Source organism: Camelus dromedarius, chromosome 4, assembly GCF_036321535.1.
Source record: "Camelus dromedarius isolate mCamDro1 chromosome 4, mCamDro1.pat, whole genome shotgun sequence".
NCBI lineage: Eukaryota > Metazoa > Chordata > Mammalia > Artiodactyla > Camelidae > Camelus > Camelus dromedarius.
The window spans coordinates 90,828,107-91,081,922 of NC_087439.1; the positions used below are offsets into that span (position 1 = coordinate 90,828,107).

The 253,816-nt window shown below is 44.8% G+C and overlaps 3 protein-coding genes and 3 non-coding genes across 8 annotated transcripts; 2 read left to right on the forward strand and 4 right to left on the reverse strand.

The window, feature by feature from the left end:
- Positions 1-16,999: 16,999 nt before the first annotated feature.
- On the forward strand, positions 17,000-159,127 carry ARMC9 (armadillo repeat containing 9). 3 transcript variants are annotated; one of them, XM_031452384.2, is made up of 25 exons: positions 17,000-17,102; positions 22,840-22,927; positions 24,329-24,454; positions 27,726-27,896; positions 29,317-29,472; positions 32,938-33,030; positions 36,156-36,180; positions 43,524-43,681; positions 48,497-48,595; positions 58,421-58,455; positions 61,482-61,593; positions 64,229-64,321; positions 70,327-70,417; positions 71,732-71,855; positions 74,455-74,594; positions 75,777-75,853; positions 78,691-78,765; positions 87,434-87,524; positions 91,748-91,803; positions 130,676-130,780; positions 139,471-139,586; positions 144,570-144,706; positions 149,092-149,221; positions 156,880-157,052; positions 158,310-159,127. In XM_031452384.2, the coding sequence occupies exons 2-25, from the start codon at positions 22,877-22,879 to the stop codon at positions 158,330-158,332; spliced, it is 2,457 nt and encodes an 818-aa protein (XP_031308244.1). In that variant the 5' UTR covers positions 17,000-17,102; positions 22,840-22,876; the 3' UTR covers positions 158,333-159,127. The 3 variants fall into 3 exon arrangements, with proteins under 3 accessions (XP_031308244.1, XP_064341328.1, XP_031308247.1); XM_064485258.1 differs by lacking the exon at positions 158,310-159,127 and having other exon boundaries at positions 17,001-17,102; positions 156,729-157,021; XM_031452387.2 differs by lacking the exons at positions 139,471-139,586; positions 156,880-157,052; positions 158,310-159,127 and having other exon boundaries at positions 17,001-17,102; positions 149,092-149,214.
- A 19,111-nt stretch (positions 159,128-178,238) lies between these two features.
- On the forward strand, positions 178,239-182,752 carry B3GNT7 (UDP-GlcNAc:betaGal beta-1,3-N-acetylglucosaminyltransferase 7). Its single transcript, XM_031452388.2, has 2 exons — positions 178,239-178,371; positions 180,333-182,752. Exons 1-2 carry the CDS (start codon positions 178,361-178,363, stop codon positions 181,525-181,527), a joined length of 1,206 nt encoding a protein of 401 aa, XP_031308248.1. The 5' UTR covers positions 178,239-178,360; the 3' UTR covers positions 181,528-182,752.
- Positions 182,753-220,909: 38,157 nt separating this feature from the next.
- On the reverse strand, positions 220,910-229,890 carry NCL (nucleolin). Its single transcript, XM_010985648.3, has 14 exons — positions 229,701-229,890; positions 228,475-228,591; positions 226,875-227,358; positions 226,317-226,538; positions 226,118-226,204; positions 225,783-225,924; positions 225,072-225,196; positions 224,395-224,518; positions 223,737-223,894; positions 223,143-223,266; positions 222,823-222,956; positions 222,136-222,262; positions 221,552-221,775; positions 220,910-221,380 (listed from the first exon to the last, which is right to left on the reverse strand). Exons 1-14 carry the CDS (start codon positions 229,716-229,718, stop codon positions 221,304-221,306), a joined length of 2,163 nt encoding a protein of 720 aa, XP_010983950.1. The 5' UTR covers positions 229,719-229,890; the 3' UTR covers positions 220,910-221,303.
- LOC116153227 (small nucleolar RNA SNORA75) lies at positions 221,951-222,084 on the reverse strand. Its single transcript, XR_004137010.1, has one exon. It is a non-coding gene; the product is annotated as a small nucleolar RNA SNORA75 (small nucleolar RNA).
- Positions 222,632-222,711, reverse strand: LOC116153233 (small nucleolar RNA SNORD20). The gene has a single exon (XR_004137016.1). It is a non-coding gene; the product is annotated as a small nucleolar RNA SNORD20 (small nucleolar RNA).
- Positions 226,005-226,074, reverse strand: LOC116153231 (small nucleolar RNA SNORD82). Its single transcript, XR_004137014.1, has one exon. It is a non-coding gene; the product is annotated as a small nucleolar RNA SNORD82 (small nucleolar RNA).
- Positions 229,891-253,816: the final 23,926 nt, after the last annotated feature.

Consider the following 253,816-nt stretch of genomic DNA (forward strand, 5'->3'; position numbering starts at 1 on the left):
AGGACAGTGTATATAAATTATTTCATTTTATTTATCCACATGATCTAATTAAGTACCTTTTTTTTCTCATTTTCTGACTTTTTTCATGTTTTTAAAATTGAGGTATAATTTAAATGTAATAAGAAACACAGACATTTGGTTTTTTAGGGGTTTTTGTGTCTTGGCCTTTAACTATTAAAATAGAAGTAGGTAATTTTCAACATTTATACATGAGTGGTTCTTTACTCCAACCTTGATTGTTTCACTTTTAATTTAAGGTATAGCCTTCTGAGTCGGGGGGGAGAAAATACTTAGAGGAAACAAACTCCGGGATAGATAGATTAGTTCCATCCACTCGTCTACCACAGCTGTGTTGTTTTGTTAGGCCTGGGTCTAAAGGTTACTGATCCCAAAGGATGGCTCCACTCATTGGTTAATTTCATTGTATCCCCTCCTTTGTAAATTCCTTGTTTCCTCAATATCAGATGATTCTATAAAAGAGATTATCTCATTTCCTAGCCTCTCATTAGCTACGTCCTTCCTGTTCAAAGCTCTTAACATTGCTTGCATTTCAGACAGAGTTATCTCTTAACATTTCCCTTAATATATGAAATGTTTAAAAAACAGAAGTCTTTCAATGATGTCACTGTCCAAAATTGAGTAGTCTGGGAAAAGTACATTCACTGGTCTCTGGCCAAAGTTAATAAATTCCTTCTAAAATAATAGATTGAACTTCAGGGAGCAGTCAGCACTAGTTCCTGGTAAGCAGTGCAACTCAGAATTTGTACCTTAGTCTTGGGGGAGGGTGTAACTCAAGTGGTAGAGTACATGCTCAGCATGCACGAGGTCTTGGGTCCAATCCCCAGTACCTCCATTAAATAGAAAAATAAACCTAATTATCCCACACACACACACAAAAAAAATAATAAATGTATCTTAGTCTTAAACCTTATGGTTATAGCTTTTCAGAATGCAAGCTATTAAAGTAAAATGGCCACTGAGATCAGATTATGATGATACTATCTGTTTTCCTGACTTTTTTTTTCCTGGAAGATTTCCTAGATACACATAGCACTGAGATAACTAAGGAGCAAAGAAATCTGAAGTGAAGCAGAACAGGGTGAAATAAAGTCATGTGCGAAGACAGGAGCTGGAACTGACACATTCAGTAGAGGAAACAGAAGGGAGAATGGCAGCAACCACTCCCCGATGGTGTCAGTGGGCACAGTGCAGAGTTGAAGGCAAGGGAGATGTACATCCAGCCATTCACTGGGCGTCCCCATTTAGGCTGCCTCACTGGCACCTAAAATAGCACAGGCAAAGCACGTCCAGCTGCTTCTACTTGAAGCAAAATGACAACCCTTCCACTTGGTGATCCACACCAGAAACCCAGAGAGGCTTCGCTCTTGACTCAGCATTCAGCCTCTCAAGTATCTCTCCAGTTCATCCACCCTCCTCCACTGTTCACTACCCCTAGTTCAAGCACTTAATTGTCTGCCTCTAGACCTGGCTCACTGTAATCCATCTTCCAAATTGGTCTTTCTAAATTGCAAATTGTATTAGTCTCCTGCTTAAAATCTGGTTCTTTGTTGAATAATGTCCAGATTCTCTTCTACATGTACAAAGTTATACAATACGTTAGCTGCTGCTCACCTCTCCAGCCTCCAGTCTCTTCATTCTCCCATGTCACACGCAGAACCGCTTTCACTTTCTTCAAAGACCCAGGCTTTCTGTCACCTCCTGGCTTTTACACGTACCATTCCCTCTGCTTGAAAGACCCTCCTCTCTTTTCTCCCACTCTCTCCTTCAGGGTCTGGTGAATCTACTAGTGAGATCTTTAGGTCCCAAAAGAGACTCTCTCCATTGTGCTGTATACCAGAAACTGGCACATTGTAACTGTACCTCAATTTTAAAAAAATTAAAAATAAAAGAGACTTCCTCTAAGAAACCCTCCCCAGTTCCCCCACCAGAGCTGGACTAGGTCCTCTCTGCTTCCCGAGGGCTCAGCATCACCCCAAATTGTCCTTGTCACAGCATAGTATCAGTTACTGCCTAGCTGACTTGCCCATCTTCCCCCACATTTGTCTTGCTCACCACTACGATCCTAGCACACAATGTATAATCATATATACTTTGAGTCCCTGTATTGTTGAGAACGGTGAGGACCACAACTGAGCACTAACAACACGTGGGACAGAGTCCATGGGCACATTAGAGGTGATTTTATCCGTCTTGGGACTGCTGTCCCCAGAGGCCTAAATGTCTTCTCATTTATCTCCTGCAGTGACTAAACGATCCTTCTAAGGGCTGTTTTTCAGTTGGTTTTACTCTTGAAGAACCTTGGCTTTTCCTTGTGTGCGTGTGCAAGATGATGTCTCTGAAATCTGTAACCGGCATGAGATAATGAGAAGAAACTGGCTTGAGCTAAAAAGTGTGCATGGCTGTCTCAGTCTTCTTCCCACCGCCTTATCCTCATAATAAACTTTCCTCAGAAAATCCCTTAGAAAGTGCTTAGCTTGATTGTTTCTCAAGTTGAAGTTCCTTTTCTACCCTCTCACTTTTTACAAGTAAAAGCTGTAGGGAAGAACCCTCCCAAACCAAATTGTGTAACAGGAAGATTGTGGACTCTGGCCTCAGACTTCGGTTCAGATCCTGATCATGTCCGTTAGTGTCTTCCTCGTTTGTACAGAGGGAATAACGTTTAGCTCAAGGTTGTCGTGGGGAGTAAATGGTAACGGCTACTCATTGCATGCTTACTACGTGCTGGACACTAAGCTTCATGGGTACTGACTTATTCCTCACAGCTGCCCTGTGAGGTAGGTGCTATTATCTTGAGATAACCTGTCTCAATTAAAGAGCTTAGCACTTTAGCAGGTAGTCACTGAATTTTAGTTGAATCAGAATGGTATGGCCTAACCTCGTATTTCTCTGCCTATTCTTCATCCATCCAGCCTCTGCTCCAAGTTTGTGTCTTCCTCCATGCTCCTAAGCCAGTACTCCTTTTCAAAAAGAGATTGCCAACAAAAGCATCATTTCCAAATACCCACAACCTCTATAAAATAGCCCACTACTGTTGGGCACTTCCCATCTGTTTCCTGGGATCTGGGCAGTTCCTTTGGTGCATGCGCTCAGTGATTTCCAAATCACTAAGTTATTTATTTAAACTAAAATTGCATTCGGGAGATAATTACCTTCAAAGATCTTGGGCATCACACAGAGCTGGGACTTGGCAAATAGCTGGACAGAGATGAAGAGTTTCCCATCAAACTGTATTCCCACGACCTGGTGTGAAGAGCCTCTGACTCGAGCCGTGATCTCTCAGAAGCCCTGATTCACGTTCTAAAGCTTTAAGAGGTTTACAAGTATCCGAGGCTTTCTGCTTATGCTGGGTATGAACTAACCTCTCCAAAATCAGGAATAAGCATATTCCTTCCCTTGTTCCTGGATCAGAAGCCTGGTGGGGGTATTCACTTACACCTCCCTGCCAGCCCCAGTAATCAGTCTCTCCTCTGAGCAGCTCCCAGGCATGTATGACACATGGTTGGCAGGCAATTCGTTGTTCTCCAGTGGTTTCCTGTGTGTATAGGAATTTTGTTTCCCAGCCAGTTTATAATAAGCTCATGGAGGGCAAGCCACAAAGTATCCCCCCAAAGTCCCTGTCTCAGTGTTTGAGAAATCACACCTGTTGGCTTCAGATTAAATACTTGGAGAGTCTGGTGAGACACTTGATTCTGATTTATTTTTCTCTGTGGCACTTACAACCACCTTGCATATCATGTTTGTTTATTGTCTATTTCCCCCACTTAGCATGTAAACTTCATGAGGACAAGGAGTTTGTTTTTGAGGACTGCTGCATTCCTAGTGCCTACAGCAGTTCCTGGCTCACTGATGGACAGGTGGACAGGTAGACAGACAGACGGCTGGTCAAACAGATGGCTGGACAGATGACAGTGGCAAACCTGTATTTACCTCCTGTGTGCTAGGCCCTACGCTGGGCCCTTTCTTCACATTACCATTTTTAATCCTCACAATAGAATTCCTATCCCCATTTAACAAAAAATTAGACTTAGAGAGGGTGAGGGTACATACTAAGTTCTGAAACTAGAATTCAAACCCAGGGGGAGGGTACAGCTCAGCATGCACAAGGTCCTGGGTTCAATCCCCAGTACTTCCAATAAACAAACAAACAATCAAACAAACCTAATTACCTCACCCTCCAAACAAAACAAAACAAAAAAAGAATTCAAACCCAGGTTTGTCTGACTACAAAACCTATTTCTTTCGTTTTTGCCTTTGCTGTTGCTTATTTTAGCCACTATGGCAGTGACACGGCAGATCTGAATCCAACTCAGAAATGAGCCAGTTTAGCCGGCACTCGGGTGACCCTGATGAAGATGATTCTGAGCCCACACCGAGAAACCCTGTCCCACACAGAGCTGCCTCCAGACCTTGCCATCTAGATGGGGTGTGGATACGGGGATAGTGAGGACTCCAGACCCCCTCCAACAGCACAGCCATCAGCAAAAGCCCTTGTGAGAAGACAGATACCTCCAGGGTAAGGTAGGACCTCACCCTGATTGCGGGAGCATACCTGGGGGCAGAACCATTCCCAGAAGAAAAGTCCCTAGAAACCAAATCAACGCACCAACTGGCAGAAAGTGGGAGTGCTGTCCTGTTGGGGCCCTTGGGTGGGTCTCTCTTCATTACATGGGATACGTGGCACCAGGCCTGCTGCTTCCCTGGCTCCAGGTTCTACGCTCAACATGGCGATTGCTGTTCACCATCAAGGACTTTGGGTTGGTCTAACTCTGGCAACAGCCCATTTAATGAGATGCTTTGCTCTCTTTCCCAGAGCCCTGTGGTGGGCATACGGAGGAGCCGAGGGGCCCAGACAGCCAGCAGGGGCAGGCACGATACACCCCTTACCCTGGAAAGTACCCTACCATGGCCCCCAACCTGAGACTGTCTGTTGCTTGCAGTGACCCAGGCAGATTCACACACATGGCATTATGTGAGCAGACAGTGCCTATGAGTGGATGTCAGTCAGTCCTTGCCCTGGAATCTCCAGGCCTCAAGTGGCCCCACAGTGGCCTGGACACGGGTGCCCCAGCCTCTCCTCTCTTCAGTGTTCTAAGGGGAACTGTGTTCAGACAGTCCTGTAGCACCTCAGCCAGCAGAAGGGGGATCAAGGGTCAAGCAAGGATGGCAGGGCCAAATTTCCCATCAAGCAGGCAAAAGAGCATGCTGGAGCCGGCAGAGCAGAGGCCCAGGAAAAAATAATTGTGTTTTTCTTAAAATAATTTGATCAGCATATATTTGTAATTGAAATAGTCTTTATGGGAAAAATGAACAAGCAGTTAGACTTCCTTACATTTATTCTGTGGCTTAGAAATGTTTTTATTTTTAATGAGGGTAACGGTGGGTTGGTGGTTGGCATGGAGACACCATAATCTTTTTACTGCTTAGAGGCTTTAAAGGACCTAATCCATCCTGAACAGGGACACATAATTTGTACTTAGTCCCTCCACACTCTCAAGCCACTGGCTCAAGACTAAGTCAGACTCCAGCAGCGGAGCTGATACTATAAGGAAATGGAAAAGCATTGTGTCTGAGAGGAAAGCCAGTGTGACCAGACCGAACTGTGGAAATTAAGTCCGTAGAGGACTGGCTTCAGCTCAGATCGCTGTACCACATTAGGGAAGGTCTAGGGAGCTCATTCACTCGCGTATTCACCCCTTCTCCAGTGAGCTTCTCTGACGTTTGCAGACCAGACACCACGTGCATTCCTTCCGGTAACTGATGTCTGTACCTTCACTTCCCCCTGAGGGAACCGATGACTGCCTAGCTCGGCCCAGAGGCCAGTCAGCACACTCCGCCTGCAGGCCACGGTGGCTGGTTCAGGGAGGAGCACTCAGCCCAGGTCAGGCCAGTCTGAGCCAACAAGACCAGTTCTGGGTCATGGGTTCCAGCTCCCAGGAACGACTGTCTCTTCCACTTTGGGTGCGGCCTAAGCTGAGCCTTGCACCTGAATGTGATGCCCTCTGAGAGGAACCCAGGAGCTCAGAGGTGGATCCAAATGGCACCACACGAGCTCCAAATCCAACTGTGCCTCTACCCCCAGACTACAAAGTTCCATGAGTAGCAAGTTCTCTTTGCTTAAGCAAAACATAATGCACTTGGAGCTGAACTTCTGGCATTTGATGACAATAGACGACTTCAAGATGAAGCATTGAAGAGGGGTGCTGCGGGCTAGACTGTACCCCCTCAAAGTTCATATGTTGAAGCTGTAATCTCCATCACCTCAGAACATGACTGTAGGGAGACAGGGTCTGGCAAGAGGTATTTAAGTTAAAATGAAGTCATATGGCTGGGCCCTAGTCCTGTGACTGGTGTCCTTACAAGAGGAGCTTGGGACACAGACAACACCCAGACCAAGGGGCAACCACATGAGGACAGAGCAAGAGGGAGCCCGTCTGCAAGCCAAGGAGAGATGCCTCAGATGAAACCAAACCTGCTGACACCTTGATCTTGGAATTCCAGCCTCTGGAACTGTGATAAAGCCAAGTTCTGCTGTTTAAGCCTCCAGGCCTGTATTCTTCTGTATGGCAGCCTACCTGTACTGGGGGGCAGATGCAGTGATTGAATGCGGGGCACGAAGGGGGGAGTCAGGGAGAGGAAAACACTGCAGCTCCCACCAGGGAGATGAAAGTTGAGCTAAGGAGGAGGCAGAAGTGATAAAGAGGAGAACATGGATTTGAGAGAAATTTTAGGCGGGATTGACACAACCTCGTCACTGACGATGTCTAAGTGAGGGCCAGGATTTCAGGCTTCTTGCTGGAGCCTGATGGCCTTGTGTCCTCCAGGTGAGGGAGTGAAGTCAGGCACCAAGTGATGACCGTGAACTCCCCCTGTGTCTGTCCTTACTGCCCACACCGGGTCATCAGCTCCTGGGGCTGGGCTTGGTCCTTCCACACTCTTCTCCCCGCCACCCCCACAGCCTGGAGCTGTGGTTCTCAGCAGGGCGGCCCACGCCTGGCAAGGAGGCATTTCCCACATTGGTGGGATGGGGGCATTTTTAGTTTCTGCAATGACTGGGGATCCCAGCTGGTGTTCCTGGTGGGAGCCCACCACACCGGGTGTCCTGCCGTGTGTGGGTGAGGTAAGACGGGGCTCGGTCTGGTCCAGAGCTTTACCAAGAGCTGTTCATCATTTTGAATTACTGAATCGCCGCCACCACATCCCTGCGACGGTCTGCATGGCAGCAGCTGCCTAAGACCTTGTGCATCAGACTGCTTTGTCGGCCCAAAGGCTTACAGAGGGAAATATATATTATCTTTTTAAAATAAATTGCTTTCCTTTTATTTCTGTCTATTACAGTTAGGGCATTATAATGATTATTTTAGAATCAGGTGGGTGAGTGGGTCATATTATCTGGGAATTTCATTTTAGGATAAGAAAGAGGATACGACAAAGCCTGTTATTGAAGGGGGAGCCTGAGAAGATGGAGACTCAGCAACCAGGAGGCAGGGTGGCCTCACTGGAGCCCCTCCAGGGCCCTGCCTGTTCTTCCCTGCAGGCCGGGTCTCCATGCAGCCTCTGCCCTATAAGGCCATGTGAGGGCTGAGCGGGCAGAGAAAATGTATGGGCTCCCCTGGCTGGCGCCTGCAGTACTCACAGCTTCCCGGAGGGGAGTGGGTGGGGGCAGTGGATAGTTGGGGGCCGAGCATCCTTCCTGGAGAGCCTCCCTTGACAGGGCTGCGCCGTGCCCCTTGCCGCTAGGAGCCCCTGATTAGAGGACCTGGAGTGAGCCAGACTTCCAAGTGTAAGTAAAGAATGTTACCTAAAACCCCTGTTTCTTCCTCCAGACAGGTGCACACACATTTCCACAGGACAGATGTTTCTAGAAAATGTGAGTCAGGACAGACCAGAGTCCCGAGGGCTCTTGGGACCAGCAGGTTGCAGGGGCGGGGAGAGAAGAATGTCCCTTGTCTTGGCTCCTTCCCCAGACCTGTGTTCTAAGTTTGGCACTGGTGGTGGAGATGGCAAAGGGCCTGCCGGGCAGCTGTGTAGCCACAGCTGGCCTGGCCTGGGACCTGGCCTTCCAAAGACCTGGACAGCTTAGATGCAAGGAGCTATGGGGTCCAGACCAGGGACACCGTGGCGTGCACCACTATCCAGGGTGGCCCCTGGAGGTAGCGGTGGGTCAGCCAGCACCCCCACCTTCCTAGAGGCCAGCCTCCTGATGCTCCCGGACCCCTCCCCAGGCTCTACCTCTTGGACCCACCACTGGATGCTTGACTCCTTTGCCCAGTTCTCCCAAACCAGTACTCCCCACAGGAAGTGCCGCTCAGCAGGTCCAGTGGCTGATCCAGGCAGGTATCACCTGCCCTCCTCCCCAGGCTCTGCAACCAGGCACTGTCTCTGGGTTTTCACCCTGTGCCCATCCATAATCAGCTCCCTTTCAAGTATTCCCGCCCAAGAATCCCCAACAGAGAAATGTGTAGACAGCATGAGGGGCTTTGCCTAATTCGTGTGAATTAGATTTGACCACAGGTCCCAGTGCATCCCAAGAGCTAGTAGCTTAAATAAGACAGACGTTGGTTTCCCTTGGTTCATCAAGTCTGCAGGTAGTTGGTGCAGGGCTGGCCTGATGCACCTCCCTCTGTCTTCTCATGCCATGCACGGGGCTGAATACTGTCCCCCTCAAATCTGTATCCACCCAAAACCTCAGAAGGCGAACTTATTTGGAAATACTGCCCTTGCAGATGTAATTAGATACAATGAGGTCATACTGAAGAGTAGAGGAGGTCTTAAATCCATTGAAGAGGAGAAGACACACAGAGACAGAGACACAGAGAGAAGGCCACATGACAAGAGAGGCAGAGATGGAGTGAGTGATGTAGATACAAGCCAAGGAGTGCCGGCTGCCAGCGGCCCCGGAAGTTAGGAGAGAGGATGACCTGTGTCCGTCGGAGCCTCTAGGATGAACTAACTCTGCCAATGCCTTGATTTTGGACTTCAGGCCTCCTGAACTGTGACAGAATACATTTCTGTTGTTTTAAGCCACCTAGTTTGTGATCATTTGTTCCAGTGGCCCCAGCAAACTAATGTATCTGCCATGTGTAGGTTCCTTTCCCAAGGTCACCTTATGGTCCCGTGTTGTTCCTGTGCTTCAAACAATACATCTGCATCCTGGCTGTCAGGGAAAGGGGAAGAAAGCAAAGAAGGCACAGCCCTGCCCTGATAGACGTAATAGACACGTCTGGATGCTGGACGCGTCATTTCTGCTCTCATCCCCTGGGCAAGAGTTGAATCACCTAGTGGTATGTGCCCAGCTAAAAATGGTTGGTTTTATTAGTATGGAAAAAGGTAGAAAGGGAAATTGGAGCACAATATTGCATGCTCCACAGCAAACAACCTGCCTCCATTAGATGTTTCTGGTCCCCGAGTCCTGTCTGATGGAGCTGGCACTGCCATCCTTTCCCCAAGCAGCACCCCAACTTGCTGGATCCCTTCCTCTCCAACTCCAAGTCCCCTCCAATCCAGGGCACTTCAGGTTGGCCCTAGCTCCTCGAACCACTCAACCCACAGCCACCCAGGAGCAAAACGCCCTCGGGGGCAACACCCAGCCCCTTGGAAGTAAGAGCACTGAGACCTTGGGTTCTCATCTGTTCCTCGCCCACCCTCAGCCCAAAGGACTGATCCAGGTATTTCTTCCAAATGAATCCAGCGCTCAGCCTGTGAGAAAATCTGAAGAAAGAAATTTCCTTCATCTCCATACAAACGGCAACTGTCATCCTCTGAGCCCGGACGTGGCTGTTGGGCTTCACGACTCCCTGCCAGCCCGGAAACCTTCAACCAGAGCATCTCCTCCTCTGCCACCGCCACCAGCCAACAGGCCCGGAGCAAAGGCGCTGCTGCAGCCCAGGGCACCTGCTTCCCAGCCCTGGAGCTCAAAGACAGGGGTGGTGGGATGGGGGCATTGAGCCTCCCTTCGCAGCAGGAGGTCCCCCTCCCACAGGCTTCTCTCCCTCCCCAGAGTTTTCTCGTGGGGTCCCGTTCACTCCAGAGTCTGTGGTCACTGCAGTTCCAAAGATCTGTGACTCTGAGGTGGGGCTCTGGCTGGGAGCATCTCCTTGGAGCCGGGGCCCGCTGTACCGTGAAGCTGGTGAAACTGGAAGGCAGCTGTCAGCTGTCAAGACTCAGATCACTGCAGCATTTGATAATATGGTTCCTTCCATTCCTTCCTGGATGTACTCAGTCTCCCCAAGGCTGACCTCTGTCGGGACTGTTCCAGGCCTTCAGCTGGGCCCTATTTGCCTAAACCCAAGGGATGGACCCGGTTCAGATCACATCTCCTGGACAGCTTCTCAGCCCCTACTCAAAACAGGGGCTGCAAACACTCAGGGGAGGGGCCTAAACATCATTTACCAGAAACTTCTGAGCCTGGACAAGATGCTGCCACATTGAATGTTACTCCACATCTCTGCCTACTTCAGCACCTCCCCTCATCTCGGCAGGCCCTCCTGGGACCCGGTACAGACAAGCACCAGACCACGCCCCTGTCGCAGTGGGCGGGAAGAAGGTCACAGAGCTGGACGCTGGGGTAGCGTCAGTGTCCCTCCCCCACTCCTCCTAGCTAGAGAGCTCCGCCTCCCCGGCAGGCCGGGCGGTTGGGAGGGAGCCGGATTTGCACAGGGAGCCTGTGGGAGTCCAGACTCTTTGTGAGCAAAGTAATCAACTCAAACATGCTCAGCAAAGGAGCCTTTACCGTATATGGCACAGAGGTATTTTAGAGTCAAGGGCAGGGTGCAGCGAGGCCTCAGGAGGGGGGGACCCAGACCGTCTGGGGCTCCCAGACTCCAGTGAGCTCTCCAACAGAGCTTCATCTGTCCCCCTGGCTCTCTGCCAGGCCACCACTGCTCCTGGGCTCACGCCGGAGGCGCAGCCATGGAGAGAACTGGCTTCCTCCCAGCCCCACACAGAGCCCATGGCAGTGCTGAGAGGACAGACAGACAGAAGCGGAAAGACGGAGGGCATTACTGGAGTCCTAATTCTAGCTCTGTCTGTGGGAGGCCGGCTCCACCTGACTCCCTGTGATGTGAGCCAGGAGAGTTCATTTTGATTTAAGATGTTTTGAGACAGGTTTCTGTCGTGGGACATGAAGGAGTCCTCTGCTTCCCTGATGTGACTTTGTAAGGAGCTGAAGCCGGAGGAAGAGGCGCAGGGCCAGGACCAGAGAGCTTGTAATCAGGGAAGGGGAGGTCGGGCTGCTGTGCCCCAGGCAGCTCCAGTCTTTGCCCCGACTTCCTCCCAGGGTCAGGGGCTGGGACGGGTGATGGGCGGAAAACAGTGATGCCCGGGCCGCCAGGGTGGGAACTGTCTCTGTTCCAGAATGCGTGTGATTTCTGGGAACCTCTCTGCACTCTGACGGCCGGCCAGAGTCCGGATTCCTGGAAGTGACCGCGGTGGAGGGGGCGGTGGGCAGGCGGGGGTGCGCCTGGGGCCGGGCAGGAGCCGAATTTCCGCCGGGGAGGGGCCCAGGACAGGTCGGGATGGCTGCTGTCTTAAGCCCTACGCAAGACCCCCGCTGACCCCACTCTTCCCAGGCCCGAAGTCACTGCAGTGAAGTGATTCGGGTCACAGGGTGGAAACCCCTTCTTGGGGCGCAGCCGCTGCGGAGATGACCGTCAGGGCGGAGGGGCCCGGGCGCGGCCACGGCTCCACCTGGTCCCCGCGCCAGCCGGGTGGGCGGCGTCTGCGCGGCTTCCTCCACGGGACGGGCGGGCGGCGGGGCGGCTGCTCCCGCTGACAGATTCATTCCCGGGGTGGGCGGCGGGCGCCAGGGCGCCAGGGATGCTCGCAGCTCCCAGAGGCTCCCACACTTGGAAAGCCCATCCGGCCCAATCCCCTAGACTGCTGAGCCCCACCCCGTTGTTTCTGATTTGGCAGGTCTGGGTGGGGCCTCAGAAAGTGCATTTCTAACAAGATCCCAGGTGCTGCAGCTGCTCTGGGAACCCCACTTGGAAAGCCGGTGGCCGGTCCTCCCAAAGTCTCTCCTCACTGGCCATGGTTTCACTTTTGGCTTCAATGTGTGTTAGCAGTAAAAGGCTTCATCCAGGAACAGAAGGGAGTTCTGGATCTTACCTCGATCTCAGGTTTAGTTGAGCACAGAGGACATTCCATATAGGTGGGGTGAAGCGTAAAAAGGGAACTTTAATGTTGCAATGTGCACCTTCTATCATCATAAATTATTCTTTTTATTGTTGCCATTAATCAACTCTTTATTAGCCCAGGTGTCACTTTGTCTCACACACACCCTCCCAAGTCCATGTGTAGGTCTCACCATGAAAGGAATAATCACAATATAAAGCTGGTTTGGAGCAAGTGGGGTACGTTCAGGCTGAGACAACAGTGAGGCCAGGTAATGCTTAGTGACCGGGTCGGCTGCAGAACTAAAGACGTTCCTTGTGTGCAAGTCTTGCTGGTCCTCAAGGTGTGTGGACCTGCCAGGAAGCCACCCAAATGTGGGCACTGAAGCATCTGCTCTTTCAGCTCAAACCAACATACCACCCACTGTGTTCACATCACCTGCCTCACGGTGTGTGTTTTTAAATCTGTTTAGAAATCAGTGCCATTCCTCACTAAAAATCAAGTCTGCACTGAGGGACACCACTGCTGGCAGGGGCCCCGCTGATTTCTTGCAGGAGTTGACTTGCTTTGAAATGATCTTGGATTCAGGTTTGACTTGGGAAAGTCCATTTCAAGGCCTGGGTCTATTTGCCAACCTCATCCAGGCCACAGAACTATGGGGGGCTGTGACGTGACTCACATCCCCAGGTCAGGGCAAGGAGGGACGAGGCCAAGGTGGATGCTCTGGTCTTCCATTTCCAGGCCTCCCCTGCTTTCCTGCTCAGTGACAGCTCTCTTGCGGGGGCTGGGGGGAGGCCTGTACATTCCCACCGCTGTTCTCTCCTTCCAAGAAATCAAGCAGCCCTTGGGAGACACCAAGACCCACTTCTTCTATATCTACCTGGACTCTGAGCCCAAAAGACAGATGGCTCTGAAACCCCCACACATCCTGAGTTTTGGGCAGTGAGTGACCAAAACTCAACTTTCCTAGAAAGAAATATTTTTTGCCTAAGCAGCGTCTTTTGACTGGTGCCTGGTATTTCAGTATGTTCCTCCTCCAACCCTCTGATTAGATCCAAGCCGTGCACTTGCTCAGAGACATGCTCCTGGTCTGAACTCCCCCACAGGAGCTTGGAGACCAGGCAAGCTGAGCTTAGTCTAGAGGGCTGCAAGCTTTGGCTGTGTGCGTCAGCCTTACAGGACTTAATGTAGGTGGCCTAATCCTTTTATTCAACTGGGCAGGGGATGCCCTTTACCAGCCCCTCCTTTTGGGGCTCTTCCTCTGCTTGCAGTCTCAGCTCTTTGCTCTTCAACAAAGACAGTATCCAGGCAGTTACCTGCTATAGCTGCAAAGATGGATTCATTCAAGAGCTGAGTAGCATGCCACAGAGATGCTCGGCTTCTGACCCCTAAGGTGTGCAAGGGTTGGGGCCCACATAGGGCTGGGGGCTGCAGAAGACTCAGGTTTGTCCCTGAATGCACAGCTCAGTCATTCCCTTTGCTGTCCAGTGCAAGGATGGCCACCTCCCCTGAAGTGTTCTGCATATTCTAAGAATTGAATTTGGGGTCAAGTTTTTCCCAGGAGCAACATCTTAATAATCTTAGAATCTGAGTGAGGGGTTAATGCAGATTCATTAAATGATTCTCTCCACTTTTGTATATGATTGAGATTTTTATAATTAAACATTTTAGAAAATCATCTTGGGCCCAGTGGCAGTATGTGTCCCACTCTGGAAAAACTGGAGTGGTCAAACAAGAGCATATAGGGCCAATGGGATGCTTTGGCAAGTCCTGAGAGTTGAGAAGCTTAGGCAGTTGCTCAGCATACTGCTTAGAACTCATGGAACAAACAGTGCAGGGCCAACATGAGTCCTGTCCAGATGAAGCTTCAGACCTAAGCTGTTTTGCCTTTGTGATGAAAGTATTCTTTGTACTCTTATAAGACTATATCAAGTAGGTTAAATATACTGTTTGATTTAGAGATGTTTTCAATTTAATTCTTGTATTAAGCTCAACCCAAGTGTTCTAGGATTTGAAAGAAGTCTTAAAATAAACTATAAGTAAGGAATTATTGCAGTTTAAATATTTATTGACTGTATCTACTTATTCCAGTATCATCCACAGTCACAAAGAAGCAACCTGAGCTGCTGGTAAGAAGCTACCCCTGGATTTTTTTTAATAAGAAAGTAAACTTACATTGTTTAATTGATAATAAACCCATTATTAAAGCCACTTTTCATTGATATAACATATGAAAATTTATGTTTGTAATAGTCAGGCCTCTTTTGGTCGCAAGTGACAGAAACCCAGCTAGAACCAGTTGAAATGAAAAAGATGGTTGATTGGAAGGATGTTGGGGTGGGGATGGGGGTGACTCACAGAATGGATGGAGTGAGGGCTGCTCCGGGGAACTCAGGAATCTAGGGCCAAAGATTTGATGTCCCCAACATGCTCTCTTTGCATCTCCCTAGGTAACAGCTTCATTTTCTCAGGCCTTTCCATGTGATGAAGAACATTGCAGTAGGCCGACCTGGAGTCTCATTTTACAATGGCCTGACTAACTTCAACAGAAAAACCCCAGGAGTCTCTCATTGGATCAGCTTGGATCACATGCCTATCCTGGACCAATCACTGCCCAGAGGGATGTGGCAAAATTGGTCCAGATTGGGGTGTGATGCCTATTCCTGTGGTCAGGGGTGGGGGTGTGCCGTGCATTACCAGAGGGGAAAGGATGCTGGGCAGACAAAGAGAATAGCCACCACAGTGACCAAACTCCTGCCAGTCAGATAAATGAACTTGTAACAGAGAACAAAGCAGGAATGATTCTTATTATAGCTAAGAGCCTAGGGTTCAAAGGCACAAGGTCTTGGGTTCAGTTCTGGTTCTAGGGGTTCGCACACTCCCTAGCTGTGTGAACTTGGAAGAGTTTCTTAACCTGTGTTATTCATCTTGTCAAAGACAAAATCTGGACAGGCAAGGAGGTTAATTTTATTCAGGCCATTGCAATAGGGAGAGCACCCCAGGTTAGACATTAGAGTGTCTCCACAAGGCAGTTTGACCTTGGATTTGTATGGGGTGAGGGTAGACAGTTACAGGTAGAATGATTTACAGTTGGGATAATCTTGCAACCAGGGGAGATCTCAGTCAATTACCTGAACAGGAAATGTTTATCTCTGTGTCTAACTAGTGTCAGGGAGGCACAAACAGTTCTTAGCTCATCAACCATGAGACAAAGTACAGGAAATTTAAAGGTCTGTGTCTAGCCTTGTCAGCAGGTTGAGGCAAATGGAGACAGGTCTATATTTGACCTTGCCACTGGTAAACAAGGGCATCATCCATGAATCTTACAGGAGTCATGAAAGAGTGGTCAGTGAGCCTTATTTAAGTCACAAGAGGATGGGTAGCTCTTTTTGGTAAGCTACTCCCCAGAACATAAAAGGGTGGGGGGTTTCTCAACCATCACTGTTTTCCAGGAGCACAGGGTTCAGGTAAAGTACAACATTGTTAATCTGTAAAACCCTGAAAATATTGTCTATCTCACAGATGTGGTGTGAGGATTAAATAATCTACATAATTCACTTAGCACAATGCTAAGTGGGATCCCATAGGTTTGCCATATTTAGCAAATAAAAATACAGAACAATATAATGTCTTGTATGCACAATAAAACAAGGCAATATTGGGGATATACTTATACTAAAAACTCATCCAAGTGGGTAGGTTACAGCTTGGTGGAAGAGCTCATGTTTAGCATGCACAAGGTCCTGGTTCAATCCCGAATACTTCCATTAAAAAAATAAGTAAATAAATAAACTTAATTACCTCCCCACAAACCCCCCCCCCCAAAAAAAAACAAAAAGCAAACAAACAAAAAACTCATCTGAAATTAAATTTTAATTGGTTGCCTGTATTTTGTCTGGCAACCCCTGGCACATGTGAGACAACAATAAATGCTAACTTTTATTATTATGAACGGGGAGATTTATTTTTAATACATCTTACCTGGACAAGGTGTCTCTTCCTGCTAAATACAACCTTTCTTTGAAAACAACCTCAGTGATCTCAAAAGAGCACTGGCAGGGCTGGGGTCTGTGGTGATGGCCACAGATCATCTTAGGGCTTCTTCAAAGGCAAGCTCACCTACCTTCTCCATGCCCTTGTCCCTGTCTCTGTCTTTGTTGGTCTCCACCTTCCTGGAAGCATGAAGATGGAAACATGGAGATTTGGGACTCAGTGCCTGGAGGGGAGGGATTTCCTCCATCTCTAGCCATCTTCTCAGCCTCCAGCCCAGAGTTGGGTGACTCGCAGGTGCTCATTCAGTGCTGGTGAACTTCAGTTCAGAGACACCACGTGCAAGGAGAGGGAGGATCTGTACTTCTGTTTTGTTTTTAAAAACCTACATTTCATGTGGGAAAAAGTTTCTCTAAAATCCCTGTAAAGGGGTGGAACCCTGGTGCCTGGAGGTTTAAGGCAGGTGACATTGGGTGACATTCTCGGTTCTAAGGTGGCCCTGGGTCGCTCCTATAAAATGAGAATAACGACGCCTCCCCCTCCTCCCCGCCCCTGACCGCAGCCCCAACACACTTTGCTGTAATCTCTTGCCGGTTTTGTTTTCCCTGTGGTACAATGAGCTCCTAGAGTTTACGGGTTGAGCCTGCTCGGTCTCATCCCAAGAGCCAGGCACAACTACAGGAGCAATACTTGCGGAAATGAACGAATGGGAAGTCGTGGGGTAAAGGACGGAAGACGTGACCACGAAATGGGAGACCCTGCGACACTAGCCCTACTTCACTTCCGCCGCCTGGAAGCTTCGGGGCGGAGCTCCCTAGGCTCCGCCTTTCGACCCAGGATGCTCCGCTCCGGTCGCGTCCTGTGATTGGCTGCGCTTCTCCACGTGATGCCAGGCTGGCGGCGGCGGCGGTTGCCGGGGCGACGGCTGGAGAAGTGGCGACCGGGCCGGGTAGGCGCGTGTGCCCGCGGCTAAGCAGAAGGTAAGCGTGTCCCCGGACGCGGCCGGGCCATCCCTGAGCCCGCGGTCTCCAAACGGGGATGAGCAGTGATGGGTCAGTGACGGCGAGGAGCAAAGGGTTGAGATTCTGCTGAGCCCCCTCCCCAGAGGACTATCCCGACGCGCCAACTCGGCAGCCTCTGCCGGATGCCCCCACTTCTCGCCTGCTGCCCTGAGCTCTTCCTCTGGCGTGCGCCCGGGGCGGCAGCCTGGACATCCCAGGGACAGGCTCAGCTGCTTCCCACAAGTAGTCCCTGATCTTTGCTGCAGTGAGCCAAACTTGGAGGGGGGCCCAAATCGTCCAGCTGTGGCGTCTGAGAGGGTGACCTGGGGCTTTTATATCCATCCCTTATGTTCCGTTATCCACATCAGCTAACCCCTCTCCCCAGGCACCCAGGTTAAGTCCAGACTTGATCCAATCTAAGCAAAGGCGGGACGCTTGCTATACAAATTCATCTCCCCGAAAGATCCCATAGTCTAACCCTTAATTCAGCCAGCTTGTAGGCCCTAAATCCCTGTTACATAGAAATCCAGAAGCTGCCACTGCAACCCTCAAGAGTGACTGAAGAAGTTTTCTCTGGTTTTTGCATAGAGCCGTGGTTCTCAACTGCATAAAAGTCATCCGGAGGGATTGTTCAAAACAATTTTTGGGCATTATGCTTGCCATTGTGTTCAGTAAGATCAGAGTGGTGCTAGGAATTTTCATTTGCACAAGCATCCCAGGTGATTCTCATTCAGGTGGTCCACGCTTTGAGGTAATACTGTGTAGTGGTTAATATCAATCTGGATTTAAATTTCTACTTTGTTACTAGTTGAGTTATTGGGAGCATCTCAACCTTCCTGAGCCTCAGTTGCCTCATCTGTGAAAGGAGAATATAAATCATATTCATCTTTCAGATTTATTGTGAAAATTAAATGTGAAGCATTTTGCATGTTGCCTAGCATACAATAAGTCCTCAATAAATGAACTTACTATGATATAAAGATTTACAGAAAATTCTGTATTTCCAAGAATGTCAGAGTAATAGAATACCCAATGATGGCTCATGTTCACTGACAGATGATAGTAGCAGAATCTTATTCAAATGATGGTCATGAAGAACTTCTCTGAGGAAGTGATGCTTATGAAGCACAGAGGTTAGCCAGGTGAAGAAAGAGGGGGAAAGCGTTGTAGGCAGAGAGAACAGTATGTGCAAAGGCCCTCAGGTTGGAAGGATCTTGAATTCTCAAAACAACAAAGTTGTCTTGTTCCAGGGCTTTCAAAAATGCCTTTCTCTCTGCTTGGGCTTCATTTATTTGTCAGATGTCATGGGTGTTTACCATGCCTGCCAGGCACTCTGCTAGGTTCTGGAGATACAAAATTTAAATATAGCTCCCTGCCTTTATAAAGAGGGTAAAAAGTATAACTATAGAAGTAAATGTAGATTACAGAGGTACCCCAGAGGGGAGAGAATTGCCATGATGGGGAAGGAAGGAGAGGGGTTCCTGGAAGAATTCCTGAAGGAGGTCAAGCTCTAAGTATGATGAGTCAAGTTTGTCCACAAGTTGAAGAAGAGTACATCAGAGGGCTTAGAATCGTGAAAGAGCATTTTGTAAGGGTAGTGGCTGGGCATTCACTATTCTTGGAGCTTAAGAAGTGGGGAAGTGCTAGAAGGGAGCCAGCCAGGAATGGGAGTGGTGGTTGGTCCAGAGGAAGGCTGGAGAGGTGGATGGCCCCAGACGGTAGCAGTCTTTCTCTTCACACCTTGTATCTGGCAGGCCTGGAAGTGCAGGCGGGGTTGGTGTCCTCCCTGCTCCTCACTGCTGCTTCCCAATCACTGCCCCCTTCCTTTGAAGTACACGCTGTGGGCTTTCCCATGGTTTTTTCCCTTGAAGACTACGGTGTCTACCTCTACACCTCCTCTGCTTCATTTTGAGAGGTTTCAACATCCTGGCCGCACAGGTTTCTTCATCCTCCTTTACTCATAGGCACCTTTTTCCTCCATCCTCCTCATCCACCCACTTCTGCGGTCATGAACTTTTTATTACTGCACTACTTTTAAAATCTTGATTTCAAGTATTTATCCCACTTACACCACCACCTTTTATCTTTCAAGCTCACTGTAGTGTGCCTCTGAGGCAGGTCTGTGACCCCGTTACGTTTTCACTGCCTGGTAACCCCCTTATGCACCCTTCCTCCCGCCATCCTTCACGTAGCTTGGCTTCAGTGCTCCATCCCTATTACACTTGTTTTCTCTTTCACCTCTCCTGGAAAAACCTCACCCTGGTTAACCTAACTCAGACAGCTGAAAGTGGCTGGAGAAAACTGCAAAATGGTGCAGACTGGTTCTGTTTGGGATTAGAGTCCATATCTCAAGCAGACTGTCAGTACTGGAAACCCTGCCATGTATGCATAGTTGATTTGGTTCCCACTTTCCGTTCTCATCAAAATACCAACATGCCTCTTACTCTCAGCTGATGACCCTGTTTCTTGTTTCACCTCTCATCACCAAACCTGTCCATTTCTTTGGTCAGTACCCATATCCTCTGCCATCCCTCTGTCCCTGCCCCTGTCTAAGGCCTGGGCTTCACTGGACACTGGCTGCATCAAGGACATTGCTTCTTTAACCGTTTCCTCTCTCTTCTGTATCATCCATTTTTCCTCCTCTAACTGGGTCATTCCTATCAACTTACAAGCACGCTGCTGAAATGTCTTCCTTTTTATTTTTTATTTTTATTTTTTATTGAAGTATAGTTGATTTACAATATTGTGTTGATTTCAGGTGTCTAGTAAAGTGATTCAGTTATATATATAGTCTTTTTTTTTCAGATTCTTTTCCATTATAGGTTATTATAAGACATTGAGTATAGTTCCCTATGCCATACAGTAAATCCTCATTGTTTATCTATTTTATATATAGTCGTGTGTATCTGTTAATCCCATACTGCTAATTATCCCTCCATCCCCCCCTTTCCCTTTGGTAACCATAAGTTTGTTTTCAATGTCTGTGAGTCTGTTTCAGTTTTGTAAATAAATACATTTGTATTAGTTTTAGATTCCATATATGTGATATCATATAATGTTTGTGTTTCTGACTCACTTCACTTACTATGATAGTCTCTAGGTCCATCCATGTTGCTGCAAATTTCATTCTTTTTATGGCTCAGTAATATTCCACTACATATATAGTTATATAATATTCCATTATATATAAATATATATATACATATATATATATCACATCTTTACCCATTCACCTGTTGACAGACACTTAGTTTGCTTCCGTGTCTTGGCTATAGTAAATAATGCTGCTGTGAACATTGGGGTGCATGTATCTTCAAATTAGAGCTTTCTCTGAATATACACCCAGGAGTGGGATTGCTGGATCATATGGTAGCTGTTGGTGTGAATGTAAATTGGTGCAGTGACTATGGAAAACAGTATGGAGCTTCCTTAAAAGTCTTAAAAACCTCCCATCTCTTTCCAGCCACCACACCATCTCTCCTCTCCTTTTTGACTCTCCTTTACTTCTCTTTCTCTCTTTTTAACCCTTTTCAGTCAGGTTCATGTCCTTACCACTCTTATCAAGGTCACTGTCACACTCCATGTTCCCAAATCCAGGGATTAGTTCTTCTGCCTTCGTCTTCCTTGACCACACAGACACAGTAGACACTGGAAGCACCTTCACTGGGCTTCCAGGATGTCACAGTGTCCTGGTTGTGTCTCGCTGATAGGTCTCTGATCTTGCTTGGTCTCCCATCTGCTGCTGCCCTCTCCATACCCCTCAGTGCTGAGTGCCCCAGGGCTCAGCCTGGGCCTGCCCTCCTCTCCTGGCTACACTTCCTCCCGAGGAGGTCACATCTGTTTAGGATGCTCATCTTCTGAAATGTGCTCTTCATGCTGATAACTTCCAAATGCTTCTCTCCAGCTCCCACTTATTCCTTTACTCCACCAGCCTCTTCAGCACCCCAACTTGAATGTCTAAGATGCATCGCAGATTTATGGCCAAAACAGAACTCTTAATTTAACTCTCAGACTGTTCCTCCCTAATTTTCCCCAGTTCAGCAAGTGGCACACTGTTCCCCCAACTGCTCAGGCCCCAAGTGTCCCCCTTCACCTTGTCCCCTCACATTCCATACCCTGTTCCTTGGCAGTTGACCACCTCTGCCTTTTACACCTGGAGTCAGAACAGTTCACAAGATTGCTTTCGCTGGTTCCAACTTCCCTCATCACTGCTGGTGCCCCTGTTTCCGTCCATGGTCCTGCAGCCTCTTCTCGGTACACACACAGGCAGACACAGTACTCAATACACGCCGTAAGTCAGGGTGGGTCGGTCCCCTCCTCAGCGCTCTCTCCTGCCTTCCTAGCCCCTTAGCTACACAGACCTACTGACTTGGCGCTGGCACCTCACTCACCGCCTGCTCTCCTCCTGGAGCTGCACCCGCAGCCCCCATGAGTGCTCAGCACTCACGCGTCCCTCCTCCCCAGATCTGGGAAGTGCTCGCTTTCTCACATCTCTGCTCAAATGTCCCATTCCCAGGGAGGCCTTCTATGAAGACCTGATCTAAAATGACCCAAGAACCCTCTCCTCCACTCTCTGTCTCCTTCTTTGCTTTGTTTTCTCCATATCTGAAATTATTTCCATTTGTTCAGTAAGTATATTTGAACACCTATGGTGTGCCAGGCTCTAGGATGCCAAGTGAACACGTGTCTTCCTCGTGGAATCCATCTCCTGGGTGTGGATAACATGCGTGCAAAAGCACACCACCTCCTCTCCCAATACCATAGGCTGAATGATTGTGGTCTTTGCGAGACATTGAAGATTTCTTTTAAGTAAGCAGTATCTGATCTCTTTTGTGAATGTTTAATGTTTTTTACTTGGAAGCAGAGTGAGGGATTGGTGACTCTGTGTTCATTTACATCACATTAATTCTAGTGCAGATCCTTTCTTAAAGTAAATGGATTGACCTTATCATTAAACTCTATTTTGTTCTAAATGCACTGTGGTCTTGACTATTTGAATTACACCTACTACATGTTTGCATATTAGAAAACTGAAAAATAAAAATAATCTTCCACATTCTCACCAGCGATCCTTGACATTTACACCATCCTCCAATCCACATTCATTTTAAGCAATTGTCGTAGAAGAGAGAATTCCTTTTGACTTTAGCCACTGTGTTTCCTAATGCTGTTGTAATATACTACCGTGAACTTAGTGGCTTAAAAACAGCACAGATTTCTTACCTTACAGTTCTGGAGGTCAGAAGTCTGAAATGGGTTGCACTGGACTAAAGTCAGGGTGTTGGCAGGGCTTGTTTCTCTCTGGATGCTCCAAAGGAGAATCCATTTATTGCCTTTTCCAGCTTCTAGAAGCTGCCTGCATCCCTTGGTTGCTGGCTCTTCCTCTCTCTTTAAGGTCAGCGACGCCTGGTCGAGTCTTTCTTCCACTGCATCACACTGACGTTGACCTTCTTGCTTCCCCCTTTCCCTGATAAGGATTACACTGGGCCCACCAGATAATCCAGGCTACTGTTCCTGTTTTAAAGTCAGCTGATTAGCAACCTTAATTCCACCTGCAGCCTTAATCGCCCCTTGCCATCAACCTAACACATTGACAGGTTCTGGGGATTCAGCCATGGACAGCTTTGGGGGCCATTATTCTGCCCGCCACAGGATCTTTTTGTGATTATACAGATGGTTGAAATGAAAGCCTTTGTCTTATGTTTTTGCCTTGTAGAGATTTTTGCTGTGAGAATTAATAGTAACAGTTCAGTATGGAGGATATTCTGGCTCACGAATCGGAATTACTTGGACTCGTGAAAGAGGTATGTTTTACAAAATACAGGTCACAGAAAAAGGGATCTTGAAAACTTGTAAAGCTTGTATTTTACAACGCAACAAATTCTACAGTGCCTTGTAATGTTTCTGTCGTTACAATACATCTATCTTTTTCCATTTTATAGTTTTCCATGTATTTATATTTTGTTTTCATAGCTCAACCGAAATCTTAAGCTGCTTTGCAGGACTCCTTCAAAGAAAGTTATAAAAGCAACATATGTTTGTGATAAAAGATTTGAAAAGTGTAGAAATAGAAATAGTGAATTTCCCTGCTCTACCCCTGCAGTGACCACTGTTAATGGTTTAGTGTGTTATCTTTTCAGACTTTTTTCTACAAATATTCAAAATATATCCACATGACTGTAGTTTGTTTTACAAAAAGCGATGATACCACACACATTGTTCTATCTGTCAACAGTAATGTAGTATGAATGTCTTCCTGAGACCTGCCTCGAGGAGTGGCTGCATCACCTGTTTAACTTGTTACCTATTCACGGGCATTTTGGTGTCCTGCACTGAAGGCTTTTCAAGGGTGGGACCCAAGCCTTGTGCTCTGCTGCTGGTATCCTCTACTGCTTTAGCAGGGGGCCAGCACACAGCTGCTGCTAAAGAAATGGTTGCTGCTGTTTTACTGTGTGATTGGACTGTCCATTAGACACTGAGTCCTGGCACTGGAACCAGGATGAGGCACCCGCCTGGGAATGCACCTTTGGAATTTGGCGTGACCAGGAATAAATTTTCCAAGCTGTCACAGCAGGGGGTTGTGGAGAGAGCCTGGGGAGATAGGCATAATTAGAGGAGGTGGAAACAGAAAGGTGTGACTGACACAACCTGAGAAGGGGGCGGAGAAGTGCGGAGCACTGGATGTCAACAACGCAAGGTGGGGCATTTCACAACTGCTGGTGGTCCTTAGTGCAGGCTTGAAGATCGCTGATGACCTTGCCCATCTTTAAGCACTTACCTGTTGTTCTCAGGGACAGGCATTATTTCTAATCCCTCTGTTTCAAGTAACAAATTCCCAGAGACCTACTAGACCTAAGCCAGCAGGCCTTCTGCCGATCACTTTTGCCTTTTTCAAACTGCCGCACGTACCTTCTTATTTTCCACGAATATAATGAATCATACAACCCACATGTTCCTTTTGAAAACAAATATATTTTCTGTAAATAAATGTTTTTTATGATACTGTCTTTCTAGGCTTTTAGTGTATATATTGATAAGTAAATTCTAAGCTGGACCCCAAGTTACTTCTCCCAAAGATGAGAGTTCATTAACCCCATTATAAGTTTGTGATAACATTTTGAGCTGGTACAGTTACACCAAAGATAGTTACTTTGTTGATGTTAAAACAGAGAAATATATGTATACTTATGCTCTTTTTTAAATAGTATTTGGATTTTGCCGAATTTGAAGATACATTGAAAACATTTTCAAAAGAATGCAAAATAAAAGGAAAACCATTATCTAAGTCAGCATGTGGCTCCTTAAGGGACTCCAAATCATTGATAATCCAGGTAATATTTTACTTTTTTTGATTTCTGTAGATAATCAAGATGTTCCCAACTTGTAAAAAAATGCTGCCGTAAGAGAATGGTGGAATCGTTTCAGGGGACCTGGGCAGAGTGATGGTTAGACTGTGCAGATGTTTATGGATAAATTAGTAATGTCAGCTTCAAATCTCTGTACCCTGCCTAGGAAATGGGTGGAACATAAGATCTTTCACATACATTTCTTGGGAAGAAGAAAAAGAGGAAACCACGCAATGCTTAGAAACTGAGACAAATGTGGTTCCCAACCTGGGAAGTTTTAAGTTAGTCATTCTAGGTCCTGGGGACACAGTGGTGAACAAAACCAAACCAACCTCTGCCCACATGGTGCTTGCATTCTAATTTGGGGTGGTTGGAGGGGCCAGGGAGCAAGAGTTGTATGCAAGGCAGCATCCTGTCAAAGGAAGGCCTGAGCAGCCGTGAGCCCCTTGCAGTGAGCTGCAGAGGGCAGATATTATATGGTCCTCAATTCTCAGGGTTAGAAAGGACCTTAAAAGTCCTTATTCCAACCATTGGTTCACCTTGAACATGTCCAGTGACAGGAGAACATCCCATTTCCCGAAACACCATACTTCAGCTTTGCATTTTATTACTTTAATAAATTTATTTGTTTCAATGTACATACTTCCAGGAAAAATATGAGACTTGATTTGAGAGTTCCACTGAGTGGCTGTAGGTCAGGCCATAGCCACCGCCTGTCTGCTCCTGACCCCTGACTCCCCAGGGGCCTGGCACAGGGTACTGCTGAGCAGGGGCACCGTCGAAGTGGCCTGCGGAGCTCGAGTGGGGCTGTGCGCTCTGCCCAGCGTCCCTCCGGCCCTCAGGCACTCAGATGCTGAGCTGCCGCCACTTCAGACACAGACTCCCCTGTTGAAGGGCAGCCTGATGGTTCCTCCCAACCCCAAAGCAAACATTCCAGAACATGAAACAAGAATATAATCTTTATTAGACATGGAAACAGAGGCTGTTCTTAACTGGAGAGACCCTGAAACTTTATGATTGTCATAAGCAGGTCTTTCCTGCTCATTCGGTAAACAGCTATGCTCCATCATTATAGATTTCCCAAACAAAAATACCTGGAGCAGTGGTTTAGCAACATTTGCTAAGTGTCAGTGACACTCAGCAAAGGGAGAGTTTCACTAAGCACAGTTCTGTAAGAATGTGTGAGTGTGTGTGTGTGTGTTTGTGTGTATGTGTCTGTGTGTTTACAGGTGATTATTATTGGTGTGTAAATTTTTTGATCTTGGTCATTCTGGCTGTGATCATGGCTTACATTCGAGAAGTTAATATTTTGTGACCCTATGAGTTGTAACACCGGATTGCTTTATGTGTAGATACTATTTTAAACACAGGGACCGTTTCCAGGTACAGAATACAATTCACAGATTGGGCTTATGATGACACAGCAAAGATTTGTGACCCTAGGTCTACAGATGTAGAGTTTAGAATAAACAAATAAACTGTGGATGGGCCATTTGACGTGTAGACTTTGTCAAGCCATGTTAAGAAAATACCTTGACTCCAAGCTGTAAAGTACCCATGAGAGTCTGCGCTCCCCATTCACGTGGTCACTGCACCTCTCAGGTTTGCTCGGAGCTCAGAGGTGAGCCTGAGCGGGGCCAGGCCCCAGCCGCACAGCCCTTGGGAGAGTCCTCTTCACCTTAGCATCAGCCAGTAGCAAGGAAAGAGGATCCTTTGACTAGGCTCCCCAAATTCTCCTGGAGGTCCGTGATGGCTTGTGCTTTGTTTCGGCCCCGTCCTGCCCACAGTTGTTGACCTGCTGTCCTTCCCTGTTTCCACGGCTGAGGAACAGAAAGAGGCCGATTTTGAGGCGGGCTTATTTATTATCACTGTAGGGCTTATTCTGAAAAATTCTGAGTCTCTTTGAAATGTATGCCAGTACCTTCTAGAGTAAGACAGTATTCAGAGACAGTTGTTCCCTGTCATATGACACAGAGAACATTTTTTATAATATCCACATTTGAAAGTTCTTTACCAGAAAATGTCTTTGACTTAAGGATAACCAAACACTGTAACATTGTTCTCTATACACTCTCATTTTATAATGTTAAAAAGCTTGATTAAAAGCAAATAGAATATGTAACTTTAAAAAAAGAAACAATTTTACAGAAAAAGTGTAAAAACTTAAAAAAAAAACCATAAAAGAACAATGACCAAATAATGGTGGTAAATAATTGTGATGCTGGTTGGAGGAATTGGTGATTCTACAGAAAATCCAGTCTGAGAAAAGCTTTTGCAATTGAGCAAAAAATGTAGGTCTGAGTATATTGAGCATTTGATACAAAAAGGAGAACCACGTGAGTCACATTGTTTTGAACTATCAGGAAGTTCTTTCAATTCTGCCTTAAACTCTGATCTGCAGATTTATGCGGCAGGTATTTGTGATGGGTCAGTTATCATTCTTCTTGTGAGACAAGCGGCATGATGATTGCCACCTCCTTTCTCCAAAATTCTCTATTTCCACTGCTGCATGGTGGCTCGGGAAGCTGCCTCTGCCCCGCGGAGCCAGACTCGCGCGCTCCGAGGTCGGGCTGGTGCCAGGCCTGTGCTCCCTCCTCCATCTCCAGCCTGTGCCTCTTTGTTTCTGGACCTGGAGGGCCCGGGCAGTCACTGTGTGGGTTTGTTGGGTCTGTGGTTGCTTCCCACGGCGCCCTCTGCACCAGACGTGCTTCTGGCCACAGTGGGCAGGTGGCAGCGCCCACCTCCCTGGCCTGGGACAGACTGCGCTCCATGTGGTTGAGCTCCTGGCCACGCGGGGACTGGGCAGCCGGGCCGTCAGTGGGTCCATAGGTGTGTGGTTTGTTCCGAGATCTGGCTGGGCTCTGGGTCTGGCCTTTTTTCATCCGTTGTGGGTCGAGAGTCAGCAAGTCCAAAGGGTGACTTCAGTGTATTCATGTGCTCAAATCTTTGGCCTATGCCTGGTTCCTTCCATTTCAGAGACCTTGTGTTGCATCTGTTCTTTAGAATGCTCAGCTCTGATGTTGCAAAGGGCTGGAAAACCAGGATCAGTTTGCAGGATTCTCAGCCTAAGCAGTTTGAAGCCTGCTGGGGCTCTGTTTTCCTCTCTCTTCCCTCTGAAAAGGAGACCCAGTTCTCCTCACCCTGACACGATGGAGTATATGGGGTTTCCAAGGTGCTGGGAGGGTGTGAGAATTTGGGGTGTTGGGAGAAAGGGCATCCCTTATGACGGGGGTTCAGTGTGATGTCTTCTCCCCAGAGGGACCTCCTTGCTGCATTTGACAGTGGAGACCAGAAGATGTTCTTCGATTTGTGGGAGGAGCACGTGCCCAGTTCCATCCGAGATGGTGACTCCCTCGCCCAGAAGTTGGAATTCTATCTTCACATCCATTTTGCCATTTATCTTCTGAAACACTCCGCAGGGAGACCTGTAGGTTCACCATGTGGTGTGGGTTGGTCCAAATGGTGTGTTAGATGAGAACGTTAGCTGTTGTGTTTTGCAAGTGGGCATTAATTTAGTTTTGTGGCCAATTTACCATATTACTTCTAAGGAGTAGGCGTCTTATGTTTTGATGAGTGATTTTCTATCTCATTCCCAGCAGTTTATTTTCTAATTTATACAGAAAGTTAATCATTTCTGTAATGAAAGCTGCATTTTCCTGAGTACCTCAGATTTTTGAAAGCTCAGCAAAATAAAGTTTATTTGGCAACTTAAAATATATACATGCATATCTAAAAGAACAAATATTTAGACCACATTTTCAACCATATATTAAAAGATAAATATAAGCTTCAACAGGGGGAAAATAGTATGCTTGTTTGTGAAAGCTCATTTGGGTGATGGGTTGAATTTAGCTTCTGTGAACCATGTGCATTGTTGTGTGGCTTCTCCACGCACTGACTACTGCCCCCAGGGCCAGGGCCTGTGTTAACTTATTAAAATGTCAGGGGGCCATAGGAGGGGTCAGCGTGGAGGGAGCAGCTTTACAGTACATTGTGGGGGCCATTCTTGGAAGGCTGTTTGTTTGGATGGTACTCGTGGGTGCCAGCAAAGGAGATTTTCATTTTCTTTGTATTTATTTTTATTTTCTAATTTTTCCATTTTGCTGTAAGATTGAAAAAAAAATCAGTAAATGTTTAAAGTCCAGTGGCTAGGGAGGTGCTTCAAGATGCAGGTGAAGTGAGATGCAGTGTGATGGCGTGAGTGTGAGGTGGTGAGGGACGTGACTGGTGGGGCCAGGGAGGACCCACTCACTGAGGCCCGAGAGGAAATGGAAACCCTGCTGGGGACCTGGGATTCCATGTGGAAGCAGGGAAGCAGGCAAGATCAATTCTTAGTTAGCTGAGTAAAGGAAAGCAATAATGATATGGAAACTTCTGTTTCAAAATGCTTTTCACCTCTAAAAACTTCTTGTAAGGGAATCATGCATGGGAAGGCAGACAAGTGTTTATAATATCTGAAGTATGAAAACAGTGTACATAGCTAATAATGGGGGCATTGGTTAAATAAATGACGATGTACCCACAAGATGAGGTTTTGTTCTGCCATTATAAATGATGAGTGGGAAGAATTTTAAGGATATGAGAAAATGGTAATGATAGAGCATAAAGGCAGCATTTGAACTCACGATATATCTAGCTCTCTGATACTCCTGACAGTTTCATGAAGGGATGAAGGGATGAAGGCAGGGGTGATGTTAGGATGACTGGAGACACTGCGCAGGCTGGGCCGGAGTGGGAGGATGCCAGCAATGTTCTGGAACTGAAGGAGCCGCAGAGAGAGGAGGGGGTGAAGGGGTGAAATGGCATCAAACAGGAGATCTCAGACAAGCACCCTCCCTTCCTTGTAGGACAAAGAAGAACTGGATGAAAGGATTTCCTATTTCAAAACCTATCTGGAGACCAAAGGGGCAGCACTGAGCGAGACCACAGAATTTCTCCCTTTCTATGCACTTCCTTTTGTTCCCAACCCTATGGTGCACCCCTCATTTAAAGAACTCTTCCAGGTAAGTGACAGCCTCTGAATCTTGTATCAGAGCCTGGACAGCTTTGCAGTTTCACTTTGTACATGCTGGTGGTTTCTGAATGATGCTCTAAAAAACTCTAAAATTTGCTTATGTTATATTTTAAAAGAGTGTATAGATAATTTGCTGTAACAGACTTTTCTTGTACCATAAAATGATTTTTTGGGTGTGCCAAGACTTGTTAACACAGACTGACATAAATACTTTAAAATATGCTAACCTCTTAAATTATTCTGTGTATACTTTTGTAGTATTGAAATGATAGTTTATTCAATTACAGTGAAATGATGTTATTCAATTACAATGTACTTTATTCAATTATAATTACAAGGAGCCTGAAAAGAAAAACTAGGTTATTTTACACAGTTGCTGGTCATGTATATTTTGACATTTTTTTTTTAATCTATAAAAAAAAATTTTTTGAGGGGGAGGTAATTAGGTTTGTTTATTTATTTATTTTTAGCTAAGGTACCAGGGATTGAACCCAGGACCTCGTGTGTGCTAAGCATGTGCTCTACCACTGAGCTCTGCCCTCCCCCTGGCCATGTATATTTAGACTTGTGTTAAAATTCTCACTTACTTGGTGTGTATCTGCCTCCCTGATTGTGCACTATATTATTTCCATCAGGCAACTTCTCTCTAGCTCTTTTAATTGTTATACTTCATTTTAGTTGACATTTTACCATAACATTTATTTACAATATTTATCTATTAGAGTAATTTTTGTTGACTTGTTAAAATTAATATGTCCCACCCAGAGGCTTATTGAAATGTATTTAGAGACAGACATTTTGATGTAATTAGATACTTTGTCTAAAGATCTCAGTTTCCAGGAATTTGTGTGGCGCTTACTCCCCTGCCATTGAACAACTGGTGCAGTTCTTCCTCCAAACCCAGCCCTTCTGAGTTTCTGCTGTGATTCAGCAAAACAGATTTCATCCCTCCTGAATAGTAACTGTTAAACGGAAGGTCAGGGAGCTGACGGATTCCATCAGAGCCGGCTTGGTATAGAGTAGCAAGCTGAAGACTGTGCTAATTTTTCTGTCAGTCCAAATTTGGTTTTACCGCCTTCTTCTAGAAGGCTGAAAATATCAAATAATTAGGAAGAAGATGAAACTTGAAATGGGGTGTTAGATTTTCTCACAGCCAGGGCGTCTGTGTAGGAGAATTACAACGGGGCGGTGTGGCTGCAGCGTGGGTCAAGGTCAGGCGGAGCTGGCAGAGTCGGGGAGGGTCCCGCTCAGCCCGCAGGCCCATGGGCACTCCGGTCTGGGCTCCAAGGCAGAGTTCAGGTTCTTCAGAGACCATGAGTTTAGAGGTCATCAGTACTCATGGAAGGTCATTTATTTCATTTTTTTCCTTTTGCTGCTCTCTAAATATATGTTTTTAATGGTCATCACAGATACTTTAGTGTGTATACATAATAAAATCTTAAGTTAGTATCTTTACTCTCTTCCTGACCATTGTAAAGACCTTAGAATGCATTAACCTCATTCATCCCCTTCCCAATTTATGTGCTATTATTGTCAAATATTTTGATTATATATTTCAACCCCATGAATTAGAAAGTTTTGTTATTTTATACACTCAGTATATATATAGGTTCACCCTTAGACTTGCCAGTATTTCTGCTTCCTATTCCATCTTGCCAGCGTTGAGGGCCTTCCATCTGGGATCATTTTCTCCTCTACCTCAGGTACGTTCCTTTAAAATCTCCTTTAGCTGAGGATCTCTTCCTTTAGTTCTTGTCTGTGTGAAAACATCGGTTGCTTTCTCAGAAACAGTTTGGAGCACTAGAGTTACGATTATTTTCTTTTGGGACGTAAGGTGTTGTTATCTCGTCTCCTACCTCCCATCGTTGCTGCTTTGAAGTTGGCCATCAGACTACTTGCTGTTCCTTTGTAGCTGATCTACCTTTTTTCCTCTGGCCTTTAAGATTGTATAATCTCACGATCGTGTGTCTAGCGGCATGCAAATGTTTTAGGTTGTTTTGTTTTTAAGTCTTGGTTTATGTTGGCCAACCTAGTGGTACTGAGCAGAGGTTGTTTTCTGTCTGGTCGAGCAGAGAGAGCCTTTGGCTGGAGCGCACTATGTTAGTTTCCTGCAGCTGCTGCAACAAAGGATCACAGACTGGGTGGTTTAAAACAACGATGGTTTATCGTCTCACAGTGTGGGAGGCCGGAGGTCAGACATCAGGGTGTCTGTAGGGCCCTGCTCCCTACGAAGCCTCTAGGGGAGGAGCCTTCCTTGCCTCTTCCAGCCTCAGGTGTCCCTTGGCTTGTGGCTGCTTAATTCCAGATCTCTGCCCTGTCTTTACATGACCATCTTCTCTTTGTGTCTGTGTCTAAATATCCTTCTTATAAGGACACGAGTCATATTGGATTAAGAGCTTACTTTAATCCAGCCTCATCTTAACTGATCACAACCACAACACCCCCGTTCCCAGTGACCTCAGATTCCAAGGCGATTAGGACTTCGACATATCTTTTTAGGGAACACAGTTCAACCAGTAACAGACACATTATAAATAAACTTATCATGTTGTGTCAGGGAATTACAAAATCTTTTAAAAATGGGAGACTTCTCTGCTTATCTGGCAGTATTTTTCCCAAAAAGTCAAATAATGCACTGGATAGGCTGATGGGGTGGAGGTGTGGATGAGGATTGGAGCCGTAGAGAAGTGGGGGCGGATGGGCAGGTATGAGGGGAGATGGGGCAGGATCTGAGAGGTCAGTGGACATGAACTTTTAGTGCTATAGCTTCCTTTTTAGGGGAACTTCTTGGTTTGGGTGGTAGATATTTTTGAAGACTATAAGGAGCATTGTCCTGAGAGAGACCATTGCTTGTGAAACTTACTCTTTTACTGTTTAAATCATTGTTTTTTCCTTATCAATGAGCATGATTTGAGGTAAATAAACTATTTTTAAGGGACAGACCAAACTAAAAGTATATCATAATTCTTGACCAGATGGCATATTTGAGGTAGATAACAACTTCTTTCTGTTTTCTTTATCCAGATGAGGTTTATGGAAATAAGTCCCTTTCTTTTGGAGATTTTTAGGAACTCAGTGATAATTGTATGCCTGCCAGTGCCACGTATGACTGAACTGTACTCAATTATTCTGGTATTCAACCTAATAAGGTTACTTGTCATGCTTGTGTTTAAAACACATGAAATGTTCAAATCACGGGCAGGGTTATTTTTTCCCTGTTTATGAAAGTACTCAATTCTCTCCTCCTCCTGTGGGCTCTTGAATCTTCTATAAATGAATCGGTCAAATGTCCTAAAACCTGTTTTTTGTTTTTTTTTTTATAGCATCACACCATTGGCAAGACATCTTGCTTCTGATTTCAGTAACTGTGGCAGAGTTCTTTTACCCTAAAGGCCACAACTTGATGATGTTGTTGGCATTTAATGTTCTAATTGTCTTTTTTTTCCCCCCTCAGGATTCTTGGATTCCAGAATTAAAGCTGAAGTTGGAAAAGTTTCTGGCTTTAATTTTTAAAGCCAGTAGCACGCCAAAGCTTTTAACATTATATGTATCCTTTTGAAGCAAGTAGGGACCACATATGGTGTCGCACGCTGGCTTAGATGGACTCAAATCGGGCTAAGTGATGGCAATGTTGTTTTCGTGCTTAGAGGTGGATGAAGCTTTAATGGGAGCATGTGTCAAGGCCTGTAAGTGGTTGGCTTCTATGGCATTGGGTCTCTGAGACTTGGCTAGGGTCTTATTTTCACATCACTGGCCTTAAAGCTGTCTTAGTAGGGGAAAAAAATGTCTGTCTTGGAAAAGAACTCTTTGGAAGAATTGTCCCTCCACAGATGTCAGTCACTTTTAAGGCCTTGAGGCCATGGCATATGGATCAAGTCATATATATAACTTGTCATTCAAATTGGGACTTTTAAAAAACAACTATTGAGATACAGTTTATACACCATAAGATTTACTCATTGTAAGTGTATTATTCAATGATTTTTAGCAAATGCATAGAGTTGTGCAGCCATCATCACAATCCAGTTTAAATAGGGGCACTTTTGAGAGTAAAAAGGGGACACTAATCAGGCCACAGGTGTAAATGGAGCCTGTCCAAGGAAGAATGGAATGGATCACCCCGCCTGGAGGAGGCTGATTTCCCAAAGCTTGTTAGTCTTTAAGGATGCTGGTCTCCTTTCATTCTGAACAAGAACGTATCAAAAGTTATTTCGTAACAAGAATATAGCATTTTGAATTGTAAAGTTGATGTTTGTTTTGTTTCATTTAATAAAAAATTTATGCACTTTGCTGCATAACACTTTCTGCTTCCTTTCTAACTCTGAAGCACAGGACTCTTCCTCATTGAGCCTTTTTGTCCCTGGGATTTTGTGATACTCCTGTGTCAGGTTCCTAAGCCTCAGGGGTTCCCTGTTGCCTATATGCAGCTCCTTAGCCTCGCCTTGAGACTGTCCCCAGTCTGACGGAATACAGCTAGCTCTCCTCTCTGTTTTTATATCCTTAAGATTTTGTTCAAATACTTCCCTCTGGCCATGTACCATTATGTTTGCATATCCAATTCTTTTCCTTCTTAGAGTTCCATATAAAATGACAGATTTCAGTGAAACTAGGACTTTTCCAACCTGGCTTATGATTATTTTAATGTTCTTATAAAAAACATTTCTCCTTAAAGGTAATGGGTACCAGTACATAAGAATTCTAAAAAAAATTACTTACATTGTAGATCATATTAGTTATGTTAATAATAACACCCACCTCATAGGAAAGATATGAGGATTGAGTTAATACATAAAAAATTTACTTGCTTAAAATAGTCTGACACAGAGTGCTTGATAACCGTTAGCTGTTAGTATTATAGTTTGCAAATGCTTGTCATCTTTTATCCTGTTCAACATGCTTTGAAACAGATACACTGAAATATAGCCCGTAACTATAAACATTATTCCTTTCTTTTGTTATGTGGAAATATTTGGAGTTCAGTTCAACACATATATTAGGTTGAATATTGTGCTAGGAATTAGGGATACAAAGAAAAGATACAATAAAAAAATTAAAAAATAAAACATATATTAAAAGAGAAAAGGCCAAGACATAGTTGTCTTATCCAAGTTGGATTTTTGAACGGGAAAATGGGTGTCTGTGAGGCAGACAGAATGAAGAATGGGAGGTCCAGCTCGTGCAAAAGCACTGAGCCAGTATGTTTGGGAAACCACAAAGAATTACAGTACTCTAGAGCAGAAGGATTGAGAGAGAGAAAGTCAGAGACTAGGCAGGGCCCAGGGCATAAAGATTCCTATGAGGTAAGTACTGACGAGCCTTAAAGCTTTTTAAGGAGCAGAATAATGTGGTCATGTTTGTATTTTTTTAAAAAAAATCACTTTTAAAATTCCTGATTATGAAATTGATCATATTCCTTCTAGAAAATCTGGAGAGCACAGCAATACATTTGTATGCGTACATACATCCCAAAGTATGTAACGTTTACAGTAAACAAAGATAGATACTTGCAGGTGTATGTATTTTAAAGTATTTTTATCAAATAGAGCATTTCTTCATATCATTAAATATTCTTCAAAAATAGATTATTTCCTCAAAAGTTTATACATAGAATTATCACATGACCCAGCAATTCCCCTCCTAGCTGCATGCTCATATGTCTACACAACGCCTCATATGTGAATGTTCGCAGCAGCATTATTCAGAATAGCCAAAAAGGGCAAACAACCCAAATGTCCATCAGCTGAGGAGTGGATAAACAATATGTGGTATAGCCATACAATGGAATATTATTTGGCAATAAAAGTGAACGAGTTACTGATCTGTGCTACAAGATGGATGAATCTTGAAAACATTACGCTAAATGAAGGAAGCCAGACTCCAAAGGCTGCGTATTGTATGATTCCATTTGTGTGAAAGATCCAGAAGAGGGAAGTCTCTAAAGATAGTAGATTAGTGTTGCCTAGGGCTGGGAGGGTGGCAGAAGTGGGGGTGACTGCTGAGGGGCAAAGGGTTTCTTTTCTTGGGTGATGAAAATGTTCTGCAGCTGATTGTAGTGATGGTTACACAGCTCTGTGAAAGTGCTGAAAACCACTGAAATGTATACTTTCAGTGGGTGAATTACATAACATGTGAATTAAAGCTCAATAACACTGTTACCAAAAAAAATTTAAGAAAATCTAAATAAAACAGGGAAATACTTTGCTTTCAGTCATGCGACCAGACGTGTAGGAGCTGAGATGCACACCCAGGCAGGCTGGCTCCAGGTCTGCCGTCTTCGCTGCTGCGCTGTGCTGGTTTCATCCCGGTCCACATTTCCTCAGGCTAAAGCTTCAGCATTGAAATTACAGAGTTAAAGGGTATGAATTCAGATTTGCATTTCTAGTCAAACATTTTGGTTGCTGCGAGGGGGCTTTTTGAAGCGGGTAAGGAGACCAGTTAGGGGGTTGTTGGCCACACAGAGCAGTAACTTAGGAGAGAGGAGGGAGTCATTCAAGGGCTGAGCAGTCAGTAGCTGTCTTAGCTGCTTATAGCAACACTAAGAGGCACCCTTCCCTGTCCTGAGGTTTCTCTTTTCTACCTCAGAGGCTCTTTCTCAGATTGACCGACACAATGTGCGGTGCTCTGAGCTCTGTCTCCTGAAAGCCTGTTTTCCTGAACTTCTTTCCATCTCAGAAGGAGAATGGACACAGCAACAAAGGTAAATCATCCAGATTAAATTTCTTAGTAGCAGCTTTGCTACCTCAAGTTCTAAGCAATGAGATGGAGAGAATTCCACAGACTTGGCAAACGCGGGCTTTAACAGTCTAAATATTTATGAAGTGCTTTGCAGTCATTTTTATCGCCATTCCTGGAGGCCCACTTTTCAGGGAGGCTGGTATTGTGAGCTTCGTTTTGCACGTGGGGTAACTAAGACACAGAGAAGCACAGGGAATCCAAGCAGTATGCCCGAGGGAGGGAGCCGCCCAGCACAGTGGGAAGACACAGTGCCGCGTGGACGGGGAGTGAGTTAACTTTAGTCTCTCCCACTTTTCCTTGAACTAGTCTAACGGGGTCTTATCCCAGTAGCCGTATGGACTACCCACTTAAGAACTAAAGCATTTCCAGTTTTCACATTCAAAGGAGGAATCCAGTCTTCAGTTTTTAGCATAAAATGATGGCTTTCTACCATTAGTAATTTTTACCAAGAACTGTTCGTTTTTCAGAAAGGTGAGAAAAACTTTAGATAACGTGAAAATGGTGGCCTCTGTGGGGGTTCTTTGCCAGAGTTTTGTCTTTGATGCAACATTATGAAAACTACTTAAATTATTATGTTGGAAAAGGGTGTGTGATGCGCTTCACGTCTTTGATAGGTGTCGAGGGCAACATCCTCAATTCCCAGCAGGTGGAGTTTTACTACATAAAATAGCACGATTGCCCTTCTCACTGCAGAATCACGGTAGAGAGGATTTCAAAACTTCCTGCTATTGTTTTTCTGTTTCCTTTTAGAGAGTTGAAGTTTTCTAAAGAAAAGAAGCATAAGTGAATTATTTAGCTCTTTGCTTTCCAGGGAGCTGACAGATGAGCAGTGCTTCAGATTTGATACCCACGAGGGCCTCAGTAGCTTCAGATGACAGAGTCTGCATGTTTGCTGTCGCCCTTTGTAGCCTTGGTATCTCCAGCCCGGCAGCTTGAGACATGCTGCTCGTCCTGGGCTGCCCCCTCCTGTAGCTCGGAGGGGCCCTTCATGGAGGAGCCGCAGGTCTCAGCAATCAGTCCCTGGGTCCATGCCTGAACACGGTGGGGCAGCAGGGTATACTTTTGGCCTCTTGGGGTCAATGTGGAACACTTGGAGGGTCACAGGCCACAGCCGTGAGCTCCCCAAGGTGGCTCTGCCCCCAGCATGGTTACACCCGAGGACCAGGCCCCCCGGGTGTCTCTGTAGCGACTCAGGCCCGCTTCCTCTGGGTTAGTGCAGCTCCGGGCCTGGGCTGGGGGCCTGGGCCGGTTCCCTCGCCACAGTTCTTCAGTTGGGCTGGTCACTTGGGCCTTGCCCTGAAACTCCTGGAAACGCTCCCTCGCCTCACTATTTCTGTTTCCCTTGCTGCCTAGCAAACCACCTCAGACTTAGTGGCATAAAACAACAATGTCCGTTTCTTCTTTTTATCATTTGGGAGTTGTGGGCTCAGTTGGGCAGCCCTCCCTTGGGTGGCTCCCAGGTGTAGACAGAAGCGGGTAGAGCCCTCTCCCAGGCTTCCTCACCCTCGTGCACAGGTCTGCTGGCTGAAGCCGGCTGTCGGCGGGGCTCTCAGCAGAGGCCCTGGGCTGGAACACCTGTGCCAGACTCTCCGTGTGGCCTGGCTTCCTCGGGGCCTGGTGGCTGGGTTCCCACCCAGGGTCAGTGTCCCCAGAGGGAACTGGTGGAAGCTGTGTCACCTTCTCTAACCCAGTCTCTGAAATACCTCAGTGTCATTTCTGCTGCATTCTCCTCATGAGTAGTGAGCTCCTAAGGGCAGCCCACATTCGCAGGAAGGAGAATTGTTACATTCCACCTCTCCGCGGGAAGGAGTGTCAAAGGCTTCGCAGTCATATTTTAAAACCACCACCCCACCTGCATCCTTTGGGTCCCAGAGAACTGCCTTAATTCTTGACTGAATCTGTTTAGTCCTTGTTCAGATTTGACCTTTGGACTCCTAGGCATTGGGGGTGGGAAAGTGGTGAGAAACTTCTAGATTCTAGAGTTTCTGCCAGCTCCTGTCACCCTAGCATACCCTGCAGTTTTTGAGGATAGCTTTTTTCTGGGAACCAGCTATCTCTCTGATAAGTGGCCCAATTTTGCAGACAAAATAAACAAGGAGGGGAGTGCAAATAGAAGAGTCTGTGTTTTCCTACAGCTCCTTCATTTGGTATTTCAGCAAGGAGACCAGGGTTTTCAAGCCTTCTTTGGGTTCGATTTTAATGAGTTTTCTGAGATAGCCAAGCTGAATGTCTGTGGAATTGAGTCTGGCAGGCACAGTGTATGTCTGTGGCGGAATAAACCCCCAAATGCAGTATTGCCGTGGAGATCTGAGATTAGCACCACAGGGCACTTGGACCAGAGGCTTGGGCCCAGGCATGGTGTCACGATAGCTCGTTGTCATCAGTTTGTCCCTTCCTCCCTCAGCTAAGGCCGTGATGACCACAAGGCACAAACAAGCCCCCAATTTAATTTAATTTCAGAGCCAGGTATTGTTTCTTAATTTGAATGATTGGGTAATATCATTATGTGTCTTAATAGGAAGGGGCAGGTTTCATAGATAAAGTGAGAGTTCCATGAGCTTTTTTTTTTTTTTAATGGGAGTACTGGGAATCAAACCCAGGACTTGTGGGTACTAGGCACGTGCTTTACCAATGAGCTATACTCGCCCCACCCACCCTCCATAAACTTTTGAAGAAGGCAAGAAAAGTGAGTGCTTGGAGTGGAAGAGTCCCTTAAAAGAAATTATATAAAAAATGGTGTTTAGAATAAAAACTTAGATTGGCATTATAGCATATTGAATTGTTATTTTCACCTAGCCTTCTAAAAAGGATATAGAAATAATATCTTTTAGCATTTCTGGTATTAATTGATTTGGCCCCTTCAGAAAATGGGCACCTGATTATTTTTCTTTTTTTTAAGTATTTTTATTTTATTTATTTTTAACATTTTTATTGATTTATAATCATTTTACAATGTTGTGTCAAATTCCAGTGTTCAGCACAATTTTTCAGTCATACATGGATATATACACACTCATTGTCACATTTTTTTCTCTGTGAGCTACCATAACATTTTGTGTATATTTCCCTGTGCTATACAGTGTAATCTTGTTTATCTATTCTACAATTTTGAAATCCCAGTCTATCCCTTCCCACCCTCCACCCCCCTGGCAACCACAAGCCTGTATTCTCTGTCTATGAGTCTATTTCTGTTCTGTATTTATGCTTTGTTTTTGTTTGTTTGTTTTTGTTTTTGTTTTTTTTTAGATTCCACATATGAGCGATCTCATATGGTATTTTTCTTTCTCTTTCTGGCTTACTTCACTTAGAATGACATTCTCCAGGAGCATCCATGTTGCTGCAAATGGCGTTATGTTGTTGGGTTTTATGGCTGAGTAGTATTCCATTGTATAAATATACCACCCCTTTAAAATAGCACCCAAAGTAATAAAATATCTGGGAATAAATCTAACCAAGGAGGTGAAAGAATTATATACAGAAAACTATAAACCACTGATGAAGGAAATTAAAGAAGACTTTAAAAAATAGAAAGATATCCCATGCTCTTGGATTGGAAGAATCAATATTGTTAAAATGGTCACACTGCCCAAGGCAATCTACAGATTTAATGCAATCCCTATCAAATTACCCAGGACATACTTCACAGAACTAGAACAAATCATAATAAAATTTATATGGAACCATCAAAGACCTAGAATTGCCAAAGCATTACTGAAGAGAAAGAAAGAGGCTGGAGGAATAACTCTCCCAGACTTCGGACAATACTATAGAGCTACAGTCATCAAGACAGCATGGTATTGGTACAAAAACAGACATATAGACCAATGGAACAGAATAGAGAGCCCAGAAATGAACCCACAAACTTTTGTTCAACTAATCTTCAACAAAGGAGGCAAGAATATACAATGGAATAAAGACAGTCTCTTCAGCAAATGGTGTTGGGAAAACTGGACAGCAGCATGTAAAACAATGAGGCTAGAACACTCCCTTACACCATATATAAAAATCAACTCAAAATGGATCAAAATGGATTAAACATAAGACAAGATACAATAAACCTCCTAGAGGAAAACATAGGCAAAACATTATCTGACATACATTTCAAAAATTTTCTCCTAGAAGAAATAAAAGCAAGAATAAACAAATGGGACCTAATGAAACTTACAAGCTTCTGCACAGCAAAGGAAACCATAAGTAAAACTGATTATTTTTCTAGAGTCCAGAGCTGTAAATAGTATTTTTGAAAATGATGACCTATATTCCAAGTTACAAGTCTTAACTTTCTTCATTCAGTATTTGTGAGCTAGCAAAATAGCAAAGAGCCAATATATATCTGAATACAAATTAAAAAGAGTCCATGATATTGTAAGAATAGAATGATTGATTTTAGTTTTTTATATTAGGTTAGAAAAAAATTCCATATTTTAAAATGTATCATCTTGAGCAGCCAAGGGGTCTCTAAAATTAAATCTCATCTGCTCTTAAAAAAAAAAAAAAAGCAATGCATCTAGATGAAGTAGAAATGTTAACAAGAGAAACCTTGCCTGCTTGACTGTAGGGAAGATCTCCATCACTTTTGTTATTGTTTCATTTCATGGTGGAATTATAGGAAAACTTTCTGTGACCTTAACTGGCATTCTTTTAGTTGTATATATCTTTTGTTTAAAACCTGGGATGCAGTTCTTTTGACTTTTGCACAAATTATGTCAGTGGCTTTGAAACATGAAGAGTCTCAATACATTTCGCTGGCATGACTATGACAGTTTCACTAAAATAACATGGAATAAGACATCTCCATTGAAAGTTGAGATCTTGTGTGGCAAGGCATCTTGGCTTAGTTGTCCTTGTCTCATAAAACTTTTGACAAGGAAAAAGGAGTCAAAGTTCTGTTTAATGCTAAGAAATAAAGTTGATGTATTGAGCTGTAACCCAAAAAGCTTACAGTAATGGTCACATCCTGTTTGTAGCCAGTTAAGGTGTCTGCAAGGTGACATCTCTGGATAGCAGGCTGTTTTTTGCTAAATGGTGTATCTGAAATGGTTATGAACGTTTCAGCCCAGTTGCCTACTTTACTCTTTCCTGTAGACTGTTGGCAGTTAGGCCTCCTTTCCCTCAGGTATACCACCATACTTTGAAATTGTCATAAACATGAATTCTGGGTTCCCAAGGCAAAAGTTCCACAAATAGTCCCTTGCAGTTAGTTAATTGTGCAATGAGTTTCTGAGGGGAAGGATGTTTTTTGTACGTGTGCGCAGGCTCCTTTCAAGAGGGACCACTTTGGTGACATCAACACTGATGATTTGGAAAGGCAGTTGACCCACCTAATGGGTTTTGGTATTTCATTCACCTGCCACTTGGTACCTGTTGAGAAAGTTCACACAGACACTCTCCAATATTTATTACCATAACATGGGACTGTGTATTATCTGTGTAATTTTCATCCTTGGAAAAGTTCTTGTTTATGTAATTTTGAGTTTTGTACGTATGAAAAAGCTTAAATAATACTTAGTGTAGGAAGAAGGTAATGACTCCTTCCCCATATCGTATGAGAAGATTAATAAAGGATTTCCAGGAATGTTCTCCAGATGTTCAAGTAATGGATGTAAATTTTTGCCAGGTGACTTTTTAGTTACCTCTCAATACTGAGATTTCATGGGTGTTAAATAGTAATAACACTTGATTATTTTGAGATATTTTAGGTTTTAATGGTTAAAATATTTCACTTTTACACATCAACAATGGTGAAACATGGAAGTTCTTGAAATACAATTTGAATGTGGGTGATCCTCATAGCTGTTTAGGACACAGATTAGGAAGAAAAGATAATTTAGGACAGTGGTTCTCAAACTTGTGGGCTGTGTCAGAGCCATTTGGGGAGTCTCCTGATGGTGTAGATAGTCAGCCCCTTCCCGGTATCCACAAAGTCAGAGTCTCTGAAGGTGAGGTTTGATCGTCTCTATTTTTGGGTGGTTCTGATAGATGTCAGAGTTTGCATACCACTGCTTTCGGATGTAACCTATCTGTCACTTTTTCAAGTTATCTACTTGCATAGAAATACGTTTAGAAAATCTTTGACCCCTTTCCATGAAAGGGAATAATAACAATAGCTGCCGTGAACGGGCAGCTGCTATGGGCCAGCTTTGTGCTCGGCACTTTGAGTATGTCTGTTCATTTAATCCTCACAGTACCCCTTCAAGATCATTATTTCCCCCATTTTATAGGTTAAGAAATGAGAAGCAGAGAAATTAAGTACCTTGACCCAGGTTACCCAGCAAGAAATTGGTAGTGTAGGGATTTGAACCTCGGTCTTTATAATTTTTTTAAGTTGAAGTATAGTTGATTTACAATATTTTATTAGTTTCATGTGTACAACATAATGATTCAATATTTTTGTCAGTTATACTTTAGTTATTGTAAAACAATGGCCATATTTGGTCTTTATAATTTTAAAGTCTCTATACACATGAAATATTCTAAAATGAAGAGTTTAGATATTATACAGTGCCCGCATTGGGACAATAGTGAGTTAACTTGCGTTTAGGGGCAGCAACTCGTCCCTCCATCTAAAACACAGTCTTCCAGGAAAGGGAGAATGTAGGGTAGGGCCAAGGAGTGTGACGCTGATGAAAATTCACATATTCCAACTGCACCCAGGAAGGCTTGGCCATCAGGTGCTGCCCATGGGGCATGGAGATGAAGGTAGGGTGGGGGAGAGTCCAAGAAGAGAACCCGAGAACGTTCCAAGACTTCTGAGGCCCAGTGGGGTGGCTTGTGCCTTATGGAACTGGCAGGATGAGCACCTAAGATCTTCCCTAATCCTGGGTTCTAGTTTTCTCAGCATCAGGCAAGCAGCCCTAACCTTTACTTAAAAAGTGGTTAGAAGTATCCCCCAGGCAACTTCATGGGGCACTAACAGAGAAAAAGACACAGGTTTGGTTCAACCATTTTGTGAGCTGATTATAGAAAGAAATGCTGAGTTTGTTTCTTATATATAGAAGAACTAAAAGGTGTGTGGGGTTCAATCAAGGAAATAGATTTTTTAGGAAAATCAGTGGTGATTCAGTTGAACCACAAGGGATAAGAAATAAAAAATCTGATTACAAAGCACTTTGTAATTAAATGTGGTGTGAAACAGAAGTAGTATTAAACACAAATACGTAGTGTCAAGTTCATTGTTATAGTAAAATATTCTAACAATGGGAGCGGTATTCCCTTGAGAAGAATATAATTATTTTTTAATATTGTAAGGGTTTTTAAATTGTTGTTCTTGTTTTGTTTTAATGTAAGTATAAATTGTCTTCCTAGAAATGTTGCAGCAGCTCCACCAGCAGCTGGTAGAAGCTGAGCGAAGGTCAATGACATACCTGAAACGGTACAATAAGATCCAGGCGGACTACCACAATCTCATTGGAGTCACAGCCGAGCTGGTGGATTCTCTGGAGGCCACAGTCAGTGGCAAGATGGTAAGGAAGATCCCCCATTGTTCACATGTCTTCTTTGAGATGAAGTCTCAAAGAAGTCATGGGCATGGACGGTGTTGATATGTGATTCCTGGCTGCCCCCAGCCAGTGACACCTGCCCCTACTTCACAGAGCCACGTGCATGCTGTTTATCATGCTGCTGCAGCATTTCATCCACTTCCCTAACACGTTATCTACCGTGTCTTTATTGCTCTACCTTATTCTTAATGTTAGCAAAGAATAAATTTGCAACAGAAAAAAGTAGTGTGTAGTGGTGTAAAAACGAGGGGGATATGTACCCTGTTGATATATATATAATACAGCTATAGATTTTCATATGTTGCTTTTGTATGCAGCTGCCTTTCTCAACTCTATTAACCTGATAGGTTATTTTGATTGATTCTCTTATATTCTAGATTGGCAGTCAAATCATTTTCAAATAATGATATTTTTGTTTTGCTTTTCTCATTATATATCATAACTTTCTTTTTTTTTTTTTCTTAGCATTTTGGCTAAGACTCTGGGGCACTGTTTTTGTTTCTTGTTTTTTTGTGGGGATGATTAGGTTTGTTTGTTTGTTTGTTTAATGGAGGCACTGGGGACTGAACCCAGGACCTTGTTCATGCTAAGCACGTGCTCTACCACTGAACTATACCCTTCCCACTGGGACAATGTTGAATAATGTGATCATTGGCATCTTTGTCTTATTCCTGACTTTAATGGGAATGCCTCTGGTGTTTTACTCAATAAAAAATTAGAAAGTATAATAAAATCTCTTTGTGGAAATATAGTTTTTTTTTAATGGGAGTAATTATAGGTTCACATGTAATTTTAAGAAGTAATGCAGAGAGAGTCCTTGTATACTTTGCCCATTTTCCACCGGTGGTAACGTCTTGCAAAACTATAGTACAATATCTCAACCAGGATATTGGTATTGATATAATCCGTTGCTTTTATTCTGATTTCCCAGTTTTACTTGTACTCCTGTGTGTGTTAAGCTTTACTCAGTTTTATACCAGTTAAGCTTGTGTATTTAAATTGTTTTAGCAACTTACTACATAATAGGATGTTTCAAAAATCTAGAACTATGCAAAAATAAAATTACCTAAATTCTGTCACTTACTAATAACATTTGTTACCATTCCAGACTTTTTTCAATACTTAGATACACATGTTTTACAAAAATGGGCTCAGTTCATGCAGTTTTCTAATCTGCTTTTTTCCTTAACGCTAAAGTGTATGTTCTTTTTTTAGGGGGGAAGTAATTAGGTTTACTTAATTATTTATTCATAGGGGAGGTACTGATGATTGAACCCAGGACCCTGTGCATGCTAAGCATGTGCTCTACCACTAGAGCTATACCTTCCCCCCTAAATCATGTGTTCTTAAAGTCATTAAATATTCTTCTACCATGCCCCAGCTCCAGTAGCAGCAGAGTTTCCCATCACATGGCAATGTCATACTTTATTTTAGTGTCAGGTGGGTCCCCATTGTTGGACATTAAGGTTGTTTCCAGGTTTTCACCTTCATAAGTGGACATCTGAGTAAACAATTGGAAGGAGTGGGTGTGCAGTTCCCTGAGAGTCCCCCAGAACTTGAGGCCAGAGCTACGTACATGCATTGTTTTTCCAATAGCTTTTCCATATGTTTTAGTATCCTGTGCTGAAACCTGTTTGCTGTGTGAAAGCACGAACATTCACACAACTGCTCAGAGTTGCTTCGTGTGTCTGGAAATGGCCGAAGCTGGAGGGATGGCATGTGTTGAAAGAAGACTGATGGAGTGGATCGGGGAAGATAGTGGGGAGATCTGTAGACCCTGCTTAGGAATTCATGCTTTATCCTGCAGTCAGTGAGCAGCTTTTGAAATGTGTATCTTGAAAACTGGACTTTTAGTATTAGAGGTTTTTTTTAGTTTCGAAAATAGCACATACTGACTTTTCTTTAGTACAAAAAATTACCAGATACAAACCAAAAGTGGCTTATATAGCCACTGTTGACAAAAAGGAAGAAAAAGAAGACATGTACATAGTTAGAAAACTCAAAACAGTACAGAGAAAAATAAAAAGAAAAGCATACGTTTTCCTTTTGCCTTCTCTCCTATTCAAATATAACTACCATCATCCTGGTGTGCCTCTGACTGCCAGGGTCGACATGACACCAGATGCGGCATGCTGACCAGAGATGGGCACGCAGGCTGTCACTGCTGGAGTTGTGCACAGAGGCCCGCAGACCACCAGGCGGGGTGGGCGGGGCCTCCAGGGTCAAGTTTGGCGAGATGGAGGGGAGGGGCAAGGACTGGACTCTTAACTCTCTTGTTTTTAATGTAAAAGAAATACATGCTCCTAGTAAAAAATTGAAATAATTCAGAGGAGTATATAGTAAGAAGGAAAAGGCCCCTTCCACACACGATTCCTTAGTCTCACTTCCTTATTGATATTTGAGATTAAGGTTTCTTGTGTATTATTTCAGAACACTTCTGTGCATATGCGTGTGTGGACATGTGTGTGCATGTGCATGTAATATACACATACTTCCGTGGGCTCATGCGACCCATTACTCTTCTCAAATTTGCTCTTCCACTTTCACTATATCTTGGAGATCTTTCCACACAGCCACACACCTACCTCAGTCTTTTTGTTGCTTGTGCATTATTCCATTGTAAGACTGAACCATAATCCATCCAATCTCTGATGATGAACATTTAGATTTTTGGTTTGCTATAACAAAAAATGTTGCAATGAGCATCCTTATATATAGTGTATACCTTTGAATATAGGTAAGATGAGATCCTAAGAGTAGAAATGCTAAGTCAAAGGTTATGGGCATTCAGATTTTGATAGATGTTGCCAAATTATTTCTCCAAAGATTTCAACAGTGTCTACCCACCCCCACCCCCAGTAGTGTATCAGAGTGTCTCCACACACTTGCCAAGACTAGACATGATTATACTTTGATATCTTTGCCAGTTTGGTGAGTAAAACTTGGTATTCTGAATGTTTCAATTTACATTCCTTTACTTATGTATGAGGCTGAATAGGTTTTCATGTTTTTTGGCCATTGACATTTTGTCTTTTAGTCAACTGTTTATTCATATCCTTTCCTCATTCACCTGTTTCAAGTAAGAAAGTGATGGAACAAATTTCCTTGTTAAAGAGATGGTTGTGGTAGCAGTTCTAGAAGTCAAAGGAGGAAACAGTTTCAAGTGCAAAGGTTGGATCCAAAGTCTCACAGAAAACTCTAGAAGTCTAGAACTGAAAGGTGTCCAATGTTTTTGACATTTAGAAGGTCATTGGTGGTGAGTTTCCTTGGGGTGGTGCAGGTGCTCGTGAGAGCTCGAGTGTGGTGTGTAGGAAGGTAAGCCCGCAAATGTTGGCTGCTCTTGCAAGGACCTTGGCTGTGAAGGAGGAACATTGTGGGGGTGGGGGGAGTTGATGGGTGAGGACCTAGGGAGGAGAAAGGGGAAGACATTTTTTTAATATGAAATATATTTGGACATGTTTTTAGGTTGTAGGGAAGGAACAGGTATAAAAGGAAAGATTAAACATACAGGATGAAAAAGGAATGTTTACGTTTTGATACTATAGGAATTCAGAGGACGTGGACTCAGGGTAACGTAGAAGATGCAGCCTTGAGAGGTAAGGCCCTTCTTCGAGTCACTTGTAGTTGAGTGTCTTGGAGTGACCAGAGACGTCTGCCACGGAGGGATAGAGCCTTCCATGTGGCTGAAGCAGATCAGAAGTTTCCAGTGGGGTAGGCAGGAGCACCAGAGTCAGAGAAGAGGGTCTAGCCAGCATTCCCACTCTTTCTGACTCACCAATCAGTTATCTTCCTCCTGTGGGCAGGACTGAGTGAGGAGTAGGCGGAGAGGCGAGTGACGTTACCACGTGGAAGTTCACCACGTGGAATCATGAGGCTGTGGAAAAGGAGGTTCCCTCTAACCATCAGGCATAGAAAAGAGACTGGAAGGATGTAAAACTGTTGAGTAGTTACCTCCAGGGATTGGCTTGTGGGAGCAGGGTGGGACTGGGGAGAGGTTATGTCATTCATATGTTTTACATGAGCATGCATTACTTTTATAAAAAGAAAAGATGTAAGATGAAAAGAAAAAATTTCAGAGATTACCACCTTAGATGTCGTACGTTAGTCCTGATTTATAGGAGTTGTGGAGAGAGGCATGAGAGATGCCACAGAAAAATGCTGTGATATAGTAGTGTTGATGCAACAGTAATCCAGCCTCCAGCTGTCAAGCACTTGATGGTTTATAAAACGTCTCCATCACTCTTCCATAGGCCTTTACTGAGCCATGAGCCATGTGCGAGGCTTTTCCTTGACCTCGTTTACCCCTCCTTGTGACCTGGAGCGGTGAACGTCATTCATTTCATCTGACAGGTTGGGAAGGCAGGAGGCAGAGCTGCTGGCCTTCTCAGGGGTCCACTCCTTGAGCCCAGGCCTTCAGATCTTAAGCCCAGCATTCTTTCCCCCACATTATAGCCACCCAATGACTGTGTTGTTTGAAGTAACAACAACAACAAAAGCTTTAAAATCAGTTTATCTTACATGACAGTGGGAGTACATCAGGTGGAATTCTATAACTTAAAGTCTGCTATCCCATGATCATAGCTGTAGTAGGTTAGCAGTTGTTTTGCTATTGCGCTTGGTGCTTTAACTCCCTGGAGCTCCGACGTTAAAGCAGAGTCCCATCCCTGTGCCCACAGAGAGACTGCTGAGGGTCAGCTCCAACGCCTGCCAGGGCGCCGCACGTGGCTGGGGAGGGGGCGGTTCGCGCCTTTCACCAGCCGTCCTCTGTCCTCTGTGCAGATCACCCCGGAGTACCTCCAGAGCGTCTGTGTCCGCCTCTTCAGTAACCAGATGCGGCAGAGCCTGGCGCACAGCGTGGACTTCACAAGGCCTGGCACGGTGAGGCTCTGCGCCCCTGGTCTGCTCCCCAGACTGAAAAGTCCCGTAACTTTAAAAAGTGAGAGAGCAGGAGAAAATAACACATTCCAGGGTCTGTGTTTCAGCTGGCCTAGGAGGTCTGTGCCTTCCCAGAAGGAAAAGAAAGCTTTTTTTCACAGATGAGCAGCTGGAAGGCGGCCTCCTGGGGGTGGTGGGGAGGGAGGCGCCCTCTTCTCTGCCCAGTGGAGCTGCTTGAGGGTCCAGGGTCTGGTCACAGTGGCAAGTCAGCAGGAATCGAAGGAAACTTTCCGCTTTTTAAAAAATAACTGTCACATTGGAGTTGCACAGCCTAAGGCAGGGGCTTTCATTTAATCTTTTTTAACTTTGTACTTAGAATAATTACAGACTTACAGAAAAGTTGCAAAAGTAGCAGAAAGGACACTTGTCTACCCTTCATTCACCAGCTGCTGACATTTTACCCGTTTACTTTCTCTCCACATACACACACACACACACACACAATATGTTTTCTGAACCATCTGAGGATAAATTACATATATTACGGTTCTCTTCCCCTACCTACTTGAGTGCAGTGTGCATTTCTTAATAGAAATGTTCTCTTACATAACCGTAGATTATCAACTTCAGTAAACTTAATATTGATGCACTATTCTTACCTAATTGACCTACGGTGCATTTTCCAGTTTTGTCTGCCTGGCTGTTAACACCCTTTACAGCAGCCGCACCCTAGGAGTGTGTTGATGCGTTGCGTCTCTTTAGCCTCCATTCATCTCGAACATTACCCCAGTCTTCCTTTGACTCTCATGACATTGACATTTTAGAGGAATATACTCCTTCCTCTCCTTTAAAAATAGAGCACTGTTCCTTTTGTGGTTGATGGTTCCTTGTGGTTAGAGTCAGGTTCGCATGACAGGCCAAAATACTACATAGGTGATGTTGCGTCCTTCCTACAAGCTCAGCTGGAGGTGTGTGGAGTTGAGTTGGGTTCTTACCTGGGGGTGTGAGTACACCAGTGTCTCCCGAGGAAGTTTTCAGAGTCCTTGAACCCTTGTCCGGGAGTGCATACCAACCTGCTGCGGCCCCCTCCCCAGGCTGAGTGGGTGGAGCCCGATGCTCTGAATTAGGAAGGAAGCCCCAGGGGATCCTTAGGCAGCCTCCAGGGTCAGGACCCCGACTTTTCATTATGTGTCTGCACATGAATACTAAGGCCTTCATAACCAGAGGCCTTTTTTAGTATTAAAACAACCTCCTCATACTCAAGTAGGTATGAAGCAGTTTATTATTATAATATGAGAAAATACAAATATGAGAAATACAAAAATAGAAAATAAAGAGAAAGAAATTTTGATTAGAATTCATAGAAACTGAAAGTAGATTGGTGGTTGCCAAGGGGTGCGAGAAATGAGATGTTGGTCAAAGGGTACAATCATTTGGTTTTAAGGTGAGTAAGTTCCTGTGGCACGGCACGTGCTTAGCATGCACGAAGCCCTGGGTTCAATCCCCAATACCTCCTCTAAAAATAAACAAACCTAATTACCACCCCCACTGCCAAAATAAAATAATTAAATAATGCAATAAAAAAGATGAATAAGTTCTGGGGATCTAATCTAATGTACAGTAGTTAACAATAGTGTATTGTATTCTTGAAGGTTGCTAAGAGCACAGATCTTAAATGTTCTCACCACAAAACAAAAAAGGTAGCCATGTGAGATGACAGATGTGTTTACTGACCTTCTTGTTATAATCATTTCACAATAGATACATCTATCAATTTATCACATTGTATGCCTTAAACTTACACAATGTTCCACGTCTGTTATATCTCAGCAATGCTGGAGGGACAAAGAAATTGTGGTTAAAGGAAAATGAGGGTAGGAAAAATAAAGGTAATTAATGGCTAAGGCTGGTATAAAAAATACAGGTCCTAAGTTGCTGTACAGCTAGGGAGGGAGGCACAGATTTGGCACCAGGCTTTCCGCAGCCTGTGCAAAAATCGTTTACATGATTTATTTATAAAGGAAAGGAGGGTGATATTCACTGCATCTAAAACATTTGTGCTACACGTGCGTTCTAGGAAGCACAGCAGTACAGTGAGCGCCCACCAGCCCATCACACATCCCACGATAGACCATTTCAAGGTGTTCCTCGTGTGCCCTTTAGACCATGGAATTTTCCCAAGTTAGGTGTATTACTCTTACAATTTAACAAGTCTAAGAACATTTTTTTAAAAGACTGCAAGGTCAAAAACAACGCTTCACAGTGTTATTCTGGTGCTAAGACCTGAGGATAGTTCTTCTCGTGGATCTTGGTAGGAAGGATGCAGTAATGTGGTGAAGAGCCAGCGTCCTTGGCCATGTCCTCGAGGTGCACGTGGGAGTACCGAGGGGCTGTCACTGTGTCGGACCTGTGGACCCTGGAGGACAGGACCTGCAGAGTCCTTGCTTTGGGATGTGGCCCCGGTGGTGTTAGCATGCAGAATCTTAGGGAGCTGGCCATTTTTTTAATGTCAGTAAAGCACATACAGACATCCAAGTTTCGGGAAAGTATCTCCCTCGTGGGCCTTTGGGATGAGGGGCTTCAAGCCACATCCCTGAGGACTGGCTGAGTCGACTTTCTGTGTCCAGAATATGCCTAGCTGTAGGTTATCAGCTTAAGGATGATGTTAAGAATCAGAGTATTTACCAAAAATGATGGCTTTCTAGCAGTAATTAGCATTGCAGGATCTGTGTCTAGACCCCTTCTTTCTTCCCTCTCTTCCACTTATGTATTAATTCATAATTTGGTAAACACTTAGTGTTTTCCAGGTTTGTTTATAAAATCCCATCCTGTTTCACATGTACAGGAACCCTTTCTATTGGCAGAGTCATGAAACCAGCATATTTAAAACTGATATTATGTTAATAAGGAGCAGGAGAAAAGGGAACGGGGCACAGCATATCTGATATTTTGTCTTCATTTGTCAGGAGACTGGTCCTGCCATCCTTCCCTGTTATGGTGGCATTAAGGTACAGATTCTAAGCCTCAGAAACCACGGGAGACAGGATGAGCTCTGTTTACCTTAACTTGTAACCATTTTTTTTTCTACTGAGTCATTGACTTAGTAACAGGCAATAAAAGCTGCAAACAATCTTTTATTGTGGATGAGGGGTCATTATAAAAGTATAAAAGAATATTGTAGTTGACTTGGCATGCCTAACGTCAATTTATGATAACAGATTTATAACGTATGAAGAGGAAATTAGGATACAATTTAGACAGGACTTCAGGGGACTAAACTGATAGTATCTAGGACCGGAAGGAGAAGATTACTCTTTTACTTTTTTAAGGGAATATAGTTTACTCTAGGTCCAAACAGAGTGCCATCGATTTCAAGATGAATAGGTGGGCACAGACCAGCCTTCTTTCCAGCCTGCTCCCCGGTCAGCTCCCCCTTGGCCTAGTGTTTCAATTCACTGTTCTCTGTAAAGGAGCCTGGCCGGGGTCCATCAGAGAACGGCTGGTGCCTGTCAAGTTCAGCGCATTTGATTCTGGTCTTTAAATCTGGCCCACTGCAACCTCATTCACTGCTAAAAGTTAAGAAGGGCTCAGAAGTAAATAGCACCCTTCCTTCCCAAGTTCTGAACCAACTGAAAAATAGGGCAATAGAATGAAGGAAAAATGAGCTGAAGACACTGGCGTTGATTCTCGCAACACGTATATTGGAGAACGTGGATTTTGGTTTTTTTGTAAGCAGGTGGGTCACCTACTCTTGAATTCTGGAATTAAAGAAATGTTCTCACCCAGTCATGGACAGCTGTGTGGCCAAGCCCCCCTACCCCCACAACCTGCACCACCAGGCAGCAGGGGGAGCAAGCGAGCCTGTGCTCTCTGGGAGCCTCACTGCCTGGAGGAAGAGGGGTACAGGGCAGTGCAAATCCAGAAAGTCCCCCTCTCTGGGGGCTGTGTCTGACGATTATGCCGGTGGAGGCCCTGCAGAGGAAGCACCATGAGTGGAAGAAGTGTGTTTCCACCCTGCCTCATTCCCGCCCAGGTGACTGTGCCCAAAAGTCTGCTGCATTGTTACAGCTGGGCCTCAACTCTGGGTCTCTAGGATTGAGAATGACGAATTACATTTTTGAGAGGAGAACTCTGCCAGGTGGCCTTTTCGGGCTTGACTGCCTGTCGCCACCCTGACCCCAGGTTTGGTCGTTACCCAATCAGATTCCAAACCACGGGCCTATCATTTGCTGGGATAGGAGATGAACCTGATTTTATATTATCAGGAATCTCGTGACAAGTAGTAAGAGGAGAAACTTCTTCTTCAGGGCACAAGAGGGAGAGTTGTTTGTATTCTCAGGTCACACAAGGAATACACGAATATGTGTTAGCTGGAAAATGTATAACAATTCGCAGTAAATGGAGCAAAACACAAACCCCTTCCCTCCCTCACACTCACCCCATCTCACCTTCCTACATAGGTGACACTGTTGACTGTGTTTCGTATGCATCCTCTAGAGCTTTAAAAAGCACGTGTAATTGAGATTTTTATTACGCAATCTTTCTGCAACTGTCTCTTTTAACTTAATGCTGCACATAGCATTTAAAAGCACCGTGGTATGTCCCTGTCTTAGCCCTTTGTTTGCTCTGGGCAAGCATGAATGCAGAGACACTCAAGGTAAAAATCTGAGCATAGCCCCTGGGTGAGACCCAAATCCCACCCAGTGGCACCTCTGGGTTTGTGGATTTACTGGATGGGAAAGTTTCCTTTTAAATGCATTCTTATTGGGAAAATGGCTCATTTGGGAATTCACCCTCCCTTTCTTCAACAACTCCAAGTAGGCCCCATTGGAAATGTAAGTTATAACACTTTGAGGTGTGATTGCATTAAATATTTTAAAGGCCCACGACATGTGAATCTTAGAAGCATCTACTTCCAAAATCAATCATCTTTGTTAGCAATAAAAACCTGTAGGGGACTGGGGGTTGTGGTGGTGGAGGTAATGATGGTGGTGGTGGAGGTGACCCTTCTTGGGGGACAGCCTGTGCAGCTGCTCAGGCCTTGCTCTGACCTTGTTTCACTAAGGAGGACGCTTCCTGAAGCTTCCTGTTGTGTGGACTGTGGCTCTGCAGGTGAAGTTCAACATCTTCAGCCCTCACATTCTCCCTTAGGTGGCCTTCTGTCTTGGCAGGACGCTGCCCGTTTCCTGCCTCGCCACTGCATTTTGAGGCAGCCTTTCAGGGCCCGGTGCTCTGTGTGTCTTGGGGGAGTTGCACACCTAGCTCCCTCTCCCTGCTGCACCTCATACACCAGTGCCTGAACTGACCCTGGTGAGGTGAGGATTGAACATATTTGATCTCAACCAGTCGGTAGGACATTGATTGGCAGAGGGTGACTATGCTATTAGCTTAGACCTTTCCCCTGACCTCCAAATCCAGACTCGCTGGCCTTCTCTCCATGGGTGTCTGACAGGGTCATCACATTTTCTGTGTCCAAATCTGGGCTTATCTTTTCTTCCAGCCAGGTGACTTCCCCTCCTGTATTTCTCTCGGTGAATGAGTGACACTCCAGGGAACACTAGGGGGCCCCCGAGGCTCTTTCTCCCTTGCCCTGTGCTTTGGCAGCTGTGGGGATCTGAACGGGCTTCCTCCTTCCTGCCCCATCTTTGTGGCTCTGTGTCTGTTCAGGCTCTCCCTATTTGTGTCCTGGCATAAGGCAACATTTCCTAACTGGTCTCAGTCTCAGCGCTCTGGGCTTTCTGATGGCTCATTCACATGGGAGCTGGAGTGACCTTTCTTGTTGTATCTTGTTCATTCATTTACGCCCTCAGGTTTCAGGAAGCATTTGGGTGTATACAGGCATCTGATCATGTTACTCTCTTGCTTAATACTTGTCATTGCTTCTGGTCCCAAGTGCTCAGCATCAGGTCCCCAGCCTTCCGTGATCTGATGCTCATCTGTTTCTCCAGGCCTGGCTCTGGTCACGGAAACTCCAAGAGGTCCCAGCGCCCCAACCCCCGGCATTCCCCCAGGTGTGCGCGTTGCTGTGCACCCAGCCCAGCCCCAGGCTCTCAGACGCCTGCAGCTTACAGGGTGCTGGAGCCCGGCCAAGGCGGTGCCCTCAGTGACCTGGTGAGCCAGAGAGGCTCCTGCCCAGGAAGTTTCTGTAGAACTTGCCAGAACATTCAGCCACTTGGGCACCCCCCAACACACATACTGAGCTCCACTTCCAAATCGCATTCGCAACGTTTTCCCCGCCTGCAGTCACAACCCTCGTTGTGCAAGTCCCCCTTCGTGTTGCAGAGTTGGTCCCACGGCCTCCCTTCTCCATTGGCGGGGATGCCCCTCTGGGCCTCCGGCTCCCGTTGCCTCTCTGTCCCGTGGCTGGCACGCATTTCCTTCCGAGTCCCGCTGTGGTTACTTAACCTCTCCTGGTGGTCATTCCCCGTGAGGTCACTTGCCAAGGGGTCCCGCCTTCCCTGTTCACCTGCTCCCCGGCACGGCGCATGCGCACCTGGTTCCGCGTGCGGCCCGCGTGAGCCGGGCCCGGGAGTCTGCCCTGGTCTGGGGAGGTTTGCGGCCCCGCACATCGTGCCTTCCTGTCACCCTGGCGCTGCTGGTGTTGAGTCGCAGCTCTTTCTTTCTGACCCTCCCCGGGCCTCAAACACCCGTGGCCGTCACGTGGAGCAGCATTTTCCCAAGTGCGTGAGTAGAAGCTCATCCCACAGGATGTCCCTGTCCCCAAACAAACCACTGATGTGAGGTTTGCGACATGCTGTATCCCGGGATTCACGCCTCTCAGCAGCACACTAGCGCCTGGAGAAGCCCTGCAGTAAAGGACTGCTTACCCCGTCTGCCCCAGCCAACTTCCAGTCACTTTGCTCATGTCACACCTCGTACCCGTTGCTCTAACACACTTCCTGATGTCATGGATCGGTAGCAAAGCCTCTCATCCTGCTGTTGTCACCAAGAGCTGTCCTAGGCTCATGTGGCTCCGGTAAACCCCTCCCCCACCCCATGAGCACTGAGGGCCTGACTCAAGTTCTCACCTGTAGCTGAGAAGTGATGGGACCACAATTCTGCTCTTTCACTTGGCTTAGGGAGCATTTTATTTCCCCCACGCCCAAGGGTTCCAGGGAGCCTTGCCCGGAGCCTGGTACGCGTGTGTGCTCAATGACTAATGATGGGATAATACATTCATTGTTCCGCTGTCCTCTAACTGTGCCCTAAAGAGGTTGCCGAAAGTTCATGCTGTGCTTCCTCAGATGGGAAACCACCACCTGTCCACACGCACATCCACCACTTTCTTCTGGTGCCCTGGGCCTTAGGGGTCTTTCCCTGAGTGCCCAGCATCAAATCATCGCACAGCACCCATTTGGGCTGCAGTCAGGAGTTCCTTAACAAGGGGATCCTCCCTGGGCTCATCCGTTCATACTCAGAATCCACTGTTAGTTCGAGAGGAAAATTATTCCAACTGACTGATGGTTTTGGAGCCTCTCCCAGCTTTTTCTTCCTGGGGCTTTTCTTCCTTGGCCAGACCGTGTCCACCCGCCCATACACAGAGCAGTGCTAGAAACTGGTGGTAGCAGTGACCTTTAGAAATATAGTCTGAAGTAAAGGTTGGTCCACAGATCAGAGCAGCCTCCTTAGTGTTCAAGTGTTCTTATTAATGCCTCCACGTTAATGGTTAGGTAGCTACTGCCTGCTGTGAGTTCTCCATTCCACGTGCAAGTTTATACCCAGGTGTCAATGTTAAGGTCAACTTCCACTTCATGATGTAAGCTTAGTACTTCTTAGCTCTAGCATCCCTGTCATGTGCTCTCATTGGCATCTGCGCCCGCTGGTACTAATATTGCTGCCCTCTTGCAGCACAGAGAGTTATCTGACCGTTGATTCTCCCCGTTGGATTGCAAGCTCTCTGAGAAGAGGGTTTTTGCTTTGTTCACCGAGTATCAACAGTGCCCAGCAGAAACTAGGCAGGTAGTAGGCATTCAGCAAGTACTTACTGAATGAAATACCACAGCCTCCTCTCATTAAGAGCACGCTGGGCCTTTCATTCTTCCCACAGCTCATCACCAGCTTTTTTTTTTCTTTTTAACTTGATTTGGTAATGAAGTCTCAATTATGTTTAACATACCGGCTCTTCTCATAAAAGGATCAGTTATTACTGCTTTTCAAGTAATTTCTTTACAGGACAAATAGAATGATACTGAATTTAGCAAAAAAGAACTGATGTTTTAAAAGATAGAAAACGTTTTCTTAACTATGAAAAAAGGGAGGTATATATAAATGGATTTTACTAGTGGAAATAATTATCCAATATCACTAATTTAATTTTTTTTCATTTGTGTATAGATTATGCTAACATTTTAACATGGCCGTGTCCTTATTTGACTCATTACTGGCTTCTTGATCCCCTTAATGTGTTAGATGAGTAATCTAGATGACATCTCCAACTTATTTTCTAAACTCCTTGCTATGTAAGCCAATAACAGGAATAATAGGTAGTTCCTTTACTTAAAAGAAAATCAAGGGTTAAAAAACATTATTAAAATACATGGTCATGAGCCTTGTAAAAATGGAGTTTGCTGTCTCTGAGGTAAGAGTCTGGGGATCTGTAAATACTGCAAAGGGAAGCAATTGAGAACAGGGCCAGTTTATTACATTTATTTATTAAATCAGTCAAGGATTCTAGAGTGCCCACTTTTGGAAGTCAGCTTTCATTCATTCATTCATTCATTCATTCATTCAACAAATGTTGATTGAGTGCTTCTGTGTGTCCAGGCACTGTATCAGGTGCTGGGGACTCAAGGGGGATCTCTCTCCAGCTCCTGTGGAACTCAGTGTCTGCTGAAGGAAAAAGACACAGAAATGGTTACAAAATGATTACAGCTCAATATGATAAGCATGGATAATGTTTCATTCAAGGGTTGTGGTGATAGAGGGGACCAAGGACCACTGCCTCTCTTCTCTTCTACTTTTGTTTTTCCTGGAGTTCTCTTAGAGTGATTCCGAACATACCACTTTACCTGTAAATAATTCTATGTACGCTATTATCGCTAACAGATAAGGGCTTTAAAAACAAAAAGGAAACATAACCACAGTGCCAAATAAAATTAACACTAATTCCTCAGTGCCGTGTAGTACCAGTGCTGTCCTTACTCACATTTCCCTTATTTTCTCAAAATGTCTTTTACAATGGGTTTGAGTCGGTCCAAAGAAGTGCCATTCACAGCGTTTGGTGGTTTCTCTGTTTTAGTACATGCTTAATACTGCGTTGCCCATAGTGGCAAAAACAATACAAGAAAACAATAAACGGGGCAGTGTGAATGCCCACAAAGTAGGCAATGATTTGGCCTAAAGGCAGGATTAAAGGGGCGTGGGGTAGAAGGGGGATTGTGAATTTTTTCTATAAACACCTCTAGTGTTTGACTTCGTACAAAGTGCATGTGTTATTTTTATACTCAAAGATAAAATCTTAATAAAAAAGAAAATCAGGATAATAAACTGGGCTTCATTGCTTTTGTTCTTTGTGATGTTTTTGACTAGGCAGCTCTAAGTTCCTCTGGGAATTTGGTCAGGGCGAACCCACCCGTTTTTTTATAGAGTGCTCCTTGCAGTGGAGTAGCAAGAGGCCAAGGGTGGGTGGCTTGGGAAGTGCATCAGGAAGGTATTACTTAACTCGAGCTTGGGCTAATTTTTAAATCATATATGATTATGGTTGGAGAATCCTGGTGGATGAAAAACTTTGCAGATCTGTTGGTTTTGTGCCATTACAGTGATTAGGGATTAATGCATTGCTGTCAATGTTTAACACAGTCTATTTTCTTCTCTCCCCTTCCTCCTCAGGCTTCAACCATGTTAAGAGCCTCCTTGGCACCCGTGTAAGTACCTGCTCTTAGGAGCTATTATTAAAGAGAATAGTTATGGGTAAAACTGAAATTCAGAGTAGCTGTAAGAAATGCTCATCTTAATCGCCTTGCTTAGTGAATTTCTTTGATTAGCTAGAGCTATGTTGGATATTAAAGGAAATACCAGTAATTATAAGTAATACTAGAAGTGTCTTTCAATGTTAATTCTGTTATGTTGGTTAAGTAGCATCAAATGGAAAAAATTGTTGAATTGTTTCTATAACATTCTGCAGAAATCAATATAATCTCCTGTCAAAGGGCAGTCAACAGAGGGTTAAAGTGTCTACATTTTATGTTCTCTGCTGATTCACATAATGACCAAGGCTACAGGGTAGCTTGGTGTCTGCTTGAGTATTCCTCTCCAAGTCAGTTAGGTCGTCACTCACGCAGGTACCTGATGCATAGGAACTTTGTCAGGCAGTAGCAAGGGAATTGAGAACCTTTGGTGTGGACATAAGGACTAGGGTGGGTTCTAGTGACTCTTGCCAGCCTTGGGTGGAGGGGAGGGCGGCGGGTCCTGTGAGATCACTCAGCACCTGCAGTAGATGCGGCATTCCTCCTCCCTCGGTCCTGCCCAAGTCTGACATTGACCCTGCACCTCGTTCTCTTTGGATGGTGGCCAGGTAATGCAGTGCTGGTGAGCGCAGACTGCCAGGGTTAAAACCCCACCTCTGCCACCAGCTCTGTGACTTGGACCACTTTCTTATAACTTCTCTGTGCCTCAGTTTCCTTCCTTGTAAAATGAGAATAATAACAGTAACTCTATTATAGAACTGTTGTGAGGATAAAAATAAGGCAGTATGTTTAAAGCACTTAGTACAGTGTTGGGAACGTAGTAAACTCTCCGGGTGTTTACTGATGTATTCCCAGTGATATAAGTGCGGCAAAGCGACCTGCAGAGAGTGAAGGGGGGCGGTTGGTAGCAGGGGTTAAGAGGATGAGAAGGCATGACCCAGGCTTCTTGAACAGTGGGAGAGTGGCTGGACCACAGAAGTGCGGGGTTGCTGAGCTGCTTAGCTGGTAATATTGCCATTATTGGCAAGTGAATATGGCCGAATTATGACAGGTTTTCTTCCTTCCAATAGAAGTGCCCCAGCTATAGCCCATATTCAAAAATGGCTTTACAAATGGAACTTCTTTGATCTAGAAAAAGAGCCTGTTTGAATGTTAAATTTTAAAAAAGTTTTCACTTTGAGATAATCTTAGAGTTGCAAAAATAGTACACAGAGTTCCCATATACCCTTCACCCAGACTCCCCAGTGTTACTGTCTTACACAAGCCCAGTGCCGTTATCAAAACCAGAAAATTGACTCTGAAACAGCACTGTCATCTAACCTACGGACCCTATTCACATTTTACCAGTTATTCCCTTACGTTCTTTCTCTGGTCCAGGATTCAGTCCAGGATCACATGTTAGTCTTGTCACATCTTAGTTTCTTTTCATTTGAAATCATTCTTCATCTTTTGAGGCCTTGATACTTTTGAAGAATACTGGCCAGTTATTTATGATTGGAATTTTTAAAGTTATCTGTATTAATTTTTAAACTCACAATATTATCTGCCTCAGGAAAAAATAGTCAAAATAATCAATATGTCATGTACAGGAGTTTACCATTTGCGGTATAAGATAGAAGACTCTCCTCCACAGAAGTGTTTATTGAGACCTCATTCGATGCCCTCTTTTCTAGCTTTTTCTTCCCGGCCCTGTAAGAGGATCTCATCTTGTCTTCTAAACAGTAACATTTTAAAAACTAGCATGTAACTTTTTTCCTATAATGATGTAAGTTGTATATGCTCATGATAGAAAACTTGAATCTTTAGGAACATACGAAGAAGAAAATTTAAGGAATCTCAAATTCTACCTCCCAGGGGTATTACCTCAGTTTAATTCCACCCTTAAAAACATCTTTAGTCTTTTCACTCAATTCTTCATGAATCCTCATTTAATATTGTACAGAGAGTAGTAATATTCTCTGCACAATATTGGGAGAATCATATTTTGTTTAGTTTTTTTGTTTTGAAATAATTATAGATTCACAGGAAGTCAGGCCACCCAGCCTCCCCAGCGGTGACATCTTACATGACTGTAATACAACATCAAAACGAGGACATTAGCATTGAGACAGTACAGACCTCTTTCAGTTTTCACTGTTTTTTCTGTACACTCCAATCTCCTTCTGTTCTACAAAACAGCAAACAAAGTGTGAAGACACTTGTTTCAGGACGAGGCATCTGAGGTGGTTGTTTTTGTACCTGGACAACCAGAAGCAGGTGTTGGGTCATCTGCAGAGTGTAGATCTTCGAACAGAGATCTCTCTTATTTGAAACCTGCCTTCCCCTGAGGCCTTTGACCTGGAGTCCTCTTGAGGAAGGTTTGTAAATTGTTCAACTCACTCCCCGTCTCACAGGCCTGTCCCCGCTGCTGCTTCCTGCTCACACCCTCTACCTGCTGCAGGGTCAGTGGTGTAGCTCCTGCTCAAAGTGTTTCCTGACTGCTGGTCTGTCCCTCACATTCCCTCAGGCCGGTCCCTCAGGCTTGAGAGGGACAGTGACTTCAGGTCCTTAGGGAGGATGCTAGGGGCCTGCTGACACTAATAGGCTTTGGGCTTTGCTCAGGATTCTAAAGAGAACTTTGGTGGAAAGTTATGATGTCTCCAAGATGATTTCATCCCCATCTGTGTTGCCCCGGCCTAATGTGAATGCGGTGCTTTCTAAACCCATTTAGGCAGAGACTCCTCGTTTTAGGAAAACTGCTGTATCAACCTTAGTCCATGCAACAGAAGGGGCTGAGCTGAGCTCGTTGCAGCTGGGGTGGGGAGCCTGGAACCCAGCCCTCTCCATGGAGGCCTGGAGTTAGTACCAGGAGCACAGAAAGCAGTAGCCCACTGCCCGTTCAGCCCATCCGAGCGGGTCTAGATGGGGTGTCATGATACTCAGGAGGTGTAGTGAACATGCCCTTCTGCCCTTTTCTTTCTCTTTGAACTTGTGTTGCTGAGTAGGAAACTGAAGGATGTCCCATTACTGCCCTCCTTGGATTATGAGAAACTGAAGAAGGATTTGATTCTGGGGAGTGACCGCTTGAAAGCCTTCTTGTTGCAGGCTCTGCGCTGGGTACGTACATTTTTTTGTTGAAGTTAAAAAAAAAAAAAAGCCGGTTTTCTTGGCTGGTTACCTTGCTTGTATCTTTCAACACATCTTCTCAAACTCTTTCTTCCTGCTACCTGATGACGCCAAGAGCTAAAGTTAAAAGCAGCTTCCAAAGATTGCTGTGGTCTCTTTAAAAACTCCTTGACGTTATGGTTGCCATCGCCTTTGATATATGCAGTTTCAAGGCCCCAGAGGCGCCCCCTGTCTGGCCCTTTCCTGGTCCTGAGCCACACTCACAGCTGGGAGGTGTCAGCGTGTCAGAGCACGGACTCACTCTCACACTGCACCTCCGCAGAGACCTCCGTCCAGGTTGAGGAGTCACCAAGCGGGCACAGGAGCAGGCATCAAGGGCAAAAACCTATTAACAAGTCTTTAAGGAAAAGACTTATTAGTTTTTTAGACTAAAGCCTAGTCTAAATGGTTGCTTTTCTCCCCAGTGTTCAGAGTGATCACAGTTAAGCCTGTGGTTCTCAAGCTTTTTGGTCTCAGACCCCTTTACACTGTCAGAAATACCGAGGAACCCAAAGAGCTTTTATTTCTGTGAATTTTATCTACCAAAATTTACAGTGCTGCAAATTAAAACTAAGAAAATGTAAAATACATACTTATTAATTCATTTATGATGAACAATAATAAACCAAGAACATAACATATTTTTTATAAAAAGTAACTATTTTCCAAACCAAAAAGAAAATTAATAAGACTGACATTGTCTTACATTTTTGTAAATTTCTTTAAAACATTTTTTCTTTTATTTTTTATTTTCTCATTTTTATAAATTTTTAAAATAAATTTCTTTAATATCTGGCTTAATGGAGGACAGCTGGATTCTCATCTCTGCTTCTACATTCAATTTATCATGGTATCACACTTCAAATAGCCTCTGAGAGGTAGATCATTAAAAAGACAAAACATATCTTAGTATTATTATGAAAATAATTGTGACCTTGTAGACCCCCGGAAGGGGCTCTGAAGCCCCTTAGGATTCCCCAGAATACACTTTAGAACTGCTGGCGTACGCCAACACTGGTTCACTCTTTAGCTGAACATCTGTTCTTATTCGCTTGCAACACTGTCAGACTCTTTCATGGATCCCAGGTCTGAGGGTATCTTGACATCAGTTGCTTTTGAATGATTTCTCCATCTCTGGATTAAAAAAGCTCTCCTCCCTTGCACTTCTGATGGCTGTTAGTGCTTCCGGGAGTCGGGTCTGGAGGAGTGCTCTGAGGGTGCACTCAGGACCAGCGGAAAGGGTCCTGTGGTCAGTCAGTGGTGTCGCTCCGGATTTGTTTGCATCAGTTGACTGGAGCGCGTGGGGCGTCAGGAGGACTCTCTAGTGGTCATCCTGCACTGGACATTTGCCTCTCTGCTCAAGTTACCAAAACCATCCTTCCTTTGGTTCTTAGATTATCCACCCAGCACTTGCTGTCAGTCCATTGTACTCTTGGTGAGACAGGGTATTTATTCCTTTGCTGAGTGAATGGCATTGTCAGAACAACCAGGAAAAATAAACAGATCCTTATGATTCTGTCTGAGACTCCTCCAGTGCCTCCACTCCACCCCAGTCCAGCAGTAGCCTCCAAACTCAACAGCAGCCCCCAGATGTGACCCTCCTGGCACCGCCCTCCTTTAATGTAGTCCTTTCTTCCCTCAGGGCCTCCCTCGTTGGCCACAGGGGTCCGGTCCATCAGTGACACCTGCCTCCAGGCGGTCTGCGGCTCTTCCCGTCTTCCCACCCCCGTTCTTTACCCGTCCCGCTGCTCCTCGCCTGCAGTCTCAGGGAGCTTTGTCTAGCAAGGCTGTCCTGGACAACCTGCACAAGGACGTTTGCTCACAGTAGTCACACGGCTTTCTCAGGTGCACAAACACACACACATTTCACATGCTCTCCACGAAACATATTTCCTACAGCCCGATGGACATTAAGTAAATTCTTACTTTTTTAAAACAACACAACAAACTTACGGCTTTTCAATGTCTACGAAATTCTACTCAGCTGCACACACCCCCCCCACACACACACAAGCACACACGTGTGTGCACAGTGTCACAGTACTGCTGTGTCAGTCCCTGTAGGGTCAAGTCTGCTTGTGGGCATGGCCCTTGCTCACGGCCCTCACAGCCTGCCCTGTGCTCCCCTCATTGAAGGCCCCATGAGTGCATCCTGTATTTCACACCTGCCTGAGCTGGACTGCACGTCCCACTCCCTCCCCACTCTCATACCCCCTGTGCTGCGTAACAGTCTGTTCATCCTTCAGGAACCAGCTCTTGAGCCACTTCCAGCAAAAAAAAAAAAAACCCTCTCCAGGCGTTGGCGAGCCCTCCCTTATCTGCTCACTTAACAATCCAGCCCTTTTCCACTTCACCGCTCTGGAGATTTCATGTGTGTAAATCGACTCCTACATCACCCACTAGGAAGTACATTGTAATTTCTCGTTAATTGACTTGTTGGCTGGTTGACTAGCCCCCAGCTGGGTACTGTTCCTCTTGTTGGATGAAAGGCGTAGTTACTGGCACTGCCCATTAACACACACCAACTGTGGGGACATTCATCTCCACGTTCACACTTGCATCTTGTTGCTCTTGTTTTTCTTTCTAGCGCTTGACCACATCCCACCCTGGAGAGCAGAGGGAGACCGTTCTGCAAGCCTACATCAGCAATGACCTCTTGGACTGTCAGAGCCACAGCCAGGTCAGTGAGAGCTGGGCCAGCATCCAGCCAGGGCCTTCATTTCGAGGGGAGGATCTGAGAAGGGAAAGCATTCATTTTTACGCGTATCTTCAGTACCGTGACCGGATGCTGTTCACCCTGGACTTGGGCCCACTTTTCACTTCTCATGCAGAGTGCTGCTTGATTCAGCTCTGTAGCTCTTTTGTGCCATTTTTCCTTTTCTCAAGTTCCCAACTCTTTCCCTCACCCTACTGCTTACCATGTGTCCTGAAAACTCAATATGACTTATGATGGGCAAGGTAGGTAAGCAGATTCGTTTTGTTTGTTTGTTTCTTCATCTGGGCCTGCCTTAAAAAATGTCGACACTATTTGTATGTAGCTTTGGACCAGACAGGTCTACTGATGCAATGTGAAACGCGTGGGATTTGGAGGTGTCAGATCTCTGCCCTGCCACCTCTTGGCCAGACAACCTGAAGCAAGTTTCTCAGTCTCAGGGGGCTTCCCCACATCTGAGAAGGGGCCATCCTGCCTCAGGAGGTTGTTGGGTTTGTCACGTGGTTACGTGTGGACAGTACTTAGCCGGGGGCCCAGCACAGGGAAGTCCAGGCGTGGTGGTTCTCCCCACTCCCCACCTCTCTTACCTGTTCTTGGCACCTGTTATCAGACCAGAGGAGGATCCAGAACTTGAACATGGCCTAAATAAAGAAGATACTGCATCTCATTATTTCAGCTGACCGTTTATCCAAAATGCTCTAAAAACATCACCTCCCTGTTATTAAGCTTCACAGTGTGTGCACTGACTGGAGTATCCATACCTCTTATGATTGCTGATGAAACAGCCCCCCGGTGAAAGCTCATTATGTGTAATCTGCTGTGCGCACAGGAGACAACGTTTCAGGGCTTTGAGCTTATTCTTTGTACATAGTCTTATTGTTCCCATGAAAGAGTTAAGTATGAAAAATAGTCTCTCAGATTCTTGACTTATTTTCTTTTACTTTTTTTTTGGCTTGTATTGTAATGGCATTGAGACCAACCATGAAGCAGCTGAATAATATACTGTCAGGACTTATATATTCAAATTCAAAGAGTAAATTTAATACTAATTCTTTTTGAATGATCATATTTCACTGAGTCTAAGATCCAGTCCCCACCCCTGCGCTTTAGCACCTGTGAAACTGGAGTGTATCTAATAATCGATGGCCTGTTCGAGTTGAATTGGCAGTTTATAGTTTAATTGCTTTTTTCTTTCTTGGTTGTATATAAAAAATAATGTGTCCTCTAATGAAAAGTGTCTTCGGTTTTGTGATATATGATATTTGTCAAAATGCTGTGATCTTTATAGCCATTGAAGATGTCATTTCTTCCTCAAGTCATTATTTTTAATTGCTAAGATTTATTTATTATTATTTTTGTTAGTAAGGAGTGGGCTGGAATTATTGTAAGATGTCTGAGAATCTGCAAAGAAGGAAAACTAAACTCCTTGGGTAACGTGGATGCCATGTCCCCATAACACCAAAACAAATTGGCCCTTTCAGTCTGGAAGTTGAACTAATTGTTGGTTGGTTCGTCTGGCTGAGTGATTCTCAGAGTTTAGTGTGCGGTATTACCACCTGGAGAGCTGGTGAAACAGATTACCAGGCCCCACCTGCAGTTTCCAGTCAGCAGGTCTGGGATGGGGCCTGCGGATTTGCATTTCCGACACGACATGCTTTCGGGTGATGCTGATGCTACTGGTCCCAGATCATGTTTTGAGAATCACTGTTCTAGACAAAAAAAAAACAAAAAAAACCAAAAAACCTTGAAACTAATCAAATCTAACCAAATTGCAAAGAACTGAGTTTTTCATTTTTAGCTGATTTTGAAGTCGTGCCACTATGTTTCATGTTGCTGGAGGTGCTATGATGTCAAATTTTCCACATTTGACAGTTTCACCTATCTGATGTCAAATTTTCCACATTTGACAGTTTCACCTATCTAGCATGATATATGCATTTATGAAAAGAACGGTTCCTTAAATCAAAGGAATTTTGTCTTGTTTTTCAGAATCATGTTTTCAGTTGTGAAATATATCATTCACACAGATGAGTGTACATGTGTGAACAGTTTAAAGAATAATAATAAATAAAACAAATACCAATGTTTCCACCACTCAGATTAAGAGATAGAAACTCCAGTAACTTGGAGGCTACTAGATTGCACCCCTGTCCTTCCATCAAAAGTTAAACACCATCCGAACTTTTTAAAAAATTGTGGCAAGATAAGCATAATATAAAATTTACCATCTTAATCATGTTTAATGTACAGTTCAGTTGTGCTGGGTCTACGCATGTTACTGTGCATCATGATCTCCAGAACTCTTTTTATCTTACAAAACTGAAACTCTATACTTGTTAAGCAAAAACTCCTCATTTCCCTTCCCCTAGCCCCTGGCAGCCACCATCCTTTCTGTTTCTCTGAATTTGACCACCCTAGATACCTAGATACCTGGGCTTATTTCACTTAACATCATATCCTCAGAGCTCATCTATGTTGTAGCATGTGTCAGAATTTTCTTCCTTTTTAAGGCTGAATAATATTTCATAATACACACCCCCCCCCCATTTTGTTTATCCATTCATGCATCAATGGACACTTGAGTTGCCTTTACCTTTTGGCTGTTGTGAATAATGCTGCATTGAACATGGGTGTACGCATCTTGACTTTTGTCTTTATCTGTTACATGCATTTCTTTTTGGGGGGGGGGTGGTAATTAGGTTTATTTATTTATATATTTATTTTTAATGGAGGTGCTGGGGATTGAACCCAGGACCTTGTTCATGCTAAGCATGTGCTCTACCACTGAGCTATACCCTACCTGACTCCATGCTTCTCTTTATAGTGTCCCCATTTGTATGCGTACCCTGAATAATACAGTGTTTGATTTGGGGTTTGCTGAGTAGCAAGTACAAACCTTGCTCTGCAGGGAAAGGGTACTTTTCCCACATTAGATGAAGGCATTCAGGGAAAGATGACATGAACAAAATCGCTGAATTATAATCAGGCATAACTTCCCTGGGCTCTTACTGGTCCCCTCTGGGGACATTGGTAGTCAAGGTCAGGAGAGTGTCCTGGAAAGCATAGGACGTCTGGCAGGGCTGAAAGGTTGACCAGGTACTGGTTATCCGGCAGCAATATGTATGGCCAAGAGGAATGGTGAGCTGCTCTGTCATTTTGGTTTTTAAGCTCGCCTGGTCTACTTCTAGTTCTCAGGAGTTGATCACATGAGAACACTTCTGTGGGGTGGAAAGACTGCCCACAGCTGATGCACACATCAGGATGTGGAAAGGGGAGCTGGAACTCCATCAGCACATGGGCAAGGGTATCCAAGTACAGGTGAGTCTGGGCTCACCTTACCCAGGTATTTTGTACTCTGTTTGAATGTATGTTACTCAGTGCACTGCTTTGGAACCCTGGCAGTATTTGCTAAAACTGCATAGTTTATGTTCTAGCAAAACCACTCCTAAGTATAACCCCGATAGAAATGTGTCCATATGTTCACTAAAAGATGTGCAGGAATATTCACAGCAGCACTGCTTATAAGAACCAAAACATTGGCTATAACTCAAGTGTCTATCAAGAACTGAATGGATAAATTAGCTGTGATATATCTGTGAAGTGGGACATACCAATCGATGGGAAGAGACACACAACATGGATGAGTCACACAAACGTAATACTGAATGAAAAAGTCAGACATGTAAGAATACCAATTGCATGATTTTATTTGTTAAAAATTTCAAAACCAGAACTAACTTATGATGTTAGAAGCTACGAGAGATGTTGTCATTGCTTTGGAAAGGGACCCCAGAAGGGCATCTGGCGGTCTGGTCAGGTTCTGTTCCTTGATCTGGTTGTGGGTTACTCACATGTCCCCTTGCTGAAGACTCATCAATCTGTACACTTATGATCTGTGCGGTTTTCTGTATGGATGTTATATTTCAATAAAAATTTTTCCTAAATAAAGATGGTGCAGTGGCAGTAGGCACCCTGCACCATCAGTGCAGACACCTTCAGTGCGTCCCTCTATTGAGGCAGCTCCGTTCAGTCTGCACTGTGGCCCTCTGCATCTGGGGCACAGCTGCCTTCCAGAAATCTCTCTTCACCAAATGGCTGTAGATTCCCAGCACCCCTCTCCTGAATTGGCTGTCTTTCCAGTATTCTCTGTTGTCTTTTTGGTGGAGCACATTCTTTAGTTAATAGCTTCTGGAGAAAGAATGGATGGGGAGTATATTTTTCAAGACTGTGTATGTCTGAAAATATCTTTATTATTTGTATAGAACTCTGGGTCATAAGTAATTTTCCTTCAGACTTTTGAAGATATTGCTTCATTGTCTTTTAGGTTTCAATGTTGCTGTTGAAAAGTCCTAAGCCTCTCTAATTCCTGACCTTTTGTATGTGACCTGTTTTTTTTTTTCTTTCTCCAGAAAGATGTTGAATCTTCTCTTTTCACCAGTGTTAATGAGTCTCCCACTGATGTCTTTCATGAGGTGTATTTGATTCATTGTTCTGAATGCTCTGTGAGCCCATTAAATCTGACAGCTTTAGTTCTGGGAACTTTTCTTAAGTTATTCTGTTCATGATTTTCCTCTCTCGGTTTTCTCTTTATGAATGTTGGCCCTCCTAAATTGGTTCTTTAATTTTCTTACTTTTCCCTCATGTTTTCCATGTTTTCCGTGTTTTTCTCTTTGTTCCACTTTCTGGGAGATTTCCTCATCTTTATTTTCCAACCCTTCTGTTCAGTTTTCCGTCTCCTTTTTAAATAGCATTCTGCTGTGTCATGGGTACAATATCGCGTCTTACGTCTCTGAGGATACTAGTGACAAATGTTTATTTTTAGTTTTCTTCTCCCTGCACAGTCTCATTTCCTCCAAGTTGCTTCTCTGCCCTGCCCCATTTGTTTTGGCCTTATTTTCCATATTGGAAACTTCCATTGAGTTCCTGGTAGACGTTGGTTATCTCCTAATGTGGGGAGACTGAAGCTGATTGGAAGTTCGGACTGTGAGGATAGGTTCTGTAGGCGTAGAGCTCCATGGAGGGTGATCCTGGTAGGCCATCTCTTGGGAACCTCCGCTTTCAGGAGCTCTGGTTCTTTTCCCTCAGGCTGGTTATTTTCCTCCAAGAAGCATCTTCTGATCTCCTGCCTAGAGGGTAAGGGTCTGGTTGCCAGAGTTCCAGAATCCAGGTACAGGGAGAAGTCCTGGGGGTGGCTCTCTGTTTAGCATTCATTCTGTTTTTAGGCACCACCCACTCTCAGTTTTGGTGTAGAAGCCCTGCTCATCTGTGCCTCATGCCCCGCATCCAGACACCCTTCGTGTTGCCCTCAAAGGCGAGCGCTCCCAGTGTGTGGTGGGAGGGACACAGGAGGAGTGGCATGAGTGACATCAGACTGCTGCTTTAACAGCTTGCACTCATTCTTCTTGATTTTTCTCTAGTCCTTGAGCCTTTTGAGGATTAAGCGATGTACACTGGGTAATTTCCCATTTCCCATTTGGCATGCTTGGGTCTGCTCAGTATGTTACTGTCCTGCGTTCCTGATTGCAGAATTGTGTAGTTATAGCTTCCTGGGCTGTCCTCTCTATCCTTGAGAATGTATGTCTCCCTTAAGCATCACTTACTGTAGTTTTACTGTGGTTTGGAGGGAGCAGAATTAGATGCACGTGTTGGCTCAATCATTCTGACCTGGAAAAGCATCAGCAACCGTAACAGCCAACAGTATTGCTTCCTTGTGTCAATCACTGTCCTAAGCGCTTTGTATGATTATTTCTCCTAATTTGGAAGTCTGAATAACTTATTTTTGCCAGCTCTCAGAAAAAAACCCATTGGAAATCAAGACTTCCAGATGAAATGTTTGGCTTTAGTCTGTTTATTTCCCCTCTAATAAACACACACAGAGGAAGAGAACGGCAGGTCCGCAGAGGGCACATAGGCTTCTCTCTCACTTTTCTTTAACCTCATTATTTTTCCTCTTTTGATGTGTCTTCCCACAGAGGAGTGTGCTTCAGCTGCTGCACTCTAAGAGTGAGGTGGTGCGGCAGTACATGGCCAGGCTCATCAATGCGTTCGCGTCCCTGGCAGAAGGTGAGACGCCAGCCTTCCTTCAAAGAGAAGAGCTAGGTCTTATGGATGTGTTTTTCCCTGTGAAAATGGACATTCTTGCTTGGGGGAGCGTGGGTGGTAATAGCTCAGTGTTAGAGATCATGCATGCAAAGATCAATCCCCAGTACCTCCATTAAAAAAAAAAATTTTTTTAAGCACTAATAATAAAAATTTGATAAAATTTTCATTAAAATTATTTAAAACAAGAAAATGGACATTCTTCCCTAAGTTTCTTAGAGATGACGTGTTTCCTCAGTTTGTTATTGTTTAATGCATCTAAGGTCTTTTGTGAAAAATTAGTTATTGTCATATCTCTGGATTTATGTCAGAGCAAATTTTGATGGCTTTGGAGTTTATTTTGCAAGCCTCTGGTTTTATTTTATTTTGTAAGCTTGTTGGTTTTGTAACATAGTACTTTTTAGACTGCTTTCAAGATAATGGGTAATGCATTTTCGGTCAGTTTCCTCTTAAGGCAAAATAAGGTTGGTGAAATAATTAAAGCTGATCCCAATAAGCACTGTACCATTTCCTTCAAAAGACTAAACCTCTTAAATCAAGAGGATTTGAAAATTTCAAAAATAACGTGCCACCATAACTGAATTCAAAGTGATTTTACAAAATGCCATTATCATCCATAAATTCTAATTTGTTTGAACTCTTTTTAACATGAATAAAGGGAGTTCTCAAATTGCAGCTGTGTGATACTCCAAAAGTTTTTTCATTCATTCCTTTGTTCTTCCATCCATTTAACAAACATTGATAAGCCAGGGTATGTGCCAGGGACCATTCATATAATACTGTTGACAGTTCCGTCTGAAATTAATGTTGTATTGAGATACAAGTCCACAACAGTCTAGTGACAATTCAAGGCTTATAATAGGGTTCCAGGTATGTTTCCTCCTTCTTCTCCAGGCCATGGGTGTGTCCAGAAAGCACTGCTTGGCTGCCTCTGTGTTAAGACTAAGGGGCTCATGGCACACAGATTCCTCACCCTCCTTTCCCTCGTGATCTGGCTTTTGGGTTCAAGATTTCAGGTAACTAAAAGACAGCACTCCCCACAAGAACTCAGTGAGGACTCATGTTTAGGTGACAAGAAAAGTGATTTTCTCTTCATTAGATAGTTGAGTCACTAAAACCAACTTGCAGATGAAATATCCTTTAATAAGTTTTTTAGAACATTAAATTACCCAAACTCTACATGTGTTACATGCAAAGTTTTCGTATACAGTGGTTTTGGAGCATGAACTTAACGCAAGATCAATTCTCTCACTTGTTCATCTCTGGTTCTATCACTAGGTCGCCTCTACCTTGCCCAGAGCACAAAGGTGCTGCGGATGCTGGAGGAAAGGCTGAAGGAGGAGGACAAGGATGCCATCACCCGGGAGAACGTGCTGGGGGCCTTGCAGAAGTTCAGCCTCAGGTGCTGACCGTGCAGCAGGTTATGGTGGCTCCTGTGAAACCAGAGTGGAGTTTTTAAGCCACTATTTTGCACTTATTTGGTCCCTGTGACAATCCAACAGGCAGATGATATTTTTCAGTGAATACTTAGAAGAGGTTGGGTAACTTTCCAAAATGGAGCCAGAAAGCGTATCTCTAATCCACAAAACAAAAAATCCACAAAATCTTGCTCTTGGCTGCTGCGAGTGGAGGTGGACATTCTTAAAGCACCATTGTATTCTCCTAAGAACATTATCTTGGGCTGACCAGGTGCTAGACACCAGATTGTGTCTCAAGTCATGTGCCAGTTTTAGAGATAAGCACATGAATAAAACCCACTAGAGCCTCAGCCTGCAAGTTGTTCACAGCTCTTGAGGGAGACGTGCTCATAGACGCGCAGGCACGGCCAGTGGGGTAGGTGGTTCTGTGGAGGTCCGGGTGGAGCCTCCTGGATCCTCGACCATATATCTCAGCCACCTGCCCTGTAGTCTCAGTCTGGACCCAGTCATGACTTGGAACTGTTCCACCTTAGACATCTAAAAATCAGACACCTCTTCTCAAACCAGATCTGATGTCCTCCCAGAGCTTTACATCAGTGATTTTTCTGTTTACAGAGCTGTACAACTATCACCACATCTAATTTTAGAACATTTCCATCACCACTTAAAGGAACTTCATATCTACTTACAGTCGCTTTTTATCCTTACCCCTTGCTCTGGGTGGATTTACCTGTACTGTCAATTTCCTGTAGAATTACCTGTACTGCTGTGTTCTTTTGTGACTGGCTTCTTTCTCTTGGTGTAATGCTTCTGTGGTTCACACACGTAGCATGTATCAGTACTTTGTCCTTTGTGTGGCTGAGTAACATTCCATTATATGTTTAGACCACATTTCATTATCACTTCATCAGTTGATAGACATCTCAGTTGTTTGCACTTTGTGGCCATTGTGTGGAAGCTGCTATGAACATTTATGTACGAGTCTTTGTGTGGACATATGTTTTCTTCTCTGCTGGGCAGGTATCTAGGAGTGGAATTGCTGGGTTATATGCTAATTCTTCCAGCATCTGTATTCCATCATAACCACCTCACTTTCTTTTTGACTATTAAGAATTTTAGTACCATGAGTCCTTGACTTTTTCTGTCAGTCCTGCTGTGAACACACTTTCTTCCTATCAGGTGTGGTTAACATTTGACTGACTCTCACTAATAACCTAAAGCCTGAAAAGAGACATATTCTAAGTGTTTTTGTTTAGTGGGGGAAAGCTGTAGGTATATAGTTCCTACTATGTGCCAGGTCCCTACTGATGAAAATGTCTTGTTCTAACTATATGAATTGAAAATCCAGATATCCAGATAATATCTAGAATTATCACCTCCTTCTTTTTTTTAATTTTAGTTTTATTTTTTGTGGGGAGGGGTGATTAGGTTTGTTTATTTATTTAATGGAGGTGCTGGGGATTGAACCTAGGACCTTGTGCATCTACCACTGAGCTATACTCTCCCCCCTACTTCCTTCTTATTTCTATTTATAAAGATAATTTAGCTTGATGTTGACTGTACTTGGAAAAATTTTAGAAATACAATAACTGTAGTTAAGTAACAGATAAGATATGATGAAGAAATATTTCTGCCTAGTAATGCAGGTATTTACTGCCAATTTTTTCTTTTTTTCTAATGGTAATTTAAGGTTTTCTGTTCTGGAAATGTGCCTAATGTTTTTGCAGTCTTCCAGGGCCTCTATGATGAATGTAGAAAGTAGCTAGTCTTACTAGACAAGTGTAATCTTCATTGTATTCTGATAAATTGCTCTGAGTGGGTGGGTGTAGTGTTTAGGAAGAGCATGAACAGATACTGCCCCAGGTGGAAGTTTTACCATCACCTGTTAAGCAAGAGATGCACAATGGTGGTTCCACTGTGGTGCTTGGATTTTCAAATAATTCAGATGATTTCTCATGCTGATATGATTCTTTGTCTCATCAGTTCTTAAGGCTGACATGATGACATTCACCATAACACATTATGATGAGGCATTGGATTTTGTAAGATTTTACACCTGGACTTTGGGTGGAAAAATAATCCCATGTAGATTGTATTACCCAGGTTATTAAACTACCCTCAGTCTATCGAGATCTGAATCAAAATGGTATTTAGCCGACTTCATGCTCTTCTTTTTCATATTTCTTCATTTTTACATAGCTCAAGGTGCCTATATAGATTAGACTTAAGATAAAATTCTGTTTGTTAATGAACTATTTCTATGACTCTGTTTCCTGGGTTAAGGAGACCAAAAGCTATCAATAAATATATTAAATATTTGAAGTAATACTCTGCTAATTCTAAATGTTGAAAAGGAAACATTCAAAATAGGAAGTCTCCCTACTGCCTTATTTTTTTTAAACCCTTAATAATATCCTGGAAAAGTAAAGAGTTCATTGTTGTTGTTTCAGTTGTGTAGTCTGTATTCCTTAGAGTCTGTAGCTTCTGTGAAGTGTCTTTTCTGATATGCACTCACGTTACCATGTACTCTTACATAAACGGATTCTTGCCAGCTTTAATTACCTGTAGGCCGTTTCATCCTAGGCGCGCGCTGCAGACAGCGATGATTCAAGATGGCCTCATCTTCTGGCTGATTGACATCCTGAAGGAGCCTGACTGCCTGTCTGACTACACGCTGGAGTACTCGGTTGCTCTGCTCATGAACCTCTGCCTCCGGAGCGCAGGTCTCCAGCCTCCGGCCCCGCCCCCGGCTCTGGATCATCCACGAGCCTGATGTGGTTTGCCTTTAGCTTCTCTCATAGAAAACTCAAAACAGAAAAGAGTGTGAAGCATGTCCAACTCGGTATAAAGCCAAAATGCCATTCTGGCCTTGGAAAGAATATTTTAGATTTATTCAGTACCTACATTAAGAGGAAATTGAATTAGTTTATGTTTTTCTTTATCTTCATGGTATTATTCAAAGGTAGGAATTTAAGAACTAAGATTCATTTTATCTGAAGACAGAGAAGTACGTTCCCGAGATTCTACAGGACTAAGCTGCAGGCAGAGCAACGATATTGAACAAGGCCCCCTGCTCTTAGCCACGGTCTTCCCCGCTCCAGCCCCTGAAGATGGGGGCCCTCATGTGACACCTCAGGTCATTTACGTTCTTGATCAGTAAAGACAGTGATTTTAGCTTTTCTACAGATTCCATCCCACTTTAATGACCTGTTACTCGGGATGGAAGAAGCTTCATTAGAAGAGGTGTCACGTCCAGCCTACGATTTTCCTAGTCTGAGCTGCCCCCATGTTGGGAGAAGAAGGTCCCCTGGATAGATAGCTCGGGGGTGTTTCCCAGAAGCTTCTTCACCTTCGGGCGCTCTGCAATCTGAACCACTGAACTGTGTGTTGTTGGCTGAGTGAGTGACGTTTTCAGTCTCCTCTTTTAAAAAATAGCCTGTGCAAATATCCAAGCTTTAAAACACTCACCAGATTGTAATCAGTTTTTTAAAAATTATCCTTAGTTTATTTGCAGTGATTGTTATAATGATGTTTGGAATTACTGAAATACCTGTAGGATTTTTATGGGACGGTTTGTGTCTCAGGAGGTAGAACGGGCTCTATTGTGTATCATGCTTCTCTGTGCTCGGCCTGAGTGATGGTAACCGCCACCACTTACTGAGCACTTGGAGTGTGTCAGCCTGTACTGAGTTACTCAGTTCTGCATTGCCCTTTGACGTGGACATTCAGAATCCCTAAGGGACCTCAGAGGAAGAAACCGGGGCCCAGACTGGTTCAGTGACTCCCCCAAGGTCCCACAGCTCATAAGCAGAGGAGCCAAGATTTGTATTCACGTCTGCCTGAGTTGAAACTGTGCCACTGAGTTTAGACACATCCTGTTTTGTTTTGTGGTTTTTTTCTTAAAGGGAAGAACATGTGTGCCAAGGTGGCGGGCCTCGTGCTGAAAGTTCTTTCGGATCTGCTGGGCCATGAAAACCACGAGGTACTCAGCGCTGCTGGCCCCGGGCTCGGGGGAGGGCTGGCTGGGGTCCTTGCAGCACTCGCCCTTCTCCAGGGACTTGCATAAGCTGCTTGAACTTTTATAATTTTTAAATTCTGGAACTCAGAGCAGGAGGCTTTTCCCAGCGCCTGGTTTCTGAGCACACTGCCACGGCCAGCCCGTGCAGCTTCCTCTTGGGCTTTGTTTTTCCCTCCTTGTCTCCCCCTGCTTCCCCCTGCCCCCACGTTGACGCCTCTGTTGGGTTTAATGTATGTCTGTGGACATATATGTAGCTCAAAAAAGTATTAATCTTGTGAGTGTATTGAATTTGTATAAATAGTATTGCCTTCGAAATCTCATTCTTAGTATTTTCACTGTGTTTCTAGGACCTGTCTGTGTTGCTTTATATACATCTAGTTCTTTAACTCTCACTATTGCACAACAGCCCCGTGTTTGCAGCCTTCTCATTTTATTCAGGGTGTCCCCTTTCTTGCCTCCCACTCTTGGCTGCCACGCACTTGCCCCACGCGGGCCTGTGCCCCAGCTTCCCTGGGGCACACTCGTCCCTGCGGGCTCACCCCGTTTGTCTGGGTCAGAGTCCTGCCAGATTGTCCACAGAATGGTCATACTAGCTTCTGCTCTCACCCATGTCCTCCCTGACACTAGTGTGATTTTCCAGCCGATGGGCTGCAAGCCCTTTTTAAGTAAAGTCAAGGTCTGGATAAACTAATAAAACTAATAAACAATATGATTACTCTCTCGCTCGCTTTCTGCAAATGCCTTTGCAGAAATCATGGCATCGCTTTGCCCCTGAAGCCAAAACCTCCACAAAGGTCTGCCTTCTTTAGCCAGATCAGGTGCAGGGCTGTCTCGGCAGGATGGGACTGAGTACTACTGGGTCAGAGTGAAGTCTGTGGTTTCCCCGAGTCTGTTCCAGGAGTTCCTATTCTGGTCATTTCTTTCACATTTCCCCACCCATCTCAGCTGAGTGCCCGGGCTGCTTTAGCAAGTGGAGTTTTGGTGGTGGTTACAGCGCTGGCCATGACTTTGACATGTCAAAATCAGCAAGCTCTGAACTACTTCTAGGCCTGAATGACCTCTGCTCTCCATTCTGTCCAAGTCAGGCAGTTGACGCCAGTGGGAAGTATATTCTGTCATCTGTTAGTAAAGGTTGGTTTCAAGTGTTGGAACCATATGTCAGCTCTGAAAACTGAATAGACCAAAGAATTCAGATCTTGTCATTAACTCTTGCCAATGCATTTGCTTTGAGAATGAGCTGGAAAATCGACCTGGATGTGTTTTAGAGCCTAGAAACGTGTTTGCTGCACAAATAAATGTTACACACACTTATCCTTATGAGACAGTCATTATCTTGAAGAATAAATGCCAGAAGCCATAAAAGACACACATTGTTGATTATATAAATATTAAAATTTTTTATATGGAAAAAGATGCTACAATCAAAGTCAAAAGACTTTTTGAGAAAAATTTTTGCATCACATATGGCAAAAGTTTAATATCCCTAATATATGAGGAGCTCCTATACATTGATAACTAAGAGTCAACCAGAAAAAAAGCCATCAGGAGCAAAGGATAAATGGACAGTTTACAGAATAGTAAGTCTTGATGGCCTAAAAACATGAAAAGGTGTTCAGTTTCGCTAGCAGTCAGGGAAATAAAAATAAAACCAAATATGGGATGCTTTCTCTCACCCATAAGATTAACAAAAATAGAGAGTAGGAATAAAGCCCAGTGCTGGAAAAGGGCTACGGGAAATGCTCCCCGCCCCCTGTGGTGGGGAGAGTGTAGCGCACAGTCTGCTCAGCAGGGAGGGCTCACTTATCAAGCACCTGCTGCCTTCCATGTCCTGTCTGACCTGATGTTGGGGTTATCCGTGTGAGTAACACATGGGTCCTGTCCTTGAAGGGCTCATAATAGGGGAGACATAAGTATACATTAAAAAATAGACTGAATCTGGCATAGACGTGGAATGGTGTACAGGAAGCAGAGTAGCCTGTCTGGGGTTCAGGAAAGGCTCCCTCTGAGATATGTCTGAGCTAAGTTTTCCAGATAGACATACATGGGACGAGTGTTCTCAGCAAGGTGAGGGCTGGAACCAGGCCAGGGCATGTCACAGCATGGTGTGTGTGTGGGCAAGTCATGTGGAGTGTGTGCCGTGTGAACTTCATGTGGCAGGAAGGGAGGAGCAGAGGGAGATGATATATAGAGATGATATAGAGACCCCTGAAGGGCCCTGTGTGCTATAGTAGGGAGTTAGGACTTTCCAGGTAGGTTCTATGGAAGGTTTCATGCTATAGAATCTTGGCAAGGATATGATGGTTGGATTAAAGAGTGAACATCAAAAGCAGAAAGACCCTTTTGTGAATTTGGCGTAGTGGCATGTACGATGATGTCATGGACAATCATTTCTGAATAAGGACAGTAGCAGTGCATATGGAGAAGAAGGGTTCCATCAACCCTTCTCCAGTGGCTTCAAGACTCAACATTTCAGAGTAAAAAGAGAGAGAAATCAGTGATGACTTCAAAGTTTCCAGCCCAAGTGATCAGGATGACATTAATTAAGCAATGAAATTCAGCAGGAGTGAGCTTTGTGTGGGAAAGATGAACTCTGTTTGGAATCCTTAGTTGCAGCTGTTGCCCTGGGACTTGCCAGTGGAGATGTCTGTCATTTGAAAACGTGCATCCTGGCTCTCGGGAGAGCTGTGAAGATGGTAGTGCTCACCCTCCTCAGCCAGGCTGTTCTCAAGGGTGGTGACTGATAATTGAGTTGTAACAGTATTATAGAACCTGCAAATGACTGTTTTTTTCTCCCCTTAAAGATTCAGCCGTATGTGAATGGAGCCCTGTACAGCATCCTTTCTATTCCATCCATCCGTGAGGAAGCAAGAGCAATGGTAAGAAAATGTTTGAGAAGTCGCTCCGCTCCTGTCAGTGCCGTGGATCAGAGGCTATTAAAGCAAAGAGTTTCTGACGGGGCTCCATTGGGAAGGCTTCGGATAGTTAACGAACTCCCTGAAATTGAATCTCAAATACATATTTGCAGTTTTCTTAGAGAGTTTGTAGTTTTTATCAGATTCTCAAGGGATCCCAGCCTAAATGATTAAGACCCGCAGTGTCAGAAAGTTCCTAGCAGGCTTATTTTTTGGAAAGTTGTAGATGTTTTTTAAAATATGACTCATTTAAAAATTTTTGTTTGTATGTATCTGTGTGTGTGTTTTAATGGAGGTGCTGGGGATTGAACACAGGACCTTGTGCATGCTAAGCGTGTGCTCTACCACTGAGCTATTACTCTCCTCCCACCCAAATTTGACTCATTTTAATTTGGGGCTTTGTGAATACTTATGGATTCCATAGTAGAAGAAGCTTAACAGGCAAATGATGAAATGGAGAAAATCATCACTCAGATTCACCTCCAGGATTTCTGGAGGAATTGTGGCATGAGACCTGGTGCAATCAAAACACTCCTCTAATCTGCAGACATCCTGAGAGCAACCAGATGGAACAGAAACACTGGTGAAGATGATAAAACTGTCTGCTACTTGATTTGGTTGGAAAATAGTGAATCGGATATTTAATGTTTATATTAGTGCTTATATTAGAAGCATAAAACAAACCTCAGGTGATTATCATCTTCTTTTGAGATGACAGATGTTTTCTAGATCTAATCAAAACCACTAGAGTTTTGTCCTTTTTCCTTATGACATACGAAAGCAGGTTAATAGTGTGCGTGTTAAGTGCTTGTGATAAAGGATTAAACATATTTCCACTGTCAAAACACAGGCTAAGTTCAGTTTGAGATCAACGAAACATGGCCTCCCCCTTGACTTTCCTTACTTAGAAGAATTGCTGTATCTTCTAATGGGTCATCTAAAATTATATCAGCAGTTATGCCAGAGACAAAAACTTATTTAAGAACCATTCTGTGTGGTCACAGTAAACAGTGAAACTTAATTGCCTACTGGTGTTAAAGAAAAAAATCTGCTTTTTCAATGCAGAGTGGGGGGAAATAAACTTAATTAAATTCTGCATTATGGTCATTCAGGTGAAAGAGATGAATTGTCAACCAAAGCAGAGAACAAGGAAGAAAACATGTAGGTTGAAGAAAAAGAAAGAACGGAGGTGACATGGAGTCAAAAGGTGTAAAAGGCAGGCATCCGGCATGGAGCAGGCAGGAGGGAAGGGTAGTAAAGGGCAGGGGCCAGGTGAGGCAGAGAGGCTCGCTGGTGTCAGGCATGAGAGGGCACAGCCCTTCAAGATCATCCAGGCCAGAGAGAAAAGGTAGAAGAAAGGGACAGCCTCAGAGACCAGCATGACAGTATCCAGGGCTGACACTTAAATAATTGGAGCCTCAGGAGGAGAGGGGTGAGAGGTAATGGGACAGAAAAGGGGTTGAATAAATAATGATAAGAAACATAAACATAATAGTAAGTTATCTGGGAAGTCCTCAGATGTTTGGAAATTAAACAGCACAACTGTATTAGTCTTCTATTGCTGCATAACAAATTATCCCAAAGCTTAGAGGCTTAAAAAAAATTACCACTTCACAGATTCTGTGGGACTGAAATTCAAGAGCAGATTGGCTGCATGGTCCTGGCTGAGTCTCCTGGCAGGTGTTAGTGATGACTTCAGCCAGTGTAGCTGAGGCAGGAAGATCTGCCTCCAAGGTCTCTGCTGGCTATTGCCTGGGGACCTCTCTTCCTTGCACATGGGCCTCTCCATAGGGCTTCTCCCTGAGTGGGTGACCCCAGAGAGACACAAAGTGAGCAGCCATGGTCTCCTTTATGACCTAATCTCAGAAGTGATTACACAGACCAGCGCTGGAGCAGGGTGGAGGGGACCGCTCCAGAGCATGAATTCCAGGGGTGGGTCAGAGGAGGCATCTTGGAGGCTGGCTGCCACATGCTTCTGAATCGCCTCTGGATCCGGTGAGTCATGAGGGAAATTAGGGCTATTTATCTTTTGACGTATGTTACAAGTATCTCCCACAATTTTTTGTTTGTCTTTTAGTTACAGGGTTTTAGTCATATGGCAGCTTTGATGACAGTCATATTGTTAATATCTTCCTTTATAGTTTCTGACATAAATTTCTAGACAGCCTCTGAATGACTGACTTTAAAAAAGAGAACTTGGACCACTTAGATAAGGGTGTATGTAGCATAAGCTTCCCTCTAGCATTTTAACAGGGGTCAAAGTAAGCAAATGCGGGAAGCTTTTGGACACATCACCTCAGCAGTTGCCTGTTTATTTATAAGAGAGGCCTCTAAAGGGAAGTTATGGCTTCAACAGAGTTTTTCTAAACCCCTGAGATTTCCCCTCATTCTTGTCCTTGAGGAGGTTTTCAGATTAATAAAGGGTGTTACATTCCTTTTGCACATACGGGGAGGCAGACAGTGAGGAAAACGTCATGCGCCGTCTCATCGCCCCGACATCTGCCCACACGCGATGCCGGGGAGGTGGTGGCCGAGCTGATGTTTAGACCATGCCGGTATTTGCCACGTGTGTTGGCACAATCCTTTTGGAAAGAAGTTTGGCAATATATATGAAAAGTTATGGAAACCTCTATATTTTGGATTCATTCATTTTCCTCAAGTTATTGATGCAGAGAAAAAACTCTGCATGAAGATGCTCATTTCAGCATTTTTATGATAGAAAACAGAACATAAATACCTGGTAATAGAGGGATTGCTAATAAGAGTATGGTGCTTTTGCTCACAATATTAATAGCTATTGAAGATGATAATTAGGAAAAGCAATGTGAGACAGTATGGAAAATTTTATTGTATGAGGAATAAAAGCAGAATATGACATTATAAGAAGTCTGTTTTTGCAACTATGTAAAACATTTGTGTGCTTGTGGCAAATGACAAAGAATGCATAAAATTATATCAGTACCAAATGCTATTATGGTGGTCTTAAAATAAAACCAAAAAAAATAAAAGGAATAAAAGATAAATGAGCACCCTGAGGCTGATTTGAACTTTAAAAGACCGCCAAGGTCTGGGCTAGAGGGCAGATGAGACAAAGAGGGCTGCCCTGATGCCCACTCAAGGCCTCCTGCACCAGGGCTGGGGTAACTGTCGGCCATGGAGCTCTTCCCTGGGACCTAAACCCCAGCCAGACATTGCACCCTGGGCTGGAGCAGACCAGATGCTCTGTCAGTTGTGGAGGCTCCCGGAGTCTCTGGGAGAGACAAACAGCCAGGAGGAATGCCCACACACTCCATGGGGCTGCTCCAGTGATACCCCCACTGCACCTTGCACTGTGGTCCCAGGCCCGTGCTCATGCCCTGATGCCAGAAACTGCCCTGCTGTCCCCAAAGGACTGGGTGCCACCACTACCCAACTTTCACAAAGCTGTGTGTCCCTCATGTGCCTGATCCTTCACATCGCCCACTTCTAAATCAGTCTCACATGGGTACATTTGATTGGCAGGACCTAAGTCCTCTGCCTGCACCCTGGCACAAGGGAGGCTGGAAATGCTAACGTTCTGACTGTTCCCTTGGGACACAAACGTATCGTAAAAAAGCTGTTTTAAAGGTGTTCGTCAGCTACAAATATAGCAGCTGCCCATTACAGTTGGTAAGCCCATTTGCTGTATTCTGTGGCATCCGTTGTGTGTGGGCTTTTCAGAATGAGTGTGGAAATCTTAGTGAGAGGATCATAAACTGATTTTTAGAAAACAGTTTGGCAATATATACAATAATCCTCAAAATATTAATGTTCTTGGCTCAGTAATTCTATTTCTGGGGCTCCATACAAAACACGAACAAAGATTCATGTATCCACAATTTCATTACAACATTACTGGTCATAGTGGAAAACAGGAAACACCCTAAGTGTCCAACAGTAGGGGGATGATGATTAAGTCAGAACAGGGGCGAAGGGTGGAATGGTTAAGAGCGGGAGCTGCCGAGCCAAAGGCTGTGTTTGAATCTCGCCTCTGCCACTTCCTAGTGTATCATTGTATGTCCTCGGGCTTTATGACTCACTCTCTCAGAAGGTAAAATGGGTGTTGTAGAACCAAACCTCGTAAGATTATTGTGAGAATTAAAGGAGCTAATATATAAAAAAAAAAGCAGCCTTGAAAAATGTTACTGCTGTAATTTTATTATTATAGCTATTAAAATTGTGCTTATAAAGATTTTATTGACACATGAAAATGATCATAAAATTTAGTTGAAAAATAATAGTCAGTATTATATTATCAATATTATCCAGTTATGTAAAACAGTGCCCATAAAAGGTAGGACATACCTTAAAATGTTCACAATTATTATCTCTGAGTGTAGGAGCTTGTGAGTAATTTTTATTATTTTCTTTTATATAGTTGACAAGTTTTCTACAGAGAACCTGTATAGCTTCCATAACTAAAGGAAAGTATTTATATGCACCTGAAATATACGTTTATATTTCTTTTTTTTTTTAAACTCTTTTTATTTATTGTTGAGGGGGAGGTAATTAGGTTTATTTGTTCACTTATTTCTTCTTAATGGTGATGCTGGGGATTGAACCGAGGACCTTGCGCTTGCTAGGCATGCACTCTACCACTGCTCTATACCCTCCCCCCATTTATATTTCTAAAGGGAAAATTTCTCTTGGTGACCTTTAGGATGTAGGTTTGGACTCTGCGGGCTGGAATGGAATAGAACGCAGTAGAGAGCTGGCCTGCTGAGCACGGGAGAGGCGAGTTAGGAACCACCTGGACTGTGCAGTGTTCCATGCACGTCATAGGCTCTGACGGGTGCTTTATCTCATGTCACCTCCCAGAGGCCCCCTGAGCAGTTACTAGGGTTGTGCCCACTTTGCTGCTGATGAAATGAGGTTTAGAGGTTAAATCCCTTGCCTGGGGCCACGTGCCAGTGACCAGCCCGCCTTGGCAATTCGGCTCCAGAGCTTTCCACGCCTGGGCTGCAGTGTCGCCCCAGACTCGGGACTGGATACACCCCCAAACCTTTACCTAGTGAGGAGTCTGGACGTGACCAATCGTTTTCTTTCCTTAGACACTATAATACAGGGGGAGGGCACACCTCAGTGGTGTGTGGTAGAGTGCATGTTTAGCATGCTCAGGGTCCTGGGTTCAATCCCCAGCACCTCCTCTTAAAAAAACATCAATAAATCTAATTACTTCCCCTGCCTGAAAATAAAATAAACACTGAAAAAACACTATAATATAAATACATTCTTCTGTATGGCTGTCTTTAGGATAATGTCGAATTGCAGCTGGCTGGCAGGAGCGTGAGTTCCTCGTTCCTCCATTTTTTACACATTTTCATGCTTTCCTTTTCACACATCTGAGACACAAGTACCTGTGCTTATCCTTTTTATCTACCTTGGCATTTTTATTTGGCCCAGATTATCTGAAATGATGTGTTACTGCCTTCATGACAAAAGATTATTATTTTTATAATTTATTATTCCTATAATTTACAGTTTTGTTTAGTAAAAATTATATATATGTTTAAAATAAGTGAAATTTCTCACTGGGGAATTTTCATTTTGTTTTTGTTTGTTTATTTGTTTTTGCTGCTTTTTTTTGTTGCATTTTACAATGTTGTGTCAAATTCCAGTGTAGAGCACAATTTTTCAGTTATACATGACATACATATATTCATTGCCACATTTTTTTTTCACTGTGAGCTACCACAAGATCTTGTATATATTTTCCTGTGCTGTACAGTATAATCTTGTTTATCTATTCTGCGTATGCCTGTCAGTATCTACAAATTTTGAAATCCCAATCTGTCCCTTCCCACCTCCCGCCCCCTTGGCAACCACAGGTTTGTATTCTATGTCTATGAGTCTGTTTCTGTTTTGTATTTATGTCCTTTTTTTCTTTTTTTGGATTCCACATATGAGCGATCTCATATGGTATTTCTCTTTCTGGCTTACTTCACTTAGAATGACATTCTCCAGGGACATCCATGTTGCTGCAAATGGCATTATGCTGTCATTTTTATGGCTGTATAGTATTCTATTGTATAAATATACCACATCTTCTTTATCCAGTCATCTGTTGATGGACATCTAGGCTGTTTCCATGTCTTGGCTATTGTAAATAGTGCTGCTATGAACATTGGGGTGCAGGTGTCATTTTGAAGTAGGGTTCCTTCTGGATATATGCCCAGGAGTGGGATGACTGGGCCATATGGTAAGTCTATTCCTAGTCTTTTGAGGAATCTCCATACTGTTTTCCACAGTGACTGCACCAACCTGCATTCCCACCAGCAGTGTAGGAGGGTTCCCTTTTCTCCACAGCCTCTCCAGCATTTGTCATTTGTGGACTTTTGAATGATGGCCATTCTGACTGGTGTGAGGTGATACCTTATCATAGTTTTGATTTGCATTTCTCTGATAATTAGTAATATTGTTTTGCTGCTTTTTTTAAACTTTTTTTTTTAATGGAGGTATTGGGGAATTGAACCCAGGACCTTGTGCATGTTAAGCAGTTAAGCATGCACTCTGTCACTGAGCTATACCCTCCCCCCTCACTGGGAAATTTTCTATTAAAAAAGCTTCCCCCAATAATACTTCTAATTACAGAGAAGGAATTTGTGATTTTTTTTCCCAAGTAACAACTGAGCTAGAGATAGAGGAAAGAGCAAATGAGAATTAAAAGATCTTTCAGTATATGAGCAGTTAATCATTTGCAAAAGTAACCTCTGAAGGGAAATATAGAGGAGAGCCTGAAGGAATCATCTGTCCCACTCCATGGGTGGGAACATTAGACGCTGACACTGGGAAGCCGGTTGTGCTGATCCTGACCTTCGGCATTTTGGGGTTAATCACACTGCTGGTACTTGATAATGTTCTTCCTTCTCTGGCCCTTATTTTGGGTCGAGATGGAGAACAGGGAAGAGGTCTCAGACATAAAATGGGGCAGAGAGACATAAAATTCAGCTCTCCTGACAATGAAGGGCCTGTCTCTTTGGTGGGACAAGCCCCGGTGTGTCTGATTGGTCCCACAGGAGCCCTTGGCACTGCTGCACGGCCTCTGAAACGCTCTTCTCTTGACTTAAGGCCTATCCAGAGTGTTTTCCTTCCAGACCAACTCTGTGGGCTTATCAGTCTCTGCCCTGCCTCCCCTGTTACATGTCATTCTCTTAAGTTTCTGTCCTAACCCTCTTCTCTTCTCACTCTGGTCACCGGGAATGTTGTTTATTCCCTCGCTTCAGCTACCAGATCTCTCTTCTGAGCCACAGATCCCTGCCGGACGCAGCAGGCACAGTCTCAACCGTTTATTGAGACTCTACTGTGTGCCAGTTGTTGGCCTAGATGCTTTTTTTTAGGTATAATTTATGAACGGTGAAACGCACAGGCCTTACATATATAGTTCATTGCATTTTGAAAAATATATACATCTACATAACCAACACCCAGTTATATCTTTTAAAAATCTGATGGTACAGGGAACATTCAGTATCTTGTAATAACCTATAACGAAAAAGAATACATAAGTATAACTGAATCACTATGCTGTACACCGGAAACTAACACAACATTGTGAATCAACTATACCTCAATTAAAAAAGAAAACCTCATGTTAACTTGAGTTGCCATCCTTATTCTATAGTTGAGGAAACAGGCTGGGAGGAGTGAAGTAATTTGACCAAGGTGGCACAGCTGGTTTATGGGGAGGCTAGAATTACACTCCAGGCTTGACCTTTGCAGAGGGTAATGCTCTGCTGTAGATGACTGAAACTCACCATGTTCAAAACCGCACTTGGCACTTTTTCTTTGGTTCAGTCAAAGCTATTGATTCCAAACTGGCCTTATGCCTAAAAAGGGCACTTCCTGGCAGTTGTAACTGAAAAGTCCAGCCATGAGCTTCAGGTACAACCTAATCAGAATTCTCATGTCACTTGATCCATTTCCCTCCCCGCACCTCTGGACTCTGCTTCCTGTGCTTTAGGTTCAATATTAGATACACTTTTTCCTTTTGGTGGCAAGAAGGCCTCATTAGCTCCAGCCATACATTCCAGTCCCACAAGGACAGAGGAAGGAGGGAAACGGACACTTACCTCTACATGTCTGATGTCAGCGTTTTGTAGTAAAGTAAATAATACACAATATAGTGACTTTATTTTGATAGGAGAAGAATGATGGCTGTTTAAGAAAAGGCTCTATTTGTTCATTTACTTCTCTAAACATATGGTTTCACTTTTCAAAAACCACTTTTAGCCCTAAAATCCATAACACAGTGTATAAATACAGGGAAAACACAGGAAAGAAACCACTTCCCAAAACAATGTATTGCCAAAACTAAAGGGAACACTTACGCAGTAAAGTTTTACAGCAGTTTTTTTTTTTAAATAAATGTTTTATAGTTGGGTCAGGTAGTCAACCAAGAAGAAAATAATTTCACTGTGAATTGTAAAAATAACAACAAAAAATGTTTAGAAACTGAGCAGAGGAATTGTTATTGTGCATATCCCTTCTTCCTGGAAAAAAATAAAGGGTTGGTTTTGTTTTGTTTTATTTTTGATTACATGAAACTATCCCATTGAAAAGGAATTTTCCCCCTCAAAACGGAAATGTTAACTCTTACTCTCTCCAATCCTTCCAGGGAATGGAAGACATCCTTCGCTGCTTCATCAAAGAAGGCAATGCTGAAATGATCCGCCAGATTGAATTTATCATCAAGCAGCTCAATTCAGGTCTGTTTAAGAGTCTGTTTAAAAATCTATGATCTGTCTTTTGAATCTTTCACATGTGCCAGAAAGATACATGGGCTTTCTTAGAGGGGCTTGTCATTTCTTGGCATTCATTCAAGAGGCCTTGAGGGAGGTGGGGAGACCCTAATGAACAAAAGTTCAAGCAGGCAGTGAAGGTCACATTGTCCCAAGATCAGTCCCTCATCACACTTTAGGCTTATAGTCAACTAAAAGAATTCAAAAGCAATTACAGAAACCCTTCTCTAACCGGAAGTTCTCTTTATCTCCTAATCATTTCCCCCACCTTGTTTGGGTGGCTGCCCCAGGGTCCTAGGGTCAGATAACGAAAACAGATCCCAGCCTTTCCAGCACCACTGTAGAAAGTGCCGTCGCCCTCCCACATTCATTCATTCACTCCAGAAATCAGCAGCATGGGAGGATGTGATCCTCTTTCCTCCATTACCATGACAACCCACATACCTTAATAAGCAGGAGAGGAAGGTGAAGGAAGCCTTGGATGGGACTAGGATGGTGGGGAAGCTATTAGCTGTTTCTCTGGACTCCTGACACCTTGATACTGACTCGTACAAGGCACCTGGCATTGCCAGCATCCAGACCAAGGTTGTCACTTTTGTCCTCCTACATGCCCTCCCCCGACACTCAGCATCCACATCACTGAAAGTCCAAGTGCACAGATCTTGTTCAGCACACAAGTGAAGGTTAAGAATGGATCTCCTGATCTCTAATCCCAAGGTGGCAGCAAAAGGGAGATGCCAGCAGCCCTTCATGGGAAGAAGCCTGCAGGTGGCTCTTCCAGCTCACAGTTCACAGCCTGGGCTTCACACGGCAGTCACCCGGGGACACCTGAAAATCCCCAAGGCAGCACCCTATGCCAGTTAAATCAGAATCTCTGCAGGAACTCCAGGTGCGATAATGTTTAAAGCTCCCAGGTGATTCCAGTGTGCAGCTGAGCTGGCCCGTCCTTGCCGTGGATGGACACAGAGCTTGGGAGGCAGGAGGATGCAGAGGGCTCCCCATCAACAGGGGGCGGCAGGGCGAGCAGCCCTGAGGCTGAGACCTTGGCTACCTTCAGGCTGGGGGCCCGTTTCCGTTTGAACATCCTCTCCTTTGGATTTTATGGAGCAAGTGTAATTTATTCCAGATTCAGATCGACAAGGAATAGAACTTTATTTTCTGCAGCTGACTTTATTTTCGTTTCTGACTTTGCACTCCCATTCTGCTGGGTGGACATAATAAAAAAAAATAATAATAAAATGAAATAAAACCTTAGTCCTGGCCGAGTCGCTCCCTAACCTTCCCTGGGGAGGCCACAGTTGGGGAAGGCAGGGGAATGCTGGGAAAAGTCGTTGCCTATCTGCTCTGTGGTCACTAGCTACGCTGAGACCTCCCTCCCAGGCCAGGGCTTCTCTGCAGCAGCCGGGTCAGGGTTGGGCTGGGAACCTTCTTCCAAACTGACTTTGTTTCAGTCTGTCGGGACACACTCACTTCCATTTCCTTGTCAGTCTTTCCTCCTCCCAGGCAGCCAAGAAGCATGGTGCCTTGCCTCTCTGGCCAAAAATCATCACTTTCTCCTGTTTAAAGCCAGCCCTGGGACCAGCATGCTAAAGAATGTGAGGAGGAGGGGTCAGTTTACATTTCTGTGAGGGATGTGCTTTGTCAGGAAGTTATCACTGACAGACCTAACGCGTAACCTTGAGTATTCAGGAAAGGCTGGGCACCCACCTGCTTCGCTCAGTAAGTTCCAGTTTAAATGCGGTGCCTGATGTGGTTCTTTTTTGTCTCAAGCACGGATGTTATTCTGCTTCCATAAGACAGTGGCAGGACCCCAGAGATGATTACCCGGGAGTCTGATACTTTGAAACAAAATCAGAAAGTCATTGAAGGTTTGGCTGGAGGACCAGACATCCTCGCACAGATACCTTAGGCTACATCATCAGCATCAAGTCAGATGAGTCTGCAAGCATCGTGGTGAAGCCTAGAGGAGGGGGAGCTGGAGGTTTCCCTCCAGCCGAGTCTTCACCCCTGAGCGGAAATTAGTAGCAGAGTGTGAGTTATTAGTCATTTACTAGTTTAAGGTATGTGACATGGCATTGCCACAGTTTTGTTTTTTTTTTGAGTATTGACTTTCCTGTGTTATTTTAGTGAAGATGAAAATATGTATGCGTTTTCATACATTCAAGCCCATCTCAGTCCTCTAGCACTCCTTTTCTAATAGCACTTTAAGGTCCTCAAGTACAAAAATTCCTGTGTGTTTTAGGACCCTTACCCCGCAGGTGGGGAAGGATGGCTCTGGTGAACCCTAAGGGGAGCTCTGGTGTGCTGATACGACACGTGGAGGTGAGCAGCCGGCAGCAGCAGGGAGGTTTGTCCATAAGTCCGGCACCCAGCGAGGGGGTCCAGCAGATACCAGCTGGTCACCAAAGAGAGGACAGGGAGACCTGACAGGTCACTGGGCGGGAGCAAGGCAGAGCCAGCTTCACCAGTGGGCTCTCAGGAGAGGTCATGCCAGTGCTCGGTCCTGTTACTGTGTTGAGGGCTGCAATCCAGGGAGCAGGGCTGATGTCCCTGTCATGTCAGAGAGGAGGAGCTGAGGCTTACAAGGTCCTTGAGTTCACAGGACTGGATTGTTCTGGAGATAGAATGAGTCTGAGCCCACAGGCTCAGGGGAGGGGAGTGTGGCTGGACTGGCCTCATGAAATATCTAATGTTTTTTTAAAAGGCATTTTCATATTTGAAGAAGAAAGATTCATAATTGATAAATATAGCAGCATCCCCGTTTTGAAAGCCACTTACTGAAGGTGGAAAGGAGTGGTGCTGTTTGGGGCCAGTAGGAAGAGAAGTTAGGTAGTTAAGCTTCAGCCCAAGTGCAGAATGACACAGCATCCTCCCGTCTGCAGGGCAGCTTTCTTGACTAAGCAGCATCGCAAGACAACAGCACAGCACATGACAGGCATGTGAGCCTGGTTAGCACCCTGCTGGCCTCGGTCCAGCCAAGTCACTTTCCCTTCAGAATGAGGGCTGCGTCCAGGACAACCGGAGTCCTAGTTTCTGCGGATTCCCTTCTAGGAAATGGTTTTGGGGTTTGGTGACATCTGGGTGAATCTGCCGCCTTCCTGAGTGTGCTGGGCAAGCTCTTCAGAAATAGCCTTCAGTTCCTTCTTTCTTCCCACTTCCTGTTTGACTTCCTTTCCTCTTCTCTCAGGCTGTCTTTACTTTCATGTCATCTGTTCAAGAAATGAGTGCCAATAAGGAAGATGCAGAGGGGTGGAGGGGTGAGCATCAGGTTAGGAGCTCTGTCCCCGGCTCGCAGTCTAATACAGAGAGTGAGAAGGATACCAGACAGGTCAGCCCTTCAGTCGTTAGTAAACATTAACCACCCCAGGGTGGTGAGCACTGTGAGAGTTCTAGACGAAATGCCACGTGTGTTCAGAAGGGAAGGAGGTGATCGCTCAGGGAGGGGTCAGGGAAGGCTTCATGGAGGAGAAAGTAACCAGCTTCTGTGTAGTGCCTGCTGTGCACCTGGGCCCGGGCCAGGGGTTTAGTTCCGGTGTGTTATAAAATCCCCCAACAAGCCTAGGAAGTAGGAGGTCTGATACCCATTTTACAGACGAAGAAACAGGCTTATTCTTCCTCTGACTCCATTGTGCTACTAATTTATTCCTCCTTTGTAAATTCTTTTAAGCTCTTGCAGGAATCCTACCTGCCATGACCACTACCTCTAGCCCCTTTGGAGAAACCATGGGATTTAGAAATAGATTCCGTTTGAATCTCAGCTCTCACTTACTGGGTGTATAACCATAAAAAGTCCTTTATCCTCTGTGCCTCCATTTGATGTATGCTATAAAATGGGGATAAAAGTCAATAAAATCTTAGTGTGGATTAAGTGAAATAATACATGTGACGCTATCTAGCACGATGCTAGCAATGATCCTAGCTTACTTTCTTCCCCTAAATTACCCTCAAATTATATGTTGGCTTTTAATTTTTTTTCATGCTACTGATGTGTTCTGATGAAAATGGAGAGATTTAAATTTTCTTAAGATGATACCAAGCTATGGCGTGGTAGGATATAACTCCAGGAAGTGTGACTGGATATAACTGGACTCTCACCAAGGTGTTTACACATCTCTACAGCAGCCGACGGATTTTGTTGACCAAGGCTCCCAAAGGTGATCACAGTTATTCATTGATTTTTTTCTTTATAGAAGAGCTCGTGGATGGTGTTCTTGAATCTGATGATGATGAAGACGAAGATGATGAAGTAAGTTGGAGGCTCTTGATACCCCATAGAAAACTTGGGCCAACTATTCTGAGTCTGTTTCTTGCCTTGAAAAGTTAGTCTAGAAACAGAGATTTCAATCCCTGCTGCATTTCTTCTCATAATTCTGTGGGTCGGTTGGAGCTCAGCTGCTTGATTTTCTGCTGGTCTCTCTTGGGATGTCATGCAGCTGTTCTCCGTGTCCAAGCTGGCATCACATCCTGCACAGCCCCTCTGCACGTGGCCTCTGACCACTCGGTGGTCTTGCCTGGACTTCCTTATTGGTTGGGGGCTGGGCTCCAAGGGGAAAGAAGTGAAAGCTTCCAGTCCTCGTCTGGGCTGGGCAGTCTCGGAATGTCACTTCTGCTGCGTTCTGCTCAGGGGCTCATCACGACCAACCCAGACTGGGGGAAGGCACTCAGACCCCACCAACTCGGGGGTTCAGGGTGGGTGGACTTGGGGGTGGCCGTGTCTGAAGACTATCCCCTGCACCAGTGTTCCTATCCACAGGGAAGACAGGTAGAGGCTTACACCCTTCAGAGCGAAAAACTCATGCTGAAGACCTGTCATCTTTCAACCTCTGATCAAGCCAAGTGCAGAGTGTGGCACCTCCGTGCTGGCTGCAGCCAACCCACCCAAAGTGCAGGAGATAGTCTTCAGACACGGCCACCCCCAAGTCCTCCCGCCCTGAACCCCCGAGTTGGTGGGGTCTGAGTGCCTTCCCCCAGTCTGGGTTGGTCGTGATGAGCCCCTGAGCAGAATGCAGCAGAAGTGACATTCCAAGACTGCCCAGCCCAGACGAGGACTGGAAGCTTTCACTTCTCTCCCCTTGGAGGCTCATGGTGAGACTTTCTAAGGTGAGAGTCCAGGGCTTGGTTCAGAGCTAGGAGAGCCAACCGCTTTACCCCATTATTTGCATTCTTTCGATATGGGTTTCCTCAGCTGTGAAAAACCTGTTTACCTGGTTTTTTAGAGTGTGGAGGTTCAGAAGTAGTGTGAGCGAGTCTTGTGAAATGGTATAGAGAATGGTGACTAGTGGACTGCAGATGGATTATCACACAACAGGCTTTTTCATGGTTTTTCCTTCAGACCTGAAAAGACCGTGCGTGTTGTCTCCTCTCATTTCTGTGCTAACAAGTGGTTCGCAGTCCTTGTATTTTGTGAGGAGCATTTATTCCTGAAGTGAATGCTGGAAGATGTATTGTTATTTGGAGTTGTGGTCTATCAGTTTAAGAAGTGTGTAAAAGCCAGATGTTTGTTCACTGATGATGTCCTTTGGGGGACAGTTCACATCAGTGCCCTCCATCAGAGAGGATGGCCGAGCAAAGATCTGTGAGTGGCTGTCTCTCCGCAGGCAGCCGCCCGCCTGCCGTTTTCTTCATGGCCTGTAGGTGGCAGCAGCGGTGTCCCTGCTCACTGCCATGAAGGCCGAGCACAGTTCTGGACCTCAGACGAGCATCCTGGCCAGCACCTTCTCCAGGCCCCTTCCTTTACAAAGGTCCATCCAGAGAGGGGAGGAGGCCAGCCCTGTTCACACAGAGTCGATGGCAGCAAAATCTGGTTTAGAACAGGGATCAGCAGACTGTTTCTACAAAGAGGAAGCCAGTAAATATTTTAGGCTTTGCAGGCCACATAGTCTGTTCTATCTGCTCGGATCCACTGTTGTAACACAAAGGAGTTGTGGACAAGATATAAATGGATGAATGTGGCTGTGTTCCCATAAAACTTTTTTGTGGACATTAAAGTTTGAATTTTATATGATTTTTATGTGTCATTAAATATTTTTCAAATATTTAAAATTTAACAATGTGAAAGTCAGTCTTAGCTTGCTGGCCTTACAGAAACAGGCACCTTGGCTTGTCGTTTGCCAACCCCGGAGAGAAGCCAGCTCCCTGACTCACTCAGTCTTCTCAGGACTGTAAAAAGACACCACCTGTGTGCCTAGCCCTTCAATACTGTTTTATATTATATTTTGAGTTAATATCTTAATTATTTAATTCCAGTAACTTTTTGTCAAAGAAAAGCTCCCCTCAAGATCTGTCTTACCACCTTCCTGGGTCATCCTTTGGGGTTGTTTTGTTTTCTTGTATTGCTATTAACCCTTTTGTATTGCAAGGGAAAGGTCATTTGGTTCAACCCTTCTGTTAATGGTGGAAATTCAGCTTTGGACATTTCCCTGTGGAAGCAGTTCTAGTCAACTGTAAATGAAGGAATATAGAGATCTTTTAATTGTCTGGACTTCTTGCTACTCTGTGCAGATTTTTATTTTAAGACGGTAGTGTTTGAAAATATTTGTTGTAATAGTTAGAATTTTCAGAAGATTCTTGAAAGGGTTTAGTTGGAAAATTATAAGGAAAGGATCTGTCATTTGGGGCCAACACTTGACTCTGTGATGAGTTCAGGTCAGCAGTTTCTGGACTTTCCATCCCTCCGGACCCTGTGGAAGACGAGCAAGGAGGACCTGGGGCAGATAAGCACATGTGTTTCACTCAGCTTCCCCAAGGCGAGGTGTACTTTTAAAATGGGAGTGGTGTGGGGGAGAGAGTGAGAGATTCTTAGACTAAAGGGAAATTTCCAAAAATAATTTGAGCAAATCACCCTGTTGTTGGAATGTGGCTGTCACCTCCCAAGGTGGCAACTTTGAAGGAGGTAGCAAAATTATTTAAACCCAAAACACAGATAATGAAGGCACTGTTTTCAGTTCGCTGCTTAGTGCCTCTGAAGGTAAAAAGCTCCAGGAGAGGCCAGAGGCCAGGGTTGATTATGGCTGCTTTGTGTCCATTGAGCTGAAATCTGTACACTTGCCCCTTCAGCCACTGGTCCTGCTTCACTGGAAACTCTCAAGGACCCCCAGATGCAAAATCTGATTTTTCTCTCTAATTTCTAAAAATGTAATGACTCGTCCTGATGTATTAACACTTATTTAGTTATGTCTGAATATGCATACATTTATATACCAAAATAAAAAAATGTTAAGGTAGAGTTAATTTTTTTCTGACTTATAGACTGTCTAGGATATAATGTCAGACAGAAAAAGGAAATTGCACAGTAATGACCTGATTTCAGAAAAAATAACTTATACACACACCTCCTTATGATTTATATAGGTGCTTATGCGTAGCGGAAAGGTGTAGAAAGTTACACCCTCTTTGCTGACACTGGAAACTCCTTGGGTAGGGGCTGGCGGGGAGGAAGTGGGTAAGAGGGGAAGAGAGAGCTTGATCAGTGGGGCGGAGAGCTGCAGACTCACCACATGGGGTGAGCAGGGAGAAGGCACGCTGGATCTAGTGGACAGAGGTCAATTGCTAAGCGTTTTGGAAGGCTAATGGGGCAAACACTAAACTGAGTAGTTGAGGAGCAGGTGGGAAGTGAGAGAAGGGGGCTAGTAAGTATATACCACTCTTCTCACAGATTTGGCCATGAGCAGAGGAAGTGAGTTGATGGTGGCTACATAGGGCATTTTTGTTTTGTTTTAATTTGGTAGACACCTAAGCATGTTAAAATGCTGATGGGAAGGATCCAGTTGAGAGGAATAGGTTGAACGTTCAAAGCAGGAGGAGTGAGAGAGGATGGCATCAGAAGGACAGGTGTTTTCATGGTTTTCTAAATGGCTTCTTAGACTCTCTTGGCTCAGTAAACCTCCAGGATAATAAAACCATCATCAGATAAGCTTAAACTGTACACACAAGAGAATGGACAGATGACAGCTACAACTTAAGCATTCAAACGCATCTCACCTAGTGCTTTGAAGCACTATTATCTTATCTAATACAATTTATTTTTACATTAAACGTATGCAATATGTTCCCAAAGGGCCAGTGGTAAATTACAAGGAGACTTGGTTCCAGTGCTATCACCACAAGTGGCTCACTTTTTTTTATTACAGTTTGAGGTGGGTTCCTTGTGTCTCGCTTGTAAATGGCTTTGTAAGTGGAGATGAAAGGCTGGTCTGTGCTGTTCCAGAAGATTGATTTTAAGACAAATATTCTCCTCTCTTAACAAAATAAATTTAAAAGCCAGGTTAGATCAGCCATGGACATTTACTTGCTGGTTGCCATGAAAGTGACAATCATGTGCTCAGCAGTTTCTTTCTCTACAGGCTTCTCAAATCTAAGAGCCATTCATTCACTTATTCAACAAATATTTGAAGGCCTTAAAATAACATTATTGTAGGAAATAATGGGGAAGGGATCAAAAAAAATTGAAAAGAATATCTATGGTTTAAAATGCCTCCAAGAGTTTAAAGTCTAGATTAGGGGAGATAATAACAGCCCTGATAATAGCTTATATGGCATCACGACGTGCCCAGCACTGTTCTAGTCACCTTACATGTGCTATTCACTCATTTACTCCTCGCAGCAACCCTGTGATAGGTAATTTTACTGTTCCCATTTCACAGATGGGGAAACAGAGAAAATATTTCACTTGCTAAGTTTACACAGCTAACAAGTAAGTGATGGAGCTAGGAATCAAAGCCAGGTGGTCTGACTTGACTGTCCAACACTGTTAACCACTACATGATTTTGTCTCTTGTGAGACATCTAAAAACATATATAAACAGGGAATAATAAAAAAATAAATATGTGCTCAGAGGTCCATGAATCTGATAGAAACAGGAAGTGCTGCAGAAATTCCAAGTACTCAGAGGAGACTGGAAGGTGGCTCTCTCGAGGACTTTGCCTAGCTGAGGGTGAAAATGAGTGGAATGGATTGATGAAGAGAAGGAAGTGGTCAGGAAAGCAGAAGAGGCATCTTCTAGGGGAGACTGAATAAGCTGTGTCCTTTGCCTCTCCCCTGACCCACATCAACCTCCCAAGAAGCCCGTATTAACAACCTAGGATGTGTGTACACTTTCATACTTTTCTTATAAGAAACATACACAAAGTACACACAAATATGTACACATATCCATGTATGTTTTTGTCAATATTTATTTTACAAAATGAGATAACAAAGGTATAGATACAAATACACAGTATTGCCTTTTTTCCTCAGTGTTGCCTTTTTTCCCTTGTTAATATTTTCCGGAAATCCCTTTCTAAGTCAGCCAGCGTAGCAAATTGATTCTAGTTGATGTTGTGAATGTGTGGTTTCCAGATTTTTGTCACTTCAAACACTGCCACAGTAAACTTTGTAAATATATCCCTAGTTAGTGGTGCTTTTATTTAATAGGGCTTTTGTTGCTGGGTTGAAGTGTATGTGTGTTTTAATTGTAATAGATTTTTCCAGGTTGCTTTTTAGAAAGCCTGTAGCAATTCAGATTTCACCAGCAGAACAGGAGACTTTCCCTCCATCTCCACTAGAATAGATGCTGTTACTCTTCTTTTTTTTGCCCGTCTAACGGTGGTAAAGTGCTGTCTCCCTGTATGTTAATTCTGCGTCTCCATTGAGTAGTGAGTATGAGTATGTGTATTTGATTGGATATTTGGATTTGCTGTGCTGTAATTTCCCATTCACAGCCTTTCTCCTTTTTTTAAATTGTGTTTATCTTTCCACATCAGTTGATATGAATCTCTATATTACAGATATTGACCCTTTTTCACCCTTTTTGCAAATATTTTAAAAATATATCTCTTACTTATTGACTTATTTTAATAATATCTTTTGTCATAAGTCTTTTTTAAAAATTTAAGATAAATATATTGGCTTTTCTTTCTTTTATAACCTCTGAGTTTTCTGCCCTGATTGAGGTTTTCCTTAACCCTAAATTTCATATATAATCTAGATTTTCTTTGTAAAATGATTATAAATCAATAAATAAAATTTAAAAAATCTAGATTTTCCTCTAAGATTTTTTTTCATTTAAAATTTAATTATTAAATATTTTATACATAGAAAAAAATATATACACAATGTTCATGTAGGTTTGAAGTGACCGTTCTCAATTTTTTGGTCTCAGGATATTTTTATTCTTAAAAATTATTGAAGATTCCAAAGAGCTTTTGTCTGTGTATTTTGGCTATGAATGTTTGCTAAATGAGAGTTTAAAACAGAAAAAAATATATTTATTAATTAATTTTAAAATGGCAGTAATAAACCCATTATGTGGCAATTTAATTTTTTTAAAGAATTACTTTCTAAAACAACAACAAAAAAGTATCAAGAACAGTAGCATTGTATTTTATGTTTACAACTCTCTTTGTCTCAATTAGAAAATAGTCAGATTATCAAATCCACCTCTGGGTTCTGTCTGTTGGAATATGTTGCTTTGACTGAAAGATATGAAGAAAATCTGGCCTCATACATTTATGTAGTTGAAAGAGCTAGAATATTTTAATAGGCTTTTGGGGTAGAAAATGTTATTCTTTGATACTGCTACAAAACTGGACAAGTGATAGTTTATTAAATGTTAGTTGCAATGTGGAATCATTAACTTTATCAACAAATCTTTTTCATACTGTTAATTAAAATCTATTTCTTGATTTTGCATATTGTTTACTTTCTGATCGTTCATTGCTAGTGTGTAGAAATACAGCTGATTTTAGTATCGTGATCTTGTTGTGTACTGCAACCTGACTGAACTCTAAAAGTTTTTGTTTGTTCTATTTTGTGATGGATTCCTTAGGATTTTCTGTATACAACACCATGTCATCTGTGAATAGAGATAATTTCACTTCTTCCTTTCCAACCTCGATGTCTTCTGTATCCTGTTCTTGCCTAGTTGCCCTGGCTAGAACCTCCAGTGCAATGTTGAATAGAAGTGGTGAGAGTGGATCCTTAGTCTTTTTCCTGATTTTAGGGAGAACATTTTCAATCTTTTACTGTCTAGTGTGATGTTAGCTGTGGGTTCTTCATAGATGCCCATTAGCAGGTTGAGAAAGTTTCCTTCTTTTCCAGCTTTATTAAATGTTGGATTTTGTCAAGTGCCTTTTTTTATATCAATTAAGATGATCGTGTGGGGATTTTCTTTCATTCTATTAGTATCGGTTAGGGTTAGGTGTATTACAGTTACTGGTTTCCATATGTAAACTACCCTTGAACTTCTGAGATAAGTCTTGCTTCTTCCTGATTTATAATCCCTTTCATATGTTGCTGGATTTGGTTTGCTTGTATTTTGTTGAGGATTTATGTATCTATATTCATAATAGCCATTAGTCTGTAGTTTGACTTCTCTTGTGACATCTTTGTCTAGTTTTTAGAATTTTGTTTGTTTGGGGGGTAACATTTATTTATTTAATTTATTATCATTATTATTTTTTATTTAATGGAGGGACTGGGGATCGAACCCAGGACCTTGTGCATGCTGAGCACACACTCTACCACTGAGCTGTACCCTCCCCTACTTGTCTAATTTTGATATCAAGGTAATACTGGCCTCATATTATGAGTTGGGAAGTGTTCCCTCCTCTTCTGTTTTTGGAAGAGTTTGTGAAGGGTTGATATTAATTCTTCTTTAAATGTTTAGTAGAATTTACCAGTGCTGCCTTATGGACCTGGGCTTTTCTTTGTGGGAAGCTTTTTTGTTTTTATTACTAATTTTATCTTTTTACTTGTTATATGTCCATCCAGATTTTTTATTTCTTATTGAGCCAGTTTCTGCAATTTATGTCTTTCTAGGAATTTGTCCATTTCATCTAAGACATCAATTTGTTGGTGTACAGTTGTTCATAGTATTCTCTTATGATCCTTTTTATTTCTGTAAGGTCAGTAAGGTCACCTTTCGTTTCTGATTTTAGTAATCTGAGTCTTATCTCTTTTTCTTGGTCAGTGCTATGGACTGAACTGTGTCCTCTCAAATTTATTCATGGTGAAGCCCTAACCCGCAGTATGGATGGCTATATTTGGAGATAAGGTCTGTAAGGAGGTATTTAAGGTTAAATGAAGTCAAAAGGGTGAGATCCTGATCTGATAGAATTAGTAGCCTTGTAAGAAAAGACACTACAGAGCACTCTCTCTCACCACCATGTGAGAACACAGAGAAGGCCGCTATCTGCAAGCCAGGAGAGCCCTCATCAGGAAGTAAATCAGCCTGCACCTTGATCTTGGACTTCCCAGCCTCCAGAACTATGAGAAATGAATCTCCGTTGGTTAAGCCACCCAGTCTGTGGTATTTTACATGGCAGTCCAAGCTGACTAATACAATCAGTCTAGCTAAAGGTTTGTGAATTTTGTTGACCTCTGCAAGAACCAACCTTTGGTTTTGTTGATTTTCTCTTTTTTTTTAATCTCTATTTCATTTATCTCTGCTCTAATCTTCATTATTTCCTTCCTTCTGCTCTTCTTTTTCTGGTTTCTTAAGGTGTAAAAGTAGCTTATTGATTTCAGATCTTTCTCCTTTTTTAATGTAGACATTAAATATAGTAAATATATACAGCTATAAATTTTCCTCTGATTACTGCTTTGGCTGCATCCCATAAGTTTTAGAAGTTTGTGTTTTCATTTTCATTCATCTCAAAATACTTTTTTCTTTTCCTTGTGATTGATTCACCCATTGATTATTTAAAAGTATGTTTTCAACAAAGCCCCTGAGGATCATGTTGTTGACCCCAAGTAAACTCTCAGGTTAAATAAAGACAAACTCTATGAGAAGACTTTCCAAGGAATTGACAGTCAGGTCAAATAATGACAGTTCTCTGAGAGTAAGGCTTTGGGGAGCTCAAAACCTGTCTGCTCACCTCAGTGACTGCTTGGATGCTGATTTTAACTTTGATTGCAAGGCTGGTGGTTTTCAAGGAGTTGGGGAGAGAATGAGAGGAAAAGAGCATGTTTAAATGCCACAGCATTTGCTGTTCTTACTGAGAGTTAGCTATTTATTTATTCATTTATCTAATTGAAGTACAGTCAGTTACAATGTGTCGATTTCTGGCGTTCAGCACTATGTCCCAGTCATGCATATACACACATATATTCTTTTTCATATTCCTTTTCATTAAAGATTATTACAAGATATTGAATATAGTTCCCTGTGCTATACAGAAGAAATTTGTTTTTTTTAATCTGGCTAACATTATATAGTGGCTAACATTTGCACATCTCAAACTCCCAAAGTTATTCCTTCTCACCCCCTTTCCCCTGATAACCATAAGATTGTTTACTATGTCTGCAAGTCTATTTCTGTTTGGTAGATGGATTCATTAATGTCCTCTCTTTTTCTTTTTTTTTTTTTAAGATTGCACATATGAATGATATCAGATGGTATTTTTCTTTCTTTCTGGCTTGCTTCACTTAGACTGACGATGTCTGTGTCCATTCATGCTGCTGCAAATGGCATTGTTATTCTTTTTTATGATTGAGTAGTGTTCCATTGTATAAATATACCACAACTTCTTTATCTGGTCATCTGCTGATTAACATTTAGGTTGTTTCCATGTCTTGGCTTTTGTATATAGTGCTGCCATGAACATTGGGGTGCATATATCTTTTCGAATTAGAGTTCCCTCCAGATATATACCCAGTAGGGGGATTGCTGGATTAGCCAGTTTTTCCTTGAATAAACACTCCTCAGATTGTTGCAGGCTTTTGGTTAATTTTCAGAGTTTTGAAGAAATTGATTTTGACAATTTTTCCAGTGTTCTTGCTTTTTTTGGAGAATGGATTTTCGAAAGTCCTTCACAATTCCTTCAGGCATCCTGCTTGTTTTGTACTTTCAGTAGGTCTTTTATCCATGCATGATTTTGTATTTTTAAGCACTGATAATTGAGGAAACAACGTTTTGCATTTTTACAGCTCCTCCAAATGTTGGTATATTTCATTATAAAACATCCCCATTAAATTGCATTAGTTAATATTGTCACTGGTCTCATCAGAAAGGTCTTTAGGTATTGGGAAGCTATCAAGCTCACAGTGGCAGGTACAAGTTTTTTAAAATTCTTGTTTTCTCTTGAGAGTTCAAATTTTATTAATGATAACAGATGCTATCAATTGTTCTCCTTGAAGTGAAAGGCTTATCTCATTAATTTTTGAGAAAAGTTCTGCCAGATACCCAAGCTAAATAACCATAGTTCATCTGTCATTCTTTCACGTAAGAGTGATGTTCCTTGAAATAGTGCCTAGTTCAGCTTGCACCTCAGATAACCTCACAAATGCTTTTCCTCAAGATAACCACCATGTACATCCTTTTGATACACAGAATGTTAAAAAGGTGGGCCACGAGAATCGAAGAATAGAATTAATTCCTGCTGCTTCATCAAGGACTTCTTAAACAAAACTCTCTCTCATCTTCCTAACGTCTTTCTTTCTTCCTCTCTTTCTTTTTCCTTCCTTCCTTCCTTCCTTCTTTCCTTCCTTTCTTCCTTTCTTTCTATCGTCTATCATTTTTCTGTTATTCATTTATAAGTCTGTCTGTCTACCTGTCTACCTGTGGTGGTGGTGGTGAATGCAGTGACTCCTACTAGAGCTTGTTAGCAAAGCCCTGATGGATGCTGTGGCACCAGTGGTTTTACCCTCCATTGCTTTTGTACCATAAGTTCAGATTTCAGTGCAGCTGTTCCAGGATAAACCTTGAAAGTCAATAAAGGTATTCAATGCATATCACTTGCGTTTTGTTGCCAAGTATTTACGTAAAAGATCTTTAATGACTGGATGAATACAAGCCAAATAGCAAGTCCAGGCATATCTGCGGATGAGATATTAACTCAGCATTCATGTTTGCAGCTTAATCTTTAATTTAACAATGTTTCATTGGAAAGTAGCATGCTATAATTTCTTTTGCTAACTTTCCATCTATCAGGGATTCAGCAGTATCAGCTCTACAAGGCTATTGTGTATGTTTCTTGGACCAAGGCAATACAATAACTTACCCTTCAAGATTCTTCAGTGGCTTTGTTTTTAGATAATTATAAAAACATTTTTAAAATAACTGGGGGGGAGTAATTTTAGATTTACAAAAAAAAAAAAAATACAGTTTCTGTATGCCCATCACATGGCTTCAGTGATTTTTAATTTCTAGTCTGAAAAATTATAACAAACAAATTTTCAATTTTTGACTTTTAAAGAACTCAATCATATCTATTTTTAAAACATTCAAATCCTTTTTCTTTAGACTCTGGATGATTGGTGTCAAAGTTACACCTTAACTTAACTGGCATTATAATACTATTTAAATGTGTTCTGTTACATAAGACACAATAGGGTGACTTATTTGCGTCTATAAAGCTGAGGGAAAGATAGCCTCCATCGTAATTCTGTTTTTCATTTGCAGTTTCACCCAGCTTCCCTGGAATAGATCCTCTCTTCCATGAGTCAGAGAGCTTTCTGATAAGTCAATTTCATTTCTTTCCACATCTTTTCATATAAATGGTGAAGCTGTGGGTTGAGAAATTGAGTCCTCTGATCATTCTTTTTAAAGCCAATGATCCATCCTTAAAAGTGTAAGAAAGATAAACAAATTTTCTTTTTTTCTGAGAATAAACAATTCTTAAAATTTAAACTAACAGTTTTAGAGAAAATTTTTAAAATTAGAAAAATTTTTGAAAAAGTATAAAAATATTACTGCAAAATAAAGCAATAAATGTACTTCTAGTCTATTTCTGCATAGGAGCAAGGAAAGTTTCATGATTTCAAAATACAAATGTTGGGGTGATAATGAAGTTATGTCAGTTATAGTAGATAAAACCAAATATAGCTAGTAAAAGCACACAGAAGTCCTGAGAACAAACTTAGTTATGAAAATGCACATATTTATGCCCTGAACCTTAGAAATTTCTAGAAGACACAAGAATACTCAAGCAGACATTCTGTTAGCTATCCCCTGAACCTTAGAAATTTCTAGAAAACACAAGAATACTCAAGCAGACATTCTGTTAGCTATCAGAATGATATCATTATGTCATGTAGCTTCCAATAAACTTCACTGTATCACAAGAGAATCAGAGTGAAAAAGGCAAATATTACTATTAAAATAACCATATACTATTTTATATTTTATAAATGATAATAATTATAGAAGTATATTTTATGTGATTGACATATAATAATAATATATTGTGAACATAGTTTAGACTTCATAAACCTTCTGAGAGGGTCTTGAGGCCTCTGAAGTTTCCCCAGACCACATTCAGAAAATTGGTTTACAGTTTTGTTTTGTACAACCTTTATGGGTTTGGCTATTAAAATTTACTCTGGCTTCATAAAATAAAGGAGGGTTTTCATCTTTTCCTAGGGGCTGGAATTAGTTTTGTTTTATTTTGTCTTATCCTTTCTTCTGCCCTTACCCATTCCACCTGGCCCCATGGTATATGCACATATTCTCCTGAGGAAATGAAACTGGTCGGGCCCAGGAAGGGGAGGGATGGCTGGTGGGTGGGTCTGTGGCTAACCCCAGATGAGGGCTGTCTCAGACCCAGTGACCATCTCATGTGGTTGATGTGACACAGGAAGACTGGGCTTTTAATTTTTTTAACCATAGTTCCTAAAACATCAATGTAGAAAGCAGAAAACTGGGTCATGTTCCTTTAAAAAAAGTTTTATATCACTACTTTTCAAGTGGTAGTCTCTTTAGATGTATTTACCAATATAAAGCCCTGGGTAGAAACATTAGTATCCAAAGAAAAGGCCAGGCTCAGGCAGTGAATCGGTGGCTTTTACAAGATCCCAGTGTGTTCTTTTTGGGGAGGGTGGAGGGCGAGGTAATTAGGTTTATTTATTTATTTATTTATTTATTTATTTATTTATTTATTTATTTATTTTTAGAGGAGGTACCAGGGCTTAAGCCCAGGACCTCATGCGTGCTAAGCATGCACCCTACCACTTGGGCTGTACCCTCCCCCTCAAAATCCCAGTATGTTCTGACATCACTAAGGAATCATATCAAAGCACTGGGACACTGTAAGCCCTTGGTGAATGTTAGCTCCCATTATGACGATGACGGTCATGAGTAGCACCACTGTCATCAGCTGCAGGCCCACTGTGCCTGACTGCAGAAAGCCACGTTAAGTACTGGTGTTTCTGCGCCTGGTGTCCCCCTGTTCCCTGGCTCTGGTGGAAGCTTGGGTGCCTTGATAGCTTCGAGTGTTTTGAAATATTTAAGCTTCAGTAAGGCTAACAGACCAGAAAACAACTGTCTTTGAAAAGGTAGTTACACACAGTTCCCATGATGGGGGACACACCACACCCCGAAGGGTACATGTTGGAGGGGAGGAGGCTGAGGGAGAGAAAGCAAGTGTGACCAAGAGCCTTTCTTGTGGTTTCCACAAGAAGGAAGAGATGGGGCAGGGAAGGCAGGTTTAGGATTGACTAGTTTGAACAATTTCACTGGGCTTTGGGATCCAAGACCTGTCCCAGGTTGTCTGGTACTTGGCCCTAGGGTGATTAGGGCAGGTGGAAAATGGCCCAGAGTGTGGGAGCCCAATGCGGGAGATGGTTGGGGTGTGGACTCTAGATTGGTTGGTTTGCATTTGAAAGGTGTGCTTCTGCAGGAGTTGTTTATCATCTCCAGGGACTGGCCAGTCCTTCCATGGTCAGCAAGGCCGCAGGTGTCAAAGCATCAGAATAGAGAAGATAAAAGACATGGTTAATACATGAGGTTTCCACAGCCTGGTCCCACCAAACTTTCTAGCCTCATCTCCCTCTTCTCCCCGAAATGGACTCTCCAAGGGCACAGGAGCTCCAGGGACCTTGCGTGGCCTCAAACCTTCCCTGCTATTTCCCCTACTTCCTTCATCCCACCGTTGCTGCCGCCTGGGTTCCAGGGCTGGGACAAGTGCTGCTATCATCACACCTGGTCATCTGTCATTAGGTTCATGTTGCTCCCTTAAGTATTCACCCCAACTGATAAAGGCTAAAGTCTTTCAAAAGAAGCTTTTATTTATTTAAAAACAAGAGGCAGAAACATAGTGAATAAGAGAGGTGTTAGAGCTGTTAGATTCCAGGTGTTGACTAAAATGCACAACCTAAAAGTTGAGAGATACGTTTTATTCAGTGGACTTTCTGAGGACTCAAGCCTGGGAGGCAGCCTCAGATGGCTCTAAGAGACTGTTCCCTGGAGGCAAGGGAGGGGCCAGGATATATGGGAGCTTTTTTTTGCAACAAAGACCAGTTAGTTAGAACATTAAAATATTATTGTTAATTAAAGAAAACCAAATACCTCAAGTTAAGGAATTTAGGGCTTTTCTATGTATGGGAAGGTGCAAAGGTCTGGGCTCACTGAAATCACTCCTTTGATATGCACCTGGCTGTCTAGGGCCTGTATCCTGTTCTTTCCCATACTGAATCCCCTTGGGTGTGGCAGCAGAGGCCAGGCTGCATGCTTGTCCACATCCTGAGCTCCCTCTGTTCACTGTCAGGGTGGCGGTAGCAGCTGATAACTTGATAGCCACAGCATCCTTTGTTTACTGATGTGGCTGGCAGTTTTTTTCATTCACAGTGCTCCCCTTTGGTCCTAAATTTGATTTAGGGAGACAATATTTTGGGAGACATTTCATGACCAGTTTTGTCCCATGGTGCTCATTCCTGTATCAGGCAAAGATACTGTTGACATGCCACTCAAGGTGCTAATTTTTAGATCAGACCCTGTTGATAACCAAAAAACTTCTCAAGATCACCTATCTTACAAGTTTGTTATGATCCAGGAAATGTTTTCCATCATTGCTTCTTCCCATACATAGAATCACACTATTACAGTAATTCTATGTAGAGTTATAAATGTGATCTATTTCCTCAAGGTGTCTAGCCATCATCAATTTTGTTGAAAACCTGGTTACTTATTGGGTAATGTAAGAGACAGAACTCTTACAAAATAGACAGAATATAAGTAATACAGCTAGTAACATTTAATAAGGTCATACGAAGTGTAACAATTTGGAAACAAAGAACAAATTAAACCAATGATTAGTATAACTAGTTGTAATCTAGTTGCACTAACCGTCAGGTCCAAAGGAGAGCCAGCTGGAGAAGTTAAATTCTAGAAGGATCAGGTAGAGACAAAAAGATAAATGTTTCATCCTTGTTTACCAAGGCATACTTTATCAACTTATAGGTCATAGCATAAGAGGAAAGGTTTCCTCAAAAATAAAAGATTAAAGGCCAGAATGATTCTCAAAAAGTCATAAGGTTATCAATATTTATCAGTTCACTCAGTCCCATGTAATTAATTCCTTTTATCTAAATGAAGTCATCAGGTTTTCCATTAGAGTTTCATAATTTACCCAGTTCAGTGGTATGAGCTAAAGGTTATCAGAGACATATTTGTTTAAAAGGTAAGTCCCTTTTTATGAATCTTCTTCCCAAAGATCTTCATTTTATAAAAACATCAGAATAAAACAATGATTCTTTACAAATGACAAGACTTAAAATGGCATGGTTAAAGACTTGATTGCAATACAGTTGACAAGCAACTTGGATATTTCTGTGACATACAACATTTTAAGATAATAATTAGAATTATGACTGAAACCGGGACATATCAGATTTTTAAGAATTCCATACAAATTTTGGAATATCTATATTTATTACCTTTATCTCTACAATATAACCTAAGGTTCATCTTTAATCACTTGACAATGTATTTTTAAGTAATTTAGCAAACCAAATAAGTCTAATTAGTTTAACAGTCTTCTTTGAGATATCTCAGGGCCCCTTTGAAGCAAGAATCCCAGAGTTAGCTGGAGGTTAAGAACTTTAGTTAGAATTTGATATTTGGGAAGTGTTAAAATATCAAAAAAATTTTTAAAACACTTGAGGTCACTGTGAAACAATAGTTATTTACTCAACCAAAGTGAAAAATGTTTCAGAAAAACCAGATACAAGTTAAAGGCACAGAAACTCACACAATCTGTTATCAAAAGTAGCACTCCAAGGGACTTTGCCCTCTTAACCTAGAGAGAGGACCAAACCCTTGTCTTGTACCAGCTTACTCTTAACAACAAAATCCATTTACTTAGACAAAATCCACTTCCTTAGGAGCCAGACTACATAAAGTGGAGTATTTGTAAAGCCCTGAATATTTGTGAGCCCGGGAGGGATATGAACAGAGCCGCGCTATAGGAAGATTGTAAGCTATAGACGTCTGTGTTCAAATTAACTGGAGATCCAGAACACTTAGAATACTTGACAGCCAGTATCTTCTGGGCGCTAACTGTGTGCAGGGCTGGGCCAAGAGCTTTACAAGCTTTCTTCAACTTAGTCTTCACGGCCCCTCTGTCAAGTAGGTACTATTATTAGCCCTATTTATTAGATGAGGAAACCAAACTTCAGAGAGGTTCAGAAATTTGCTCATGGTTACACGGGCAGTAATTGGTGGAACTGAAATTTACAGCCAGGCTCGTGTGACAGTCTGTGCCTGCCTTCCCTCTGCTGCAGGCTCCAGGGGGAGTGGTGCTGAACTTGGCCCATGGCTGGGAGGTATTCTGCAGAGAGTGCTCCTGGAGGTGGAAATAGCAGGGATTGGTTGCTAACAGGGCATGGCAGTAGGAACTGAAGGCTGGGAACCTTGACCCTAGGTAGCTAGGAGGGTAGGAGGGTGGTGATGCCTTTAACAAAAATCGGAAACAGGCTTGGTGAGGGGTGTGTATCATATGTAGGGGAAACTTGATTTTATGTGGGGGCACATGCTGTTATCTCGCTGGAACAGAAAATGATGGGGCAGAGATCCAGTCAGTTTCTGACCAGGCTCCCTTTGCGTGACCTTGCATTCACAGACAGAGACACGTTGAGTGCTTGGGCCACGACCTCCTTTCTCTTTGGCCACCTTTATGCACAACCTGTGAGGTGGTTGTCCCGCCTGAAGCTGCTTCAGAGCACGCATTCAAAGAACCAACAGCACGCTGCTCTCCGTGAATCTCCTCTGATTCATGTGGTCACCCCGTGTGGTCAGCTCACTTGGCAATGCATGGACACCGGTTTAATTCCCTGTTACCTAATTAGCCAAGGAACGTCTGTTTTATGTCTGTGTTTCTTGCAGGGTCTTTCCATTATTTAACCAAGTCAATAAAGAAACCAGTGTTCTCCAATTAAGACTTTTGCTTTTTTTCTGGTTCTAAATTCGTTTGTTTCTCTAACACGGCTCCTATGCTCTCATACCTTGGCGGGGATGAACCAGTCAAAGGCTGACTCACGGCTGCTGCCCTCATTTCCACTCTGGTTTCCATGGAAATAGACATCAGATGGCTCAAAACAAGGTGAGGCCTCGGAGACACCTCGTGATTCCGAGGCATTTATAAACCCTATGTGTCCAACATCTGTTTCCATGGAAACAGATGCAGAAACGGTGAACCAGTGCTCCCCAGTAAACTTTTTTTCTCTTATCTAATTTTTCACAAATACTGTAACACTGCATGGCTTTTTCCTATATCACAAATTTTTGGAATAATAGTATATTTTATGTAGTGAGGCATGTATATTTCTAATTTTGACCTATTTGATAAATTCTATTTATACTTAAGTGCATTCTGCATCATTTCATTTTTACAAGTTTTGTTTAATAAATAAACGTGTTTCTACTTAACCAATCAAATCACTATCACTTGGCATTCAAAGATGAAACATTCAGTGTCGGGCTTCGGAATATGACTGGAGAGAAAATAGTGCATGGCGTGCTATCCCTTCCAACTTCAGGATTCTAGACATTGGTGCTCCAGGTGGTCAGTGAGGCCCTTGTTTGTATCCCTGTCACTTGGTTGTAAGGGCTCGGGGTCTGTTTGACTCGAATCAGTTTGTATCTAAATTGTGTGTGCCACGTATGTTATATAAAATACTGAGTATGTCTGTTATGTAAAGCGTAGAAATAGAAGCAGTTTTCTGTTAGTAGACAGCAAAATGACCAATGCGCCATATTCAGTTTTGTAGAATGATAAGAACTACAAAATGGACGGACATTTGTTAAACAGTTGTTAGGTAGGCATGGTGTCTTCCCCCTAAGCTATGACCTGCTGCTAAGAGTAGACAAATAGATGTAAGTCAGATCTTCAAAGGGAAAAGCTAAATGAGTTTACTTGAAATAGCAAAAAACAGAAGCGTAGTGACAGTTAACATTGCTGTGCAGTGTGTGGGAGACACGCTACAGGAAATTAATTATCCAACTCATGTTGCAGTGGATTGTGTGCTACTTTTTGGCATTTATTTTGATATCACCTTTCATGATGGATTCATCTTTTTTTTAGGGGCTCTTTATGTGCACTGCCTTTTATTCTCCGCCCGTGAGCTGTAAGTGCCACTAAGGCAGGGACAGTGTCAGCTCTGTTCCCCAGGGCTCCCCCACCAGGTGGCACACGCTGGTGGTTGGGCAGGGATCCTGACTGGGTAAATGCTCACAGGAGCGCTGATAGTTTCTCTCTGCAGAGAATTCCCTCAGAAGAAGGTACTCAGGCAGAAGCCCCTGATCCAAATGCACATGCCTATGTAACCACCATCCGGCTCATTAGTGTCTGCGTCTCAGAAGCCCCCCGCAAGTTCTCGCTCTGTTGTTGACGTTCCTATAAATGGAATCATGCAGCGTGATGCACTCTGAATCTGGCTTGTTTGCTCAGTGTTATATTTGGCAGTACCAGTTAGCTTTTGCTAACAGTTGAAACTGCCCCAAATCTTAGTGGCTTAAAAAAGCAACAGTCCTTTCCTCCTGATTCTGTGTATTGACTGGGCAGATTCTGTGTATTGACATCTCTGGTTTCACCTGGACTCCTCCCTGTGGCTGCATTTGGCTGGAGACCAGCTAGGCGGGAAAGGCCTAGGTGGCCTCACTCACCGACTGGCAGCGGGGCCTGCCCTTCTCCAGTGAGTTTGCTGAGCGTCTTCACAGCACGGTTGTTGCCGAGTTCTAAGAAGGAAAAGGCCACTAGGCCTCTTGCAAAGAGTGTGCTTGCTGTGACGGGAGGAGTGGGTGTCTGTTAAACAGCCCACCATAGTGAGATTCTCTTACAACAAACCATTTTAAGATAGCCTTTGTCTACAAAGTCTAACCATGGTGCACCTTTTATCTCAAAAGCCACTCAACAATGGGCTGAGAGTCTAGACATTGGGTGGTCCTTCCATGCTCCCATCATCCACAAGCATGTGGTGCTATTGTGGGCTAAAATAGCCTCCTCAAAAATTAACTCAGAGAGATTTCTGGCTCTCCCTCCTGGGTCCACGTACCTCAGTATGGACATTCTGTTGCTGAATGTGGCTGTCCCTGAGATGGGACCTTCTCCTCTTGGCCATGACCTTTGTAATGATCCAGATGAGAAGGGTAGGGTTCACACAGACCAGTAACTCTGTGGTTTCACACATACACATAAAAATTTACAATAAACTCAGAAAATTCTTTCAAATTAAAGTCAGAGTTCTAGAAATCTAAATTGACATTTATTACAGTCTAAACCTTACCAGATTGGAAAAGCCAACTGCCTATTTCAGCCTGAGTCTCATACTGCACTCGCCTTATCAGGGTTTACCCTCAGCTCTTAATTTCAGAAATCTTACCTTTTTCTACCAGCCAGAGAGTTACGTTGTAAGGGGCAAGTGGAGTATCTGTGCTAAATCTGGGCAGGGGGCCTGCTGTGCATGGTTCAGTCAGTGGTGGCTTTTTGTGTCTTCTTGCTTCACTCAAGTTGATCAAGTTCTGGGAATCTTACAAAAACTGACATGATGAGAATTCATCTAGTTAACAAATATTTATCAAGCACCTATTTTATGCCAATTACTGTTCTATAGCCTTACTGGTTTTTCTGGCTGCTTATACTGTTAGTTACTGAGAGAGGAACATGGACATCTCCAACCGCAATTGTAGACTTGCCTGTTTTTCCTTTCAGTTCTGTCAGTTTTGTTCCATCCAGTGAGGAGTTCTTTTGTTTTAAGAATATGTATTTGTAATTGTTATGTCGTCCTCCAGTGTTGACTTCTTTATCACTATGAGTTGTCCAGTCTGACAATCTGCCTTTGATTGGAGTGTTTATTTACTGCATTCATATTTTTAAATAGTTTTATCGAAGTATAATTTACATACCATTGAAATTCATCTTTTAAGTACACAATTTTATGATTTTTAATAAATTTACAGAGTTGCACCACTATCCCCACAGTTCAATTCTAGAACATTTGCACCGCCCACCCCCAAAATGTCCCTTAGGCCCTTTTGTAGTGAATCCCTGTCCACTTTCCCTCTCCCACCCCGGGAACTACTAATCTGCTTTCTGCCTCTGTAGATTTGCCTTTTCTGGACATTTCATGTAACATGTAGTCTTTTGCATATGGTGGCTTTCATTTAGTATGATATTTTTGAGGTTTAGCCATATAGAATAAAGAAGTAGTTCTTTTTCGTTGTTGTTGAATAGTATTCCACTGCATGGGTGTGCACTTTAAGTTTATCCGTTAACTGGTGAATAGACATTTACATGTTTCCATTTTGGGGGCTGTTACAAATAATGCTACTACGAACATTTGTGTCTAAGTCTTTGTGTGGTCATGTGTTTTCATTTCTCTTCGGTAGTTACCCAAAAGTGGAAATTCCTGAGTTGTATGGCAAATTTACGTTTCACTTTTAAAGGAATGGACCAAGTGTTTTCCAAAGTGGCTGTACTCATTTTTACATTCCTACCAGCCAAAGTATAAGAGTTCCAATTTCTCCGTATCCTTGACAATGTTTACTATTTTCTGTTGTTTTAATTATAGTCATCGTGGGTGTGCAGTGCTGTTATATTGTGTTTTTAATTTATATTTCCCTAATAACTAATGATGTTGAGCATCTTTTCATGTGCTGACTAGCTGTATTAGTTTCCTGTGGCTGGGAAAACAAAGTACTACAAACGGGGTGACTTAAAACAACGGAACTGTATTGTCTCTTAGTTCTGGAAGCTAAAAACCTAAAATTAAGTTGTCAGCAGGGCCACACTTTCTCAAGGCTCCGGGGGAGAATCTGTTCCATGCCTTTTTCCACAGTGTAGCTGGAAGTCCTTGGCATCTCTTGGCTTGCAGGTGCTTCTCACCTAGTGGGTCTTTGTGTCATCTTCTAAGGACAACAGTCACATTGGATTAAGGGCCCACCCTACTCCAGTATGACCTCATCTTAACTAATTACATCTGCAACAACCTACCTCCAATTAAGGTCACGTTGTGAGGTATTGGAGGGTTGGGACTTAAACATACCTTTTTTGGGAGGCACAGTTCAACCCGTAACACAAGCCATTTGCATATCATATATTTGGTGAAATGTCTATTCAAATAGTTTTCCCATTTTTAAAATTGGGTTCTTTGTCTTTGTATTATTGAGTTGTGAGAGTTCTTTATATGTTCTGGATACAAGTTCTTTTTCTAATAGCTGATCTGCAAATATTTTCTCCCAGTGTATGGCTTGTCTTTTCATTTTCCTAATGGCATCGTTTGAAGTACAAAAGTTTTTTATTTTGATGAAGTCTAACTTATCATCTTTTTTTCCCCTTTTATGGTATGTGCTTTTGTTGAACTCTGCCCAACCCAATGTTTACCAACTTTAAGCCCTATTGACATTTTGGGCCAGATAATTCTTTTTTGTGGGGGCTGTCCTTTGTGTTGTATGACATTTAACAGCAGCCCTGGCCTCTACACATTTGGCTCCAGGGTTATTTACCCCACTCCAAAGTTGTGACAACCAAAAATATTTCCAGACATTGCTAAATATCCTCTAGGAGGCAAAAATCACCTTCAGTTGAAAACCATTGGCCTAAACCAAAGTTGCAAAGATTTTCTCCTGTGTTTTTGTAAGAGTTTTATAACTTTAGCTTTTATGTTTAGATCTAGGACCACTTGTGGTTAATTTTTGTGGATAGTACAAGGTAAAGTTCTGAATTTTATCGTTTTGTATGTGAACACCCAATCCCAGTACCGTTTGTTGAAGAGACTATGCTTTAGTTGACCCATTGAATCACTTTGTCAAATTGAGCCTCTCCAAAAAAATTGACCATAAATGTAAGTATTTATTTCTGGACTCTCATTTCTGTTCACTTGATCTGTATGCCTGTTTTGGTGCTAGTACCACATGATCTTAATTATTGTAGCTTTATAATATGTTTTCAAATATGAGTCCTCCAACTTTGTTCTTCTTTTTCAAAATTGTTTTGCTTAATACTTATTCACGTTTAACATGATTATTGGTATGGTTGGTTTTAAGTCTGCTATTTGCTGTTTTCTATTTAAATTGTCTCTTTGTTCCTCTGTTTTTCCTGACTTCCTTTGTATTAAACAAATATATATATTACCTGATTGTGTATTAAACAAATTTTTTTGGTATACCACCTTAATTAGCTTTTTGTATATTTGCCTTTTTCTTTCTAAATTGGTTCTAGTGATTACAAGGTGCATCTTGTACTTATCACAGTCTTCTTCTGCCTTGCTTCTGGTAAAACAGAAGAACTTTGCACCAGCTAAGTCTCCATTTCTGTTCCTCTTTTGTGTTTTTGTTGCCATATATACTACATCTATATTTATTGTCAACCCAGTCTTGTAAGTCTTTGCTTTGAATAGTCATAAGCCTCTTAAAGAAATTCGGAGAAAGGGTGTATCTGTACATCCACCCACGTATTTACCATTTTCAGGGCTCTTCACTCCTCCCGTGAAGTTACTATCTGATGCCCTTTCTCTTTCTCCTGAAGCATTGCTTTTATCATTTCTGGTTAATTCAAGTCTGTTAGCAACAAATTTATTTTTTAAAATCTGGAATTGTCTTTATTTCAGCTTCACTTTTGACGGACAGTTTTGCTGACTACAGAGCTTTTGGTCAACAGGTTTTTCCCTGTCGCCTTGAGCATGTCATTCTTCATCTCCTGGCTCCCTCGTTTCTGGGGAGAAGCCACCTGTTACTTGTATCCTTTGTCATCCCTTCCCTGGATGTGCTGAATTGTTTTGCCCTTGCTGCTACTTAAGACTTTTTTCTTCAATTTTGGCCCTCAGCAATTTGATTATAATGCGTGTGGGTGTAGTTTTCTTAGTATTTATCCTTTTTAGGATTTATCGAGCTTCTTGGGTCTATAAGTTACAGTTTTTCACCAAATTTGGAAAGTGTTCAGCCATTATTTATTCAAGTATTTTTCTGCCCCTTTCTCTCTTTCCTCTCTGCCCAGAAATCCAATTACACATATTACAATACTTGATAGTATCTGACAGATCTCTGAGACTTTCTTCATTTTCTTCAATGTTTTTTCTCTCTGTCCTTCAAGCCAGATACTTACTGTTGACCCATCGCCCAGCTGACTGGCTCTTTTTGCCAGTTCATGTCAGCTCATGAGCCCATCCACTGAATTTTTCACTTCAGTTACACTTTTCAGCTCCAGAATTCCCATTTGGTTCCTTTTTATAGTGTCCACTTCCCTGTCAAGATTTCCTGTTTTTCATCCATTTTTAGTGTATTTTTCTTTAACTCTTAAGCACGTTTTCCTTTAATTCTTTAAACATTTTCATAGTAGCTGTTTTGAAGTCTTTTTCTGCTAAATCCAACATCTGGGCCCACTCAAAGTTAGTTCTGTTGGCTACCTGACCTTTCCCGAGTGCAAGGCACATTTTGCTATTTCTTGGCCAGGTATGGTAATGCCTTGGTTGAAAACTAGGCATCGCAGATAATATGCCGTAATGATTCTGGATCACATTTTGCTCTCCTGAGTGTTATTGTTTTGTTTCTTTTAGTGAAGCAGTTAACTTGCCTGGTCTCTAACTGTGAAATCTGTCTGCCCTGTGGCACTTAGCCAGATGTCTCTGTTTATTATTTCCCCTGCCCCAGAGGCTTCCCTGCATAGTTTAAGTGCCAATCAGAGACTTAGGCAAAGGTTGTGTTTACACACCTGACGTGGCCACCTTCCCTCACTTGAGTTATGTGTAGGTTGAGGAATGCATTAAACACAGAAAATTTGCGGGTCTCCCCAAGCTTTTAATTTTCTCTGAGCTCCCTGGGGTTTTCTGCGTGTATCTGTAGTTTAGCAGTTGGTCAAGGATGCTTGGAGATTTTATTATCTTTGTCCTTCTATGGCTCCCTTGCTTCCAGGTCACCCACTTCAACTTCTAGCTGCTCTGCTGCTTGCCCTCTACCAAGTCCACACCTTCAGCTGTGAAAGCTGTGGGTTTTCACTGCCTGAAATAGACAGGAACTCCCCTAGCCAAGAAGGTCATAAATGCACCATTCTCGCCCAATTGCAGTAGTATTTCCCCAGTAAGCAAACACCTCTCAAATTGTTGCCTGCCATTGGTCAGTTTCCAGGGTCCTGAAATGATTGTTTTTAATAAATGTGTCACACTTTGTACTTGATTTGTGTAGAGGGGAGTTGCCTGACCTACTTATGTTCCATTACCAGCCACCATCAGGCATACAGCAGTAAGCAAAATAGATGCTTGAGTGGGAGAAAGCAGACCTCAAACAAACAAGCAAATAGAAATATAATATGTCAAATGGGGTAAGTGCCCTAAAGAACAATAGAAGTAGGAAGGGCACGAGGGAGCGAGCCCCGTGGTAGACACTGGGAACAGCAAATATCAAGGCCCCAAGGTAGACTATTTAGGGTGTTCCAGGCACAAGGAGAAATGGGGGAGGGAATAGGATATGGGGTCAGAGAACGTAGCTAAGGTCAGATCACCCAAAGCCTTGAGGAAGACATTAGCTTTTATTCTGAGAGAGGAGGGAAGCTGTTAGAAGGTATAAAGTGAAAAGTGACATTATCACTCCTGCTGCATTAAGTAATCACTCAGAGTGCCCATTTCCTGCATCACAATCAGCAATGAAAGTGCCAAGTGAATTCAGTGAGTCATTGACAGGCCTTGGCATTCCTGTACTTTGAACTGAGCTTTGAGACACTGGGACCAGGTAGCCTGTGGACCTCATGAATTTCTAGACTGAAGAGGCATTTGGACTTAGCCGAACATCACCCATCTGAGAATCAGGGAGCCTTGTTGGGGTCCTGACTCTACCATATACAAGAGCCAGTTATCCAGTGTCATATGGACCTTTGAGGGATCTCCTTTCTATTTTCCGTAACAGCTGCACCAACCTGCATTCCCACCAGCAGCGTAGGAGGGCTCCCTTTTCTCCACAGCCTCTCCAGCATTTGTCATTTGTGAACTTTTGAATGATGGCCATTCTGACTGGTGTGAGGTGATACCTCATTGTAGTTTTGATTTGCATTTCTCTGATAATTAGCGATATTGAGCATTTTTTCACATGCCTATTGGCCATTTGTATGTCTTCATTTGAGAATTGCTTATTTAGGTCTTCTGCCCACTTTTGGATTGGGTTGTTTGTTTTTTTCTTATTAAGTTGTATGAGCTGTTTATATATTCTGGAATTAAGCCCTTATCTGTCTCATCTTTTGTAAATATTTTCTCCCATTCCGTAGGTTGTCTTTTTGTTTTGCTTATAGTTTCCTCTGCTGTGCAAAAGCTTGTGAGCTTTATTAGGTCCCATTTGTTTTCTTTTGCTTTTATATCAGGCACCCATACTCTTTAAACAGCTAAGTGACTCGTGATTGTTCCTTCTCCCTCAGACTTTCTCATCGTCCTCCAGTCACTGTGGCTCATCATGAAAATCACTTTCATCTTCCCCTTCATTTCCTTTTCTGATCCACATCCTGGCTTAAGCCTCAGTCTCTTCCCTTCTCAGCCTGCCCTGCATGTGGCCACCAGACCATCTTCCCAAAGCAGAGCTTGGATCATGCAGGGACATGATCACTTAATTTTTAAACTGGGGGACATTGTAAACTTTCCAGAAAGTACAGAAAATAATATAACAGACGGCTTTGGATCTATCCCTTCATCTCCTCCCCTCCCACCTTCCCCAGAATTAACCACCATCCTGAAGTCGGTATATAAAATTCTACGGAGCGTTCTGGGCTTCTGTAATATTATTATGTTTCCATAAACAGTACACACTGTTGTTTTTATGGGTTTTGTCAACTGAAATAAAATGCACAACCTAAAAGTTGAGAGTTATGTTTTATTTGGCAGATTTCCTTAGGACTTGATCCCAGGGCACAGCACCTCAGATCGCTCTAAGAGGATGCTCCAAAGTGGCAAAGTAGAAGCCAGGATATATGAGTTTTTGCAACAAAGACCAGCTAGTGAGAACATCAAAAGATTAATTTAAAAAAACTAGATATCTCGAGTTAAGGAATTTAGCACTTTTCTGTGTGTGGTAAGGTGCAAAGGTCTGGGCTCACTGAAATCACTCCTTCGATCTGCACCTTAACCATCCAGGGTCAGTATCCTGTTTTTCCAAGTCCTGAGCCCCCTAAGGGTGCACGGTTGGGGGTGGCTGCAGAGGCTGATGACTTGATGGCCACAGCATTCTTTGTTTACTGACATGGCTGGCAATATTTTTTATTCACAGTGCTCAACCTTGGTCCTACATACGACCAATATTTTGGGAGACATTTCATGACCAATTTTGTCATGACCATTTTGGTATACAGCAGGAAAATAGGGTGTCTGTTTTCAGCAAAAGAAAGTATAAATGATGGAATTGCATTTTGTTACCTACAGTTGATTATTTCTAGAGGGAGAATTAAGAGATAAAATTATATGGATACAGAAAGTGATGGAAGGTTTGTGGAGAAGGAATCCTGAGAAAAGAGTTTTGTGTACAGTGAGAGTCGACTAAACTTAGATTTATTTTAAATGAGTAAATGGATTTTGTTATTAAAAGTAAGCTGGTACAAGACTGGGTTTTTTTGTTTGTTTATTTGTTTGAGGAGGGGTAATTATGTTTGTTTGTTTGTTTGTTTTAATGGAGATAATTGGGGATTAAACCCAGGACCTCACACGTGCTAGGCATGTGCTGTACCACTGGGCTATACTCCCCCCTCTGGGTTTTGAGTCTCTTTGTTAAGAGAGTGAAGTCCCTTGGAGTACTATTTTTGATAACAGATTGTGTGAGTTTTGTGATTTGTATCTGTTTTTGAAACCATTGTCACTTTGGTTGAGTAAATAAGTATTGTTTTACAGTGACCTCATTGTTTTAAAATTTTTGATATTTTAACGCTTCCCAAATATCAAATTCTAACTAAAGTTCTTAACCTCCAGCTAACTCTGGGATGCTTGCTTCAAAGGAACCCTGAGACATCTCAGAGAGGAATGTTAAGCTAATTAGACTTATTTAGTATGTTAAATTACTTGTGATTAGAGATGAAACAATTAGTTAATTAGAGATGGAACATTAATATTAATTATTATATTAATATATAATATAATATAAACATTAATATAGATATTCCAAAATTTGTATGAAATTCCTAAAAATCTGATATGTCCTGGTATCAGTCATAATTCTCATTATTATCTTAAAATGTTGTTATGTCGCAGAAATATCCAAGTTCCTTGTCAATTGCATCGTAATCAAATCTTTAACCATGCTGTTTTACGGATACATCTGGCAATATTTTTCGTTCACAGTTTCAATCTTACATAAATGGAGTAATACTCTATGAGTCACTTACCAACTTGCTTTTTTGATTCAACATCACGTGTTGTTAGAGATTTATTCCTATAGTACGTGCTCCCTAGTTCATCCACTTCACTGCTGTAGAGGGTCTCGTCTTTGCTAGATTCTGCCAAATTGCTCTCAAGTGGCTGAACCCATTTACACTTTCACTTGATCCCCTCTTAAAAATATTTTCATGCTTCCTGTCACCTAATAAAGTTACACTGCTGATGGTGGTATTCAAAACCCCACTCAATGAGACCCCCAGTCAAATTTTATGTTTTCTTTCACGTTACTAACTTTGTTTCTTCATCTATAAAAATAAGGATAAATAATTATTACAGAATTGTTGTGAGGTCAGTGAGTCAATCTGTGGCACATAATGGACACACACAAAATGAGAGTTTCCATTCCTCCCTTTGTGTCCATATAGTACCCACTCGCTCCTTCTATGTGGAATAAATCTAATCCAGAAAAAATGCAGGGAAGCATGGGCAGTGAGACATGCACAGCATATGACTGCAGCTCACTGGGGTCTTGGATCACATTCTTGTCTCCTCTCATGTGTGCATTTGCTCAAATGTGCTGTCCATGTCCTCATTCCAAGTCCACGGTGACAGGGAACAGATGTGGCCAAGCACAGAAGCCTCTCTTGCAGCCCCCACAGACCCTGGAATTAACAAATACTTGCTGAATGTTAAAACAGTGTCTAAACACAGAAAAAGTGGTTCAGTAATCAGAATGCCCGGGTTTGAGTCCTGCTGTGTGGCCTTGGGCGAGTTGGTTAACCGTTCACTCTAGGCCTCAGTGTTCTCATTTGTAAAGTAAGACTGTAAATATCCGTTTCATCAGGGGGTTGTGAGGGTTGAATGAAATAATCCCCGGGAAGTGCATGTTAGCCGGTTTTGGCATTGTCATGGTGATCTAGAGGCAGACCAGACTAATGCATTGGAAAGTCTGCTAGAGCAGAGGTTCCCTGTGTCTTGTCTGGCCAGAGCAGGAGCCGAGGCCCGTGGGTGGCCAGGATGGAGCTGGGGGTGGGTAGCAGGGGGCAGAGGGAGAACTTGGACACCCTCAGTGGGTAAAAGGAGGGGAGGGAGGCTGTTCCCAGCGTAGACTTCGGTGACAGCCAGCCTGTGAGGTTTTTCCTGAAAAACCAAATTCAGATTCCTAATCAACACCCCCCCATATGTACCCCTTGCCTCCAGGGAGTTTGAGAAACACTGACAAATCCTTACTTTTCAAATCTCCTTCATCTAGATTCTATGAGGACTTTGACGTTCATCCAAACATGATTTCAGAACATATGTGGTTTAAAGTGAATAATGGGTTTTCCTCATGACATTCTTGCTGATGTGTAAGAAGATACCTTCATTGTGTTGGGGGCGTGTTTCCAGTTCCGCAGTGGTGGTTTCTGGCTGGTGAGCTAGCCACCCATACTCACTCCAGGGTCCCTGGGTCTCCACTGAGTGCCGCCCCTCCCCCATCTCCTGAGCACACTCAGTGACCCCTGTTTAGAGGGAACCACGACTCGGGTTACCTGTCTGTATGAGGTGTGGTGTCTGGACGCTGCTATGATGTTGGCTTCCTCCTTCTGTCACCCATAAGCTTTCTACTGTCTTTCTCTTCCGATCCTGTTGAGCCTCCAGGTCTCCTGGGATTCTGTGTATTACCTATTTTGATAACACAGCTTCTCACAGAGCATCACTGCCATCATCTCCACGGATCTTGCTGTGTTCACTAGGGCTTCACAGGAAGTTTAAGCAAGGAAACTGAGCAGCTGAAACAATGGATTAGAAGAATCAGGAAATAAAGAGTGTTGGGGTTTGTCAGGTTTCTCTCCCGTGGTTAATGAACTGGGCTGGTTATTAAACCAGCTGTCATTAGGCCAAGAATGTCATTTTGTGGATGGGGAAGTGGCTGCCTAGAACAACTCAACATCATGATGGGTCCTCAAGGATTTAGAAACTGCTTCCACCCACAGTCCTGGCACACACTCGGAGAAAGCTACAAGAATGAAAAGGGTCTGTTCCACTAGGGGAAATATGTTGATTACATTGCCTGCCTGGTCACCTTGGCTCAGCCTTTCTCTCCCATGTGGAGTGTTTTTCCCTTATTTTTACAAAGAGAGAGATTTCCACTTCAGTGTTCTGAGACAGTGTCTCAAATTTAACCTGCTGGTAGAAGTCTTGTAATTACTTCAAGTGGAAAACACACTTGATACCCTCACTTGTCATATGTAAAACCACTTGAATACATTCTGCTCTCGGCATTATATCTGTAGGAATCTGAGTTTTCAAATGCATTTAGTGGTCAACCTTAGTTTTGCTTTCAGGCCAATTGCTTAGAATCTGGTTTGTCTGGAGTATTATGTATCTAAAGCCTCCAGTTAAGAATCTTGTAGTGTCATAAGATCACCGAGCCACTATGGGGAAGCTTCGTATTAGAACATCTAAATTCATCTCAGCTCAAGTGCCTTTTTTATGAGGCATTCTTAATTTCTTGAAGTAATCAGTTATCCCTGGGCTCTCCCTTTAGTAATCTGATACATTCTGCTAAAGTACATAAAGACCAGTAATTTTAGTAAAATTCTTCCCGACAATGGTATTTAAAACCACCCTAATGAGGCATTTATTCTTGAAGCATTTCCCTGTCCATCACCTGCTTAGCTCACAGAGTAGATTGCAAAATATGTTTCATTTGGAATGCACCAGGCAGCTCGGAGAAGCTACAATGTGGCTGGTGCTGTTTTTCCACGGCGTGTTGTGCAGTTGTGTACCAGGGTGTCACCACGTTCGACTGTTCACACTTGAGTGAGGCAAGTAAAATTCTTCCACTTAAATTGGGGTGAAACCAGTGGAAAGCAGCTGCCTCTCTCCCAGCGAGAAGGCTGAAGCTGTAAGTATCATTGAATGCCTCCTAGGTTTGCCCATTTCATAAAGTTCTTACTTACATATGTACATCCTCAGTCGTTTTAAGCCACTTGGCACCAACTGAAAAAGTGGACCCAGTGCCCTCCTATCAGCAGGCATCATTTTTATAGGCTCTCTCCTTACATTTCCCACCGCATCTAGTGGTTTCCTCTGCCTTCCCAAATCTCCCTCTGCATATAGTTTCCCAAGGGTCACTGGAAACAGATTGAAAAGTATTGAATTAAGCTCCTGCTTCTCTCTGTTAAATTGCACTTTCCAGCTCATCTAGTACAGCTCATTTTACTTGTACTCTTTACACGTCATGAGTTGTAACGATGCCCCCATTTCCTTTTCGCTAATATCAGTGTTTCTTAAAAAAAAACTGACGGTGACTTGTGGTTGTCTGTACTGTATACAGCTTTTCAAAATCAGAGACCTTAAGAAATTTCCTCAGTAGGTAAGTCATGATTTTAGAGGAGGCAGCACGATACTTGTGTTTGCTGGATGGAGAAACAGGGGCACTGATACGAATCTCGTCTTATCAGAGCCTCAGTACAAAACTTTCTTAACCAAGAACTATCGATTTAATCATGATTTATATTTATGCATCTTATATTAGCATAATAGTCCTGAAAACACCACCAATGTTGCCAGCAGAGGAACTGTGGCAGAAGAAGCAAATGCTCCAGGTGGTGAGCAAGTGGACTGGTTCTCTCTCTGGCCCCACACTAGCAAATTACACTGTGACTTGACTTAACTTTTATTACAGAGTTGTATATATTAGGGACCAAATGTAGAAACTGTCCTGTGTTTTTGGAGGTTATCAACTATCCATGAATTTAACTATGAAGTTCTTTAACTATGAATTTCTTCTAATAAAAAACAGCTTCAACTTGCTTTAAATTTTTTTAAAAATGAATAAATATTTCAGTGAATTTGAGTAACTTGTAACTTACATATGTACTTGTAACCTACATATGAGTAACTTACATATGTACTTGTTGTTCCGAGTAAGGAGATACTTCTGCTAGCATTGACTGAGGTTAATCGTTGACCTTTTATTCTTCATTGAAATGGAATGTGGACACTTGTTTCATGTTTCATCCTGGCAGGGACGTGGTGTATCACCAATACCTCTGTGAAACTGTGATTCATAAGCCCATTTCCAGCTGGTGCCTCCAAGGCTTGGTTCCCTAGAAAAGAGATGAAACACTACTCCACGGCCCAGGGCTCTGGGCTACTCACTCTGACCAGACTCACAGAGCCCGATGCTTTTGTTCAAAAAGAGCAGTCATTTTCCTAAAATAATCATATAATGTACACACGATTTGATCACTAAGATGTTGGAATTTTAGTAAGCCAAACTCTAAGCCAAGGCAGCAGTACAAATCTTACCTGGCTGTCCCAGAGCTGACCTCAGGAAGGGCCTCATAGATAGCATTACCTTTAAGGAACCCCGAGTGAAATTTCAGGATGGTGGGTACACTCGCTCTTGGCAGAGCTGCCAACTCAGGTGAAGCAGCGGGAGGAAAAGGCAGCAACCCTTGCATGGAGAGTGAGCCAGGACTAGAGGCAGGATTGACCATGAACCTGGTGTTCCAGGTAGGACGAGAGTGCATCCTCCGTTTGTGATTAGGCAGGACTGGAGGAGAGAGGATGAGACAGTGAACTCTAGAAGCTGCCGGGGCCTCCTCTCCACTCTCTCTGCCCCGTTGAGCTCATCCCAACCAGGCAGTAAGGGTCCTCGGGCCTCAGATGACCTGGATGGTCCAGCCTGTGGCTCCTGAGAAACAGGCTTCTCTATAAGGCTCCAAGTGGCTGAGTCACAAAGAGCTGGACAGAGGGGGCTGCCCCAAGCTTTAAGTTCAGACTCCTGCCTCAGGGCCAGCCTATCCCTGTGGACTTGGCACTTGTCTCCAGCTCAGGTCCCACATCTGACAAGATAGGTGTAAGAAAAGGGACCACAGGGAGTCATTGTGAGATGTAAAGTGCTACAGAAATGTCGGTTGTGTTCCTCGGTGGTTCTGTGATTAGAAGGCATCCAATCAATGCTCTCAAATGTAAGCTGAATTGGCAGTATCCCCTCAGCAGCCCCTGCACAGGTGAGACGGCGCTGAGCATTCGGAAAGTCTCCGGGTCCGTCTGGAGCCTGCCTCTCCGTCTACTGCTTCTCATCCACTTTGAGGGGCCACCGAGAATAAGTCGGATCCCATTTTTCTAAGGCAGCCCGTCCTGCGGCGACAGTGGTTAGTGGTGGCAGAGGATGCTGTCTGTGTGCTGACGAGAGCCTGGAGAGATGGGGCTGAGCCCTAGAACAGCCCTACCCAGGGGCATCCTCACCGGAATCTGGGCCTTTGGACCCCTAGGAAACTAACTAAAATAAATGAAGTTCCCGAAAGATTGGAGCCTCCAAAATGAATAGAAATTAAGTTGAAAATAAGGACACAGTACTTCTGTTTACAGAATAGAGCTCTCTCTTCCTGTTGGCAAGTTTAGAGGAAGCAAATCACATGTGGTTGAGTGGGCAAGGAATCAGGAAGGACTGGTTGGATGATCTCAGGGACCATTGTCACCTAGGCACAGGGCACCTCTCCGCGTGAGCCTGGATGCGCTGGACCTGCCAGCTCCTCCAGGGCCCTCCTCAGGCCATTCCCTTCACATGTTCCTTAGTTTCTACCTCAGTCAAGTGAAGGTCTGGTTTGTTTTGTATTGATCTTTATAATTTAACCTGCAAAAGACAGTGTGGTCTCCGAAATCCTGGCAGGGAGTGGGAGAGAGATCACAGGTTCCCCATTACCATGTACATCGCTCAGCCGACAACTGGATTATACACGGGCTTGGAACGTCTCATAAATACGATTATTTTGTTTCTAACTCCTCTCTTTTTGTATATTTAAAACCTTTTTATTTTGAGATAATTGTCGATTCACATGCATTTGTAAGAAATAATACAGAAAAATCCTGCCTACCCTTTACTCAATTCCATCCTCTGGTAACCTCTTGTAAAACTATAGTATTAACACCACAACCAGGATATTAGCAAGAGCCAGAAGGTTCCATTAGTACAGGATCCCTTTTATAGCCACACCCCCATTTCTTCCTTATCCCCTGGCAACCACCAATCTGTTCTCCATTTCCATAGTTTTGTTATTTCAAGAATGCCACATGGAGGGGAGGGTATAGCTCAGTGGTAGAGCATACACTTAGCATGCATGAGGTCCTGGGTTCGAGTCCCAGTATCTCCATTAAATAAATAAATAAAAATAAACCTAATTGCCTCCCTCCCAAAAAATTAATTAAAAAAAAAGAATGTCATATAAATGGAATCCTTTAGTATATAACCACTGAGGACTGGCTTTTTTCACACGTTTCACTGGAGATTCATCCAGGTACATGTGTATCAATACTTTGTGGTGTGGCTGGACCACAGACTGTTTAGTTTAACATTTGCCTGTGGACAGACATCTGTTTTTCCCAATTTTGGGTTATTACAAATAAAGCTGTAATAAACATTCATATACCGATTGTTATGTGACAATAAGTTTCCATTTCTCTGGGGTAAATGCCCAAAAGCATAATTTCTGGGTCATATGTAGTTGAATGTTTAGGTTTTTAAGAAACTGCCAAACTGTTTCCCACAGTGGCTGTACCAGTTTTGTGTTCCCACGAGCAATAGATGAGTGATCAAGTTTCCCTGCATCCTCACCAACATTTGACGTTGTTACCATTTTTTAACTTAGCTGTTCTAATAGGCGTGAAGTGACCCATTGTGGTTTTAATTTGCATTTTCCTAATGGCTAGTGATGTCAGACATTTTCACGTGTTTATTTGCCATCTATTATTTCCTCTTCAGTGAAATGTCTCTTCATCTCTCTTGCCCGTTTTCTAGCTGGATTGTTTGGGTTTTTTACTGTTGAGTTTTGAAAGTTCTTTATGTATTTTATATGTTTAGATTCTAGTCCTTTGTCAGATATATGGTTTCCAAATATGTCTCCCAATCTGTAGCTTTTCTTATGGCCTCTTAACAAGGTCTTTCAGAGAGCAAAAGTTTTAAAAATTTCAATAAACATCCAATTTACCAAATTTTTTCTTTTATGGACGGTGTTTTACTGTCAAATATAAGAGGCTTTTGCCTCGTCGTGGATCCTGAAGATTTTCTACTATTTTTTCTAACAATTTGATAGTTTTACATTTCAGTCCATGATCCATCTTGAGTTAATTTTTATACAAGGCATGAGAATTAGAGAAAGGCTCACTTTTTCCCCCCGTGCACGTCCAGTTGCTCCAGCACCACTGGTTGAAAAGACTGTTGAATTGCTTTTGCACTGTTGTCAGAAATCAGCTGAGCCAATTTATGTAGGTCTGTTTCCAGGTTGTCTGCTCTGTTCGGTTGATCTATACGTCTTTCCCTCTGCCAACACCACATAGTCCTGATTCCTGCAGTGATATAATGTTGACTGGAAAAAGAAATGCACAGCCTAAAAGTGGAGAGTCACGTTTTATTCCAGGACCTTACTGAGAACTGTAGCCTGGGACACGGCCTCTCAGATTGCTCTGAGGAACTGTCCCAAAGAGGTAAGGGAGGAGCCAGGGTATAACAGGGGTTTTTACTGGAGGGGGGAAAAAATGTAGTTGAACATGAAAAGATTACTACCAATCACAAAAAACAGACATGTCAAGTTTACGATTTTAGTGCTTTTCTATGTATGGGAAGATACAGGAGTCTGTGCTCGTTGAAATTATTCCTTTGATATGCATCTTAACTACCTAGGGCCAGTACCCTGAGTTTTTTTCCATCCTGAGTTCCCCTTATGGTGCACCATCAGGGGTGGCTACAGTGGCTGATGGCTTTATGGCCACAACATCCTTTGTTTATTGAAATGTTCAGGCAACATTCTTTGTCTACAGTAATAAGTCCTGAAATTAGGTAGACTAATTCCTCCCACTGTATTCTTCTTTTTCCAAATTGTCTCAGCTAGTCTAGTTCCTTCGCCCCTTCCATATAAATTTTAGAATAGTCTTGTATCTATCTACAGAAAAATCTTGCTGGGATTTTTATAGAAATTACATTAAACTTATATATGAATTTTGAGAAAATTGACATTTTTAACTACGTTGGATTTTCTAACTCATGAACAAGTGATGTCTTTCCATTTATTTAGGTCATATTTGATTTCTTTTGTTAGTGTTTTGCAGTTCTCAGCATACAAGTCCTATACATGTTTCGTTAGATTTACACCTAAGTATTTCTTATTTTATTTCTTTGTGTGTAAGCAATTGTAAATTGTATTGTAATTTTAATTTCAGTATCTCAATTTAAGTTCATTGCTGGTACATAGGAATTGCTTTTTGTATGCTTATCTTATATCCTGTGACCTTACTGAACTCACTTCTTAGTCCTAGGAGTTTTGGGGGTTTGATTCCTTGGGATTTTCTACATAGACAATCATGTCATCTGTAGATTGAGACAGTTCTGTTTCTTCCTTTCTGATCTGTATGCTATTTATTTATTTATTTATTTTGCCTTATTGCTCTGGCTAGAACCTCTAGCGCTAAGAATGGTCAGAGTAGGAATACTGCCCTTGTTCCCAATCTTAGGGAAAGCATCCAGTCTTCCACCATTAAGTATAATGCTAGCTATAGGCTTTCTGGAGATGTTCTTTTTCAGGTACACCTCTATTCCTATTTTTCTGAGAGTTTTTGACATGAATGGGCGTTGAATTTTGTCATGTTTTTTCTTCATCCATTACTATGATCATGTGATTTTTTTTCTTCATATAAGCCTGTTAATCTTGTGGGTTATAATGATTAAATTTTAAATATTGAACCAGACTAGCATCATTGGAACAAACCCCACTTGGTCATTGTATATAATTTTCTTAGCATATCAAGCTATTGGTCTATTCTATTTGCTAATATTTTGTTAAGGATTTTTTTTCACTTTCTTATAAGTTGATTGTTTAAGATTTTTACATCTTAATTCATGAAGAATATATGTCTGTATTTTTCTTTTTATAAAGGTACTATCCTTTCTGGTTTTGGTACCAGGGTAATACCAGCTTCATAAAATGAATTAAGAAGTATTCCTTCCTCTTCTGTTTCCTGGAAAACATTGTGTAGAATTGGTGTTACTTTCTTTTTAAAAGTTTGATAGAATTCTCCCATGAAACCATAGGGGCCTGGAGGTTTCTTTGGGGGGAACTTCTAAATCATGAATTTATTTTCTTAATAATTATAGGATTATTCAAGTTATTTGAGAGGCTTGGAATGATTTGTGTTTTTCTATCTAAGCTGTCAAATTTATGTATATTTGCTCATAGTAATCCCTATTATTTTTTTGATGTCTTCAGGGTCTGTAGTGATAGTTCCTGTCTCATTCCTGATAGGTAATTTATGTCTTCTTTTTCTTTGTCAGTCTTATTAGAGGTTTGACAATTTGATTAATCTTTTCAAAGAACCAGCTTTTGGTTTCACCAATTTTCTCTGCTGTTTTTCTGTTTTCCTTTTCATTGATTCCTACTCTTCTCTTCATTATTTCCTTCCTTTTGCTTGCTTTTGAGGCAGGAAGGAAGAGGGCAGGGCACAACCATTAAAAGAATGACACAGCAGTTAGCACCAAGATGGCGGAAGATGCAATGCCCAGTAGACCTTGAGCTTCATTATAGGCTCGCTGTAATACATTAGCATGCTAAATGGCACTCCCACAGGTGCCATGACAGTTCTGAGACTGGCCATAAAAGGTCAAAAAGTGGGTGATGGCTCAATTCCAGGGAATCCCAGCCCCTTCCCCAAAATAGTTGGAATAACCCTCCCACTTGTTAGCATATGAAGTTACCAAGCCCATAAAAACTAACAACCCTTCACCTTGTGGTCGCTTTCTCTTGCATTCTGAGACAGCCTGCACTCTGTCTATGGAGTGTGTATCTCTCTGAATAAATCTACCTTCACTCTACTTTGGCTCGCTCTTGAATTCTTTCCTGCACAAAGCCAAGGACCCTTACTTGATGGGGCACATCCCAGGGACTCGCCTGGACCTGGGACATGGCCATTCTCTTGTGCCCCATTTTCCTGTATCACTTTGGGCTTACTTTGTTCTTCCTTTTCTATGTTCTTGAGACTTCCTGGTTTTAAATTTATTTCAAGAATGTTTGTGATTGCTCATTGAAGCATTTTTATAATGGCTGCTTTAAAATTTTTGTCAGATAATTATAGCATCTCTGTTATCTTGATGTTGGCATCTATTGATTGTTTCTTAATTTAATTTTATGACACCCTGGTTCTTGGTGTGATAAGTAATTTTTTATTTAAGCCCAGGTATTTTGGATATTATGTAATGAAACTTTTGTCTTTTTAAACCTTCTCTTTTATCTGGTTTCTCTGACACTGCTATGGCAGGGGAAGTGGGGGCCCCTCCTCATTACTGTTAGGTGTGTAGAAGTCCAGGTTCTACACTTGGCCTCTGTTGACACCCGGTGTGGAGAGGAGGGAGAAGACAGCTCATTTCTGCAGGACAGAGATGGGAGTTCTAAGTCCCTACTAGGCCTCCACCAGTGACTAGAAGAAGTAGGAATGCCTCCTTACTGCTCTCCATGTGGCCTCCCCTGACACCATGGAAACATGCTGAAACCTAGGGGTGATGAAGGTCTTGAATTTCTGCCAGGCCTCCTCTAACAAACACCATCCCAGGATGAGGCAGGGGGGAACATCCATCACTGCCAAGTAAAGATGGAAGTCCAGGCTCTCCACATGGTCTCCGCTCTGGCCTTGGGTGGGGAGCCTCATTACCACCCAGCAGGGATGGAATTCCCCCTCCATACCTGGCCTTCTCTGATATCACCCCAGCGAGGGATGTTGAGGTGCCTCATGACAGCCTGGTAAGGGTAGAAGTCTGAGCTCCCTCACTCCCATGCTGGTGTGGTTGAGGGTGGAGTGACAGTATTTTTCTTTTTTTGTCTTCACTGTTCACATTTCTGGGTTGCTGGCTTCTTCAGCTCCCAGTCTGGACTCTCTAAGGCAAAAAGAAAACCCAGGGGACTCACCACCTTTCATTCCTTTTGTCCCTGGGTACCGAGCCAGTCAGCCTCCATCTCTCCATCTTTCAGGGTCTCTCATTTATTTTGTATAAATGCCCAGTGTTTTTGGTTGTACTTGATGGGAGGAACAGGGAAAAGTATGTCCACTCCATTTTCCTAGAAGCAAAACAACTCCTTCTGCTGAGTCTTCTTGCTTACTGACTATAAACTGCTTGAAAAGAGCAAGCCTATAATACACAGTTTTGTATCTGCTATAAGGCCTATGCATATGAAGGTGCTTAATAGTTATTTGTAGTCTGGCTCATTGGGCTGTTCACTTGGTACCTTAACTCACAGAGAAAAGAATTCTGAGAACTGTAACTAGGAAAGACCGTTACACGTCTTATTGAACCTCTTCACTCTTGTGGCCGTGGAAGTGTTCACTAGGCACCCAGCTTCTTAAAGAAGTGGTTGGCATTTTCCTTTTCATCTTCACGGAGGTTATGAGCAGAAAGCAGACTGCCCTTGAGACCCTTTGAAATGCAGACCCATGAGCTACTGCTGTTGGGCCAAGGCCTCCCCCACTTCAGAGCACATGCCCAGTTGGGGAGCCAGCCTCTGGGAACTTGCAGCTAGGGGTCCAGAGCGCTCATTCCATGTCTCGTTTGAAACAGGAGGACCATGACACAATGGAAGCTGATCTGGACAAAGATGAAGTGATCCAACCCCAGCTTGGAGAACTCTCCGGTGAGAAGCTTCTGACCACGGAGTACTTGGGAGTAAGTACTGTGTGAAGGGAGTGGGGATCCTGAAATAGAAAGGAGAGATTGGTCTTAGTATTTGCAGTAACACATAAGGGTTTGGTTTGATCTGTGTTATGATACTGTGTTTATGAGAATTTCTGTGTTAGCCAACTTGCTTCTGGTGGCCCTAAATCGCATGGTGGCCCTAGCTACTGTTCTGAAACAGATCTGCTAGTGAACAGAAGGTGGTTAGAATATAACGAAAAGGCCTTCACAACACCTGAAGGTATGCCCATCCTTGGCAGTAATCATATACCCATCCAGCTTCTTAATTTTCATGTGCCTTATGCATGAGAAGGGCAGACTGCCGCAGGTGTGTCAGTCATCAGCACACAGGCGATGTCTGAAGCCATCAGAACAGAGGAAGTTGCCCACTGCAGTGGAGGGTGGGGAGGGAGGGAGGAGCTGAGGACAGAAGGACGTACCAGCATATCAGGAGCAGGAAGGGGGCCCCTGAGAAGGACAGAAAGTGAACAGAGAGGCTTATGGAGAAGCAATGCCATGGAAAACAGGAGGGAGGGGTGTTTCAGGATAGGCTGAGTGGTCAGTCCAAGCATCCAAGAGGCCTGTGGAGGCACACGTCTGTGAGGGGGCATCTTCTGACCTCCTCGACGACTCTGATGTTCTGGGAGCCACTGGTTACCACCCACCAACTATCAGGGAAGGGTGTGAGTCAGGGGGAGCTGCCGATTGGCAGGCAGAGGATGAGGTGTAGTGGGCCCACAGGTGGCTCATGAAACCTTGATCAGAGAGCACATGTGTGAGCAGGTGGGATGCAGGATTTGAAGGTTTCTGAAGGGAGGAGCAGTTGCAAGGGATTAGGACCAATTCAGACTGAAGCCCTGTGACAGATGGCTGAGCACATGTGGGCGAAGGCCACCAGCATTAACAGGAACTCCCACTGACACAACATTGTAAACTGACTATACTTCAGTTATACACACACACACACATACACATAAAGCAAAATAAAATAAATAATAAAAGTTTATTATAGGGGAAAAAAACACAGGAACTCCTACAATTTTGAAGCTGTTGGTTGACTGGGTCACTCACATGGACCCTGAAATCTCCTCACATTGGGCAAGTTGGTGTTGTAGCTGGGAGCCAGGCTCTCAACAGTTGGCCAGCAAAGACAGAGACTTGGGAAGGAAAAAGGAGGTGGGTGCAGGTAGTGTGAGCCTTCATGGGAGCCGTGGAAGCAGAAAGTGCCTGTTCACGCCCATCACTGTCCCCGTCCAGCCCTCATAACCTCACCCTGAGCACCTATCTCCCTGGTTACCAGGGCCTGGGCTTCCTCATCATCAAGGAATGTCTAGGGGCCCCAGGCTGGAGCACAGTATATGCTGGTGAGACATGAGGTTGGAAACAGCCAAAGGCCAGTCTTGAGGGCATTCATTGCAGGCAAGAGTTTTGGATTTTACTCTACATGAGCTGGGAAATTATGAAGGGTTCAGAGCAGGGGAGCGACTCAATTTGACTTATGTTTTAATATATTAACTTCTATTTTCACTCTGGCTGCTTCGTGGAGAACAGACCGCAGTGGGCAAGAATGAAAAGACCTGCAGGAGGTCGGGTGGCCAGCAGACCCCCTGTCATGGATGAGGTCTGCTGCCTGTAGCCTGTCACTGTCCTCAGCAACAACTCAAGGCTCAAAGGAGCCCAGTGGACCACGGAGGCTCTGTTACGTTAGGGCAGGTGGGGAGGTGCTTGAGAAAGGTCAGAAATGAGGTCAGCTGGTCTCCAAGTTGTTGATGGGAGTCTTGAGTCCTGACTAGGCCTTTGTTTCTCTTTGGAAGAACACTGGCTTTGTCAGGGAAGGGCTGAGCCCCGTTTGACAGGACACGCATTTTTAAAAGCAAGACTATTCTGCTTCATGGGCAGGTGGTGAGGAAGACCAGAGGCAAACTGGTGGGGTTTCTTTGGAGGGCGATGGTGAAGCTTCTGAGAACCCAGCCCTGAGCTGTAGGAACTTTCCCACCAACACCACCAGCTGAGCAGGCGAGAGTCAGCAAGGATGTTCAGACAGAAACCCGATTGCAGCGCCTTGGCTAAATAGCTTTTAGCACCTCTGCACAGTGAAAGGACGAGGGTGAAATCTTCTGTTGATCCAGTGAAGATTTTTGACAGCAGCAACAAAAACAAGATGCAGAACTTGCTGGGGCTACCAATTTAATCACGCGGCTTAGTGAGGCACAAAGGGACAGAGCTTTCAAATCAGCCAGTAACCCAGCTTACTGGCCTCCGGAAATAGTGTTGTTTTACCGTAGCTTGCAGTTCTAACTCTCCCGAGTGCGTGTGTACTGTCCTTTTACCAGAAGGAAATATTTAGAAAAGTTCCACGCAGGCTTGTTTTATCTTGCTGCTGTCAGTGACTTTTTGGTGGAGATGGGAGTGGTAGGGATGAGGTCCAGGAGAGTTCATGGTATAGACGTAAAGACCAAGTGTATTAGCTTCCTAGGGCTGCAGTGTCAAATGACCATAAACTGGATGGCTTAAAACAACAGGAATTCATTCTCTGTCTGTTCTGGAAGCCAGAAGTCCAAAATCAAGTTACCAGCACCACGTGCTCCCTCCGAAGGCTCTAGCGGAGGCTCGGTCTTGCTCTTCCAGCGTCTGGTGGCTCCAGGCCTTCCTTGGCTTGTGGCCGTGCAACTCGGGACTCGGCCTCCATCTCTCCATGACCTTCTCCTCTTCTTTTTGTATTCTCTTTTGTCTCTTACAATGACATTTGTCATTGGATTCAGGATCATCTATGGATTTAGGATCATCTGGACTGATCTCTTCATCTCCAGATCCCTAACTTAGTTACATCTGCAAAGACTATTTTTCCAAATCAGGCCACATTCACAGGTTCTGGGGGTTATTAGCATATGGACAGATGTATTGGGGGCCACCACTCAACCCACTATGCCAGGTCCCCATAATACCTCATAGTGGAAACATTTAAAATTTTTATTAGAAAACTTACTGTTGAGCAGTCATCGCCGAGAGCATGCATACACGCCCAGTTTTGCTGCCTTTGTCCATTAGTCCTGAGCTGCGCTCCGTCACCCTGCCGGCCCTGTGAGCTCACTTCATCTGCCCACCTTTGGCTCCAGTGGTTCACACGGGGGCTTTGCACTTACTGCATAACTGCATAACTTCATAACTGCTTGCACCAAAGGAGGGACCCTGCCAGAGACAGAAGGCATTGCATCTCACTGGGGAATGCGTGCCCCAAATCACAATTCAAGCCTTCCATTCTGTTGCACTAGGTAAACTGTAGATTTCTCAAGAGCAGTTGAAAGATGTTGACTTTTTGAAACATTGTGTCAGAAAATTGTATTCAAAAAATGTGTGTATTGCCTAACACACACATAGCTTATCTTCCAGAAGTTTACAAAAGATGACACAGAGCAGGTAAAAAAACTGTGCTATTAATGATGGATGCAGATAACAGTGAGGAGGGTCAGTGGCTTGGCCTGTGATGAGTATTGTCCTGTGATGTCAGAGGTGGTCTGGGGTTTCTCAAAGTCCCAGACCAGCAAATGTGGGTTAAAAACAGAGCCTACGCCCCACCCCAGACTTTACCATAATCCCAGGAGCGATTACTGTACACACCAGTGATTTAAAGCTGCTAGTTTGGTGTAGAGGTGGAGATGCAGCGAGGGTGGCCCATGAGGGTGTTCAGGGGAAGGAAGCAGCTTCCAGGATTCCTGGACCCAGTGGCTCAGCCCCTGCTGGGCAGTTATGGCCACTCTCTCCCTGCAAGGCCATACTCACTGCCTGTCCTCGCCCTCCCAAGTGCAAGCAGACAGCGCCTGTGCACTGTAGAGCCCAGGCCACAAAAATGCTGGTGACCACAGAGAACTCACAAAGCTTGGACTGGAGAACAAGTCACTTTTCCTAGGCTTGCCTGAGCATGGCAGTGGTCCCCTCAAATGTGTCGTTTACTCATACTTCTGGTGAAAAGCAGCGTGCTTTTGCGTTTCTTCTTCAGGCTGTGATCAGCAGCAAGTCAAGACTGATAACTTGCCCACTTCTCCTTGCTTGATTATTTCTGAATTTTTTAGAATCATCCATATTATGCCGAATAATCATTTAATCCTTCCTAAAAAGAATGCCCTGATTTAAATATCTTCATCACCTTGGTTAAAAGGATGTAGATATTTACCACAGAATCTCAGTTTTTTGTTCTTATTTTGAAGTTGAAACTTATTTTTCAGTTTAACAATAGTCACAGGCATATCCTAAATTAGTTCAGCACACATCCTGGGCCAAGTCCTGTTCTGACTGCTTCACACCTCTGATTCCATGTATTTAATCCGCCCAACAAACGATGGGGTAAATTCTGCTCATACTGCATTTTATAGATCAGGAAGCGAAGGCTGAAAAAGGTTGAGGAACATTCTCGAGTGTTATTCGAGCCAGCTGGGTCTTCAGCACTAACTGTTGCCTTCTGGGAGAGCTGTTGGTTTCCCAGTGAATCGTGTTCTGCAGTTGAAAGTTTAGCATCTCTGCCTGTGTGAAATAGTCAAGGTTACTATATGGTCCAATGTTTTAAGCATAGACTCAGTTTCGGGGGGTTTGCCTGTTGTCAGTGCTGATTAGTCTCTTTCTATACTTTCCTTCCCTGCAAGTTCATTGAGTTTTCCAGAGATCTTTTAAAGAGCTGGTTAAAGCAGGGGTCTGGCCCTGCTTCCAGAGAGTCTGAGTGTGTGGACCTGGCCCCAGGAATCTGCACCTTTATTATGCCCCTCACTGGTTCTGAAGCCAGAGTCTGGGCCATGGAAGCGTTGCCACGTGGGCAAACGTTGAGGTTAATGGGACCTCTGCACAGGGAGTGGGCACAGCCGGCCAAGGGGCAGGGCCCAGCCCCTCGGAGGGAGACAGGACAGAAGCACCAGGCACTTGCAGCTGGCCCTGTTTTGCTCGCAGCAAAAACCGAAACCAGAGAAGGAAATTGGGGAAACCTTCCTAAATGTCTTTTATAAGTAAACTGGAAGATTTGAAGGCATTTCAAGTTTTCTTGCACACTGACTCTTCATATCCTGGTGACAGGTGGAATTCTTAGAAGCCACTTCCATACCAGGACAGCTAGAGATTATCTGGCTATGCACAGAAGTGACAGGGAATCATATAAATACTTCACACTAAACCCAAAGTACATGTCACCCACCATCCCCTTAGCTAAATTCCAATTGTCTTTAGCCATTCCAACACCATGCCACCAACAGGAGGGGGAATGTGGCAAGGAAAGTTGGAGTAAAAAGAAACAGCAGTATTAAGTGATACAGTTAAAACATGCTACTTTTGCAAATTTTACAAAAACATATGCCCATGTAAACACATTGCAAGGGCACCTTTTGAGGCCTAGCATCTCCACAGTAGCTCTGCCTCAGTTAGTCAGTTCGCTGTCCATATGCTTGTCACCTCTTTGTCATAAGATGATGGATGCAGCTCCCTGCACAGATCATGATAAAGTTAGGAGGAAGGTCAGACGTACAGGCCTGCCAAATCCTCCCCTTATGCAGTCCTTTCCCCAAAGCTCCCTCTGGCGACCTCCACTTACTTCTTATTGGTCGGAGCTGGGTCACATCGCTCCTAGCTGCAAGGGAGTCTGGAAAGGTGTTTTTAAGTAGACACATTTCTGTGCCAACAAAATGAGAGTGTTGTTGGTCAAGAAAGAGAATGAATATTGGGTAGACAGCTAGTGGTGTCTCCTTCAGCATCCAGGTTATTTTCTGTGTGTATAGATTCATAGATGTATTATGTGCCTGTATTTTCTTACCAAAATTCATCCTGCTCTGTAACATGTCATAATTGCTTTAAGTGATTCCCCAATACTCAAAATCTAGTAAATGGGAAATTATTTACCTAAATTGACAAGTGTTGACCATCTTTTACAACTGAATAAATTGTATTCAGCTAAATCACATACTGCATTTTTTATTGTAGTTAAATATGCTGTATTTTTGTTTTTTTTTTTTAGTAGGAGAATCTTTTTTTGAACAAAATCTCCGTCTGTGACACAGATGGGAGCTGAGTTCCTCTGATGAGTAAGATGGTTGTCAGGAGCCCTTCGCTTCTCTCCCAGCAACCCTGGAAGCATTTCTGTGGAACTCAGTGTAGACAGCATGTTGTTGGTAGATACACTTTAAGATCTTTCTAGCCCCAAAAGGCTCCTTTGCAACTGAGGTGCCCAGAGAAGGCCCTGGAGCCCTCGTGAGGCCCACAAGCACAGCAGGTTGGGAGGGGAACAGGAAACAAGCCCTCTAGAAAGCGCTGCTCTGAGACATTGAGCGCCCAACCCAGTTTGCTGGGCCCTTACATCAACCCTGTTCACCAAGGACCTTTCCTCAGGCTTTCTGATGACACACCGGATGGTTCTTCCCACAGGGCTGACCCAGTTTCCTCATCCACTGGGGAGGACAAATACCACCCACCTTAAAGTATTTCTTAGTTAGGCCTGTGATGTTTTAAGGAGATAGTATGGCTGACAGCGTTTCCCAAAGGCTGAAACACTCTCAAATATAAGTGCTCTGTTCTCTCTCCTCTACGAGGGAATCAGGAGGGATGAGCTCAGAAGGACAGTGCAGAGGGGCATGGGCAGAGGGTTCCCACATGCTCACTGTTGCCCTTTCCGGTAGCTTAAGACTTAGTCTTCTGTGGAAAGACCCAGGTGTTCTGACTGACAAATTGGAGAGGAAAGGAAGAGTCATGTGTCTGATGATGAGGCAGACGTGTGAATTTGACCCTAGATACTAGATAGGAACAGCATGACAGAAAGAAAGTCGGAGTAGAAGCAGATAGCCGTATTAAGTGATTGCAGTTAAAATAACCATCTTTTGTAAATTTCTCAAGAGATACAAAGGGAAATGAAACTGCATTTTAGTTCTTATTGGGAAGCTTAATTATATTCCATTTCCTCTAAGAGGGTGGAGGTCTCCCACCTCCTGTCTCCCCATTTTTCCCCTTCGCACTCCCTTCCCTCTGCCCCCGCCACCCCACCACCCTGCCCGCTCCTCCAGCTGGCAGCTGCTCCCCCAGCACAGGGGAGGCCTGGGGAGTCTCTCCCACAGGAAATTGGCCCTTTTTTCCTTCTTCCTTACCTCAAATACTAGAAAAGCCCAAATAGCTTCTCAGCAGAAGTCAAGAAATCAAAGATGTAATTCCAATTAAAATTTTTTCTGTTTTTTTTTTTTTAATTTTGAAATAGCTATAGATTCACAGGAAGTTGAAAAAGTAGTACAGAGAAGTCCCTTGCACCCTTCACCCAGCGTCCCCAGAGGTAACTGAAGCACATACTGAACCAGGAGACTGATGTTTATACAGTCCACAGGCTGTATTCAGATTTCACCAATTTCACACTGATGCCTTTTTTAAAGAAATTTTCTTAATTATTAACATAATATAACCATATTTCAGAAGAGTTGGAGGATAGAGAGTGGAAAAATTATTCTTGGTTCTATCATATGGAGCCACTATAATCATTTTAGTGTTCATTTCCTTCCAGTCTTTTTGTGTATTTTTAGCATCATGGGAATCCTCACTTATGTTTAACATTGGAACCTGACTTGAAATATTTTAAATAAACACCTTTCTTCATAGCCTAGTCTTTTTTTTTTTTTTTTTTTTTTACTATTGGCAGGGGGTATAATTATGTTTCTTTCTTATTTATTTAATGGAGGTACTGGGGATTGAACCCAGGACTCTAAGCATGCACTCTATACCACTGAGCTATACCCGCCACCTATTACCTAGTCTTTATCATTGTAAATAGCCATATAATATTTCAAATGAATATGCCATGTTTTACTTAATTATTCCCCTATTACTAAACAGTTGAATTATGCCAGTTTACTATATAATAATTTTGTAATAAACAACTTTTTTATTTATCATTTTCCTTATTTTGGATTTTCACTAGGGTTTATCACCCAAGGATATGAACATTTTTATGACTTGATATAAAATGCTAAATTACTTTCTCAAATTTATATGTCACTGACATTTCAAACTCGTACCAGCAGTGGATGGGATCATGTCTTTAACTGTCACTCATTTAATAATTGAAGAATACCTTTTTTGTAAAGTTGCAGGTTCTAGTTACTTGTAAAGTTGATCATTTTTTTCTTCTCTTTGCTGGTGATATTTTCTGTTTTGTGCCTTGGCTTTTTGAATTCTTTGCCCAGTTATCTATTTAGTGTTTTATCCGTTGATATGTAAGAATTCCTTATCTACCTAAATTTTTAACCTTTAATCTGTTACATTTGCTGCAAATATTTCTTCCCAGTTTATTGTTTACATGTTAATTTGGCTTGTCTTTAATATACTATATTTGTGGAAATGTTAGTTTTTTATGAAACTAAATCCATCTTTTTCCCTTCTTACTTTCAAAAGTCAGTCCTCTCCAGAGATGTGATAAGTTTCTCTATTCTTCTCCCTTTTCAATGGTTTGATTTTGCTTTTTTAAAAAATTTATACTGCTAAATGGTATAATATGCAAACCTAAAAGGATTCCCCCCAAGACTTCCTGTTTATCTGAATAATCCATGTCATGATCCTTCCTCACTTATTCACAAAGCCTCTGATTAATTTATTAGATATAGTCGGTTAGAACTTCTAGGTCAGCTCTCAGCTAGATGATTTCTCCAGCCCTGTTTCCTCTTTGCTTCCCCCAGATCATGACCAACACCAGGAAGGCGAGGCGGAGGGGGGCGGCCGGTGGGCAGTGGGGCAGCAGTGAGCCCCTGCGCCGGCCCGTCACCCCCGGCGGCCACAGGACCGGGTACCCAGCGTAAGTCCGGGCTAAAAGAGGCAGGGAGTTACTTTCTTAAGCTTCATTTTGATTAACTGCAGTGTAAGATGTATGTATTTTAAAATTCAAAATAAAATGTTCACATTGAAAAGCATTTATCTCTTTATTATTTATCTTTTGGGGATTTTTTGTAAGGAAAGAGGTTGAATCTCCCTCTTCACCCCAGGTTTCTTCTTCCGAAAAATGAAGTGGTTGGATTTCAGATTCTCCAGGGCCACCTACAGCCTTTATCCAGGAGAAGCCTAGTGTTGGCCAATCTAATTGCAGAGGAAAAGACCAGAAGGAATAGTGGGTCTACCCAGAAAGGACGCTTGCCCTTTTCCACAGCCTCTCACCGTAGCACCAGGCCCTTTGTTAGGGTGGAGTGTCACAGTTTAAGATGCCATCAACTTATTTTTAGATGACTTTTTAAAACAACTGTATGCATTTTTGGCTGCCAGGCCTTATTCTTTCTTCATAGCCTTGCTCCTACCTCATTTATAGAAATGAAACTAGTCTGGTTACCCAGAGCCTCTGGTCTGGGGACCTGACCCCTGTGGGCTCCAGGAGAGCCCCAGACTGGGCAGTCCAGCTTGGGCTGGGAGAAGCCTCTAGAAGGGTGGACTCCCTTCTAGCCTGGAGAAAGTGCTGGAGAGAAACAGGTATGAATAAGGGGGTTATAGAGAGCAGGCAAAAACCTACATTTATTCATTCAACAAATGTTGACCACAAAATATTCCAGGTGAAAATGATGTATTTTGCTTAGTTATCCCCTAGATCTGGGCAGTTTGGTTGTTTACAGGTTTACTCTATAGTCATTTGTAATGAACAATCAGGCAGTGGGGATACAGCAACAGACAAAACACAGACATGCCTGCCCTTGCAGACCTCTGTGCATGGATGCTGAGGACACTGGAACCCCCGCTCCCGATGCTGCCCCTCCAGGACCTGACCTGTAAATTTTTCTCGGCTGTAAATAGATTCTGGTGCTCTGAGATCTGTTTGATTTAATTTCAAAACTAGTCCTCATGTGCTTCATATTTCAAGGTTTTTATTTTTAATCATTAATATGTAGACTAATATCATGCCTTTTTCTCTTATATCTACAACCTGTATTTTTTAACCTACAGAAAAGTCACAAGAATATTACAGTGAAGAGCTTCCAGCTGTTAGCATTTTGCCATATTTGTGCACTCTCGCTTTCACTCCCTCTCTCTCTCTCTTTCTCGCTCTCTCTTTCTCGCTCTCTCTCTGCATAATATACAATTTACACACATACACTTTTTTTTCCAGAACTGTTTGAAAGAAGGTGGCACACTTTCAGCACACATCTCCTAAGAATGAGATTATTCTTTTATTTACCCACATTATCACACCTAAGAAAGTTAACCTTAATTTAATAATATATAGTATATCAGTATTTACTAATCATCCCCAAAATGTCATTTATATCTGAGGGGTTTTGTGTTTGCTTTTTGGATCTGGAACATAGCCAAGTGTCAACTACTAGTGAATCCAGTTTATAAATATACTGTTTTTTGAATGGAAGTAGTAACAGGAATTAATAAAATTCATCTTGCTTGAGATGAGAAAGAGGACACTGAATCATCGTTTTAAAAATTACTGTAAAATTATTTTTTAAACTTACTAAAATCCTGGCTTCACAAAGAGGCAACAATAACATACGTAGTCAGAGAGAAGTGTAAAAGGAATCTAATAAATGTAAGATCTAACCAATGGGCACAGTTCATTCTTGGATCAAATGTTCTACCTGGTATTAAGGGAAAGAGGGCATTTTTCCATGCCTGGAGAGCCCACGTGGCTGTCCCCTGACTTGCGGAAGTGGTCCCTGCCAGGAATGAGAGCCCCTCATTTTCTCGACATGATAGCCCTTCCACTCTAACCAAGCAATTGCCCCATCACCAGCTCCCTCCATCAGGCCAATTCAGCAAACATTTGTAACACTTATGCGTGTCAGTTGCTAGGGATGCAAAAATAAAGGAGATGTGGTCCCTATTCTCAGAAGCATGCAGAGCAAGCCGCCAGGTAGGGGAGAGAGAGTGGCTGTAACGTGGTAAGTAGGTGATGGCAGAGTGCAGGGGTGCTCCGCATGGCAGGTGGCGCAAAGTTAACGTCCAGTATCTTCAGGTCAGCCTCTTGAAAAAGTTTCCAGGTCAGCCTCTTGAAAAAAGTTTATATGACTCTCCATGCACAACCGGCACCCTCTGATAACCAGTGTTGCTAAGAGTGTACATAAATCAAGAATCTCAGTGATCTTGGGGACACTCTGATAGTATGCATTACACGCATACCAGACGCTGGTACTTTTGCAGTCAGTAATCCCTAGGATTACTGCAGTCAACGCCTAGGATTTTATCCTGAGAAGTAATCAGATATATATTGCAGGTATACGTGTATATATATTTATTGAAACATTATTTATAAAATGAGAAATCAAAAGCCCAAAGTGGGAGGCTGGTTAAACTATATTAGCCACACAAAACAGTATTGAAAATAACACTTAGAAGAATATTTAATACGTGGGAAAGCCTCACAATATGTTGCTAAGTAAAATGCAAATTATAAAATAGTGTGGATCTAGCCTGCTGGCCATGTACAGTGATCCCAAGTTGTTGTTTTTTAAGTATACATTTGCATTTTAAAAAGAGTAGAAAGATACCAGATATTAATAGGGGTAGTGTCTAGGTATTGGGAGGGCAGGACATTCTATATTTTCTTTTTTTTTTTTAACTTTTCATGATAAGCACTGGTTTTAAAATCAAAAAAAAGGTTAAAAGTAACAAATATGCGGGGAGGGTATAGCTCAGTGGTACAGTGTGTGCTTAGCATGCACAAGATCCTGAGTTCAATCCCCAGTGCCTCCATTAAATATATAGTCATAATCCATTTAAGAGAAGACAATAATGCATATAGTCACTCCCTTGCAATGTGGGACCCTCTCTCACCCCAGCATGGGATGAGGGCCTCTCCCACCTCCCCTCTGCCAAGCCTCATCCTTCTTGGATCCTCTCTCCACTGTCACTGCCCAAACTTTGCCCCTTCATTTAACACCTCTTTTGTTCCATCTTCAGCCTCCCCTCCGCTGCCTTCTTTCCCAAGGCCTTTCACCAGGCTTCACATCTCCCTGCCTCCCTCACCCCCTGGCCTCTGGCTACTTCCCTGCCCCATCCTCCTTCCCTTCACAGCCCTTCACGTGGTCTGGCAGTGGCTCCAGCGAGTTATTGCTGCCATGGCCACAGGTGGCCCTCCAGTTTCCGGCACTTGGCATCTCTCTCGGTTGCCACTGGTGACCACCCTCCTGATAGCTCTCCCACCTCCAACCCACAGCCACTGTGGGCTGTTCTCCGATTCCCAACCCCCTTCCTCCTAAAACACTGTGTCCTGCGGGCCCCGTTTAAGGTCCCCATCCCATCCTGCTTGTTTTCCCATTACACGCTGCTGACCCCCAAATCTCTGATTCCAGCCCAGACTTGCCCCTCAGGGCTAGATGTGGCCCCACAGCACCCCCAGTTCAGCATTTCCTGGATGAACACCACTTCTGAGCCCCCTGCTTCATGGAATGATGTTAACACCCCCAGACACCCAAGCCAGGATCTCATCCTATGGGCCACCCAGCCCTCTCCCTCCCATCTGCTCTCCTGGCTCTGGCCCTTCTGTCTGCCCTCCTGAGCCATCTCTTTCTCCCCAGGCCAAGGAGAGCCTCCTAACCATTCTCCCTACCGAGGTCCACCCTCCACGACTATAGACAGAATGATCTTTCTAGCACATCGTCATGAAACGTCATCTCTGTGACTCCTATTTCCCCTAGAGACCAAGTCGAATCTGGCCAACCAGCTCCTTCTTAATTGATTCTCCCCAACCTCAGCCCTTGAAGCTCCAAGCTCCCCAGGACACTTGCAGCCTCCAGTCTGCATTTTTTGGATGCAGTAGATCTGTCTGACAAAGCAGCAGAAGTATATGCCTTTTGTGTGTGTGTGTCTTCACCTTGCTTGTGGTGCCACCCCTGCTGGGAAATGTTCCCTCTTTGGGCCCCTGGCAAACCCCAGCTCAGACTCCAGGATTGACTGAGTCTCTATGCCTCTGTCTCTGTCTCTGTCTCTGTCTCTCTCTGTCTCTCTCTCTCTGTCACACACACACACACACACACACACACACACACACACACACACACACAGGTTTTCCTGCCCCACAGGGCAGTTAAATGTCTGTTTGTCTTTGCTACTGGAACTGACATTCAAGAACAGCCTCTTCAGGGGGCCCATCCCTCGGAAGGGCAGGCACACGCCTGCCATGGTGTGTCCTCACCCAGCCTTTGCTGGAGCAGGTGGCTAGTGTCCCCTTATTGAGGGGGAGTGAGCACTGTGCCGCTCTGCCCACACTGGAGAACCTTCCTCTGTTCTGTTGTGAAGGTTGACCTGAGACGCCACCCTGCCTTTATGTGATGTGCTGGCCCAGGTCCCCGTCTCTCGCAGGCGCCCTGTGCATGTCTGCTGGCTGAATGCGTCTCCTCCGCCCCGGGTGCCAGCGTGAGGCACTGCACACACCGTTAGAAAACAAGCTCTTCCCTGGTGCCATTCCTGCCTGACTCTGGTTGTCACGGCTGACATGGCACGTCATGTCTTTTCTGGTTGGCTTCATCCCTTGGCTAATCAGCTTCATCCTTGGAGGTAAACCCAGAAGATTGGTGCTTTAAATTGTTTGGTTGAAGTATCATGCTGCCGAGTCATCAAAGCCAAAAGACACAATTGTGTGTTAGAAAAATAATAAGCCACGTTTCACTGTAAATTTATAAGAGCTAATGAGAGTGAAGTAAGGGCACTTCCTAGTTTCTTAAAGAGATTTAATGTCTGTTAACTCCAGTTTAACAAAAGAACTTCAGGCACTTCCACTTACTGACGCTACACCGTAGTCAGCAGTCCAGTATCTCCTATCTGTATTTATTGCTTTCACTTTTCCCTCCAGGCTGGAAAACCATCCCGTGTCTCCTCAGACAGACCGACACGCCAGGAACGGCTCCCTTCCGTCCCTGCTGAACGCGCACCTTCCAGTCTGCAAAGGGGGCAAGCCTGGTGCTTCTGAGCCTGGTGTTTCCTATCCGTGTAAGAACTCTGGCAGCGTGGGGGGTGGGGGGGCAGCTGTAGGACTGGGGGGCAGCTGTGAGACTGGGAGCAGCTCTGGACTGGGGGCATCTGTGGAACTGGGAGCAGCTCTGGACTGGGGGCAGCTGTGGGGCTGGGGCAGCTCTGGACTGGGGGGCAGCTAGGGGACTGGTGATGCCTAGACTCTTACAAAGCAGCAGAGTTACCGACCCAGAAAGGCCTTGGTCTCACATTCGCTCCTGGGAAGCCCTCTGATCTCAACCACTACCTGTGCGTAGAGGCCCAGGGGCCTGTGACCATGCAGCCAGACCTGCCCCTGGGCTTTTCCTCCAGACCCCTTCTCTCCGAGCACTGTGTCCACTGCTCACATCTGTAAGCTATTTGAAAAAGATTTCTGATTGGGGAAAGCCATGTTTAATGTGAGATTTTGAAGTAGGACTCTCAGAATGATGTAGATCTATGACCAAAGCTTTGGTGCCCCCCACACTCTGGGGCTGAGGCGGTCAGCCACGTGTTAGAGAGCTGAATTGAGTCAGAAATGTGTGACTAGTAGCAACAGCTACTGTGGGATTCAAACACATTTTGAAGCATCTGGTTGAATTCACCAGAGACTGATGGGGGAATAAAAGTATTTTTTAGATGCCAGAAAAAATATATGTTTTGAATTAGAAATGTACAAGGTTTTTTTTTTTTTAATTTTCAAGAGGAAATTAAAAGGATATGAACAGGTCAGATAAGACTCTAATCTCCATTCAAGAAGGAAAAACAACAGAGGATCAGGTCAGATTCCAGTATGAGAAACATATGCAGGCTTTTATGATCTGCTCACAATTGGATTCAAAAGCCTCTGATCCCCAGTTCTGAGCAGTAGGCCTGTCAGAGCCAGGAGAAAGCCAGGTTATTTGGGACTCTGGGAGAGGGTCTCTTGATAATAAGCAGTTTTAGAAGGATGGCCAACTTTGATCATCTGTTATTTTACATGTGTTTTGTTAGAGCTGCAAACAGTAATATGCCTTCCCTAAGAGATGATTAGCTAGATATTTCATCCACAGATTTCTGCCGCCAGGGTGGAGGTTTTAGGTGGTCTAACAATTTTTGCCAATTTGACCTAATGCCACTGAATTAAAAATGATTTCAAGTTTTATAGGCCTGGACGTCCAACAAGTTGCACTTAGGGTAACTTTTTATCATAATATCCTTGTTTTACCCAAATGCCACCAGAGTGGCCCTCAGTCTTGCACCGATTGTAAGTATGGTCCTGTATTTGGAAAGATTTATCATTCCATTACCTGCGGGGTGGAGGCCCTTGCAATTGTCAGGGATACAGACAGCTGAGTGGCAGCTGCTGCTGCTGCTGGCGACATAGACATTACTGTTATCTTCAACAACAATTGATTTGGGCCCTGCTAAATTCAGGTTCCTCACATGAAAACAGTGGGTACCCACCAGTCACTCGGCCCTGGCGATCACCAGCAGTTCCCAGTGCCTCTCCCTGGGGAGGCAGCAGCTGCTCCCCCACCCCTCCAGATGGGCCGTCTGGGGCCAGGCAGCTGGTCTTCCCAAGTCGTGCGGTCGGGCGCACCTGGGAGCCTGCTCTGGACACTGAGGCCGTGTGATCCTCGGGTCTCACCCTCCACCTGCTCCTATTCATTCAGGCCCCGCTGGGATCCCGGACTCCCATCATGGGAGCCCATCCACTGCCCGCCTGCCTCGGTGGACTCCAGAACACTAACCCGCGGTCCAGCTTCACTCCCCTGGCCAGACACCGGCATGTAAATCTCTTTCTCCTGCCCTGCAAGGCCTTCTCTCCACCTCAGGCCAGCAGCACCCTTAGTCCTCCTTTAAAATCCTTTTACTTGACAAAAGTTCTCCCTTGGAGAAGCCAAGCATCCAGGTTAACAGCTTTCTCTGGGTCATTTAATGAACATAGATTCCATTTCTGGGGCAGATTCTGTTCTTCCTTCTACCCACTTTCAGGCTGACACAGCCCCAGCCACCCCAGGCCCCTTGCCTCCTCCGTGGACCCCTGGACTCCCCCACCTGGTGTCGCCGCCTCCATCGCTTCCTCTTCTCACCCAGCCTCCACATGAGGATGGGTGCACACAGGCTTCAGCTAATGGGCTGAAGTGCTGCGTGGAGACTGGTTCTGAGGCTGCGTTTGGGCTCAGCCAGTACGAGTGCCACGACTGGGGAGTGAGGACGGTGGTGGGCTGCGTGGCCATCCTCATTCTCACTGTCTCCAGTTTTATTCCTTCACGGGTGGGGGCTGATCTGACTTCCTCTCCTCCCTTCCGTCCATCCGGTCCTGCTTGTCCAGCCCTTTCTCCCACGTCTCGGCTCTCTCTCACCTTGTCCCCCTCTCCCATTCTGGCCTCGCCCAGCTAATCCCCACAGGTCCTCTCACACATGACTTGCTACCAAGTCTGGCCTCCTGGCCTTTACTTCACTCATGCTGAGAACTAAGGTCCCACCTCGAGACCCGTGGGAGCCCACAGCCCTCACGTCGGGGCTGCTCAGGACACCGCCTTCACACCTGTGTTTTCAGTCAGCACTGAAGGCAGAACTCCTGATGAGGAACCGACAGGATCCTCCAACTGCCTGATCAGTTGAATGTGGAGCCGGAAAGTACATTATTTTTAAGCAAAGGACTCAGCCCCACAAAGCCAAAAGGAAATGGTTCTCAAGATAAAAAAGCCAAGAATGTGACTTAGAATTTTGCAAGATACTAGCTTGAGGGAAGTTATTCTCATTTCCCCCTCAACCAAGACTCTCCAGGATATCAAAATCACATGGCTTGTCAGTGGACCCTGGAGGTAAAATGCCAGCCCTGTTTGAATTGGATTAATAGGTAGGAAAACAGAAATTTGTCCCAGGAAGCCTCAGGGGCATGCACGCAGCTGCCCTTCTCCTCCCAGCTTCCGGCTCTTCCTAGTGGCTCTGATATTTGGGGGCCAGGGTGGGCTCTGAAAGTCTGCCATGTGGCCAAAGTGGAGGAGTAGGCAAGGGGGGAAGTGGGTAGCTTGGTGACAAACCAAGAAGACCTCAGAGGGTCTCCAGAGAGCTCAGCTTCATTCCTCCTCCCTCCTGCCAGGGGGCTTTGCCACCTGTCCCTCACCTCCACCTTCCCGGGGAGGCTCCTCCTGGAGGGCTACCTACCCCTGGGCGCCATCTTGTAACGCCATTAACTCTCCTGGGATTTTCCCTGTGTAGCCCAGCACTTGTGTGTGGTTCCACTCAACTATTATTTCATACACCTATGTCTGGTGTCCTGGGTCTTATTATAAGCACACTGAGCAGAGGTCACAGACAAGCTAGCCAGTTGTCCGTTGAAGAACAGATCAGAGAAGGCCGAATTTCTGGTTCCAGTCCCAGCTCTGGGTGGAAACTGTCCAGTGTGGACTGTAAATAAAGCCAGCCATTGGGTTCCATACCAGAAGCAGAGTCCTTATGTGGGTCAGAAGAGAGTTACGTGGCAATCAAAGCCATGCCCCTTTCTGTGGTTTTGAGGAGACCTTCAGGGAAGACTCTAAGATAAAGTCGAGGCCATATTGCACAGGTACTAGAGAGATTTCTTTTTTTTAATGAAGGAGCTGAAAGGAGCTTGGATTAAGGAAGCAGTGAATCCAGACTTTGTCCCAGTGTTGCTTTGATAGCGACATGGACCCCTTTTGCTGTAGAAGGAGGAGAGAGGAAATGGGGCCAGAGAAGGAGGGTCCATGTCACATGAAATACAGAATAGGCCCGTCCTGGAGCCTCGGGAGAAATCCTCGGCAGTGTCATCTGGGACTTCTCCCGTCGCTGTCCTGTGGTCTCACGGATGACCCAGGTGGTCTAGTCCTTGTTTTTGGTATAAGGGAGGTTCCTGCCCCTGTGGGAGGACTGAGGGATTCAGGCCTGAAGGAGCCTGGGGCAGCTCAGGGCAAAGAGAGCCCCACCTCTGGGGGTGCTAGATTTGGCAAATAAAAATATAGGACCCCCAGTTGAACTTGAACTTCAGGTAAAAATAAATAGTTTTTCAGTGTCTCCATGCCGCTGTGCGGCGGTGCCAAGCAGGGGCCCAGGAGACAATTCTGGGTTTTGTTGGCTTTTCCCTGAGAGGCGTGGGGGTGAAGGGGGCAGGGGGGTCATGGTCTGTGCTTCCCTATGCTGCGTGTGGGCCAGCCAGAGCGAGCCTGCTGCTCCCTCAGGTTATAAGGACGTCAAGTGGTCGTCTGGAAATTTCCCAAGCTGCACAAGTAAACAAGGCCCCTCCATAGGCGCCAGGAGCCATCAGGGACTGGCCTGGGGTATGTGCTTTTCTTGGCTCCACGGCCCTGCCCAGTAAAGAGCATCCTCAAAGAGCTTCCAGAGCAGAAGTCAACTGAGCTCTCTCTCCTCCTCTCCAGCCGCCATCGACGCCAAGCCGGGAGAGTGGTTGCCAGCAGGACGGCCAGGAGAGCCCCGCCTGCCCCCAGCGGGGGCCCCTAGGCGGCCTCGGGAGGTGCCCCAGGCCCCGGACAGTGGAGAGACTTCCAGGTAGGGATGGGGAGTGTCCTGGGGAGGCTCCTCTGAGGCCTGGCCTCTGACAATGGAAGCAAAGGAGCATTTCTCTGGGGCCTGAACTGTGGTTCTGAGACACTCAGGGGAGTGTGGGCACCACGCCTGCTAACCTCAGAGCCCAAGGGGAGGGACCCACCACCCGGGAATTATTGGTCTTCAGATGGAAAGGAGAGAAAACTTATTAACATGCCCAAGGGACTAGTTTTAAGAACTGCTAAGTGAACATGTTTGGGAGGGTGTGTGATTCGGGGTAACTTGAAGTCAATGTCCAGTCCTAGCAATTTGCTTTTGGAGAAGGTGGTGTGGAGGGGAGAAAGATGAAGAACGAGGTTAGTAAAATGGTTTGGCTCAGATGTCAGCTTCCTAAAAGAGAAATTGGACTCCCAGGAAGGGGAAAAAAAAAAGCAGATGTTTTCTCTTCCTCTGTACCAATAAGCACAGACTGGCCTTGATGGGTTACTAGGGGTTCTTTAGAGTCTAGAAAGGGCTTTTGTGATGATCTCACAGGCCTCTTCCTTCTGAAGAAACCTGCTGGGGGTGGAGGGCACTGGCCCTGGACTCAGACCTAACCTGTCTCTTGGCCGCAGCCCACCTCTTCCTCCTGGCCACGCGGAGCCCTGCAGGCTGAGTGTTTCAAGACAGAGCACAAAGCTCTTGCTCTGGAACACTGGAACATGCTCTGGAACATGTTGGACGTGACCACACCCCGGGAGTCTCTGAATTAGAGGAATCTTGCCATGGTGGCTGGTCAGGCCTTCTGTGCTCCACCTTCCTGTAGAATAGGGAAGTACGACCCCGCCTGCAGTGAGGTGCTGAGTGAACAGGCCTCTACCTCAGCTGTGATCACAGCTCACTTGCCAGATCAGCAGCTCCTTCAGCAGCAGCGGGGACTTGGGGAGCTGGGTGAGGTGGTGAGAGGCCCCCATTTCCGGCCTCAAGTCCAGAAGCCACCCCACCCCCTGCAGAGGTGGCCCCCTCCCAGGCCAGGGGAGTCTGAGAAACCAGCCGCTGGCCATTGTCCCCTTATTGGGGCCTTACTGCCCTTCCTGCAGGCTCCCACTGATGGAAACCCTGCAGAAATAGGAATTCCTGCTGAGTTCTAGAAGGCGTGGGAACATCTGGAGCTGCCAGTGCTACTGAGAACAGGCAGAAGGCCTGGCAGAGCCGGCACCCACTGGTGGAGGGAGTCAGGGGGAGGAGGGGCGGGGAGGATGCTGGAGTCGCCCTCCTCGGGGCAGGCAGCACGCCTGCACCCCCACTCCTGCTACTGCTGTTTGGGCTTCGGGCCAGCAGAGCTGTGTGGGGACAAGCCCACAGGAAAGACATGGAGCCTGGACTAGGGTAGGGGCCAGTCCCGGATACCTTGACCAGGCTGAGGATGTAAAGGAGAGCAGGGTGAGCCAGAGGGCCGAGTGTCTGGTCTCCTCCAGCCCAACCCCTGACTGGCTGGGGCCCCAGGACCACCTCCCCTTCCTGGGCCTCCTCCTGTCTCAGAGTGGCTGGAGGTGAGCTCTGGGATTGGAAATGTCTGGGGCCCACACTAGTCAGCTGGGTGGGGGGTTCTCTGGCCCACGGCACCCTCCTGAAGTGTGGGCTCAAAACGAGAGACCTCAGTGAGGCGGGGCCCTGCTGCCCTTGCCTCCTGGCACCCAGGGCCCCACCCGGAGCCAGTCTTGCCACTCAGCCAGGCCAAATCTGCCCTTCCGGAGTAGGGGCCAGTTCTTTTTTCTTCCTATAAATGCTGAATTCATTTCTGAGTCTCATCTCTCTCCCCAGAAATGACTGTTTTCATGTAGACAGGGACCCCAAAGTCTCTCTTCCTGGAAACATTCCCTCATGACTTCCAGTGCAGTTACCCCGCTGGCCTTCCAAGCCTCTGTTGGGCACAGGTGCCCCCTCAGGGTTAAACCCATGGGTGCTCTCACCTTACTGTCAATCACTTGAATTCAACTCTTATTTAGTGGGCGCTGTTTGAGGAAGGGGAGGATGGAAAGAAGGAAACGTATGCTGTTGTTCCCTCCCCTCCTTCCCAGTGACTCTCTGAGCCCTGCCTGGAGTAGTCTTCCCCCACGGCAACCTCCTCTTCACCCAGCGGCTCCAGGTCTCAGCTAAGTACCCCTTTCTCCCGCCTGAACCCAAGGTCCAGTCACACAGCACGTCCCCCTGCAAGGGGCCCCGGAGCCCACTGCGTGGTCACATGCTCCATGACCGTCTCCCACTGTCCTCAAAGATGGGCCATGTGTAGGGCATTTCCCTGTGTTCCCATACCCTGGCCCAGAGCAGGTGCTCAAAACATGTGTTTGATGAATCAGTAAGAGAAGGTGGGGGGGCTCTCTGATGGATTGAGTGGCGGACCTATGTTCCTCAGCTTCCCCCAACTCCTCTCTCTCAGTCTTTAGCAGGAGGGCCGTCCCTGTCCCCAGAAGACGAGTGGTGCTGCTTGACCGCTCGGAACTGGCGGAAGGCCCTGGAGCTCGGGGTTTGGGTAGTGGACAGAATGATAACTCTTATCTCTTAGCCCAGTCTTTGAAGTGGCTTAAAAATAATTGCAGCTCCAGTGCACAATTGCAACTGGTCTTGCTGTTGAAATTGCCTTCCTGGGATGTAGGGAGTTAAAAGGTTCAGGCCCCACCACCCCACTGCCTTCCCCGGAGCCAAGCTTTCCTTTTCTTTTTTCCTATCCCTTCTTAGACTCCTTAGCTTTGAGTAGCCTGTTAACCAGGCTATGAAAATGCATTTTTTTAAAAGGGGGTAGCATTTATCCCAAGAAGAGCCAAGGTGCTCTCCCGGGAAATCTGTCAAGACAGGCCTGGAGGGGCTGGCCTGCACTTGGAATGGGCGGGGTTGGTTTCCAGCTGTCACCTCCGGGAAGGTGAGGGGCCAGGCTGCCCAGGCTGTCACATGGCCTTTCCCGCCACCCACCGGCTGCCTGCCATCGGCTGAGGTCCCACCCTGCGTGGCGCTGGCACATGGTCCACACAGAGATGGAGGGGAGCCCAGCTGGACAGAAAGGCGTTTGCCTGGACATTCCCTCCATGTGGCCTGAGGGCAAGCGAGGGAATGGGCTCCTCCCGTGGGAGCTCTCACGCCAGCCCAGACGTCCGCCCAGTCCCAGGCCAGGATCAGTAGCAAACAGTGTCGAAGTTCCTGTCCAGCCACAAGTATTGTGGCTTTTAGAAAATAAGGAAGAAAGAGATTTTACCTATGTGTCCATATATGCTCTTCCCTTATCACATTTGTCCCCAGAAGATAGATGACAGCTCATGATGCCACATACAGTGCATCCTGCAAGAAGAAACTGCAGACTAAGAACAAGGAGGCCAGGGAAACCAGGGTAGCTTGACTGCGCATTTATACACACCCATACAGAAACGTGTGAGCTGTTGGTGAGCTTTTCAAATTTGCCTTCATCTGGCGTGCTCTCTCCCCAGACCTCCACCCCTCTCCCAGCTTTGTTGCAGCCCAGATGAAATATCCACAGCAAGGCTGAGAGCCAGTTATGGACCCTAATGAGCAGAGTCCACTTAGGGAACCACTGAGCACCTCCATCTGTGCCTTAATGCAAATGGTAGCTCCCTCCGGAGGACTGAAGCTCCGTCCATCTGGCGTGAGAATGCTCAGCTGTGGGATCATGACTTAGCAGCATTCCAAATGCAAGTAAAGATTAAATATCTCCAGAAGCCTTTTATTGCTACTCCCAAAACAATGCTCCTACTGATGAACAGAGATAGTATAAGCGAGCCGGCCTTTTCTAATACATGATCGCCTGTCATGCGGGGCACCTCTCAATTTACCAATATATGGAAGTTTACCTTTTTCTAGTACCCAGCACCATGTGTTCCTGTAGCAGATTATTTTTTTCTAACTCGCAAGTGACTGCCGTCCATGTGCTTTTTCCGTGTGGTTTTTTTGCTCTGCCCTAATCTGGCTGCATCTCCTGCCAGACCATTGCCATTTCCTGGCTCTGGCTCCTGGCTACCCAGGCTGCTGAGCTCACCATCCCGGGGGGATAGCTAGGGGGCATTCAGGGACCAAGCTGACCCTCACCAACAGCCATCCACCCCTGCCTCCCGCAGTGTCCTTCCCGGAGGGTGCTGATGCCATCATCCTTGCAGAGTTCAGTGACAGCGGCCAGCATCCTCAGTCAACACAACCTCCTCCTGCAGCCCTCAAGGTGGTTTGGAGGACCTCACGGGGGGTGGGCTCTGCCAAGCCAAAGGGGGCTCCCTGGGGTCTGCCAAGGGCTACTTTGTCCAATGCCAGAGGGAGGAGCCAGCCAGAGGGAGCCTCTGTCTGAGGGCGCTCTTTCCCCAACAACAACGCTACCACCCTGGCCAAACAAAGGTCATACCCTAGGGCAAAGAGTAGGCTGGCTTTTAAAGTGTATTAGTCAGGGTTCTCCAGAGGAACTGAACCAACAGGAAGTGTGTATAATTAGAGAGATTTATTTTAAGGAATTGGCTCACCTGGTTGTAGAGGCTTGGCAAGTCCAAAATCCAGAAGTGATTGGATGAGGCCCACCCACATTCTGAAGGATAACCTGCTTTACTCAAAGTCCACCTATTTAATCTTAACCTCACCCAAAATATACCTGCACAGAAATATCCAGAAAAATATTTGATCAAATACCGAGGCGCCATGGCCCAGCAGCGTTGACGCATAAAATTAACCTACACATACGGGTTTTCATACACATGGCCAAATTGCTCTCCAAAAGGATGGAGCCCTTTTCTGGTTGCCCTGGGTTGGGAGCTTATAGATTCCCTTTCTCTCCCTTCACTTGCCAACTCCCCTCAGCTGCCCCTCACCCCGCAACTTGACCTTGTGGCCCACTGGCTTTAAGGCCCCATGAAATGAAGCAGGCCGGCCATCCCGGGCCTGCACAACTAGCTCCCCCACATCTAGCCACCCTGTCCCATGACCGTGTGATGGGCCATCCCCAGGGAACCCAAGGCTACCCCTCTGCCGTTACCACTGCCAGGAACAGCGGCCAGTGTTCACCTGAGTAGCTTTTACTAATTTCTCTCAATTGTTTCTTCTTAAAATGTAGTTGGGGCCACATTTAAAAATGGTCAAGATCGTCATTTTTACTTATGTCTATTTTACCAGAATTTTTAAATAGTTAACTGCTATCACAATGATAAAAATGTTGGAAATAGAATAGCAAAATAGAAAAAAAAATCATTTGAACCAAATAATATTAAAGGAAAACCACCTCTCTAGCCCACATAAAGGACTGATCTATGCATATGTAAGAAAAGCATCAGTGGTGCGTGCGTGTTTTCACATCGTTGCAGTCATACTTACGCGCCCTTCTGTACTGCTCTGTTTTTGGCCTTGTTCCGTTTTCTCTCATATGTCTGAGGAGCCCTCATCCTTACAGTTTATACTGATCGTGTACTCTCATCTCATCGATACGCTGTAATTTGTGATGCCGTTGCCCTAACGTTTTGCTTCTCTTTCACTCACTCATAATGCACACGTGTGCTGAGACCTGTGCTGGGCTCTGGGGATCAAAGATCAACCAGACCAAATTCCTCCTTTTAGGAAGTTCACAGACAAGGAGGGTAATTTGACCAGTGAACTGATAAAAGGCCTAACATGGACACCATCTGGAGGGGTGATACTGTGAGTGACATAAAGATAAGTTTGCTTTTTAAAGAAAAAAATTATCTTAAAGTTTAAAAAAAAGTCATTGGACTTAATCCCACCCCCTCATCTTTTTCAAGCTGGTATGAAATGTTTCCTGTCTAGAAGATGGACAGTTTTTATGCCAGTCTTTTTCTAAATTTGACATTGGAGACTTTTCAGATGTCTAAATTTTACTTTTCTAATTGTTGAAGTAATTGATTCTCAGTGTAAAAAAGGGAGGCATATAGAAATGAGTCAAGAAGTTACGCAGTTTCCTCCCAAGTCACACTCCTCAGAACCCGAACCCCCAGTTACTAAGCGCTTACCACAACTGGGCCTGGGGCACTGCCTCACTGAAGCTTCAGAGCTGTTCTATAGAAAATATTTTACACTTGGGGAAAATACGGCTTCCAAAATGTCAGCAGACTTGCTCACTCTCAGTCACCAGCTAGAGAGCAACAGAACAGGACTAAGAGTCTGGGTCCTTCCATGAGCCCGCCCTTGGGGGCCCCTACTGCCTCCTCCCCTGCCACCAGATCCTACAGTCCCTGGCTTCATCCCCCAGCATACACACACACACACACACACACACACACACACACACTCCCCACTGCCCACTGGGGAGCCCTGCATACGGTCAGCATCTCCCTGTCCTGAGGGTGTGGAGGGGGCACACCCTCACTCACCAGGTTCACAGTATCCTCTGTGCACCCACTGTGTGCAGCCCACAAATGGAGACGCCCAGTTATTGAAGGGAAGTGGGACCAGGAGCATCTGCTCCCTGCCGGGAGCTGAGCTGGTGCTTACATCAGCTCATTCAATGGTGACAACAATCCTGGGTGACAGCCTGGGGCTCCAGTCTTCAGAGTTGTTGTCAGGAAAACCAGCATGTAGCTAGCAGAGGTCCAGAAGTCAACGTGGGAATGAGAGTTGAGCTTGTCTATAGCTCAGTGACAGCCAGAGAGCCAAGGGCTGGGCGGGGGACTCACATCCCCAACCGCAGCTGCGGTGGCTGCAGGCACCAAAAGAGAGAAGGGAGCTGGCTCCCAGACGTGGCCTCCAGTCTCCATTGGGCTGGGGTGCGGCGAGTGTCTGGAGAATGGCTGGCTGTAAGATCCCACTGAGTTCAGGTCTTGGCCTCACTACCTGCTTGTAACGTGTGTGACCTTGGGAAAGTTTACGAATTTGGAGCCTCAGTTTGGACAACTGTAAAATGGGGTAGTAATGCCTGCCACACAGGGTTGTGTGGCGGCTAAATGTCACCTTCTTAGCGAGGTCTTCCCTGGCTGCCCCTTCTAAATCAGTCTTCAATTGCTACTGTGGTCAATTACCACAAATTTGGTGACCAAACAAATGCACATTTATTATCTTATTATCTTAGAAGTCCTACACAGGGCTCACTGGGCCGGAAACAAGGTGTCCACAGGACATGTTACTTTCCAGAGGTCTAAGGGCAAATCTCTTCTCTGTCTTTTCTGGCTTCTAGAGGCCTCCAGCCCTCCTTGGCTTGTGGCCCCTTCTCCACCCTCAAAGCCAGCAGCGTTGCATCTCTGGGCCTTTCTTATGGCCATACCCATTTCCCTGAATCTCTTCTTCTACCTCTCTCTCCCACTTTTAAGGAAACTTGTAATTACCTTGGGCTCACCCCCATAATCTAGGATAATCTCACATCTGCAGCCTTAATTCCCATTTGTCGTGTACGGTTCCAGGGAGTAGGATGTGGACACTAATGGGGGCCATTACTCTGCCAGCCACACCTCCTGGCCATTCGATCTAACACTTTGTCTCCCATGTTCCTTGCTTCATCTCCTTCTTAGCATTTCTTTCTTTCATCATCTCTCTCCTTCCCTAGAATGTGAGCTCCATGGGGCAGGATTTATGCCTCTGGGTGCCCTATTCTACCTCCCCCCTGCCCAGGGCAGTGCCTGCCTGGCAGCTGTTGGTGCTCCGAAGGGGAAATCCTTCCTTCCTCCTGTGGGTCTGCATTGCACGTTCTGTTCCAGGGAGTTTACATCAGGCTTCACCTGCAAGCCCCGGGCCCCCCGCACCCCGGAGATGCTGGACCTGAACCCACCCAAGGCCAAGGCGTCAGCTGTGTCCCCCCAGTTCTCCTTGTGTGGCCCCCAGCAGGCTGGCCGCCCCGGCTCCACGACGTCCTCCATGAGGAGCCTGCAGAGTAAGTCAGCCTTGGGGGGGGGGGTGCACTGGGCTTCCTCACCCGACTCGTCAGACCAAGGGGAGAGGCCCGCTTCCCCTCCCCATAGGACCAGGACCATAAATTTCTGTTTAAGAAATTGCCCTTGGCCTCAGCAGCTCAGGCACAAGCTGGCAGAGTGAGACCTTCCAGGCAGTAAGTGCCACTCAGTGATGAGGTGCCCGTGCGTGGGGCTTGAGTGGTCAGACCTGAAACCTGGACCTGCCTTCTGGTGGGAGGCAGCCAGCAACTGCTCAGGGCAGCCTCATGATCAAGCAGAAGCAGGTGCTTCCTCGTGGGCCGGGCAGAGGGGCCGCCAGAGGGACTTGGACCCCACTCTGTCCCTGAGGCCACCCTCCTGCCCTTTTGCTCATGGTAAAGACCGTTTCTCTGTCTCCCCTCCCAGCTGGCCAGCTGACCAACCCCACCCCCACCCCACTCCCCAACTGAGCCTGGACTTTTCTAAAGGGCTTTACTAAAAAGAATGGAAAACAAAAGAGAAGCCAAACAAAAGAATGTCAGGCGGGACAAAATCAGTCACACTCAGGATATACGCACTCCTGTGACCGTTCCCCACCCCCACTTCCTGACCGGGCCCTGGGCGCTGTGGCCAACTGGGGACCCTTTGAGCTGGAAGTGTGGTTAATGGGCCAAGTCTGGACAGCACAGGGCGTGCGCAGAACTAGGGGAAGGGGCGGGGTCCTTCTCTCAGCACCTCTCTGCTGGGAAACACACAGCAAAGCCCTAACCCCATCTCCCCACCCGCAGTGCAGGTCAGGCTGCTTCCGAACACAGGGCCACAGGAAACGCCAGCAAATGCAGGCCAAGCCGGGCCTGGAGAGGGGCAGACAGGCCTCGCTATCCCTGCCTGACTTCCAGGCTGCACCAGGCCGGGCCCGGGAGCCCCAGCTAGGAATGGTCACAGTAGCAGCACCCAGGAGCTGAGGGGCCAAGAGCACCACACGGCCCCAGGGGCAGGGAGCAGCAGACACAGGTCCCAAACACACGAGCTATTGCCAGCGAAGCTCACTGAGTCCCCACATGGAGCAGCCTGCTTCCTGGGAGGAAAGTGTGGCCACAGAGTCGGGCCCTGATCACAGAGGAGGTGACCTGGGCAGGGAAGGTTCTCTGCCTTCTGTCTGCACACAGCTGGTTGAAGGGAGGGCTTGTGTGGGACAGAGGGGGCTCTGTGCCGAGTCAGCCCTGGTGCTGGCAGCTTGCTTGGCTTTTCTTCTCCAGGCGGCCACACTTCCAGGAAGTGAGGACGGCTTCTTCCCCGGTGTCACCGTCCCCTTGCCCAATGACCCAGCCAGCTTCCTGTTCTCAGCCAGCAGCTGCAGGTGACAGATGGGAAGAGACAGTTATCTCTGAGCCGCCAGGTGGCTTGAGGAGGCCGGCTCTCCAGCGTCCAGGGGCAGGCCCACCGCAGCCCGCAAGCCGGGCTCCTGCCACTGCCCTTCCTGCCTACCCTCCCCCAGCACCCAGCTGAGGGAGCAGCAGAGCCAAACCCGCTAGCCCATCCATCTCCAGAGCTTGCATGGAGAAGCCAGGGCAGGACAGCTCAGCCAGAGACAGGACATCGGCCTCAGTGGAAACCCGGTCCTCCTCACTGAGACCAACTACGAGGAAACAGAAGGAACTTCGAATAAGGGAAACTCATGCTCAAGCCTCTGCCCGAGCAGCAGACATGGTACTTCTTTCCTCTTTTAAACTCTGATGAAAATTTGGTACCTTACCCACTATGGCTGGGAATACAGCTGTTCCAAAGCAGCCCCGTGCTTCTGCACATGTGTTTTAAGGGCTCAGAGGGCTGACCAGTTTAATGCCATTTCCCTCCCTCCATTAAGACCATAGATGCAAACAGCATCAGTGGCACTGACTGGTCTCTGCAGGAGGAGGCCTATGCTCGCTCTTTGCTAGGGGTGACATCAGGGCCCACTTAGGAAAGAGGAAGAAACTTCACGTGCAGAGCCAGCAATGTTACCCAAGCTAGTAGCAGGGTCTGACCTGTCCTAAAACAGAAATATTGAAATAAAATTATCAGTATTTAGATGGTACTTGTGTATGCCTGTGTGCCTGTGTGTGTGTGTGTATGTGGCATAAATAAAATCACATGCTGTCTCCCAGGAAGTCCATTTGCCTTGGCTATGCCCGTTAGTGGAGACATCTCTGTGGTCCCACTGACATAAATTAAGGATAAGCATTGTGTTTTTCAGTGGCCTTCTGACTCCTCAGGAGAGCAGGCGGAGAAGGTAAACAGGAGAACGCTGGGGCAGGCAAGAGGCCAGGTTACCCCTGCAATGATGACCATAAACACTTCATGGGCTGGGACCCTGGGTAAACTTGCGAGTTCTTGGCAGTGGTGCAAGGCTGGGCGTGTTAGGACTCTGTGGGCCAGAAAACACAAATACATTTCTCAGTATTATTGACACGGACAAACAGGAGACACAAAGACTGAGTCCCTGAAATGGAAGCGCTCCATGGTGAAACCGTGAAAAGGCAGAGAGTGTAGATGAACAGCAGAGAAGCATCATGGAAAAATCTCTCTAATTCTCCTGAGCAAATCCACTCCCTCCAGATTCCTCAGATGCCGCTGACGGGCACAGCCTTACCCTGCCTTGGCGTGGGAGCAGCCCCGTCTCCAGAATCCAGAGGGAGTGAGAGATTCACCCATTACCATCCATTCTCTCCCTGATGCAACGATGACTTCTGTTTCTCTGTCAAGCCTACGGATGAGCTAAAGTCCGTTTTGTAAATGTTTGGCCGTTTGGGGAAAAGAAAAGACCATCTTTTAGTGATGCGGGAAGTATCCAACTGGGGCAAACTACACTGAGGTCACCAGGTGTGGTCTGGATGGCTCTCCGGGAAGAGTAAATAAGGCCTTGGCCTCTGTACTGCACCCTAGGAGAGCCCTCTTGTAGACAACACACTTCCACATCCCAAGACTGATGGCACAAACGCGTCTTTGTAAAATACCAACAACTAATTTGTAAACATTCCAGCTATCTGCTGGCCTAATGGGAGCTGGCTATGAACATGGTCTAAGCGAGGAAAACCCAAATACACAAATAAACCAAAATGTTTTCACAGGTCATCTAATCGTGCAGCTAATCACAGGCCATCTAATCGTGGAGATTTAATTGTGCAGCTCTTAGGATTTGCCCATGAAACCCACCCAGGGAAGCCATGGAGAGAAGTCTATGGAACTTTTGAGAAATGGGGGGCCTTCAGAAAGAGTCCTTCTGCCCCTAGAAGCTGACCTCAGGTCTCTGGTTACCTGGCCCCCTAATTTCTCCTGAGTAGGACTTGATCTTACTTGCTTCATTCGCAAGATGTAAATGACAACAATTTAAATTATGACCCTTGGTGGGAATATAAGAGGCAGGTAGAAGTTTGAGATCCAGTCAGATACCAGGGGTCACTCAGTAGATTAGGAAGGATTTGGCCCAAATCAGAAGAGCTTAAAAAAAGCACAAATAAATAAGATTAATGCAAAAAATCCATGACAAAGTATCAAACTTTTTAATAAAAACAGCATCTGACCCTCCGCTTCTATGACCCTTCTTTGCTTGCAGAACCCTAATCCCAGCCCCGATTCCAATAAAGCTTTATTTACAAAAATAAATAATTAAGTTGTGTTAAAAACAATGGGAATAAATATGCAAAACTCTTCCCTTCCTAATTTTACTCTTCATCCTAGAGGTTACTTACGTCTCTTGTATCTGGGGAAGGGGGTGTGGATAGGATGTAACGCTACTATGCATCGCTCCCCAAGTCTGTTCAGTGACATCATTTTGGTAGCTTGAAATTGGCCATGGAGGGGATATTTACACCACAGAAACTGACAAACACTACAAACCAGGGCTCCCCCAGCCCCCCAGAAGCAGAGTTGGTTGTGAAGTCGTGGGCGAGGAGGTACAGCCTGAAGCAGAAGGTTGGGTGGACCAGGGTCCTGCAGGCAAGCTGGAAGGGGCAGGGTGGCGTGTGCCCTCTAGAATGGCCAGCACACAGGGTGGCACGTGCGGGAGACAGGTGGTGGCTGCATCATGTCACCTCCGGGCCTTGACCCTGCAAGAGCTGGCCTGGAGCCTTTCTCCCAGGTCATGTGATAACTGCAGGTTACACGCAGTGACTCTGGGTGTCTTTGAGCACCATCCTTCTTGGTTGCTGCTTACACTTTCACTGTCTCTGTGCTGCCTAGAAACACACCTGCCACGCGAGCTTAAGGGCGTGGCGCTGCTCCTTCTGCCAGTCATTGTGGTGGGTCCTCCTCCCAGAACTTTAGGCTCTGGTTCTTAAACGCCCAGATCGGGGCACTGGCAGGACTGAAAGGGAAGTTAGTGTGGGATGCCCGCCTCACACCAGCAGGACCCCAGGCTGCAGCCAGGCCAGGCTTGAAGTCAGGCAACAGCATCTTTGAGGGAGAAGCCAGGCAGGGGGTCCCTGGGACTTAAAGGTCCAGAGGGCTAGGGTCTGGGCATACTGGGGACCTGGTTTCACTGGCAGAAGGCAGGCACAGAGCCTGGAGAAAGTGCCTGAGCCAAAGGTAAGAAGAGTGGGAGCAAAAGTGGCCAGGGCATGAGAAGGAGGGACACTAGCGCCATCCCCAGGTCAAAGCCAGTTCCCAAGGGCCGCACCTGGGAAGTGGCATGACTGAAGGGCTTGAGGCCTCCTGGGTCCCAGGCCCTGGGATTCGAGGGGCTGGAGCCAGGTGTTGGGAGCTTCCTGCTGAGCCATCTTCAGGGAGACCCAGTTTCTGAGCCCAAAGCTCCACAGACAAGGCCCCAGTTGCCTTGGGCAGAGGGGCCCAGAGGCTGGGGAAGTGTTGGGTGCAGACTCCTGGGCAGGGAGTCAATGGCCTGGACCCTCCGTCCACAAAGAGTATGGAGCAGCAGGCACAAAAATCAGGCAAAAGAGAAGGATTTCTGAGCTTTTGGGGACCCCCCCCCCCGGAGGGATTCAGGGAAATAGTGAGAGACATGGGGACCTGGCTATCACTGGACCACCTTGGAATCCCAAGGAGACAGATTCCCCCATCACAGAAAAGGGGGCCAGGCCAGGCCAGGCCAGACATGGCTCTGCCACACCATCTGTGCCTGGGATGCCTTGATGATCAGAAATTGGGGTGCTACCATGAGATGCCTGAGCAGACCTCCCTCCAAGTGGGGGGCTCTTCCCCCCTTCCCCCTCCCACCTCTGGCCGCAGAGTCCAAAAGGAAACCTCTGCCTTGACCCTGCCTCCTTGAGGTCTTGCAAGGTGGGAGGTGGACTTGAGCCAAGCCAGTCAGACCTGGGGACCCCTTTCCTTCTGGATGGCGAGGCTGAGAGGCTGGCTGCTGGTGGCCATGCCCCCACCTGCAGGAGGAAAAATGAGGCACCACTGAGGAGGAGGCAGAGCTCCATCCCTGGGCAGAGTCCTGGTATCAGCTGTTTCCAGCAGCACCCAGACATTTTCTGCTTATCTAGGTCGATAAATCACCCATAAATCCCTACCTTTCTTTCTTCTTTCTTTCTTTTTTTAATGATTCTTCAGGTTGGGTGTGTCACTTACTGGCAACCATAAGATTTAAAATTAAAACAGTGACCCACCCGCTCAGACCTGCCCACCACATTGCTCCCAGTCTGCCTTCAAAACCCACCTTCATCTGCACTTCGAGGCTGCAGAAAAGCATCGCTAACCTGGGTTCTGAATTTTTTCATTTGCAGCTGCCCTCCCTCCCACACCCAGGCTTCTCGCCCCAGCCTGCAGGAAGTGTGATCGATGCTGTGGTTCTGCCCCTTGGCCTCCGGTCCTTTCAGGGAAAGCTCGTTTTGCTGGGTCCCTTGTGATCCTTTAGCAGCAAACACCCCAGTAATAAAGTTCCAGACCACTCACTCCTCATTCCTGAGAGAGCAACTTTCCACCTGCACTGTTTCCTCAAAACAGTGAGGGTCCCTTCTGTGACATGTGTCATGCAGGACTAGGAAGGGACAGGAAAGGTGACCATGAGGCCAGGTGTGGAGAATCAGCAGCCAGAGTAAAGGTGGGACTGACAGTGATGCTGCAACTCCAAGTTCACCATCCGCCCGGGGACTAGACTCCCTCCACTACCTTGGTCCTGAGTGTCAAGGTTCCCGCGAGGATTCTGAGGTCACCATAAGGCAGGAGCAGCAGCAGCCCATACAAACTGGACCAAAAAGTCCAACATCCTAGTTGCAGTTAAATACATCTTCTCAGAAACTCTGGCCCAGAGAGAAAATACACCACCATCTTTTCCCTGCAAGGCAGGGTGGCTAACAAAATAGTTTGCTTCCAGAGAGTAAAGGGCAGTGACTGCTCCCTAGGGTGGGTCAGGCAGGCACAGACATGCCTTCATTGCCTTTTGTGCCCTCCCATCTGGAGCAGCTCTGGCCTTGTCCCCTCTGCACCCCGGGGCAGACCTCCCAGCCCGGGCTCCCGGCTCAGCCCCTCTGCCCTCACGCAGGCCTCCGTTGGCTGGCCACTACTGTTATTGCATCAGACCCAGACCTGGGTTCTCTGTTCTCCTTCACTGGTTCTCCAACATCTATAATCAGGGCTCCCCCACACCTGCATTGGCCCTTCTAATGTTAAGGAGAGATCCTGGGTCCCACCCTCCAGAATCATGGGTCCCGTGGCTCTGAAAATGCCCCCACCCCACCCCCTCACTGACCCACTTCCTTCCAGCCCCTCCTCTCTCATCTATGAGGGGTTCCCAGCAATCTTCCAGCTCCTGCTCCAGTCAGATGACAGTTCCAGGAGGAGGAAGGGCACCGGGGACTCCACCCAGGGACAAGAGGGTAGAGGACAGCAGAGGAGACCTTCACTCCTCTCCCCGCTCCTGCCCGGGGCTTCTGGCTCCATAAACGCCGGGAATGCAGGTGGCATCCTGGGTCTACGGTCAGCCTCAAACCAAGACCAAACCAACTCAGAATTGCAGTCCACGATCGGGCCAAGACAGTGCGAGGTACAAATCCCAGGGAGGAGGCTCCCAGTCAAAGAAATGGTTCTGTCAGGGTCTCCCCTCCCCATTTTGATGGGGAGGGCAGGGCGGGGTGGGGAATGGGAAAAGAGCTGCCACTCGGAAGTGGGCGGAGGGTCCCGTGACGACGTGGCCTCCCTTGGCCCCCTCCCTCTGGCTTCTCTGAAAGTGGATCAGCTCAGCCTTAAGGCCAAAGGCCTTGCTCTCTTGCCAGAAGCCTAAGGCTGTCAGAAGGGTAACTGTCCATGGGGGATAGGGTGGGAAAGAGGCACTGAGCCCAGCTCCCCCAGGCCTGCTGGAAGCTTCCTTGGTCAAGCAGGACTGGGTGTGGGGTTTCACCTTCCCAAAGCAGCCTGAGTTGAAAGGGGGCAGGAAAGGTCAGCACCAAAGGCGGGCCTCACGGCTTCATTCCTAGTATTGTCTAAAGCCGGGGCGGTGAGGGGCGGAGGCCCCACGGGTGGGCAGCTCCCTGCAGGCACTTTCAACGCATGGAGTCTCCTCGTCGGTTCCCAGCCTCTGTTGGCGAGGCTGCAGCCCCAGCTCCATCTCAACTGGTGCCTTTCAACTCCTTGCACGTCTCCCATCTCAACATGGACAGGGCCATATGGTCCCTTACCCCTGGCTGAAGGATGCCCTCTCACAGTGCCCGGAGCAGGCTGGGGTCTCCACTAACGCAGGGGCACCGTCCCCAGACTGGTGTGTCACACTGCATCTGTCTTACCGCTTTCCGGGCAGAGTCTGGCTTCCTGAGACCCCGCCCTGGGCCCGGGGGGCGGGGGGGATGCAAGACCAGCAGCCAGGCAGGGGAGTGGGTGGGGATGTGGGGGCTGAGCAGATCTCCCTGGTCCAGGCTCAGGGGGCTCTCACCTGCGAGGAAGGAAGGCCCTGCCAGCTCCTAGGGAAAGGTGAGCCACCAGGAAACACAGGATTGGGCTGCTCCTGCCTCTGTCTCCCTGGATGACATCCCATTTGTGCCTTGGCCCCTGCCTGCCCTTCCCTACTCATCCCTAGTCCTCCTTGGGCCTCTACTGGGACATCAGCTCCTGGGAGAACTTTTCCGCCCCCATTGCTGACATAGCAGACACCCAGTGCCTTTTGCCCAGTGTCCCGTGGGGCAGGAACACAGCACACCTGAATGTGCAAGAGTCACCTGGGCAGGGCCAGTGGCATGGAGTCCAACCCAACAAGCACCAGGGCGCTGACTCTCAATCCAGGGCTCCCCACCAACACCCTCGAGACCCGGCCCCTCACTCTGGAGTTGCTTCTGGCGGGATCTCAACTCTGCCTCCCCACAAACCACAAACCCCCTCAGGGAACCTGTGTCATAATCACTTCTTGTTCTTCTTCTTAACAGTTTTATTGAGGTATTACTGACATGCAATCAACTATGTGCATGAAGTGTACGATGTGGAAGATTATGATATGTGTAAACACCTATGAAACCACTGCCACAAGCAACAGAGTGAACAGACCCATCAACCCCAAGTTCCTCCAGCCTCTTGTGACTTCTCCCTTCTGCCCCTCCCCTAGCTCTAGGCAACTGATTTTACTATATTAAAGACACATTTGCATTTTCTAGACTTTTGCATACATAATATAATCACACAGCAGGTATTCTTTCTTACCTGGCTTCTTTCACTCAGCATTATTATTTTGAGATTCATCTCGGTGTGGCAGGTATCAATCATTTAGTCCTTTTTATTACTGAATAGTATTCCATTGTATAATATCACCATTGGTTTATTTAGCTACTAGAAATAAAGATGCTATGATCATTCATGTACAAGTCTTCATATGGATATGAGTTTTGTATCTGTTTGGTAAACACTTGAGAGTAGGAGTAAAACAATGGCAGGCAGGGTCGTGTGGTAACTTAACTTAACTTAACTTACTAAGAAACTGTCCAACCATTTTCCAAAGTTTACTTGAAAAGTTTACTTTCCAAAGTCCAGTTTACATTCCCACCACCAACGAACAAGAGTTCCAGTTGCCCACATCCTCAGTAACGCCTGCCACGGTCAGACTCAGTCATTCAGACATTCTGATAGATGTGCGGTGGTCTCTCCTTGTGATTCTAATTTGCATTTCCCACATGGCTAGTGATGTCAAACATCTTTCATGGTCTTCTTTGGCGAGATGTCCATTCAGTCTTTTGCTGATGTTTTTTCATGGGGTCATTTGTTTTCTAAGGACTACATTTGAGAGTTCTTTGTAGACTCTAGATACAAGTCCTTCCTCCAGGATGTGCTTTGCAAATAGTTTCTCCCAGCTGATGACTTGTCATCATTCTTTCCCAAATGTCTTTGGAAGAGCAGACGTTCTTAAGTTTGTTCAAGTCCAAATAATTGATTTTGTTTCTTTTATGAATCACACTTTTAGTGTTGTATCTAAGAAATGTTCATGTCCATTGCAGCACCTGGCACTCACCTGTATGCCCATGTTGCTCAATCAATGCTTGTGAAAGGCAGAACCAGGGAGCAGAGTGGGGGAGGGAGGCAGGCAAGCTGAAGGGGCTTTGGCCCTAAGTGTGCGTAGACCAGAGATTCTGGGAGACACAGCTCCAGAAAGCTTCTTAAGGGAGTGCGGTGGAGGTTTCCTAGAAGGAGGTGGGGGAGGTTGCAGGTGCAGGAGGGCAGGCTGGGGAAGGGAGGGGGCAACTTTGGGCTCAGATGCCATTGTCTCCAGCCATTCAGTGGAAAGTGCTATTTATCTTCTTCCTTTTCTCTCCTTTCCTCCCTCCCTCCCTCTCTTCCTCCCTCCCTTCCTTCCTTCCTTCTTTTCCTGCCTCTACCTCCTCTTTATTTCTTTCTCCCTTGTTTGTGAGCTAGCCTTACATCTCCTCTGAGAACTGTATGCTCATTTCCTTTCCCTCGTTTCTTTCCCGAGCTCTTCCTGTTTGTTTTCAGCTAGGTGAGCGCTGATGTTGTGAAACATCAGCCTTTTCTATCCTGTTGCTGCAAATCTTCCTCGGAATCATAATTTTCTTTTTTCAGCTTCATTGAGGTATAATTGACGATATAAAATTGCAAGGCATTTAAAGTGTACATCTTGGGGATTTGACATAGGTCCACATTGCGAAAGCATTCCCTCATCTAGTTAATTAACACATCCAGCACCTCAGTTACTAAGTTATTTCGTGAGAACATTTAATTTCTACTCTGTAAGCAAATTACAACTATACAGTACAGTGCCATCAGTTCCAGTCATCACGTTTTACATCAGATCCTCAGACCTTATTCATCTTACAGCTGAAAGTTTGTATCCTTTTACCAATCTTTCCCTATTTCTCCCACCCCCAGCCCCTGGCAACCACTCTTCTGTTATCTATTTCTAGAGTTTGACTTTTTTTTTTAAGATTCCACATATAAGTGATACCACGCAGTATTGATCTTTCACTGTCTGGCTTAGCATAATGCCCTCAAGGTCAATCCATGTTGTTGAAAATGGCAAGACTTCCTTCTTCCTCATGGCTGAATGATATTTGTGTGTGTGTGTATATCTTCTTTATCCATTCATCCATTGATTGGTTATAAAATAAATTATCACCTATTGAGATATAGGGGAGTCATTCTGGTTTATATGTAAGTTAACTTGAATTTTATGCTAACTAAAAACAGCCTGTTTGTGGCCTATCAAATAAACATTGTACATCTGTTTAATTATAAAAGGAAAGGGCACATTGATCACAAGCAAAGAATATCCATGTTAGAAATAAAGATTAAATGACTCTTCTCCCAGGACACCAGTGCTGGAACGCCTTTGATGATAAGACTCACTTTCCAGGTGCCAAGGTCATACATGCTGTGTTTTTTGTTTTTTTGTTTTTTTGTTTTTGAAACCTTGAAGAAATGTAACCCTGACTTGTTTAATGTTCTTTGTTCTGACAAGATCTAAAACTCTCCAGATCAGTTTCTCAGAGTAATCTGGGAAGAAGGCTTCCTGGGTTTGTCCTCAATTTGGCTCAGATAAAACTCTTTTCTATTCTTATTATTGACTGTTTATTGATTTTCTTCAACAATGGACACTTAGGTTGTTTCCATATATTAGCTATTGTGAATTATGCTGCAATGTATATGGGAGTGCAAATATCTCTTCAAAACCCTTTTTTTCATGTCCTTTGGATATGTACCTAGAAGTGGATTGCTGTATCATATGGTAGTTCTATTTTTAATTTTTTTAAAGATTCTCTGTACTATTTTCCGTAATGACTGCACCAATTTACATTCCCACCAAAAGTGCACAAGGGTTCCCTTTTCTCCACATTCTTACCAACAATTGTTATCTTTCCTCTCTCTGATTTTACCCATCCTAACAGTTATGAGGTGGTATCTCATTGTGGTTTTGATTTGCATTTCCCAGATGATTAGTGATGTTGAGTACTTTTTAAGGTACCTGTTGACCATTGGGCTGTTTTCTTTGAGAAAATGTCTATTCAGTTCCTCTGACCATTTGTAAATCAGAATGCTCAGGGTGTTTTGCTATTGAGTTGTCTGAGCTCTTTATATATTTTGAATATTAACCTCTTATCACATATAAAATTTGCAAATATTTCGAATTCCATTGGTTGCCATTTCATTTTGTCAGTGGTCCCTTTGCTTTTTGGTTTGATACAGTTCCACTTGTTTATTTTTGCTTTTGTGGTCTTTCCTTTGGTGTAGAATCCAAAAAATCCAAAAAATTGCCAAGACTAATGCCAAGGAGCTTACCCCCTGTTTTTCCCTAGAAATTGTATGGTTTCAGGTTGTAATCCATTCAAGTCTTTAATCCATTTTGAGTTGATTTGGGGTATGGTGTAAGACAGAGGTCCAGTTTCACTCTTTTGCATGTGGCTGTCCAGTTTTCCCAATACCATTGTATATTCTTGGCCTTGCCTCTTTTGTTCTGAATTACTACATATACATGAATTTGTCTCTGAACTCATCATTCTGTTCCATTGATCTTTGTGTCTGTTTTTATGCCATACTGTTTTGATTACTATTGCTTTGTAATATAACTTGAAATCACAAATGTAGTTCCTCCAGCTTTATTCATCTTTCTCAAGATTGTTTTGGCTGTTTGGGACCTTTTGTGGTTCTATATAAATTTTAGGGTTTTTTGGGTTTGTTTTCTTTTTTCTGTTTCTGTGAAAAACACCATTGGAACTTTGTTAGTACAGCCCTGGGGGGATAGCCAAATAACAACTGTGTGCCTGTTTGTATAGTCTGGTGGGTCTCAGGGACAAAAGCCCCATGGGCTTTCAGGGCTAGGTGTTTTGGGGGCTCTTCCCTCAGGTAGAAGTCTTAGAAGTTGGGGCCCTAGATGTTGGGTCCAAACGCTTCACTCCTCAGGGAGAAGCTGGGGGCTGTAAATTCCCTCCCTGTAGAGGTCACTGTACCAGGGATGGACTATATGGCAAGAGTATGTCTCAAACTTTCCTACCATTTTGATGTCGATATTTTCCCATTTTCTCAATGTGCAGTTGTCACTCAGTAGGTTTCTGGATTCCTTTCAGAGAGAATTTGCTCTGTGTATAGCTGTAGATTTGATATGTTCCTGGGAGGAGGTCAGTTCAGGAGCCTCCTATGTCGCACCTTGGACCACAACTCCCTATGTCTTTTTACCTTGTCAATATTTACAAGTTTGACTAGGCCACCCTAGAAAATCTCCAGACAAGTCACTCCTCCCTGGCTCCCAGGTGCCGGCTTTCTCCCCAGTGACCTCAGCCCTGCTTGGTGAGGAAGGGGCAGAGCAGGGCCACCTGAGCTTCTGGATGAACTGCCTCAGACCTTTGAAGGTTCTGAGATCCAAGAGGGCCCGTCCCTCCCACATCCTTTGCCATCCCCAAGCCTGTGCAGTGGTGGCTGCCCCAAGTCCTGGGTGCCCTGTCTCCTACCATCGATGAGGGCAGGCTGTTTGGGAAACAGTGAATGCAGTCAGATAACAATAACAGCATCAGTCCAGAACCTTTGGTTGTAGGTGATAAAAACCACCTACAAAAAAAATTATTGGCACCTGGAACCAAATCAGGGGAGGCAGGTGGCATGAATTCTTAGGCCCTATATTATCTTCCTAATGCTGCTTGTACCAACTTACCACAAACTAAGCAGCTCGAAATTTTTTCTCTCACACTTCTGTAGGTCAGAGGCCCAGGCTGGCTTAGCTAGTTTTTCTGCTCAGAATTTTACAAGGTCAAAAACAAGGTGAGGTGGGCTCTTACTGGGAGACTCTGAGAAGAATCTGCTTCTAAGCGCATTCAGACTATGGGCAGAATCCAGTCCCCTGTGGTTACAGGACTGAGGTCCCTGTATGCTCGATGGCTATTATGTGGGGGCCACCCTGAGCTGCCAGAGGCCTCTCTGGTCTCTGAGCTCCAAGTGGGTCTCTATGCCTATGTTTCACAACCAGTTAAGGAATGTCAAATCCCTGTCATACCGGAGTCTCTCGGACTTTCCCTTTTGCTTCCAGCCAGAGTGGTTCTCTGCTTTCAAGGCCAATTGTGATGAGATTGGGCCCATCTGGATAATTGAAGCTAACCTCCCCATTTCCAAGTCTGTAAGCTTAATTACATCTGCATCCTTTTTGCCCATATCCTCACATAGTAACAGGTTCTGGGGATAAAGGCATAGACATCTTCGATGGAGGGGCACTGTTTTACTGACCACAGGGCCTCTAGATCCAGGGTTCCGGCCCTGTTCAGACTCCTGTTTCTCTGTTTTCTCTGTGTTGTTTTTTGTTGTTGTTTATGACGGGGGAGTGGGTTGCCTGTGGCACTTTTCTCCAGTATGTTCAGAGTCACATCCTCAAAAGCCCGATGACCGGAGAGGAAAGGAGAACCTGTCTCCCAGTTCCACTCCCCAGGGCAGAGCCCTGATCAGCCCAGTGCAGGTTGTAGGCTCATCCCTTCTACCAAATACAACACGGTATCAGGAGGGGGCATAAGGGACTGTGACTGGCCCAGCCTGGCTGGGAGCCTACCCTGAAACCAGAGGGAGGAGGTCTGTTACCAAAGAAGGGAGGGATGGGTACAAAACCCAGAACTGATTGTGGCCACTGTCTCAGGGCACCCACCCACAGAACCCTTCTCCAGGGCACCTCACCCTGCTCAATGCAGCCCCCCTGCAAGTCCAGCATGGTATTAACCTCTCTTTACTGAGATGGGTCCCAGCTCTGCGACTTGCAGAGTGGGCTGACTTTTCTCTGGGCCTCAGTTTTTCCTTCAATAAAATGGGAATAATAAATATCTGTGCCTGCCCAGGCTATTAGGGCTGCGAGAGAAGCAGATGGGAAGGTATGTGTGAAGAAGACTCTTTGCAGATGTGAGGGGACCTTCGACTGGAGCTGGGAAGGACTTTAAGGGCTAGGAGGCTCGGCCAGAGTAGCAGCACCAGGGCCGACAGCTCCCCGCAGGCAGTCGTGGGAGCAGGGCTGCCCAGAATGCACCTGGCCAGGCTCTGGGCCATGAAAAAGCAGCCAGACGGGGCTTGGACAGGAGCCGGGTGATGAGAGACAGGGAGCCCTGTGCTGCGGAGAGGAAGGAGGCCTCTGCGTGGCCTCCCCGTGGGGCTGAGCTGCCAGGCTGGGAGGGCAGGCCGGCTCACCAGGGAGGGGGAGGCGCCGGGGAGGGAAGACTAACCTAGTGTTTGACGCCAAGGGGCTGAAAGGAGGCTGTGTGTGCCCAAGCCGGCCGCCTGGCGGGTGGGGATGTGAGTCATTGGTGGCCGGGGGGAGGGGGCACCCAGCTGTCCAGGGCAAGGGGCACAATGCCTACCACACGTGAATACGTGTCAGTGTGAATCTGAATGTGTGTGCTGGGGGTGGGGCTGGGACTCTGCAGATCTGTCTGGGCCCCCCAGGTCTCCCTGGGTGGGCACACCCCGTCATCCTCTGAATATGGCCATGGCGAGACTGGCCTCCTTCCTGCCAGCCACTGCTACCAATTCATGCTCTCGGTTATTCAACCGTCGGGCGTCCATGCCTCCCTTCCCCTGTGCTGCCAAGAAACAGAAAGACATGTCCCTGCTCCTAGTTGTAGTGGGACAAATGGAGAAATGACAGACAGACAGAGGTGATGCCAACCAAGGGAGGGAGCATCTACTCCAGGGGAGGGGACCTTGGTGGTGGGTTTTGAAAGATGAGCAGTTCACTCAATGCAGAATCTGGGAGCTCATTTGAGCTGAAGGAAGCTGGGGTCTTGTGAAGGGGAGAGGAAGGCCAGGGCAGCTGGAGAAGGGGTGGGGGGGTAGATTCGGGTGGGAGAAAGGGCCTGTGGGCAGTACCCGGAGGCTCTTGGGGAGAGGGATTGGCATAGGCTTGAGGACCTGGTGATAGATCATAAGAGGCCACTCATGAATGCAGTAGAGACCTGCCTGGTGTGGAGCCCACTCTCAAGGGCCTGCCAGGCAGGGTGTCACTGGTAGCAAATGACCTGGTTGGGAGAAGCCTCTCCCACCCGGGAAAGGGTGTGGATGCATGCGTGCATGTGTGTGTGTGTGATATAAGTATCTGGGTGTGTATAAGTGCATTTCCCTCTCTCTGGAAATGCGTGTCTCTGTAAGTGTGTATGTATACGTGTGAGTCTATGTATTTCCCATCGAGTGTGCACATATCTTAGGTGTGTCAGCATGTGTGAATATGAATGACTGTCACACATGCCTGTCTCTGAATGTTCATGCTTAAGTGTGAATGTGTCTCTGTAAGAGTGCTGTCTGTCTGACTGAGTTTGTCTGGGTGTGCATGTCTGTTCCTGGGGTGGGGTGTGTGTCTGGGTCTGTCGCTTGCCGCCTGTGTGGCCCTGTGTGTGTATGCTGTGAGTGTGGCTACCACGCCCTGCCCACAGGAGCCTGGGGTGCAGCCCAGCAGGCCTGCATCCAGAGCAGCACCTGGCGGTGCTCTTCCATTCCCACCAGCCTTCTCTGCCCAGCTTTGGGGAGGCCGCCCTGACCCTGGTTCCTGGGTCTCTTTGAACTCTGGCTTTTCTCTAGGGCTGCCCAGCTCCACCTTTACCTGACAGACTCCCACCCCAACAAAGCCCTGGGTGGCCTCAGCTGCCCCCAGGCCAGCCAGTGGGGTCCCAGGCACAGGAAAGGGGCCAGAGCATGGGCAGCCCCCCAGGGGAGCTGTGTCCACCCACCACTGGCCCACCTGGAGCTCTTCCCCACAAGGAGAGAAGGACTTGTCAGGAAAACATGTGCAGACAATCCCCACATGGCCACCACCCCTTCTTCTTCCTGGGGCTCTAAGGCTTAGGGGTTCGCTTTGGAGGGTGGTTGGAGAATCCAAGGTGGGTGTGAGCAGGACTGGCCTGGGCAGCTCTTCCCCTGCTTTCCTGAGAATAGCAGCTCCCATTAAGGAAATTGCCCCTCTCAGGGTTGTTCTGACCACAGCAGGGGACACATGACCCAGGCCTGGCCAATCACCGTCCCCCACCCCCCAGACATGATCACTGGCCCATCAAACAAGCTGAAGCTACTTTGATTTGGGTTTCTGTTACCTGCAGCCAAAGGGCCCTGCACAATCCTTGCCTCAGTCGTGGGCCTGGGTCTCCAGGGTGCACAGGACCGCCCTTGCCTGGTGCTTAACATTCCTCTGTCCCTCCCTGGCATTCTTAGATCCCACTCAGGGGCTGTGGCCCCCTTTCCCACTCTTCTCAAGCTCCTAACTTCACCTCCACTTCCTCAACCGCCACCTGCTTCAATGGGAAAGTGAATTCCTCAGCTCTTCGATCTCTGCTCCAATTTCCTCCACGGCTGCCTCCCATTCCATCTTTCCTCTTCGCAGGCGCCCAGGAGGAAGTGTCCCCCCACTAGCCCTTGCCCACAGCTGACAAAAAGAGCAGGAATTGGCGAGCTCAACACCAGCGGTTCCCAAACCTTCGTGTACATCAGAATCATCAAGGAAAGTGGAAAAATACCATTTCCCAGGTTCCATCAGATTCTCTGCAGGCAGGCCCTGAAATCATGATTTTAAAGCGTCTTCAGTGGTTATGGCAACATCGTGACCTTCCTAGTTGTTGGGTCGGTCTTGGCTCCATCAGGACTTGGCCATTGAAGGGCATCTTGAGGTTCCCTGGCAAGAGTGGGGTTGCCTGCAGTGTTGTTCATATGGGGGCCTTGCAAGGAGCCCCCTTTACCTTCCTCCCACCTTCTCTCAACCGCTTGTGAACTGGGTTTCTCTTTGGCCCAATCTTCCCTTAGGTGAGATGACTTCCCAGAATCCAAAATGGACACTCATGCTTGAAAAGCCTGTTGTTGCTCTCTGCCCCTGTCCCCCATCTCTCCACTCCTTCTTGGCCTCCTCCTCTTCCTCCCACTCTTTAAAGGAAGACCTTACCCACAGGACACATTCCCCTGGAAGTCTGCAGGGGGACAGCACTGGCCTGGGGCCGGGGATAGGGGTTCGGTTGTTCCTTTAGTGCCAGCCTGTACACAGCCTGGTTAACCTCCCAGGGTGCCCTGCAGATTGGGTCAGGTTCCCTGCAGTGGATATAGGTGGCCTCCGAGGACCAGAGATGAGAGAGGACAGTAGGCCTCACCCTACACCTCTTGGACAGGTGGTGTGTGACAGTGAAATCAATGCTGCCCCACTTAAAGCATCTACTACCAAGAGTCACAAAAACAGATCTCCCACCACTGCCCAGGAGCCCGAGGGGGCCCCACTTTCTGTCCCGGGGCAAATTCCAGGACATGCTAACCAAGGACTCGCTAACCCTCCAGTCAGATGGTTGTGTGGGGGGGTACCCAGGACCAATTAGAGAAAGTGCTGGGCTCAAAGCACTGCTCTGCTGGGTTGCTGGGCTCGTTCCGCTTTGGGCAGAGAGGCCTGTGCAGTTTCTTGCCAGGTGCACATCTTGCAACAGACACAGGCTTCCAACACTCTGGAGCCAATGAACAGACCCTTGGTGTAAGTGTAGATGGTCACACGTGAATTCACAAACACACTCACACACATCCCACTGCTGCACTGAAGGGACCACAGGCAGGGTCGCTGTTCCTTCTGGAGCTCTGACCTCCAGCCCCTGGCACTGGCAGGTGGCAGTGGCCTCTCTCCCAGGCACCCAAAGCACCTTACACCTTATCTGGCCAGGGGCTGACCCGGTGCACCCTCTGGTCCGGCAGATGGCTTCCCCTATCTGAAGGCTCAGCAGCCCCTTGGCCCTGGGCTTTCGTCCTCAGGGGAAAACAGTGGGATCTGGATCTGGAGGGTTGGTGGGGGCTAATATGGAAGAAAGTGGAAAGGGGGATGGGGAAAGGGAAATGAGAGAGAAACGAGGGAGCAGGGAGGAGAGGAGGAAGGAGAGGGCTGGGGGCAGAGGGATGGGGGAGTAAGAGACAAAGTGTGCCAGGAGAAGGGAAGGGGCAGCGCCTGGGGTTCTCCTAGGCAGGGCTCACTGAGCTCCCTCTTCCAGGACAGAATGTCAACCTGAGGGGAGCAGAGGATGACCATGTGACAAGGACACGTAACCCACTCCCACCATTCTTGGACTCCAGCCCCTACCCCACCAGCTCGTCCCACTCCCCTACCCTCCCTCCAAGGTGATGGACAGACCACCCTCCACCTCTGGGGAATCTCTGTCTCTGCAGCTTTCCTCTGCCTTCAGCCAGGGCTATGGGGCAGGTGACAGATTCCATCTGCAGACTGACCTCCGCCTCCTCAGGGGCCTTGCTCAACCACTCCAGCTGTGGCTTGAGACCATCAGTAGGGATCTGCTGGGGCTCTGCCCTAGGGGCAGGGGCCAATACATGTGGAGGGGCCAGGCTGGGCCAGCGCCAGTGCTCCTGAAAGTGACAGGCCCAGCGGCCCCAGGGAAGCCAGTCAGACTGACAGTGAAAGCTGACCAGGGCCTGGCCCAGCTCCCACAGCCCCTACCCCCACACCAGAGTCAGGGACTGAGTAATTAATTGTCATCCATTTCCCAGTCTGAGTTCCACCTAGGCACAGATCAAATGAACCATGATGACAAACTGTTCCTCTCAATGGACCAGATTCCACTGGCAAACACTGTTGGCTTTGGCGGCAGTTCCCCCACTCTCCCCCGCCAAATCACCACCTTGTTGAGCCCTGGGTTCTGGGACTTTATGGGTTGGGTCAAATATTAGCAACAATAACACTAACAATGGCCAGTCTGTCATGGTGTCACCACCTAGGAGACACTGATCTGCCTCATAGGCATCATCTCAAGAAGCCCTGTGCTGGCAGGAAACTTGAGGTCTCAAAGGAATAAACCACATGTCCATAGTGACAACCAGGAAGTGCAGACCCAACCCTGCCCCTCCAGTCTCCAAACCGGGACTCAAAACCCCTTCTCAGGGGTTGCTGTGTCCACCCTTTCCAGGCTCCTAAAGAGACCCTACAGCTTCCAGGTGAACGTTTAGTGCCGAGGCAAGGTGGGCTGTCCTCAGCCAGGAGAGCGCCAGCCCTCCTTCAGGGCTGCACGTGCTGGACAAAGCAGAACCCAGAGCCCGGGCAGGGGAGTGAAGTACCCGGTGCCCTGTGGCGGCCAGCGGGCCTGTGGGCGGCCCTCAGCAGAGGGCAGCCAGGCCAACAGGGGCTTTGGGCTACAGGGCAGACCTTCTTCCTGCTCTGGTACTTGGGAGGGGCCATTACTAAGGGCGGGGCCCCAGGGTTCTCCACTGGAATTCTGCCTGGAAGCTCCTTCACATTCTCTCACTGAAGCTTGCAACACCCTGGAAAATTCTGTTGCGTGTTGGGTTTCTCCTCCCTGTCCAAGCGGCCCTTGAGCCTTAATGAAAAGGGTCCTCACCCCAGCCTCAGGGGTCTGGGGTCCCGCTGGGCAAAAGCAGCCTCCTTAGGCTTCCTACCACCTGCCTCTGACTGCACCTTGTGGCCTCCCGGCCTCCCTGGGTGCCCCTTGGCAGGAAGTAGCTCCCTGTCACTGCTCTCCCTGGTGGAAGGGTGAAAGAGCTGCCTCCACAGCCAGGCAGGCCTCCTGGATTTGCTTACTATGAGACCTGGTCCACTGGGCAGGCATCTCCATCTCCTCCTCTGTAAAGTAATAATAATAGCCTCTAGGATTAAGTGACTCATTCATGCATGGGCCTAGAACCGTGCCTGGCATATTGCACCTACCTAATGAGTGTTACCTGTTATTTAGTGGGCTGTGAAATGCTTCCGTTTCAATACTATGGGCATTTTAAGGTCCTACTGCAAACTGAGTGTTGAGACCTCAACATGGAACAAGACTAGGAGAGACATCCAGGCTGTGGCAGGATCAGATGAGGTTTTAACCTGTTAGAGGATTCTGGAAGTCACCAGATTGGAACACACACCACCCCAGAACCACCTGGACCAAGAACGGCCCTCCCAGTTCTATGTTTCTGTGCAGCCCACTCCCTAGGAGTAACTGGGTCTGGCACACATAAACAGATTAATCCAGGCTTAGAGACAAAAAGGGTTTTGAGTGAAATATTTGTTCATGGATGAAAAGGAAGTTCGGGCCGAGCAGCCAGGCCTTCCCTTGGTGGTGAGGAGAAGCTCTCCGAGGTGGGTAGGACCCCAGAGATGGAGAGGGTCGCTGCCCGGGGGCGCAGAGAAGGCTTCAGAGCTGCGGCCTGGGCCAGGGTCCCCACACAGGCAGCCCAGCCTCCTCCTGACCCCTCCTCAGGGTTTTGCTCTCCAGGCCCCAGTCCCTCTCTTCCACAGACCCAGCCCTAGATAGCTGGGCCAGAGACCCCAACAGCTGGGTGCGGGAGGCCTGCCTGGGAAGGGGAAAGGGGAGACGGCAAGAGGAAGCAGAGGGAGAAGGAAACGCTGTCTGCTTCTGTCTCCCGCACCCAGAACAAGTCCGGACCCGGCCAGAGGTAAATGGCTGGACCTCTGGGGCCCGGGGAGGTTTGCAGGTGGGTGGGGTCCCGGTCGCACGCGGCCAGAGGGGCCGGCGCTCCCAGGGAAGCCCCCCTCCCCCTGGGAAACCGCGTCCCAGGAGACGGAGGTGACCCTCTTGGGCTGCGAAGTCGGGACTCGGTCACTAACACTCGGGCCGGGTGATCTTGGGCGGCTCCGCGCGCTCCGGGGCTCGGGTGCCACCTCCGAGAAATGGGTATTGTCGCCCCGCGCGGTGCGGAGGGCTTAGGGCGCGCCTGCGGGGATGGAGGGCCGGGGGCGCCGAAGGGGTTAAGGCACCTGGCCGCCGCCTACCCTCCTGGCCCCTCCTCCGGCCGCGGAGAAGAGGAAAGCCGCGGCGGGGGAGCGGCCCGGCCTTCGCCCCCGCCCACCCCCGTCCCGGTCCCTGTCCCCGCCCAACATCCCCGAGCCGCGGCGCCCAGAGCTGAGACCCGCGCGCCCCGCTCCGCCGCTGCCCTGGCCCGGGCCGCCATGTCTCTGTGGTGAGTGGGGCCGTCGGGCCGGGGGGCCTGGGTTGGGGCGCGGGGACCCCTGGGTTTCGCCTCCCGGGAGGCCAGGGAGCACAAGATGGGGATGCCGCACTGGGTTTCCCGGGACTGGCCTCAGTTCTCGGACACAGATGGGGTGGCGCGGCGGCGGTCGGAGATGCCCAGGAGTGCACGGTTCCTGGACTAGCCGGTTGGCAGCTGGGAACCACGGGCCGGTGCGCTCAGCCCTCCCTGGCGGCCCCTCTGCTACCCTACCCCCGGGCCCCAAGGCACCCAGATCCCATTCTGGGATCCGAGGAGTTGGGGACGCCAAGGTCTTGCCGGCTGCTGGGTCCCGTCCCCCATCTCGAGGGCCTCCTGCGTCCTGAGCTACCCTGGTCCTCAACCCCCATCTCGGAGCGGAGCGGCTCTCCTTCCCCGGGAGCTCAGGCCTTCCGCCAGACCCCCTCACCTCCCCTTGGGGGCTTTTTTCCTACAAATGGAGTGGGGCGTTGCAAGTGGAACCCGCCTGGGGTGGAGGGGCATGCCTCATCCCCCTCCTCCGGGTGACCCCCGCTGGACTTCCTCCAGTCTGGCCTGCCCAACTGGAGTGTGGCAAACTTCGCAGGAAACTCCCAGGGCGGGAGAACTGGCCCCAGAGCACTCCTTCTCCCTGCTGGGAGGGTAGGGTCTTGGGTTACCCCTCAACCCCAGCGCTTCAGGTGATCCAATCTCGATCCAGCCCTATACACAGGAAACCTTGGGACCCCATGGAAAAATGTTCCTCCATGGTGCTCAGCCTCCACTGACCCTGGGTACCTGCACCCTCAACCAGCTGGTCCTGAGGCCACCCAAGGCTTCTCCACCACCTCCCTGTCTCACAACTTCGCAGTCTCTCTACCATTGCCCTGAATCTCCCCTCTGGGCATTCAGGGCCATCTCCCTGCTGGCCTGGCTCTGTGAAGCCACACTTTTTTGGCCTGCCTTTTCCCTGGAGCCCTCAGCACCTGTGTCTCCACAGGAGAAACCAAGTCAGGTAGCCTGGCTACCTCCAGAGTGTGAGCTGAGGAGAGAGGGTCCTAGGGTCCAGGGACTCAGGGCCCTGGCCCTGCCAGCCCTCTTGGCAAAACGCTCTGATTTCTGCTTCTCAAAGGGCTGTGGCAGGGTAACCTGGGCACGAGGATCCCTGGAGAGTAGGGGTCCAACTATCCCCCTCCCAAGGCAGCAGAACTGCAGGACTTCACCTCTCCCAGTGAGGCCCAGACTAGGGCTGAGGAGGCAATGGACATGCTAGGAGGTGCCCACCCCGTTTTCAGGCCTCTGTCAGCCATGAGAGCTGTTCTTGTTTTGGTTGAGTCAAATGGATGTGGGGTACAGGGAAGGGTCAGGCTTCTTCAGATCCCAAGTTAAAGCCTGCTCCCCAATGTCCCCCACACTTTTTGAGCAGATGCTGTCTCTGCCCCTCCCAATAGCTCACTCCAATGTTTCACCAGGTTTGCACAAAGCAAACAAAGTGCTTTGCAGGCAGTAGGGAGCAGAGCAGAGGTCATCCTTGTAGAATCACAGCAGTCCCCTGACTCCAAACCCACCGCAGGCCAGGCACTATAGATAGCACTGCAACCCCATGTTGTTATCCTCATTTTGGGAAAGAAGAAATAGGACTTGGAGAGATTAAGGGAGATCCACTCAACCTCTCCATTTAGCTTGAAAGTGGCTAGACTACAATTTGAATCCCAGCAATCTGGCTCCAGAGTGCTTATACTCAGGCTCTGTGTTGTGTGTCTCCTCTGGCCCTGGAGGAGAAAGGTCAGGATGGGAGAGAAAGCAGCACCCTCCTCTGACTACTCAGGAGCCCTGGGACTTGAGCCTGTGCCCAGAGTCCACTTGCCTATCTGTGACTGTACCTCTGTACAAAGGGACTCATCCTTTATTCTCTTCTCTGTACCATCCTCTCCCCACCTCACCCCTACCCCCAGGAAGAGAACCATCTACAAGAGTGTGTGCCTGTCCCTGGCCCTGCTTGTGGCCGTAACAGTATTCCAGCGCAGTCTGACCCCCAGCCAGTTTCTGCAGGAGCCTGCACCACCCACCTTAGGGCTACAGAAGGCCCAGAAACCAAGCGGACACCGGCCGAACCCTGACAACTTCTGGAAGAACCCAAAGGATGTGGTCACCCCCGCACCCACGTTTTCACAGGGGCCCCAGGCCTGGGACGTGACCACCATTAACTGCTCAGCCAATATAAACTTGACACACCAGCCCTGGTTCCAGGGCCTGGAGCCACACTTCCAGCAGTTTCTGTTCTATCGCCACTGCCGATACTTTCCCATACTGCTGAACCATCCAGAGAAGTGCAATGGTGACGTCTACCTGCTGGTGGTGGTCAAGTCCATCATCACACAGCATGACCGCCGCGAAGCCATCCGCCAGACCTGGGGCCGCGAGCAGGAGTCAGCGGGCAGGGGCCGCGGCGCCGTGCGCACCCTCTTCCTGCTGGGCACAGCCTCCAAGCAGGAGGAGCGGGCCCACTACCAGCAGCTGCTGGCCTACGAGGACCGCATCTACGGTGACATCCTGCAGTGGGACTTTCTCGACAGCTTCTTCAACCTGACCCTCAAGGAGATCCACTTCCTCAAGTGGCTTGACATCTACTGCCCCAACGTCCGCTTCATCTTCAAGGGCGACGACGACGTCTTTGTCCACCCCACCAACCTGCTGGAATTTCTGGCTGACCGGCGGCCACAGGAAGACCTGTTCGTGGGCGACGTCCTGCAGCACGCTCGGCCCATCCGCAGGAAGGATAACAAATACTACATCCCCGGGGTCCTGTACAGCCAGGCCAGCTACCCGCCATACGCAGGCGGAGGGGGCTTCCTAATGGCTGGGGGCCTGGCCCGGCGCCTGCGCCACGCCTGCGACACCCTGGAGCTGTACCCCATTGACGACGTCTTCCTGGGCATGTGCCTGGAGGTGCTGGGTGTGCGGCCCACGGCCCACGAGGGCTTCAAGACTTTCGGCATCTCAAGGAACCGCAACAGCCGCATGAACAAAGAGCCCTGCTTCTTCCGCTCCATGCTCGTCGTGCACAAGCTGCTGCCCACGGAGCTGCTGGCCATGTGGGGGCTAGTGCACGGCAACCTCACCTGCTCCCGCAAGCTCCAGGTGCTCTGACCCCGGCCAGGCCACCAAGATAGGCTAGAGCTTGTGCCCTTGAGCACCGGAAATCATGGGGCTGCTGTGCCAGGGCACAGCACCTGGGTGTGGTAGAGTGCAGGTAGCCAGAGGGGTCCTCCCTAGGGGACCCTCTCCAGAAAGTGGCGCTGAGGCCCGGGAACGTTTGGATCTGCCCAGACCGGAGAAGGTCCTCTGGGTAGCAAGGCCCCTGGCTGCTGGCCACCTTCCTAACCTGAGTGGGTTGCCTGGCTCCCTCTGACCTGGTGGGAGGCCCTGGTGGCCTCTGAAGGAACCCTGTGCTCAGTTACCTGGGCTAGGCCTGGCCCTGGATGGGTCTGTGGCTGCCCTCTTGTTTTCACCGAGAAAATTCTCCTTCTCCTGTGAAATGCCTGTCTCCCCATGGGCCCGAGGTGCCCCTTCAGGAGAGGGTCGACCCTGTGCAGGCTCACAGGCTCCCCCACACCCCTAGGTCTCCTGGGGACCGAGCCCTGGAAGGTCCTCAGCACACACACACCCCCTCCCAGACCTATCTGGAGTTGGCTGCCCAGTCTCTACCCCCAGGTGGCCTCACTCCTGGCTGCGTCCTGTGACGCCCCGTCTGGAAGCACAACCCGCCGCTCTGACTACCTCAGCGATCCTCAGAACCTCCCGATGGGCTGCTGCCCCACCTCACCCCTGACGCAGGGCCAGGGGGCAGCGCTCTGGCCCCGGCGCTCACGGTGCTGCCCAACCAGCCCAGGCCAAGGGCCCTCCTGCAGCCCCGTGGAGGCCTGGCTCCCCAGCCAGAAACCAGCCCGTTTGACCCTGGAAGTGGACATTCCTCTATTACTGTGAAGTTTTATTTATGAAGAATTTGGAGGGAGACGGTGCCAGGCCTCGGGAGCTGGTGGTGTTCGTCCCTTCCTTTCCTTCATTTCAGCAAGACACCACGTGGCCCGGCCACTCCTGCCCCCCCCAGCCCCACCCCTACCCTGGGCACCCCCATGCCCATCATAGCCCCCCTCCAGAACCCTGCCCAACCTGCACACCTACTTCTCTAGAGCCTGAGCAGACCAGCATTTGCCCCTGTGAAGGACTGGAGTGGCCTTCATGGGCCACCCAACTCAGGCTCAGGGGTCCTTGGGGTGGCTGCAGAAGGATGCCACCTCCTTTAGGGTGGAGTCACCTGGAAAAAGACTGAATGATCAACTCTATTTTCTCAATAAAAGGGGACTGGTTTTTTTCTGGTGTCTAACTTCCTGTTGCCATTTCCATTGGAGGGTCTGTGGGGGCCAAAATTGCTGGAGATCTCTGAAGACATAGCTTGTTCCTTGTTCTTGGCTGGTGGGTACACAAGGACCCTTTGACAGGCCTTAGAGGGAGGTAAGAGCCGGGATGAAAGCAGAGGCCACAAGGGCCAGAGTCAAGAAAGACGCCCCCTGTTGGGGGCTGTTCGGGGTGGGCGTGCAAGAGACCTACAGCTAACAGCTTTCTCCTGGGGGTGGGGCGGGGAGGCCAGAGCTGCCCCTGAGGCTGGTGTTTCAGCGAGTGAGGGTGGGTGGGGCATGCTGGGGCTGCTAGGCTTCCTGATGTTCCTTCAGCCAACCTGGAGCTGGTAAGGTTGACCAGAAGCATCAAGACAGCTCAGTGGGGTCTGCTGTTGCGGGGACTGCACTGTGCAGGGAACCTTGGTTTAAACAGCTTACTTCCAGGGTGGCGAGGGCAGCCACCCCCAGAAGGGGCATTAGGGCTGTAATAAGCAAGCCAGTAGCTCCCTGCCTGCACCCAGTAGGTCAGATGCCCCAAGAGAGTCACTGATTAATGTCCACGCTAGGCCTCTCGTCCAGGTGAGTGGTAGGAGTGGCTGGATCCTAATATAACACAGCATCTTAGACTGTTAAGAATTTCAAGAGAGCCACAGCAGAGTGAAACCAAGCATAGGGCCTTTCTGAGGTGGGGCCTTGTGACCACACAGGTCGCCGGCACTGTTTGTCCATCACTTACCCAATGAAGCCAGGGGCAGCAGAAAGCTGGGTGGGGTACTGGGGCCTCTGCCTTCTCAGAGCTCAGTCCATTGAGGGCAAGAGCCAGGAGATGAGGTGGAAGTGCCACTGGACCCAGGGCCTGGGTGGGGGTCAAGAGGCAGGCTTTGTGCTCAGCTGCCATCTAAAGGAAGAGTGGGCAGGATGAGGGGAGGGAGGCCAGAGACCTTAGGACAGGAGCTTCTCCACGGTGGGGGTGGAGGTGGGTAGAAGGCAGCAGAGCAGGCTTGTCAGAAGGGAAGGCTGCTGGGAACCTCAGGCCTCTGGGTTGCAGGAGGCTGTTCAGACTTGATCCTGAGAGCAGAGGGACAAGAAGCAGAAGCCCTGGATTCACAACCCTTCCTCTGGGCTCCTTCTGTCTCCAGCTGGGCCCCATGGACAGGGAGCTCTCAGTGGCAGCAGCAGACTGCCAGCCTGGGAACTTCCTCAGTCTCTGCCCCTCCGGGGCCCTTGCTCCTGACTCTGTTTCAGACCTCAGGGGCCCAGGCTGGGCTGGCAGAGAGGGCTGGGTAAGGGGTGGGGCGCGAGCATTAGCACAGAAGAAGGAAGGGAGGAAGGCCCCAGCACAAGGGCGGGAGCAGCCTTCAGGCCTGGGCCTGACAGTGTGTCTTAAAGGAGGAGTGGGCACTTGCCTGTGGTGAAAAGGGAAGGAGGGACAGTCCAGGCCAGGGATACATGCGACACCCAGAAGTGCAAAAAAGCAGGGCATCATCGTAGCCAGCTGCCTGGGTGGACAGTGCCGGAGATGGGAGGGGCCGGGTGGGGTGTCCTGATGCTCCCCCCACCATCTTTCTTTAGTCTTCAACTGACAATGGTATTTCAGGTGGCAGCTTGGGTCACTTCAGAGAGTTTTCCTGGATATCTTCCATGCATCTAGGAGGTACACATGTTAGTAAATTTCTGTTTGCTTTTCCCTTTTAATCTTTTATTATAGGGAAGGGTCTCAGCCAAGAACCTAGAAGGGTAGAGGGAAAATTATCTTTCCTCCCTACAAAAATCCTACCTCTTCCTTTTGGAGCCCACTCACTCCTAAACTGCCTGGAACCTCACGGGCTTCCTTAGTGTAAAGTGTGTTCTCTGGAAAGTCTGAGCTACCCTCCTCCGCTGTTGCCTCTTCCCTGACATGGCGACACGGTGACACTGTGGACCCCCACCCAGCCCTGTGGGTGCTGCAGTGCTCTCTTCCTGGCACAGGCTGCAGCAGGGCCCACACCTCAGACCCAGAGTGATGATTCTCTGAACCGCCCTCGCCAGCACAGCCATCTTTCCCCAGAAAGCAGAAGAGGAACTTAGGGGTGCTGGGTCCTGTGACTCCCAGTAGGTTACACAGTCTTCTGGGGAAACCCACAAATTCAGGTTCTCTTTGTCCCCGGAAAGCAACTTTCTAGGCCTTTCCTGACAGTAAATTCTAGCCAATTTTCAACCGGATCCTGAGGAACAGGTTGGGGGTTGGGCGGTGGTCTCAAGCCCTTTCCTCCCCAAAGGCGCTGAGCTTGGAGTGCAAGATACTTCCCCTGCTACCAGCTCTGCATTCCTGGAAGCCTTGAGAAGCATAGCTTTGGCAGGCAACAGAAGATCCCTTCTGCGCTTTCAGCCAGGAAATGGGTGCCCACTTGGCCACATTTACATAACTAAAGGAGACCACTCAAAGAACCGAACCCTTAACAAAGAAAAGCCTGTACTGAGGAGATTTACTCTGTCCACCTAAGCTGAGCAGGAGCAGGGCGGGAAGCTTCTGGAACCCTGTGATCTACCGCAGTCAAGTGAAGAAATGGAGGCTCCCAAAAGAGGGGTCCCACAGCTATTGCGTGACCTGAACCCAGGACTCTGCTCCTAAATCCTCGCCCTACCATCTCCCAAAAGACTCAAACCCCTCCCTTTATCTGTAACAGTAACTTCCATGCGTATTTGGGGGGTTTTGCCCCAAAGCCCAGAGAGTAGAAAAATGTTATATCTCATGAGTGACTGGAAATTGGGTATTTTGGGTTTGGGGGACACCAGCAGTATTAACACTGTAACAAAGAATTTTTCCAGATGGTTTCTTAAATTACTGTGAAGAAACACTTTTCTGAAACACTATGCATTTTTTAAAGCACAACCTCCATGCTGTCTGCCTCTAGCCCAGTTCATGATCTTTGAGCTATTTTGCACCTTTTTCAAAACTGCAGGCACTGATGGCTATGCAAGCACTAGTCTGGTCCTGCAGAGCTTCCATCCGCTTCTCTCTGCCCTGTGGAAAAACCAGTTTTGCCTCCGTTTGCAATTCAATTCCTTCACTCCATATAAATGCTTTTTGACAAGTTTCCTTTTCCTGAAAATTATCTTTTACAATTGCTTTTATATCGAAACGAACACAGACATTACAGAGAAGAATGCAATTTTTGCATTTATTTCTGACACAAAACTGACATCTTGGAATAAATTTTACACCTTCTAGGTGAGCCTAGACCTCAGTCCTTTCCTACAGGGCTCAGACCCGCTGCTCATTGAAAAGCCCCCCGGGGAGCTTTGAAAAAATGCTTGCGTCCAGGCCCCGACCCAGGCGGGTTCCATCCGAACCTCGGGGGTGGGCGCTAGTCCAGGTGACTCGGGCCGTGGGGATTAACAGAACCTGCAGTGCAGCAGGTGACCGATTAGAAATCTCGCGCTTTGTCTTTCTGTGGCGCCGAAATCTAACAAGTATGCCCGGAATTCCTGCCCCCGCCCCAGGCTGGACAGTGCCCCCCAAGGGCTCGCAATCGCAGAGCAGAACAGAGTTGCTGGCGAGTGAGGACCTCGGAGGGCGGTCAGCCCAGCCCGCGAACCAGAGGCCATCGCCGAACCACCTCCGCTTTAGTGGCGACAGTCGAGCTTTGCCGTCGGAGGTGGAGGAGGCAGTGGTGGGTGGTGGTGGAATCGGCTGGAACCCAGGGGCCTGGGCAGGAGGTGGGGAGCGTGGTACCTCCTGGCGAGACCTAACCTGCTGGCCCGGGCGGAGGGCAGCGCGGCCCGCAGACCCCTCTGCACCGGCTCCGCAGCCGCTGGCTGCGGGCGGGGCCCCGCGAAGATCCGGGGCGCGAGGCGGGGCCAGAGGGCGGGAGGCCTCCGAGGGACCTGAGCTATCCCAGGAGAGGGCGGGGAGCGCCCCCAGCTGACCACATTGGACGTCGTGACCATACGGAGGGAGCTGTTAAATTTGTAACTTGCAATACTTGCACCCCAAGTTATCCGCGGTACCCAAGGGCATGTGTGCCTCAAAAAACGCTGGAATTCTCCACACCAACCTATTTAATAGAAATTGTTTCCTGGTAGTGGGATGCCAGGGATTTTATCCTTTTCTTTTGGCTTATCTGTATAAGGAAGTCTTTCTATCATGAGAGTTTAATCACTGAGTGGAGGGGTAAAGTTCAGGAAATAGACATGTGCCAAATTCGGACAGACATTGTGGTCTTGGAGGGAGCAAGGTGGCTTTGAGGCCCTGAGGGCCACCTCAGGGGGCATCTTGAAGGGAAGGAGGAATAATTCTTGTTTTACCCACTAAGGAAATGAGTACAGCCTCTTGACAGAAATCACCTTGGCCAGCCCACCCTCAGAGGCCTTCTGATGTCAGAAAGAAGGCCTTAGGTGTCTGGAAATGGTCTGCTGTCCTTGTAATTGTTTGGTATCTAAGATCTCCTAGACAAATGATACAATAAACCATCTTCTGTAAAAGCTAATATATAACCAACATTGCTTAGATACGTTTGGTTGCAAAAGACATAAAATTCAGCTCAAACTGGTTCAGACTTTGAAAGTGATTTGTTGGCTTACATGAGTGAAAGGCCAAGGGCAGCCACCTGCAAGGTTGGTCTGATACAGCTGCTTATCCGGATAGAGACATAGGGTAGTCTCCCCGCTTGCTGGAGCCACCTGGCTGAAAGTAATGGGTTGAGATCTGCACTCAAGCAGCCAGGCTGCAAAAGCTGCACGTTGACTACCACACTGAACACATGCATAACGTCTGGAAGACTCTGAGGCAGGTCTGGAAACAGCTGACCATTGCTGCCTGCAGTTAACTAAAACTGGCTGCTGGTTGACAAACCAGACTCAAAGCAGACAGCCCAGCACACTGAGACCTAGTCAAACATTCTTGCTAGATTTATTTTGTGTAATTTGAAGCTATGTTGTTTGGCACTTTAAAAAATAAAGTTAATGATAAAATATATCTTTTATAATAAAGACTTACGAGCCATTGTGCATTAGAATACATTTAACATCCTCTAAAGATGTCCCGCTTCAGATTTGATGAGGTATCACTCCTATAACTACATTGTTTTAGATGGCACAGTGGACCTTAAAATATGGAGATTATCTGAGGAGGCCTGATCTAATCCCATGAGCCCTTAACAGCAGAGAGCTTTCTCCTGTCAGCAGAAGTTGGAGAGGTTCAAAGCAGAAGAAGGATTCCACGTGCTATTGCTGACTTGAAGAGGGAGGGGACCAAGTGGCAAAGAGTGAAGACAGCTTCTAGAAGAACAGACCCTGGTTGGCAGCCAGCAAGGAAGTAGGAACTCCAGTCCTACACCTGCAAGAAACTGAATTCTACCAATAACAGGAATGAGCTTGGAAGAGGAGCCTGAGTCGCAGGAGAGCGTAAGGCCAACACCTTAAGCCAAGGGCCCGGCCATGCTGTGCTTGTCCTCTGACCTATAGAAGTGTGGTGTAATAGGTAGATATTATTTTTTAAAAAACAAACAAAACAGAAAAAAAAATGATAGGAATACAAGGAGCTGTTGCCAGAAACACAAAAGTAGTGAGTCTTTAACATGTTATTTAGTCAACTCAGCATAGATTTCATTGACAAAAATAAAAGACGTCAAAGACCCAACACTATCATGAATAAGTTTGAATCAAAGCTTCATATCAAACTCTGTACCACATGCAGCACCTACTTTCTTTTCACACAGGAAACTTTTACTGCATGTGTGTATTAGGAAGAAAACATCAAGGTTGCCCCCAAAGCAGAAACTGGACAGGACAAACTCCACGTCCATGAGATAATAAACCAGGAATTACGCACAGAAGTAAACAAGAACAATGACAATAATCCTAGCCTCTTTCTTTAAATAACTGTGCATCAAAGAGAAAATGAAAGCTGTAATGGTAGATTGCTTTGAAATCAGAAGTTCTGGATAATTATATTTATGAAGGTAACACCAGTTTATGTCATTATGACTTCAAAGGTGTCACATGTTGGGCCTTGGCCCTAATGCAGTTGAACATTGTAATATTTAACCACTTTAAATGCATTCATTATCTATGAAAAAAATAATACAAATAATTGAACTAATATTTCAACTCAAAGTTTCAGGGAGAGAAATTTAAAACAGACCAGCTCAATGCCAGAAAAAGGAAATAATAAAGGCATTATAAAGATGAAAGTGGAATTTAATGAATTTGAAAGCAGTAGCATTAATAAATAAATCTAAATATTGACAAATCAAAATCACAGTGAGGTATCACCTCACATCTGTCAGAATGGCTGTTATCAAAGAGACACTAAATAAAAGTGTTGGCAAGGATGTGGAGAAAAATAAACCCTTGTGCATTGTTGATGGGAATGTAAATTGGTGCGGCCACTATGGAAAACAGTATAGAGGTTCCTTTAAAAATTAAAAATAGAAGTACCATATGGTCTAGCAATTCCACTTCTGGGTATTTTTCCAAAGAAAACAAAAATACCAATTTGAAAAGATATATACATCCCTGAGTTCACTGAAGCATTATTTACAATAGCCAACATATGGAAAGAACCTACATGCCCACTGACAGATGAGTAAAGAAGATGTGGTCTATACATACAGTGGCATAGTACTCAATCATAAATAAAAATGAAATCTTACCATTTGTGACAACATGGATGGACAGAGAAGGTATTATGCTATGTGAAAGAAGTCAGACAGAGAAAGACAAATACTGTATGTTTTCACTTATATGTGGAATCTAAAAAAATAAAACAAATGAACAAACATAACAGAACAGACTTATAAATACAGAGAATAAACTGGTGGTTGCCAGAGGAGAGGAGGTTGGGGGAGGAAAGAAACAGATGAGGAAAATGAAGAGGCACAAACTTCCAGTTACAAAATAAACAAGTAATGGGGATGAAATGCAGAGCATGGGAATATGGTCAATAATATCGCAGTACTTTTGTAAAATGACAAAAGATAACTAGATACATCGTGGTGGTCATTTTGTAATGTAGAGAAACATTAAATCACTATACTGTGCACTTGGAACTCATATAGTGTCATAGGTCAATGACACTTCAATAAAATAAATAAACAAAATAAAGCATTGAGATAGCTAGAACCATGAGAAGTTTAATATAGGAAAAGACAAATATAATTAGCAAGCTGATATAATTAATGCAGATGTAAGATTAATATGGAAACTTTTGAAAAAGAATAAGTCAAGTTTTTCTTTAAAAATGAAAGGGAGGAAACAAACAAAAAAATAAAACATAATTTTCATATGACTATGTGAATAGAGTTTTAAAATCTTATTGAAAGGCACTTCTACAAGGTTGAGAAACATAATTAACCTACCTAAAAATACAAATAAAAAGATAGACAATATGATGTGGCAGAGGAATATTTTCCAGGCCAAGGCACAAGATAAAATTCCAGAAGAAGAAACAAGTGATGAGGAGATAGACAATTTATTCGAGAAAGAGTTTAGAATAATGATGGCAAAGATGTTCAGAGAACTCAAGAGGAGAAAAGATGTGCAGAGCGAAGTTTTTAGCAAAGAGCTGGGAAATATAAAGAATACCCAAAGTTGAAGAATAAAATCACTGAAAAGAATAACACATTAGAAGGAACAAAAAATAGACTAAATGAGGCAGAAGAACGGATCAGTGAGTTAGAAGACAGATTAGTGGAAATCACTACTGCAGAACAGAAAAAAGTAAAAAGAAACGAGGATAGTTTAAGAGAACTCTGGGACAACATGAAGTGCACTAATATTTGCATTTTAGGGGTCCCAGAAAGAGAAGAGAGAGAGAAAGGACCTGAGAAAAATTTTGAAGAGATATTGACCAAAAACTTCCCTAACTTGGGAAAGGAAACAGTCGCCCAAGTCCAGGAAGCACAGGGAGCTCCACACAGGATCATCCCAAAGAGGAACACGCTAAGGCACATAGGCATCAAATTGACAAAAATTAAAGATAAGGAGAAAATATTAAAATCAGCAAGAGAAAAGCAGCAAATAACATACAACAGGACTCCCATAAGGTTATCAGCTGATTTTTTAGAAGAAACTCTACAGGCCAGAAGGGAGTGGCAGGATATATTTAAAGTGATGAGAGGGAAAAACCTACAACCAAGAATACTCTATCCAGCAAGGCTCTCGTTCAGATTTGAAGGAAAAATCAAAAGCTTCACAGGTAAACAAAAGCTAAAAGAATTCAGCACCGCTAAACCAGCTTTACAACAAATGTTATAGGATCTAGTTATCAAACCACAAGAAAAGAGAACAAAAAGAAGAAAGAGAAAAAAAGGCCTACAAAAGATTGCTTTGGCAATTCAGGGTCTTTTATGGTTCCATATGAATTTTGGAATTGTTTGTTCTAAAGAAAATCATATTGAAAAGTATAGTTCAAATTAATAAACAAAAGTAATAGACTCAAAAAGAAACCCATACGCTCCCATAAGCAAGGAAGAATCTGAAAGCATTGTCAAAGAATCACCTCCCCCAAATCATTCGGGCAATAAATTCTTTCAGACTTCCAGGAAATAACTTATTCCAGCCTATGTAACCTATTTCTGACACAGAAAAGAATGACAAGCTCTCCAACTTGTTTTATGAAGACAGTAGAAACCTGGTCCCAACCCCAGCAAACAGAGCACAGCAGGCAGCCAGAACTGCTCTTGTCTCTGGTGTTACAGCGCCCGGTACTTGGCTTTTCATTTGTCCCTAAATCCTGTTGATTAATAGTCCCCCTTGTCAAGGACAGACCCAGCCTTCTCTTTTCAGAATTATCCCTGGGATCCCCAGGCAGCTCATCTTCTGAATGATTCTCACCGCAGCTAGGCTTTGCTGGCTGTCTTCCTCACCAGTCTCATTGACTTTCCACATGGATAACATGCTCACCCACCACCCTGTGCCCATACTGCTACAGAGGGCCCGTGACCCTGCAGGACCACCCTCATAGCCCACGGGTGTTGCTGACCAGCTATGGACAAGAAGGCCCTCTTGGGGACTTTTTGCATGCTAAGGCTGACTCTGTTAGGCCTTGGGGACAGAGAATGGACTAGGCAGAGTTCATCCTTCCCCTTGAGATTGTAGCTCCTCCCACCGTCTCCCACTCCCAGCTTTCTCACCTAACTGAGATGCCTCTCCCCTTTTCATAACTTTTTCTCTTCCTAGAGTGGTGGATACCACAGTAGGGTTGCTTGGGTCCCTGGGAGAATATGATTCTTTCAGTTTTGCCACAAACTTTCTCCTATTCACTGGTAACTGACTGAAACCCAACTTCAAACTAACTCAAGAGAAAACATCTTTTGGTGGATGCAACAAATCTGGGCTTCAGGCATGGCTGGGTCCAGGTGTTTAAATGATTGTTCCTCATCTGTTAGCTCTTGTTTACTGTGAGTTGACTTGATTTTCTAGCAGGCTTCCTCAAGAGGGGGGTAAAGATGGTCCCAGGCGGCTTCAGAAATTCTGTGGTCTTTACAACTCACATTCCCAAAAGAAAAAGAAAAAAGAGTGTCTTTTCTGATATTTCCGGCAAAAACTCAAGGGGAAACTCTAACTCCAAGCCTGAATCAGTGTCCGTAGCAGGGAGAATGGAGTCCTCTAATCAGGATATCATGGAGACCAAAGGCCGGGTCAGCCCCACTTGGTCCACATGGCCTGTACAGGATTACAAGGAAAGAGAGCAGTGAGCAGAGGATGGGGTCCCCAAAGGAAGAGGTCATGAGGAGATGAAAATTATAGATTCAGCCTATAAAACCCAGGCTGAGATGGATTAAAGTTCACCCTCACATTCTGTCCAAGATCAGATGCTTCCCAGATAAGCCTTCACGCTCCACCAAACCCCTTCCTTAACGAGATTTTCTTCTCCTGGGTGCTGTTGAGCCTTCTTGCAATCTGGCTTCCATTCCCTGCCCACCAAAGTCCAACAGGATTGTTCGTTTGTGGCTGAACCCCAATTTAAATAGAGTTCATATAACTTTCCCTGGGGCTGAGCAAATCTGGAGTTGTGGCTTCAAAACCATATTTGGAGTGAAGGAAGGAGGAACCCAGGGCAGAAGAAAGGGAGTAGGAATTTCTATTTTCTTTGCACAAAAAAGGGCCTCCTTTCCAGAATTGAACCCGTGTTAGTTATCTACTGCTGCATAACAAATTATACCAAAACTTAACAGTTTAAAATGATAAATATCCGAGGAATTTGGGAGCAGATTAAGTGGGTCTGCTAGGTGTAAATATCATAAGTGAAATATTAGAGAATCCAGTTTAGTAGGACATTAAAAATATAGTTCAAGGGCAAAGGATCTGAATAGATTTTGCTCCAGAGAAGATAAGCAAATAGCCAATAAGCACATGAAAAGATATTTAATATCACTAGTCATTAGGGAAATGCAAATCAAACCCACAAGATAGCACTTAAGCATCTCATTAAGATGACTATTATCACAAAAAAAAAAAAAATAGAAAATAACAAGTGTTGGCAAGGATATGGAGAAATTGAAACACTTGTGCATTGCTGGTGGGAGTGTAAAATGACTCGGCTGCTATGGAAAACCATTTGGCTGTTCTTCAGAAACCATTTGATCCTCATTTGATCCAACAATTTTACATCAATTCCAAAAGAATTGAAAATAAGGACTCTAACAGACACTTGTACATCAGTGTTCACAGCAGCATTATTCACAAAGCCAAAACGTGGAAGCAGCCCAAATGTCCATCAACAGATATGGTGTATGTTCAATGGAATATTATTCACCCATAAAAAGGAAAGAAATTGCTACAACATAGTACCTGAGACAACACAGATAAACCTTGAAGACATTGTACTAAGTGAAATGAATTAGACACAAAAAGACAAATATCATATGATTCCACTTACATGAAGTAACTAGAGTAGTCAAATTCATAGAGACAGAGAGTAAAGGTTACCAGGGGATGAGGGGAGAGAAGAGTTAGTATTTAACAGGTACAGAATTTGTACTGGGGATAATGAAAAAGTTCTGGAGGTGAATAGTGGTGATAATTGCACAATATTTTGATGCCACTTAATGCCACTAAACTGTACACTTTTAAAAGGTTAAAATGGTACATTTTATGTAAAGCATATTCACCTACAATAATAAGCAGATCAACAGATAGATAATTTTTAAAAGAAATGTATCCAGAATTGACATGAGTGTAGTGAAATGGGTGTTGTTACATAATGCTGGTGAAAATTTATACCTGAACAACATTTTTGAGGATCAATTTGAAAAAAATATATTGGAAGTTTCTTTTAAAATTAAAAATAGATCCATGACTTAGCCATTCCACACTTCAGTATTTACCCAAGAAAAGTGGAAACTTGTACACAAATACTCATGGAGCTTTACTTGTAATTGTCAAAAACTGAAAACAAACCAAGTGTCCACCAATAGACGAATGGATAAATAAACTGTGGAATATCTGTGCAATGAAATACTACTGAGAAAAAGGATATTGATACATGAAACAACAAAAAAATACAGTTCAACATTAAGCAAATGATCACCAACAGTGGTGATCATCTCAATATCACGATGAAAAGGTGCTTGATAAAATTCAGCAGCCAGTACTGAATTGAATACTTATGGATGCATGTAAGGGAAAATATTCTAAAAACTTTTTCAACTGTTAATGGAGATACAGATCACCAAGGAATTTTATTGAATTGCAAAGCCTCATTCTTTAGGTCTGGTATAGGCTTGCGAGTCTGCAGTTGCAACAACATCTCCAGTGATGCTGAGCTGCTGATCAAGGTGTGATCCAAAGACTAGAAGCTTCAGCATCACTAGGTCTATTTTAATTGGAAAATCAAGGAACAGAATAAAGCACTTGTTCTCCTATTCCGTATGAATTCTACCTCCGGATAACCAAAGAGTTTATAAGGAAAATTTCTTCTTTATAGAAGACTTGCAGCTTTTAAATGAAGAAAGAACACTAGAATTAGAATATCTTCATTTCCTAATGCGTCATGGAATAACAGATTTAAACCATGATCTTCAGTGGCTGCTTAAACTACTGAGGAAAAGCTGATGGGACACTTGTGATGGATAGACCAGGCTGGCAAGAGTGGAACCCACTGATCAATCTTAACATCGTAAGAAAGGCAACCAGAGACTATATGTCCCCCACTCCACCCTCCATGTGATGAGATAAGTATCAATTGGAATGCCACTCAGATGCCATATCTAAGACTGTGGCAGGCATTCCCCAGCTGCTAGAAATATGGTCTTGCCTGTTGCTGACACCCAGGTCCCTCCCTGGGGGCTAACTTTGGGTTACACTCCTGCCCTGAATTCTGGCCAATGAGAGGATACGGAAGCCCCACCCCTTGCCTCCAATCAGAACAATTCTGAAGGGCTATCCCAGCTCCAGAGCTCCCCGTGGTCAACCGAGACCTCTATTTCAATTGTTCCTTCTGCCCCATCTCACCTCCCCCACCCACTTGGAGACCTTGATCCTGAGAGCCCTCCCCAAAACCTTTGCAAATCTCCTCTCAGCGTCTGGCTCCCAGTCACCTGCCCCATGACACCATCCTGATGTATACTTGCCCCTAAAATTGAAACTCCCTCCATATGGTCAATTCTCCAAATAAACAAGGGGACAGAGGAACATGGTAAATATCACCAGAGCAAAACCAAGAACATGCAATTCTTGCAGGGCAAATTACCTGGTGTCTTCAATGAACAAACAAGCAAGAAAAATGAAAAGAGGGAAGGAGAATCCATAGATTAAAGGAGACCTCAGAGCCATGTGTGCAGATCTGAATAAGCCAAGTTTAAAAAATAGCAAGATAGTCAGGAAAATCTGAACACTGACTAAATATTTGATGCTATTCAGGAATTAATGTTTAATTTTTAAGATGTGGTAATGGCTAAACAGGGGTTTTTTGTCATTAACTTTTAAAGATACATACTGAAGTATTTGTGGACAAAATAATGGAACATTGGGAGTATGTTTCAAAATTATCCAGAGAGGAGAGTGAGAAGAGAATGAAAGACAGATGAAGTGAGATTAGGCTAAGTTAGGGTGAAGGCTAAGAGGTTCATTATCCTAGTCTTTCCACTTTAACTTCTGCTTCACACAGTTCCTAATAAAAAATTTTTTTAAGCATTAATTTTAACCCAAAAGTAAGTAACAGTACTTACTTGTAACAGTAAAACACTAGAGTAGTTCTCATCAAGATCAAGGGCAAAGCACATGTGCTCATCCCACAGCCATGAACTAACTAGGTCTAGAAGGTCACTCTGTAAAAAGACATGAAAATAAAACAGACATAAGAAGTATAATTCGTGAAAAGGAAGTTGGATTCTTTGCAGATGATATGATTGGTTACTATCAAAAAAAATCCCAAATCAATTGTGACAGTGTGGCAAAGAGGCTAAACGCAAGATAAGAACTCATATAGAAAGAACAGAAATGTTTTCTTATGTTAATAACAACCAATAGATTAGATAATGATGGGCAAGACCCCATCAAAATAACTCCCCCAAATTATTAAGAGTAACCTTAATAATTAATGTAAGAGAGATATATGAAGAAATATAAAATTTTCTCTTAGTGATATAAAATACATGTTCCAGGATGGCAAAGTGAATATTGTAAGAATTTCAGTCTTTACAAGGTAATGTTCAGGTTTTAACACAATTCTAACCAAAATTTGGGGGGTCTTTTACAGTATTATTGAAGTGGGTTTTTTTAATTGAAATAAAGTCAGTCTACAATGTGTCAATTTATGGTGCACAGCATGTTTCAATCATACATATACGTACATATATTCATTTTCATATTTTTTCATTATTGAAGCATTTTGACATACGATACATTTCACACGTTAAAAGTGTATAATGTGTTAAGCAGGACATGCACACACATGTGAAACCATGATCACAATCAAGATAGTGGACGTATTCATCACTCCCAAGTTAACGCATACTTCTAAATAATCTCTCCCTCTTTTCTCCTGCTATGCCTCCCCCTCTTCTTCTTTGGGAAGCACTGATTTCCTTGTTATCATCATCGATCAAATTGCATGTTCTGGAATTTTATATAAATGGAATCATCCTCTTTTTTGCTCTTTTTTTGTCTGGCTGCCTTCACCCAGTGTGATTATTTAGAGATTGACCCATTGTTGTGTATCAGTAGTTCCTTTTCTTACTGAGCAGTGTTTCACTGTATGGGTATATACCACAGTTGGTTTCGTTCATTTATCTCTTGATGGGTATTTGGTTGCTTCCAGTTTAAGGATATTTGAAGTAAGGTTGCTATGAACATAGATGTACAAGTCTGAATGGACATGTGTTCTTTTCTCTTGGGTTAAGCACCTAGGAGTAGAATGAGTGGATCATATGGTACATGTAAGTTCAGCTTTTTCGGAAACTGCAAAACTTTTTTCCAAAGTAGCTGTGTCATTTTACATTCTTGCCAGCAGTGTAGGAGGGTTCCACTTTTTCCACATGCTCGTCAACACTTAGTAAGGTCAGTTTTTAAATTTTTTTTAATTTTAACCATTCTAGTAAGTATATAATGTTACCTCCTTGGACTTTTAATTTGCATTTTGCTACTGACTAGTGATGTTGAGCATCTTTTTTTTTTTGTTTGTCTTTTTGCGGGGGAGGTAATTAGGTTTATTTATTTATTAGTGGTTGTACTGGGGGCTGAAACCAGGACCTTGTGCATGCTAAGCACGTGCTCTACCACTGGGCTATACCCTCCCCCCAAGCAACTTTTCATGTGCATTTTTGCCATCCGTGTATCTTCTTTGATGAAGTATCTATTAATGTCTTTTGCCGTGTTTTAAGTTCCATTTTTTTCCTTATTATTGAGTTTTGAGAGTTATTGGTATATTCTGGATGCAAGTCCTTTATCAGATAAATGTGATGCAAAATTTCTCCCAAACTTTTGAAGAGCAGAAGTTTATAATGTTGACAGAATCCAACTTATTTAAAATTTTTTTCTTTCTTTTTATGAATCATTTTTTTGTCATATTTACAAAATCCTTGCCCAACATAAGACTACAAAAAAATTTTGTTTTCTTCTGTAAGTTTTAGGTCTAGGTTTTAATTTAGGTCCAAGATCCACTTGGTGTTTCTTTTTAATGGGTCCAAGGTATGAATCTAAATCAGTGTTTCTTAATTTTTTTAAATCATTATTTGTATGGCCTCTCCAAGAAGAAAATTAAACTAACTTTAATGACAAAATTTCTTTTAATTTTTTTTGAGAATTTGACAAAGTTTTAAAAAGCCATTTGATACACCAGAAATTGACATATTATAACTGACTATACTTCAATTAAAAATAAAATAAAATTAAAACCATCTGAAAGAATAAACAATCAAGGCTAGTTAAGAACATTTGAAAAGGAAGGAAACTAGCTTTACCAGATTAAAAACCCATTACACATTAACTACTAAAGTAGTTAAGTTAATATTGTCTGGTACAATAATACGTAGTCAGGTTAATGATACTTAACAGCTCAGAAACTGACCCTGGGATAATCAGGATTACCTATAAATATAACCATGGAGGAACTGCAAATTAGTGAGCAAGAGACTGTTCTTGCAATAAATGGTTCTAAGACATGATTATTTGGAAAATAACAAGGATAATATATAACAGAATAAAATCCAGAGACTTAAAGGACAAAGGTAAAAAATAATAATGAGGTCACAAAAACAGTGGGACCTGTCCATGGACATGACGTTGTTGTTCTCTGCATAAAGCAATAGAGAGAGTCACAGAGAAAGACACTGGATAGAAGTATATTCACATGTCAACCTTTTGCGTTTCTAGAACCTGTGGGCACTGGACGGGGAGGTGTTGTGGAGTCATGGGTATCTGGGGAGGGGCAGGAAATCTGAGGAATCACAGGTGAGAGACGTCAAGGGTGGGGAGAAGAGAGCAGTTGCCTGTGCCTCCCACCCCCAGGCCTGAAAGGAGGCACCGTTCCTTCTGATATCAGGTTGGAGACCCCAAGTCCTTCCAGCCATGTGTCCCTGCAACCACATGATCCTTGGCCCAGGTGAATAATTCAACCCTGGAAACCAGACACTCAGAAATTTAAAGGAAAAATAATAATTCAGCTAAAGTATTTAATGTTTTCAAGTTTTGAAAGAACATACAAGAGTCAACAAAAAAGGAAGATGTAAAAGTGAAATAATAAAGTAATTGGATAGCCAATTGAAAAAGATAAGCCAATTTAACAGAAAAAACTCAGAATGTGTGCTAGATAGAATAAGGTATGTCTAAAGCTGAGACAACAAAAGCATTTTCAGGCATGTCTTTAAAAATGAAAAAAAAAATTAAGAAGCCGACAAAGAGCGTGAACTCGTAAAGGGACACCTAGACTGAGGGCCTGGGGTGGAAGGCAGGGCTTGGGCCCCAGCATCCCTGCAGCTGGCCAAATTCTCCTGTCCCCAAACCAGCAGCCACCCTTCCAGGTTACAGCTAGAGGACCTGCCTGTCTTCACTGTGGTCTTTGGCCAGCAGAGGGCCAGGCGCACCTCACTGGTGTTGCAGGAAAACCAGCGGCCTACAGTGACCCCAAGTTCCTGGCCTGGAGATACTTGCTTCAGGCAGAACTTTCAAAGCGCCTGGTGTTTTGGGAAGCGCTTGTTTCTTGGACCTGCGCCCTACCTGGGGGCCAGGCTGGCGAACGCTGACATCCAGGTGGGCGGGGCCGGCTTTGTCCCTGGGCCCAGGCTCTGTCCCCAGACCTGTCTGGGCTTCCTCAGATTCCCAGGGCCCCTGCTCTGGCCACCAGTGCTGCTGACAGTCATTGGGCAGAAAAAGCCACGCAGAGGGACCCCTGGCAAATCCAGCTGGGGCTGGCTGGGGGCCTCCAAGCTCCCATCTATCTTAGTAGGAATTTGCTTTGTTTCTCTTTTTGGTCATTTGCTTTTTAACCATTTTGCTTACTTTTGAATATGTACATGTTACACAAAATTACAAAAGATAATACAGTGAAGAAAAGTTCCTGTTCCTCCCCAGCTACTACCCTCCCATCCGATGAGGCCACCACGGCCACCTGGCTCTATGGATGCTTTCGATATAATTTATGCAAACGCATATGGAGCAGTCGCCCTCTTTTTTACACAAATTGAAGCACACTAGGCTCGCCACATTTTGCTTTTGCTCTTAAAAGTGAAGCTGAAAGATTATTCCGCATCAGTCTGGTAGAGTTGCCACATTCCATTGGAAACTGCTTGGTGTTCCATTCTAGGAACGAACCCTGACGTGTACAACCAGCCCCTCTAACGTCCACGCTAGATCAATCATTGCAACATAACATCATCGCATCATCCCCTTTTACATCTCCCCTGAATTTCCAGAATCTCTTTCTAGTATGTTCTAGGCTGAATTCTGCCCACGAGGGACACCCTCACCAGGTTCAGAAGGTTGAAGGAAGTAGAAGCAACTGCTCTCCAGGAGCAGCCGTGGGTAAGCAGTGAAAATCACTGTTGATATTTATTCTTGGCTCTGGGCACCCCTCCCACCCTGCAAGGCCCCCACTTCGGTGCTATAGGCGGCTGAGATCCTTGGTGACAGCTTCCAGAAGCTCCAGGTGTCTTCCTGGGGGTCACCTGCTTTGGTCCTGGTCCTGCTGGCACCTGGGATCACTGGTGGTGCCTTCCGCACCATCCCTGCCATCCCCTCACTTCCAGTGTCTTCCCGTCCTTTCCTCTCCCAGCCCCTCCAATGCTTCTGCACGTCTCCAATTCCCTATATTAATCTCATGTTCTGTTATGCTGTGCAAATACTTTTCTATTTGTCATTTATCTTTCATCTTTTCTCATGATTTTTCATAATGCAGTAATATTTTATTTTTATGTTAATTACGCATCTTTCCTTTTATGGCTTTTAGATTCCATGTCATTCATAGAAAGTCCTTTCCAACTCTGAGGTTATAAAACAAATTTTACCTTATTTTTTCTAGTACTTTAATATTTCACTGTTCATGTCAGTACCTTTGATTCACCTGAAACCTACTTTATTTTTTAAACTTTTTTTTATTGAGTTATAGTCATTTTACAATGTTGTGTCAAATTCCAGTGTAGAACATAATTTTTCACTTATACACGAACATACATATATTCATTGTCACATAATTTTTCACCGTGAGCTACCACAAGATCTTGTATATATTTCCCTGTGCTATACAATATAATCTTGTTTATCTAGTCTATATATACCTGTTAGTATCTACAAACTTCAAACTCCCAGTCTGTCCCTTCCCACCCTACTCCCCACTGGCAACCACAAGTTTGTATTCTATGTCTATGAGTCTGTTTCTGTTTTGTATTTATGTTCTTTTTTTTTTTTTTTAGACTCCACATATGAGCGATCTCATATGATATTTTTCTTTCTCTTTCTGGCTTACTTCATTTAGAATAAGAAACTTATATTAACATAAGGCACGAGGTACAATGTTTTGTCTCTGCTGATGCTTATCCAGCTGTCCCAACAGCAGTCCATCTTTCCTCCACCAACCTGGCATGTCATGTTTATTATATACCAAGCTCTCCTGAGCATTTGAGTCTCCTTCCATGCTTCCTGTGCAGCAGCCTATCTGAGACCTTATCCACTCTTCTCAAACCTCTGACTCTGACATCTCTCCACTTCTCATCAGATGACTTTGTTTTTCAATTCACAAGGGCATGGCAGGACTCATAGGGGAGCACTTCCTGTTTAAAGTGGGAGACCCATCCTCCATCCTCTCTAGGGCAGCCATTCCACCCAAGTCTGAGAGCCCACCATCCCAAGCCCCTCAGGAACACTCTCCCCTCTGTGGTCCACATCTGTCTATTGCCCCCCTACCCCTTCTCAATGGCTGTTTATATAGACCCAAGTCTCTCACACATTAAAAACAAATAAAAACTAAAACTGTAATAGAGAAGAATAAATCTGACTCCATATTCGATCTGTTCCTTTGACTTTAACCCTGTGCTCTGTTTCCCGTGCTGAGTCATGCTGGTTCAGCACCTTTTGTAAAAGAATGTTGCTTAGAGCCTGAAATATATAGGAAAGCCCATTCTCAAGGTTCTGACCTTTAAAGGTATAACACTTTCCATTCATATAAAGATAAAAAGTTGCAGAAAAGAAAATAACATTTGTTTTATTGGAGGAACACCATGACCTGACCTAGTGCACAGCTGCAAGAACACAGGATTCAGACACCAAGAAGTTTGCAATGACCAGCCACGCCCCTTCCCCTTTTTAGTATAAAAGGAGTCTCAATTCTGACTTGGAGGAAGATGGTCCTTCAGGATGTTAGCTTGCCATCTTCTTGGTCTGCTCGCTTTCCAAATAAAGTCATTATTCCTTGCTCCAACACCTCATCTCCCAATTTATTGACCTGTCTTGCAGTGAGCAGAACAAGTTTGGACTCGATAACAAAACCTTCCTTCAGTCCTATGATCCTCTTCATCTACTGCTGTCTACTCTGACTCTTGGCGCCCAGGTCTCTGAGAGCATCACCTACTTCCTGTCTCCCTTCCCATTTCCCAATCACTCCTCAGTCCACTGAATTGGCTTCCACACCCATCTGCCCCCATCAGCCTATGGTTGGGAGGGATGGGGAGCTCTGGGCCATGCTCAGTCATTTGGTCAGTCCTCCCAATTCTAAACCCCCACAGGCTCAGTCAACATGGAGCAGGATTCAGGCTGAAGGACGTGGCTCAGGGTACCTACTTCCACGTGGTGCCCAGTAGGGGGAGGCAAAGGGCAGGAGGTGGTGGAGGTAGCCACCTGTTGTCCTTCCACAAGTCACCAGTCAGGAATCTGGGTCTACCCGCAGATGCTGGAGTTTTCTCCAAGCGCCTGAAGAACCAGTGGGGTCTGCAGGGAAGTGCCTGGCGGTTGATGGGAGGGCAGCAGACGTTACTTCCCATCCAGGATCCAAGCTACCTGCTTCAACGCTATCCCAATGCCAATTCACAGCCCTGGGGGGAGGGGTGTGGATTGTGGGGTCACTTACAATGGGGAATGTGCAGTCAGCATTGAGGTGAGCACCCAGCCTGAGGGGCAGAGGGCTGGGGTTGGGAGCTGAGTACAAAGGAATTTGGCCTCCCTCATGAGAAAGGTCTGGCCTTGGTCACTTAGTCTTGGCTCCTGGGAAGTAACCTCTAAGACCTTAGAATTTCCCAAGTGACAGGAATGTCTTTGTTACTCATGGTGGGCCCCTGGACCACATCTGATGCTTTAACCTAAGGGACTTCTGGTGTGCTGTCAGCTCGGCCTCCAGGGAAGGGGGTGGCCTGGAGACTGAGTTCAACCACGTGGGTCCTGATTCTCACCTACATAAGGAAACCCCAGTCCAAACGCTGGACATGGAAACTCAGTGAACTTTCCAGGTTGGCAGTCCTCTGTGCATATTGTCACACATCATGGCAGGAGGGGTAATGCCACCCATGGGTCCACAGGGAGAGGATGGGCAAAGCTCCATGTTTGGAGGCCCCCAGAGTTCACCCTATGCATCTCTTCCTTTGGTTGGTTCTAATTTGTATCCTTCTCTGTGATAAATGTGGCCATGAGTATAATCGTAAGTTCTGTGAGGCATTCTAGCAAATTATCAAACCTGGTTTTGAGGACCCTGAAATTTGTAGCCACAGGTCTAAAGTAAAGGTGGTCCTGGGACCTCTGAACTTGCAGCTGGTGTCTTGTGGGGACTGCTCCCTCAAATAGTACAGTTGGCTGAACTTGTTGCAGCGGGTGTGAGACGCCTTGGGTAGACTTGGCAGTCTGGAGGGCTATGCCCATGACCTAGCAGCTCAGCTAACTCCCAGGCAGGGGCACATCTGTTCCTACATTCTACTGCGCTATTTGAACTTTGCCATGGCCAAGACTCTGCCCCTAGATTCACAGCCCCTGTTGTCTTAGAGCAGTTGTAAAAGTAAGGCTGGAATCTTTTACTTTTTGTCTTCACTTTACCTGAATGAGTGGTGCTTGACACAGGGGATATGACTGACTGGGGGAGTCCCTGAGCCCCTTGAAGTTGCTTGCAAGATTCTCTGTGTATGCATTGCTATATATAAAATAAACAACAAGACCTGGTGTATAGCACAGGGAACTATATTCAGTTTCTTGTAATGAGCTGTAAAGGAAAAGAATCTGAATATATATATATATATATATATATATATATATATATATATATGTTTATATGTATGTATAACTGAATTGCTTTGCTGTACACCTGAAACTAACATTGTAAATTGACTACCTTTCAATAAAAAATAAGAATTAAAAAAAAAAGAAATCCTAAAAAGATTAAAAGGGTTAATCTGGAGAATAGGACTTAAGGGTGAGGGGAGGGCAGAAAGTGATGGGATGGGCGATTGCAGTTCTTTGCTATGACTTATTAAACTTGACTTTTAATTATATGTATGTTACTTTGGTAGAAATTGATACTGACTTCTTAAAAAGGAAAACCCTGCCAAACCATCCATTAAAAAAATTCCAAGAGTCACTGAAAAAAAAAAATTCTCTGTGTACACATCTGTGGATTTTTCTGGAGAGGGTCCATGGCTTTCCTCAGACTCTCAAAGCAACACTGCAGATTCCAAGACAGGACATGCACCCAGATCCATCTGCAATTTCCCTGGGCTCACAGGCGGGTGTCAAGATGCTAGCAAAGCACCAACAGGCTCCAAAAAAGAGATCAGGTCACAGAGGAGCCATTTCAAGACAAACATGTTCATTTGGGGTATAGTTGAATCTCAAGGTTCCATCTGATAATTCTCGAGCCACGTGCCATGGGACATCACAGTTGTGATATTGGAAAGAGTGTGAAAGCACAGTCTTCTGCAGTGGGAGGGCAGAGTGGTCCCAGTCGGTCAATAGCACTTCTCCAGGCATGAGTATGGGGAAATGGCTTCTAGGAAAAATGTGCAGATCCCCCATCTCACCCCAGGGATTGGTGTCAGTTCATTCAGGGATGGAAGGCCACAGAGCCAGGGCCAAAAACAGGGCCACATCCTTACCCAACAGTGGAAATATGAGGCAAAGTTCTGGCAAAGCTGACATCTGAGAGTGGTAAAGTGAGATGGGGTCAGCTCAGCCTGGGAAAAAACATTGTGCCAGTCAGTCTAGTTACCCTGTGAAGCTCAGTTCTTGTTCACAAAATGGGCACAATACAACCTACGATAGAGGGTGACATCATGGGGTCAAGGAGCTGTGCTTAAGGGAGTGCCAACAATTGGAGGTAAAATGTGAGCCCAGCCAAGAAGGACCAAGGCCCAGCCCCATGGCCTGTGGGTGACAGGAGCAAGTCCTCATGTCCTCAGACCTTAAGCAGAATGGCACAGTGGCCAGGACAGGACGGATTACCAGCCCACCTTTGTAATGAGCCTGGCCGACTGGACCATTCTCACCTTCTAGGATGGGAGAAGGGAGAAGGGTAGAGCTCAGGGGTAGAGCCGGTGCTTAGCGTGCAGGAGGTCCTGGGTTCAATCCCCAGTATCTCCATTAAAAAAAACAATAAGTAAATAAATCTAACTATGTTTCCCCACAAAAAAAAATTTTTTTAATTTAAAAAATTAAATAAGATGGGAGAGTGGGCCTGTGTGCACAGCCAGCCAAAGGGCCATCCCAGGCCCAGTAAGCCAGGGTGTACTGGTTAATTTAACAACAAGGCAAAAGGTGAGTTTGTCCAGACAGAGGGAGTTTTAAAAGCAGAGGTAGAACAGTAGATGAGGAGAGGTGGACGGTGTCCAGTCCCTGGTGACACCGGTTTTATCTTCTCAGGCTCCCCGCAGGGAGGGACCTCGGAGCTACTTGGGCCAAACTCCCCTCCGTGCAGGCCATTCCTCCTCAGCACTGGAGGCAAAGATTTTTCCCCCGGATGTCCCAGCCTTGGGGACAATCACCCCTTGAAGAATAACCGCAGGTAACATGCTGGGTGGTACCCAAGCAGCAGAGCACAGCGCCACCTGGGCCTCCCTCAGCTCTCCCAGCCTCGGGGCCTCACTGGCCTCTTTAGAGTCTGTGGGAACCTCCCTGCCTCCAGCCTGCACTACCTGACCACCACGGGCAGTGTGGTCCTCCTCCATGATCTTCTGTTCGACTTCAGATGTGGTCTTAACCTGGAGACCACAAATTCAGGAGGTCCATACACTTAGATGGGAACAAAACTTACATCTTCATTTTCACCCTTAAATTTCCTTTAGTTGTAAATGTAGGCAACAAAGCACAGTAATATTAGCAGTGCTGTGACTGCCACTCTATCAGTCAGACTTTTAACCAGAGAAACACAATCGGTAGGAGATACAGTCTGTTCTTATCTGTGGCAGTGATGTTCTATAAAATCACTGCAAACACTGGAGCATTGCTCCCGGGGAAAATTTCAATTGATCAGCATATAACCCTGTTTTAGGTGTGTTTCTGTTTAAAGACACCTAGTTTTATACATACGTTGGTCTGTTTTTTGGTTTTTTCAATTCTTTTATTAGTTCATTTATTTATTTATTTGGTGGGGGAGGTAATTAGATTTATTTATTTATTTATGTAGAGGAGGTGCTGGGGAATTGAACCCAGGACCTCATGCATGCTAAGCATGCGCTCTACCACTTGAGCTATACCCTCCCCCTATATGTTGGTTTGTGAACATTGAACTTACAACGACAGCACTGTAATTCACTCCTGAACGAAGTTTGTCTAACACACGTTTTTCTCCTTAAAGCACGTCACACTCAGCCCTCTTGTGGTCAGGACACTAGACTGCACCTCAGCACTATCCAAGGGGGTCGTTTCAAACAGCAAAGCCATCAACATAAAGGACAAAAATGCTAAAACTACAGCACTAAATGGATCGTGGAAAGGACACACTTACAGTGTGAGAGCTGAAACAAGAAGGCAGGGTCACCTTATCCAGCTGCAGCCATTTAGGTGCGCATTGAATGTCTCAAAGTTTTTGCCTCTCTGCACGTGTCCTGGATAACCATGCGTATTATTCCATATGACCATGAAAGCACCGTGAGTATTGATTTGGGGGTTACAAATAAATTTTATTTTTTAAAAAAGAATTTTCAGAAAAGGTACATGTACCCCAGTGTTTATAGCAGCACTATTTACAATAGCCAAGATATGGAAGCAACCTAAATGTCCATCAACAGATGACTGGATAAAGAAGTTGTGGTGCATATATATACAATGGAATGCTACTCAGCCATAAAAATGAATGACATAATGCCATTTGCAGCAACATGGATGGACCTAGTGATTATCATACTAAGTGGAGTAAGTCAGAGAAAGACAAATATCCTATGATATCATTTATATGTGGAATCTAAAAAAAATGATACAAATGAGCTTATTTACAAAACAGAAAGAGACTCACAGACATAGAAAACAAACTTATGGTTACCAGCAGGGAAAGGGGGATGGGAAGAATCAACTGGGAATTTGCTGATACCAACCACTATATACAAAACAGATAAATAACTAGTTTCTTCTGTGTAGCACAGAGAACTATATTCAATGGCTTGGAGTATCCTGTAATGAAAAAGAATATATATATATATATATATATATATATATATATATATATATATATATAAAACTGAATCACTATGCTGTTCACCAGAAACTAATACAACATTTCTTTAAGTTTATTGAAAAATGCTATACAAGAAAAAGCAAGTCCAAGCATGTATCTAAACACTACCACTATCAACTATATTTCAATTTTTTAGAAATTAAAAAAAAGATTTTGCAAATACAAAATCCGTAAATAATGAGGATCAGCTATATATGTTAAGAGACTTGTGGTATTGTAAGGAACTGGCTTTCAGGATTGCGGGGTGGGCAAGTCTGAAACCCACAGGGCAGACCATTGGGGAGGGCGGGCTGGAGCTGTCCAAAAGGAGCCAAAGGGCGGGGCAGAGCTTCTCTGGGGAATCTTCCACTCTGCTCTGACAGCCTTTCAACTGTCTGAATTAGGCCCGCCCAGATTGTGTGGGGTAATCTCCCAGTAACGTTTGGCCCATCTACGAAGCACCTTCCCTGCAATATCTAGCTTAGCGTTGGACTGAGGAACGGGGAACTGCACCGAGCCAGACTGACACATCAGGAGACCGTCACAGGCACCGAAAGAAATCACACTGCAGGAGTAATACTGAAGTAAGAGAAAGACTATGTATTATCCAGTTTCACTTTTAATAATGAACATGACAGGACACAGAACCGCAGTGTTTCTTGTACTAAAAAATCCTTGTGAATGGAAGAATGAAACCAGCAAAATGGAAAGGGAATGGCACATCTATCCCTCCTGAAAATGCTTTTAAAGATGTTGGGGGGGGGGTTGTATAAGGAAAGCTCAATTCAAAAAAGCTAGCCCCCAACAATAAACAAACAAACAGATAAACAGACAAACAAATAAACAAAAAAGCTAGAGCACTTCCAACACTTGGATTTGCTTTCTCACCATAAGCTTTTATTGGAGCATCCTTCAAAATTGCTCACCAGAGGCCCAGAGAAAAATCTCCCACACTGTCAGGGAATCTTGTTACAGTGCAACAGCACGTGCACAGAGATTATCAGCTGCTTTTTGGATGGAATCAGAAGAAAATACTGGAAGCAGTTTCCTTGTCACATGGTGTGATACGTTCTAGAATAGATGACATTTCTTTTAACATTTTGAAGCAGCTCATTGAGGAAACAGTAGCCTCACCAATTTAAAAGCAGGCAGCTTCTTGCTTTCGCTCACTGTGGGCGTGCTGGCACTAGCAAAGAATTCTTACTCCCTGAGTCGCCTTTGCAAACTCCAAAGGCTGTGGACATTTTGGAAGGGGTAAGAAGGGTCTTTGCCAAAGAAAAATTTGCCTGGGATGAAAAGCTTCATTCTCTGTCCAGATGGACCTCCTGTAAAGCTGATTTTGCAAACTTAGTGATAAGACTCCATGTTGTCATCACTCAATGCTTTTGACACAGACGAATACAGGTAATAAAGACTTTTCTGACATCTCTGGAAGATGTTTTGTCAGCATGGATCAGAGTCATCACCTCCCTGAGAAACAGGTTTCTCAGTCACTGCATTTTAAAAAGTTCATCAGGAAATGGGAAAACACTGGCTTTCAAAGGACAAGAGCTTTGTTTAGACTAACAGCAGAAGTCTTACTTCCCCACCCCCACCAAAAGAAAAAGGAAGCCCACTTTCGGAAACTCTTTGAAGGAAAATATTTTATCCTTAGGTGGGCTTACTTGGCAGATATTTTTAACTATATGAATGAGATGTCTTCCTCTTCAAAGTCCTGAAGCCACCATTTACAATGCTAAAAAAACTGACACGCTTTCTTGGTGGAGCTTACAATGTGGAAGGAGAATATTGTGCCAACATCTTTGCAAATTATCCTGGGCTGGGGAAGAGCTCTACCAGGACAGAGAGCAGACACAAAACATTCTCTCAATTTCTTTGCCAAGAGAAAGTTTCCAACACCTGGAAACATTTCATAACTCTTTCAAAAGTTATTTCAGTAGTTAGGGCATCAAAGTTGAACCATGAATCCACAATTCTTTTCTTTCTGAGATAACATGCTTCTGAATGGTGACCTAGCTAAAGATGAACTCATTGTTCTTAGGACAAAAATACTAATGACTGAACGAGTTTGACTAAAAGAGCTGTGAAGAATTCTCTTAGTCTTTGAGAAAAGCCTGTCTTCATCTGATAAAGGAAGCCCTGGAAGCCTAGGTATATATCTTTGCAAATCAAGATTTTCAGAACTGATACCATCAAAAAGGAAAATTGAAATCAATTGGATGTACAAAATTATGTGTGTATTTTCTCAAAGACCACCCTATAGTATCTTTCGTTTATTTTTTAATTGAAGTATAGTTGATACACAATATTATTTGTTACAGGTGTACAATACAGTGATTCACATGTTTTTAAAGGCTATACTCCATTTATAGTTATTATAAAATATTGGCTATATTCCTCCAGGGGAACAGGGGGGTGGGAAGGGACAGGCTGGGATTTCAAAATGTAGAGTAAATAAACAAGATTGTACTGTGTAGCACAGAGAAATATATACAGGATCTTGTGGTGGCTCACAGTGAAAGAGAATGTGACAATGAATGTATGTATGTTCATGTATAACTGAAAAATTGTGCTCTACACTGGAATTTGACACAACATTGTAAAATGATATAACTCAATAAAAAAATGTTTAAAAAATATTGGCTATATTCCTTGTGTTGTACAATATATCCTTGTAGTTATATAGTTAAATGTTTTATTTCAAATTAAATAAGAGTTTTCACACCAATATGTCTTTTAAGAATTAAAATTTGACTTTAACTTGCTTATACATTTTTAAAGGTCATGTATAATTTATATTCAGTAACATACACAAATCATAATGTGCAGTTTTATGAGTTTTGACAATTGCATACATCTGTAACCACCAGCCCCAATCAAGATTTAGATGATTCCCATTGCCCCAGAAATTCCCTTGAGCTTCTGGCCACTCAGTCTCTCCCCATCCCCAGAGGCAGCCACTGTTTGTTTCTATGACGAGTGTTTAGTTTTGCTTGTTAATTCTGCCTTCTCTCACTCCATATAATATTTTTGAGTCACTCATGTTGTTGAGTAAATTAGTTTGTTCCTTTTTATTGTGGAGGAGTATTCCATTACATTAATATACCACAGTTTATTCATCCATTCTCCTCTTGATGGTCATTTGAGTGGTTTCCAGTTCTTGGCTCTTATGAGTAAAGCAGCTGCAAGGTTTTTTTGTGGGCATATTATGTTTTCATTTCTCCTGTGTAAATACTTAGGAGTGAAACTTATGAGTCATCAGATAACTGTATGTTTAACTTTACACTATTATAAACTTTCACTATAGGTGTATGTTTAACTTTATAATAAATAGTCAAATGCTTTCCAAAATGGCTCTACAGACAGACCTTGGAGATATTGCAGGTTTGGTTCCAGACTACTGCAATAAAGCAAATATTGCAACAAAGCAAGTCACACGAATTTTTTGGTTTCCCAGTGCATAAAAAAGTTATGCTAACTATCATCTGAGTCTTCAGTGAATCGTAATCTTTATGCTGGTAGAGGATCTTGTCTGAATGTTGACAGCTGCTGACTAATCAGGGTGGTGTTTGCTGAAGATTGGGGTGGCTGTGGCAATTTCTTAAAATAAAATGATAATGAAGTTCGCTACATGGATTGACTCTTCCTTTCAGGAATGATTTCTCCATAGCATGCAATGCTGTTTGATAACATGTTACCAACAGTAGAACTTTCAAAATTGGAATCAATCATCTCAAACCCTGCCACCGATTTAACAAGTATGTGTAGGTAATATTCTAAGTCCTTTGTTGTCATTTCAACAATCTTCACAGCATCTTCACCAGGAGTAGATCCTATCTCAGGAAACCACTTTCTTTGCTCATCCATAAGAAGCAACTCCTCACATGTTAAAGTTTGAGCATGAGATTTCAGCAATTCAGACACATCTTCAGCCTCCACTTCTAATGCTAGTTCTCTTGCTGTTTCCACCTCATCTGCAATTACTTCCTCCACTGAGTCTTGAGCCCCTCAAAGTCATCCATGAGGGTTGGAATCAACTTCTTCTAAACTCCTGTTAATGTTGATACTTTGACCTCTTCCCGTGAACCGTGAATGTTCTTAATGGCATCTAGAATGGTGAATTCTTTTCAGAAGGTTTTCAATTTCCAGTTGACCTTTGAACAACATGGGTTTGAAATTCGAGGGTCCACTTAAAAGCAGATCTTTTTCAATAAATATAGTACCTGTATTTTCATTTGACAGATCTTTAAATTAAGTGTGAGGAAAAGCTTGTGTTCAAATGGAGATCACAGTATGTAATCTAAGGTCTGAGTCCTTATTCTATTCACTCTTTCAGCTTCCTGCCTTTGGTTGAATCATTTATCAATTCCTTTGTTTTTGAGGCAGAGAAAGCAGAATACAGATTTTCAACTGTGAGGAGGGTCGGAACCCCTAACCCCTGCATTTTTCAAGGGTCAACTCAACATTGCCCAGATCCTTCAGAGAAATCACTGTCTGTGGAGCTATAGGCTTACGAAATTACTCATCGGTCATGGACTACAGAACAGATGCCATGTTAGAAGCATGAAAACAACATGAATCTCATCGTACATTTCCATCAGAGCTCTTGGGTGGCCAGTGCGTTGAAAATGAGCAGTAATATTTTGAAAGGAATCTTTTTTCCTGAGCAGTAGGTTTGAGCAGTAGGTTTTAACAGTGGGCTTAAAATATTCAGTAAACTATGTTGTAAACAGATTGAGCTGTCATCCAGACTTTGTTATTCCATTTACAGAGCACAGGTAAAGTAGATTTAGTATAATTTTTAAGAGTCCTAGGATTTTCAGAGTGGTAAATGAGCACTGGCTTCAACTTAAAGTCACCAGCTGCTTTAGTCCCTTTAACAAGAGAGTCAGTTGTCCTCTGAAGCTTTGAAGCAAGGTGTTGACTTCTCTCTAGCTATGAAAGTACTATGTGGCATCTTCTTCCAATATAAAGCCATTTTGTTGATATTGAAGATCTGTTATTTAGTGTTTCCACCTTCATTATCTCAGCTAGATCTTCTGGAGAACTTTCCGCAGCTTCCACATCTGCACTTGCTGCTTCACCTTACACTTTTCTGTTATGGGGACAGCTTCTTTCCTTAAACCTCATGAACCAACTTCTGCGAGCTTCAGACTCTTCTCCTGCAGCCTCCTCATCTCCCTCAGCCTTCATAGAACTGAAGAGAGTCAGGGCCTTGCTCTGGATTAGGCTTTGGCTGAAGGGAATGTTGTGGCTGGTTTGATCTTGTATCTGGACCAAACTTTCTCCATATCAGCAATAAGGCTGTTTCACTCTCTTATCATTCATATGTTCACTGAAAAGCACTTTTCATTTCCTTCAGGAACTTTTCCTTTGCATTCACAGCTTGGCTCTTTGGTGCCAGAGGCTTAGCTTTGAGCATGTCTGGGCTTTTGACCTGCCTTCCTCACTAAGCTTAACCATTTCTAGCTTTTGATTTAAAGTGAGAGCTTCCTTTCACTTGAATACTTAGAAGCCACTGTAGGGTTATTAACTGGCCTAATTTCAATACTATGTCTCAGGGAATACGGAGGCCTGAGGAGAGGGTGAGAGATGGAGGCACTCCAGTTAGTGGAGCAGTCAGAACACACACACTCACGGATTAAGTCCGCTGTCCTATGCGGGTGTGGCTCATGGCGCCTCAAAACAATCACAATAGTAACATCAAACATCACTGATCACCGATCACCAAAACAAATATAATAACAACGAACAAACTGGAAGAACTGTGAGAATTACCAGTACGTGACACAGAGACATGAAGTAAGCAAATGCTATTGGAAAAACGGCGCCAATAGAGTTGCTTGATGCAGAGTTGCCACAAAACTTCAGTTTATAAAAAAACACAATTATCTGCAAAGTACAGCACAGCAAAGCACAATAAAACAAGGCGTGCCTCTGCCATTTTATATTCTACCAGCAACCTGCGAGTTCTAGCTCTATATCCTTGACCACATTTGGCATTGTCAGTAGTTTTTAATTTTAGCCAATATAGTGGTATCTCACTGTGAATTTAATTTGTATTTTTCTGAGGACTAATAATGTTGAGCATTTTTCCATGTCTTTTTTTTTTTTTTTTCCTAACCAGATATCTTCTTTTTTAAAGTGTCTGTTCAAGACTTTAGTTTTTTCATTGGGTTGTCTTTTTATTATGGTTTTTTAGTCCTTTGTATGTTATGGGTACAAATCCTTTATCAGAAATACACGTGTATTGTGACTGTTTTCTCCTAATCTATGGCTTGTTCTTTCATTTTCTTAACAGTGTCTTCTGATGAGCAGACATTTTAATTTTGATGAAGTACAATTTATCCCTTTTTTTCCCCCATTTATGGTTAATGCCTTTTGTATCCTAAGAAATCTTCCTCTGCCCTTAGGTCGTAAATATAGTCTCCTTTATTTTCTTCTAGAAGCCTTACAGTTTTAAGTTTTGTATTTGCGCTTGTGATCCATCTCAAATCATTTTTGTATACAGTGTGAAGTAAAAGTTGAGGTTCATTTTTTAAAATATGAATACCTAGGGTTTTTTTTAACATTTTTTATTGAGTTATAATCATTTTACAATGTTGTGTCAATTAATACCTAGTTTTTTAAACACCACTTGTTGAAAAGATTATATTTTCCCCATTAAATACCTTAGTAACTTTATAAATTTGAATAGTGAGTTCAATGTCTCCAGTGGACATAGGGCTAGCTATTCCGATGCTCCATTTCTTCTTGTGTCAGTTTTGGAAAGTTGTGCTTTCAAGGAATTTGCTCATTTTGTCTAAGTTGTTAAATTTATTGGCGATTTCTGTTTTCATTTCATTTTATTTTTAATCAGTCTTGCTATCAATTGTACTAATGCTTTTGAACCTTCCAATGAACCAACTTTTGCCTTGATTTTCTATATCATTAATTTTCATTCTTATTTTTATTATTTCCTTTTTCTGTTTATTTTTAGCATAATTTTCTCTTCCTTTTTTACCTTCTTAATCTGGAAACTTAGATCATTAATTTAAAATCTTTTTCCTTTCTTTTCTAAAACATTTAAATTTATAAATCTCCATCTAAACACTGCTTTATCTGCATCCCAAATGTGTTTTCATTATCATTCACTTTGTAATATTATCTAATTTTTCTTCTGATTTCTACTTTGACCCATTCAGAAGTGCTTTTCAAAAGTGTACTCAATGTCCAAATATTCAGGGATTTTTCTAGATGTCTTATTGTTATTGGTTTCTAATTTATTTGTGTTATGTCAGAGAAGATACTATGTGTGTTTTTCAGTCTGAAATTTCTTGAGGCTTGTTTTGTGGCCTAGAATATTTTGGTTAATATTCAATGTACACTTGAAAAAAAAATGTGTATTCTTACGTTGTTAGGTCCACTTGGCTAAATAGTGTTCAATTCATCTATATCACTACTGATAAATTAATCTACCTACTTCATCTATTACTAAATGAGAAGTGTTAAAATCTGCAGCTGTGATTTGCAAATTTGTCTATTTTTCCTTTTAGCTTTGTCAATTTCTGCTTCACATATCATAAAACTGTTATTAAGTGGATATACATTTAGGGTTGCTATATATTTCAGATAAATTGACCTTTTTTCCATTATAAAATGTCCTTCTTTATCTTTGGTTATACTCCTCATTTTGAAATCTACTTGTCTGATATTGATAGAGCCACAACAGATTTCTCATGCCTGGTGTTTTCATGGTATATCTTTTTCCATCCTTTTACTGTCTTTTTCTTTGTATTTAACATGCATCCCTTGTAAATAGCTTATAGTTAGTTCTTGTGTTTTTCATCCAGTTTGACACTCTGTGCCTTTTAATTCTTTGGTCCATTTTCATTTATTGTAATTATTGGTATAACTGAGTTTAACTCTATCATTGCACTATTTGTTTTCTAGTGTTCCTTCTAATCCTTGTTCTTCTACTTTGTTTTGGGTTGAGTATTTTTTAATATTCCATCTCTTTAAAATTAGTATTCCATATTCTCTATTGGCCTTTCAGCTATAGCACTTTGTATTATTTAATGTTTGCCCTGGGGATTACAGTATGCATTTTTAATTTATCACTGTTTACCTTGAATTAACATTATACTACTTTAAGTGTAATACAAGAATCTCACAATCATATAATTTCACTTCCCTTAGTTTGTGCCATTTTTGTCATGTATTTTACTTTTACATATATTATAAACCTCAGAATATATGTATTGCTTTTGCTGTAGACAGTAGTCTTTCAATGGGAATATTATTTACCTTTTCCATTGCTCTTTATTTCTTCCTGTACATCGTTTTCCATCTGATATTTTCCTTCAGCCTGAAAAACTTCTTTGGCATTTCTTGAAATGCAAGTATACTGGTGATGAGTTCACTCAGTTTCATTTGTTTGAAAATGACTTATTTTGGTTTCATCTTTGAAGAATACTTTGTAGATAATAGAATTCTAGGTTGATATTTTTCTTTTAGAACTTTAAAGATATCCATTGTCTTGTAGCTTTCCTGATGAGATTAGCCATCATTCTTACAGATGTTCCTTTGCATGTAATGGGCCCTCTCAGTTTGGCTATTTAAACGTTTCTTTCTTTGTTTTTCAACAATTCAGTTATGATGTGCTGAGGTGTGTGTGACTTTCTTCTTGGGTCTGTGGGTTGTCTTTCATCAAATTTAGGTATTTTTCAGCCATTATTTTTCTAAGTGGTTTATTTCTGTCCTTTCATTCTCTCCCCTCCTTCTTGGGCTCATTTAGACATGTGTTGGACAATTTGATACTGTCACATTGAGGCTCTGTTCATTTCTCCCCCAAACTGTTTTCTCTTTGAGCTTCAGTTTGGACAATATTGGGGAGGAAAACGATCTTTTCCCTCTACCCTTATAAGTTCTTGGCTGAAGCCCTGTAACAAGACAGATTAAAAAGAGAAAAGCATATGAATTTAAGTCTTACATGGCATGAGAGCCTTCATAAGGAAATTAAGACCTGAAGACATGTTAAGTTTGATGAAGAGTGGAGAGTTGTGGAAAAACGTGGTAGGACCAAAAAGAGTATGAACTGAGTATAGTAAATGGGGGAAACAGTAAGGCCTGTTCCTTTGAATTCCCTCTTGATGTCCCTCTGTCTTTTTTTTTAAATAAATATTTTATTTTGAGGGGAAGGTAATGAAGTTTACTTATTGAGGAAGTACTGGGGATTGAACCCAGGACCTCGTGCACGCTAAGCATGCACTCTACCATTTGAGCTATGGCCTGCCCCCCCACCATGTCCCTCTGTCTTAAGAGATAAGGCTGATCCTTTCTTCCAGGTGTAAGGAGAACACCCCTCATATGAAGGTTTTATGCCCTGCTTCAGGGGAAGGTCAGAAAGTCCTTCCTACAAAAAAAAAAAAAAAAAAAAAAGTCCCTCCTGCACTTGCTAGTTCTCAGTTTCTTTCACTTGAAACATTTAATATGCCAAGATGTCATATTTTGGGGTAGCATATTTTGTACTCTGTAATTGCTTTTGGTCTGTCTTCTACTCTACTGATCCTTTCTCCAGCTGTAAATTCTCCACCTAGTGAATTCTTTAATATATTGTTTTCAGTTCCTGAATTTCCATTTGTTTCTTAGGGTTTCCATCTCTCTTCAGAAATTCCATTTCTTCATTCAATAGATTCATCTTTTCCTGCAAATTCTTTAACATATTTGTAATGATTAAAGTTCTTACCTACAAATTTCAACATGAGTTGTGTGTTTGCCTTTCTCCTGATTGTGGCTATTTTCACTTCATTGCATGTCTAGTCATCTTTTTACAATGTCATATAATGTCCAGCAAGCAGTCTGCATTATATTCCCCTGAACACTGCTCAATTTTGTTCTAGCAAGCAATTGATCTCCCCTATTGATTATGTGGATGATTAGTTCTAGGCTTTAGGCTTTATTAGGGTTAGTCTATTTTGGTTTTGCATTTTGCTTTAGTCCTAGGGCTTAATCCTTAGGCCTGGAATATGCTACTTCTAAAGGACGGACCTTCTGAGTTTCAAAGAAAACCTGAAGAGTTTATCAAACCCCTTTAACTGGACAGAACTTAAACTTCAAACTTCTCTCCAGCACCAGGCAGCTGTTGGAATCTGCAGCCAACTCTCCCACCTTTCCAATGTTCTTTCCCCCCAGCTCATTATCCTTGCCCTGCTCATAAATTTAGGACTCAGCCAAGAATTTGAAGGCAGTTAGTATACCTATTTTATGGCTTTCTCTTCTGCCTCTTTCATCTTCAGGAAAATTTCCAGATTCAAACGCCAACCTGACTTCTCAGTTCAGTAAGACCCTCCTTCTCCTTAAACTCTATGCCCAAATAATCACGCTAATGGCAGGGGTAGGGGGAACACCTTCAAGGGAAAAGTTGGTTAAACATGTATCTCCCCCAGTGTCCTTTCAAGGATGTTATATGCTCCAGTTTCCATCTGGTATTGTTTGGCCTTCAACATGTTCAGAAGTTGACTTTTTATTTCACCAAGAATTTATAATTATCAATAGGAGGGTCAGTCTGTTATAAGCCACTCCATGATCACCAGAGCCAAACTCCCTAACTGTATTTTAAATGTAAATGAATCTTATCTTACGCTTTAGTGAATGAACACATGTAATTCCATCACAAATGGTGTGCTTAAGTATTTTTAAAACTTTTCAATGTAATTGATTTCACTTATAATCTTTTTTTTTTAAAATTGAGAACATTATTCTGAAGTTTTCAAAGGCTTTACCAGATTCCCAAAAGAATTCCCAAAAGTGTTTAAAACTTTCAAAATGTTAGTAACTCCTGGCCTTAAAAGATTCTCTCCCACTGCTATGGCAGCTTTCCCGGCAGTCGGGGGAAGTTTGTCCAGCATTCCTTTATTCATTACTTACTGAGTACCTATGTGTCAGAGACTGTCCATGGCCCATGGGACAGAACAGTGGACAAAACAAGTCCTTCCACTCAAAGGTTGGCAGGAATAGAAGTGCTCTTTTCGCATTTCCATGTAGGAACAGCAACAGAGGAACCCTCCAGGCCTTTCTCATTACAGGATTACCTGATGTGTGAAGCACAGCCCCTGGCTTATGTGTTAATTGGGTATAATTCTGTTGAGTCTCTAATCCCAGCATTGTTTTCTTCCCCCTTCACCCCAGTCTGCTGTCACAGAACCACCACCTAAGTTTTCTATGGTGGGGGAAGGAAGTTTCAGGGAGGAAGAAGGAATCTGGAAGGTGTTACAGGGAAGCTGGAAAATGAGGGAAGACTAACCACTTGGATTTAGAGCCTCTGGTCACTGGCATCCTTAATTAACTCAATCAATGCTGGTGTGGGGACAGAAGCCACACTGCTTGGGGGCAAACGAGTGGGAGGCAGTGTGGTCCTTCCCAAAGCTTGGCAACGGAAGGTCAAAGGGAACAGCTAGGCAGGGAGGTAAGCTCAGAGGACAGCTTTTTTTGGATGAGAAAGCTTTGGCACCTCTTAAGGCTGAGGGGAGACAAAGATTACATTACAAGGAGATAATCAGTGGGCTAATATGGATTAATGGGATGCTCAGAGATAAGAGCACAGGACAAGCATTCAAAATTTTAGTTCTTGGACCCAAATGAAAGCCACTCCTCGTGGGGATTCCACAGCACCTGTGTTGAGTGTGCTTCCTGCAGATTCCCAGGCCCTATCACTTAACCTGAGTCTGAGTTGAAGACCCACTGGCCTGAAACTAATCTTCAGGCTTCGCTAGTGACACTTCCCTGCCAGGTGTCCACATCCTTGTGGGTGCTGCCACCTGCTGGAGGAGTGACAAAAGTGGCAACTACCATTTGCAGTAGGGAGTTGCTTTTCTAAAATGGCTGCAAACCCACCCAATCCAAACCAGAAACCAGACAGGCACCAGGAAGGCCTAGGATTAAGAGGTTTGTAGTCCCTAAACCCAAGTCCCAGTGCTTCTCCACTCCCCTCACCTCCGTGTAGGGTGACCACCCTCCATCCTCATCTTCCTTCCACTGGAAATCAGTAGCCCTGGTTGGAAAAACCAGTAATAAAAGGGCTGCACTGTTCCTTTCCCTTACTGGGAAGGAAAAGGATAGCAGGAAGAACCTTTATTCTACCCTTGCTTTGCCCCACAGCAGGTTACCGAGGGGTGAGATAAAGCCCGACATACTGAGGGCACAGCATCACTAGCTGTAAAGTCAAAAACGTTAGCTGTAAAGCAGTGCGGGTCGACTTGTATCTCAGTGCAGGTCCGACTCTAGAAGCCAAAAATTCTTGCCAACTGAGCTGCTAGCAAAGTCATGTTCGAGCCTCCCCTGCACCCCACCAAACCTCCATGAGGGAACCTACCAAAACTCCACCACAGGCTCTCAAATGTAATTCAAGTACTGAATAAGCTAACTGGCTGTGTTGAGCCCAAGCTAATAGCAATTCTAATTCACATTCCTAGATACCAGTCACAGGTGGCACCCACTTGGGAGAAGACTGTGGAGACAGAGACCAATCTCACAGGCTCCTGCTTGAAAATCTAGTTTGGGACTGACTGATTTGCCACTGATACAAATTTTCAGTCAAAACTCTACTCAGCCTTGCTGTAACTGAAAAGGTAACAGACTTAACTCATTCATTGGCCCTGTTAGGCTCCAATTAATTAGAACTTTTAAATCTAGAAAATACATAGGCTGCCAAGTGTTCGTTTTAATTTTTTAGGTTTGCCTCATCACTGTCCCTCTAGTGGCTTGATTTTCCTTCCTAGCAGCACTAAACTTTCAATCTCCCATCCCCCTCCCCCTTTCCCCTTCAAAACAAGGTATTTGTCCTGGTCCATGCCCTTAGTAGTCAGAACAGACTTCTAAGTGGTACATGACATGTACAATGCTTAGATTCCCTCATCCCAATAGCAACTCATAACCAGGACAAACTAAGCTGTCTGCATCCTGCAGTTTGCCTTTTACCATACTTTAAGTTGGCACTTGTCAGTATCATCTCTGCTCTATACCCCGAGGCAACTCAATACACCATGTTAAACCCCTTGACCAAGGCCTTTCATGTGATCTTCTGTTGGGGGAGGACACCCACAGTAGTGCTTAATAAATCAGAGTACTCATCATAGTGCGAAACCAAAGGCCTTTCTTGTCAGTTTAACTTGAGGTTGTTGGGGGACTTACAAAACAATCAGGTCCATCAACTAGATTGGTAGTATCCTCCCCAGCCTCACAGTCCCAAAGCCTCCATGTGGTCCATTCATTCATAGCATGAATTCTATTCATTAGTCATTGCCAATTCCAGAACCCACACTCTATAATCAGATGCACTCTGAAGAGGCCCAACTGAAGCGCTCCTGACCCTCTGGCCTGCTTTTAAGCGGGATAAGGCCACAGTAACCTTGCAATAAACCTTTCATATGACAAAGGGCTACAGAAAGCTGATCACCTCACTAGTCATTTCACCAAAACTTATGACTTGGATACTTGAAACCAAAGCATCAAGCATTTCCATTAGGGGTGGAGCAGATCCAGAGTGGCAGAGCTGGCTGTCATGCTCCACCTTCACTGACTTTCCAGGAGACACTAGGAAGTACAAGTCTGGCACCAGAGTTTAGGACTTTTAATTTGTCCCAAAGTTGCTGAAGCAAAAATCATGATAAAACATTCTGCTTTCCTTTACACCCCCCAACGCAAAAAAAACAAACAAAAAACTTCATAGGAAAAAAATGGTTTTGTACATGGGAAAAAACAATATAAATTCAAAACTTACAGATAAGGGTTAGCTCTATCACTCATCTCTTTAAAAAGTTTATCTGAATATCCAGTCAAAACCAACAGGGTTATCTCCCGTGAAATGTTATCTATATGGATTTCCGAGTAGACCACAGGGCTGTATACTGCCTTGGAATGTCCTCAGAAGGCTCTGTCATTGGTAACAGAGTAGAAACCCCAGAGTCCTTTCTTTCAAATGGAAGAGGGAAAGACAGGGATAGAAGAAACTATTCAAACTTCGTCTTCTTTCCTTGTGGCTTGTGGTCTCCTCCTCCTCCTCTGCCTCCTCGGAAGCCTCCTCGCCCTGCAAGAAGGCAAGATGTGTCATTAAAGAGTGGCTGCAAAGCTGCCAGTTCTCCCCTCCCCAGAGGGATGAGGACTTGGAATTGATGCAGGAACCCAGGCCTTCAGGTTCCAAAGTGCATGTTCCACCTAGTGTCCAGTGTACAGTGAGGTAGCCCACCATGTTCCTTACCTCCAAAGCCTCCCCGGCCTCTGCCACCAAATCCACCTCGGCCACCTCTGCCACCACCTCGGCCTCCAAAGCCACCTCTGCCTCCTCCTCGGCCACCAAAGCCACCTTCACCCTTAGGCTTGGCCCAGTCCAAAGTAACTTTGTTTCCATCAATTTCACCATCTTCCATGGCCTCCATGGCAGCTTTGGCATCTTCCTCGCTGTTGAAGTCTATAAAACCAAACCTAAAAACACCAAATGAAATTAGCCATTATAAAACAAACATATGGAACAAGTGCCAAAGTAACTTCCTGTGTTAGATAGTGGATCCCATAGAAAGCAGCCTTGCTAATTGGACCCAATTGAAGAGTCGTTCCCTAAGGAAAGCTGAAACCGGTTTTACTGACAGCCTGAACTCTAGAATGTCTCACAAAACAGCAAAATACACCTCTGTGAAGACAGAAGGCAATAATGCTAGCCCTGTGAATTGTCTCTTCTTCTCGTGCGAATCCTGAACTGTCACCGATGGACAGAAAGGAGCTCAATGAGAAGACACTTACTTAGTCGGGAGCTCTCCACCATGCACATCCCTCCATCTTACTCACCCTTTGGAGGACCCGGTTTCCCGGTCAGTGACTATCCTTGCACGGACAGAGCCCTCAAACGACTCCTTTAATGTCTCTTCTGTGGTATCCTCAGACAGACCTTTGACAAACAGAGTTTTGGATGGCTCTGGGGAAGAAAAATAAAAATTGTACCTTTTATTTAAAGTCACAATTCATGACAACACACTGGATTTGCATGTTGCAGTCTAGTAACTGACTACTAAGAATGCGTGTCTTAGCAAAAGCTAGCCTTTCATTCTGAGTATCTGAGTAAGTAGGTAAAAGCAACTTCATCAACTAATGCTTAATTAAAGCAAAGGGCTTAGATCAACTGCCATCTCAAGTTTATGCTGATCACCAGAGAAGTTGAGAACCTGTCTTTTATAAAGAAACAGAAGCAACCCAAGCCAAGTCAGATGGCGGTCCTAAAGCAGGCAACTACAAACACCACAGGACAGTAAACCACAGGCAAACCTGCTGCTCAGAGTTGATTTAGCTGGATCAGAACTTGACTATCTAGAGGAATTTTCTTGAGATTTCATCAATTATTTCTCAGATAATCAGTCATCATATCCAGTATCATTTACTCAGCAGCAACAGAAACAAACGTTTCCTATATCTGACAAAAAAAGTTAAAGCACAGCACCAAGGACCTATCCACAACATCCTGTTACTTTATTAACTTACGGCTTCTTGCATTAGGTGATCCCCTGGGTCCTTGCAGCTCCAGCCTGATTGCTCTGCCCTCAATTTCCCTTTTATTACAAGAATTTAAAGCTTCTTTAGCATCTTCAAAGGAAGCAAATTCTATAAACGCATACCTGAGGATAAACAGTCAATACTTAGTTATCAAGCACACGGCTCCTGTGCAGTATCTGATGCCACCAAGCCTTACCCCTCAAGCAAACATTTGCTGCAACTTCTGCTAACAGCCAGGAAAACATTTTACCTCTGCAAGGCACCCTTAAAGCCTGTAACTGACAGCATAAAGTTATTAGTTACTTTACCCTTTAGATTTGCCATTTTGGCTCTGGGGCACTTTGATAAAAGTTGCCTTCTCAAATACTTCCTGAAGAGTTTCTTCTGTTGCACTGAAGGAAAGGTTGCTTAAAACCAGAGTTTTTGATTCACCTACAAATAGAGATACCAAATTAAGACTCTGAAGCAGTAGCTCAATCACAGCCATATCTTGTTCTTAATAACTTCTGTGCTTGTAAGAGTTAACACTCCAATGCTGATGCAGGTAGAATCCTACTTGTTACTCAACATATCAAGTACCTATTATGTACTGTTACATCCTGCTTCCTTCCATCCTTATTGTTCAGACTACAGCTCTATGTCTTCCTACAACAATATTCTGATTTAAAAATGCAAACCATCTAAGTCATTTACAGTATAAAACATATATACAAAGGAAACTAGATCTATGTTCTAATGCAAAGATTTCATACAGCTCTCATTCAAGACATTCAATTACAAATACATGTATAACTTAATGTCCATCTTCATCCAATTAATCAGTCAATTTTATAAAACACAAAGATGCAAAGGATTTCCCTCCATCAGTTAAAGAACCCTGTAGGAAGCCTATAAATTCTTACCACTCCAAGTGCTATTCTTTCCACCTCTAGGGTCTTGACCTTGACCTTTCTCTCCAGTATAGTACAGGGAAATGGATCGTCCATCTATCTCTGTTCCCTGCTTTTCTTCCAAGGTTTTCTCTGCATCGGCTTCTGTCTTAAATTCAATAAAAGCAATCCTACAGTAGGGAAATAAATGTTAAGAACTTGTCTGATTTTTAAAACCGTATTAGTTCTCTAACACAAACGTTTTAATCTCAGCAACATGACCTTGTTTCAGGTGAGTACAATAAAAACGTCTCATTTTACGCTAATTGAAATGTTCAAGGTTCACTTCTCAATTGAAACTTTCCGCCCACTACACAGAATTCACCAAATATGTCTAGAAAACGTGTTCGTTCATGTTAAGTCCACCTCACTGCAATAATTACAATTACTTTCAAAGCATTTATTGGAGGTTAGGTGCATTTGTAGTGCTTTATATGTAAGCTCATCTTATAAAATCAGCCTGAATGAAGTACACTGTCACCACTGTACAGATGGGAAAGTGAGGCATGGATTATAGATAAATTTGCCCAAAATCACACACATGAAAGTTTAATCAACATTTCTTTTATAAATCAGTGAAGTACATTAATTTTAATAAAATTCTTAACATTCGAATAGATATAAAACATACCCTTTACTCTTTCCATCCTTGCTGATTAATCTGATCTCCACAGCATCTTCAAACACTTCTTTTAATTCATCCTGAGTAACTTTATAAGGCAGATTTTTAGCCAAAAGTGTTCTCGCATCTCGATCTAGATAAAAACACAAAAATGAACCAGATGGCTTTAAAGACCCTTCCTTCCCTGAAGATTACCAAAGACTGACCAACATACAAGTTCTATTTAAGTAATTTTGAGATTCCGCACTGTACAAGGCATTCTGCTACTATACAGATACAGCAGTGGTTTTGCCACACAAGCAAACTATGTCCCGAATACTTAGAACAGAGCTCAGTATTATATAGCATGTAGAGTAGGTATTCAGTATTTTTCAATTAAAAAGATCATGAACACACACTTGAAATATGACAAGTGTATAGAGCAGGGTAAAAGATACAAATGGAGTAGTTAGGGATCTCTATTAATTCAGATGCATCTAACCAATTATTTTTTGATTAAGCCCAATAAGCAGTGCCAAGTACTCTTGTAAACATTTAACACTAACTCATTTAACCCTCCTCACAATATCATGAGGCAGACAAGGGAAAAACATTAAACTATTTATTCTGGCCAACCAGTCTACATTAGATACACAGCCATTAACAAGTTACCTATCAGTGTCACAATTACCTAAAGTCTTACCTACCCTTCTTACTGTCTTTTCCCTTTGGTTTTTCTAGTTTAATTTCATTGCCAAAGACTTTTAAACCAGTGAGTTCCAAGGCTTTTTCCAGGTCTTCAGCAGACTCAAAATCCACATAGCCAAACTTCCTTTAAGGTAAAGAGGACAAAAAAAAAAAATTACAAGTGGGAGAAAAAACACCGAACAAGAGCCAAATGACATAAATTCTGGGCAAGCACTAAAGTGATGGTGCAAACAAAGATTAAGTTAAAAAGCACCTATACTATTAATAAAATTAAGTCAGATTCTGTAAGCTGGGGCTACAGAGCAGGGTCTAAGTACCAAGACTTAATGCAATTTCACCTGAGATCTTTATTAGCTACACTGCTCAAGAAACCATTTAAGCACCAAGACAGGAGAATTCTGTCTGGTTAAAAGCATTCACCATTATAGCTACTCAAGTCTAATACATATTTCTAAGCATCAAGTCTCATAATTTATTAGAAATTAATTTGTGCTACATCAAAGGTTAAGGGAGAGTATGGTCATTTTAATTTGGGGGTTTTACAATCTGATAATCCAATGACTTAATTCATTAATGTCCAATCTTTCAAGACTTTTACATATTCACATTTAAGAGTAGTGGGCTAAGGCCCTAAAAGGGGAGGGGTAAAGGCATTAGCAGACCCTTGAGCACAGGCAGGAAGTACTAAGACATAACTCTCCTGTACTTACCTAGACACACCAATTCTGACATCGACAACAGCAAGATCATTTTTAGCAAAAAGGTCACTGATACCCGTTTTTAATTCAGGAGCAGATTTGCTGAAATTCAGGTTTCCAACAAAGAGATTAAAAGCTGTGGTTGGTTCTGTGCCTATACAAAAATTGCCTCAAATTAGTCTATTTGTAAAGTAGGACATGAACTTAATTTTCAATGTAAAATTTCTGCGCGCAGCACATCAGCACATTGCAATGTAACATCAGGGTTCAGTATTAAGTCCCTGTGTTGTTCATCATTTGTGCTATTTATTAGGTGGCGTTCCCCACTCCCCAGTTCTGCAGGTTACCTTCCACTTTCTGCTTCTTGGCTTCAGGAGCTGCTTTCTGTTTGGCCATTTCTTTCTTTCGTTTTCCAGGTGCTTCTTTGACAGGCTCTAGACAAGATTTCAAACAATCTATGTCATCCACAAGTAGCCACACATATATTCAAATTATCTCCTTTAAACAAAACCAGTGTCCATGTACTTCAGAATCTAAGTTGATTACCTTCCTCCTCTTCCTCCTCCTCCTCCTCCTCATCGTCCTCCTCCTCCTCCTCATCGTCATCCTCATCATCCTCCTCGTCGTCATCCTCTTCATCCTCCTCGTCCTCATCGTCATCCTCTTCATCTTCATCCTCAGCAGCACTCTTGGCCTTCACAGGAACAGCTTTTGCTGGAGCTTTCTTTCCTTTGGGTGGTGCAGTCTCCATAGCTTCTTCTTCAGAATCTGAAAGAGAGACCACCTAGTCAAAAACTCAGAATCATCCCAGTTCTAGGAAAACATAAAGGAAAATAAACGTAATCCTATCCATGCCTCTGTGCTTGGTAGCTATGTCAAGAACCAACAGATCACTTGGAAGTAGAATCCTACATTATGAAAAACACAGGAGCATTTTACCCCAGGTCCCATTCTAGTGCCCCACAACTAGCCCAGAGAATCCCTAGGATGATTCTTGCCTAACCCCCAGGATGTCAGCAGGAGCACGCAGCACTACTTCCCAAACCCCAGTCCTAATGTACCATGCAAACAGCAGCCCCAAAACTACCAACACAAATGCCTTACCCTCTTCATCCTCATCATCATCCTCATCATCGTCTTCATCATCATCTTCATCCTCATCATCCTCATCATCTGAGGCAGGAGCAGCAGCAGCAGCTTTCATCACTGCTGGCTCAAATTCATCTTCATCCTCATCTTCGTCATCCTCATCCTCCTCTTCACTGTCGTCATCATCTTCCTCATCACTCTCTTCCTTTTTGGCATTTTTACCATTCTTTGCTCCCTTGGCTGGGGCGGCTGCTCCCTTCTTACCAGGGGTTGCTACCAACGCTTTGCCTGGTGTGGCTCCCTTCTTGCCAGGTGTCGCTACTGCTTTGGCAGGTGGTGTAACTGTCTTCTTAGCTGCCGTAGCCGCTGCCTTTTTGCCAGGGGTAACAACTGCTTTCTTTGCCGGTGTGGCAACTGCAACCTTTTTTGTTGGGGAAACCATGACCTTCTTTGCTGGAGTTATGGTAGCCTTTTTGCCTTTCTTCTGAGGAATAATGACCTTGAGAATAATTAAAAACAAACATAAGCCTGTTTCTAAACTCAAAGAGAGCCCTGGTCCCATAAATCAATGCTAAATTCTGGCACTGCCTCTAGCTCAAGACTCCATGCATTGGATGATAGCATGTTAAACTGCAGGGTCATGTAATGTGTCCTTCTGTATGCTTGAGGTCACTGTCCTCATCTTCAGGTCATAGCTAAGCACAATGAACTCTTAACACTTAAAATATCTCTGAGCCAGACCTCTAAATTTCTGCACCTCATACTTTTTAATCACTTCAGTGTTGAAGCAGCACACCTTAACACAGACTCGAAAAACAAACCTCCTAGATTCCCCGTGTCACTGCATGGTCTTAGGCAGTTTTAAAACTTAATTTTAAGCTTTAATATTTTTCTTATCTGAAACTAACGCTTTAATCTTACACATTGCTTTTAAGGATTACAAGTTGACAGAAGTAATTAAAAGCCTTACACACAGAAAACAACCACCGGTCAAGCTTACAGTCAATCCTCGAAAAATTAATACAAATCAAAGAGTAAGCACGTAAGTTTGATTAAAAAAACCATTTACCTACAATTAAGTCACATTCAAAACCACTTTTTTAAAACTACGGGTTCTATTAGGTTATGTATGTGGAAATAAAATCTTTATTAAACTCTAAATAAGAAATATGAACAAATATAGCGTTTAGCTGTCTTTACAGCATTCTACAGTATCCAAAAGTGCTAAACAAGGTCAATGGTTAACACAAAGTAGCAACTCTCAATCCATACATTACAGCCATGCATATTACCAAGCTCAAATAGGCTAATATAGAAACCAATTAATCATTTGTATTCCACGCTGAAACTGAAATACTAATGATTTACTGCACTATATCACACCAAGCTCTGCAGAGGGCACATGAAAAACCTCCACACCTTTTATCCCAAATTCATTCAAATACTTACCCTTAAGGTATCCTGACAGGTCAATAAAAAGTTTGTGAAACACTACAGCAGGTTATATCTGCATGTAATCCTACTTTTGCCAGTATTTTCAGACACTCAGTACCACCTGCTTTAACCGTCCATTTTGTAGTTTAACACAATCCCGCATTGAACTGTATACAATTACCTCTTCCCCACTGCTATCATCATCTTCATCTTCTGACATCTCCTCGTCTTCGCTATCTTCTTCTACCTCCTTTGGGGGAGGAGCCATTTTCTTGGAGTCACCTTGATTTTTACCAGCCTAAAATAGACACAATGATAAGCACACTACACTTCCCACATTGCAGGCCATTCATATTTTGCCATCATTCTTCATAGTAAAACGGCAGTCATCTCCCTAAGAGCCCACTTTTCATACTGGTAAATACAATTAACATAAAAACTATTCTTGGTATCAGTGTTAACACTGGTCGAGTCTCAACTTCCCACATATTTCCTGTAAAATTCTACCAAAAAAAAAAAAAAAAAACCTTAGGATAAAAAGGCAACTTCAAGGAAACGATCTCCTTCCTGCTGCCTTCGTTAAGCACACCTGTTTTAAAAACTACTTCCAGCCAGAATTGATCCGTGCATCAGGGCACAATATTTCAATACAGTCTATAATTGGACAACTTTGATGGCCAATAATCCACAGACCTTCACCAGGGGCAAACTACCTTAAATAAGCCTTTGGCGGTAAACTGTGGCACCTAACTCGACCACCCTCGTCTAAATTTGAATAAAGGCAACCTTTAAAAAAAATTCAAATTTCAATCTTTGGTTTTCCATCGCATTTTCTTTTGCCAGGGTATTAACCCCGCCCCTTTCGGCCGCGGCAGGGCCACGTGGGGGCACCTCGCAGGCCACCATGTGCGCGCAGCCCGGCGCAGAACGCACGCGGCAAGGCCTCCTTCCGGAACCCACCGCCCGCCCGCCCGCCCGCCAGCAGCGGAGATACCGCTGGCCGCCTCTCCGCCCCAGGGCCGCGTCCCCTCGGTGAGCGCAGGGACACACACGGCGCAGCCCACGTGGCGGGCCGCGCGCGGGGGCACGTGAGTCAGGAGGCGGGGCCCCGCTCTGGCCCGTCGCAAGAGTTTGGCCTCATCCCTCCACTCCGAGGCCCAGCACCCCCGCCCCGCGCTTAACCTCGAAGGCCATCCACCACTCGCGGCACCTGCCGAAGCTCTTCACCTCCCCACCACGCAGCCAAAAGCCGCGAGACCTCCCAGCTAATCGCGCGAGACTTCCGGCAGCATGGCGCCCTCGAACGCGCCCGGGACGGCGCGCGGGCCCTCCTCCTGGCGGCGCCGCGCGCGCGCTCCTCGGAAAACAGGCCTCGATATCTGTGCTCGCGCGGGCAAGGCCTCTTACCTTTGCGAGCTTTACCATGATGGAGGTTTATGACAGCGGAGTGTATAGCGAGCGAGTGGCGCAGATGAGCCCAAAGGAACCCAAGCAACGTCGATGGCGGCCGCTGGTACTGAAGATCCCAGAGCGCGTACGCTTAGCTGCCAGCTAGAGCTCGGGACTGAGGCGAAAGACTGAGCCTGCCCAGTAATCGCCTCTGGAAAGGAGATGACGACGCCCTCGTGACCCCGCGTCGACCAACCAGAGTTCGCGCCTATCCCATTAGCCAATCGCAAGCCTCTACCCGAGAACGGCGCGGGGCGGGGCGCGGGCGGGAGTGGGCGGGTGGAGGAGGCCAGAGAAGGGGGAGGAGATTCGTGGTGGCGCCCTGGGGGCGGGACTCGCTTTGTGCAAGGCCGGCGCTGATTGGGCGGTGGGCGCGCGGTTCCTTGAGTACCCATCCGTGGCCTGCGCTTGCGGCGCCTGCGCCGTGAGATGGACGTTTTTGGCGCCGCGTGTACCCGAATTTGGGGCCGGTGGGTGCAGATGGGCTCTGGTTCTTGAATGTTTCCTGGTCCTGTCGACTCGGGAGGCCTCTCGCGCGGCCCCGGTCTGCACTCCACGCTGAGCCTTCTGAAGGCAGTGCAGATAAGATTTTGCCCCGTTTCCCCTCAGATGAACCCGAGACCTCCGGAAATTCAGGGTCCACTCGCCTTAAGGACCCCTCTTAGTCCGCCCGCTAGTGAACCAGGGTCCAGAAAGTCCCCTTGTCTGCTGGTGACTCCCCTCCGGGCCACGTGCTTGAAGCTTCCTCCTGAGAGCTGCTGATAGAGACAGTCGCTTGTGTTTCTGAGGTTTACTGTGAGCACTACAGAAACAATATTTAATCTAAAGAAACTTCGTACACTAGAAATTTTTTCCAATGGGGAACACCCCTGGCAGTCACAGGATACTATATAACTGTGGGGTGGGGAGGGGAACTTGGTCAGACCAACCACAGAGCCTGGCCTTTGACCACTCAGAAGTTCCCTCTTTGTTACAACAGGACTAAAGCACCTACTAAAAAATGGTGGCTGCTAAGTCAGTGTCACCAGATGGCCCAGGAGTCAGTCAAAAAGAGTCAAAGGAAGGGTCCCTGGATGGCAGAGGCACAGAAGATTGTCTTTGCTTTGTGCTTTTACCAATTATTCAGACGGGTCACTGTGGCAAAACTTAACTGGTGTCAAACTTAAGCAGAACGCTTTATTCAGTTTAGACCCTGCCCAGGAAGGATGGTTAGTTACATCCTGGGCATCTGGTACCAACTCTTAAAACTACAAAGCCAGAATACCTTCAACAATAACGATATTTCCCCAACTGAACTAATGTTCAGAATCACCTCTGGAGATTCTAATTACAGAGATCTGGGATGGGGCCCAGGATTTTGTATTTTAACAAGGGCCCGAGGGGATTCTTGTGAGCAATCAAGTTACTTTGCAATTCTTAGTAGAACACTCCTGGGACTGAGTGAATAGGAAACTCACAGCTACCCACTGGGGCTCTCTGATCAGGAAGGAGGCTGAGGCCAGTTCTATGGTCTGCACCCTGCTTTCTGTTGATCTGTGGAGAGCACTCTGAGCGAGGTTCTCATTTTGAACTCTGGGATGGGGACCAAGGGGACATTTACTGGGTGATGGGGGACACAGGAAGAACAGCATAAGCCAAGGCATAGTGGAATAAGACTCGCGTGTTTGCAAGCAGTTTGGCACGAAGCAAGCTTAGGGCACTCGTGGAAAGAGGCTGGAGAAATGAGCAGTGGGCGTGACCAGGTGACAGGGATGCGTTATAGAAATATTGGCATGACTGGCTGCTCAGTTCAGAACTCGGTTTATATCACCTGTTGAGAGGCCTTCCCCAACCCTCCAGTGAAAGGTGCCACCAGAGACTCCTTACCACAGCACCCTGATTTAGTCCTTGCAGGTAATTCCCACTACCTGGCATTTTTCTTGGCTATTTATTTTCTGTTTGCTCTTTCCCTAGCCATGAGAACACAGACCTTCTTTTCTGCTTTATTCCTCCCTTAAGCATTGCCTGACACAAGTAGTGCTAAAAATTATTTGTTGAATGAAGGAGCAATGAAGAGAGCCAGTGTAGCTTAGTGTTCAAGTGCCTTGCTTTGGACTCAGTCTGGGATAGAAAAATAGTAATACCTAATACTTACCTAATGCTTATGAAGTTCCAAGCACCATTCCAGTTCTTTATATATTAATTCATTTACTCTTAAAAAAAGTTATCACTGTTTTACAGAAACTGGGGCATAGAGAGATAAATTAACTTGTCCAGGGTCACAGAGCTAGGAACTAGGATTTAAATTGAGACCCTGCTCTGTCATCCCAGTTTCTTTATTGATAAAATGGGGATAACAGTACCTGCCTCTTGGGTTGTTAGGAGTATTGAGATGCATAATAAGCCCTCAATTAATATAAGCTATTGTTGGTGACTTGAATAGAGAGGGACAAAGGGTCATTTATTTCCATTATCTGTTGGGTGTCTGTATGTTAAGTGGAATGACACCAGCTGGGCTGCAGGTTTGGGAGGGGAGCTCCTGAGTTCAGTGTTGGACGTGTTGAATGCATGAGGAATACCCGTCGCTTTAGACAGTTGGCAGAGGTGGTCGCATGGCTGCAGACAAAGATGGTATGAGGGACCAGCCTAGAAGAGCAGCCAGAATGAGGAGAGGATAAGGCTGGGCAGACCCAGGCCCAATGGCAGGAAACATCTAGGGTGGAAGAAGGCCCAGAGGCAGAAGCAGAGCTTAGAAAAGAGGAGTTTTGGAAGCCAAGGGAAGAAAAGATTTCAAGAAAAAGGGAAAAAAAGAACAATGTCCAATGCCTGTCCCTTGGATTTGGTATTAAGGGTGTTGGAGATTTGGGCCGTTACGATGGGGTAGAAGCTGCAATGCTGTGGATGGAGAAGGCAGTGCTAAGTGTAGGGCCCTTGTAGGAGGGGATCCTGGGAGAGGGAGTGGTCACAGCTCAAGGAGGAAGAAGAACATTCTTATAGCCTACGAAAAGGAGCCAGTACAGGGAGAGTTGGAAGCTTAGAAGAGAAATGAGAGGACAAGATTAAGTGAGGTTTCTTAAATGAAGGTGCTATCCCTTGGTCCAGAACCATTTGAGACTAAAGGTAAGTGTACCTGTATAACTAACAGTAAGAGTAAGCCAGAATGTAGGCTCTGGGGGCCAGAGCTTACTGCCAGGCTGGCTCAGTGCCTCTTAAGTGCCCAGACAGTGCCTGGTGCATAAAAAGTGCTTAGTAAATGTCCATTCAATGAATGGAGTGTGGGTGTGAGAATTACGGTAATTCCTGTCTGCTGCTGTCTCCTTTTGGAAGAATAGGAGGCTGTCTTTTAAAAGGAAAGGGAGAGAAAGCTGGATGGAGTTTACTGGGCACCGACTAGCAAGATAAAAGGATGGGACACTTTCTTAAACTCCAAAGGATTAAATTGAAAGGTAAGAGAATGTAAATTGGCGTGGCCACTATGGAAAACAATACGGAGGTTCGTCAAAAAATTAAAAATAGAACTACCGTATGATCCAGCAATCCCACTTCCAGGTATATATCCAAAGGAAATGAAATCAGTATCTCCAAGAGATATCTGCACTTCCATATTCATTAAAATGTTATTCACAATAGCCAAGGTATGGAAACAACTTGTGTCTGTCAACAGGTGAATGAATAAAGAAGATGTGATATATTCTAAAAATTTTGATTCACTATGTTGTATACCTGAAATTTAGTATAATATTGTAATCAACTATACCTCAATAAAGATACATATTTATATATGTGCAAAAAAAAGATGTCATATAATGGAATATTATTCAGCCATAAGAAGAAGGAAATCCTGCCATTTGTTACAATGGCAACAAATGACCTCAAGGTCATTATGTGAAGTTAGCCAGACAAAAATGAATACTGCATGGTGTCAGTCATACGTGGAATATCAAAAAAAACCTCATAGAAATAGAATAAAAAATGGTTGCCAGGAACTAAGAGGTGGGGAAAATGGTGAGAAGTTGGTAAAAGGGTAGAAACTTTCAGCTATAAGATTAATAAGATCTGAGGATCTAATGTAAAATATGGTGACCATAGTTGATAACACTATATTGTATAATAGAAATTTGCTAAGACAGTAGAATTTAAATGTTCTTCCCCCCAAAAAAGATAAATATGTGAGGTAATGGATGTATTAATTAACTACTTGGGAAATCCTTTCACAAGGTATATGTATATTAAATCACTATGATGTACACTTTAAATATCTTACAATGTTGTATGTCAGTTATTCCTCAAAGCTGAAATTAAAAAAAAAAAACAGGGCATCTAAAAATAAATTTTAAAAATAAATAAAAAACAAGTAAGTACCAAATGAAGTAAATTGCCTACGGAAAGAACAGATTATTGCTTTGAATGAGATAATGCCCCTCAGCTCAGGGTGGACCTCCCTAGCAAATGCATTAAACTTGGAGGAGTGGAAATTGTAAAATCTGAACCTGCCCTGACATGTAATGGATAGGAAATATGAAATACTGCCTCTTCACTGTGTGGCCTTCTGCCTCCATGTCTTTCATCTGTTAAATGAAAAGCAGGACCTCCTGTTCCCTTTTCCAAGGGTATGCTTGAGTACTAAGAATAAGGCAAAGATGGATCAATCCACATCCTCAAGGGATCAGAATCAGAGTCTGGAAAGGAAACCTTGGGTAGCTATCCAAATGCCCATAAATAGAAGTAAGGCTACCCCCAGCTTTATTTTATCGTCACCAGGGTCTAAATGCTTCCCTCCCACCGCCCCGCAATCCTAACTCAGGACCACAGAACCTGTGCAGAATAGACTGGCAGGGGTGTAGGAGTTTTGTTTCCAAATTGCCACCTTTTTTGTGGGGAGTGGGGAGGGGGATTTCTAAAAGTGAATGATTTATTTATTAAGTTGGTAAGCTCACATATGGCACAAAGTTCCAAAAGTTTGAGAAAATACACAGTAAACTCTCTCCTCCCTCCCTGTCCTCTAGCCCTTGTGTCCTAGAACAGGGCCAGCAGCAGTCTGGCATTTCCTTCCGGCTTCAGTCAGTGAGTTTACAAATAGACAGATGTATTTATTATGTTTAACACAAATGTAGTTATACAGTATGCACTGTTCTGAAGTCTCCCCTCTATTTTATTAACTAGATTTATCTCACAACTCCTTCTGCATCAGTGCATGCAGAGCTGCCTCATTCTCCCTGAGAGCAACAAAGTGTTCCTTGGGTGGAAGTATCATTTATTTAACCCAGTCCCCACTGCTGGACATTTAGGGTTGTTCCCTATGTTTTGTTATTACAAGTTCCAAACCGTTTTACATACTTCATTTTGCACATGTGCAAATTATACCTGCAGAATTACTTAAATGTAGAACAGCTGGGTCCGAGGGTATGGCCTTTTACATTTTGATGGATGCTCTCCCAAATGCTGCCTTTGGTTAGGATTTTTGGTGGCAGTTCCAGCTGAGAGTGATCCCACCCACCCTGGCCGGTGAGGGTTATCTGCTGCCTGAGAGCACTGTACACCTTGGCAGAGGAGGGACGGGGTAGGGTAGGGTGCAAGGCTACCATATCCCCTAGAAACATCGCTCTAATTCTTTTCCCTGAATTTTCACACTGGGGAGTTTGACCAGCTTCTGACACCAGCCCAGAGCTTCAGAGGTACTTGAGCAGCTGCTGGCCACTTGCCTGGCACAGCCCCCCTGCCATGGCCTGGCCAGCCCCCAATACCCACTACACCTGTCTACAGTGAGGTGCCCACTCTGGGCATCCGTGGGCCCTGCTGGGCCCTTCTAGACCCATTCAACCACAATGGGCCTCATGTCAATGCGAGGGTCTGACAGCCCATTGGAGGAAGTCTACAGATCTTCAGAAAGGTTAACTCCAGTTCCCAGCCAGGAACCAAAAGCCTCAGTTAAGCTCCAACTAGCAAAGGAAAGTCACATCCGGTATTTAACATAGAAGGAGTTTAAAGCAGGGAATTGGTTACAGGGTTGAAAGAATATAAGGTAGAAGCAGGAGGTAGCTGCCACCTACAGCTGGAAGGCTTGTCCACTGAAGACAGCCAAGGAAGGAGGACCAGCACTGCTTCCAGGGAAGCTGCCCAAAGCAGAGGTCTAGTGGGCACCTGCCTTGGCCATGAGGGGAATTCACAGCATCAACTCCGGTACTGGGGGCTGTGAAGACGGGCAGAGCCAGGTTTCCTGTACCAGCCTGGCTTGCTTCCATCTTTTGGGGTTCCCTGAAGCGTCCAGAACTTTCAGCGAGATGCTGAAGGGGGATCCTAAGCTCTTCTTAGTAGGCCTTGCTTGGTGTTTAGGCAAGTGTTTTCATGCACAAGGCAACTTGTGCCCCGTTGCCTCTGGGGCTCAGAGGCCTGAATCAAAGGCCTAGCCTTTGTCTCCCCCAGAGCCTGAGAAGCTTCATCTGCCAGCTCAGAGACTTAGGAGTCAGCCCTCAGCTCCCCTCAGCTCCCCAGCCACACCAGTGACCAGGAGGCCTCTGAGCTGAGCCTGCTGGAGGAGAGCTGGTAGCCATGCCAGTCCAGCCCCTGTCAGCTCTCCCTTCTCCTTCATCCAGGAGGCTGGGCCGTGCTGGAGAGAAACCCTGTGATGAAGGAGCCAGGATCTCCAACTGTCCTTGCTCTCAGCAGCTGCCCAGAAAGTCTTCCAGGAGCTCTCGAGTGGATCATGGGCTCCCATTCCCAACTCCCCAGCATCTAGTCCAGCATCTTCTCTCAGGAGGCTCCCTACCCCAACATCCCAACAGTTATCCCAGCCTCTACTTCATGGAGAAAAACAGGTCTCCCCAGGGCATTCCACCCTCTGATTTACATACGGCCCTAGCCCTAAGCTTTCCGCCCTCCAGGCCCCAGGGAAGCTAGAATCCTTCTCTAAAACTACACCTTTTCAGGTTCCAGGAGCCCCTCCCATCTCCTCTCCAATTATCTCCTCAGCCACACCTTCCATCAAAATATCCTCCTTCCCTTCTTTTGTCCTTTATGGGAAGTAGCTTCTGGGAAGAGTGGAGCGGAGTTCCTGCCAGTCCCTCTCAGACCTTTCAGGGCCTCCTGCACTGGCACCCTCCTGGTGGCCAGCCCAAAGGAAGCTTTCAGATCTTATCTTTTTGGGCCTCTCTTCCTCTTCTTTCTCTTGACCACACCGTCCTTGGAACTTCTCTGCTGCCTCCTTCCTCTTCACCTACCTTCCTTCTCCTCCCCCCTTATTCTCTGGATAACCTCCTTGGCCCCTTGGTCTCATCTCCCTTCCGAATGTACCCCCACCTCCTAGCCCTCTGCTTGGGGCCCCTTCTCTGGTTTGGGCTCCACCTCCCGGGGACGACTGCCCCCAATGGCGCCCAAATCAAGGTCTCTCCAGGAGCCACTTTCCTCCTGGGCTCCAGACAGCTCCCTTAGGTGTCCTATACATTTTCAAATTCCGAGTGTCACAAACTGAGCTCAGCTCCTTGTTCCACTCTAAATTGCCGTCTTTCACACCTCGGTAAATGGGACACAGCAACTCGTCCTCCCAGGCCAGAGCCGGGCGTTGTCTTAAACCCCAGCAAGCCTCCCCCTCAGCCCCACAGCAGGCCCAGCCCCACCCTAAGGCCTGGCCCTCTGGGGTCTTCTGCTCTTCCCACTGTTTCTCTTACTTCAAGCCTTCATCACCCTGCCTGGATTAGGCATTCTGAGTTGGCCTCCCTGACATCTTAATCTATCTGTAGCTACATCAGTTTTTTCATCAACAGATACACATTCTAATAATGAAAAGGTCTCAATGACTTCTCCTAGCCAGCAGGATGAACCCCCAGCGCCTCCTCAGCCCATGACTGAAAGCCCGCTTCCTGCTGAGAGAGGGGGACAAAGGTGAGGCCAGCAAGGCCTGTGTCTCAGGCACAAAGTTTAAGGGACCCAGAAACTCAGTGATCAAGATGAACAATAGTTCAGTGCAATATTTTTTCTGTTAATGGGAGAAAGACAATGAACAGAAAATCAAATTTTAAAAACCCACAGGCTCAGTATTGCTGGTACGTCTTTGGCCTCAGGGCCCACTGTGGCTTGCGCAGCCCCATTATTGATCCCGTCTTTATTTAAAACTTGCTATTTTGTTCATCATGGATTTTCTTGCACTCGTTTTGGGAAGTCTGACATTCTCACAGTATTCAGTTTTCTATCCTGGAACACGTGTCTCATAACTGGCAGTAAAATATTGTATTGACGACTGAGCTTTTGGCCTTCAACTTCACGCCCAAAGCAGCTGCCTCACTTGTCTCCCCTAGTCCTGGTCCTGTGCCTGGCCGTGACCTCCAGGCTTCAGCCAACTGGGCCACTGGGCTCTGTCCCACCGGTACCCTCTCCCATGCTCCTTCCGCAACCTGAGACCACCTCCCCCCCATCCCTGGCCTCTTGGTTGATCTGGACTCAGCCACCTCTTCTTGGAGACCTCCTGTAACCCTCATATTAGGTTGGAAACTCCTCTCTGCTTCTAAAGTACCAGCTGTCCCAGTGCCTGAGGGTGAGTATGCGTCCATGTTTCTCTACTCAGCAGTGAGCTTCTGGAGGGCGCGTGGAATTTCTTCTTTTAACCCTAGGCTCTGCACAGTGTCAGCAAGCAGAGATCAGCAATGCTGATTCTGTGAATGAGGCCCACATGACTTAGAGTTGTTGGAAGAATTTCAGGGTTAGTTGCAGAGTACTCAGGAATTCCGATGGATATTCCAGGGACTGTGGAGATCCCAGATACTCCAGAGAACCAGGCAGCTGCTTCCAGGTCCTCCAGTCTAACCCAGCCCATGGCCACCTTACCTGAGCTGAGGCACCCTTCCCAGCCAGGTACTGCCTCTCCTGCGCCGCCTCTGCCCCACACTGGGCCTCAGCCTCTGTTCCTGTCCATTCCTCCAATTGTCCTCCTGGGTCTAAGGCCCTGCCTTGTCTGAGGATTGAAAGAAGGTTACATTGAAAGTAGCCGAGGGCCTGGACCTCAGGTTTGGAGATTCAGAAACCTGAACTTTTAAAAGATAACTTATTAGGATGACTGCTATCCAAACACACACACACACACACACACACACACACACACACACACACACAGAGAGAGAGAGAGAGAGAGAGAGAGAGATAAAAAAAAAAAAAAACAGGGAATGACAAGTGTTGGTAAGGATGTGGAGACACTTAGAACCCTGTGCACTGTTGGTAGAAATACAAAATGGTTCAGCTATTATGGGAAACAGTATGGTAGTTCTTCAAAAAATTAAAAATAGAACTACCATATGATCCAGCAATAACACTTCTGCATATGAATCCAAAAGAATAGAAAACAAGGTCTGAAAGACATTTGCACACCCTTGTTCAACAGCCACGTTTCGCTGTTATTCACAATATTGTCCATGGTAGCCTAAGGTCCCAAATGTCCATCAGCATGTGAATGGATAAACAAAATGAGAGGAAGCGCTAATGCATGCTACAACATGTATGAACCTTGAAGACATTATACTAAGTGAAATAAGTGAGTCATCAAAAGACAAATACTGTATGATTTCCCTTGTATGAGGTATCTAGGGTAGTCAAACTCATACATACAGGAAGTAAAATGGTGGTTGCTAGGGGCTGGGAGGAAGGCAGATGGGGAGTTGTTGTTCAATGAGTATAGAGTTCCAGTTTTGCAAGATGAAAAAGTTCTGGAGGTTGCACAACAGTATGAATATACTCGACACTACTGAACTGTGCACTTAAAAATGTTTAAGATGGTAAATTTTACATTATGCATATGTTGCAACAATTTTTTAAAGACAATTTCATTTTTTAATAAGAAATATATTCAAGAAACCAAAAAACATAAAAGGATATCTCTTGCTCTTCTGTCTCCCATTTTCCTGGTTCCTATTCCTCTAACTGCACAAATAACTACTTTTAAAAATGTGTTAACCATAAAGGACAGAAACCATATACTATACTCGGTAAATGCAGAAAAAGTGTTTCACAAAATCTAACACCTTTCATGATAAAAACACTCAAAAAAGAAATAGAAGGCTACTTCCTCAATCTGATAACGGGCATCCACAAAAAATTCACAGTTAACATCATACTTAGCAGTAAAAGACTGAATGCTTTTTCCTTTAAGATCAGAAACAAAACAAAGATGCCTGTTCTCACCACCACTACTCAATATTGTACTAGAGGTTCTGTCCAAGGTGGTTTGGGAGAGGAAAAAAAGGCATCCAGTTGGGAAAGGAAGAAGTAAAACTGTCTCTACCTGTCTCTACCTGTGGATCATGTGATCTTATATATAGAAAATCCAACAGGATTTCACAAAAAGCTATTCAAGATAATGAAAAGTTCAGTAAGATTGCAAGATACAAGATAAGTGTGCAAAAATCAATTATGTTTCTATACAACAGCAATGAATAATCAAAAATGGAATTAAGAAAACAATTCTGTTTACACTAGAATCAAAAGGAGTAAAACACCTGGGAGTAAGTTTAACAACAGTTCAAGATTTGTACACTGAAAACTACAAAACATCATTGAGAGAAATCCTGTGTTCATGGATTGGAAGATTTAATTTTGTTAAGATGTCAATTCTCCCCAAGTTGATCTCAGGTTCAACACAATTCCTATCAAAATTCCAGCCGCCTGCTTTGTAGAAATGGCACACTGATCCTAAAATTCATATAAAATTCAAGAGACCCAGAAGAGCCAAAACAATCTTGGAAAAGAACAAAGTTGGAAGACATACTTTTTGATTTCAAAAGTTATCACAAAGCTATGATAGTCAAGACTGTGTGGTACTGGCATAAGAATACACCTATAAATCAATGGAATAGAGATGAAAGTCCAGAAATAAACCCACACATTTATGGTCAATTGATTTTGACAAAGGTGCCAAGATAATAGGGAAACAGTTTCTTCAACAAATGGTTCTGGGACAACTGGATATCCACATGCAAAAGAATGAATTGGATGCCTATCTCCTACCATTTACAAAAATTAATTCGAAATGGATCAATGGCCTAAATGTAAGAGTTAAAACTATAAAACTCTTAGAAGAAAACATAGGTGGAAATCTTCCTAATCTTAGGTAGGCAGTGGTTTCCTAACTATAACACCAAAGGCATAAGTAACAAAAGGAAAAAGATAAATTGGACTTCAGCAAAATAAAAAAAAAAAAAAAACACTTTTGTGTTGCAAAGGACTCTATCAAGAAAGTGAAAAGATAACCCACAAATGGGAGAAAATATTTGATAATCATACATCTGGTAAGAGGTTAGTATCCAGAACATGCAAAGAATTCCTACAAGTCAACAACAAGAACAACAAATAAAAAAAAAAACCCAATTTAAAAAATGAGCAGGGTAGAGAAGCAAGATGGCGGAGTAGAAGGATGCTTGCAGTTCACCCTCTCCCACAAATACACCAAAATTCACATCTACGGACCGACTCAGCCAACCAGAGCACCTGCCGAACTCTGACAGAACATCACCCTCTTCCAAAGACAAAGACACCAAAAATCTGGTAGGAGAAAAGAAAGAAGAAAAAGCAAAACAGTGTGGGACTGATCCCGCGGGGAGAAGCAAAGGAGGACTGGCACTCGTTTGCTGGGGCTCCCCCCTCCAACCGAGAGGCGAGTTGGACGGAGGGGGAGCCTCCGAGGCTCAGATCTGTCCTGAGCACCCCTTGACCAACAGAACTGAGTTAAACGGGCACAAAGGGTCCCTGTGACACCCAGCCCGAGATGCGAGCCGGCAGCTGGAGCTGGGACAGGCGGCCCGAGCCAGGCAGAGGACCCGGGCGGCTGCACTGAGGCAGCGCCGGTGGACTGCAGGGGGCTGCGTGCTGAGGCTGGGAGGGGATATGGAGCAGAACAACCTCGGTCCCCCATAAATTGCGAAAAAAGCAAAGCAACAAGACTGGTGTGCCCTGGGGGGAGGGGCGCCGTAGCCTTTGTCTCCTCAGACCTGCATCACCATTACTGGCCCTTCTTGTGAGAAGAGAGGCGGGGCGCAGCCACAGCCACCGTCTCCTCCTGTGCGCAGCGCCCGGGCGGGGGCAGGGCCGAGACCTGAATCCGCACCTGGGGGCTCCGCAACCTCCTAGGCAGGACTGAGACTTGTTTACAGCCCAAGGCAGATAGGATCTTTCTGCCCTGGCACCTCAGAGAACTCACGCCGCCAAGACAAACAAGAAGCTGTGATCTGGCACAGAGCAGGGGCGGGGCCGTTCCACGGTCTTCCCCGAGCCTGCCTTCTGAGCGCCCACCAGAGGCAGAGCGGACAGCTGCACAGAGCAGCAGAGCGACCGGCACCAGGAGAGGGTGGGCAGCCACTCGCCTTCCTGGCAGGAACGCAGCACCTGACCACGGTGCTGGGAGGGGGCATGATCTGCCCACCTGCCTCACTGGACTGCAGCATCTGACTGCGGCATTGGGAGGGGGAGTGACCACCCACCCACCTGGTAAGAGCTCAGCACCCAGTGTTGGGAGGGGGCGCGATCTGCTAGCTGACAGCCACTGGGAGCAGCACAGATGAGGGCGCCAACTGAGGGCCTCTGGAAGCAGCAAGCTGAGTTCGCGAAACAGGGTGATGACACAAAGACCTCTCGATAAAATCATTAAGAGCACACCATCTCCAGGAGAACTAGATAACTGATACTCCTTAAGCCACAGTGCCAGAGAGATATGAGCAATATGAAGAAGCAGAGGAGCCACTCCCAATTAAAAGATCAAGAGAAACCCCCTGAAAGCACGATCAAGGAAATAGACGTTGAAATCCTACTAGATCAAGATTTCAAAAAAGGAGTGATCAAACTACTGAAGGAAAAGAAATAGGGTTTAGAGATATAAAATATGTCAAAAATGAAATAGAAGCTATAAAGAAGAACCAAGTAGAATTAGTAAACTCATTTGCTGAGATGAGAGCTGACCTAAAGGCTGTGCAAAGCAGGCTAGATAATGCAGAGGAACGAATAAGTGACCTAGAAGACAGGACAACAGAAAGGACCCAATCATAACAGCTGAGAGAAAAACAAACAAAAAACAATGAAAACAATATAAGGGACCTATGGGATAATATAAAGTGTGCCAATCTACGCATAGTAGGGGTTCCAGAAGGGGAAGAAAGAACAAAGGGGATAGGAAAGGTATTTGAAGAAATCATGACTGAAAACTTCCCAAACCTAATGGAATCAGATATCCAAGTACAAGAGGCTCAGAGGGTCCCAAACAGGACATACCCAAACAGACCCACACCAAGACATATCATAATCAAGATGGCCAGAGTCAAGGATAAAGAAATGATCCTAAAGGCAGCAAGAGAAAAGCAAAGAGTGAGTTACAAGGGAACCCCCATAAGGCTCTCAGCTGATTTCTCTACACAAACACTACAGGCCAGAAGGGAGTGGCAAGATATATTCAAAGTCCTGAATGAAAAAAAGATGCAGCCTAAGATACTCTATCCAGCAAGGCTATCCTTTAAAATAGAAGGAGAGATAAAGAACTTCACAGACAAGCAAAAACTAAAAGAGTTTAGTGACACTAAACCCATGCTGAAAGAAATATTGACAGGTCTACTCTAAATAGAAAAAAAGCAGGATGCTACAAAAATGAGAAACTCATAACTGGAAAGGAGATAACTGCCATGAATTACAGAAATAATAAACACAAAATTGTAAAAGAAGACATCTAAATCATTAAGAATAGGAGAGGGAAGCAAGGAAGGCCACTGTGGAAAATAGTATGGCAATTCCTCAAAAGACTAGGAATAGACTTACCATATGACCCAGTCATCCCGCTCCTGGGCATATATCCAGAAGGAACCCTACTTCAAAATGACACCTGCACCCCATAGCAGCACTATTTACAATAGCCAAGACATGGAAGCAGTCTAAATGTCCATCAACAGATGACTGGATAAAGAAGCTGTGGTATATTTATATGATGGAATACTATTCAGCCATAAAAACTGACAACATAATGCCATTTGCAGCAACATGGATGCTCCTGGAGAATGTCATTCTAAGTGAAGTAAGCCAGAAAGAGAAAGAAAAATACCATATGAGATTGCTTATATGAGGAATCTAAAAAAAATAATAAATAAATAAATACAAAACAGAAACAGACTCATAGACATAGAATACAAACTTGCCAAGGGGACGGGGGGTGGGAAGGGACAGACTGGGATTTTAAAATGCAGAATAGGTAAACAAGATTATACTGTATAGTACAGGGAAATATATACAAGAGCTTGTGGTAGCTCACTGTGAAAAAAAAATGTGACAATGAGTATATATATATGTTCATGTATAACTGAAAAATTGTGCTCTACACTAGAATTTGACACAACATTGTAAAATGACTATCACTCAATAAAAAAAGTAAAAATAAATTAAATTTAATTTAATTTAATTTAAAAATGGGCAAAGGATTTGAATACACAATCTTCAAAGAAGATATAATAAGTATCAGATACATACATGAAAAGATGCTCAACATCATTAGCCATCAAGAAAATGCAAATCAAAACCACAACAAGATACATCTTCACACCTACTAGGATGGCAATAAGAAAAAGTCAGATAATAACAGGTGTTAGTGAGGATCTGGAGAAATTGGAAGACTTCAGCACTACTGGTGGAAGTGCAAAATGGTGCAGCTGCTTTGGAAAATTGTCTGGCAGTTCCTTAAATGGTTAAACATAGAGTTACCATGTAATCCAGCAAATCTACTCCTACGTGTCTGGCCAAGAGAAATGAAGGCATATATCCATACAAAAACTGCACATGAATGTTCACAGTAGCATTATTCATAGTAGACAAAAAGGTGAAACAACCTAAATGTCTAACAAGAATGAATGCATAAACAAAAGGTGGTCTATCCACAATGGAATATTATTCAGCAATAAAAAGAAACAAAGCACTTACATTTGTTACAACATGGATGGACTTTGAAAATATTATGTCAAGTGAAAGAAGCCAGATGCAAAATACCGCATATTTTATAATTTCACTTATATGAAACATCCAACAGAGACAGAAAGGAGATTAGTAGCTGCCAGAGACCAAGGGAAGTGGGGAGTGACTGCTGGTGGGCAAAGGGTCTCTTTTTGAGGTCATGAAAACGTTCTAGAATTAGATAGTTGTGATGGTCTCACAGCTTTGTGAAGATACCAAAATGAACCAAAAAACCCCACTGAATTGTACACTTTAAAAGAGTGAATATTATGATATGTGAATTAAATCACAATTTAAAAATCCATATAAAAACATATTAGCCTTCAAGGAGAAATACAGCTCTTACTAGACCAGGATCAGATTATGTGCAGACCTACAACGGAAGCTGACTCAGAAGGTAGCTTGGCAAACGTGGAAGGCCAGTTGACTACCTTCACTATATGTCTAGAACCCTAAGCCTCCTCACCACCTTTGTGCTCCTATGACAATAAGACCCATTCCCAACTCCCTGGCTCTGCTTTCCAGTTTTACTGGCTTTCTTTGACATCCCCAAATTCACCCAGCCATACTCTCACTTCCAGGTCCAAGTCTTCTTCTGAGGACATGAGTGTGACCCTTTGATTGACGTTCCCCACTCCCCTTGAAATCACCAGCATCTCCAGAGCTCCCCGTGGGGGAGCTGGGCCTAGCCTGGTGCCTGGCAAAGTAGGAGCTCAGCCAACCTTTCTGGAGTAAACCGGAGTTAGGAAGAGGAGATGCCAGGTAGGCTAAAACCCTAAGGGCCCCTAGGATCAGTCAGCTAGATGAGGGAGGGGAGAGTGTCCCAGGCAGGCAGAATAGCCTATGCAAAGGCCATGGAGAGAGAGAGAGAGAGAGGGAGAGAGAGAGAGAGAGAGAGAGAGAGGACTGGTGCCTTTGAAGACTCACAAGAGACTGAGATGTGAGGACTTGTGATCTTGGCAGATCGGGCTAGATACACAGATCGAGTTTTTGAGACAGGAGGGAAGGGGTCAGGGCACAGCCATTCAAGGAATGACAGCAATTGAAACCAAAATGGTGGAAGATTCAACTCCTAGTAGGCCTTGAGGCTCAAGATGGCAGGAGATTTGACTTCTAGTGGACCTTAAGCTTCATTATACGCTCATTGTAATATTAACATGGTAAATCGCACTCCCACAGGCACCATGACAGCTCCAAAGCTAACCATAGAAGGTCAAAGAATGGGCAGTGGCCAAATTCCTGGGAATCCCAGCCCTTTTCCCGGAGTAGTTAGAATGGTCCTCCCACTTGTTAGCATATGAGGCTACCAAGCCCATAAAACCTGGCAACACGGCGCCTAGTTGCTGCCTCTCTCACTCCCTCATCTTCGGAAACAGCCTGCACTCTGTCTATGGAGTGTGTACTTCAACCTGAGCACCCACCCCAACACCTCTCTGTGGCCTTTCTCTTGCCTTTTAAAATAGCCTACACTCTATGTAGTGTGTATCTCTCTGAATAAATCTACCTTTACTCAACTGTGGCTCGCTCTTGAATTCTTTCCTGCGCAAAGTCAAAGACCCACACTTGGCGGGGCACGTCCCAGGGGCTCAGCTGAGACCTGGGACTCGGCCCTCCTCGTGCCCCACACTCATTTTTCCTGTATCAGTTTGAGGGACTTTTGCATTAGACACCTTTCATTGTAAACAGCTGCTCAAAACTGTTTACATACACAAGGGGATTCAGCCTCTCAGCACTTCAGGGCTGGCTTGACCAGCAGCTCAAGGGTGTCATCCTGTACTCACTTTTTTGTCTGTCTTTCCCCATTTCTCCAGGTCAGCGTCATGCTCTGCCCAGCTTTCATCCTTTCATTGAAGCAACAACTACACATTCTAGGGTACAGAGGGAGCTAGAAAACATCTTTTCCAGCAGTCCCAGCCAAAAAGAAGTTTGCTCCACTGTCTTTGGGTTACAGGCCTACCCTGCAGCCAGGTAGTGGGATTATGCTGATCCGTGAGGGCCTCCCACCTGTTGCAGCCCCAGTCCGGGTGGGTCAGCCCTTGGGCTAGAGGGCCCCCAAAGAACGATCAAGGGAGTGCCTAGACAACAAAGAAGGGTCCTGGGAGGCAACTACAATAGTCGGAAACCTCAAATTCTAAACTCCCTCCCCCCACCTATATGGGAGTATCATCTCTACTTTGCGGGATTGTGAAGAACAATGAGGTTCAAACACAACAGTTAAGTGCTGTGGCTGGTGTGACCTCGGGCAGAATGGCCCCAGGGGCTGTTTTCTCCTGGGTGAAAGGAAGGGCTGGGTCGCCCGGAGATCACCAAGCCGGTTTTCCCACTCTACCCGAGGGCCTTCTCTCTGAAGGGAGGTGCAGTGGCCTGATATGGCCAGCAGGTGGCAGCCTGGAGGTATGTCCAGGTTCTGGCGAAGCCTGGGAGCCCCGCCGGCCACGGAGAAGGCAGCGCAAGGCAGCGGAAGGCAGCGGGGCCTCTCCAGCCAGATCCTATAGTTAGTACTGTGCTTTCTTGGGAACTCGACTTCATGCCAGCTTCATGGGCATGCCACCCACCCTTAGAAGGGCCCTGGGATCGGTATAATGCTCAGTAACTGTTGAGCAGGAGCCCTGCATTTTCATTTTGCAGTAGGCCCTAAATTATGGTGCTGGGAGGCAGGACCTATGCTGCCTCAGGGGTCCCCATCACTGCCATTTCCCAGAAATGTGCTGGGCCCTTCCCCTTGCCTTGCCTTTGCTCAACGTTTCTGGGGCTCCTGATCATGCTTGTCTCCACAGCTCACTGTCTTCTGGGAAGCCTGGAAAGGATGAGGACCCTATTTGGGGAGGACGGAGACCCTACACAGGGAGGACTGAGGACCCTACATGGGGAAGATGGGATCTTACACAGGAGAAAAAACAAATCCCCTCTGGTCAACGTGGCCTCCTGGTTGTCACATCCAAGGGAAACCTGCTAGGTCTCATCTTACTTGTCCCTTTTGGTATTTGACACTCAATTCCTCTATTCCATAGTGTCTCAGGACACAGCTCAGGGACCTTCATTCTCCTCTGGACCCTCTCCTTAATGCCCCACAGCCATCAGCATCCCCTAGGCTTCCTTCCATTTTTCAAAAAGTTACCTATTGAGATATAAAATTACACAGTAAGACTCACCCCTTTTGTGTGTGTCCAGTTCAATGAATTTCAGTAAACATATGCAGTCATGATATAATCCAGACTGAGTATTCCACTCCCAGAAATATCCCTCACGCTCTTTGTGGTCAGTTCGCTTTCTCACTCCCAGCCCCGGCAATCATTGATCTACTTTCTGTCTCTCTAGTTTTGCCTTTTCCAGAATGTCATAGATATGGCATCATACAGCAGGTAGCCTTTGGGTCTGGCTACTTTCACTCAGCATTATGCCACATCCATTTTTGAATCTCACTTTTTGGCATCCCATGCACAGCCATCATTTAAAGCATAGCTGTCTGCTGATGGTACACAGCCCCTACCCCTGCCCTCTAACAAGCTCTCAATCAGCCTTTTGGTTTCCCTCAAACCAGCTCCTCTGCCTTCCATTCTCTCCCTTGGTCACCAAGCTAGAAATCTGGGAGGATCTTTGCTTCTTTGTCTGCTGTCCCCCCATATCCAGATGTCACCCTCGCCAGTTAGTCCCCTTCCTTCCATCTCCTCTGCCCCTGCCTTCGTTCAGGCCAAGGCGACTGTGGGGTCTCCTGGCTGGGCTCCCTGTCTCCTCACCCTGGCCCTGCCCAGGCCCTGTCCCAGTCACTAGTGCAGCAAGCAAGGGCCTGGGCGGGGATCTGGCCTCTGCCTGCCCCTCCAGCCTGGCCTCCCTCCACCTCCCCTTCTAGGACCGGGGAAACAGTTGAAATGAACTGGTGGTGAGTAACAGTGCCGTAACACAATAGCCCAAACGTTTATGGATGATTCCCAAGAAACCGTCGAGTGAAAAAAGCAAAGTGCAAGAGCGATCTATAGCACACTGCCTATCATGTAAAGTGGGGGAGCTAGAAAATATTCATGTGCAAAAAGTGATAAATTCAGATAAGCCAGAAACTAACGAGATCGGTTACTTGTAGGGGTGGGGCAGGGTGTGAAGGATGGGAGGGGGTGACATGGGGAAGCGACATTTGTCTGAGTATCTCTGTGTAGTTCCAACTTTTAGAATCATTTCTATGTTCCACACATTTTCAAAATTCAAACAACGAGGAATTGGGAAAGGCAGGGAGTGGAGACGACCCAACGTGGAGTATAAACAGACACAAATGAGACAAACTGTACCACAAATGAGTAACATCACAACACTGAGGACTCCGGGGAGCACTCACCTGAGCGAATTCAGAAACAAGTATTTGACTATATATTCCAAGACTACAGGGAAAAAGCAGCACAATATTGTACTCTAAGTAGAAGGTTCAATTTTCACAGAGCTATGGATTAGAAATTCAGAAACTGCTTATGTGTATTCCAGCACTAAGCAAATAAGTAAATACGTTGTGACTAATGAGACCCAGATTTCTGACTGTCAGAAAATTGAGCTGGAGGTAATGAAGGGGTGGGCTGAAATAAACACTATGGTGTTGATGAACACTGTGGTGGCTTCAGTGTGAACTCATGGTTTTCAAAATACACATTGATAGATGGAGAAATAGCTTTAGACATGCATGTGTGTCCATATACGTTTCTTAACTCTGTCCACCGAGAGGGCCTGAAAGTCCTAAAGCACAACACCAGGGAACTCACCAGGGCCTGGATCTTGGAGTCTAATGCTGTTCTCCCAGAAGAGGCACCACGACTCTGTGCAGAAATAGCTATTTCCAGGGTTGCAGCGAGGAAAGCACAAGATGAGCCTCCAACATCCTTGTGGTGCCAGAAGGGAAGAAAGGGCTCAAATAATGATGGGGACACAGGAGGCAACTTGAATGGGCTCCCAGGCCAAATCTGGGACAATGTGACAGACAAAATAAATAATGATGGTAACAGATGATAATCCACAGAATAAGAACCTATAGAATAAAATAAGAATCTGTGAGTCCATATTGATATAAATACTTGAATGAATGAAGAAATAAATAAGGGAAGCCTGCCTCACAGAATTCTAACTAATAGATGTAAAATGAAAAAAACTGAAAACCACCATTCAGCAATCATTGTTTCAGGCAAGATTTAGCAATAGATGGTAAAATTAGAGTGAGAAAGTAGGATGATGGGATATTAGAGAGTCTCAAAATATCTCTCCATAAGATACTTATAAATGAGTAATTTTATAATAAAGAAACCTGATAGAAATCATCTTAACCAAATGACCAAAGTGAACATCACCAGGAAAGGGGCAGATGGACACCACGTGCCTCCTGATATCATGCATGGAGAAGGATACAACAATTCGGGGGTAAGAATATCACAGAAGTGAAAGCAAAACGAGGAGTGATGGAGTGGACTAGACAGTCATTCTCAGATGGGTCAGGAGAGGCTTCTCAGAAGTAGCAACAGTTAAGCTCCGATCTGAGTGGTCAGGAGAGCTGGAAAGGACTATTCCAGGCAGTGGGAACAGCTATGTCAAAGGACTCAAGGCACAGAAAGCAAGCGAGTATCCGGCATGCGGTGAGGAGCAAGTGGTGAAGAGATCGGGGAGACAGAAGAGCCCCGATTACACGGGGCTTTGTAGTCCCACATTAGGTGGGAGGTTTAGGGTTTTTTTCCTAATTTTTTTTACTATGGTAAAATACATATAACAAAATTTGCCATCTTAATTTGTTTTTTTAGTGTACAGTTCAATGGTATGAAATAGATTCATAATGTTGTGCAACTATCACCACCATCCGCCTCCAGAACTCTTTTCATCTTGTAAAGCTGAAACTCTATACCCATTAGACAAAAATGCACACTCCCCCTCCCTGCAGACCTGGCAACCGCTGTTCTCCTTCCTGTTTCTATGATTTGGACTACTCTACGTGTCTCAAATAAGTGGCATCATACTGTATTTGTTTTTTGGTGACTGGTTAATTTCACTTAGCCTAATGTTCTCAGGGTTCATCCATGTTGTAGAATGTGCCAGAATTTTCTTCCTTTTTAAGGAGGACTAATATTCCATTGTATGTATATGTATATACCAAATTGCTTATCCATTAATCCATTGAGAGACACTTTGGTTGCTTTCACGATTTAGCTATTATGAACATGGGTGTACGAATATCTCTTAGACACCATGCTTTCAATTCTTTTGGGTATATACCCAGAGGTGAATTTACTGGATCATATGATAATTCTATTTTTTATTTTTTGAATAATCACCATACTGTCTTCCACAGCAGTTGTACTATTTTATATTCCCACCAACAGTGTACCAGGGCTCCGATTTCTCCACAGCCTCAGAAACACGTTATTTTTTTCATTGTTGTTGTTACAGTAGCCATTCTAATGAGTGTGAGGTGGTATCTCCTTGTAGTTTTGATTTGTATTTCCCTAATGATTAGTGATGCTGAGCATCTTTTTATTTGCTTATTGGCCATTTGGTGCATCTTCTTTGGAGAAATGTCTATTCAAGTCCTTTGTCCATTTTTTAATTGGGTTTTTTATTGTTAAGAAGAGTTTGCGTCTTATTATAAATGATTTAGGGAATCACTGGAGACTATTAAGCAGGGGAGTAATGTGACCTAATTTGGGGTTTGTTTGTTTGGTTTTTTTTTTGGTCACTTGGGTGGAGAATGTTTTGAAGGCAGAAAGATTATAGATGGAGAGACAGGGAGACCAGTTAGAGGGCTTTTGCACAGAAGATCAAGCAAGAGATGATGATGGTCCCAACAAGAGTAGTAATGTTTGTTACTAATGGGATTAGAGAAATGGAAAGATTCAAAAGCTTAGTTAAGTAATATAAGCAACAGGATTTAGCAGCAAGATAGAAATGGGAAATGAGAAAGTAGGAGTACAAGATGACTCCCAAGTTTTGGACTTGAGCCAGAAACTAGGTGGATGGTGGCACCATTCAGCAAAATAAAGAAAACCAAGGGAGAGCTGCTTTAGAAGTTGGGGAAATGGTGAATTCAATCCTCAACACCATACATTGACAGGGCCTGTAGGATATCCTAATGGAGAGGTCCAGCGGCTTACAAGCTGACATTTAGAAGGAAATGCTGGGTTGGAGATTTCACTCTGGAAGGCTCTGCACGTAACTGAAGCCATGAGGTAGATGGAGTCACCCAAGAAACTCATAGAATAGAGGTTCTTAACCTGGAGATCAAGTGGGCATCTGCATCTGAGGACCTCCTGAAAGTGCAATAAAAATACGCGTGTAGCTGCATATGTACATAATTCTTGCAAGAGTTGGTATCTTTTAACTGATGCTCCAACAGATTCCCTGACTGCCCTCCCCTTTCCCCTTCTCCCTAAAGGGTAAAAGCCACTGATAAGCTGGGGGTGGGGGGAGTCATCTGAGGAACAACAACATTTGAGGGCCAGAGGAAGGGGAGAGCCCGAGAAGAAGCATTCAGAGAGGAGAAAAATGAAAAGAATGTGATTTCAAAGGGAGAGGAAGGGGTGGTCAGTGGTGTCAAATATTACAGGGATTAAGATATGATCTAAAAAGCATCTAGGAACCTTTGCCACAGAGGTCCCTGGTGTCCTTGGGAAGAGTTTCAGCAGAACAGAGGGGGTGGGGGCACCTCCATCACAGCTGCATGGAGGAATTGCAGGGGAATTACAGACAGCAAATTGGGAAACTCTTTCAAGATACACAAGATACACTTTCAAGGAAACAGGACCTCGGAGGCAGGTGTGGGTTGAGGGAAAGGCTCTGTTTTGGATTCTTTGGAACTGATGGCAGCATCAACAGAAGACCAATGGCAGCAGACTGGCTAGCTGCTCATCCAAACCATTCCTTATTCCTGGATGCATAGCTCTTGTACATTTCCCTTCCTCCCTTGGGAATAGAGCCATGGTCATTTGACCAAGCTCTAGCCAAAGGTAGTGGTGAACACATATCTAGTCTCAGCCCATAGAAGTCCCCACACTGGACCCTCCTTGTTCTCCTAACCACTCGCTGAATGAAGAGATTTCCAAGGACCCAAAAAACAGGACAGAGACACAAAGTGAAGGAAGCCTAGGTCCCAAATGATCAAGTGGAAGGCCATCTGACCAGAAATACTCACTCCTTACTCTGTTATGAGTGAGAAACAAGCAATTACTCTGTTGATTTACTAAGAATTTGGGGACCATCTGTTACAGGAGCAGAGCTAGAGTCAACCTCGTACACTGGTAAATAAATCCTTGTACATCCATACAACACTACAGCTGTAAAAACAAACATAAGAGCTCTTTGTGATCAATACGGAATGATCACTAAGATACTTTAAATGAAAAAAAAAAAGCAGGGTACAGGAGAATATGCATAACCTGTTAGTTTTTTTGTGTAAAAAGATAGGTGGGAGAAATAATGTAAACATAATTCCTTGACCACACACACAACAGTGGAAGAACACAAGAGACCAATGATATTGTTTACTTTCATACAAAGGAGCTGGGTGACCAGGGGAGTGGGAGGGAGACCTTTCAATTTACACCTATTGCATTCCGAACCAGTGAATGTGTGTCCTAATTTAGAACTTTGAATTAGAAAATTGAAAGGAGTATGACAGGGACATGGGCATGTTTAAATATTAGTGGAAGGAGCCAGTACAAACAAAAATCCCAGAAGTTCGGAAAGGTAGAGGATGGAGGAAAGCCCTCAAGGATGGAGACCAGAGAACAGTGGGAGGATCGCGGGATTGGCCATGGACAGGAAGAAGTTACCTTAGGACGGGAAGGGAGGAGGCTGCAGATCCAGGCAAGTATGTAAACATGAACAGGAGGGGAGGGGTTCTTCTCAAATGGCTTTTATTGAGGAGGTGAAGTTACCACATGAGAACGAGAGAAGAGTGGCAGGTTTGATTTGACTTGTGGGGAGAATGGGGACATGGACAAGGGATATGGAAGACTTTCAGGGAGCACTGGTGGCTCAGCTAAGACTGGAGCCATGAATTTAGACCCCATTCCAAAGGCCCCGACTCCCTCTTTGCTCTGCTGTGGCTGTTCAGCTGAATTTCTTCTCATTAGTGGTCCCAGCACCTCCGCTGGAAGGCTGTGCATAGGGTCTTCAGATGCCCT

Excerpts from the sequence above, each read along its gene's own strand:
- ARMC9 (XM_031452384.2), top strand. The coding sequence starts at position 22,877 with ATGGAGGATATTCTGGCTCACGAATCGGAATTACTTGGACTCGTGAAA. Across the intron at positions 36,181-43,523 it reads GAATGGACACAGCAACAAAG|AAATGTTGCAGCAGCTCCAC; the intron begins GTAAATCATCCA and ends TTGTCTTCCTAG. Across the intron at positions 130,781-139,470 it reads TGACCACGGAGTACTTGGGA|ATCATGACCAACACCAGGAA; the intron begins GTAAGTACTGTG and ends TGCTTCCCCCAG.
- NCL (XM_010985648.3), bottom strand. Across the intron at positions 222,957-223,142 it reads CAAAATGGCAAATCTAAAGG|GTATGCGTTTATAGAATTTG; the intron begins GTAAAGTAACTA and ends GTTTATCCTCAG. Across the intron at positions 221,381-221,551 it reads AGGCCGGGGAGGCTTTGGAG|GGCGAGGAGGCTTCCGAGGA; the intron begins GTAAGGAACATG and ends GCCTTCTTGCAG.